Genomic DNA, 219,020 nt, shown 5'->3' with positions numbered 1-219,020 from the left:
GATGTGCTGCATCTGTGTGGTGTTCACCTCATTTACCCATTGTCATGGCAACAGTTGGGAAGGCTGTCCCTGTCTCACTGATCCCAGCACTAAATCTGCTGGGTTTATTGCAGATTGAACAACAGCTCTTCCCTGTTCCTGCTGTAGCTCATGGATAAATAACAGGAAACATCTGAAATTAATCTGACATTGGCCGTGTTTTTGAAAAATTGCCGTTACTTGGGGAAAATGGTCAAACGCTTCTTTCAAGTTTTAAAACTTCCTGTATCCTCAAATCAAAACCAAAACTGCCTTGAAGGGCAAGTGAAACTTGACAGAGCTGTATTCAGATAAGATGCATGTGAGGAGACTTCCTGAAAAATAGACTAAGATTGACTTTTATTGCTAAAATTGTGCTGCTGGTGTTTTCTTGGTCATTTCTTTCCATTTTATTTACTGTGCTCACTTGTTTCTGTTGCTGTTGTGTCTCTGGTGGCTCTTGTGCTTATTCTTGAGTTTGGAATCAAGGGCTGTAACTGGAATTTTGTAGACTCCTTGTTCAGTTCTCTTCCCTCATGCACAGCTCTCAGGAAGAAATTTTTGGATATTACTGCAGATGCTGATGAGCTTTGGAAGCCTGGTCAGTTTTTATATCATTCCCATCAGTGCTTAAGCTGTGAGAATCCCAGTTGTGAATAAAACAGAGATTTCTCTCCTCAGCAGGTCAGGCATTTTCTACAGCCACATCATTCTGGGGGATATGTGATGCACGGAGTGGCATCCCCTAAATTCCTGTTGTATTTCCAGGTGTGCTGACCATGCTGCCCGCTACGACGCCGCGAGTGCTGTCGGTGATCCCGCCCGTCTCCGAGACCCCTCTGGAGGAGGAGCTGTAGGGTTTGCTGTGCAGATCCATGGAGCTGGACCCCCATGCCAGCATGCAGGTCGGGATGAGGGTAGTCCGTGGAGTGGACTGGAAGTGGGGCAGCCAGGACAGCGGCGAGGGCAACGTGGGCACCGTGGTGGAGATCGGCCGGACGGGCAGCCCCACCACCCCCGACAAAACCGTGGTGGTGCAGTGGGATCAGGGCAACAGAACCAACTATCGCACGGGCTTCCAGGGGGCTTACGACCTGCTGCTCTATGACAACGCCCAGATAGGTGAGCAGAGCAGGGGACAGCCACTGGCAAAGCCACCTCCTGCCCCAGGTCACACCTGCCCCATGTGGCAGCCTTTGGCGCCTGCCTGCAGAGCGATGCTGAGCCTTGTTCGTGGTCAGGATGTTCCTGTTTGCCTCTGTGCAAAGGCTCTGCTTGAGCAGGGCATGGGCAAGGGCACAGCCACCTCCTACCCCTGTCCCTTGTGCTGGGGCAGCGTTTGACACCACCTGTGCATGGCCAGGATGTTCCTGTTTGCCTCTGTGCAAAGGCTTTGCTTGAGCAGGGTGTAGGCAAGAGCACAGCCATGGGCACAGCCATCTCCTGCCCCTGTCTCTTGTGCTGGGACAGCCTTTGGCACAACCTGTGCATGGCCAGGACATGGCTGTTTTTCTCTGTGCAAAGTTTGAGCAGGCCTGGGCAAGGGCACAGCCACGGGCACAGCCACCTCCTGACCCTGTCCCTTGTGCTAGGATGGCCTTTGGCATGACCTGTGAATGGCCAGGACGTTCCTGTTTGCCTCTGTGCAAAGGCTTTGCTTGAGCAGGGCCTGGGCAAGGGCACAGCCACTTCCTGCCCCTGTCCCTTGTGCTGGGACAGCCTTTGGCACCACCTGTGCATGGCCAGGATGTTCCTGTTTGCCTCTGTGCAAAGGCTCTGTTTTCCTACTTTTTCCATCTGTGAGCTGAACACTTTCACTTTGTCATGCTGCAGAGAGTCCCTCCAGCCAGGATATGGACATTTAAAATTACACATATCACTTCATATTGTATTATTGCATCACCTACAATACAAAGGTTTTTTTTCCCCTTTAAAACATGCATTCATCAAAATTCATTCAAATCCCCTTTACAGTTGTATGTCCTAATTCTGTAAAGCATGGATTAGAGGAGTAGGTTCATTCAGAACAGTTTTGCCAGGATTTTCCAGTCCTTAAATAATTTATCTTTAGAAACAGAACTGTGTCAATGCCCAGCACTAAGCATGGCAATCTCCTGTGAGCAGCATGTCTGCTGTAATGAGCAGGCAGGTTTACTTTAGACATGACTGGGATTAAAAATGGGAATGTAAGAATCTGTAAAGAGGTAAACACAGGACTCACAGGATTTCTAGGTGTTTGTGTGTGAAGCACTCCAGTGGAGTACTTGGCTCAGTGAAAGGTCTTTTTCTGGAAGAGTTTGGCATTTTGCAGTGCTGGGAGGGTGGCTCTTAGAGCCTGATTTTCCCTGGAATTTGTGTAGATCTCAAAGGTCTGTTTCTAGAAGGGTTTGGCATTTTGCAGTGCTGGGAGGATGCTTCTGAAATCCTGATTTTCCCTGGAATTTGTGTAGATCTCAAAGGTCTGTTTCTAGAAGGGTTTGGCATTTTGCAGTGCTGGGAGGATGCTTCTGAAATCCTGATTTTCCCTGGAATTTGTGTAGATCTCAAAGGTCTGTTTCTAGAAGGGTTTGGCATTTTGCAGTGCTGGGAGGATGCTTCTGAAATCCTGATTTTCCCTGGAATTTGTGTAGATCTCAAAGATCTGTTTCTAGAAGGGTTTGGCATTTTGCAGTGCTGGGAGGATACATCTGAAATCCTGATTTTCCCTGGAATTTGTGTAGATCTCAAAGATCTGTTTCTAGAAGGGTTTGGCATTTTGCAGTGCTGGGCGGATACATCTGAAATCCTGATTTTCCCTGGAATTTGTGTAGATCTCCCATTTCCTTTTGCTGCTCCAGGTGTCCGTCACCCCAACATCATCTGTGACTGCTGCAAGAAGCATGGCATCCGAGGCATGAGGTGGAAATGCAAAATGTGCTTTGACTATGACCTGTGCACCCAGTGCTACATGAACAACAAACACGACCTGTCGCACTCCTTCGAGCGCTACGAGACCGCTCATTCCCAGCCGTGAGTCTTCTTCACCCTCAGCACAATTTATGGGGGCTCAGTTCCATCCTGGGGCTCTCCAAAACCTCCTGTGTGCACCCCAGGGGTGTGCAAAATAACCCAGCAATGACTTAGAAGCTAACTTGTACATGTCTGTGTGGTCTATAAGGCAATTAATGTGAATTTTGATATATTTAGATCAGGCAGCTCTCAAGTTTTGCTGGTTTTTTTTTATGACTAAAAAGGTTTGTTCTATACAATAATTCCAATTTATGGGGCTCAGTTCCATGCTGGGGCTCTTCAAAACCTGCTGTGTGCACCCCAGGGGTGTGCAAAATAACCCAGCAGAACCTAACTTGAACATGTCTGGATAATTTAGAAAGAATTTAATGTAAATATATCACACAGTGTTCAAGCTTTGCTGATTGGGTTTTCACAAGTTTGTTCTATAGAATAATGTCAAGCTTGGTTAGGCTTTATGAAACTGCTTGGAAGAAAGGGCAGCAAACAGAAATCTGCAGAGGGTTTTTATTAAGTGACCAGAGAATGATTTCTACTCTGTTTTTTGTCATCCTCAGCCCCTCCCCAAAATTAAATTATATCTCAGACATGCTTGGCTATTTGCTGTTCTCAGGCTTCAGGGGAGCTGACAGGGATCTTGCACTCCCAAATTGTTCATTTATACTTGAGGTCTATTCACTGAAAAGCAGCACTTTCTCACTTACTCCTGCTCTGCACATTTTTTTTTTTTGGGAGATGACTGCTGCACTGATGCCTGTGGAACAGCATCTGTAATTTTATGGTCCTCCATGATTTGCCAAGACATGGGAAATCTGTTCTCCTGTCCTGAGGAAGAACTCAAAAATAGTCTCACCAGTACTTTTATTTGCATTTCCTAAAGTGGGCATGAAGATGAATCATATAATCCTCTTGCCTTCAGGAGAAGGAATAAGAAATCAGCTTATCTCTGTCATTGATTTTATTTTTTTATTTTATTTTTTTTTGTCTGCCTTTGAAAATATCACTGTGCTTTACATCCATCTGTGGAATGAAAAGTGTAATTGCTGTGCTCAAGGCAGTGGTGTGGGATTTGCAGCTGCTTTTCCTGCCATGTGGGAAGCTCTGCTTGGAGCTGATTTTGCCTGAGTGGTGCCAGCCTTGGTTGAGCCAGAATTCTGAGTTCTGGCAGAGGAGGGATGTTGCTGGCCAGAGAATCTTCCCTTTGAGCTCTGAGATTTGTGTTTCTGCACCAGATTAGGGTATTTCTGGAGCTTGTGTTAATATGAGAAGCCAGCCAGATCCTACTGTTAAGTGAGCTTCACAATTTGCTGTATCTATAAAAATACATTTCTCTATAAAAATACACTTCTCTATAAAATCAGACACAAGGGGTTTCTTTCTCCTTCTATTAATAACAGAGTTATCTCCAAGTAGTTATTCAGGGATGCCTGCTTATGTCTTTTCTTTGAGTTTTAATGTACATCATTTTACTCACATTTTAATTAAAAATAGGAAAGGCACTGCTGCAGAGCAGCCCCAATTTTCTGCCCTGTGCTGGGGATTTCCCAACCCTGCAGGTGGGAAATCCTTTGGGCAGCAGGACCCTGACCCTCCCCAGGAGCACCTGGGATGCTGTCCTGGATCAAAAAGCTGATTTCTAGGTAATTTCTCCCCAGGACTCATCCTCTGTAGAACTTGTTCCTTTTTTTTTTTCCCCTGAGGAATCTGAATGGTGGAAGATGTAAATAGAACAATTTTCCTTTCCAAGGCTTGGCTGTGCCTGTGTCCAGGCTCTGCTGGAGTTGGGCAGTGCAGTTCTTGCTGTCAGGGTGAAAAAGGGAGCTGGAGGACAGCCAGGAACCCTGCCAGGGCCAGAGCTGTCCTGGGTGAATTGTTTGGCTTGCCCAGAACCTGCAGCACCATTCTGGAATGTCATGGAAGCACTGGGGAGCTCTTTGGAGGTAGAGCAGGATGTGATGTCTGATGGTGCTTTGGTGGCTTTTTGGTTGGGTTGGGGGTTTTTTTCCTAAATTTTTACACCTTTTTCATTTTTTTTTCTGTGAGTGTGGCTGCTTGAGTGGTTAGAGAAAATGTGATATAGATTAACTTTATTTGACAAAAACAACTCTAGACATAAGTCAGAGTGCCCTGATACCAAATCTCTGTAAAATCAGCACTATTCTGATTTACATTGCTGTGTGTTAGTGAGAATAACAAGCAGCTGATAAAGAAAGGATTTTAAAAAAAGAAAAAGAGACACAGCATGAGCCTGTCAGGTGTGGCAGTGATTTCTGGGAGCCTCCATAAGGGGTAAGCATAAAACAGCAGTTTAATTGGATCATGGAACACCTTTCCTGCTGTTCCTGCGTGGCAGGTATTGATTCCAGCTGAGTTTTGGGATGGAGAGGAATTAGAAATTTTCCAGGAAGAAGCTCCCCATTGTGGAAAGCTGCAGTTTAAAGCTGGATGAAAGGTTCACGTTGTGGTTCTTGGAAGTCACTCAGCTTTTGGAGCAAACAGATTGTCAGAAATGGGTTTGGTTTCAGGGTTGGAAGAAGGTTGGCACAATAACTGCAATAAATGTGTGTTTTATACAGCTTTCACACAGGGAGCTGGCAAATTCAATCCATTTTACCCAGAAATGCCTTGCAGTGCAGGGGCAGGGAGAGCAGTGGGATTATCTTTGCTTTAATGCAGATGTGATTTGTTGGTCCAGGGTTCTGGAGAGTGCTCTGCATTAAGGATGGAATGTCCTGTGTGAAACAAAGGGCACGGATCACCTTTGAACAATGCCATGGAGAGGATTTCTGTGGAATAAGGGAGCTCTGAGCTGTGGGGACACTTTCCCTAAGGCACTGCAGCATCCTTTTCAAGAACAGAAATTGCCTGCTTATGACTCACTGGGACTATTGCTTAGATCACTCATCTCTCTTTTTCTTTTTTCTCCTTCTAAATAAAATAGAAGAAAAAACCTTTGGCAGTTCCCTAAGGACAAAAAGAGAAAACCAGAGTATTTAAAAAGTAGTAAATGCTGTTTGTTGTTGAGTCTCCTTTAGAGACCAGGATTCTCCCACCTCCTTTCTCTGGCAGGGAATGGGGATCCTTTGGCTCTTCCCAAATTCCTGCTGCTGTTGCTGCTGCCAGAGCCACCCCTGGCCAACTGAACCAGGCAAGGCCAACACATGCCTGTTTGTAGCAGGTCACTAATCCCAGGATTGAGGAGGATTTAACCCCCGACAGGCACTGCACAAGGTTCCCAATCAGTTTTCTAAAGAGGCTTTGAAGACACCTTTACCTGAAGGCTATTTCAGCTCTTAAAATGACCTGAGTTTGAACTTGAGGTGCTGATTTTTTTTTAAATTTTGCTATTTGAGGTAATCTCTTCCTGACCTCCTAATTAGTTGTTTTTTTTTTTTTTTTTATTGGTCTTGTTTAGTTTGAGTTTTATGGCTCTTGTGGGAGAGGCTCTCATCTTTGGCTTAAAAGGATGGAGCAGCTCAGTTTTACTGAAGAGCTTTTTTCAGAGTTGTATCCATTTGCTGAATATGTGCTTAGTAATTGGAAGATAAATCAATGTCTGTGAGCAGGGCAGCAAAGCAAAGCTCATCAAGTTTATATTAGGGCTGGAAAAGTCAGGCACACTCTGGTGAGTTCTGTAAATAATCAGACCTGAGATAATCTCATACAAAATATTAATGTTATTATATTCCCATGCAGCACCAATATTTTGCTTGGATCACCTGCTCAGGGCTGGAGCTGAGTTGAATTTCAGATATGGTGCATTTTACCCAGGCTATTTTCTAGCCTTCTCTCACCAATAAATCACAACCTCAGTAGTTTTTTACAAGCCCTGTTGGTTTTTTTTCCCTGGCAAACAATGGAGCTGGAGGAGCCAGCGAGCTGCACAGGGAAATGTTTTGTGTAATCAAGCACAAGAAATACAAATATTTTCTCCCATTGTGTTTTATCCTGTAGTCAAAACAGAAATTGCAGTTATTTTCATCTGTAATTCTTAAACCAGCTCTGTCTGGTGGAGTTACCAGCTGGATTTGGAAATCAGATCCAGGAACAAGTGCGTGCTCTGATTTAGATCTGTGCAGTGCAGACCCATTCAAGGCAGCTTTAATAATCCAACCTCCCATCTGTGGCTGCTTCTGCTGAGAGCTGAGCTAATCCAGCAACTGAGTGACAGCTGCTGGGTGTTTGATTACTGGGCAATAAAGGGCTGCAGGTTTATTTACATAGTAACCTCCTCAACAGGTGGTATTTATGCAGTTGAAGCTAAGAAATTTGGGTGAGGAATATTTGGAATCGAATTAATTTATTAATATGGATTTCTTATTTTTTTATATGTAATTAATTTGTATGATTTTACTTTAGGGAAAAAAAACAAAACCATGATTTGCCAGATAAATTGCCTGTGCCTCCTTAAAAAAGCCCAAACGTGAACACCAAGGTGTATTGTCACACTGAAGCTTTCCTTGTTTAATTTGGATTATTCTGATTGATTTCTAGAACAGGGATTGTGTTTCAATGGCATATTTTATCTTTATATTTTATGGAATTACACAATCAAAACTGCAAGCAAGAGAAGCCTTCACTGAACCAGCTTTAGCCTGGGTTTTGAACTAATAATGAAGTTTGGAGGATGATAATGAGACATTTTCACTGTGTGCTCAGTTGTGTTTCTGCATCTTCTCAGTACAATATTCTGCCTTTAAATACTCTGGATGAACATCTCTGAGAGCACAGTTGTGAAAAACTGTCTGCAGGAACCTTTTTAGTACCCGTTTAGTAACCTTGGTCTGAAACCTTCCCTGCTGTGGCTTTCCAGATCAGGATTTGATCTGAGTTTCTTTGGGAGCTACCAAAAAACCCACAGCTTTTACTTATAAAGATGTGTTATAATGATACAGCTGGTTTTGTCAAGAGCTGGGCCTTGTCAAGGAAGGAGAGGATTGAAAAGGAAAAAAATCTGGGTAAAGATAGTTCCTGAAATAGGTTTCTGTGATCCTGATCCCTCTCCCAGTGTCCTTGTCTTAGTCTGGTTCCTGCTTGAACAACCAGCAGCCATCTGTCAGAACTGCCTTCCTTTATCCTTTGCTGGAAGAGCTTCAGGAAAAGCTTTGCTAGGGGGATTAGAAAACCTGGAATTTCTTGCATTGAGGTCACTTTTGCCTGTAGTTCCTGCAAGATCTTCATGTTGGCTTTTCTGGAGGTGGATCTTTGTGTGTCCTGGCAGGGATGTGGGTTTGTGTGTCCCATGACTTGAAAATCTGTTTTAGAGCTGTGCCTTTCTGAAAGGATTAATGTCATTTTTATGGCCTGCCACCTTACAGGGTGACCATCCCATCTGCTTCTCAGTCCCCTTCATTGTGTTTATTTCTTCAGATAAGAACTTTCTGCAGCAGAAAAATCTCACAAAACACATCAACCATGCCTGATGTGAAGGAGCTCTGCCGTGGTGCTGCAAATTAAAAGTAGTTTTTGTTTAGTCAGTTTGGATCTCCCATCCCTTTAAAGCAGGAGTGATACTGCTGTTCCAGATGCTGCAGCAGAGTTCTCAGAGATGTCAAAAGCCAAATGAACACCTCAGAGAAACTTGAGCACAAGCAGAACATCCCCAGGGAGTGGCTCCCAGCATGCTGGAGAGAGCCATAACTTCATTCTGTACAGTACATGCTCCCAAATGCTTTCTGGGCTCTGCAGAAATTTAATATCCTTGGAATTTGTAGGGCAGAAATGGCTGCAGACTTGTGCTGTCATAATTAATGTTGTTATTAAAGGCAGTATCGCAGTGGTTAAATTTATCCTGGGGGGATTTTTGCATCACACTGGGTAACTTTGGTTGTTATCCAGTATTTGGAGCAAAACATTGAATTAGATGAAAACCTTGATAAGGATCATTGGCTGAGGAGATCTGGTGCTTGCATCATTCTTTGGTGGTGCTGGTCTGCAGTGGTTTAAGGCAGGATTTTGGTGAGTCTGGGGAAGGAGGGCCCCAGCATTTCAGCAGGACAGGAGATAGAGTTTCTTGTGTTTTCCTCTTTAAGGAAGCTCATCTTTCTAAATTGATCAGCTTTGGGTTTTTTTGGTCCCCATCCACAAATTTCAGAGGAAGTGGAAGGTTAATGTGAGAGTGTTGAGATGGGGAATGACTACTGTTACATGATAATCCAAAAAGGGAACTTCTGCTAAGAATAGAAGAGTGGTGGATATTTTGCTATTTAAATATCTTAAGCTCAGCTCAGTGCTTTGTTTTACTATCACTAAGAATCTTTGCACTGAATCCCATCCCTTGTGAAAGAAAGGTTTGGAAGAGAGAATTATATTTTTATCATTCTGTCTAAGGGCTTGGCTCAGACATCTTTGATAAATTATTAGGAAACCACTGAACAAAACGCAGTGAAAACATCTAAGCTGTTTCAGAGGCTGTACCCAAATCCATGCTGGTCTTTTTGAAGCCAGTCTGTAGTGCCTGGCACAGTGCAATAAAAAGAATGCTGAGCAGTGGCTCTTTATAGCTGAGCTTTTCCACTGTCATTATCTTCTTTCATAACAATATCCATCCTTAATGGTGCTTAAACCAGAAAAAATCTCAACCCTCCAAATATCTTCCTCCTGTTGAGCTTCAGCCTGGGTAATTAATGATCATTCAGTGATTATTAGAGCAAGGCATAAATAATCTCTCCCTCTTCTGAAACACTCGAGGTTGTAAACCACAGGTGGGAGATCTGGTAACAGGTTAAGAAAAATAAAAGACTTAAGTATTTGCTGGATAAGTAAACAGTAAGTTCAAGCATAAGCTTTTTATCCTCCTGAGTCTTCACCTTCCCTCTGGAGGTATTAGATGGAAAATAAATGCAGTGCTCTGAGGTCAGCCCTGCTGCCAGGAAGCTTCCCCTCCCCTTGCCCTGTGGAACAGCTGCTGAACTTGGGTTGCTCTGTCTGGGCTGGGAGTTGCCAAGAGCCTGTCTGGCTCCACGGGCATGGATTGGGGCACTTTTGCAGTCACCTAGAAAAGGGGTTTGTACCCTGGCTGAGCAGCCAGGCAGGTCCCCGTGGATTTTGGTGGCTTGGTAACTCATGAGAAGGCTTCGTGGCAGCCTGGAGACAGCACACACAGAGCCAGCAGAGAGGCTGCTGTGACATTATGGGAATTGGGAGCTGTTTTAACAGGACGTCAGACCCCCTGTTCACTATCACGTAGGTACCTTTTTCCTTTTCCCTGCAGCTGGATGGGGGTCTGTGCTGGGGGTGTGGGGTGCAGGGCAGGTGGGAAGGTTGTGAGAGCCTGGGAATGGTGCAGCCACAGCCCTGCTGCTCTGAGCTGCTCTGATTTTCTGGGTATAGAATGTGCTGAGCTCCATTAATGCCTCCATGCAGGGCTACCCCAGTAATGTTCCTTACCCTAAAAATGAAGGATGGTCCTCATGTGACAGCCCTCAGCTGGAACAGAGCTTTGTCAGTGTCTACAACAACAACAAATTCATTTGTTTCCTCTGATTTTGTTTTTCCAGGGTCCTAGTGAGCCCTCGACAGAATCTGACTCGCATCACATTAAAAGGGACTTTCCAGGGGGCTAAAGTGGTCCGTGGGCCTGACTGGGAATGGGGTAACCAGGATGGTAAGCTGCCTTTGGGATGCTCTGTAAAACACCATTTGATTATATATATATATATATATATATATATAATATTATTTTATTTTTACGAATTGCTGGTTGAAAATCCATGTGCTGAGCAGCAGCTTCTAGGGGAGTTGTTCAGGTAATGCAGGTGCCTGTTCTTTAGAGTAATTAATATCCACTGTTTTCTTGTATTTCTGGTTGTCACACATCTGTGACATAAACCATATCCAGGGTGTGGGGAGGAAGTTTTGCTGCTCCTCTTTCATAGATGTGAAAACCACTGGGAACCATCCTGCAAGTTCCTGTGTAAAACTGTAAATGCACACCATGTTACAAGAAAATAAAGACTTCTCTCTTCTTGAAAAAGCTTTAATTGATAGTGGAAAGTTTATCTGACTTTGAGTACAGTATCCATTTTCTTTTGGAGTTCTGTGGAATGTCCTTATTTGGATACTTTCAAGAACAGTGGGGAGAAATTCTCTCTAAGGAGGGTTTCACATGGTGCACTAATGAAGGACTCTAATTACTGGAGAGTGGTTCCTGCTTTCTGTAGGAATTGAAACCTTCAGGCTGAAAATGCAGTGGGACAAAAATGCCTTTTTAAAGCTGCTTTTGGGGTGTAATGCCTGTCCCCAGGCCCTGAAAGCAATTTCTGTGTGGTGCTCCAGGGCTAAGGAAGCTTTCCTGCCCATTTGTCCCAGAGCCCTGCACACACAGTGTGATGTTTACAGCTCCTTTAGCTCCTGAAGAATTAAGTCAAAAGTTCAAAGGTTTCCAAAGTTGACTCTGCCATTTATTGCAGCTCTGAGTTCAGTGCAGGATGTGGATCTTTGCAGGGTCTGAGAGCAAAAGCAGCTTATGCTCAATACAGCTTATCCATCCTTTTGAGATCAGAGCAGCATTTACATGTCTGAGACTCGTGTTGCTTACGGTGGTGCTGACCTGAAAGCAGCTCCCTGAGCAGGAGCAGTGAGAGGAGCCCTAAATCCACTCCTCAGCTGCTCTCAGGTTTTGGTGGAGCTGCCCCCATCCACAGCCATGATCTTGTCATGAGTAGAGCTGCCACCAAAACCCAGCATTTGTCTTGTGCTTTTTAGACATGCTGATAAATGAGGAATTCAGCTCCTTCAGGCTGTTGGATTGTAGGATTTTGCAGAAAATCAGAAGTTCCTCAGTGAGACAGATGTTGCTGTCCCCATTTGGGGGAGTTCTGGGGAAGTGCAGAGTGACTATGGGGTTGGGAATCTGCATACCCTGATTGCCTTCCCAAGGTTCAGTGTTGTCTCTTGGCTCAGAGCACGTCCCAGTGCCCAGCCAGGTTCACCTGCACACATCCATCCTCCTGTTCTGCGTTCTTCCAGTTGCTCCTCGCTTGAAGAAAACAAAGTTTATTTGATGTTCCCCCACATGGATGGTGTTGGAGAGAGATTTAAAGATCCTGGGCGGGTTTTGCAGCACTGCTGATTTTTTTTGTTGTTGCCACAGTGTGATGCCATGACACCACGTGTGCATTCCCTAACTAGGCCGTGCTCCTTCACACCAAGAATTCTCCACAGAACCATTCCAAATGAATGGCTCGCTGGATTTCAGCAAATTGAACGCAGAGATTCCCTCCTAATTAGTCAAAATGAGTCGTCTCATGATCCAGTTTTCCTGATTTTTCACTTCTTTTCCCCTCAGGGGGTGAGGGCAAGACTGGCCGCGTGGTCGATATCCGGGGCTGGGACGTGGAGACCGGCCGCAGCGTCGCCAGCGTCACCTGGGCAGATGGAACCACCAACGTCTACAGGGTGGGCCACAAGGGAAAAGTGGACCTCAAATGTACTGTGGAGGCTTCTGGGGGCTTCTACTACAAGGAGCACCTCCCAAAATTAGGTGGGTGGAGATAAATCTTTGCTGAGTGAAGCCTTTGTTGAGAAGTTGGGATTGACGCGGCCATTGGCGCTGAAGCCACTTTTTGTTGGAAGACGTAAAACGGTGTCCTGATTTTCTAAAGTTCCCACATAATGAGAATCATTTGAGAGAATTTGGTTTGTGTGTGAACATACTGCCTGATGGTTCATGAAATAGTTTGGCCTTTCAGTGGTAAAACCATGAGATACCCACAGCTGTATCTCAAGGAATACAACTTCTGCTGGAAATAAAGGAAATTCCTACTCTGTCACAGAGTCCAACTTTTCTCACTTTTGCTACATTTGTCCATTCAAAGCTTTTAATTCTTCAGGCAAGCTATTGTTCACTGTGCTCTTAGAGAGCAAACACTCTCCTGGTGGAGCCAAAGGTGTGTTCAAAGGAGGAATGTGACCAAAGGGAGACTTTGGAGAATGGAACAGCCAAAAATTAGAAAGGGTGATGTCTGTACTGGCAACTTGCTGCAATCCCCTTTTCCTCTTAGGTCCAGGGAAACTCCTTGTGCTTTTGGACTTGAAGATTTTTTAAACCCAGGTGTAATTTAGTTATGGGGTTGTTTGTTTGGTTTTTTTTTTTTTTAATGCAGTGCAGGGACCATCTTTATCTCCCCTGAAGAAAAACAGAGAAATCTGTTCTTGTGTTTGCAGCAGCAGAATCAGGGCTTCTATCAGACTTTTCAGATAAAACCCAGGCACACTTTTATCAGTCTTTCTCAGACTTTTCTCTCCTTGAGCAGCTTGGCAAGAGCTTGAAGGGAAGAAAGGGTTGGATGAGGAACTTAATTCCAGGGGTATGGCTGCATGGGAAGGGTGGGAGGGTAAGGAGCTCCTCAGAGTGAATTCTGTGCCTGCCTGTGGAGAGCAGAACTAATTTTGGGTGCTGTGTGGGCACATCTGAACAGCAGTTGTGGGTGAGTGGATTGCTAAGAACAGCTCCTGGTGTCTTCCATGGCCTGAGAGGCATTCCCTGCTCTGCACAGGGACAAAATGTGTCTTGTAGAGCTGCTTATGCTTTATTTATATCCAGTTAGAGTTAAATCCTACTGATTTCTGTGCTGCCCTATAGAGTGTATAGGGCACGAAAAGGGGTTTGCACCATTCTGCCCCAGTTAATGTTCATTTTCAACCCTTGTAAGGAAGCCAGTGAGGCACCCAAGGTGTGTGACTGCACCCTGCATGCCTGTGGGTGCTCTCCTTGTTGTCCCCAGGGAAACCAGCTGAGCTGCAGAGGAAGGAGAGCACAGACAGGCATCCCTTCCAGCACGGGGACAAGGTGAAGTGCCTGCTGGACATCGACATCCTGAGGGAGATGCAGGAGGGCCATGGAGGCTGGAATCCCAAAATGGCTGAGGTATGTCCCTGCATTCTCCCTGGGTGCAATTTCAGCCTCTCCCTCATTCTGCACCGCTCAGGAAGTTACCAGAGCATCTTTGTATGACCTAAAGGTGAACTGAATCACAGATACAGATTTTTTTTTAGTGATAGGAAACTGGAGTTTGAGTTATTTATAGGCTCTGCTGGATGAGAATGGCCTTGTGGATCCTTGAAAAAGTCTTGGAAGCCAAATAAAAAAACAAAAACACAAAAAAAAAAACACCAACAAAACGAAAAGGCTGGTTTGTTTTTAAATGAGCCACAGATCTTTTCTTTGGTGTTCTGGTTCCATTCCTTGTTTGGCTTCTTTTGTGTTGTGCATTACTGGTAATTAAAGTTATGTGTTTTGTCAGCATTGGGCTCTGTCCTTGGCCAGGGCTAAAATTTCTCAGCCCATATCATATTTTTGGAGCTTAATCTTTCCTTTAAATTGAAGAGCCATCAGTCTGCTATCACCTGTTTTTTAAAAAAAACCCCAGAGAGTAGAGGAAATGAAGATAGAAATGGCACCTATTACTGTAAACAGCATGAATAAACACTGCAAATCTATCAAGATATGTTAAATATCTATCCTGGCCCAACCTGCCCTATAGGTGAGCAGACTTTTTGAAATCAGGCTTCAAAATGTCAAGGCAAACTGTCATTTCAGTTTCAATGTAAAAATCTCTTAACTGAGCATCAACCTCTGTTTTTTGGGGATTTTTTCAGCCTGGCAGGCAGGGAGTTGGCATCTTCTGATGAGTTTTAACAAAGCTGCCAGTGGAGCCATGACTTTTTATATTCCAGCTCAGGAATACACCCCCAAAGCTGTAGATTTTGGGTGTTGCTGTGTCTGCTGCTGGTTGTTGAACCTCTGTGCTCCTGAATTCCTTTTGTTGGGGAATGCAGGGGTAGAGAGGGATATTAAACAGAAACAGGAACCTCCTGTCACCTCAGAAATTGGCATTTTAAACCTCTTTATAAACCATGATCTGCTCAGGATCTACAAGAACAGATCTAGAACCCTGCACTTCACAATTTTGTTTTGTGCACCTTGCCCCTTTTTCCCCTCTCACACTGTGCCTTGCTGGTATTTTATAATTTTCAAGCATTTCTGCAATTTGTATTCCTATCCCCCTCCTCCCCCAATATGCTGCTCTTTCAGAGGAGCTTTTGGAGGACCCTTTCCCCTCCTTTTTGTGGAAAAACAATGTTTGTGTCTCATGCCAACATTGGAAGTGCTGGGATTAACAGGGAAATGCAGAATTTAGGATTAGGAAATGATGGGATTAACAGGAAAATACACAATTTATGACTCATGGGAGTTTAGAACTTGGAAATGCTGGGATTAACAGGAAATGCAGGAATTTGGGACTAACAGGAATTTCAAATTGGGAAATTCTATTTTTAGTAAGAAAATACAGAATAAAGGTTTGGGAGCACTGTGGATGGGAAATACTGGGTGATTTATCCATCTGTACCTTGGATACCTTCTTTCCTCACTATTAAACAATGTGATTTATTTAGGGGCTTTCCCCTCTTGTGTTTTTTTGTGTCCAAAGTTCATTGGGCAGACAGGGACCGTGCACAGGATCACAGACAGAGGGGACGTGAGGGTCCAGTTCAACAGTGAGACCCGCTGGACTTTCCATCCTGGAGCCCTGACCAAGGTAGGTGCTGGCCTTGGCCTGGGAATGCTGCAGGAAAATCATGGAACCTGCTGGGTTTGGGCTCAGCAGGTGATGAGGGAGCACAATTGTCCTGTTTTATCAACTTTTGTATTTGCAAGTCCTTCAGGTAAACTCCATTTCTTAATTTCAGCTTCCAGTCCCTCATTCTTCTGCAGCTGCCTTGCCTTGTGATGAACCTTTTTTCCCCATATAATTTCCCTTTGATTTTTTTTTTTGTTCTTCCTTGTTTTGTGTCTCCATGTTGTTCTTTTTTTCTGTCTTTGTCTCACTTCTGTCTGATTTCTTCTGAGTCTTTAATCCAGCTCTTCTAATTTTGTGGCTGCATTTCTAAAGCTCACAGCTCTGGCCTTCCCCAGAGGTTTGAGGTCTTTGAGAAGTGGATGATTAAGATTAGAGATAATTATGTATAGAAGAAGCTGCTAGAAGACCACAAAATTCTGAACAAGGTCACAATGCTAAAAACTCCCAACACCAGTGGAAAATGCAGTGTCAGACTGTTTTGCACAAAATTAGTCTGCTCTGAAAAGTGTGTTTTGACACTGCTCCCTTATTAACTCAGTGAGCAGAGGGAGCATCTGGCAAATTGCCAGCACAGATAAACCCTGGTTTCCTTTTTTTGTTTTAAATAACAAACAGATTTAATTTCCTTATTAGAGTGAATTAAAATCTCCAGTGCCAAGCCAGGTGTAGTGAGGAGATGGACCAAGAAAACTTCCAGGCTTTATCTGGTATTAATTATAAATGATTTGGAGCAAAAGAAGTTAGGAAACAGCCTGTTCCAAATTATTTCCCTACTTAAATGTCCATTTGGTTTAAAAGAGATTCAGACTGTGTTTATTTTGCAGCTCAGTTCTTACAGCTTTCTTGGTAGTTGCATTTCTGTTTTACGATGCTGGTTTTTGACTCAGTGGGTGTCTTGTTTGTTGGGATTTTGGGAATGGGGCGGAGGGGGCTGCTCACTATTAATTTTTTTGTCTGTGTGTGTGTGTGTGGCTTCATCCCCCAAAAGCTTATGACTTTCTTTTTCTTGTAGCTCAACACCTTTTGGGTTGGTGATGTGGTCCGGGTGATAGATGATATGGAAACAGTGAAGCGGTTCCAACCTGGTCATGGGGAGTGGACAGATGAGATGGCACCTGTGAGTGCGCACCAGTTCCAGTTCCAGGACAGCCCAGTAACCTCCTGAGCTTCCCCAAGCCTTCAGCACTTAGACATGGGCTTGTGTCCCCCCAGAATTCTTGCTGGGAAGTCCCTGCCCAGCCCCTGCTGCTGGTGGCTCTTGGTGACCACGGCACCCAAACGGGACAAGGGGGATTCTGACAAGAAAAGATTTGGCAGACACCAACTTATGGGAGAGGTTTCCATCACCAAAGTCCTCTTTATGCCCTCCCTGATTCTCTGGGATGAGGCAGAGAACTGGAAAAATCAGCCCAGTATGGCTAAAAAGTGGGATGCAGGTTCCTCCAGGAGCAGTTAAAGCCCAGAGGAAACTTTTCCCAGTCCCAGCTTGATCAGTTCTATCAGCACCTCCATCTCCAGCCATTTCCAGTGTGCCTTCCATGGCAAACCAGTGAGAGAGAAACTGGTGAGAACCCTCTGTCCTTGAAGTGGGAGTTGTCTGTGAGTGTGTCACTTGTCCAGTGCTTCTTTTCACACAGCAGGAGCTGCAGCTTTATGAAAAAAAAAACAAACAAACAAAAAAAAAAAAAAAAAAAAACCCCCCCCCAAAAAAAAAAAAACAACCACAAAACCAAAAACAAGCAAAAAAAAAAACCCAGAAAAAAGCCCTGGCTTTGGGTGTGGGAACTGCAACTTTTGGGGGAAAAAAATCCTATTTTTTTCCTTGCAGACCTTGGGGCACATTGGGAAGGTGATCAAGGTCTATGGGGACGGAGATCTGCGGGTGTCAGTGGGGGGACAGTCCTGGACCTTCAACCCTGCCTGCCTGACAGCCTACCAGAGGGAGGAGGAGGCCAACCTGATGACCACGGAGAGTGCCAAGGAACCCAAAAGTAAGGGACAGACCTGTTCCCCCAGGGCCTGGGAGCTCTTGGATCCACATCTTTGGATGGTGACAAAATCTGGATGTTCTTCCCTGGATGAAGAACTAAAAGTCTGGCTGTGTTTTACTGAGCAAGCAAAGCTGGACCTTAGGAAAATGCAGGATTTAGGGCTTGGAAGTACTGGGATTAACAGGAAAACACAGAATTTATGACTCAGGGGAGTTTAGGACTTGGATATGCTGGGATTAACAAGAAAATAGAAAATTAAACTTTGCTGTGCCTTACTGGGCAAGCAAAGGTGGCTTTAATAGGAAAATGCAGGATTTAGGATGTGGAAATGCTGGGCTTAATGGGGAAATACAAAATAAAATCCATCTGTGCCTTACTGGGCAAGCAAAGCTGGGCCTTATTAGGAAAATACAGAATTTAAGACTTGGAAATTCTGGGCTTAATGGGGAAATACAAAATAAAACTTTGCTGTACCTTATTGGGCAAACAAAGCTGCCCTTGACAGGAAAATACAGAGTTTAGGGCTCAGAATTGCTAAGTGCAGCTAGTGCAGCTAATCCTGCCCTAGGTTCAGGATTTGCCTGATCCTTGTTGTGTCTTAGTTCCCTGTTCCATCCTGTTTCCTGTACAAGGACACTGATTCTTGAGGTCTTATGAAATATTCCCAGGTCTGTGCATGGAACTGTTGTGAAATCAGGAATTGTTTTGCCTAATCTGCCCTGAAATTGAGTTTGGGATCACATGGTGCATAGAGGGGATTTTTTTTGGTGCTTTGCACATCTGCTCAGAATTTTTTTTGTGTCCTGACCATCCTTGTTTCCTCTGGGTGTCATGATCATGTGGGAGAGAGCACAGACTTGCCAGGATTTTTTTTTTTTTTTTTTTGTTTTCCTGACATGGATGGATCTGGAACTGTTTGCTCAAGGCAGACTTGAGGCAGAACTGGCAAAAATTTTGCCTTTTCACTGCTGGGGAGCCGTGACACCTCTGTCCCCTCAAACACTGAGAGATGTGTGGTGACAGGTCCATTTTTGTCTCTTTTTCAGGTACTTTGGTGACTGTCCTGGAGAAGCTGCTGTCCCAGAGGACAGAGTCAGAGCATGCAGGGTGCCTGGTCATTTGTGCAGCCCTCAACAATGCAGCCAAAGTCAGAGAGCTCCTCCAGAAATACCCAGACAAGGCAAGTTTGGAAGACAAAAATGGTTATTCTTCCTTTGTTTCTGCTCTTTCAAATGCTGTCATAAAATTTTGTAGTCAAGCAGAGGAAAAGATGTGAAAAAAACCAATAGATTTGTCAGGCTTAGTGATATCTCCTAGCAGTTGGAATATTATTTTGCTGCAATTTAGGATTAAATTCACAAGCTAAACGTGCATATTGTACACTTCTAGTTTGTGGCGGTAAGTCTGAACTAAAATCCCTACAGCCCATTTCCCAAGTTGGCTTTTCCCAGACTTCCTTTGTGGCCACTGCAACTGTAGAATGAGGGGGAGAGAGGGATTTTTCTATAGGAAAACAGGAGCAGATATCAGAGGATCTGCTGGAAAAGAAAGGCAGGGGCTGTGTCTGGCTGTGCCTGTCCTTAGAGGACCTTGTAAAATCACATTGTTGGAATCAGGAGGGAGAAAAGCTGCCCAGATATGTGCAGTGTCTTATCTCATGTCTGACTGGAGCAGGGAACTGGGCTGGACTCGTTGCTGGACAATTTCTGTGCTTGCAGAAACTGCCAAACTGTCAGGATCACATCTCCTGAAACCTCCTTCAGGGAGGGGCTCAGGCTTTAGGAACAGGAGAAAAAAAAAAAAAAAGAACCACCAAAGTCTTTCAGTAGTGAAGTCTTTCAGTAGTGTGTCCTTGGAAATCATGGGTATCAAAAGAGGTTTTGTTGGGGCTGTGACCCAAGATCTGCTCTGAAGGAACCCCTGTGAAGCTGATTTAGTGGTTATTTGTCTGGTATTTATTATACTTCTTTATTTATAAACTTAATGGGCCTTCTGGGAAGGAGACACAAATACCTACAATTCTCAGATTGATCCCAGATAGGAAAGTCCCAAGAGTTAGGAATCAATTATATGATCAGTTATTTTTATTAGGCTTCTATTTCTACTCTTAATATTTATATTAATAAATAAGCTATTTCTATTAGAGTCTTATAGAGAGACCAGGCTGGATTTGAGGCTCATTCAGAGCAAGTTGGAATTTCTTGGCAGGGTTTTTCCAGCTTATCAGCACTGTCTGCCTCGTGTAAATGGAAGAACAGCAATGACCTCCAATTCCTCTTTGCCCAAAGGACTTGCTCATGATTTTGAGCTTGTCCAGGGAAGTGCTGCCTCTCCTGTGCTCTGACTGCTGCATAAAATCAGCTGCAAGGGAGAAAAACCTTGCTTATTAACTTGTTCTCCTTGCCAGTCTGCTGAGGTTTTGTGCCTCCTTCTCCCCTCCTTAGCCTCCCACCGGTTTCAGTAGCTGCTTTGCCTTTTTTTTTCCTCTTGTTTTCTTCAGTGCCTTTAATTCTGCAAAACTCTCACTGCAGCACTTGAGCCCTGAGATCTCCCCTGCAGCCACTGCACCCACTGAAGTACCTGCAGCAGCACAGCACAGCAGGGACTTGGCACTTCCAGAGCCTTATGCAAAGCTAATTTGATTTCCTCACACATTTTCCTCTCGGGAAGGGAATTGTTGGCAGAGATATCAAAGGGTGTTGTGCTCGAAGGCACCGAGCGATTTGGCAGCAGGGCTCTGCAATTACAGAGCTTCCAGCTCTGTTCTCTCACTTCTCCCCTCTTGACTAAATGTGCTGTCCCCTTCCCAAATGCTCTGGGACAAGGTCAGCAGGGAGCTGCTGGCCAGGGAGAGGAGCCAGCAGGGCACGGACTTTGTGGGATTGATTCCTGGGCTGTTCCCACCATGCTCCGGGCACAGCACGAGGTCATCCCTGATTTTCTGTGTCTCTGCCCTTCCCAAAGGTGGATGCCAAGAACCAGGGCAGGACTGCCCTGCAAATTGCCTCTTACCAGGGGCACCTGGAGGTGGTGAAGACGCTGCTGCAGGCTCATGCCAACGTTGACCTGCGGGATGACGAGGGGGACACGGCGCTGCACTACGCAGCCTTTGGGTAGGACACTGTTGCAGTGTGTTTTTTGTTAATTTTATGTTCTGTTATTGACCAAGTTGATGGTTTGGTCTAATTATACCTTCCCACCCACTTTGTCAATCTACCCTGAATTCCCTGTCAATCCTAACTTGTGCCAACTCCCTGCTTGGAATTTCCCTTTGGAAATCTCCTAAAACTGGACTCTCGTGTCACCCAATTTCCCCCCCCCACCTCCCTCATTGGACAGTGCTTTTGTGAACCCTGTCTTTTATCCCTCCCCAGAATTTCTCTGATTTGCTGATGATTTGTACCCTCCCCTTGAACCTCCACCATATTTCACCTCTTGCACACTGACATTCTCTGTCTTTTGTCCCCAAATTCTCTGGAGCAATAAAATCCTTTTTTATCCTATGCAAAAAACCCCTTCCTCCTCCTCAGAGCACAGACTGACAGCCAAAAATGGCCATACAGAAATTGCTCTAGCCACATCTCAGGTCTCCTGTTCCTGGGGTATGACCCACTCTCATTGTGGGGCCATAGTGGTAAAGTGAGTGCAGCTCCAGCCCATGTGTCAGGACACCTCCCCTCCTGCCATCCCTGATGGAAAACTTCTGTCCTACATCCAAATGGATACTCAGCTTGTGTGGCTGGTGAAAGCTTTTCTCTGGTTTTTATGTTGGCAATTTGAGCTTCAGCCTACACTGAGCATTTCTTCTACAGCAGCATCCTTCTTTCCAAAAGGGTTTCTATCTAACACAGGATTTCTTAGCACAAGGGTTTCTTATTCTTCCCAGCTAGTTCAGTTTCCATGCTAGGAATTTTCAGGAGAATCAGAAAAAAAATTTGTTAAGGAGGTTGTAGTGATGAAAATTTTTTTCAGGGGGATGAGGGAGGTGATTTAGTGGATTGAGATCATTTTGGTTGGTTGGTTTCTCTAAGTTTGTGTGTTTTTTCCAGAGCAGGATGAGATTTTGAATTGTATCATCAGTTACCAGGGAAGAATTCATCATTAAGACTGGGAATTCCTGTTGATTTAGAGCAGAGAGCACAGATGTGTGAGGTTTTTTTAACACTGAGAAGAAGTGGGGTGGGGCTGAGAGGATACAAGACCTCACTTCTGTTGCTTTGCAAAGAGAAAGAGTCAATCCAGTGCTCACAGGAAATTCTAATCTGCTTTTGTCCTTGCTTTAAACCAGAAACCAGGCTGAAGTTGCCCGTGTGCTGCTGGCTAAAGGAGCCAGTGCAGACCTGCTGAACAATGCCAAGTGCACAGCCCTGTACATTGCTGTCAGCCAAGGGTTTACAGAAGTGGTGAGGGCCCTCTGTGAGCTCAACTGTGATGTCAACCTCCCAGTAAGTTTGTGACTGCAGGGATTTGGGGCAGGGAGGTGTTTGAGGATTTTTTTGAGGGTTTTTTTTTTCCCTGTGGTGAGGAGGTGCTTCTTTATGTCTCACACTGTTTGTGGCTTTGTAGAATTCAAAAGTCGTCCTGTGAAAATGCACTGGGAAATATTCCTGAATTTCAGTACCCTGAAATTCCAGGTTTGAGTCTGTCCCTTCTCCATCACATGAGCATTCTCTGCTGGACTCAGGCTTCCAGGGAGAGCTGAGCTGTTCTTGTGTGTTGTGGCCACACTCCTGTTCCCAGCGACACAATTTTAAAGATTTTTAAGGCAGGCAGTGATGGTGACCTGGACCCAGCACATTTTTAGGGTTTGTTTGTATGCTGGGTCAGTCCCTCAAAGCTCACAGGGGGTTTCCTTGGTGTTTCTGAGGTTGGTAACCTGTGTTTGCTTTGATCTCCATGTGTAGGATTCCCAGGGAGACACCCCCCTGCATTATGCTATCACTCTGGACTACAAAGTCGTGATTGAGATTCTCACTGAAGTTCCCAACATAGATTTCACTGTCCAGAACTGTCAAGGCTTCAACCTGCTCCACTATTCTGCCCTGAAAGGCAACAAACTGTAAGTGTCCTTTTTTTTTTTTTTTCCATTTTTATGTCTTTAGCAGGTGTTAATTTGTGCTGGCTGTCAAAGAAGGTGGCAGGTGTGGTTCTGGGTAGTTGGCTAAACATTTTTGGGATTGGATATGGCTGGATAGGGCTGTTGGCCTCCTTCAGGCCTTCACAGGAAACTCCTGCCTGCTTGCCTCATCCCATCTTTCTCATGCTTCCCTAGGCTAGGAAATCTCTCTGTTTCTGGACAGTGTCAGATCTTTGGGTTCACACATGCTAGGACAGGAGAAGGTGTTAGTAAAGATTGGGAGCCTCTGGAACTCTTCCAAAGATAAATACGCTCATTATTTTCAAAGCAATGTGACTTTTCCCTACTTTACTAAATGATAACTGAGGGCTTTTGTTGTATTCTTGTAATTCAGTTTGTGAGTTTGAGGGAGTGCTCTTCACTGCTGGTGTCAGCACCATCTGATAAAATATGGACATTAATAACTCCTGAGCAGGAGAGGCAGAACTTAATTCTTCCATCTCTCATAACCTGTCCAACTCTGTAGAGCCATAAAGAAGATTCTGGCCAGGGCTCGGCAGCTGGTGGACTCCAAAAAAGAAGATGGATTCACTGCCCTGCACCTTGCTGCTCTCAACAACCACATGGAAGTGGCTGAAATTCTCATCAAAGAGGTAATAACTCAAAACCACCATCAGTAAAACCTGTACCACTCCTAAGCCCCACATTTCCCAGTTGCTACTGAGTTAACACTGGGACCTACAGGGGTGTCCCTGTCCCTCTGAAGAGCTGGCATTGTTTGCCAGGCTGAAAAACAGGGATTGACATTCCTAGGGGATTTTCCTGTGGCACTGGCAGGGAGGAGATAAGGATGTCTTGACCTGGAACAGAGACTAGACAAAGTAAAAGGGTAAAATAGGTATTTATTGGAAGGATACATCTTGGGCAGTGCAAGAACCTGGCCAGGGCTACACCCAAATCAAATCCAAGCTGGATCCCAGTCACGAGTTTTTGCACTTCTATAAGTTTTGGTTCATCTACATACTGGGGTCAATTATCCAACCACAGCCCCAGGCTGTGAAGTCTCAGCCCCTGGCTTGCTCCTTTCCCTGGCTGTTGTTGGTGCTTTTTGGGTACTACTTGTCCTTGATTTTCTATCTAGGAAGGGATTGTTTTGTCTAATTACCCTGCAAAGAGAATTCCTAACACCTAATACGAAGTTTTGGAGTTACACACTAAGCAGCAGAGATTCTGAAAAATATAAAAGCTAAAACCCAAGGCATCAGCTAAGACCAAAATGGGTTGGAACTGGAATGTTCAGTGAAGATAAAGTGGGATTTGGGAGCTCCTAGGCCCCACACTCTCAGTTCTCCAGCCAAGCTCAGCAGCCACAAGTCCCTGTGATGCAATTCCTGCTTTTCCAGGGCCGCTGCGACGTGAACCTGAAAAACAACCGGAACCAGAGCCCGCTGCACCTGGCTGTGATCCAGGGCCACGTGGGGATGGTGCAGCTGCTGGTGAGCCAGGGCAGTGATGTCAATGCTGAGGATGAGGATGGGGACACGGCCATGCACATCGCCCTGGAGCGCCAGCAGCTCATGGCCCTGGCCATGGAGAAGCGGGAGGGGGAGATGGGAGCAGCCCTCCTTTCCAAGGTCAGCAGAATTCCAGCAGGAAGATGCTCTGTGTTACAGCATCAGCAGTTTGTGGGGTCTAAAGGGGTGAAGGAAGGCAGGGGAGCTCTGAGTTCCCCTCCAGTTCCTTCATGCAGTCCAGATGGGGAGCATGGAAACCAGCCTTGCTTGTGGGAAAGCAGGAATAGATCCTCCTGAATTTATAGCATGAAGCTTGACATAGTCAGACAACAATTCTGAGCTGTCTCTGATATTTTTATGAGCATTGTGCACTTCTTTCCTGACATGGGAAAGGTCATGAATCCAGAGCCAAGAGACTCCTGGGTTTAATTCATGCCCCAGAACCACAGCAATTCATTTCTGTCTGATGGCATGGAAAATATGAGGAGAGCTGACCACAGACACCCCAGTTATCTGCAGATGTGCAGCAGGGGGAGAGGGGAGATGGAGCAGCCTGAGGGAGAAGGGAGAAGCTGTTACAAAGCCTGAACTGGATTTCTCTGTGCTGCTCTGTAGCCATGGATATAAAGATCTAGAAATCACTGCAGGATAGGCCAAAAGTGCAGGGATAATTTAATTCACTGGAAAATCCAGCATAGATTTAAAAAATTATTTAATTTGAAATGATCAGAATTAGTGAAACCACCCATTCCTCCTTTTTAGGTGTTGGTGCTTGGAAAAGCCCAGTGCACTGCTCTTCCATCCTGCTCCATACCAAACCACCAGGAGATGGTGGCTCAAGTGCAGGGCCAAAGTCTTGGAAGCCTTAAAGAGGGACCTGTGCATGTCATTCCCAATATTATTTACAGTAACATCATCTCTAAATGCTGTAGATTCCTTCACATCTAATTTTACTTGCCCTGACTGACACACTCTGGTCGTTTGAGTCAGTGGAATATGTGACTTGACTTCAATTATTTGGAATCATGCACATCAAAATTTGGCTCTTTAAATAGCTGTTACTTAGGGCCCCTGCAGCAGCTGCTCTGTGGGACCTTCAGCTTCTTCCTTTTCACTCCCTGGAGAAGTGAATACCCATTTCTCTGATCTGTAGGGATTATCACCAGGTAGGATCAGTCTGAGGCACTCTTGGCCCTGGAATGTCAGATTGGAACCCATTATTTACATAAAGGCAAAAGGAACCTTTGTGTGCTTTCAAAAAGTTACACTTCTAAGTTTTAAGGACAAGGTTTAAGATTTTATGTAGATTTTGATACAAATCAGAGCAGAGGATCAGAAGCTGCTTCTGTTGACAGAGTGTGTTTCTCAATTTCTTTTAGCTGCAGGCTTCTGGCTTCCTGGGAAATGTGGAGCTGAATGTTGGGACTGCCATTGCCTGCTACTTAGCACAAGAGGGAGCAGATATTAATTATGCAAATCATCGAGGAAAGTCTCCTTTGGACCTCATTACAGATGGAAGGATTGTCCAGATCATCAAAGACTTCTCACAGAAATTCAGGTAATGAGCCTCAGGAAGCCCTTACAAACCAGAGTTTTCCCCAGCCCTGGTGTCTCAGGAGGGATGGAGAATCTCTGAGACCCTCTGGATGTCACCCTGAGCATGTCCTGTTTGTTCTGGAGCTGCCCCGAGTTTCTGGAGGGGTGATGTGAGGGTGTGTGCTGACTTCGGAAGGGTTGGGAAGAGCAGATTAATGAGGCTCTGTGCAAACTCGGCCCCTTGGCAATCAGAGGAGCCTCTGAGGCCACTGAGGCCAAGAGCAGCTTTGCAGAGTAATCCTGGGTTCTGTTTTACTTTCATTTGACTCCTCATTGACAGATATTTGAAGAGAATGCAACAAAAAAGTGGGCACCAAAACCTACAGGATTTATTCCAGGGCTAGATAAACACTTATTTTGAAGCTGATAAGAGAAATAGCTGAGAAAATGCCAAGGGGAGAGTAGAGCAAGTCAAAGCTGGCTTTATCTCGTGTTCTGAGTAACATTTGTTTGCCTTTGGACTTTGCAAACATGAAAGCAGAATTCTGTTTGATCTGAGGGCACTGGCTAGGTGCTGTTCCTGCTGGAGGAGGAACCACCCAGCAGTGCTGTCATTGGCCACTGCAAATAACAGGGAAAAATGTCCCTTGAACATCATCTACAGGAACTCTGTCAGTGCACTGTGTGTTGGACTGAGGTTTTTTGCTTTAAAAAATGTCATTTCTGTCAGGCTGACATTTCTCATTATTGCTTTCAGCAGATGATTGTGCTGTTAGTGTTACCTCCAAAGGAGCAGTTTCAACTTGTGTAATTATTAGAGATCCCTGCACTTGTCCTTTCTTTTTGGACACAACTGGTCAGGATCCCAGCTGAGCTTGTCGCAGCAGGGCAGGGAAGGTTCCCAGGTTTATATACCTGAGCCTGTGCTGCTGTCTCTCCCTGTGGGTTGTTTCCCAGGGATAATTCAGTGTTCTCACTGCTGAAGGAGCTTGTGGCTCACATTTCCTGCTGGCTCCTGGTTGCAGGGAACAGCAGGTTTCTTCTGAAAGCTCAACCATCACCTGCAGCCTTCGCCGTGTGCACACCACGCCCAACACCATGACCAACCTCAGTGTCTGCAGCGTGGCAGTGCCCACAGAGTGCCTGGTCTGCTCAGAGCTGGCCTTGCTCATCCATTTCTTCCCATGCCAGCACAGTATTGTGTGTGAAGGTGAGTCCACGCTGATTTCTTTTCCCTTTTTTAAATGTTTTTCTTCTCCATTCTCCTACCCAAGCCTCCCTCTTTGCCCGGTCAGAAATCCAGCCCTGCTTAAGACACAGAGCTTTTGTGCTGTTTGTGTCCTGAAGCAATCCCAGCATGATTTCAGCATCTCAGACAGCCAAAGTTATTTCTGAAAAACACAGAATGTTCTGCCCACCTGCTGCTTGGGACTCCAGGCAGCTTTGCTTGGGCTAAGAGATGCCTGGGTAATTCAGAGGAAAAGCCAGTTCTGGCTGTCAGTGCTTTATCCCCCAGAAACCTCCTGAGAAGGATTTCCCTCTCCTCTGGCTTTCATAACTCCTCATTCTTTCAGGATTTCAGCTGATTTAAGGGCAGCCTGCTCAGACTTGTCAGCAAGTTCATCTCACAAGGCACAGTGTGACCACAGGGAGTTTGGTCAGAACTCTGTGCCAGGGCTTCATCCTCTTCCCCCAGAGCTGCAGCAGCTGCAGGGGCACAGAGCAGGGAGGTTTTAAAGGTGTTGTGTTTGCTGCTGGCCTGGGAAAGATTAAACAAGAGAGTAGGGCACAGCTCAGGAAGCAGGTAGTGACCTCATTCCATACAGGAACAATCCCTTAATCACCCAGGGTGACCTCAGGTTGATGTTCTTGAGTCTGTTTTGGGTTTCATTGTCATCTCTCCTTGTGTCACCATGGCAGAATGCTCCAGGAGGATGAAGAAGTGCATCAAATGTCAAGTGACAATAACCAAAAAACTGAAACAAGGTATGTCCTGGCTCTTCCTGCTGATCAGGGTTGTGGGGAGGGTCGTGCACAGGGATGGTTTGAGGGGCATCAGTGATTTTCAGTGAAATAAGAGAGTTTGTTTATTTTGGCTTTGTGTGTGTGTGCGTGCCTGTTGCATTATCCACCTTTAGAGAGAGAAAAAAAAGTAGATTTTATTAGATTTTCTTAGGTGTCTTAGGCCAAGCTCAGGCTGCATAGACAGGACAGGACATTTAAGGGCATTTTACTTGGACCTGGCTTATTTTATATATTGGAAGCAAACACCAGTCTGGTTTAACAGTGAAAATTCACGAGGGAGGGAAAATTAAATCTTGTGCAAACCTTGCTTCTCCCTCGGCTGCGAAATCAGTGTCTGTGCAGGGCTGGCATGACCCAGCTATCCAGAAATCTCAGAGCAGGAGTATTTCAATAAAGCTCTTCAGCCCAGTTTCAGACAGATTTGTCTCCTGTCCACGTTTCCCAGGATGAGCTGTGATGTCAGCAAGGCAGCAGCAGGGTTTGCTTTTGCCATGGGATTGATGCAAACTGCCACTGAAGCCTTTTCCAGAGTGGTTATGAGGGCTGAGATCACTCTCAGGGCGCGTCAGGATTTAATTGCATGTCCTGCTGCTCATGACTGAGCATTCTGGGCTTTTTATGGAGTCAGGCTCAAACCTTGTGACTTGATGCCTGGCAAAAAAGCAGGAATCAGTCCCATGGTGTTGGACATGCACAGCTGGCAGAGCCAGAACTCCTCTTTGGAACTCCATTGTGCCAAAAATATCACTTTTGACCTGACAAGTGGACAGGAGCATTTGTCTTTGCTGCAGACTGGCAGCAAAATAATGATGGGAATTCCAAGTAGGACATTTGCAGGCAAATTGCCAGTGGAGGAGGAGCATCAAGTTCTCTGAAATACCAGCAGGATTTCCCTGGCAGTGATGTCTTCAGTGCTTGCCTTTGACAAACTCCCTGTCCCCAAGGACAGGATTTGAAATCACTTCTTGCATTGATGTGCAGCTAATTCCAGAATACTGAGGAAAGGGACATCTGTAGTGAAGTGTAAAGCTGCTTAATCAGTGATTCAGGAGCAGAAGATGAGCAGTGAGAGCTGCATTGAGAACATTTACCCAAACTCCAGTTATCCAGGATTTGGGATTCTTTCATCTCACAGAGTCAACCAAATGACTCTTATTTATGTAGCTTCATTTGTGTAAAAATCAACCCAACTGATTCATATGGTTTCTTCTTGTGTGACCATGTGTGCCCTGAAAGACCCACACAAATGTCTTAGACATTTCTTAGCCAGAAATTGGAGTCCCAAGTGTCAGCAGGAGGTTGAGAGAGCACAATGCCCTGTAAGGATTCCCGGATTAGCGAGGTAGAATATCACAACCAACTTTGAATATTTTCACTTGAAGGGAGCAGCGTATTCCAGAGCACCAAGGCAGGAATCTCAGACAGGATTTAATTAAACAAACAAACAAGCAAACAAACAAAAACCCCAAACACACACAAACCACCGAGCAAGTAAGCAGAGGGAAATCTGTAAAGAAAGCGTCACCCCCAGGATTTTGATTTGAGTGCAGAGAGTGCAGTGCGAGTGAGGTGCTGTGGCTGACCCCCAGCTCTGCCCACAGACAGCACGGAGGTGGAGTGCAGCCCCAGCTCCGAGTGCACGGAGCAGAGGAAGCTGATGGAGGAGCTGCAGAGCCGCTACCGGCAGATGGAGGAGAGGATCACCTGCCCCATCTGCATCGACGACCAGATCAAGCTGGTGTTCCAGTGCGGGCATGGCTCGTGCCCAGACTGCAGCACGGCCCTCACCGTGTGCCCCATCTGCCGCCAGGCCATCCGCGAGAGGATCCCCATCTTTGTGTGAGGATGCTTTACTCCCCAAGAGGTTCCCCATCTTCGTCTGGGGCTGCTTCACCCCCCGAGAGGATCCCCATCTTCATCTGGGGCTGCTTCACCCCCCGAGAGGATCCCCATCTTCATCTGGGGCTGCTTCACCCCCCGAGAGGATCCCCATCTTTGTGTGAGGATTCTTCACCCCCCGAGAGGATCCCCATCTTCATCTGGGGCTGCTTCACCCCCCGAGAGGATCCCCATCTTCATCTGGGGCTGCTTCACCCCCCGAGAGGATCCCCATCTTCATCTGGGGCTGCTGCACCCCCCGAGAGGATCCCCATCTTTGTGTGAGGATTCTTCACCCCCCGAGAGGATCCCCATCTCTGTGTGAGGATTCTTCACCCCCCGAGAGGATCCCCATCTTCATCTGGGGCTGCTTCACCCCCCGAGAGGATCCCCATCTTTGAGGATTCTTCACCCCCTGAGAAGATCCCCATCTTCGTGTGAAGATTCTTCAGCCCCCGAGAGGATCCCCATCTTCGTGTGAAGATTCTTCAGCCCCCGAGAGGATCCCCATCTTCGTGTGAAGATTCTTCACCCCCCGAGAGGATCCCCATCTTCCTGTGAGGATTCTTCACCCCCTGAGAAGATCCCCATCTTTATCTGAGGATGCTTCACTCCCTGCCCGACCCCATCCCTGCTGTGCTTCCCCTCCCTGGAGGCATTTGAATCCTTGGAAAAAGGAGGGGGAGCACAGAAGGGATGTGCCAGGGGGATGAGGAAGAGGAGGAGGAGACCCCTCTGGGGGTGTCCCAGGGAAGGGACCGCACCTCCCTCACCTGTGCTGCTCATCCACCGCTGAACCGACCACACCTGCAGAGCAGCAGAACAGATTCCCTGGGCTGTTCCAGAGGCATCCAGGACTCAGTTCCCGAGGAGATCCCGGGGATCAGCTCTGCCAGATGTCAGGGACAGGGAGGTGATGTCCCCAAACAGCCCCCTCTGAACCTTTGGGGCTCAACAGCAGCAAACCTGGATGCCAGGAGGTCCTAAAGACAGAGCGTGTGCCTTAGAGAAAAAGTAGTGAACACTGATTGGAGAAAATCTGTTACAACAAATATTTCTGACCTCTAAGTGACACTCTTCTTCTTCTTCCATTTTCTTTTTTTTTTTTTTTTTTTTTTTTGGCAGAGCCGTGTGTTCAGAGACTCCTGAGCTTTCTATCCATAATGCCAAAGGCAGGTGTTAAATACTCCAATCAAAGAGTAAAGAAAATAAATAGTAATAATTAAGATATGAGGGGGAGGGAAAAAAAAAGGGATTTAATTTTTGTTTCCTTGTTTTGCAGCAAAACTTAATAAAATAAAAATATATATTTTCCTGAGCATTAAAAATGAATGTACAAACAGTAGCAGCACTATGGATCCAGCTGTATTGTTTTCCAGCTGAGTGAAGAATTATTATCCACTGAATCATCTTGTAAAGTAAATTTTGGTGGAAGTGTGGCTGTTTGTCTGGGGGGTGATGATACCCAAACCTCCTGTTTGTTACGTATTGGAAGCAATATTTAAACAAACAAAAGAAAACAAAATTCATGTGTTCCTCTACTCCCTTTGTTCGTTAGCAAAGAGCTGGCAAATCTTTTAAAGAAACGTTGAACTCTGTGGAATATGTGGTGGTCATGGGAATATTTATTATTTATAACCCTGTGGTGTATTGAGAGAGTTATTTCACCAATTCTTGACTTCTAGAGATAATATTTATCAAAATATTCACTTGAGCTTGTTACAGTTTCAATAGATTTTTTTTTTAAATCTGTGAAAATGGATCAGATTTAACACCTGAATTATTTGTTTGGCCCCTACTTAACACCCAAATAACCTAAAGCTGACTTTCAGAATCAGCATTGGTGTAAAAATCAGAGATGCAGATTCTCATTATTTCCTAGAAGTCCATGCTTATGGGAATCCCTTTGGAATAATCCAGGAATTTCCCCAAAATCTTTGCTGGGGCAGCAAAACAAAAGTGCTCAAAAGTACAAATCTGAGCCAACTTTATCCTGTAAGAGCTGCTTTTATTAATCACTTTTTGGTGCAAGGGAATAATTTTGCAGACTATTATTACCCCAGCCTCATGCTAAGCTTTTTTAAAAAATAAATTGTTCACGAGCCTCTCCATAAATCCAGAATGCTGAAGGATATTTCACCATGTGTTGTATTTTGTGCTGAGACCAGGGAGAGGGGACAAAGGTCACAAAATGTTCAATATCTGTTGTATAATTCTCATCTCTTATTCTAAAGGTGTCCTTTAATTCAGGAAAAACAACATGGAACATCTGCTTAATTTTTTTTAAATGGTTTCTTTGGGTGCTGAATGAAGAGAGGCTTACAAGTGATTATTTTCCCTAAAGGAAAAAAAACATAAAATTGCAGGAAGAGTGCAACCTTTTAGTTCCAAGCTGTGCAGCTGTTGCAGAAAACTGAAGTTATTTAATTATTTTTTTTTTCTTTCCTGGATAACGAAAAGAGATTTTGAAAGGAAGGAAGAGCTCCCCTCAAATTTTATGGTTTTTTTTTTTTTTTTTAAATTCAAGAAGTGGCAGAAGGCAGGAGGTGCCCCTTTGTGCCAAGAAGATTTTTGGCAGACTTTGCCCCCCATGCCAGGCTCAACTCAGGCTTTAGAAGAGGGAGGAAAATTCTGATTTATCTTTTTTTATCTTCATTGATAAACCTGCATCAAATCTTCTGTGAGACCCTGAGACAGGAGCCAAGGAAAGATTTTCCTCCTTTTTTGTCTTTTGTCTTTTCCTCCTTTTTTTGTCTTTTGTCTCTTCCTCCTTTTTCCCCTCCTTTTTTTGGCTGTTGGATTCCTTGCTGGTTTTTGGATTCCTTGCTGGTTATAGAACAGGGAAGCTGTTCCTGCTGCTGCAGGCAGGGCAGGAGATGCCAGAGCAGGGAGAAATGCTCCTTTAGAGACAAATACCATCATTTTTTAATTGGGGTGGGTAATGAGCAGCTTCCTGCTTGTGTTTGTGACCAGCTGGGCTCCCAAAAAGGAGATTTGGATGGGTCCTCTGCAAAGGAGCTTCTGCCATCTCCTGAATGCAGCCCTGGGCCTTAGATATTCCCAGGTTTTTCTGGTGTACAACTTCAATTTTAACACATCAGCTCATCTCAGACTTGGTATAAAAGGTTTCTAAAGCTTTTGCTTTGGAAATGTGGCCAAAACTCTGTTTTACAGACAGTGTAAGATTGAGGTAGAAAAGAGGAGATTTGTCTTGCAAAGCAGAGTCAGGTAAAGAACCCATCTCTCCTTTATGTTCCCACTAATCCGTGCTGCTCCCAGGATTTCAAGAGGATTGTCCCACCCACAAATGGATTAATAGTATTAAAAATAGGTTATTAATATATCCCACCACAGAGCAGTGACAAAAATATCCCACCCAGGGAAGCAGTTCTTAGTTCAGTGTGGATTCACTTCATTATCTGTGTTTTGGGAAACTTCCCTCTCTCATTTCATCCCCAGATTTCTGCTCTCCATGGTCAGGAGTGCAGCACAGAGCTCCTGCCTCGGTCAGGAGTGCAGCACTTCTGTGAGCAGCAACTCAAACTGACAGTTAAGTAAAACATTCCTTTTTCTCTGCCAGCTGGAGCTGTTTTTAGCTCATTTGTTATTCATCAGACCATGGATTTTTTTCTAGGAACAACAGCAGATGCTGATCACGAGGGTCTGCAGGGTAGAAAGTGGGAGAATTCTCTTTAGGCCCCAAACATTCCTGTCCTCCCCTTCCCTGGGGAGCATTGTTCCCTCTTACAGCTAAAACCCTTTTTTTAGCCCATGACCCTCAGAAAAAGCACAAATTTTCAGTGCCATTCCCACAAGAACCATGCAGGAATGTTGGGTTGTTGGTTTTATTTTCTTTTCCCCCCAAGCTGGGAGCTGAAGGCTGAAATCTCTAAAGTGCTTTTTAAAGGAAGGGCTCTGTGAGGGTTTCCTGATTGCTTTCACATGGGCCAAGGAGGAGCTGATCCATGGTAAATCACATTCCCTGCAGATGAAAATCCTGATCCTGGTGCTTTGAGCCATCAGATTTTGGGTCCTTCTCCCTTCCCCACCTCCATGCAGAATTCCCACATCACAACGGTGGAAGCTGATGGGGCTGTTTTGTTCCAATGATGAATTAACTGGCTCTTATCCCTTAATGAACAGAGATTTCATGAGAGATGAGGTTCCTTTGGGACACTCGGACAGCTCCACTCCCAGCACTGATGGTTGTTCTCTGTGTAGCATCTCTTAACACAGGTTTTGCTGTAATATTTGTTGTCATAGATTTTTTTTTTTTTTTGTGTTACTCTGGGGACCGGGATGAAGCAGTGTCAGTGTCCTGAGAAATGGAGTAGAGATACTGGAAATTGTGCTGAAAATAACACTTAATGGAGGCTGAACAAAGGGAAGGAGAGAAATGCTAAGAGTAATCCACAGAGGTGAAAAAATATGTATTTTTGAGCTAAAGGCTGCCCTGGGGAAGTGAGCCATGTGTTGTGTGTTATGCACAGCCCTGCTTTAAACCAAAGTTTAAAGTGAGAAGAGCAAAGCTGAGGTGATGGAATGAGGGGAGTGCATTGTGGTGTGCAAATGATCCTGTGATCTCTGTTCTCCGTGGCCTCTCCTTGCCCATTGTGGGGTTTCTGCAGCTTCATGCACCATTCCTTCCCTCCTGCCAGCTGCTCAGAGCCTGCTGCTCCCCAGAGCTCAGGATGTGCATCCCTGGATGTTGGCTTGGAAAATCCCAGCTGCCTGCAGAAGAGAATGGAGGGAAGAGAAACAGAGTCAGTTCAGTGCCCTGCCCTGCTCCCCTTTCCCCTTCCAGCACACGGATTCCCTCAGTGTCATGAGTTCCACTGCTCTGAGACACAAAGCAGTGCCAGGAATGTTTCTGCTGCCCAAATATAGTCTTGAGGACAGATCCTGCCTGGAGTCCAAACCAAATATCTGCACTCCAGAACCTCTCAGACTCAGCAGAGCTCCTGGTGAGGTGTGGGGAAATATTTCCAGCAGTGTCACCGAGGGTTCTGTGTCCTGGTGGCTCCGGAGGAGCAGGGATTTTATCACTGCTGTGAACAGCAAAGAGTTCCTTGAGGCTCCCTCGGCTCCACGAGCTGCATCTGGGAGTCCTGAGTGCTCTCCTCATCTGACTCTCATTGCCCTAAAAACTGAGGTTTGTCTTGGCTTCAGTGCTGAGCTGGTTTCGCAGCAAATATTTGGCTTTGACTGTAATCATTTTGAAAGCTCGCTGCAGCCAGGGGTTTGGTGGGGTTGGATGTGCTGAATTTCTGTGCAGATGGGCACAGTGCATGTGGGGAGAGAAAGCAAAGTGCTTTCCAGGAATCCCTGCTGTCCCTTCTGATCCACCCAGGGATAACCTGACAGGGGAGCAGGATCCTAAAATGTCACAGAGGTCGTGAATCATCTCTCCAGCCCAAGATTCCCATTCAGCCAGCACAAGATAAAATAGATCATGTACAGCATGGTCTCTTCCCATTCAGAATCGTTCTGTGACTCATGGAAAAGGGTTTTCCTGGCTGTGCTAGCCCTTATGTAGCTGCATGGAGAAGTATTCAGGAGCAGTGAGGTCCTAAAAATGCACTTTAGTAAAGCTCTGTGCACTCACTTAGCTGTGCTGAGATGTATTTCACAAAAACTTTCACCTTCTTTATATAATGAAGGAAGTTCTTGGTCCCCTCAGGCTGTGCTTCTGTGAGTCCCAAATTTCTGCTTTAAAGAGATTTAAAGGTTCTTCCTCTTCACAAAAACAAGTGAGTACCACAATAAAAAAGGGACTAAGTGAGTGCTTGGGGGATTTCAGGTTCCTGTTCTGCCAGATTCCACATCAACCTCGGGCAAATATCTTCACCTGGCCAGATCTGGGGTCTGAGCCTGTCTGAGGAGCAGGACAAAGCCCTGCCTTGGGCCGGGGCTGGTGGACATTGAACAGCCCCGAGGGACCGAGCTGCTCAGGCAGGAGCAGAGCTGGGTGTGCAGTGCATCAATTAAAATCTCCCTCCAGCGCTGCTGGGTCCTCCTGGCTCTGGGAGAGGCACTTCAAGCTGTTCCGTGACTGAAACTCAGTGTTCTTCCAGCTCTGTGTTTGATAACAATATTTTTCTTTCAAGCCAGTGCTGCCTCACTGGAGAAGAGCTCTTGGCTGGAGTTCTGGAGCCCCATTCCCAGGCAGGTTTTTCCTTCAGGACTCCCCTCTCAATCAGCCTTTCTGTTCTCATCTGCAGGCTTTAAAAGAAACTTTGAGAATTCAGGCATAGACCAGTCGAGTTTCTCCCTTGGTGCTGTGATTGCAGCTCCAACCACAAGCAGGACAGCATTTGCATCTCTTTGGAGCTCCAAATGCAGGATTTTTTTCAGAGTCATGCACAGGCACTTTCCTTCTGCCAGAGGAAGGAGGAATCATCCCTAGAAAGCTACAGCCAATTTCACAGGAGGGAGAGCCCTGGACCCTGGCTTTCTGTTCTTCCTCCTGCTCCCTGCTTCCCTTTGTAATTCTAGCCATTGTTTCCTTGCCTGTTAATCCTTATCCCCTCCTTTTCCTGGGGTCTGAACCACTGCTGCACTTCGTGGTGGTTTTTCTTGGTGAGAATTGAAAAGGAAAATGTTCATGAAATTGTACACCCAGACTCGGTGGCCTGATTTATCCTGAGTTGTTTAAAAGCTCCAGGCCAGCTTTAGGCTGGAAATATATGAAACTAATAAAAAGTTGCAGGCTTGATTATGAACTAGGGTGGAAAAAATTCCAATTAAAGCATTTTTCATTATTAAAATTACAAGGCTTTTCTGAAACCTTTCAAATGTCTCAGATGCCCCCAAGGAATTTTTGCATGACCTTCCCCCTCCCTGGCATTTGCTGGTGGAACTGGGAGCTTGCAGAGTTCCTTTTCCTCTGGCTGGGCAGAGCTGGGGTTGAGTTCACCCCACCTCAGGACCAGACAGAAAAGTGCAGCTGTCTCTGAAAATCTGAGAATTTCTGAGTGAGCTTTTTCAAAGAGTCCTGAATCAATTCGTGTGTGGAGCCTGGAGATGCCTCAAAGAACCTCTGAGCTGAAGAGAAGCTGAAAACCCCTCCAAGCCAAGTGGGGACCCAACCCCAGTGTGGTCTGAAAACCCTCCATAACCCAGAAACTTGCAGATCCCCAGCCAAGTTAGATAGAAGAGGGGCTGGAGTTTACTTTTGTGTGAGTTTGTCAACTCCCCGAGCAGTTTCCCAAGCAGAGAGCCCAGCCTGCTCTCCCAGCATCTCATTTTTCATCCTGAGGACAGCCCGTGACAAATGACGTGGAGCATCCCCAATGACACATTCCAAGGGGGTGATGTTGCCCTTCTGGATTCCTTTGCTGCCCCCTCCCCTGGTTATTTTGGTTGGTTTTTTTTTTTTTTTGTTTTTTTTTTTGCATTACATAAAGCTGACAACTGCAGATTTGCCCTCTGTTGCTCACACAGTTAAAGAGAAGAGTTCATGTCCACCCCAGCTTGTTTCACTTTGCTGCTGTTCCTCCGCCAGCCCAAATTTCAGCTGCAGTAACACGATCCCACTTGGCAGAGCCTGAGAGAATCTTTGGCACATTGGAAAGAGGCTTAATGTAAAGTCTACTTTTTTTTTTTCCTTTATTTTTTTTTTTTTAATTTTATTTTTTTTAGAGCTTTTTGAGACTCCCCTGGTTGTGCACAGCTCTGGCAGTAGCTGCAGGGCTGCTCACAAAACGCTCCAAATGTGAGCTCAAGGATTACAGATGTGTTCTGTGCAGGGAATGTCTTGAGTGCCTGTCCCAAAAACTCCTCCAAAAACTCCTCAAGAACGACATGGACCGGGCTGAACAACTCTCTGCAGGCAGAAGGAAAAGCTCCCTGTCCCTGGACAAGAAGAGCAGTGGCTGGAGAGCCACGGTGGGGGTTTTGTGTCTCTTCCCTGTGCTGGCTTTGCTGGCGGTTGTGGAATATCCAGCTGGAGCTGAAGTTCAGGAAATTCAGGTGAGGAGAAGGGATCTGATCCTCAAATGCCTGGGAGGGGAGAGGGGTTTCAAAGAGGTGCAGGTGTGTTCTGGTTAGAGGCAGAAATTTAAATGTATAAACATCTAAATAGATAAATATCTAATCCTAGCAGACAAATATATCTAATAGGTCTGTAGATAAATAGATCTAAATAGATCTAAACAGATAAATATCAAACTAGATGAATGTCTAAATAGACAAATCTCTAAATTGCTAATCTAAATGGATAAATAGATATAAATAAATCTAGCTAGAACAATGGATCTATAGATAAAAATAACTCTAAATAGATGAACATCTCTGAAGCAAACAAGATGTGTTCAGGATGGTTTGAGCCCCTGTTTGTGAAGGATCCCACAGGATGATTGTGCACCCCAGTGGAATCGGGAGGTGGGAGCTGAGCTGGGTGTGCAGCTGAGAGAAGCAAGCAGGGAGCTCTCAGGAGCTCGGGGAGTTTTCCCGGGGAGCTTTGGCTGTTCCTGTGCATTTTCTGCTTTCCCAGCTCAGGGTGATGTGGCGTTGCCTGGCTCGGGATTCCTGGGGCTGGGCTGAGCTTCCCTGCACTCCAGGGCTCGTGGTGTGGGACCTGTGTGTCAGGAAAATGAACCCACAAACACCAGAGGTTTATGTCCAGAAAGGAGGCAGAGGAGTCCTTTTATTTTATATGAATAAAAGGAGAGGCCATGGGGCATTCCCCTGGGGTCTCTCCCATTTTTGGAGGACTCACTTCCCTTTTTATCCCAGTTTCTCTCTCTCTTTCCCCATGGGCTGAGGTACTTGAGAGGTCCAGACTTCCCAGAACACCTGATACCTGAGACTCCCCTCTAACGTACAACACTCCCTTTCATTTTTAATTCTTACAGAATTCATGGTTTCCCCATTGCTTCTTTCATCATCCAATATCCAATTCCATGTATCAGCAAACCTGCAGTTTGTTGCTAAAGGCAAATAACTGTTTTTCCATTCATCATTCAGTGGAATCCACCCCATTCTTTTATCTCTCAGTGCTGGTTTGATCCACCAGCAGACCCACAGCTCGTTTGTAAAGACAAGTGCATCTTTCCAAATTGCTCTCATGCAGAAATCTCAGGTGCCTCTCATGGGACACTGAACCCAGGGCAGCCGTGGCAGAGCTCCAGGACTCCCTGAGCTTCATTTTAACTTTCATTTTATAAAAAGAACCTTTAGGTACATCCTCTCCTTGTGTTTGTCTATGTGAACATCCTGGCACTGCCCCCTCATTTGCATCACATGCTCAGGTTGTTATTAATTGGTGCTAATTCAGAGTGATGGTGCTGCTTGGCTTGAGGGGAACTGCATGGCTGGGAAGGAGAAGGGAATTAATTGCAGTCATTACTGCTCAGTGAACTAAATTACTGGAGGTCTGAGTGCACAGGAGGAATAACTCAGAGCAGGGTTGTTGGTAGGTGTCTCTCTTCATATATAAGTATTTTTAATATTTTTATTTATTTATAAAATTTGTATTATATGTATTTATATTATAATTTACATAATTTATATTTACATTTTATTATTTTTTATATAATAATATATAATGGATAAATATAAATATGATAAATAGTATTTGTTATGTTTGTAATATAATATAATATAATATAATATAATGCAATATAATATATAACATAATACAATATAATATAAATTTGTAATAACGTATGTATTATATATAAATATTATACATTATATAATATTTTTATATTTCCATTTATTAAAATATAAAATCTACATTTATTTTTACATAATTTGTTATTTTATATGGTACTTATATATGACTATACATACATATATAAAAATATAATATATATAGAAATATATAAATTATATGTAAATAACATCATATAAATGTTATATATAATATATGTTGTTGAGAGAGAATTGAATACTGATCCTTTCAGTTCCATGTATCCCCAAAATCTTGGATCTTTGGCATCCAGACAGATCCATTGATCCAAACTGTTCTGTGGATTTTTGACTGTGGGCTCAGAACCTCACACCTGAGCTCCAGCCTTTGGGTGGTTCCCAGCATTCCCCGATTCATTTTGCAACTTTTTTGTTAATTAAAAGCATCTTTGGGGCAAAAGGCAGAGCCCAGGCTGGAGGTCTGAGCAGAGTTTGACCCTCTGCACCTCCTCTGATCCAGCAGTGATTGATGCTCTCCTCACCCTGGCTTGCATTTGCATTTTGAGGAGAAGTGTCACTGACAACATAATTTTATTTTTTTCCCTTTGTCTGTTCAGCACTAATGGCTTTAAGCTTTTATTCTCAGCACTTACAGAAAGTACAATCATTCTTCAATCATTTTTCTCCCCTGGGGCTGCAGTTTTCCTTGCAGGAGTAGAAACCAGCAGGCTCTTCCTGACTGGAATTGTCCTCTGCTGGTGCCCGGAGGGCTGGGAGAGCTCAAGATTCCCCCTGTGCTGGAATTTAACAGCCAGAGATCCAAATTGTTCTCTGAGCTCCAGAAACTGGGAATGGCAGCAGCTGAGGGGTGGATTGTGAAGGCTGGGAAGCAAATCCAGAGTGTCCTGCCTTTGCCAGAACAGCCAGCACAAGGACAAGAAATCCTGGAGTGTTAAGAGTTCGCTCACCCCAGGGTGAAGGTAACGCATCTTCTGAGCCAGACAGAATTCCCAGGAATGCTGATGCCAGGGTGGATGGATGTGTAAGCAGCCCCAGTCCTGGCACGGGATCCTGGAGAAAACAACAAAGGCAGGAAGGATTTCCATAATTCTCCTTTACTTGAAAGGGCTGTGAGAAAAATACAAGAGGAAAATATCTGATTGTCCTGTAATTATGAGCTGATCTTCTCCAGGCTCCTCTTGCAGCTCCAGCAGATCCTCCACTTTCCCTGTGCTGTTCAAAAGGAGGCAAAATTTTCCTTTTTTATCCTGGGAAAATGGCACTGTCAGAGTGGAATCAGGTAAAACCCACTGGGGGTGAAGGGAGAGGGATGGGAGCCAGTGACCCACAGCCCTTGTGCCATGGGAGGCTCAGCCTTGAGCTGAGTGACCCCAAAAATGTGATCCCAAATGTGCAGCCAGCAGGGACCTGTTGGCTCCCAGCTCTGTCACAGGGATGTCCCATCGTGGTCCTTGCAGAGCTGGTGCTGGTTTCAGCTGCAGGAAAAACTGAAACCTTGTCCTTGCAGGAAAGATGCTGAGGTTGAGTCAGGATGGAAGGAGCTGGAGCTGTCAGAAAAAGTTTCCAGCCTGTCCAAGCTGTGGAAAGCTGCTTGTGCTTCAGGCAGGACCTGGAGCTGTCAGCTCAGGCCTCTTGTGACAGAAGGGATGTGGTTTTTTTGGCCCTCAGGGCCTCATTTCTTCCATCAGGAAGCTGCAGACAGCTCCTGCTGCCTGTGGAATGTGCTGTGAGGCTGGACAGACTCTCCTGGTGCAGCTTCTGCGCCGTGGCCACTGTCCCTGGCTCTTGGGAAGTCCCTTGGTGCCTCTAGAACCCAGAGATTTTCAGTGTCTTAGCCCCAAAAAGGGGAAACAGAGCTGGGAAACTTCCAGAAAACCACGTTGGGTCCCATTCATTTCCCTCCAGGAACTCAAAGGCTTTTTTAGCTGCAGTCAGACGTGTCACAAAATTCCATGTCTTTTGCTGTTCGATGCTTTAAAGGCACTCCAGGCTTTCCAGGGCTTCTGTTTACTTTGAAGGCATTTCAGAGCTCTCTGAAAAGAGCTCCCTGCACAAAGACTTGCCTGTTTTAGTCATTTCTCCAGATTTCCATTTCTTCTGTGGCAAGGCTGGGGAGTGATGGCGAAGAGGAGGAAATGAAAACTTTCCAGGCAGAGCTGCAGCATTTGCTGTGGCCAGAAGCCTCTTGGGGCCTCGTTTCTGCTCTCCAGGAGGAGAGGAGATGTTTTGGGATGGTTCAGGACCAGTTTCATCTCTTGGATACCCCTCAGGCAGAGCCACTGGTGTTCCCCAGCCCCCAGTGCCCTGTTCCATGAAGTTTTTATTCTACACTGTGGTGCCTTGGAGTGGCTGCCTAGAACAGAGGCTGGGTAGGGTTAAGGGAATAAAGTGGGGATTTATTAAAGGCCTTCAACACCTTGGGCAGTGAAAAACCCAAGATGGACAAAAAGCCAATTGTGTGGTCACGAGTTTTTCCACACAGTTCTAAGTTTGAACCATTTGCATATCAAGGGTTAATTCTCCAATTACAGCTTCAGATAATGAAGTAATATTCCCCCCACAATTCAGTTTTGTTTATACTTTTGGGGGCCTGAGGCTGTAGGGTGTCCTTGGGTCTCAGGCCTAGAGGAATTGTTTTGTCTGACAAAGTGCAAAGACACTCTATATGAAGCTTAGAGTTGTGCACTAATACAGTACAGGATTTGAAAAATATAAAGGCTAAAATTTTAATACATCAGCTGTCCTGGAGTGTCTCCCATCCCCTCCAAGCTCCTGTTTTGTTTTTAAGGAAGATGTGCCAGGCTCAGCTGTGCTGGTCCCAGCTCCTCGTCGGCCCCCGGCGCGGAGCAGGCGCTACACCATCACCCCAGGCCACCTCAAGTGGGACCACTTCAACCTCACCTACAAGTAAGGCCTGGAATCAGCCCCAAAAGTCATCCTGGGGTCTGAATTTTCCTGCTGTATCCGATGGTTTTGGATCTTGGTCCTGTGGCTTTTGCTGAGCCGTGTGCCAGGGGAGAGCTGCTGAAGCCACTCCAGAGCAGGAGGATTTTGACAAATTCTGCACCTCTTGATGGAGTGGAACTGTTCAGGGCACACTCAGGCTCCCCAGACAGGGACCTCCCTCAGAAAATCGTGATTGAGGATTAATTCTGTTATCCTGGTGGTTTTTTTAGGAGTTCTGTATGAACCTAAATCAGCACTGAGGGAAATCACTGTTGAAAGGTGATCTCAGGATTTCTGTGATTTCAGGGATTTTAGCAATCTTTCTCCCCCTCTCTTTGGGAAAAGGCTACTGAGAAATAAACCGTAAAAAGCTCTTGATGACAATCCTGTGCTGAGGGAAGGCTCTGCTCCTTCCCTTTCTGCTCATCCCAAACAGGCTCAGCCTCATCAGAGCCTTCAGTGCCCAAGTTTGCCCTCATGAACAGCCTGGCTTGATACAAAACCTTCTGCTCCTTCTCCAAAAACCTCTTTTGATTCTCCATCCTAAATGATGAGAATTTTTAGAGGAAATAAAAATCCTTTTCATATAGGTGTTTTTTCAAAGGAAAGAACTTCTTTCCCTGTAAATTTTTTTTCCAAGGAAAGAACTTGTTTTCCTTTCAAACCTTTCATATTCTTTGGAACTCTTTAAAAACTCTTTTAAAAAAACTCTTTTGAAAACTCTTTCATTTCCATGGCCCAAACAGGGCTTCTGCCAGCCTGCACCAGGACCTTCCCCACAGTTTGCCCTGTGCCATAAGCAAAATTCTGAGTCTCCATCCTAAGTGATGAGAATTGTTTAAAGGAAATAACTTCTTTTCCTATACATTTTTTTTTCCAAGGAAAGAACTTTGCCTGTGAATTTTTTTCCCAAGGAAAGAACCTGTTTTCCTTTCAAACCTTTCATAGTCTTTGGAACTCTTTAAAGAGTATTCCACAGCAGTGTGTGCACATCTATTGGAGCCCAAGGGTCAGGAACGAGAATTCCCTGCTGCTGGAATGCAGATCTTCCTCCTTCTAGCAGCATTGCACAGCAGACTGGGATAGAGCAGGATAAAAAGTTTTCCAAGAGAACCTGTGCTGGAGAGGAGGAACAGAAGCTGTAGTTAGTTCAGAACATGTGATTGTGAAGAAAATCAGGAATTAATTCACTCTTCTGGGCAGTTATTAAATATTGTCAACATCCAGCTCAAGCTACTCCTGATTGAAACCTCTTGCAGTGAGTGCTTGAATCTGTGATAATTGATAAAAGAGTTGTGTTAATTGTAAAAGTATTGGGGTTTTTATAAACCAGAATACTAAGGTCTGAAGTGTGGACATTAGATAAGAGGAAAATACATGATTAAATCATTCTGTTTTAAACCCCCCCGTTATGAATATTATGTTTTCTAAATAAGTTGTATCTACTACCAGTTTGCAAAATCAGATTTCCTGCCTTCGTTTGATCAATGCTGCCTCTCTACAAAGACCAGACCTCCCGATTTTTGCTGGATTTTATCTACCCAGACCAGATGGTTTTCTATGAAACTATCACCCAAAAACTTTAGGGATGTTTATTCACCACCACTGCTTACCTGGCAAAGTTATGACAGCAAAAACCCCCCAAAATTATTGATTACAACGAGAGCCCACACTGTAAGAAGAGGCTGCAAACCAAGGTTGGATGGAGCGTGGAGGGGCAGTGACCCCTCCCCTTCTATATCAAACAAAACAATCCAAACTTCGCTAAATATCGAGACTTTTTGTTCCTCATTTATAACAAAACTGATGAGATCTTGGAGGTTTTTGAGGTCCTGAGAGTGTCTGTGTGTCCCTGCAGGATCCTGTCCTTCCCAAGGAACCTCCTGAGTGCCAGGGACACGCGCCGGGGGCTGGCGGCCGCGTTCCGCATGTGGAGCGAGGTGTCCCCGTTCAGCTTCAGGGAGGTGCCACGGCACCTCCCCAGCGACCTCAAAATCGGTGAGTGCCCCCCCTGGGATCCTGCACTGGGCCAGGCAGCTGTGGGTGTGTTAATTCCAGCAACTCCAGTGTGTCAGGTAGGATTTGGGAGGTGGGAGAGAGCTCCTGTGCTGTGTGGACTCTTGGATAAGGTTTGGGGTGTCCTCTGCTTTTAGCCAGGCAAAGAAAAACTACTTTTGCCTGTTCAAGGGAATGTTAATGTCACAATTAACACTTCATGTGAATGTGGTGGTCAGGAAGCTTCAGGAATTTGCCAAGAATGAACACTGAAATTCTGCTGCTAGGATGGGATCCTACAGGTGGGGAAAGCCACAGGAGAGTAAGAATCCACAGATTCTTACCCCACAGATGGGGAAACAGTGTTGGAAGGTGGAGTGACACAGCCAGGGTCACACAGAGCCACAGAGCAGGTGAGGGGTTCTGGGTGTTGGTGGGTTCAGTCACTGCTCCATCCCTTCCACAGCTCTGTTCCTGAATTTCCTGGGGCCTAGAAAAGTTCAGCGCTGAGGTGTTTTCAGCTCAAGCTCAGGTGTCAATTCTTCCTGGGATTTCTGAGTGTGAAGCACAGATTCCTTGTGCCTATGGCCCAGCCAGCAGATTCACCCTCACTCCACAGTTTCCCCTCTGGTGCTTCAGGATGTGAGGAGGCACCCAGGGGTCTGTCCTTCCACCACGTGGGAGCTCCAGGTGCCCAATTCCAGGGATTCAGGACCCGCTGTGATCCTGCTGCAGCTCTGACTCCAAGGCATCTCCTTGTTTATGTTCAAAATGGAACAATCTGGGGGTTATCAGTTCTGCCCAGCTTCTCTCTCTAAAAGATAATTTCCACGTGGTGTTGCAAGAGGTGTTCAGCATTCCCTGCTGGAAAACAAATCCATTTGTGTCCCTTGGGAGCAGCTCTAAATCCAGTGTCAGCACGTGGCTGGGTGTTGCCATCAGTCCTGATAATTACTTTGCATTTATCTTGCTTTTGTGGCCCTGGGCACCAGGAAACACCTGAGATCCCATCAGAGAGCTTTCCAGTGACCCAGGGGATTCCTGGGCAGGCTGATCCTGCTGGATGACCCTCAGCCTGCTGCTTTTTCCACTCTAGGTTTCTACTCCATCAACCACACGGACTGCCTGGAGTCTCTGACCCACCACTGCTTCGATGGCACCACAGGGGAACTGGCCCACGCCTTCTTCCCACCCCATGGAGAAATCCACTTTGATGACCACGAGTACTGGATCCTGGGGAACACCAGGTTCAGCTGGAAGAAAGGTAACAGGGAGCACATGGAATGCCTGGGACTTAGATTTTAGTCTGGGGTTTGCCTATCTGGGAAAGTGACAACAGAAACAGTTGGGGTTTTATTGTGGCTTGGAAGTTGTTGTTCCTCTGCCCTGAGCCCAAACTGTGTGGTGGCAGGGCCATTTCTTGCTGGAATTATTGGAATTAGTGAAATTATTGGCTAGTTCAGCCACATCCTTCAGTTAAAACCCACGTGCTGGATGCTGCCAAGAGGCTTGAGTTTGACTCCAGGCTGTGGAGGTCCAACAAGAGCCTCTCTCCGACTGGAATCTTCCCAACCCCGTTTCATCAGCTCAGGGCTGTGGGGGCAAAGTCAGCAGGAACTGAGGAGGGTCAGTGTTGCACTGGGTCAAACACTGCTGGTCCAGAGCAGCTCTCCTGGAGCCTGGCACTGCTCTGGGTCCTACTGCTGGGAATTAGGAGCACGTGGAAACAGATTTGGGCCCAAGCAGCTACAGAAAAGATGAACCTGGGGCAGCGTTACCCGTACTAGTGCTGAAATCTTTTCCCTGGTTTTACACCAGGAGGAATTGTGTGCTAAAGCAGAGCTGTACACCAGTTGTACAACACAATTCCAGCTGGTTCTCCTTTCCCCCAGGGGTTTGGCTGACAGACCTGGTGCATGTGGCAGCCCACGAGATCGGACACGCCCTGGGCCTCATGCACTCGCTGAACCCCAACGCCCTCATGCACATCAACGCCACCCTGACAGGCAAAAAGAGCATTTCCCAGGATGAAGTGTGGGGAATCCACAGGCTCTACGGTGAGCAATCTGCAGGGCTTTGCCTGAAGTGGCAGCTGGATGCTGTGGAGTAACTGTGGTGTCACATCCCACCTCCGGTTCTTGTGCTTCTGCTTTCCATCGTTCCCCATCCCAGCTCCACGCCGTTCCTCTGACATTGCACCTAAATTTGGTTGTTGAGTCTCCCCCAACCCCTCTAACAGCTCATGTCCTTCTGTTTCAGGCTGTAAGGACAGGTTAGTTATGTGCCCATCGTGGGCAAAGAAAGGTTTCTGTGAGAAGCGCAGGAAGCTGATGAAGAAGCACTGCCCATCCACCTGTGACTTCTGCTATGGTACCGGGGGGTCTGGGATGTGGGGTGGGCTCTGCTCAGAGGGAGAGGTAAAAGTGAGGCTGGCATAGGCAGGATCCTAATTTCACACCAGGGATCAGTGGACACAAGTGATGCAGCTCCAAGCAGCACAACAGAGATGGTGTCTTGTACATCTGAGTCCAGATCCAGGCCTGGAACAAGGAATAATGAAACATTTATGGAGTGGAACGTTAAACTGTTCTGTTCCTCTCTGGTTTAGCTGAGCCAGGGAATAGCCAGGCAGAGAGAGGGATAGGGCAGAAACAGGGATAGGGCAGAAACAAGACAAAAACATCTCCAGCACAGCTGGACTGGAGCTGCTCCCCAGAACAGGAGATAAATAAAAGATTTTAATCACTTTATCCAGCCTCAGCCTCTGGATCCAGACAAGGAACTAATGCAGGACCAGGTCAAGTTCCTGCAGCTGTGGAATTGAATTCAGATGAATTTTGCTGTCCTTAGGATATCCTGGATAGCCAGTGCCTCTTCCTTCAGCACAGAGGGGTTTTTTTGGGGCCATATTAATGAAAGATGCAATCAGATAATTACAAACCCAGATACTCCATGGGCTTTTCACACACTGGACTCTTCCATAGCTGTGAAAGAGACAAGCTGATTTTTATTCATCTCAGTTTACACACCACAAAAATTCTATCTTTGCACATCCATCATGGTATTTGTCTATCCAAGAATTGCTCAGGAACAGGAGGCACTTCTAAATTAATACTTCTAAGGCTCCTTAAATGATGATTTTGTGGAAATGTTTTGGGTGACTAAAGCCCATTAACTGCTGCCTTTTCCTTCTCTCCCTGGACAGAATTCCCATTTCCAACGGTGCCCCCCACTCTGCCCCCACCTAGGACCAAAACCAAGACAGTTTCTGAGGGCAGGAACGTCACCTTCCGCTGTGGGCAGAAGATCATCCATAAAAAAGGCAAAGTCTAGTAAGTGCTCTGTGCTTATCCCAGGCCTTAGGAAACTTTACATCCCAAAATCCATGAGGAAGAATGACAAAAACAGGGTAAAGAAGGATGGAGTTTATAATCTGGAGCTCAGAAAGGATAAAATCTAAGTTTTGTATATAGCACAAAGCTTATTCCTTCTATCAAGCTGAATTTCCTGACTCTACTCTGCAAAAAAAAAACCCTGTAAAATTTAAATTTACCCTTTCAGATTTTAATTAGTTGGCTGTTACTAAAGTATGGACAGATTCTGGATGTATCTAAAATTTAGGTTGGCTCAAATCCATGAGTTGGTTTAAACTTGAGGACCCAAATTCCCATCAACTTACAAACTCCAAAATTACTCATGATTATGCCCTGCTAATCCTGATTATCTACCTGAAATAAAGAGTAAAACTCAACTGTGTTTTGGTAAAGTCTCTGCTCTACACTTATTCAGCAAAGTTTATTACTAGAAATAACTAATACTCATTTTAATTTCCATTCTTTTTCTTCTGACAGCTGGTATAAAGATAAAGAACTTCTGGAATATTCCTATCCAGGTTATTTATCCCTAAATGAAGATCACATGAGCATCATTGCAAATGCAATTAATGAAGGAACTTACACTTGCATAGTGAAGAAAAAAGAAAGAATCCTGACTACTTATTCCTGGAGAATCAGACTGAAGCACTGACACAGCCCTGGGAGGAGCCCTTCAGTTCCTGCTCCTTCTGTCTCCAGTTGTTTCTTTGGCATTTTAGATTTAATCTCCAGTAGTGCAACTGAATTCTCCATCAGCTGCTTTGGTACCTTGGGCAAAAGAGACTCTGGGACTGGTTACTGGAATGTCAAACTCTTCCAGATTTGTTTTAATGATAAAGAATTTATCAATTATTTGCTGTACAGAGAATTAAAAACCTCTTTTTTTGTAAGAAAAGTGTCAGATGGAGCTGTGTGGGGCACTGTGAACTGCTGCAAACCAGGAGCAGACTCTGCCCTAGCCCCTGGGCCAGAGGGATGGCAGGAAAAGGACGAGTTTTACACTCTTGAGTGTTTTCCTGCCATTTCTTACATTCTGGTGCACTGCAATAGAAGAAACTACAAGGCTAAGCCTTAATATTACTTTTATTCTACTTGTCAGGAAGATGAGGATCACACAAACCCTGTTTTGCTCCTCATTTGTCTGTTCCAACACGTTCAGTTCAAGGATGCAACAGAACAGCTCTTCCCCCCCAAGCAGTTTCCTGCGGTTTGAGGGTTTTCCTCTTATACCAAGAGGCATTTATTGCTCACAGCTTGGTCCTTGAGAGGTCTGAGCTGCCCAGAGTTTGATCTTCGAAGGGTCTTGAGCTGCTCAATTTGGTCTTTGAAGTGTCTGAGCTGCTCAGTTTGAGCCTTGGAGGGATCTGAGCTGCTCAGTTTGAACCTTGAAGGGTCTGAGCTGCTCAGTTTGGTCTTTGAGGGGTCTGAGCATTGAGGCCTGTGGGAGATGATTTCCTCCCTCAGGCACCAGGATGAGGTGGAAGTGCCACATCCAGGTGGAAAAGAACTTGGGAGTGGCTGGCAAAGCTGGGACCAATTCCATGTCACAGCCAAACTCTGCAGTGGGATCATGCTTTAATCCTTCAGAGCTTTCCTGCACTCCTGCTTTTCAGTGGCTTCCTGGGGAAGCTTCTGCAATCAGGAATGTTTCTCCTTCAGGGCTGAGGGGAACAGGGATTCTTGTCTTTCTCCACAGGAAAACAAGCAGGCTGCCCTCCCAACCCACCACAATTGCAGCACATCCACATTCCAAAATGGACTGAAACTGATAAAATGTTTAGGATTTGAGTTAATCCCTTACTGGCCTGGTGCCCAGCTGTGGTTGCAAGAAAATGTGGTGTTTTCCAGCTCTCCCTGTTCCCAGAACATAGTGACAGCTTCACAAATCAGGGGCTCCAGAGGATGAGATTCCAACATGATTCTTCCTCTCCTCTTGCCCTAGAAAGGACTGGAATGTGGCCTTGCACAACCACTAAAGCTGAGTTCTTCTCTGGATGGAAAAAGGGTATACATTAAAAAAAAACCAAACTTTCACAGAAAATACAGTTTCAAGTCTTCGTATTAAATCCTTTTGATTTATAAAACAATAGAGTAATTTGTTTTGCACCAGTGTAAATACATTTACAGAACAAAAATCTCTGGTCAGGGAGTATCAAACCCAGCCCAGCTCCCTCCAAGGTAACAGGACACAAACCTCAGAATTTTTGGTTTTGCCCCAAATATATTCAGACACCAACAATTTACTTACTTAAAATAAAAAATAAACTCTTTTCACTGTCACCAACATCCCACTTTGCTGCATGTGCAGCAATGAAATCCTTCACACTATTAAACAATTGAAAATGTATTTTAATTCTACAAATTTACAAGGAAAAAAAAACAAAACAAAACTCAACAAAACAAAACAAAAAAACCTAAAAATAAACCAGAAACTGTTCCAGGACTGTTATTTCAGGTTGTCATTTGTCACAGTTTGTGATGATCCTGGGGTTTTTCAGGTAACTCCAGTCCTCTAATGGAATGCAGCAGTTAAACTCCACATTGATTTATAAAATAAGAGCCTTGGAATCTGTGATAATATTTCAGTTTTTTTCACAGGGAAAAACATCTGGTGCCCCTGACATGGAGAACAGAACTGGGCACTCAAATCCACTCACATGAATGGTGGTTTTTTGTGTTTTTTTTTTTTTTTTTTTTTTTTTTTGTTTGTTTGTTTTTTTTTTTTTTTGCTTTGTGGGGTTTTTTCCTCTCCTTTTTCATGTTGAGTTCAAAACTTGAGGCTGAAGCCAGGTCCTGCAGCAGATGCTCCTTGGTTTGTGGTGGTCAGATGGAAACCTGTGTCTTTCAGATCATCATCACCCTGTGAAAAACAAGCACAGAGCATTGATCAAAAACCTAAACAACAAAAATAAACAAAGTGTCTCAGGATTAGAAACAAATGTTTGATTTAGTGGCATCACAGTTAAGGCTGATGCTGGGTTATTTGTAGTTTTTAATATTGCTGTTTCAAAATTTGCCATTGCAAAAGCAGTTTGAGTGTTCCTAGTTCCTGTACCCATTTTTGCCTGCCTAAGATAAAAAAATGGGTATAAATGAATGTAAACTTTACTTATTGAGCATCTAATCCAACACACAGTGCACATCCACCATGGCAGTGTTCACACCCTGAAAAATCCAGACTAAATAAATATTTTGTATTATTTAAACTGTAAATTTAGCACAATAGAGTACAGTGCATTCACAGTGAGACATGGAACTGGTAATAAGAATTTTCTAGAATTAGGACCCTAACATGCCCTACTTATGGGGCCAGCAAAATTCCCATGGATAGACAGAACAGATATCCCTACAGAGAGAACACCAGCCTGGTCTTTTAGGAATTCTCCAAGACTGGAAAAAAAAGAATCTGTTCCTATCCCAAAGATCTGTAATCATTTACCAAGCTGTGCATTTATTTCCAACCCAAATTTAACAGCTTAGTTGAAAGGTGTAAAACAGTGAACATTTTCAAAAGAGAATCTGCTCTGCACTGGGGTAAACCAGAGATTTCTTTCTGCTTATGCCTTGAATGGTGATTCTGGGAGCAGAGCAGTAACTGGCACTGGGGTTTGGGAAGGGGAGCTGGACTTTCCCTGGCAGTGCAGGTGACTGAAACTCAGCATCCCAAGCAGAGCCCAGCCCAGGACACTCTGGAGCTGTGCCCCACTCACCAGCACTGACTTGGAGAAGGAAAGCTGGACTTTCCCTGGCAGTGCAGGTGACTGAATCTCAGGTTCCCAAGCAGAGCCCAGCCCAGGACACTCTGGAGCTGTGCCCCACTCACCAGCACTGACTTGGAGAAGGAAAGCTGGACTTTCCCTGGCAGTGCAGGTGAATGAATCTCAGGTTCCCAAGCAGAGCCCAGCCCAGGACACTCTGGAGCTGTGCCCCACTCACCAGCACTGACTTGGAGAAGGAAAGCTGGACTTTCCCTGGCAGTGCAGGTGAATGATCTCAGGTTCCCAAGCAGAGCCCAGCCCAGGACACTCTGGAGCTGTGCCCCACTCACCAGCTGGCTGTAGCCCAGCCCTCCCTCGGGGGGCCGGGGGCTGGTGCCCCTCTTGACCCTCTGCTGCTCACTCTTGGCTGGCCAGGTGGGGAACATGGAGGGGTCGATGGGCAGAGGGGTCTCTCTGAAGTACTCGTGCTTCAGCCCGTCCTCGGCCGTGATCCGCCGCGCTGGGTAATACGTCAGGAAACTGCCAGGGAGGGGGAAAAGGGCAATTTTAGATCCCCAAATTGTCAGTTGTTCAGGAGTGTGGTTGAAGGTTTTGTGATGTTTAACACAATTTTGGCATTGGGTATTGGGGAATGACTCCATTATTGGTACTGGGTGTGATTTGGTATAAGTCTATTAGCTGGGTGTAATTCCCATGAGTAGGTACTGGGTATGAATCTGTTCATTGGCTTTAATTCTATTAATAGTGTTTGGTACAATCCTATAAATTCAGTATCATTTTATGACTGGGTATTGGGTCTAATTCTATTACTTTGGTATAATTTTATGACTGGCTATTGAGTATAATTCCATTACCTGGGTACAATTCCATGGGTATTGGGTATAATTCTACTACTGGTATTGGGGATAATTCTATTCATTTGCTTTAATTCTATGACTGGGTATTGGGTATAATTCTATTAACTGGGATTAATTCTATTGCTGGTACTGGATATCATTTTATTCCTGAGTATTTGGTATAATTATATTAATTTTGCATATTCTATGACTGGGTATTAGGTGCAATTCTATTAACTGGGTATAATTCTGTTAATGATTGCTGCCACATCATCTAACAGAGCTGATTTTTAAGGCAAGCTCCTCCATGAACCTGTCATTTATGGGACAGCAGCTGGAATTACACATCCAAGCAGCTTCTGTAGGGATAAGCTCCCAGAGGTGTAAATCACTGGAGAGCCAGATAAAACACCACTGGGACAATTAGAATATTTGACAATTTTTGCTATTTCAACAGCGATTTTAGACATTCTATTAACACACCAGGTACTCCTGTAACACAGTGTTAACTGCACAGCCTGGCTTTGATTTTATAAACCTTTCACAACACAAAAATTGTCTTCCTGCCCACATATTCCCAGGGATCCCCTGGAATTTGGCACCCACTTGTTCATCAGGTCAAAGCCCTGGTCAGAGAGCAGAGCCCCGAATCTCTTGCGCAGGTTGTTGTAGGGATATTCTGTGAAAGTCATTTTCTTCACTGCTGGCAGCTCGTTGTAACCAGGCCAAATCTTTTCACTGGGAGTACCCAGATCCTGCAAATTAAAATATCTCTTTAATAAACTCAGAGAGCAATCCTTTATTTATTCATTAGGAGTTGGGAAGTATCCAGAGAAAACACAACAAATCATGGTCTCTGCCTACTTAAAGTGTTGTAAAGCAGATTAAATAACTTTTTATTGAGGCTGAATCTCTGTTAAAGAGCAACAAGCATTACTCCAATGTTCCCGTTTCTAAAACCAGTCAAAAATCCCAAAACATTAAAAAAATTACCTTAAAAACTTTGTTAATCTGGTCGATTTCTGACTTCCCTGGGAACAGTGGCTTCTGTGTCAGCAGTTCCCCAAAAATACACCCCACTGACCACATGTCTATAGCTGTGGAATACTCCTGGAAAGAAGGGAAATAAAATTACACCTCAGAAAGATCAGGAAGATATTTTCAGAGTTGTTTGGAGGGGCATTGTGGGGTTTATTAGGGTTTTTTGGGGGACTTATTTATTTGGTTTTTTTTTGAGCAGAATGCACACAACCAGTCCCATATCCAAGGGCCAGGTCTCAACTGTATTTATTTCAAAGTTCTAATTACTGTGAATTATGAGCAATACCAATGCACACAATCTCTCAGGATGAAAGGTGGAAGTCTCCATGTTGATGCCTCTCTTTTCCACTCACAAACAAAGCAGCACAGCTGACAAACCAGTATTTCTTCTGGCAGGGCTCTTGGCACTGCAGCCCTACAGAACCCTGCTGATTTCACCTAAATTACAGTTATCAGCAGGAAACATTCTAGAATAATGCCAGCACCTTGTTCTGCACTCAGATGTCACAGATTTAAAAAAGGCATTTAAAATCCAGCTGCCACAGGTGAGATTTTGCCACAATCCACAACAAGTCCATCAGCACTGACCACATCAGTATTCCAAGGGACAAAATCCATCTGTCACCCAGCCAGCCACGCTCTGTCTGGGGAGGATGGAAGGGTTTTAGATGCCATTAGGAGGATTAATACTGAATATTCAGGATTTATAAAACACAGTCTGGCTGCAGTCACTGCTCCAGCAGCCAGAGGAACAAGGAAGAACTCACCTTTGCTCCAAGCAACAGCTCTGGAGCTCTGTACCACAGGGTCACCACCACAGGGGTGTAGGGCTTCAGGGGAGACCCATATTCCCTGGCTAACCCAAAATCTCCAACCTGAAAGGAAAATAAACAACATTTCAGCACTGTTCTTTCACCATCAGTGCCACGATGGCCATTGGGCATAGCTGGAACTCTGGGTAATTCTGCAGCACAGAATTTGTCCTGATTTCCTCTATTTTTTTTTCCTAATTCTTACTTTTAAAATGCCTGAATGACTGAGAAGCAGGTTGGAAGTTTTCAAGTCTCTGTGAAGGATCCAGTTGTCATGGAGGTGTTTGACCCCTCGCAGTAACTGAATCATCAAAGTCTTCACTTCCCCTGGAATGATAAAAAAAAACCCCAAATGCATTGAAGAAAATACACCTACCTTTAATTTGTGCTTTGTTTATTTGGAAAACAGGGAAGGGATCAGGAAGGAGTGGCAAATTAAAAGCACAGTGTAGCCTGCATCATAAGAATGTATCACAGAACAGTAAAATTCATTTGGGCAGCTGGAATTCATCCAAATTATGTTCAGAAATTATTGCCTCTTGCCAAAATCAAAGCCCAGTGTTCTTTTCCAGGCCAGCACAGGGGAAACTCCCTCAGTTTCCCTCTGAACAGCTCCACTCCAAACACACAAACTGGGTTCATCACCAGCTATCACCACGAGGATCAGCCAACACTTGAATTTGTGTCAGGTTTTACAGAACAAACAGAAGAGAGGAAGTCTCAGTTCCAAGGAACACAGGACATGCCAAAGCAACACATGGCACTGCCCAAAGCTCTCTGCTGCCAGCAGGGCCATCTGTCTTGGCCACTTCTCCCTCCAGCTCTGAGAATTTCAGGGCACTGTGGCAAAGGGTACCTGGCAGGAAAGGCTGTTTCATTGTTTCCATCAGGCTCTTGAGGTCGTGTTCCACATAGTTCATCACAATATAGATTTTATCCATGTTACTGCCCACAACGATCTCCTGCAACACACAATCAGATGAGCAAAACCTGCACATGGTGTTTAAAAAGCATCCAAAATCGATTTTAGAAATGTGCTGGCAAGAGGATGGAAGCTGCCACTGGTAAAATCCTTAGAAAATGGTTTTTTTTTCTATTTAAAACCCAGCTCAGTTTTGTAAAATATCAGAGTATGGAGACAGTGATCTCTATAAAGCCTTATAAGCAACACACAATTGCTCACAGAAGCAAGACCTGCCAGAGTTGCTGGTATTTTTATATTTAAAAGCCAAGAGGAGTATTTCAAGAACTAAAGTACTTCACACATAAAAAATTGCAGCCTTACTCTGACAGTGACAATATTTAGGTGCTGTGCTTTCAGAATTGTATTTATTTCTCTCAGAGAAGTAATGGGAAAACCTTCCTTCTCCTTTTCCATTTTCAGTCTCTTCAGAGCCACGATTTCATCTGCAAAGGAAACACATTTCCCATCACACAGTTAATAAATCCACATTACCAGGTCCCCCAGTGTTCTCTGACTGATTAAATATTTAATTAACCATCCTGTTTTGCCTTGAAAGCGAGAAGCTTTCTGATAAAGAAATATTTTAAATAGATTTTGTTCATCACTGAAAAATGCAGAATGGTAGTTTGCACACGAGTGCAGCCCTAAATACCCTGAAGAAGTGGAGGGCACTGATACCCACCAGTCTTTTTGTCCTTTGCCCTGTACACCACACCATAGGTTCCTTCTTCAATCCTGTTCAAACACTGGAATTCCTCCACGCTGCGACATCCCTGAAAAAACACAGGACAACATTTACTCCTCCAGCATCTGGGGAAAGGTTTTGCTCTTTTAAAAACTTCAGCAAGTTCACAGTTAAAATTCACCAGAATTCAGATATAAATCATATGAGAAGGTTATCTTTGGGGTTTATTTTTCATGGAGCTTCTAAAGGAGTCCTGGACACAGCCTGTGTTTCAGAAGATTAACTCAATTATTCCATTCACTTTTGCACAGAATAATATAAAATATCTGCCACAAATGTTCAGCACCTTTCACAGTTACCTTTCACATAACTAATTAGTAAAAATCTGATTTTTTTTTTTTTAGTATTTCTACACTTTGCTGTTGGCTACAAGAACAACCAAGAACAACCAATTTTCTGTTTCTGGTAACAGAACTCTTCTCTCACAATGATTTATTTTCAGACAGCAATACCAAGATAACAGCTATATAATTACATTCTTATCTACATTAAAGAGTGTGATCCCCTACCTGGAGTGCAGGAAGATACTTGGGAAGCTCCTGTTTCAGCTCGATGGGGGAGGAAGCTGGAGAATCAGGAATGTATTCCCCTTCTGTCATGGCATTGGAATGAGGGGATCCCTCTCCCACCTCCTCCTCCTCCACCTCACTCCCTGCAGAATCCCGGTCAAACCTCGACTCTGGAACTTGAAAAGTCAGAATCAGTCGTGGAAAGAGAAGCTGTCTGGAGTAATTAAACTCAGCTTTAGGCAAATAAATGTGGTGACATTGAGCACTGCATGGGAGAGGATCATGGAAAAGCCAAATTTCTCCTCTTGGCAGAGGTGATGCTTTCAAGAATTCACCTGCAATTTCCAGTGTTAATGCAGCAGGTCAGCAAAATAAATCTTTACATCAGAATGAAAGAGAAAACTGACCCAGGATGTCTCATTCTGATTGCAAAGCTCTTTAGATGAGAGGACAGGACAAAAGAACACAAAATGAAAGAGCAGGAAACATCAGCTCATCAGACTGGATTCCCTCTAAATATAAAGCCTGGGGCAGATTTCATGGAATTTCTGGGTTTGACATGAGAATAACATTTCCATCTTTTAAATATTTGTAGAAATAGATTTATTTAGCTGCAAAAACTCAGCCAAACACTTCTTTAAAACAGTCAGTATTTGCATTGTACCAACTGGGATGTGGTTTCCATTCTCCCGTTCCTCCTCTTCACTCATTTCCTCTTCGCTCACCTCCTCTGCAAAACAGAACCAGGTTTCATTGGAAAAACTCCACATTTCTGCAGCTCCTTGGGAGCCAAATCCCTGCTGAAATCCTCTCTCTCACCAGGCTTCTGCACTGTCAGTGAGCAAGCACTTCTGTTTCACTTTCACAAGCAAATGCTTCCAACAGGGAACAAAACTTTGACCAATTCTCTGGGAATTGGGATGTGGGCAGCTAAATTAATTATGAGTATTTCCTTATTAACTGTAATGGATTTCAAATAAAAACACCCAGCCATCAGAGCCTGCTCTTGCCCCTTTTCTTTACTAATTAATGACAAGAACAGCTGCAGACTTCTTTCCTGAACTTTGTGTTATTACATTTATTCATCTGGAAAAAATTCTGAAATTTGCAACAGAAAATAATTCAAAATGACCAAGCCATTTGGATCTCACCACACCCCAAAGAAGTACAAATTGTGCTCTGCAGAGTATTTGATGTGCTACAGAACCACCTGAACTTTTGACAAAAATGGCTTTCAGGTTTCTGATCTGGCTTCTTAGATTAAGAATTTGTATTACGTCTATACAAAAGAAAGAATAGGGCCTGTACTTGGGTTTTTTTCCTTTTAGTTATCTTGACCCGTGAGGTCTCACTAAGAGACTAAGAAAAAAGAAAATGTTCAAATGAAACAACACAGGATGAGAAAAAAAAAAATCACACCCCCCTGTAGGCCGTGCTTGGTGATATCCTCACCTGCTGATTGCTCAGACACTTCCTCAGAATTGCTTCCTGTCTCCTCCTCCTCCTCCTCTTCCTCTCCCTCTTCCTCAGAGCCTTCACTGCTGGACTCTTCCTCCTCCTCTTCTGAGCCTGATCCAGATTCTGTCCAGGAATAATTAGGCACTTAATACTTAACAGTGTTTGCTCAGCAGAGAAATTAATTGCATCTGTACAATTAATTATAGTTCCTAAATTGCATTTAATTACCTGAGGAAGACTCTGCTGAGCTGGTTTTTCTCTCACTGTCACTGATGTCTTGCAAGTCTGACAGAGGATCCCTCTCTTCTGGTTTCTCTTCTTTCACTGCTGAAACCATAAGAATTAAAACCACAATGTTAATTGAGTATCATTTCCAAGCCTCTGAGTTCCCAGGTAACTGCTTCACTTTCTACTGGCATTAAATCAGTGCTGAACATTCAGTATTGGAAATTCAGAGCACTGGAAAAAAAAAAAATCATTTCACACTCTGCTCAATGACAAACAGCTTTTCTGAATCACAGTGGTGCAGGACCAACAGCCAAAAATATGAAATATTGACCTGACTTTTAAACGTGGTATGTTCCTGAAATCTTTTAAGGTGAATTAGAACAGGGGAAAAAAGGGAAAATAAGGACCACGGTGACAAGAATCACCAGGACAGCGTTTCTACACACTGCTCCAGTGCAGTGATCACCAAGAAAAATCCCTGGTGATTAGGCTGGAGTTTCCCAGGACTTGCTGCCTGCCTCCACCTGGAATTCCAGCTGAATCCATCCTACTCTGAGTGGCTACACTTCTTTTCACAGCTGCACACGTCAGCAAGGCAGACACAGAGCTTTCCTCCTTCAAACAAAGGCATTTTCATGTCATTTGTGCAACTTCTCTACCCCCAGAACCTTCAGGTGGGACCATTTTCTGGTTTGGAAAACAAAATTCACCATCTAAGCAGAACTCTGTTTTAAGAATTTCATTTCTTCTACAAGGTGACAGAATCAGTGATGCTTACACTGATCCCTGTGGGGTCACTTTTTAAGGCAGCTTAATTCCTAACCCCAAATCCACCTGGAGCTGGAGTGACCTTTTTAACCTGCAAGGGAATTCACCTGAAGGGTTTTAAAAATTCAGTCAGCTGCTTCTTTCACCACTGAAAGGGGAAACTCATTTGGAAACTTTTCCAACTGCTACTCCTACCCTTAAATGCATTCCATTTGTCACTTGTGCAACTCCTGCAAAACCAGCACTGCTTCAGAAGAGGTATCAGTGAAAATCCAGTTACACCGCTGGGGCTGAGCTGGACAATACTTTTAAATGAGCACCTGGGATGTTTGTTTGAGACTAAAAATTGAGCACTACCCCAGCCCAGCTCCTGCTGTCCCCCAAGACAGTGTAGAGTGGCAGATGCTACCTGGTTTCCTGCTCTCTCCTTGCTCAAGCTTGTCTCTCTGCTGGCGCAAAGGGCTGCGACTCCAGGGTCTCATTTTTACTTTGTCTCCATATTCTTCCCTCACTGTTCTATGGTGTGCAGAAACTAGGGAAAACAAAACCACAAGAAATTGTTATATCTGCCTAATTAGAGTTGTCCTGTCTGCCACAGCCACCTGATTTGAATGCTTTGCAGTTTGTTTGTTTTTTTTTAAACAGGGTAACGGGGAAAGGTGGGAGAGGAACCTACTTAAATCTGGGAGAATGAAGGGGCTTTGACTTATCTCAAATAAAATATGGATTTGTACTGCTTAGAGAAAGCTGCTGCCACACTTAAAAACAGAAGCAAGCTGCCCTGTATGTTACACAGTAAACACCCTGCTCTAAACCATTAATGCCAGAGAAAGAAGTAGAAAATATGTAAAAGAATAAAACCAGCTGAGGTTTAGAAGGAGCTGACAGAACATTCAGAACAATAAAACCAATTAAATGAAAGATTTGAGCATCACCAGCATAAAGCCAAGCACGAAAAGGAGCTGTTTGGTATGAGCTGAGCAAGAAAGAGAAAGCAAAAAATATGGTTTGTTCTGCAATTCTTGAATGAACTTTTTCACCTGATCACAGGAATGGGCTCTGATTTTTACCTCTGAAAGCTGGGACAGAGATCCTTGAACCAAAAGTGATCTGAGCTGAGATTGCAAATACCCAACATGCTGTGCAAAGAGTTCAAGTGCAGAATTTAAACTGTTCAGGCACTAGATCTTCCCACCTGACTCCCCTACAGCATTTTCCATGCCTGAAATACTTACATGACCCCTCTCTCTCTGCAATTTATTCCCCCAAATCCTTAAAACACTGAATTTTGACGTTTCAACCTCTATCAAACTGATTTAGACTCAGCCAAAGAGTTCAGAACCTCTGGGATTGTGCTGGGTGCACACAGTGGCACTCCCAGAAATCTTGTTTTTATAGGAAGTCTCCCTGACAGGGAGAGGCAAAGACCCACTGACTGATCAACCTGTCAGGATATTTAAGGCACAAAACTTCATCATAATATTTTATCTCCCCGTGTAAAACCTGTATTTCCTTTTCCCTCCCATGTCAAAGGCCTCACCACTTTAATTATTTTAAAATTCTGGAACTGTTTTATGAAAAACAATTTTATCCCTCCATCCCCCCACTGTGTCAGCAGATAGGAAAGTGATAGTAAAAATGAAGAATATTCATGCAGAGAGAGTCACCTTCTCTCCTGGCTTCCCTCTCCTTCCTCCTCTCCTCAGCTCTCCTTTCTCTCTCCTTTTGCTCCCGTTGTTCCTTCTGCTGCTCCCGGATTTTTCTTTCCCTTTCTCTCTCGAGTTGCTCCAGGCGATCTCTGGAAAATAATTTTTGTTTGTTACAAATTCAGCTCGTGAAGAGAAGGAAAACTTGTTTGCAGAACCAAAATATTAAACTCAACTTCCTTATCAACACTCCCAATTGTGCATCAGTAAAAAACAGGTGGTTTTTCAGGTGATCCTTTAAAAAAACAGGTTTAAAAGTCCCAGACCAGGAGTTCTTCACCCTATCAAGATTTAGGCAGAAATTAAGCCAGTTTAGTTAATTAATCCCCTGATAATGTGGAACTCTGATTTGTACATTTTTTTAAATGTTGGAAGAAACCTCTAAGACCATCCAATCTTTTTATTCCAGTGAACCCCTGGCAGTGAATTCACCTGGACTATCCATGGTAACACTCAGTAATACTTAAAGCAAAGAACACATTCCACCAGACAACACATTCCCAGGAAGACAGACAAGTTTTCACTGTGGAATTTTTCTGGGGTCATTTCACAACAACAAATGCCCAGAGGAGGCAGCTGCTGATCTCCCTCCCCGGGGGAGGGAGGGATGGATGTACCTCTCCCTCCTGGAATGCTCCCTTGCCATCTCTCTCCGTTTCTGTCTCTCCCATTCACGCCGGGCTTTATCCTGCTCTTCTCTATGTCTCTTCCTACGCTCATGCTCCCGTTCTTTCTCTTTCACTCTGGCATGTTTCCCTTGAACAAACAGAAATCAATTTCCGAGTGTTACTGCTCAAAATAATTCACCGAAAGCAAAACTTAGAGAGGGTGAAACTGATGGGAACCTATTGTCATGACCTCTGTTGTTTTCTTAAAAGGAAAAATCTTGTTTTCAAAGGGGGTTTGGAAAGTCCAAAGTCTGTAAGATCTTGCATGAATACTTGTATTAAAGTAAAAAATGGTTGTTACTGACAGGAAGGCAATGGGAATGTCTCTAGAAAGGGTTTTTGGTTTTTTTTCCTTGGCAGGTACAACGATCAGAGGCCTTTCACTCAGTCAAGCCAGAGAGAATCTTATCAGGCTTCAAGGAGTAAAAAGTGACCTCACTGTCCCTGTCCCAAAGTGATTTCTGTCCTCTCAACCACACCCCTGTCATTCCCCTAAGGGCACTAAACACAGCCAAAGAAACAACAAAAGTTTAAATTCCTCTGTCTTATCCACCTGCTGTGCTCTCTTTAGTTTGAATTATTGTTATTTACTCTACTCCCAGAAAGCAGAAGCTTCCAAGAGTGGCAAGAAGCACCTTCTGCAGAATGGCTCCGGTGCCTGCGCTTCTCTTTCCTCTTCTCATCTTTCCTGTGATGGGTTTTTTCTTTCCGGGACATCTGCTGGGGTGGTTTGATAGCCAAGGAATCATCTTCTTCTCCCCTGAAAGGCAGGATAGGAATAAGCTCAGGGAGGTGACAGGAAATCCACAGATTTGTTTGTTTTGAAAAGATTCCCATTTTGTGTTGAATTTCCACAAGGAGCCTAAATCAAAACTGGAACTGTTAAATCTTATTACCAGTGCTTCAAAGAGTCACCTTGGTGTGTTCTAGAAAAAGGATTTCCACTTCTGCACACTAAAAAAAATTAGATTTTCCCTTCAGATATTTGAAACCCTCTTCTCAGGATGCTGAAAGGTTAATTTCAGGAACTTTTTCCTCTTTTTATTTCCTCATTCTTACCTGTCTTCCATGGAATCTTCCCTCCTGTAAGGTGAGTTCCTGATGGTGATTTCCATGCGATGGTCTCTCAGCTCCCCCTCTTCAAGAGAATCCCTCTTGGAATCCCTGTCATCTGACTGAGGGAGTCACAACAGAGGGGAAAAATCTATTAATTTGTATGGCTCAAAATGAAAAAAAAAAAAAAAAATCTATTATTAAAGTCTTCCATTGTTGGCTCAAAATATCAGCCTGGACTGGTCGCCCCTGTAAAATCCATTTATTTATAACAGCAGCACTTTGACTGCACTTATAGCTGAAGTGCATTAATTTGACAAAATTAGACAAAATTAAGCACTGATGAAGACTGAAGATGCTATTATGTTTTTTTCTGCAATAATTATTTTGTAGACAGCTGTACAAAACCAAACAGCAACATAAAAGTGATTCCAAATAAATGATTTTAACCCATTCTTCTACAAAATCTTTAGAAGTTGCTCCTCAAACTGCAAGTCCCAGTTGGTTACAATAATTTATTTCTCTTTTTGGATCAATAACTGTAACAAAGCACAGTATGTAATACAAGACCAATGGAATCTTCACAAAGCATCATATTTTTGTTCAACTTTGGAATTAGAGACCACACAGAAAAGAATTCAGCTAATAGGGCATGAGAAAACCAGGAAAATCACCAGAAAATCAGGATACAGGCACTGCACCCCATTAAAATGCAGTTTTCTATTAATAAAACAAATAATCCCATTAAAATTAATCCCAAAGGGCAGCTTACATTTTTCATACGTTTGATTTCTGCCTTTTCCTCTTGCTCCTTCCTTCGCTTCTTCTCCTGGAGAATCTCATCTAAAGTTTTCACTTTCCAAGAATCCTTTTCATCACCCATTTGAGTTAAAAGAAACACCCTCTGGAAAAGAATGAGATGTTGGCAAACCCCACAAATAAATCTGTTCTACACCCATTTTTTTCAGTGCAAACACTTAATATTCTATTTTTGAGCAAAGACATGCAGGAGTTGATTTATGGTGAACTAAAAATGTTTGTTTTAACCCAAAGGAAAGGCTCTGCTAGGAACTCAGAGAGCTGCAGGAGGGCACAGAAAACAAGAGTTTATGGCCAAGGTTTGGTGCCACACTTTTAATAAAGACCTGAGACCTCGGGGGAGTTAACAAAGCTTGGGGGAAAAGGACACAAGGAATGCAGAATTCATGGGAGATCTGGCAGAACTCCTGAGATAAGCAAGAAAATAATGAAACCAATTCAGCAACTGTGCTGAAACCAGCTGTCACTGAGGAAAAGGAAATTCCAGCAAGACCCAAGAAACGAGAAAGACAGCATGGCGCTAATTAGTACCAGAAGAGAAAGAAAAATTAAGCGACAGAATGCAGAATATTAATTAACAAGAGAACTATATCCCTTATAGCAAATGAGCACTAATTCCTCATTTAACTGAAATGTATAAACCGCAAAAATTCGATAACTGGGGGTTTGATTCGCTGAACACCCCGAGCGCCCAACTCCGAGCTACTCATCGCTGTGGCCCTCTCGTGTGGCGCTCCGAGCTGATGTCGCACACCGCGGAACGAAGCCGATTTTGGCGGCCAATACCACCCGCACCCCGCGGAGCCCCGGGGGGAACCAAAGAGCTCCGGAGAGGCCAAAGAGCCCCGCGGCCCTCACGGAGCGCTGCTACCCCGGGGCGGCAGCACGATCGCTCCGCCGCCCGCCCTCAGCGCTGGGGTTTCCCCACAACCCCGAGAGCCCCGCGGAGCGCTCCCGGTGCCCCCTCAGGGCCGCCGGTGTCCCCTCAGAGCCCCCCGCGCTCCCCCCGGCCCCGCTCACCGCCGCCGGGCACTGCGAAAGCCGCGCGCGAGTCACACGTCACTTCCGGTCGCAGCCGCGCGCTGATGACGTTAGCGCAGCTTCACGGCGCGCTAATTAACGCAAGGCGTTAATGAGAGCTGTTAATGAGCCGGGGCCTCAGCCAGAGAATTATTAAACCTCCAGGCTGGGCCTGTTCAGCAATAAAGGCAGCGAAGAGCCGGCAGGGGTGGGAATGGAGGCGTTGTCACCACAGGGCCGCATTTAATTATAATGTAAATATGGAGTTGGGTTGAATAAAGCGCGATTCCAACCGAAAACTTCAATTCCTGCATGGAACTGAGTGACACAGGGCCTGGACACGGCCCAGAACGGCAAAGACCCCTAATTATCCATCCCCCACTGGATATATGACAGTATAATGTCATATAAGAGGCCATGTAAGGAGAAATTAATTAATTAAATTTAGAAACACAGGGAGTGCTGTAACACCTTATACCTGCACCTCAGCGCATCAGGAATTCACATTTAAGGAAGACATGCTCTGAGTGTATTGAAAAATGTAAAATAAATAATCTGCATGGCTCCAGCTCTCAGACTCGTCCTCATCAGGGGTACCTGGTAGAAATGCAATGACAGAAACTCTAAAATGTTCCCAAAAAATCAATTTTTCTGGGCAGCACTGCTTCTGTCACACCACAGGACGAGCTGGGGTGTGACACTCGAGAATTCTTAACAAAGAGCAAAAAAGTCCTTGTTTACACAAGAGAAAAGGTTTATTGGTCTGTCTGGAGAATAAAAAGGCTTTATGAGTGGACAGGCAAGAGGTTGGTTTGTTTAATCTAAGGAATGCAAAGGCTGAAAAAAAAAGGGCAAAGAAAAATACATGGGATGAACATTGGAACAAAGCTCAGCAGGACAGGAGGGTTGTCCTCCCACCCATGAGCTTCTCCAGGAGCTCAAATCCCATCCCCAAATCATCCCAGGGCTCTCTTTGGTCACACAAAAACCCAAAATCTGGGTTTTAAAATGAACCTCAAGCAGCTGATGGTGGGATTTATGCAGGAGAGGAGCTGGGATTTCTGTCCCCTAAAGCAGAAATATGACACAAACCACACTTTTTTTTTTTTTTTTGTAGTTGTACTTTCAAAAATCTCAGTGTATTTGGCAGAAAACTAATAAAAAAAACCCCACAGAGTTCCACACCACAGTCCACAGCTTTTATAAAAGTGACAGAAGTACAAAAGAAAACAAAATACCACAGACATATCACATACACAAGGATGAAAAAAATTGGCATCTTCCTCCCTCAGATCTTTGGAGAATCTGCCCCAGGCAGCCACTCAGGTGTGGAAATGTAATTTTACAGGAATGTCACTGGTAACTTCCTGTTAACCAGTATTTTTATCATAAAGACTACTATATATCCATGCTCCAACCTTCCAAAAGACTGGCAATTATTAAAATCCACTCATTTTAACTTCAGTTTTGTTCCCCAAAAGTTCATGAGAATGTTTTTGTAGCTACACACGCGCTGCTTTGTTTTTTTTTTGCCAAAACTAATGACTGTTCTTGAGAATTCTGAAATGGAAAGTTAACTTTTAATCTTTGATCTACCACAAAAACAAATTTCCTATAAAAGAAAAGGAAACTTAAGAGCAGCAGAAATAAAGATTTGCCTCAGTTTATGGTTAATATTCCTCCTATCTGTCACAGATACTTCTGAGATTTCTTTACATTATCAGAAAGTAGGTATTTTACACACAGGTCAGACTCATAACCCTGAGTTTCTAAAAGGCAACCTTTTGTTGCACTCTTAGAAATAATATTAAAAACCCCCTTAATTTCTTTCCTCGTGCATGATAAAATGAAATTAAAACAACAAAATGGTTTCTTACAGAAATACAGAGATGCTGCTTCCTCTGTCAGTACAATTTTCAGTGGTTTTTCTACCTCCAAGCAGCTACAAGTATTGAATTCAACACTACACAGGGTTTGTGTGTGAATACTTGCATTTCAGTTTTGTCAATAAATGATTGGAATAAGGTATTTCCACGTTAAAATTTTGGAAGAAAACCACTACAAATCCTGAATTTGTAGTCAGCAGTAGGTGAGCTCACCACAGCTCATTTCCCATAGTTTGCTTCAACCAAACCTATAAAGTTGGGTTTTTTTTTGGGGGGAGAGAAGGGAGGGAATTCTAATCCCTCTTAGAATTATGGAATATCCTGAGTGGGAGGGGACCCACTTCAGTCCAACTCCTGCCCTGCACAGACACCCCAACATCCCATCCTCTGCTGTCCAAATGCTCCTGGACTTCTGGCAGGTTTTGGGGGCCCAAAAAGCCCTCAGGGCTTGAGGTGAGGGCACTCCAGGGCAGAGCAGAGTGGGACAATGCCCTCCTTGGACCTCTTCCACCTCCACACCACACGGGAACGATGGAGGATGCAGGAAATTCAGAACAACCACCAGGAATTTTCACGAGCCACCAACTCCATCCCTCTGCGAGCAGAATTCAGTGGTGGGGTCACCTTTTCACATTATTTGGATGGGGAGGGAGACAGGAATTGTTTTCCTGCAAGATATTGAAGTTCTTCCACCAACACAGGCTTAGACACCATTTGCAGTCGAGGAAAGACAACAAAGCCCAGGTTTAGCACGTTCCATGTCCTCTCTTTGGGGCATCAGATTCCCAAGGCTTTGCTGGATCCTTCCCAGCTCCTTCCTGCTTCAAGTCCTGGGCGAGACCTGCCAGAACTCAAAGGAACCAAAGGAACAACCACATCCAGGAGGATTTCCTTGGAGCCACGCTGGGCTGGGAGGATAAAGAGCCCCGTTAATCATAGGGTTCCAAATCCTTGGGGATCAGGGGCTCGGTGTCCTCGGTGGGTCCCGGCAGGGGCTGTGGGGCCATGGCCAGGCTGTGCAGGGTCTCCTGCTGGTGCTGTTTGGCCTTGTTGTAGAGCAGGACCCCCACGGTGACCAGGACAGTGCCCACGGCCGACAGGCTGGTGATCTTGTTCCCAAACACGATGATGCTGAGCCAGATGGACAGGGCGTGTTTGACTGTGCTGGCAACGCTGCAGACAACGGCAGGGACATCAGGGACAGGGGGGACAGTGGGGACAGGGGGGGACATCGGGGACGGGGGGGGACATCGGGGACAGGGGGGATGGGGGGGACAGTGGGGGATGGGGGGACATTGGGGACGGGGGGGGACAGTGGGGACGGGGGGGGACATCGGGAACGGGGGGGACAGTGGGGACATCGAGGATGGGGGGACATCGGGGATGGGGGGACATCGGGGACGGGGGGGACATCGGGGACGGGGGGGGACATCGGGGACGGGGGGGACATCGGGGACGGGGGGGACATCGGGGACGGGGGGGGACATCGGGGACGGGGGGGGACACGAGGGGGACACGAGGGGGACACGAGGGGGACACGAGGGGGACACGAGCTCTGCCACACCCCACAGTCAGGCTTCAATGTCTGCCTTGCTCCCAAACACCGTCTCAGATTCCTCATTCATTTCTTTGCAAATAGCTTTAGTTTTCCTCTTTTTTTTAAATGCCAACTTAAATTCCACTTTCAGCCCCAACTATCCTGATTTTCCTCATTCACCTCTTTGCACACTACATCTCTACTGCCTGGTTCTCAAGCAGAAAAAGTGAGCGGGTAAAAAAAAAAAAAAAAGAATAGAAAATAATGTTCCTGACAAACAATACAGAATTGTGTCAATGACCAAAAATTTATACATTTGTGTTTCTGACAAAAAGAAATTGTAAAACAGTGTTCCTGAAAAGGAACACAAAATAATGTTCCCGACAAAAAAAAAAAATAACAAACAAAATAATGTTCCTGACAAAAAAAACGTTCCTGACCCAAAAAAAATACAAAACAAAACAATGTTCCTGACCAAAAAAAAAAAAAAAAAAAAAAAAACAAAAAACCAAAATGTTCCTGACCAAAAAAAATACAAAATAGTCCTCTTGACCAGAGAACATAAAATATGTTCCTGACCAAAAAATACAAAATAGTGTTTCCTGATCAAAAAATACAAAACATTGTTCCTGACCAAAGAACATAAAACAGTGTTCCTGAAAATATAGAAATAATATATAAAATAATATATAATACAATTAATAAAATATAAATATATAATAATATAAAATAATATAGAAATAATATAGAAAATAATGCTCCTGAGAGTTTTACCTGAAAGTCACAGGAGAAATTTTGCCCATCAAGGCATAGGCTGTGACACTCTGCAGGTGGAACAGGACTCCATCTATCAGCAGGAGAATGACAATATCCTGGTTGTAGCTGAAGCTCCTCCCACTTTTCCCAATCACAGGCACATCCTAAATGGCAAAAAAACACCCCAAAAAACATAAACAAACAACAACAAACAAAGAAAAAAAAATTTAGTGCATGAGGAAAATCTAAAAGTGATTTTCCACCCAACTGTTAAAAGCAGATAGTTTTGCATTTAAATTTTAGCCCAACAAAATCTAAAACGCAAGACATTGAGATCCTGAAATTTTTTCTCAAAAGAAAAAAAAAAAAATTTTTGCTCTCACAGAGTTAATATTCCTGTACACCACACGAAAATCTACAAAAAGTCAAATATTCCAGTTGTTGTTTGCAAGTCTTTATCTCAAACCTCAAACACACTGAAGACAAAAATCACGATTTGAACTCAAAAATCCTGAGATAAACTCAGGTTTTTTGGATTAACTCATGTCTATATTAAATTCTTTCATTTACAATTTTCTCTTTTTTACTCCCCCAATCTCTTGCAAATATTGGGTGAAGTGTACTTCAGGCTGATTTTTAAAAAACGGGAAAGATAAAAGGTAAATATTAAGACTAACCTTTGTTGCACATTCTGCTAACAATTATAAAAAAAGAAACCTACCCTAAATTAATTGAAATAATAAATTCAAATTACCATGAAAAATATCCAAGCTGGAATAAGCATAACCACAGCAGCTGCACTTGTGTAGAACTGAAGCTCTGGGGCTCTGCAGAGGAGAAAAAAAATATTTAAAACTTCCTTTTTTAAAGCAAAGATAGAGCTTTGCTCTCAGGGAGTGAAGCTAAAAGGCACAAAAAGCCAAAAGCAGCTTTTTATCTCTTGGTAAAATACATATATATTATTAAAGGTGTTTTTTAGCACAAGGCTTTACTCTTGGTTTAAGTTTCAGAGTTAAAAAGTTGTTTTTTTTGCACACCCAACATTGTTAAGGATAGTTCCTGATTGCAGAGTAAGCACGGATTGCTGTGAAAATATTTTGGGGGGGGGGGGGGGGGGGTTTAATTAATATTTTAATATTTATTTTAAAATCAAATTTAGTATTTACAAATATAAAGAAAATATATAATTATATAAATATGTGAATATGTATATAAATATTTATATTTTAAAATATTTATTTCTGAGAGTTGTAGCTGATTATGAAATTTGCAGTGGGAGCTCAGGGGAGTTTTCTTACCCTGATAAAATGATAGAAGTGACCAGATTTACACCTTCTGGTGCAATATAATGCTAAATATTACTTTAATATAACTGTAATATTAATATAAATAAATAATTTTGTTTCTTTAGTCAGCCCTAATATAACCAAACCCGAAATATTTTGAATACTTACGAAAATCTGTATTTATCTCCACTGAGTAGTTTTTTGGAAAAGACATTTTGCAAACTAGAGAAGAAAATTTAACAAAAAAAGAGATTTTAAAAAAAAATTAAAACCACCATTTAGCTGTATTTTAATTAGGACAAATCAATCAATCCTCAGGTGGGTAAATGTTTTTTACAAATACAGAAAGGAGTTTGGTCTATTGAAGTTTTATCATTTCATCTCAGTAACGCTGTTAGAAAGTGAATAATTTGTTAAAAATGCATTTTCAATACCAACATTTCAATGCACTGTACAGAATTAACTACGTGAAACAATTTTCTTTCATCTCCTAATAGCATTAATTGTTTTTTCCCAGCCCCAGAGCTCTCGTGGTGCTCACCAGTCCATGATGTTGGTGGACAGGGCTGCAGAGAAGCCCAGGATGTTGAAGCTGATTTCAGTGGCAGTGCACAGAGCCAGCCCTCCCATCACAGGGATCAGGGAGAGATTCACCAGCAATCCTGCAGAGCAAAAGGGCCAATCCCAATTTAATTGCTGCATTTTTCATTTGTCCCACTCTGAATTTTGAGAGAATTTGAAATACTGAACAGCAGTCGAACCACGCTGAATTTCAGTTATTTAAAGCTACAATAATTTCTTGACAGAAAAACAACAACATTCCCTTTACACCAAACCCTTTTAATTCTACAAACTCATTGTGTTCACGCTGATTCTGCCAGCTGCATTTATTATATTTTAGTGGCCATTCTTTGACCACGGCCATTAAAAAAGAGAGTAATTAAATCTCATTTCAGGACTCACCAGTGTATTCTCCCAAAATCATCCGGGACATGATGACAGTGAAAATAGGAGCAGAGCTTTTCACAGTTTCTGCAAATGAAACTGCCACGTTCTTCAGGCTGACCAGGCCCAGGACCACTGTTGCAAATCTGCAGAAGAAAATCACAAGAAATTAATTTTAAAAATGAAGGAATTAATTAATGCAGCAGAAGAAATTAAAATAATGCTTCAGGAGCTACTCTTAGACACGCAGCATAAAAACTACTGCACTGTGATTTCTCCTGCACCTGCAAGGTCAGATCTATTTCTTTCAGCTTTGGCTTAAACATTATTTATTTAAGGCAAATAAAGGCACCCTTGGGCAATTGTGGAATGTCTTCGGCTGCAGAGTGGATTTCCAGAAAACAAATTTATTTTTTAACACACTCCAAAGTTCAAGTGACCAATTTTAAGCCAAAGTTTTCAACAGGCTCAGTTAGAAAAGTGAAAATCCCCTGAGAAACAGTAATTCACCACAGAAACTTTAGCTGCAGTTATCCATCTTTAGTGTAAATTAGATATGATACACAATTACCACAGTTTAAACCCTGAAATTAATTGAATTTATCGCTTATTTGATTTTCTTTATCAGGTTTTGCAGGGTAGAGGAAACAGAACCAGGCATTCTTATTCCCTGTTCGACCACAGACTGACACAATCCCAGCACCCAGCAAATATTTACTTTTCAAAAGATAAATTTTAATAGCCTGGATCAGTTTTGAGGCAAAAGGCTGGTAAATATTAATGCACTAAACAAACATCAGCCTCAAAAGAGAGCGGGAAGAAAGCAAATGGAGAGAGAAGTGAGCTCTGAAAAAATGTAAATGGGATGAGAAGGCCAAAAACTTGACAACTGGGACATGGAACAACAGCAAATAAAAATAAGATTATCCTGGGATATTTCTTGTGGGGGAAAAGGTGAATTTCCAAACACCTCATCAAGAATAAAAAGGCAGAGAGACATGAAAAAACAGCTTTGATTTGGAAAACCACAAATATTAATAAAGATAGTGCAGGAAAACTTTCCCTTTTACCTCATTAATCCAACAAAGAGCATGATCATGATGAAATTGGGGGGGTAGGAGATGCGGGTTTTGTGCTGGTAGAGACAGCACGGGACAAACATCTTGATGCAGCCAATGAAGGTGGTGGAAAGCATTTGAACAGCACCTAAAGGAGGATCAGAGAGGGGGAATAAAGTCAGATCAGAAGCTGGAACAGAACAAATCAATTTTCATGAGAAAATTCCTTATACAAACATCCGTGCAGTATTTTTGGCAGTTAAGAAACCACTGTGTATATTTTATATATTCTCACAAAAGCCCTTTGCTTCTACATCTAAGCAAGGCAGCACAATAAACCAAATGTTTGTAAACCTGGTTCACATGTAATCTGTTGGCTTTGTTTGCCCCTTAAAAAGAAAAAAAAAAAAAAAAAGAAACTAAAATGGACATTGGATAACAGAGATCACCAAAGGCAACTCTTGCACTGCACAGCTCTGGAGAGCATCAACAGCTTACTCAAAATTTGACTTTTTGTTAAACCCCCCAGCACAGAAAACAAACAAACAAAAAATTACTTTTTTTCCCCCCTCTTAAAGCTCCTCTAGGAGCAAAATTTCATCTTGCAAGAAGTGGATGAAAGGACAGTGTCACAAACCACTTTAAAGGCAAAAATCCCAAGTTCTCAGCCCCAAGATCCCTCCCCACACTTTCCAAACCAGGCATTTTTCACTTCAATTGAATAATTCTCTCCCTCAGATTTATATGGGATGGTCTGGGGTTATCAATCATAGGATCAAGGAATATCCTGAGCTGGAAGGGACCCACAGGGATCACCCAAGCCCAACTCTTATCCCTGCACAGCCACCCCAACAACCCCACTCTGTGCCTGGCAGCATCATCCAGAACTTCTGGCAGTTTTTGGGGCTCCCTCCCCAGTAAAATAAATAAATCTCTCCCTGGAATTCAAGAAAAGCAGGGTACCAAGCATGCTGGGCTCTCCCTCCAGCAAGGACAGAATGTATTTGTTAAGGAACAGAGTGCAAAAGCTGAAGAAAAACCACAGAGTGAGGTAGATGAGAGCATGGGAATTCCAGATGCCCAGGTCGGACTCGATGACAGTGGTCTCTGTGATTGTGATTTTCAGGACATTCTCCTCTGGCAAACTGTCACTGCGAGCAATCACAAATTTCTCACTCCTGTTAGCAAAGAGTGAGCCCAGCTGGAACAGGGATTTTCCCTTTGGCTTCTCCTCCAGCTGGGGAGGACTCGAGGCCTCCGGTGTCGGGGCGCTTGTCACGGCCGACATGGTGATGTGAAAAAAAAAATGAGTATTTGTCCTTCACACAAAGCAACACTGACACAGCACTTGTCCAAACAAAAATGTCACGTGCTTCATCTGCCAATGCTTCATCTGCCAGGGGCCTGGAAAATTGGGCTTGGTCCCCCAAAGAACATCTTGCAGGAGTATGAACTCCACATGTTTCTTCATGTGGGCTGCTCCATGTTTTCTGCCTAAGAGGGAAAAGAAGGGAAAGAAGGAAAAAACATGTGAGACATTTTACATCCCTAATGAAGCAAAACCAGCACATTTCACCTGCTTCTTCATATTTATGAAAGATGAAGAGACCTTCAGGAGGGATTTTTAACTCCTGATGTCTTCATGACAATATTAAGCAGCAAGAACTTATAGAGGTTTTTTATTCTAAAACAACACACACCCCCATCATCGTGTAGTGGTCCACAAAACCATAGTGGTTTATGTCCCTTTTCCTCTGGAGCACCTCAGCACAGCCTTTCCAATTATAAGTAACTCCTCTTCCAGATTCTACAGTGTCTTTGATCTCAGTCTGTCTTTAAACACTCCCCAGAAAAATCTTCCCATCCCAGCAAATTCAAGCAGGAACTTCTGTCCTTAGTACTAATTAACCTGCTACCAACCTGAGGCAAAGAGATCAATAATCAAGGGCTCTAACTCCCAGTAATCACAGAGCTATCTTGGTAAATGTATCCAGGTGAAAAAAATTAGGGAAATACATCCAAAAGCTTTCCAGACTGCTTGTCTATTTAATTACATGGGAATAATGCAACCTTCCTCATGTTGCTATACCTTGCAATTCAATATTAGCACTCAGAACTAATTCTTAAAGCCTTTTTAACAGACTGGGCAGCATAAGTCATTAAATGATTTGCATCCAGAGGTTTTTTCTTTTACAAATTACACAAAATGTGGCAAGTTACAGTAGCAGAGTAGAGGGAACAACAAAACCACCCTGTGATCTTTACTCCTCTCTTAATCAATGGCAAGAGAAATCCAAGAGTTGTTAGCAAGAGCTACTGCACCTGCCCTGATTTTATGAGCAGTTCACTCTATTTTCTTTTTTTTTAAAGATTTTATTTTTAATGCTTTTTACATGTCCAATGTGGCATCTCAAATAAATCACAAGGAGGTACTGAGGAGTTAAATATCTCATGTCAGTACCCTCCACAGCAGCTACTTAACAGTGAAATTCTCCATTCCTCACATTCCCTAGTTACCACAGCCATGCACTGAAGATTTCCACGCCCTTATCTCTTTCCCATTTTTCCAGGGATTGGTGCCAGCAGCACACTGAGGTATGGGACCCTCTGACACGATCACATTAAACCCCAAACCTGTGGTAACCCAGTTTAACACAAAACCTTGAAAAAAAGATATATGTTCTCCAAGAGAATTTGTGAAGAAAAATGGATTCTGGACTCTTCCTCCTTTTCCAGGTTATTAAAAAAATATCCCTCTACATTGAAATTAGTTAATCATCACAGCTTTTAAAATATCTTTTCTGTTTATCCAACTTAATTAAAACCAAGACCGACTGAGCCACACCCTCAGCAGCGCTGATACCAGACTCGATATCACTGATTCCACACGTGGCAGGAAGGAGAACAGCAAATAAGAACAAAACTACTCCCCTAAATTACAGATATCAGATTTGATATCACTGATTCCACACATGGCTGGAAGCAAAACAGCAAATAAGAACAAAACTGCTCCCCTAAATTACTGACCTGCTGGCTTAAATCAACTGGAAAGTCTAAATGGGCTGAAAGAGTTCTCCATCTGGAACTAATTCAGTCTTCCTCCCTCAAGGCCAACCAGCAGCTGATGTTTACCAACAGATGAAAACGTGGCAGTGGTTGGCAGTTGTTTCTCTTGGATTACTCACAAAGACTTAATCTTCCAGCTCAAAAGAACCAACAGTGTGAGCGCCTCTTACTCCTTGTACCTTCTCCAACCCTTAACTACGCTCCCAGTAACAATTACAATGAAAAAAAAATAATCCAGAAAGAACTTTAGACACTCGGCTTACCATGAACAAACACTAAGGCTCAAGTATGTTGCAAGGGTTTGAGAAGCTAGGGCTGATCTGACAGTGGGGAAAAAAACGTTTGTGTGCATGACCCCTCATCAGTTATGCAAAAGGTCACTCAAACATTGCTCCCAACGCAGCAAATGCACAAAATTCAGCACCCTGAGCAAGCCTCGCTCATTAACACCGCTTCACTCATAGCAGCGAGAGCATCCAAGATGCTTCAAACACCATAAATACAACCGCAGAAGACGCTGAAAGGCTGAAAAGATTAGCGCTTTGTGGCACTCCAGCTGTGTTTCTGCTCACCCACTGCCAGAGCCTTCCCTCCGCATTCCCAACCGGCTCCCCGCAGTCCATTCCCGTTCCGTTCCCATCCCATCCCCGCCCGTGTCCCGGTGCCCGCAGCTCCCGGAGTGGGGTTCGGAGCCCTTCCGACCCAGCCTTGGGGCCCAGGGGGTTTCCAGCAGCGCCATCCCCCTGCCCAGGCCCAGCTCGGATCCTCCTCTGCGGCAGCGCCCGCCGCTCCCATCCCTCCATCCCTCCATCCCCGGAGCCCTCAGCGCAGCCGGGCCGGCACCTGCGCTGCCCGCTCGCTGCTCCCACAGCTCCGGTACCAACCACCGGGCTGCGGTAACACCGGGCAGCTCCCGCCCATCCCCTGCCGTGCCCGGAGCCCCGGGCTCAAGAGGCGGCTCCGGCCGCGCACCGCCCCGCCGGGCCCTGGGGACTCAGCCAGCGCCGAGCTCTCCCCTTTGTCACCGCGGCGGCGGGGAGGCCATTTTACCAAAACCACGAGGAAACCAAGCAAAGCAGAAAGGGTTTTACAGGGCACGCACAGCCGGGTAGAGCCGCGCAGAGCGCCGCGCCGCGGGCCGCCCCTCCACCGAGCCGGGCGGGATGCCCAGCACCGAGGGGACCCCCGGGGCGGAGGGGCGGGAGCGCGGCGGCCCCGCCGCCCGGGAGGAGCCCGGGCAGCGCTTCCCGCCCGTGCTGGGGAAGTGACGCCGAGCGGGCCGGCCCCGGAAGAGCCGCCGGGACCCCTCCGCAGCCATGTAGGGCCCGCTGGCCGGGCCGGGACGCGACGCGCGGCCGCCGCCATGGACGGCAGGTACGGCCGGGCCGCACCACGCGCGGCGCGGGGGCGCCTCCCCGCGCTCCCCCCGCGCCTCGCCTGGAGGCGCCCGTGCTGGGGATGGGGGAGCGCGGGCGGTTCCCCCCCCCCCCCCCCCCGCTGTGGGGGTGGTACGGCCCTCTGATGGCCCCGCTCTCTCTCCCTCAGCGGCGCCGCGGCTCCGGCGGGGCCGAGCCTGCCCAACCTCACCCCGCGGCACCGGCAGCTCATCCCCACGCCCTGCGGCCCCGTGAGTACATCGCTGCTGTGGGCAGCTTGTCCTCCGCGTTTCTCTGCCCGGAGGGGAGGGATGGAAGAGCGTGGCTCAAATCCGCGTCCCAAGTCAGGTGCCATCAGGGAAGTCCGCACGCCGAGGCTTGGCACAGCTCTGCTGACGGCATCGTGGAGTGTCCTGAGCTGGGAGAGATCATGGATCCGGCTCCTGGCCCTGCACACACACCCCAAAATCCCACCCTGTTTACCCCTGACAGCTCCTGGAGCTCTTGAGGCAGTGCCCAGCACCCTCTGGGGGATGAACCTTTCCCAAAATCCAACCTCACCCTCCAGCCATTCCCTGCTCCTGTCCCTGTCCCAGAGCAGAGATCGGAGCTGTCCCTCAGGAGGAGCTGCAGCCCCTGAGGTCCCCTCAGTCTCCTGCAGCTGAACAAGCCAAGTGTTAAATTCCTGCGAGGATGCTGCTCCACCTGAAATATTTTAATAAAAGTAAACAAGGTCTTTGCCTTGCTGAGAATGCTGACCCTGTCCTTACAGTTTCCTAAAACTGGAAGTGTAGGGAAATGTTATTTCCACGCTCTGGCAGGTGTGCACGTGGGCATTGGCAATCTCCATGTCATGGATTATAACACCATGGCCTTGTGAGGCACAAAGACAGGCTGTGGGTACAAACCAGCACCATCTAGGCTGAGATTAATTGTGAAGTAAAGTTCTACTTCTCCCTTCCTCAGCAGTTTGGGAGTTTCAGTCTAATCGTGGAGTTTCTCTTCCTTTTCCTGAAGGAAACCCTGCACTGTCTCATTTACCCCACTCGCCTCAATGTGATTTTTAGGAACAGCAATGGATTTATTCTGCATGATGTGTTCAAGAATTTTCTCCCTTTACAGATAAAACCATGTTCAGAGCTCTCATTCCCTGTGAAGATCTACTTCTGTGTCACTATTTTGTCCCTGCTGAGTGTCATAGGGCTGACCATAGAGACACTGGTGCGCCAGACTGAGGAGGATTTCACCATTTCCCTTATTCAGTTGGTTGGAGTTGGTAAGAAACCCGGTTTGGATGGAGTAAATAATGAAAATAATAATAATACTAATAATAAATAAAGTCATCAAGCAGCAGCTGAAGTTTCTTATATAAGAGATACTGGATGTTCAGCTGTGCCAGAAAAACTCACCAGTTCCTGTTTTAATGACTGAATTTTAATGAAATTCAAGTGTTCACAGTCCAAACTTCCTTCTTGGGGTATTTCCAATCAGAGCTTCAGAAACTTCTGGAGTCCATTTGTATTAAACAGAAATTAGCATGAAAATAATAAACTCGAGGATTTCAGGAAATTTCATGTGCATATTCCATCACTGCAAAAAGCTTGATGAGGAAAAAAGAGCTTCTTTTCAAATTTGTACACATCTTTGTGGATTTAGCAGCTGAGTTTGCAAAACAAGGAAATACCATCTTAAGCCTTCCAGGTCTTCCTGAGGTCATGTCCAGAAAATCACGATTCACTTTGGAATTGGCCAATCATTTTCCATTTTCTCAGTCCCTGTTAAGGGCAGTGAAAAAGGAAGTTTGTTCACTGAAGGTTTATTTAGACTGAAGTTGTTATTTAATTTGAAAATTTGTACAATGCTGTCCCCATGTCCCAGCACAGCAAATGTGGATGAGTTGACGTGTGGAATTAAGGAAGCAGTGCTTTGGAAAGAGGAATTTGTTGTTCCTTTGGCTGTGGTAAGAATTAACCAGTGTTTGCAGCAGCATCCTGTGAAAGAACAAAGCCTTTGCCTTAGGGAAGTTTTTACCAAAAAAGCATAAAATTCACAGTGACAGCTGACTGGATGTTTGATATATTTTATAAAAATTAAACTCAGACCTGTCCTGACCTAATTATTTTTTGGATTATAGTTTGCAGAGTGGTGTGTTACAAAATTTCCACACGTAAATAAAGTGAATCTAGTCTAGGTTCAGTTCCACACACAAACCCTGTGCAGTGGCCAGACCACAGAGGCAGCACTGTGGAGGCTGTGTGTGAGTAATAAACTGCTTTTCAGTCACCTGAATTACTCGGGGAAGATGATTTGATTCCATTTCTTTAGTAAAAATGTTGCTGTTTCATTTATTTCTAATAAACAACTGCACATAATGTTCAGTGTGGTATTCATAGCATGACCCAGCCCAGCTGCCAGTTTGGAGAATACACTGCCATTTCCATGGTGTTACTTCACAAGTGATTAAAAAACCTAACTAATTATTGAATTTCTTGTGAGCTAAACACAGTGGGGAGCACTTTAATTACCTGATTCAAGCTCCTTGGTGAGAACAACGACCAAGGAGCCTCAGGAACACTTTGATCCTTCCACTTTGGCTCCAAAATTGGGAATTTTGGCCCTGTTTGAGCTGGCACTGACATTCCCTCTCCTCCCCAGTGTTCTGTGTGTATTATGTGAGCAGGGGCATCCTGCAGGAGAACTGCCAGGAGCTCGTGGTGTTTGTGCTCTCCATCCTGCTCGTGATGCTGCGCTCCATCATCAACTTCACCGTGCTCCCCTCTGAGCAGAAGCCAAAACTCCTGGTCAGTCTCCTGCTTTTAATCAGCTTTTCCTTCCCCCCACAGCCTGGCTTTGAAAATCCATCACTGGCAAGGCAAGATGTCTGTAGTAACACAGATTGTACTAAAACAAACAAACAAAAAACCCAAAATATATTTTTATATATATATTTATTTATATTTGCATTTCTATATTGATATTGTAATATATAAATGTAAAGATAAATTATTATGAGTTTATATATATGTTATATATATAATTATTGATACTTATTACTATATATCCTTATGTTATAAATACTACATAATATATATGCTATATAATACACAGTTATGTTATTATATATACTATATGTTAATTTTTTATTAGTAGTTTTTATAGATTATAACTTATTGTTTCTTTTTATTTACATTAATATTTACTTATAATTACATTTATACTTATTACTATTTATTATATTTTATCTTTTATATTATATTAATAGTTATAGTTTTATTATATATATTAATTGTTTCTGTTACACATATTACTTATTTTATTGTTATTATATTTTTGTAATTATTTTTATATTAATAACAATTCTATAATTGTTATTATATTATTGTTACTGATAACAGAGAATCAGGCTGAATTATCCCTACTGAACAACAAAATGTGCACACCCACAACTGCAAATCTTCTCTGAGCTGTTCTCTGAGTTTCCTTATGGCAGCACCCACAAGTAACAGAAATATCAAAGAATTACACAGAATTCCTTCACTTCACCTGCTTCAGATTTCCCTCTGTGCAATGTCTGGCCTGAAGTCACATAAATCCAACCTAGGCTGGAACTGGAATTCCCAGTCTGTAGGCACAGCAACTACCCAGTGCTCATAAAGCTGTTTTTATGAGATTTGTGGGAACCTTCAAGGTAACAAAAAAGATGCAATAATGCCACTCCAGGTTATTATGTTTGCATTTCGTAGCAGTGACATTTATTAAAGCATTGTGTCCTAGGCCTTGCTAAGGTTTGGTGTTAAATTCCCACTTGCTGTGCTTCCAGGAAGTGCTTGCTTTTTATCACATTTTTCTCAGCAAGGTGCTTCACTGCTGTGAAGTCACCCAAAAATGACTCTTCAGCAGGAGAGGTGGCAGCCAGGCAAGGGAGATGGAGCAAGGCAGCTTTGCCAATTCAGTTTATTTATCAATTGGATATTCAGTTAAACACACTTTATCTGCAGCAAACTGGGTTGGTAGGGCCAATAAGGAACAGGCATCAAAGAAATGCAAGTTACTTTTAAGATGCACAGCCATGTCATCAGTTTAAATATTAAACAAAAATTTCAAAGTAAAGCCTGGTATAAATGTAAAAAATATTATTAGGCCTTTTTTTTACTACTCCAACTGTAACTTGGATTACTGGAACTCTTCTTCCTGAGCCAGAATAATTTGTAGTTATAAATATTTTCATACCAATGAAATTCTGAAGGATGTTTTGCCACTTGAACTGTCCTTAAAGCAGGAGAAACCGAGTGGTAATTCCAGCAAAGTGGACACAAACTGACACAAACCTGTGTTCCTTGGAATTCTGCAAGTCCAGCATTGAGAATAACCCCCAGCCCCCAGTGGGAAAGGTTGTTTTGCTCCAACAGGAAGCTCAGAACCGGTCTCTGTGAAGAGTTTGTCACTCCTGTCTGTATTTGCAGCTGGTTCCAGTGCCAGCCTGTCCCTGCTGTGGCCAATCCTGTGTTCTCCTCCCTCAGGCTCGTTTTGTGCTGATCCTGCTGGTGGGCTCCTTCGATGTGATCTGTGCCCTCATCCTCATCCAGAGCCAGTCCATGATGGCATTTCGGGTGGGGGGTGCCCTGGAGAGCCTCCAGTCCCAGTACTTCATGCTCAGCCTCTGCTTTTCCATGCTCACTTTTGATCTGCAGGCACAGGTACAGAGCTCTGGCCCCCACATTCCCTTTTTCCCTCTCACTGGTGATATCTTGGACTGTCTGAATTGAATTATTCCTTTCCAAGAGCAATCCTCTCTTGTAGCTTATTATATTAATTTAATAATGCTTGCAGCTCCGTGTGTTTGCCATAGCTTAGCTAAAATCCATAAAAATAAATCAAAATGTATTTTATCATTGTCCTGTACAAAAGAAGAACTGAATCTTATTTTTGGGAAGTTTATCCCTTAAAAAAACATTTCATCCAGGAGCCCATGGCCTCCTGAAATAAGCCTGTTTATTCCTGGTTATTATTGAAATAAGCCTGGTTATTCCTGCCCATCTCAGCCTCCAGTCTCCTGCTTTCCAGCTACCTCCTGCATTGAGGAAATGATTCTGGGGTGGGAGAGGGGAACTTGACCAGCAGGGCAGTGAGACAGAAAATGAAGTTACACATGGGGAAAGTGAACCCAAGACCTGTTAGTTCTGTAAGCGCCCCTTATCCTTATTTAGTGCTGCATTCCTGTGCTTTATCTGCTCTCCTGTTCACACAGGGAAGTACCTCTGTCCTTGTTTGAGGAATAATTTCAGCTTTTAGACCTGTGCCCAACTTGCTGTTGCAGGGAGTTTGTTGCAGATTTTTTTTCTTTGTGGGGCTGCACAGTCTCCAGGAATGATTTCATCAAATGTTTGCCTCCCCCAGCTGTGCCTGTGCATCCTCCTGATCAGCCTGCACGAGGTCACCTTGCTGCACAACATCATCTCAGCCACGGGCGTTGTCTGGGGCTGCCTGAAGGTCACCGTGGGCATCATTGCAGTGAGTGTCCAGCTGCAGGGGACACCAGGGACACACAGCCCCTGGCACTGCCCATCCCCACCCTCAGGGATTCCCACAGGCTCAGGGAGGGGAGCCAGCATGGAGAAGAGCAGAGCACCACCAATATTGAAGGTTTTGTGTAAATCTGTGTCTGAACTGAGCACAGGGAGTGAAACAAAGTCATGTTGTCATTGTGACAATGAGTTTGTCACATTGTGACATTTGTGACAATGAGTTTGTCACATGTGGCATCCTTCATTTTGACTGAGGGACATTGTTTTAGTCTCAGTCCTTGATCACTTCAATGAAATCTGGAGGATCACATAATATTTCTGCCTCTCTGCCAAGGCTGGGTGACACTGGGAGCAGTCCCCCAAATTATTACAGTGTTACAGACACAGTGAGGCCTTAAATCCTTAGGAAACCACACCAAAAAGATGAGGGGTCCTTTATTGGGGCATCTCCTTCAAAGCTCAGAGACAGTTTCCAGGTTAACCTAAAGATTTGTGAACTTGAAATGTCATTTTTCATGTCAGACTGAACCTCCTCTGAAATCTTGAGCCTCAGTTCCAAGAGTGATTGCAGAATCAGGGCCAAGGTGCATCAGATAAGTGAGTTTTTTATTACCAGGAAGGAGTTCAGGGGTTTTCGGGGGTGGATGTTGTTTTAGGCTCCTGGGGTGTTTGCTTTAGTCATTCACATAAATTCCTGACAGCTGAAATACAGCTCCCTATGTGTTTTGATGGCTTTCCTTGCTAAAATTGTGCTTTTAAAACACATCGGTTTTGGGTTTGGGAGGAACCTGGTGCTGTTCAGATGCATCAAATCCAATCCTAACACTGGCACAGTCACTGCTTTCACCTCCAGTGACTCAGCTGCTTTTCCTTCCTTTGCTCGGACCTGCCTTCCCAGCCCAGGGCTGCTGCAGTCCCTTTCTTCTTTCCCAAGTCCCAGGCTGAATTGTGAAATTAAATTCTCCTGGCACTTCAATCCCCTTGCTTCTCCCACATTTCACTCCTCAGTGACTGCATTTCTGTGGAGTAAAAAGAAAGGTGGAGAAAGAGTCACAGGGAGCTTTCAGTCTGTTACCTATGAAAACATCCAGCTGCTGGAGAAAATCTGAGTGTGCCCAGAGAGAAAGGTCATCACCACTCGTGGCCCAGCTCAGGGGAAAACAGAGGCTGAATTTCCTGCTAAAAAACACGAGTGGAGAAGAGGAGAGCAAAGCTAAAACTGAGAACTCAGCTTAACCAGTACTGGAAATGCTATAAAAACATGCAGCTTTTATAGAGTATATAGCAATGACTTAAAAAGCTGTATCTTATTTTGCAGATTTTAAAAGAGCTGAAACCTCTGGTGTGGGTATTTCTGATTCAGAATGTGCCTGAGGTGGTTTATCTCATCTACCTGCTCTACACGGTAAGGGGAGCAAGGCTGGGGGTCTCAGCCTCATCATTCTCAGGGCCCAGAGGTGCTGCCTCACCCCTTCCCTGCAGGTCCTGCTGGATTTGAAGAGAGCAGAGCACATCCTGCCTCTCCAGGATCAGCTTTTCAGGACAGGGACCAAGTCAAGTTGCTCTTTGAACTGATCAGAGGGAGACGCTCTGGAAGTCCCTGCAAAGAATGATGAGGGAAAGATGAAACAAAATTTTGTTCAAGATACCTCCTCAAAAATGCCTCCCCTGCTTTATAAGAAGCCTCATATGGTGCCAGAGCATTTGACCAGGGCTCAGTTGTTGTATTCTAAAGAATTTCTCAGGCAGCACCCACAGCTGTCTATCCTGTTGTAGCCAAAACAAGGCAGTGTAAGCCAAACAAACTCCAGTTTGGGGCAGTTTTTTGGCTCTGTAACACTGACAAAACCTTTATCAGTGGACACCTCCCACAAGATGTTTGAAAGGAGCTGAGGAGAGAGGAGGGCAGGGGGAAGCTAAGCTGTTCATCCTGGGCAGGGCTGGAATGCTGAGAGAGGCCAGTGCTTCTCATCCTTCACACCCACAGCCCCCAGACAGCCACAGCCTCAGGGATCCCTTTAGCAAATGGAGCTTCCCATTATTCCTGTGTGAGCTGGCAGAGCACAGCAGGACTCCACACTGTGTGTACATCATAAAATCAGGAAACTGAGATGGTTTCAAAGTGACCAATTTTTCTTTTTTCTTTCTTTTCCTCCAATTACCCCCTGGTGACTTCTTTCAGAAATTCAGTGCTTGGTTGCACGTTGTAACTTGGAGGCTCTTTGGCAGGTGGTGGTGATGGTTTCGTGTCTCCCTTTTTCTGCAGGTGATAAGGGAGTGGGGCAAAGGCAATTCTTACACCCTGGAGGCTGCTTTCATCACTGGCTCCTGCATTTCTGTCGCAATAAAATCTGTTCTGTTCTGGGCTCTGGTTCACGTCTACCGCAGCTTCGGGCAGGGGCTGAGGGAGAGAAGTAAGTACCCAAAACTTCACTGGGAAGGGTGGAGCCTGTTCTGTCACAGGGAAAGAGCCAGGAGGATCCTTAGGGATAATCACAGGAGAAGGCAGATCCCCAGTCAAGCACTTCTGCTACCTCAGAATTACTGGGCTGCCAAAGCTCAGAAGCTGGGTGGGACTGATGTAGCTTTTCCCTGAAGAAAGAACTGCTGCTGTCCAAAAAATCACACCTGTGTGAGCAAATCTCTGTCTGCTTGCAATGTTTCTATCCCTGTACAATACAGAGACAATAAAGGGACCTGGGAGGCACTGATGTGGCAGAACCCAAAGCTGCTGTTCCCTGAGGGTCACTGAGCCCCTGCAGTGCTGCTGACTGAGCTCCTCCTCTTCCCACAGTGTTTTCTTCCTATGGAAGGATCGACTCCTGAGCCCTCCCTGTGCTCCCCTGCAGCTCTCACTGAGTGAAGCCACCCCAGGAACTCCTGACCAAGGACCTGCATTCAGGGTGGCAATAAAAAGTCACTGTCCCAGGATGGAGGAGGTTCAGGAAGGTGTCACACATTCCTTGGAGCAGTGCAGGTGGGACAGAGCTTAAAAAGCAGAATGTGCTTGGGAAACTCCCAGCTGATCCTGCTGACAGGACCAAGCCTTTTTCCCTCCTTGTCCTGCTGCTTTGGAAGCACAGGGGGTTCACACCTGCATGTGAGTGGGGAATGTTGCTCCTTTCACTGCTTTCTGCCTGGATAGACACAAAGATCATGAAGGAAAGTTGCACACCCATGCTCTGTACCCAAGTCTAGAAGGGGATTGTGCTGCCATCATTTCCCAGCTTGGATCTACTGCTGAACCCTGATGGTTTGGTGACAGTGGTGTCCCCTGTCTAGAGCTTCTTTTGCTCCTCTGGCTTCAGAATATTTCTTTTTTTTAACCCCAGCTACACATGAAAACTACTCCTTGTAACCTCACCCCTCCCTCAGTGTAACCAAGGTGCCATTTCATACCAGGGGGACTGTTACAATTAAGCCTTTAATATTGCAGTTGAAAAGTTTGGTATTTTATTGACTGGAACCTTTGACTACTGGCTATTTTTTAATAAAGTATAAGCACAATTTGTGAGTGGATAATTATTTTACATGGAACAGCAGCAATTCAATGGGAAATCCATTGAAACTGATTAGGGAAGAGGTTGGGACTGGAATTCATAGGTGCTGTGGACACTGCCATTGCAATTCTCTTCAGACACAGTTTTATTTGCAGGCAGCTGGACTGCAAAAAGCAATTTAAATTAAAAATTTATTGCAGCTTATTAGGGCAATTTACAAGGATTTTATCAAAACTACTGCAATTTCTCATCCTAACCATCCAAATCAGAACTTCTATTACAAATACCTATTTTTCTCATCTTGATCTCCTAAACCTGAATCAAATCTGCTGTTTCTGTAGCCCAAGGGAGGCATGAAGAGGTTAATGCTGTGTAGCCAGACTGCAGGGGCTGATGGAGCATCCCACAAGTCCCAGTGGCACCAGGAATTGTTGCTGGAAGAATTTAAACATTTAAATGTCACAATGAAACGTTTTCAGTCCTTCAGATTAAGAGGGGAAGCTCTGCTCTTGCACTAAGCCTGTGCTGGGGCAGAAGGAGGTGAGGGAAGTGTTTTATGTCTGTCACTGTTAGAGAAAGTGCTCTGGCCCTGGACAGCAAACTTTGTCACCAGCCAGGCGTGGAAGGATGAAAAACTTTTGCCAAGGTGCCTTGTCAAACAAAAACTCCATTTAAAGGTAGATTCTTTACTGCAAACATCTCTCTCAACTGTTGGAATGATACAGATTAAATATGAAATCCAAATACTTAAAACTCATCATGAATCTCAAGTTCCATGGAAGAAGTGTCTAGGACTTCATTCCATGTTTCTACCACAGCATCTAAGCCTCATTTTTAATCCTAAACTTCTGGATATCAAATTATCAGATTGCCCTTATCTATTTCTTCCTTCATATTTTTATTATTTGGCCTTTAAAAACAGTATTTAATGCAGCCCAGCTGGCTGTACACAAGATTTGTTTCAACTTGCCCAGCAAATCCAGCAGTTCCTTTGAGACTTTCGAGGAAAACCTGGTATCAGACATTCAAAAAAGCCTTGGGTGTATTCCCAGAAAACAGATGCCACTGTCCTGTTGGAAGAGTCAAACCCCACACAATTCCAAGGAACTTCAATTCACAATTTTATATTCTCCCCAGTCAAAAGACAAATTGACCAATCCAACTTTACAAAAAGTTTTTATTGAAAGGATTGAAAAATATTTTGTTTCTCAACAATATTTAAAACCAAGCCTTTAATGTGTTAACAATATGTAACAGGATATTTCATCTTTTAAAAATTCAGTACACTGCTTTATTCCCTACTACAGTTGGTAACAACTTCTTCAATTTCTACCAGAGGGTAACTTTAAAAAAAACAAAAAAAAAAAAACAAAAAAAAAAAAAAAAAAAAAAAAATTAATTTCCCAGCTTCCATTTTGGCCCTTTGTAAATGAAAGGATCTGTAGGTGCCAGTGACTTACAAACCCTTTTATTAAAAACTCTTAATCAGCAAACCCCCATTTTTAGCACAGTTTAACCAAGTTATTCTGAATAAGCTACATCAGCAAAATGAGGTTTTATTGCCAATAAAGTGAGGTGCATGTCAGCTTTTTTTCTGGTTAAGCTCCCCCATTCCTGGAGCAGTTCAAATGCAGAACTCCAGGGCTGCTCCAGCCTCACTCTCCTGCAGTTTGCAGATTAAAAGCCTTGCAAAGGGACTTTGCACACTCGGATAAACTCTGTGATGTATGAACACAGCCCAGGCTGTGAAAGCAGCTGGGCCAGGGAGAATCAAGGCAGCTTTTGGAGGAAAAGCCAGGACTGCATTGCCTGCCCTGCCTGAGCTGAGGCTGCAGCTCTGCCTGGGCTCAGCAGCCACCCAGAAAATGCCTTTTTCTCAGCAGGAATTCCATACAAGCAAAGCTGCAGCAGCCTCAGAGCCAGCAATGCAATTGCAGCAGGTGATAAATTGAAAGAAGAATTTTCAAGCCAACCCCTAATGTAGGTCTAAAGTAGTTCAGTACACTTTGATTACAGATTTCATTACCTGTGCACTCTGAAAATTAAAAGTTCGGCAATTTAGTCAAGAATAGCTTTAGTGTTATAAAAAGCATAAATAAAAAGTGCTGAATATAGTTTTTATCTTTAAAAAAATACTAGATAAGGCTCATAAATCATTTCACCTCTGCAAAATGATTTTCCACTCTCCAGTGTGCCTAGAACTGCTCATTCTCCACTCATCCACACACTTCTCTAGACACCAGACCCTGTCCTCTCAATTATTGCATGGTTAAATAAAAGAGTTTCAAAGCAAAAAGCCTGACACTTCTCTAGTTCAAAAAGTAACCAGTTATCAAATAACTGAATATTCCACTTAGGAAACCCGTAAGCAGCTTCAAAACAGTGACAAAACAATTACTGCAGATTCAAGTGAAAGAGAAATCCCAAAAGCTCTCTGGATAGTCTCCAAGATAGGCCAAAATCCATCTGGTTTTGACCAAATCAAACCAATATTCTATTTTACAAAATGTACAAACCAAGCATTAATTTATATGACCACGCTTTCATTGTGATTTGAATCGTTACCCAAGAGTTTGCTTCTCTTTTCTGGAAAAGTGCTCTCACCTGCATTCCATGAACTCAGCCCAGGGCAGCATCCAAAAGGGATGAGGCATTATTGAAACCACCAGAGGACAACAGGTCAGGCAGAGTTTGGAAATGAACCCATTTCCCACTTCCACTTTGGACCACAGAAACAATGTAAGACAATCATGAAAAACGTTCAGCGGAGATTCTCACCCCGTTCCCAAGGAGATCCCAGCTCAATCAGAAAATTCATCCTTGGCAAGATTCTGCCACAGGCTGACACTGAACAGCTCCTGGCCCCTCCTTTAGTGAGCGATGCAGCAAGACTTGAAAATGCTGAAGTTTGGATAAGATGATCAAGAGACTGCACCACAGAGAACATAAATGTAAACATTATCCTTGGGTTTGCTATTTTGCAGTTAAAGTACAGTACAAACCCTTTTTCCCCCCAACCATTCTTTTGTCAGGGTGGTTTTTTTTTTTTTTGTTCTTTCATAAAAGCACATACAATAAAATATGTACAGAGAGAAGTTAGAAACTTTCAAAAGCATCTTAAAAAAAAGTAAATGTGAGAATTAGAATATCTTGAGCGTGCTGAAGGCACCGTTGCTACTCCACTGGGAATGTGTCCTCTCATTTCTCCAGCCCACCAAATGCAGAATCCCATCCTGGGTTACTGAGCACCAAGAGATGGAAGGTATCCATGGAAGTTGAGGGCATCCAGGATCTAGAATTGGATATTTTCTTCAGGACAACAGTAGAACTAGAATTCAGTAGCAATTGAAGTCCAGATTCTTCTTGAACACTTGAGATTTTCTTTTTTAAACGTGATAGTCTCTAATGCTACCATTTATCCCAGGGAATCAAACAAAAGTAGTAAGAAAAACCAACACATGGATGATTCTCACCAAGAGGAAGTGCAGAGCTGTGAATCAGCTCAGCTACAAACCCAGAGAAACCTGTAATAATTAATACTCATCCTTGCTGTTTGTGGGTATTTCCACAGTGCTGACAGCCAAGGCTGAGCCACTGCTCAAATGGGCACAAGAGAGAATTGTATATATAAAAAATATATACTTTTTATTACTAATTCCATCTATTAATAAAAAACATCCTTTGTGGGTGTTTCTTCAGCGTGTCACACCTGCAAGTAAGAAAGTATTTTCTGGGCAGGGCGTATTTAAGATAATAATGAGGAGTTTTTTTTCTTTTTTTCTTAAAGAAAATTTCTCAGACCTTTTCTGTTGCTAGCAGTGTTAAATGGATTTACAAACCTACCAAATGAAAGGGATTTTAATGCCACTTTTCTGCTGCCACTTTTCCCTGGTGTAGCTACATTCAGCATACCATGGAACTGGTAAGTCAGAGGTTACAATCAAATCCGCAGATGTGGTTTTTGATAGCAATCAGGAATCATCCACTCTCAGACTGATCATTTGGAAGGAAATTCACACTGGCTTAGAATCATCAGAGCCTTCCACCCCCGTTCTCGGTGGCCAGGAAGGAGCACAACCCTTCCCAGCCACAGCGTGCCAGGGATTTAAACCACCGGGGCGGTGCCGGCACCGAGAGCTCCAAAATCCAAGCAGAGGGGAGGGACTGTGCCACACCGCACTGCCGGGAGCCCTGCTGGGTGTGGGCTCTCAGAACTCCTCCTCCTCCACCGCGAAGTTGTTCTGCTTCTTGCGGACGTTCCAGTGCAGGCACTCGGCCAAGCTCTCGAACCAGTCGCTCACGGGGTCCCGGAAGCAGATGGAGGGCAGGGGGTAGCAAGAGGTAGTGATGCTGATACTGCAACAGCACAGGGCAGTCAGGCAGGGACAGCAGCAACTGAGCAACCCCCAGAGTGTCAAACCACAGCAACCCGAACAACCCCGGCCCGTCCCAGCACAACCACCCGAACAACCCCGGCCCGTCCCAGCACAACCACCCGAACAACCCCGGCCCGTCCCAGCACAACAACCCGAACAACCCGAACAACCCCGGCCCGTCCCAGCACAACCACCCGAACAACCCGAACAACCCCGGCCTGTCCCAGCACAACCACCCGAACAACCCGAACAACCCCGGCCCGTCCCAGCACAACCACCCGAACAACCCCGGCCCGTCCCAGCACAGCACTGATCCACAGCAGCTTTCAATGATCACAACTAAAGCTGGGCTCAGCTGGGCTTTAAATAACGAGCAGAGCTCTGGGGACACTTTCTGTGAACCCCTCCATGGCATCCTGCAGCCTCTGGCATCCCCCACACAGGGGCAAAGGAAACCCAAAACACCCCCCTGGCCTTTCACTTTCCAATTTTAAGCAACAAGCCCAAGGATTTCAGACTGCAACCCAGGGCCAAACCTTGTGCTTGGATCTTTACTGGGCTCCTGAACTCCTTTACAGATGATCCAAGCTCAGAGGAAATAAAACCTGCTCAGGATGGAGGCTTACACCAGCTGTACATTTTCCTTCATGCCAACTTGTGTGGGCCAAGAGGAAAAAGGGCATCCTGAATAACAAATCTGCCAATCTCCTTGCCAGAGCTGCCTTTAATCACCTCCACACCACAACGTGAGCACAAAACTGAGGGACTTCACATCCTTCTGCTCGCTCAAGACCAGAACAAGTGACCACAACCACTCCCAGTTAACCCAGTTAAATCCACGCGGAGTTTTCCAGCATCTATGCTCACAGGCAGCTCCTGCTGGTTTGTGTCTTTCACAAACTCCTAAGATTTATCTTGAAGTTAAAATTTACAGAGTTTTCTAAAGATATGCCCACCTTCCTTGCCAAGCATGCAATGTTTACAGAGTCTGAACATTTCACTTGCTTTTATGGGAAGATCTAAAGAACTCAAGTTAGAAATTAAATCCTTTTAGAGCAGTTTGTGCTCTAGAAGGTGCTAGGGTTTAGAAAAGCTTCTTTCTTCACTGCTAAAAACCTTTTTGGCAGATGTTAGAGAATGAGGGAGCTGCATGAATCAGGATTTTCTATACTTAGAGATAATACAATCAGAAAAAAGGTTTGACCTGTCTCCATGGCATATTTCCTGCCTCTTCCTTCCATCAAATGAAACCCACGCCGTGTTCCTGGCATCTGGGGAGAGCATAATCTGAAAAACAGGAATCAGCTGAACTTCAGGTCCAAAACTCAAGAGCAAGGAACAAACACCTCCTCCATCCTCCCTCAGAGTGCAGAGCTGAGTCTTTGGAACTCCACAGTTGCACTGGAATTCCTCAGCTGTCCATGGCAGCAGTGCAGTAACACCACTCAAGCTCCAAACCTTTACTTGCTGTTTATAAACATAGATTTTTCTATATGCAGTAAATCTCCTTTTTAGAAGTACAAGGTCATAACCCACACAAACCCTCCAGTTCCAGCCAGTTCATGTTTTAATTCAGTTACAGGAGCTGACTTAGCTTCTCTTTCAAGAAAAAATAATGAGGATAACCCAGAAAAATAGATTTTAATACATAATGAATCCAAAGCTGTCAAGTTTAGGAAGTTTGGCTCCTATTTAGATTACATTCCTATTAAAAGAATTAACCACTGGCCAGTAACACCCACTGACATCAGAGTGTGGGCTGAGAACAGTGCCATGAACAAACATTGAATTTATGTTGTAAAACAGGAACAAAAAGTCCAGAACACACTCATTTCTCAATGCTAATCCTCTACCATCCCTAGGAGCCCTTCCAAATCAGCTCCCTTCCCACTTAAGCATGCTGGTAACAGAGTAAAGGAGAAAGGGGCTCTTCCTTGCATAAGAGTATTTGTCCAAAATACCCATTAGCCAAGTCTATTTTATATTCACCTATTAAATGTCTTTTCTCTGCAGGACAACATTAACAGAAGCTAAATACTGAACTGCAGATAATGCCACTGGTATATACTTAAGATCTGCAGTATTTCTGCAAGAAAGTAGAATTTTTGACTCCCTTCACTGATCATTTACAGGCACTTTAGCCAAGATTATGGAACGTTCTCCAAAATGCAGATGTAGGAAATCTTATTTTGTAGAATGCTACAGAGCTACAGTCCAGTAAGGAAAGTATAGTGTTCCACTGGTGGGTAAATTCTTTTAGAGAAGGGCACATTGTTGAACCAGACATGTTCTGATCCTGCTCCAAGTGAGAGGAAGCAGGAGCCACACAGCACTTCCCACCCTCCTCACATTCCTGAAGTCACTCCAGAAGCTTTTAATCCACAAGGAGAAAAAAAATGACAGAAGCCAACCTTGAGTTCCACTCCAGCAGGAACCACAATGGGTCTGAAGGACAGGGAGTGGGGGCAGATGGGGGTGATCATGATGGCAGGGACGTTGGGGTGGATCATGGAGGCTCCGGCCGCGGCGGCGTACGCGGTGCTGCCGGTCGGCGTGGACACAATCACCCCTGGGGACAGCAAACAGGACACTGCCATCAGCTCTGGAAACCAGGGGCTGCTCTGGGGGACACCAACACATCCCACTGTCACCCCTGGGGACAGCAAACAGGACACTGCCATCAGCTCTGGAAACCAGGGACTGGTCTGAGGGACACCAACACATCCCACTGTCACCCCTGGGGACAGCAAACAGGACACTGCCATCAGCTCTGGAAACCAGGGACTGGTCTGAGGGACACCAACACATCCCACTGTCACCCCTGGGGACAGCAAACAGGACACTGCCATCAGCTCTGGAAACCAGGGACTGGTCTGAGGGACACCAACACATCCCACTGTCACCCCTGGGGACAGCAAACAGGACACTGCCATCAGCTCTGGAAACCAGGGGCTGCTCTGGGGGACACCAACACATCCCACACCAGGGATGTGAACCTCTCCCCTTGGATTTCACAGCTCAAGTGCAGCCCAACGCACAAAGTGAGAAATTCCCCCCTGACCCTGCCACGTGGTTTCAGAGGTTGCACAAACTCTGGTTACACGATTTTGTAACAGCGACTTTCATTTTTTTCTTTAAGGATAAGATCTTTAGAGATAAACTTCTGTCATTCATGAGTTGAGATCATTTGCCTTCAGCAAATCCCAGATATCCAGGCCAATCTTTTCTCAGCTGTTTCTTACCCTTAGCCTGAAATACAATACCCCAAAAAAGATCTACTTGCCCTCACATGCCCACAAACAAAATCTTTCAGCACCTAAAGTTTCACTGTGGGAATGAACACACCCATTCTTTGCACATTTGTGTTTGCTGTCAGCAGTGAAGTGGAGCTCTGTTTCCATGAGAGAAAATCCTCCAGGAAAGCCCAGCAGCAGCACTCACCATCTCCTTGCACTGTGGTTATCAGGTGTCCATCCAGAAACACATCCACGTTGGACAGGTAGGAGGAAGGGCCACGATCCACCACAACTTCATTGAGAACCTGCCATGACACCAAACATTACTCCAGCCTGCTGCTGCTGCCTTGGCAATGAAATAAATGTCAGAAACAGAACATGTTTTCCAGATCTCCTAAAAATTTGTGCTGCTTTAGTATCTGCAAATGAAAAGTACCTGCAAGTGCAAGCTGAAGTTTTAGCTATTAGTAATTAGTCCCAGGAGCTGGTCACTAACATGTGCAGGGCTTTTCTTCTCATTTATAAAAATGTCTGGTGTGTCTGACTTTAGAACTACTTCTTTGTTTTCAAAAGAGAAAGAAGGTTGGACTCGAGCTTGGAGATATTCTTCAGCCTAAACAATTCTGTGAAATTATTTCTACAGCAAAGTATGAGATCAGCACTTCAGACTGCACAAAGGAGATGTGTGCAGCACTTCCTCAGCATTTAGAGCACTCTGAGTTGGAGCAGCAAGGAGCAGCCCCACACTGCTGGGGGAGAGTTTAAATGAAACAAGTACCAATTACAAACAGTATCTTGGTTCTTTTGGCTTGTTTTGCCCTCTGACCTGATATTGCATAATTTGCTTGCCCCCTTCTTTCTCCAGGTTTGCAGGCACCACTCCGTTTTCCTCTATCCCATTCCGCACTGGGGTTTTTTCCCTGTGCTCCTTCACCACCTTCACCTTGAGCCTGCTCCTGAGAACAAGGGCTGCATTGCCTGGAGGGGAAACACAGGGAAAACACACAAAAATGAGCTGCTGGCACAGCAAATAACCCCAGCAATGACTAACAGACTCTATGAAATGGCATCCATCTATTCCTGAGCTTTCAACATTCCCAGTTTCATTCACAACATAATTGCCTACATTTGGCTGAAGCTCAAAACTGATTTTTAGTAGCAATGAGCAAAAAATCAAAGTCAAATTTCAAGCCAGTCCCTTCCCACTTTTCTCATTATGTAAAAAGAAAATTTAAATTTTATATAAACGTTATTAAAATGGGAAAACACTGCTGGGCTCATGTGATCTTCAGTAAGACAAAAGCTAAGCTTAAAGAAAATTAAAGCATTAGAAACAGGTATTAAAAGATAACATTCTAGTGAGAATTTCATACATCTTTTCAGGAATCTACTTTGGATGCAATTCAAATAACCTCATATTTAAGAAACAAAGAATTTATCTCTTCTAATATTTTATTTGTATGACTTCTCAGTAAACACTGCACTTTATTTCTATGTTTAGTTGCCATTTAACATAAATTCTACATTATCTTCCACTTATTTACTCCATAAAGTTATTTCTTAGCCTTTTTCCTTTACAGAGCAGTACAGAGAGCAGTACTGCATGGGTAAATACAATGCAAATTTAAGCTACATTTCTGGTAATTTAAGGTTTCTCTTAATTTTAAATACATTTCTCAAGCTTCAAATCTTAAGGGCCAACCTAAAAAAGTTGATTAAGAAAAAGTAACAAACAAACACCACACCTTGTCCCCTTAAATTTACCTTCTATAACCTGAGTGACTTGGGACTGAAAATTCTCAAAATTAAATGGAGTAAGAAATCCAAGGGATCCCAGATGAAAAGCCATAACTGGAGGTACACTACCCTATCAATAAAGAAAACAGTTTTAAAGCTACTCAGTCAAAGCAATCCATACTTCAACTATTTGCCTGTAAATACTGTGACTATGGATGAAACTTTCAACTGTGCTTAATAAAATACAACACATTTGACATTCTTTTCACAAGGTAAAACAGAGGAAATGATGAATAAAAGACAAATGCTGAATTCAGCAACAAAGGGGGGGAAAAAAAAGCACTTTTAAATACTTCCAAAAGAAAAAGTTGATGGGTCTATTTCCTATCAGAACCAACCTGGAAAAGTGAAGAAGCATAAAGTAAGGTCCCATCTCCTCCCAGGCATATGATAAAGTCTATCTGATTGGAGATATCATCATAGTCTAGGAGCAACATTGAATAAAAAGTTTTGAATTAAATTCTATCCACAATCTTAATTTCCTAACAAAAAAAAAAAGGAAGAAAAATTACAATTGGCAGCATGCAAACATTCCCTCACAAATATATAAAAAAGCACAACTAAGATGTAACAACAACTGTCTGCAAAAGACAAAAGTTTTATAAATTCGACCCAATAACTAAGGAAACACCAAGACAAAAAAAATACTCTCCAACTGTCCTTTCAAGAAATCATTTCCATACCTTCTCTAAAGGTGCAAAATTTCTTCTTCACTGGTCCAAAATGCTCATCATTAGCTATAGCAGGGTCTTCCAATACTTTTTTTTCTACATACACTATCATATTGTTCTCCTGAAGACACAGAAAACAAGCTTGTGAGGGACCTCCTAGCAACATACTGGACTCTCTCCATAATTTCCACTAATTTAAGACACATAAATAATATTTACAGTAGTGTCTGCACCTGCTGGGTGTTCTTAATGTGTGGTCTGATGCTAATGAGAATTTTGCAGCATGCATAGATCATTAAATAAATTAAAGCTTGGCATATAGATTACATGATACAGCAACGTTGCTGTGTTTGCTCAAGGCTTAAAGGTTTAAGCTTTTTATATCCCATGCCTGTAATTTAGAACTGCAAACAGAATGGAAGTTTTTACTTTAAGAGTTTTTGTTTTAAGCTTCATACTGATATTAACTTCTGTAACAAGTTTTAAGACAGCCAGTGGCAGTGGGTATAAAGATTTCTTTGCACAAATTCTACCCAGAATCAGCAACTGGAGAGAGTTGATGTGTAATTTCTATTTTCTCACCTCAGTGAGGTACACACAGAGCTCTTTGAAGGGCTGCAGCAGACTGGCATCACGGATCTTCTTAATCACAAGGACACTCTTGGGAGGTTTGTTCCATGTCAACCGCTGGCTTGCTGGATCCTGAATGTGCCTGGGGGACAAAACAAACCCCAAACATCACCACATTTTGGTCTGACACCTTTGTGACCTGGTAAAAATACATCCTCCAGAGTGGAGAACACACAGCACTACACACCAGGTAGGGAAAGGCAGAAATTCACATTGCAGTGATGTTTCTAAGGCAATAATTCACATTGCAGTGATGTTTCTGTGCTTTGCTATGTGCAGGTGATAACCCAGAATCAATAATTCTGGTCTCTGCTGCCCTGTGAATGACCTGGGCCAACAGGGACCTAAACAGAAACACCACAAAAACTCTCAGATCAAGTTCCTCAACTGACTGACACCACAGTGCTGCTTTCTTCTTGGTTTAGTGCTGACTCAAAAGGAGAAACATTCAATTAGATGGATCTGGAAAAGTCATAACAAATTTTTTCCCCATGCAATACTCTAAGTCAAACAGCTTAACGTAAATTTAAAATTAATTTTATTTCAGTGCTCACATTAGAGATACGAACACAGCAGAAACTAAAGCTTAATGCAGGGTTCTAATATCAATAATGCTGACAAGAACTAGGCATTGCAGCACTGAATAAACCCAGAACTAGCACCAATTTCATTCAAACAAAAGCCACTCTGCCTGTTTCAGCTGTACTCACCAATTCCATGCAGTTCTACTGAATGAAAAGTTATTCACAACTTGCTTTAAGATCTTCATGTTTCTTTCCAGTGCTCAGGCAAATGCAACAGCTCCAAATAAAATAAAAGGCTGAGGCTTTTATCACTTATTAATAACTGCAACCTCAGAAGAATACATTTTTCCCTGAATCTTCTTCTTCCATTGAAGATTTCAGTCAGTTCTGATAAAAAGTTGAGGCTTTACAAAAAAATCCTTTGTAAAACTTGCATTCCAGATCTTCGAGGCAAAGTTTCATAAAGAAAACCCCATTTCAAGAAAAATAAACAGGTATTTGATTTCCCCTTCCCTCAAGAGCACAAGCTCCTGATCCTTTTTTCACTGAGTATTCATTCATTCAATTCATCTGCTCATCAAAAAGCAGGTTTGCAACTTCTAAAGCTGCTGGTTGTATTGAAAGAGACATCCAACCTTCCCTAACTTCAGCCTGCACATAAAAACTACAATTTTCTGTTAAAAACAATTCCTCCAGTGAGGAGAATTTAATAAAATACCCACGGCAGAGGGGAAAAAACACCAACAAGGTTTTGCTTGTTTTTAAAACCCACAAAAGCTGGTGTGTAGTAAAAGTAATTTACAATTTGCTTTTCAAACAGTCCTTGCCTTCAGCAGCCTGGGGGCAGCTCTGCTCCCTGCCCTGCCTGGCCAAGATTTTCCCTGGCACAATCCTGTCCCTGTCCTTATATCCGTGGTCCAGGCCAGCCCCTGGGAGGAGCAATTCCCCGGGTCAGGTGGCTAAATACAATCTCGGCTGGCTTTCAGCTGCTCTGCAGCACCCCAGGGCTCTTTACAGCAGCAGGGGAGAATGAGGAAGCTCTGAGTTGCCAAAGGGAGGGACTGGTGTTACACTTTCCCAGAAAATGGTTGGATATCAGCAGGAAGGTTACAGTCTACAGAGGTAGACATTTAGGCAAATAAATATTGACTGCAATATCTTAGAGCTAACTGGAAGAACAATTAAATAAAACTTTTTTAAAGGGGTAAAAATCACGGAACGGTTTGTGTTGGAAGGGCCTTAAAGCCCATCCAGTCTCACCTTCCACCATCTCAGGTGGCTCCAGGCCACATCCAACCTGGTCTTGGACACTTCCAAGTGGGGCAGCCACAGCTTCTCTGTGCCAGGGCCCCCCAAAAATAGGGACCACTTCCTTGGTTAAACCCTAGAATTCCTCCTGCCCAAGTCAAGACTCCATTTATTAAGTATATAACACCTGGTGCAGAAAGCAACACTTTAAGCCACACAACCTACAAAATTAAAATGTTTATTTTTTTCCCACTAAGTAGAAATCTGCCCCTACCTCCACATTTATCAACAGTCCAAAAGCAAACTTGCTTTAACTGAAAGTGCCAGAGACCAAACACAAAAACTGAAAGCACAGATTCAGACATCATCACCAAGGGAGGAAGAAGGCCTCCCTCAGCTTTCACATCACACAGTTCCTCCCCTTGTGGTGCCCAGAAGAATTTTTATTGAGTTGGAAATACGAGAGTTGCCATTTTAGACACCAAACTATGGACTGCAGGCCACGTCAACTTGGCAAACCTGACCCCAGGATGGTAATCAAGCAATATGAAAACCTCTAAATATCAGGTAAAATACAAACAGCGCTGATTAGAGGGTGCAAAAAGTGGAATCAGTAGAAAAGCAAAGTGGTTTTCTTTGCCACAGAAGGAGCACAGTGCCACTGCTGGGATGAGTACTCACATAATCGTTTTAGGATTCTGCAGCATGCAGGCCTTTGGTCCAAACGTGGTCACTGGGCATGGTCCATGCAGGGAGCGTGTTCTCCTGAAGGCAGAGAAGATAATCAGTGAGTAAGAGAGAGGTGGTGGCAAACTGGCTCTGTCTGGCTGCTCAAACACCAAAGCCTTCTTTGACCCAGCTGTATAAAAGCAATACAGGGCAAAGTGCATTTCTTAAACCTACGTGAGTGCTGCCCAGGGAGGGCAGTTTTACAGATTAGCTCTCACATTTCCAGTGGCTGCAGCAGTTCCCAAGTGACACCAGTTTCACTGCTGCATCACAGGAATAACACTTTTATTCCGTGTCTCTCAAAGCACTACACAACCTATCTAAAAGCACACCTTTTAGAATGACTGAATCTGGTATAAACACAGCTAAAACAGCTCGGTGAGAGCTCTTCCCCTCTCTGAGGGCAGTAATGTCCACTGGGTTTTTGGGAATTTGGGGAAATTGGGTTTTCCAGTGTGTGACTTGACAAGGAGCTCCCCAACACCTTCAGATGTTTTTGGCATGGTCAAGTCACAGTGATGTGTGTTTTAGTCATTTAAATACCCTTAATAAATTAATCTAACAAATTCTTCAACTCTAAGGCACATGGAGATTTGTATCTGCAGTATTAGGCCGCAATTCTGAACAGACTGAAAAAAAATTACCATTTCTCCACATTTATTCGTCTAATAAAATCTTTGTCTTTAAATAAACAGGGACTCTGAGGTGTCATTTATCCTCAAAACTGAATCCCATCAGGACACACAGTTATTCCTGGCTCTAGGATGAGATTATCTGGAGAAAGTCAGGACTCTTCTGCCTCACCTCCCTGCCAAACTCCTCCAGCAAAGCAGCAACTGGGAGCCAAACTTCCTCAAGTCATGGAGCTGTTGAAACATTGTGACTGCTATTAGAATTATTCCATTATAAAGAAAGGGGAAACATTTCTTTCCTGGGCTTAATTCAATCACATCTTGCTTGTAACAATCATCACTGCAGTGCCTTCTACTGTGTGTTACAAAGTAGCTCAGACCAGCCTGATGGCTCACTCTTAGAGCTAAAAAACCCCTCAGAAATCTAATAAAAATCAAAACAGGTTAAATACATAATTAAGGAACAACAGTAACATCGTATTTGTCGCTTGCCCAATAAAATATGCCAGTCTAAGATCTGAATTGCAATAACAAAAGCAGAAGAATTTCTTTTGCATCTGTAAATCCAGGCATGACTGACCAAGTCAGATAAGAACATTACTAAGTGCTTTATAAAGTTTACCTTATTTATATTAAAATAGAAAAATGAGCAAGGACTGATATAACAAGAGATTAATGTGTGTGTCAATATGGGCAAAGGAATGATAAGTCTCTATCTACTTGTGAACAATTACCTTTGGCATTAGGATGGTTAAATAACAGCCTGGCAGCATCACCTCCCACTTCTTGCTCCACTCCAGCTTTTCCAGGTAACTGTAATTTTTGCCTTCTCCCAACACAGGTCATTATTTGATGCCACTCCCAACAATTGGTCAAATTCTGTTCCCACGTGAGGCATTAAATATCCATGTCTGACCTTCATGATATTACAGAATTTCCCTCTGTGAACCCTGATTATTAACTGGTGTAAATTTTCCCTGAGATTTCACTTGGTTTTATTGGTGCTCAATAAAACACTCGAGTGAAGAGAATTTCAAGTCATTCAAAGTCAGGCTGTCTTTGCTAAGAATGAGAAGAAATGCCCTGGAAATTAGACATCTTTGAGGGAAATCTACTTATCAGTTCCCAGCAGCTGGGCAGCTACCTGGAGCTGAACACCACAGAGGAAGCCTGAGAGCAGCACTTCCTGACAGCCTGCAAAATGCCATGAGATAATTCAGCTCTGAAGTGAAGACAGCCAGTGAATGACTGCAGAGCATCCTAATGAAGGAAAAATCTGGGAAGCAATTATCTTGATTCAAACCCACAACGGACCTCTGGCTGAAAAAGCAGCTGTTTAGCTAGAAAATGATGCACAAAAATTTAGACCACATGGTCTTCCATGCAGATTGACTGAAAGGTTTGAGTAGAGAAGGGAAAACCACCAGCTTTACAGCACAACTTAAATATCAAGTCTTACATATTGACCATACACACATGACCAGAGTTACAACAGAGCACAGCCCTCAGAAAACACTTCCCAGAAGCATCAAATACACTGAACTACAAAACACAGAGCAGCTCTTTTCCTGACCTTTCAAGGCTTTTAGTTTGCCTCCCTTCACCGCAAAGCCGCCCCCTCTGCTCTCCAGCCTCACCCGTGTGCGCTCTTGCCTCCCAAGAACATTCCTACCAGCAAAGCAGGAGCCCTGAACAGAAATTCCATCTGCTGAGCTGCTCCCTCGTGGCTCTGCCCATGCTTTAGGGACAGTCACAGCACAAGCAAGAAGTCCTGCTGTGCCTCCCACAAGATCAAGACACGGTGCTGCCCCTGCCCGCTGTTCAATATTTACAGTGGGTCCAAAGATCACCACATCAGAAGTTCCACCCACCCTGTCCACATGACAGGAGCCTTGCAATGAGATCAGAAATTTGGCTCCAAAAAAAGAACTGGTGTTTCTCACTGCTCTGAAACAGTCTGAAAACACAAACTTACTTTTTGCTGCCTCACACGTAACCTAACACACAGGTTAACACACAGCAATGAAGCTCTGGTTTGAGCTTTTGTACAAGTCTGAAGAATTGTCTCTACTGTTGACTGATTATTTTTTGTGAGACTGTGAGCTCTGCAGACACCTGTTCTGACAAGCCATGAAACTTTGATTCTGAGTCTGCTTTTATTCAACACCCCACCTTCAACTCCCCCTCTTCATTTTGAACCTTCCGAGGAGCATTTTAAGAATCCCTCGTGGCCATATTAAAAAAATAATTATTAAAATCTAGTTAACCTCATATATTTTAGCAACAAGGGCAAGATGCAGGGGCCTCACCTGAATTCTTTGGTGCTTCCAAGGGCTGGTGAAGCTGACAAACTCCGTGACTTGGCTCGCCCCCGGCTCGTGCTGCCCCACTCCTCATCGTCGTGACACGCCGAGCAGTGGTAGGCAGAGTCTGAGCTCCCATCAGCCTTGCTGGCACACAGCTTCTCCCGACTCATCTCCATGCTGGAGCTGAAGGAACCTCAGCCAGAGAGAAATTCAATCCCTGCAGTGGAGAGGGAGAGGTGAAATCTCAGTATTCGCCAAGGTAACGGAGCTGTCCTTTAAATTCAAGTTATGGTTTCATCCAGCTCAAAGAAAAACTGAAGCTTTGCTAACACAATCCCTCTTCTCTCAGTAGATAACATGCTGAACATCAAAACATTACTGGAGTTATGCTTAACATCAAGAAACTCCTGGAATTGTCCAGAAGACGAGCGTTGCTGCTGAGATGAGCCAGTGCTTTGAGCCATTTCCCTGCTTTCTGCAGCTCCTGCTCTGTGGTCAGCACTGCTGACCAAGGTGGAGTTTTCAGAGCCCCCACAGTGGTTTTTGTAATTGTTTTTCAGCAATTAAAGCACTTCAAAGTCCCTGCAAGAAAAACTAGAGGAGCATGACACACTAAACACGGAGTTCACACACACTAATAAACACCTCTCCAAAGAATCTGGGAAGGTCTTCAAAGTAATCAGGAGTTCCTGGAATTAAAAATGACCAGTGTGTTCCCAGACTGAGAAGAGACTCAGTGCAAAGTTCAAGACCAGCACAGATTCGTGTTTTCAGTTACACAACAGATAAAATTAATTTCTCTTAGATATTGAAAAGAAAGAAAAGCTTTAAATATGTGCCAAGGAATCAAGGCTCAGGAAAAACGATAAAGTCTCCTATAAGGTGATACATATATTGCACAGATAAAACAGAATACTCTTAAGAGTAAAAACCACAAACCCTGTCAATTAATGCAACAGAAATAACCTTAATAAGCCTCAGCTTTTGAAAAAGAAAGAGGTTCATGCCAAGCTGAAGAGAGACAAAAACAAGCTGGAGGACAATACCTAAGTCCTTAACTCATTTTTGACAAACTGGGGAGATGGTCCAAAACAAACAGGACAAAATAAGGACGAATGTGCAGTATTTCAGTTCCACGAATAACCAGCACAAATGAAAGATAAACAGCTGGTTAGAGCACGGCTTTGCAGAAGCTAAAGGGGGAAAAAAAACCCAAAAAAACAACCCAAACTTGAAATAACCACAATCTAGAGATCTTGTGGGCAAGTTGTCATCATTACTTGAAGCAAGTAGAGAAGAAGTCTTATCGGAATAAAAACAGAAACCAACTTTCAGTGTATGAGCAAACACTAAACCATAAACAAATAGTAACCATGTGAGAGCAGCCCAGAGGAACAGCACATTCCTCAAGTCAGTTGATTCCAACACAGGGGGAAAAAGATGGTTCAGTAAAAATCTGCAGATGCTTTTTCCAACTGTTTCATAGCTCTGGATGAAATTCCCACCTCATCCTGCAGAGAGAGGAACTAAACACTGGTGCAGCCATTAAAATGGACTGTGGCTCTGGGAAATCATCACACGAGGACATCTGGGGGGAAAGTCCCCAGAGAATGGCAAACCCCATAATTTCACCAGAACCCCAACTTGCAGACAGCAAAACCATCAACAAAATGACAAAATGCAGCTGTAATTTTAGACTCATTACTAAATTAGACAGCACCACCACCTAATCAAATTAGAAAGTGCTTTTGCTCCTACTGTAGTTTAGGCTTACCCGAGGAGAGCATCATTACAAAGAGGTGTAATTACTGCCAGCCATTAATGATTTATAGCATCTTGCCCTTGAAAGGTATCAATGTTTAACTGGGGGCCACTCATTTCTCATTTCACCTGTGACCACAGCTTGGGAAATAGCCATTGCAACAGACTTGCAATTTTTGTCCAGCTAAGATTGGCAAAAACGTACCTCTGTTTTTAGACAATTTGAGCTGATATATAAATTTTGTGCCCATTAGTTGAGCAAGGGAGGCAGAGAACAATAATTTATGTAATAAGCATCATGTGTTTCCATGTGACTTTGACTGAAGAATGCTGACAGATGCTGACAGTAAAGAAAATCAGATTAGCACAAAACTGGAAGTAAGAAGTGTACAGACATACTAAATACAGCCTAAGAACTCCATATTGCCTCCATGTAATACTTTCCAATTCAGGATGTTTTAACTACAGCTTACACCATGTACTGTTTAATTAACATTCCCTCACAAGACCTTTATTGAATAAGCAGACTTGACACAAGACAAAACTGCCACTGAACAGCTTCCAGGATTGGATCCAAAAAACTTTTAAGCACATGGTAACAAACTAATGAAAGGGCTGCTGTTTTAAATCACGTCCAAAATAAAAACAACACAAGAAAAACAAGTATTTAAATGTCCATCACTGCAGAATGACGGACAACTAAGCACATGCCAACTTTTAGCAATAATTATGTGACAGCAGCCAAGTGAATCACTTCTCACATGTATCCAACTCCAGGTTTATTGTACTTTCCGAATTTTAATTTCACTGAATGTTTCTCTGAGCCAGAATTTCCCAAGAGTATCATCAAACCATCTTTATACAACCCCATGACATCCCCCAAAGGAGCTGCAAGGCTGAAAATCACCAAGGGATTTATTTTCATTTTATAACGACCATGCTTGTAAGCTGTTCTTTCGTAACAAACTTTTCCTGTTAAGTGGCTGCCCTAAATCATCCTGGTTAAAGGATTACTGCAGGGTCCATCCTGACAAAGCCCTCACAGTGCTTTAGCTCTCCTCCAAGGCTGCAGCATTTATACTGATTTCTTAGGGATTATATCATTAATTCAAAACTCATTTTGTTCTTTATTATCGACTTTCTCTTAGGGCATAAAAGGACAATGTTCTATCCAAAAGTGTACCTCTTGTCCCATTGCTACAGAGCACTGTGTGCTTGATCACTCTGCCCTGTGGAGCTTTCTTTTGTTGTATTTTGCTGAATAAAACACTGCAGCAGAGGTTACATGCCTATGACTCCACCCCGAAGGCACTAAACGCCCTCTCCCACACACAAACAAGAAGAAACAACTCCGTCAGTCAACCAAAGCTTGGTTTAGTTTAGAACTTCATATTCCAGCGCGTCTGCAGAAAACCAAAACCCCTATTAAAACCCAGCAAGTCACAATTTTAGGTTTTGATTACACACCCAAATGCTATTTCCACCAAAAACCGGGCAGTACGACCATCACGTGCCCAAGGCCAGGCAAAAACAAGTCCATTCGTTAACCCTTTCTCTCCAGAACCCCAACACGAACGGGGCAAACCCAGGGTCGGACCCTCGGTGGGCAAACAGCGGGTCCGGCCCGGCGTCCATCCCTGCGGGAAGTGTCAGCCGGCCTCGGGGCGACCGGGATACGGGAGCGCGGCCACCTGGGACAGCGGCCTGAGCGGGGACAGAGGGACACGCACCGCGGGGACACGCGTACCGGGGACACCCGCACCGCTCCCTCCTCAGAGCCGCCCGGCCCGGCTCCCCCGGCGCCCCGACTCACGGCGTGGCTCAGGGCCGGGCCCCGCGGCGGTGCTGGCGGTGCCGGGCGCTGCGAGGGGCGCTGTGAGGGGCCCGGGGCCGGCGGGCCCTGCGCGCCTCCATCGTCCCCTCCCCGCGCCCCCGCGCAGGCGCGGATCGGCCGCGGGCCCGCGCGCAGGTGCGGGCGGTGCGGCTGCGCGGGGCCGCCTCCGGCCCGCGGGGTAATTAACGCTAATTAGCGCTAATTAACCACGGGTACGGCGCGGGGGAGCTGGGTGGGCTGTGAGTGTGTATCGGCTGCCTGAGCGGCCGGCACGGCGTGGCGTTATACGCGTGTTAGAGGTGCCACTGGGGGACGGCGGCATCGGATACGTTCGGCCGGCTCGCACCCCTCAGATCACCCCGGACCATCACACCTCCAAATTCCAGCATCCCACACCCCCAACCGCCCCACACCCCCGGACCATCACACCTCCAAATTCCAGCATCCCTCACCCCCGGACCATCACACCTCCAAATTCCAGCATCCCACACCCCCAACCGCCCCACATCCCGGACCATCACACCTCCAAATTCCAGCATCCCACACCCCCAACCGCCCCACACCCCCGGACCATCACACCTCCAAATTCCAGCATCCCACACCCCCGGACCATCACACCTCCAAATCCCTCACCCCTCGAACCATCACACCTCCAAATTCCAGCGTCTCACACCTCCAGCCATCTTAGCATCCCACCCCTGCAGCAATCCCACATTTCCTACCTTCAACCATCTCAACCCTCCAAACATCCCATCTCCCACCATCCCACCCTTACAACTATCTTATCTCTCACCACGCCATCTCCCACGTCCACCAACCCATCCTCACAACCACTCCACCTCCACCATCCCACATCTCCTACCACCCCATTTCCCACTCTCCAGCCATCCCATCCCTCCAGCTTCCCCATCTCCCACGTCCCCAGCCATCTCACCTCCACCGTGCCCTCTCAGGTCACACACAAACTGCACCATCCCCTCATCTCCATCTGCCTTTTGCAGTCCAGATCACACCACGACCTTTTGCCAAGGGTGTGGCTGCTGGACAGCTTCCCTGCTCACATCTCCCCTATAATACCTGTCACAAACTTTTACCTTAATCTGGCCTTTCATCATCAGGTAAATGCCCTTTCTGACACAAAGCTCTTTGCCAGCCCACACCACTTTGTGGGAATCACTCCATCTCAAATACAGACAAAGTGGTGAAATGGAAAAAAAAATGTTTTCCAGTCTGAAAAAACCCAAAATGTTTTGGTACCTCAAAATAATCAGAAGCTTTGTCACTACTTCAGCAGAGGTAGGATAAAGCCCTTGGATGGATGTCAGCAAGAAGACAGTTCTTCAGTTACCAAACCTATCAGGTTTTACAATTTCAAAATTGCATCTTCTACTTTAAAGAGGTCACACTCATGCATGAAGCTCTCTGGATAAATCACACCAGGATGAACAGTAAGAGCAAGTTGCACCATCTGAGAATGTGGCATTTGGGGAGGTTTTCTTTCTTCTTCCTTTATGTAGTAATTTGTTTTTGGGGAACCAGGGAGCTGTAAATAACTGATGGTCAGTAAAGGCTGAAACAAACTTGAAAAAGAGGAAGCAGTTGCTAGATGTGGGAAAATACCATTGCCCATGTTACACCACTCTTGACAGTACACAATTTTGAGCCAAAATTTCTCACTAGTCCTTCATTCCAGAGGTCAATGTACAAGGAATTAAGGCAACAATACACAGCTCTATGGGGTTAATGATATCTCAGAGCCTCAAATGTCTTTAATGTGCTGAAAGGGATTCTCAAAGTGTAAAGGGACACCAGAACATGACACTAGGCAGGAATTCAGCTTTAGGGAGTTAAAGCATTGCCCTGAAACCTGAAGTGAAAAACCATCCCAGGAGAGATGCTCAGACATGGAAGCTCTGCCAGCCACCACTCACTGACCAAGGCTGGCTCTTGGGATGGACTTTTCCAAATTCACCAGGGTGAAAGTGATAAATCCCCACTACAGCCATGACAATTTACATTGGCTGCTGAAAAATAAACACTTCAAGTGGCAGGTTGTTCTTCCCACAGCACAGTGACTTCCCTGTGGTTGCTCAACATTTTGTAAGAGGCCTGAACTCTGCAGCACGAGGAGCTCTTATCCCTGGTAATTGGTGGAGATAAGACTGCTAAGCAGCTGAGCCTGTCCTATTTATAAAAGAGCTGCAGTTAAAACAGCAGCTCTGAGCTGGGCAAGTTCAGCAGCGACCTTGGGAGCTCTGCTTGGGCGTTGGGATGAGTGTCCCAGGCTGTGACAGCTCTTCCCTCCACAGATTGCAGTGACAGGAGAAACAGAAATTTAGGTACCTTTTAAACATCTCCTCCCTGACACCATGAGCAGAACACTGTAGCTCAGAACGCTAATCCAGGTTGTGCTTCTTTTCTCCCAGAGAAGAAAACAAAGAGAAATGTTGGCAGGAACTTGAGAAATGAGCATAAAAAACATTCTGGTGTTTTGTTGGGGTTTTTTTTTGTTTGTTTTTGTTTTTTTTTTCCTACTGGGGCTATCAGTACAAAAAAGGTAATTTCACAAAAATGCTGTTGTTTGACAACTTGCACAGATGTGCCTGGTACAGAAGCTCTGTTCAGCTTCCACCTACACTCCAAACCTACCTCCAGCAGAAGGCATTTCCACTGAGCAGGAAGCAATTAGCAAATTGTGTCTATTAACATCTAGCATGGCTGAAGAACATAGTTCTTACCTCTCAACCTTAATTTCAAACAGCCTCTGATGACTCAGAATTCCTAAGGGATCACGAGAAGTAAAAAGGTACCACAAAGCCTGAATTCTGATGGAGATGGTGGCACGTGAATATGACAAGTAAATTATTTCCCAATGGTCACACACACTGACACAAAGACAGGGAAATGTTTTTCATTATTCAGGTTGATTACCAACTCCTCCAATCATTACATAAATATCATTGTCCCAATTTTGAGGCTGAACTACATTAATTGACTTGCATAAAGGTTAATACATCTGAGATGAGAGATTGGGAATGTCGGCCTGGTACCCAAACTCCATCCCCAGATCATCTCTGACAGTGCCAGGGTTGGACTGAGAGCTGCTGACAGCCAGAAAAGGAAAGTTAGGTGAGAGAAGTAGAGAGATTTTGGAGAAGTCTAACATGAAGAGGAATATCAAAATATGCAGCCAGGACTTACCTCCTGTCTCGAAGCAGGATGTGGAGGAGAGAGTTTTGAGAATCAGCTTGGGGTGTTTGGGAGGTGCTCTGTGTCTCTCTGAGCGACTGATGGAGTGTGCTTTTCTGCCTTTAAAGGAGATAAAACCAATTTGTTTCCTCTTTATCAATCTTATCAAGACTGCAATCTTCGTGACGCAGAAAATGTGTCGTTGCACACACCCCAGAAGCATTCAGAAGTGGATGGGTTTCCACTTGTAAATAAAAATATTTTTAAAAACTGTTTTACTTATCACACCATTTCACTGTTCCCAGGAAAACTGGTGATTCTTTTGAGGAAGGACCTTGTTCATAGCACACCTCAATTCTTTTTAGGAAAGCAGTTTGATGAACTGGAAAATTTAAAAGCTTCTGATTGGTTCAGTTTCCCAGATGCTTTTGCAAGCACAGTCCTGCAGCACTGGATTTTAAACCAAGTTACCAGCAAGATGTGCAGCCCAGAAGAATTAATTCTGTTTTCCCTGTAAAGCCAATCACACCTTAAATCTTTACTAGGCTAAACTTTCACACTGGCAAAGTCCACATTGTCTGCAATTCTGAGTGGAGAGGCTGAAGGAAACTGTGGGGAAAACCTCTTGTTTTCTATAAAACACCTTTGTTTTGGGGAGGTCTGGGAACTGCAGTTGCTTCCTGCCCACAAGCCATCAGTGCTTCCAGCATTTATGGCAGGAACACAGGAGAGATGCCAGAATTCCTCACAGAACTCCAGTTCTCAGTATTTCAATGAAGAGGGCTTGTTTCTATCACCTGGACTATCATCAGAACACACCCCAGCACTACCACAAACTGCTCAAAGATACTGAAAATGCCACTCCAGCTACCAGTTGGCCCTTGATAGTGAGAGGACTGGTTGTATTGGGGCCTTTCCTTGCCAGAAGTCACCCAAGTTGAGCGAGCAAGATAAACACCCTGCTGAAAGAAGGGAGGAAGTTGGATCACCAGCTTTCATAACTGCCCAGGCTTTGAAAATAGCCTGAGGGGTGACAGCAAGAGTGAGATGGTTCCTCTGCACTGGATTCCTCTTTGTTATCATGTGTGACCAGGCACTGGCAGCTGTGGGATGGGCTGAAATAGCAACAGGCACAAGCTCAACAGGTGACAGGAAAAGCAAAATGGCCAAATCCTGTTTTTGTTACTGGCAAGGGAAAGAATTATCACTGCAGGCTCTGTACAGGTATAAAATACCATGTTCTTGTTCCAAAGAGAATAAAGATAGTGGGGGGCTCATTCTTTTTTTTTCTAGGCTGCCACAGCAAAACCTTATGCCAAACCAGCTGGCTCAGTAGGTACAAGAATCCTTGGAGCACTGCAAACACATCCATCAGCAGGGAGGCTGATCCTTGTTATCTCACCAGGAATTAACACCAATTTCTGCTCTCAGAGCCACAAGGGAGCCAATTTGCAGCTTGGTCATTACCAAAAATTTCCTTGCAGTCCTAAGGCTCTGCAGTTTTAAGTTCAAGAGCTTTGTTGTTCCCAGTCAGCAAAGTCACTGACATCACCTCACTGTGTGGCTCTGCTCCATTGCAGCTGTTGGCTTATCAAACACTCCACCTTTGTATTAAACACTGGTTAAACCCCCCACAAAACAGTCCAGGGATTAAAAAGCTTCTCATCCTCTTGTAACTGAGGCTCTTCATTACTTTGACCTTCAGGTCTGTGCTGCCCTGGGAATTACCTGATAGCAAAAGAGACAATTCTGATCAGTGACTGGGTATTACCAGGGCACTTTTTTTTTTTTTAAACAAAAAATTAGTTTTCTTGTTGAGAAACCTGAAATCTTGATGGAAGATCTTTGAAAGTAAGTGCCTGAATCAAATTTGCTGGTGAGGATCAGATGGAGCTTTTCACCAAGAGAAGAGTAAAACTAAGGTCAGTGCCAACACAACACGGACTGAAGAGACAGAATTAATGCTTGGAAAAAGTCTCTGCAAAGGGAAAAATTAAATCTAATTCTGAAAACAGAAACATCAAAACAGTTGATATAATCAGAACAACACAAATGTAGAGGAAATCAGTCTGGAATCCAGAAGCTTCAGCACAAGGTAGGATTCATTCTGAATATGAGCCTTATATCACACTCTTGTGACTGTCAAAAACAGAAATGAAAAGAGACTGGTCTCTGCCAACTTCTGCTTCATTTGCATCAGAATTCTCTATAGCCCAGCATTATTAACTTCTTCTTTTCATGTATTCAACTCCCTTGTATTTTGCAGATGCTCAGATCACAGATGCATTTGAAAACCCTCCCCTTTGTTCTAATTCTCAGAAAGGTGATGCAGATATCCTTTGCCTCTGCACAAAAGGAAATGTACTTCTCCGATACCCCATATTAAAAGAACATCCTGCACTGTAGTTAAATGATCCTTTTTCTTCATAGAAAAGAGGAGGGTAATTTTTCAGATGAAAGAATGACACACTCAGGAGCTCTGCACCTGCATTTACAATAGCCTGGTTAAAATTACTGGTCCTGCTGCCTCAGACAGAAGGCTGAGAGTAACTGTGGCCCCCAGTGAAGCCTCTCCTTTCCCCAAAACATTTTATTAGAAGAAATACCAGAAAGAAAACACCAGTCTGTTCTGGTAGAACTGGTTTGTTCTCATGGTTACTAACTTGCTTCACTCAGACACTCATTTACCTCCCCTCTCCATTCACAGATGATGTTCCTAATTCTGTGGCCAGGCAGACATTTTTTTTAAATGCAAAAAATCACCCAAGGAACATCCAAAATAACATCTGTGCACATTGCCCTCTCCTAGCAGACCTGCCTCCACCTCATTGCCCTTTCTTTAACTACCTCTTCCTTAAAAGCTGTGCTTTTTCTGAACCCGGCAGACACCTTCTCGTTTCCTGCAATTTCCAATTTCTCCCTGTACTGCTGGAGAACAAACTCTCCATCATTCCCAGTGCTGGCAGTGCTCCCCACTCACCATCAGAGATTCCCAGACATCGAGGCTCATCCTGAATCCTGCTTGCCCTTCCTGTTTCGTCCCTGAGCATCCACCTGTTGTGAAAGAAAATGCTCAACAACCAGGTCAGCAAGGTCATGTTTACAAATCTGTGACTGACCAACTCCCAGCAACAGCAAAACAGGACTGGAGGATCCCTGAGGAGGACACACATTCCTCAGGCTCGGGTTTATCCCTGTCACATCCAGCTGCAGTCACCCCTCAGGGCTGGGCAGAGATGCTCAAGCCATGGCACACACAGGGTCACGGGGACTTGTCACTCCTCTGGCCCCAGGGCAGGGACACTCTGGGTCTGGGGCAGAAGGAGCAGTCGCTGCTTATCACACCCCTAAACCTTGCTCCAAACCCCACCCAGAGCTGGGCACTCCTTGGGGTGTCCTGTGCAGAGCCAGGAGTTGGACTCGATGCTCCCCCTTCCCACCGAGCCTGTTCTGTGCTTCTCTGAACGCCTGGAACCCAGGGGAGAGCTGCTGTAAGAACAGCAGCAGTGCCCTCTGCTGCTTCTGCCATCAGCAAAAGCTCTTCACCGAGCGTTTTAATTAAGCTCAGAAGGTTTTAATCAAGCTCAGAAGGTTTTAAACACCAAATATGAACTTTTCCCCTGAGCTCAGTAATGCTGCTCCCACCAGCTCTGTGAGAGCACAGCCAGGTCAGCCGAGTTTTGTCTTTCCCAGGCAATTCCCTGAAGGTGATTTTTACATCTGTTTGGAACACACAAAAAATGGGGTTGTGACTTAACTTTACACATTGGCTGTAAAGACTGATTAGCACAGAAGAAATAATTCCTCCTCCTCGGATTTCGTGTCTGTAAATGAATGAAGAAAATTCACATTTCATCCCGTGAAACCTAAGAGGGCCAGAAGGATGTGGCAGGAGGTGCTCTGCAGGTTTTGCAGAAATATTGTCTGCAACTATTCCCTGTCAATAGCAGCTGTCCATCCCCAAACCACTGAAACACAACGTGCTCTGGGGGACATCTTTGCTGCTAGAAATAATTTACTGGGGAAATTATGGTGTTTGCTCCCTGTGTTCCATCAAAATGGCCTCTCAGCACATGCTTTAACCTACTCCACACCCCACAAATCCACTGAAACCAGTGCCATATATTCCATATATTCCTATATTCTATCGATTTATAGATTCATAATTTCTCCTGTGTTTTTCTAGCCTATATTTTGGTGTCTCATTTGCCCTTGGGTCAAGACTGGACGTCGAGGAAGACCCTTACATTTGCCTTGTGGGTCACTGGGACCAGTTCCCCGGCCAAACTGGGCGCCAGCACCAGGTGGCAGCAGAAGCCGCATGCTGATTCTCTCTCACGGACACGTTTTCCAGAAAAAAAGGAAAATTTTGTCCCTTTATCCAGCACCACAGCGGATTTGTGCTTTTCCTGCTCCTCACGGGAAGATACCTTACACCAAAGGAGTCAAATACAGCAGTTATTGATCAGTTATTGATAAGCAGCATCTGTTTTGTGTGAATAAAAATGTCCCAGCACAGGGCAACACCCACAGCTAAAAAGCTTCTGATGAACTTAAGGGTCTTGTTGCCAACACCTCATATTTGTTTCCTTCTATAAAATCAGGAATTTCAAGCACATTCTGTTGAACATCCCACTGAACCCAAAATTTTAACGTAAGCAACCAGAAATCAAATTATTTTGATATAATTAAGCTGATTGTTAATTACATAGTTATGACTAAAGGCTGGAAGTCAGCCCCCAAATGTCACAAAAGCCTAGGAAAAGCAGCATTTGATGTTCTCAGCACCTGACCACTCATGCAAGGAAAGCTCCTGAATAATTGCTGTGAGTTAGTGCTCAATGCACAGGCTCTGCTCAGGGTCCCCGGGCTGGATCTGAGCCCTCCTGCAAGGGTGGGATACAAATCAAATTCACCTCCACTGTTTCACCACTGGACCCTAAACAGCCCTGCATTAGTGATCGAAGTTGCTGGCTTTGTGACATGGAAAAGGAGGAGAAGGGGGAAAGATCCAAGGTGCTTTCCCATGCTGTGCAGCTGCCCAGTTATGTTATTTTTCAAACAGCCCAGAGAATTATTTTATGGTCTGGCCTCCCTCCACAGGGCTGGGAGTCCACAGAGCATGGGATTAAATCTACTCAACTACCCCCAAAAAATAGCACTGAGGAGGAAGAACTGGCTTAGAAATCCCTGTGCTAAAGCTGCAGAGGATGTCCCACAAAAACTCTGCCAGACACAACCCCTGGGATGATCTAATTAGAATAAACTGTAAAATAAAGAATATTTGTGCTGTCCCTGGCTCACACCCAAATGTGTTATAGTTGCAGGAATGTGATGAAATCCTTTGGGAGGTTTTCAGATGGACAGACATGAAGGCATTGCTTTATCAAAGGGGTTCAAATGGGCATACACAGATTTTCCAATTACTGGATTTCTCAAAAAAAATAAAATGGTTGAGGTAAAGAAGCTTCTTTGTAAACCACCTCACCCTGCAAAAGCAAATATTGCCAATGCTGCTGCTTCCTATTCAAAATATAAACAGTGAGGCACTAGAAATAGGATATAAATAAGTTCAGCTATTCAGAACCAACAGGACAGCAGGGCTTTGAAGTTCCTGGCAGAGGTAGCACTAACCTTAACTGCCTGTTTCCCATCCAGAATGCCCCAGATTTTAATTGATGGGGCTGGTTCAAGTGCTAAGACCTAACAGGATAATTTGGACTCTAAAGGTGAAATAGGCCCAAAAGTTTGGATGTTTTGTTTCTTTTTCAGAGTGGTAAAAGAGAAATTAGCCCTGTTAATTCAAGCTCTACAACTCAATGAGGAACTTTCACTTTCCTATCAGAGCTGAGGTCAGAGGCTGCCTGGCTCCCATCTGGTATTTCTGGTTAAGTTACTCTTGGGTGGATAGAACAGTGACAGGCTTCAAAGAACAGGAATGATCCTTTTGCTTATGAAAGTTTAACCTTCAGTTCTGATAAGCTGTTCCTTGAGGTCTATCTGTAATTGCTCCATTTCCTGCCACCATGGCCGATGCTATCACTTGATTGAAATAAGCCTTGGGAGGAGGGAGGGAGACAGAACAGCTCCAAAGGATCATTTTTTAAATCCCAACATCACTTCTCAGAGCTGCCACTGACAGACACCAGCCTGGCCAATGAATCTCATTTTTCTCCTTGCTGAATGTTCTTGGCTCTCTGGATTTTCTTACAGGCTCACTCACAGCTCATTCCCTGAGCAACTCTGTCACCTGGGTCAAGACTTGCCAAAGTTTCAGAATGCAGTGGGTTAAACACACGTCTGATGCAAGAGGCAGATGAAATATAGAATTGTTCAATTAAGTGATGCAGTCATCCTTGGCAAAGCTCCCAGATCTCTCATTAGTGCAAACTGGTGTCCATCACTCCCAGAGCTGTCACTCCCTGAATACTTATTGTTCATTCAAGGCTCAGATCCCCACCAGGCAAAGAGCAGCAGCTATTTCAGCAGTTAAACAGCTCCTGGGCTCTGGAAAAACCTGCAGGGGTCAGAGGGAAGGTGGAACTGGTGCTCTTAAAGAGCTCAATGTCTCACAACTCCTCTCCTCACCTGCTTTTTGTTGCTTCCGGGGTGGAAGGAATTGTTAAATTCTTAAACACAAGAAAAACACCAATCAGTGTGAGGCTGAATTTTCAGTGATTCCAGGAGGGGGGGTGCCTTCAACTCCAGCTAATACCATCCACTGCCATTTTTACTTGGCTACTGGCAGAAGGGGGTGATGAACTTTGCCTTCCCAATGTGAAGTGAAAGACCCTCAGGTATTAACAGTGAATTCTGAGCACCTTCTGTGTGAGAGAACACAAAACAAAACAACTCAGTTACAAATCTTGAGTAATTTTAAATGTCAGATGTTGTCTCCCATTCACTAAATCCTGTCTGCTTCTTCCCATTGGATTAAGCAGGAGCTCCAGGGAGCCAAGGATCAGACATGATTATTCCCATTGGACTTTCTTTCAGTTCTGCTTATAGTATCCCAGAAAGTAAATCAATAAAGCAAAGATAAGGAACTCTGGTGAAAAATCAATGGAAGTTGAGATAAATATATGCAGTTACGTGTTTTCCAGGATGACTCACCCTGCCAAGCACCAGCCAGGGTAGGAAAGGAGCTGCTGCTGCTGCTGCCTACTGCTCCTCACTCAACAGCTACCCTGATTGTGCAAGAGAAAAAAAAACCCAAACAACCTAAATATTAGAATTCTATACATCTTAAAATGTATTTGCTTTTATAAACGAGGGTTTGGAATGTATGTGATGGGTCTCTCAGGTGCAATAGGAGTGTGTGTGACAGCAAAATCCAAATTTGCACTGCAGAGGGACCTCCCTGCCACAGCACAGGGCACCAGGCTGAGATCAGCACAAGCACCCTGTCAATCAAAATATCTTCATTAGCAACTCCAGATCCTCATTCCTACCTGAAGGAGAGGAGGGAGGCTAAAAAGAGCAGGGATTCTCATCAGGGCTGTGACAGAGCACAGCAAAAAATGTGAGAGGGAGTTCAGGAATACTGGGGAAGAGGGGTTGGAGAAAAATGCAAGGAATCCTTTCTAAATAAGACTTGGATTTAAAGTCATCCAAGAGCCCCTGCTCCAGTTAACTCTGGCTCTTTTTTAACCCCTCCATCTTCACCAACTGAGGTTTTTTACATAAAACACTGGGAAAGAAAATCCCTCCAAAAGTAAACACTGGGGAAAGCTTGTTTTGTTTGTAAGGCCTTATGGAAAAATCTGAATACATTCAGTGGACCCTGGAGACGCAGGAAGGAGGGGTTCCATGTGCAGGAACACGAACTGCAGCCAAATCCAGCACAGGCTGCTCTCTCACACACGTTCTTCCCTGCACTGACCACCCATTCCATGGGCTTTGTACCACCAGATGGAGCTGCACTGTTTGTGCTTTCAAACATTCCTGGGAACTCAGCATCTTCCCATCTTCAGTGCCTTTTTGACATTTTTTCCCCCACCCTTTTAAACAGACTTTTCCCTCCCTCATCTATTTGCCATTTAAAAATCTGTTACATCAAATAAACTTTTCATTTTGCACTTCCAGCTCCCCAGATGATTCCCACTCAGGGTCAATCACATCTCACTGCACTCAGCCAGCAAATGGCTTATGAATAATTAAAGCAGGAAGATTCTCTTTGTTCTATTTTATGACAAAATTGTCTTGGGTTAAGCCAGGAATTACTTGAATGAGTATTGAGCAGGGCTTGTATTCCCCTAAAGGGCAAGCTTGGAGCAGCCAGCTCTCTAAACAATGAAAAGTTCACTCCATTTTTATTCACATTTCTACGGCTTGTTTTTCCCAACTAAGTGAAATACTGGATAATTTTACCAATGCAGTTACTATCCCTTACTTAAAAATATTCACTGGAGACTCTTTGGTATTGATATAAGAAGAAGCTGAGCAGTCTCAGAATGATTCAACTTGCCTTTCCTTTACTAAACTTATTTTGAGTAAGCCCAGATTATAAAAGGAAACAGCAACTCCTGATCTGGGACCTCAAAACTGATCAATATTTGAAGCTTTCCTGCTTCCACTGAATTGATTTAACCCACATTATAAGGGCTACAGCAAGAAATTCTTCCCTTGTCTGCACCACCAGGTTACAGACTGAGCAGGCCAAGTCCAGCTCCAACTGTGGCCCTGTGGCCAGGCCAGGAACGTGCCAGTCATGTTCCATCTGCTGCCAGGAAATGGGAACTGAAGATTGTCCCAGCAGCATTTCCTGCAGAGAGGGTTTAACCTGGGCAATTTAGGCTGGATCAGCAGCCAGGCAGGTCCAGCTCAAATCCCTGGTTCTCCCAGCCCCAGGGAAGGATGAGGAATTCCCATTTAGCAGCAGTTAAGGCTCAGAAGGGTTCTGAGGACAGGACAGCAGCCAGGAGTGGCCAGGAAAAGAGCAGGAGACAGAGCAGAAATGGTTTGACTCACCAGGTAGAACGGACCTAAGCAATGATGTTTAAATCAGCAAGGAAAGAGCACGTGAGGGACGCAGGACAGGTCTGCTGCCATCCCTGGGAGCTGCCAGGGATGTGCCAGGGCCACGGAATGGCACCAGGCCTTGTTCTGCAAGAGGGAAACTGAAAGCTGGGGTTTCATTTTTCAAAACTTCCTCATAACAACCCTGCAACAGAACAAATTCAACTTTCCACATACTTGGGGAGAATTCTTACACCTTGGACTGCAGTGTAAAAAGACCAACTCATTATTGATGGTTAAAGCAGAGGCAGACTCTCAGAAATTACATGAAGGGAAGAAAAAGAGAACAGCACCATGCAAAAATAGCCAGCTGCTGTTAGAACTTGTTCATCAGCCACTTTTTTATTCCTTCCCCTCCAATGTGAATGCATGGTTACACCTACACTAAAAAGTGTTAATCATGAAACTACACAGGATCCTGCCTTGCTGCAGACCAAGGCACACAGCTCAGCACGGGTGACAGGTTTTATTATTCTTTATTTACTCTGCCACTTCCCAGAAACCAGATTATTCTATTTTTATCTCCTACAGGGCATGATTCAATCAGTCATTTTAAGTGTGTTTCACAGCTGATTTAAAACACTCCAGGGGACTTCATGGTCAAAAGGTAGAATGCCCAACTCCATTTCTTTTTTTCTGCTGGTAGTAGAACCTCAGATCTTTTATTTAATTCATGAAGAAATTAAAAGCCCTGAGGGGCACAGAAAATGCTAAAGGTCTTAACTCAAGGTCCTGGGATTGAGAAATCTGTTCTCTCTTCCTTCACCCCTTCCCTGAAACTCCATGAGAGGATTCCAACCCCATTCTCACAGATGTGTTCTCATGTCACAGAATCTGAACCAGAAATATGAAATTAGCCCCAGAAATTCACCAGCAGCTGGGGGAAGCTGCTCTTTGGAACCACATCCCACAACTATCTCCAACTCAGAATCTTTTCAAAGCCCACAGGAGGAGCTTGTAGGTAAGATTACATAAATAGTTTTGAGTTGGGTATATCCTAAAACAAAAGGGAGTTTTGGCCCAGACCTAAGAGCTCAGAGCTGCTGCCTTTGCACACCCATTTTTCTCTAGTAGCAGCTCTCTGAATAACCAAACACACAATCACAGATGTTTAAATCAAATTAAATTTTCGTATTTAACACAAAAATAAAGAATAGTAAGAGGCAACTGCAACTGTTGGCAATTCAAGTAAATCCCAAAGGGCTGCACATGAGCCTCCTGACACAAGACATCACTGTCCGGGCAGGTTATCGCCAGCACAGGCAGGACATGGAAATTTCACACATGGATTGAGATTAAGGAAGGTAAGACAGATCACTGATTTTATTACAGACCAGACAGAGTCACATATTAAACATCCTTTGGCATAAAAATGTTCCACGTGAGTGGAAACTCCACAACTACAGCATTTGGAATTGCAAACCACCAAACCTGAATTCCCAAATTTAAGCATTTCTAGCCATGAGCTACTTACCAGTCTCGTGCAGCTCAAAAGCCCAGTGTTCACAGTTCGGTAATGGTGCTGGTTAAGTAATGTCACCATCAGATTTTCCATACTCCCAGCTTTTAAAAACCTCTCCATTGAGGCTGAGAATGTTTAGTATGAGATCAAACCATGGATTTGGAATTTCTCTTGGATGATGTGAAATGAGGGCAAACCCAGATTTTTTTAGACCAGAACGAGAGATGGGACTTGACCCACTAAAACCACAAAACCCTCAAGTCAACCAATACCAAACTGTTGAAACCAAATTGTTGAACCAACTGCTTTTTAACACTTCACTTCAGCAATCTGCTTTCTCTGAGAATAAAATCATTTAAAAAAATTAAATAAAACTCTGCCTCATAGAGACTTTATTCTTACTGAGAATGAAAATGACTTCTTACCCTGTCAATCTAACAGTGCCAACAGAGCTGCTGTGGCCAGATCCTCACGTGGCAGGAACACAAAGATGTTCCGCTCAATTCTTTTCCTATTAAAGGACACAAAATTTTAGAAGAAGTTATTCATCATTTTGCTTTGATTTCCTGTTTCAGGTGTTCCACTCCTATAGCACAAACCATTTTTGTGATGTGCACCTCATGAAAAGGACTGGCTGTTTGAATCTGGAGTTAAGTGCATACTCTGCCCAATAATTGACTGTTAATCATTTAAAAAACACCAAACCATTTCCTGGGGACAGCATTCCCTCCTCCTGTGTGCTTATTTCACAACTCAGATGATGTTCTGCACGTTGAACAATAAGCTGCAAAACAGATCAGTCCAAACTCATGTCAAACTGCTTTATTACATCTTAAATAACATTACATTTTAATATAGTATCTATCTTGCATCCAGCTTTCTTGAAGTACACTGACTTTAAAATTAAATACAAAAGGTGAAGAGGGATACAGGGCGTGGAGAAAGCTCTACAGAGTAGTTTCATGAAAGGGAGTAAGAGGGAACTCATCTTTTATGCCAAATCCAGGCCTAACGCACAATTACAGCACATTTTTTGTACAGAATGTTGCAGAAAAAACAAAATGGAGAAAAGCTACTACTGCTGCTAGGAAGGAGCATTTCTGGATACAGTGAGAAGATAGGAAAGAACAATCTGCTGTCCAAACACTGCTGCTTTTAACATTTTATTTGAAAAGAAAGCCAGGAAAACCTGCTCATTACAAAAATGACTCTGATCAGATGCAAAGGACTCATCCTGCAAGAGGAACTGGCTGTGAGGAACTGATTTATAAAGAAGATGGTCTAGGTTCCCTCCTCCCACACCCCAGAATCTTTGACAGCGATTGTTTGAACAGGCTGTTTCTTCTTCTTCTTTTTTTTTTTTTTTTTTTTTTTTTTAAAAAAAAAAAAAAAAAAAAAAAAAGTGACTTACCACGCTACTCCAAAACGTGCATAGCTTTGTACTGGAGTTCTTCATAGATTTATGCACAGAGTAGCAACAATAAATGAATACAGCGACAATGGTTACAGTTTTTAAACAGGTTATTTCTTCAAAGAAAAAACATCTAAGGACTTAGTCCAATATGCACTTTTTAGCATTTCTACAGCATGCGATTCTAAGAGTAAACCCACCCAATATGGCAAACAATCAAAAAAGGTTTTTTTTTTTCTGTTTAACTTAGAAAGTTCAAGATCATTATTTTCAAAACATTGATTTGTACATCATTTCATACACAAAGAATTGACTCAATACCCAAGTGTAGGATAGGTCTCTTTTGAAAACAGAGATTCCTGGTTGTTGAGACTTATAGGATAGTGTTAGGATATATAAACTGCCCTTCCAAGTGGACAAACCAAAACAGATTAAAAAAATCAGTGTGGTGAAAAAGGGGGGGCAGGAGGGACCAAGGATTGCATTTGTAATCCATAAAAGGTGAAAGGATTCTTTAAACAAGCATTCATTACCTTTTACAGCATGTGCTTGGTTACCTTACTGCTTAACATTATCCTATATATGCCAAGTTTTGTGCAACAATTATCTGTGATACTAGAAAATAAAAATAAAAAAAATTAGGGACTAAATTTACAGCGTTAACAACCCCCAGGTGCTCTGGGCTAGGACTCCCTTGTTTTGCTCAATTAAATACATAAGGAAATGTATTTAAAAAGGAAACTTGAAAAAAATCCTGCTACAAACATGACTTTAAAATTTGCAAGTGTGTGAGATAAAGTCCTTAACTTCAACTTGGAAACTACAGTGAAAGCTAACTGTTTCACAATTATGCTCAAGTTTATTTTCTGGTCATGCTTTTTATGATAGTGTTTCATTTGTTTTTAAATTCTCAAGACAAAAAAAATGGTCCCAAAAGGAATGCACAATTTCATTTTGCTTACAACACAGAAATTCTTCTTGGAAAGGTAATTGTGCTCTTCATTTCAGCAACAGGAGACGGAAAAGATCTTGCCCTTTGAAGTTGGGGAGGATGGGGGTCCAAGTTAGTATGGTTGGATTGGATATGCTATCGTTTTTAATTTTCAACCGTTGGAAACTTCTTCCAGTCGTGGAGTCCGCCGCTCTTCTGGCACACAGAAACATCTGGTGAGAGTGGCACTTTGAGAAACTGCAAACAAGTGGCACCTCTGCTGTACCCACCACTGACACAACCAGGCATTATCCCCCCACCCCTTTCCCAAGGACATTTATTTGTTTACTCATAAAACCCACACAGGAAAAGTACAGCAGTCAAAAATTTGCCACCAGAAAAATGTCAGCGCATACATTAAAATAATGATCATTTAAACCCCCCAAAATGCTCAGGTCTGCTCCTCAATGATTTCCTGACCTGAATGATGCCCAAAGCAGCCTTAACAAGTTGGGGACTCACCTACTTCAGTTCCAGATCTTGAGGAAGCTGTCCCATGACCCTGTTGCCACTGCCATGCCATCATCAGTCACACCTAAGCAACTGACACGGTTATCGTGACCAGCAAGGACACCTAGAAATGAGAAATGGAACAAAAAAATTGTATTTGGTGATTTCCTGTCTGTTCAAGTTATACCACAGCACATTTGGAATAGCCAAGCTCTAGAGTCAAAAATCCTGAACAAACACGGCTGGAATTTTTAAATGCCTTTGGTTCTGCAAGCACAGACTCAGGACAGAGCTGGGTTCTCAAGGGGGTAATTCAGTAAATGCATTACTCCAAAATTTTTTCATATTATACTGGTCTCCCATGAGTTGTGAAGTGACAGCCCTGAAGATTCTGACAATGTCACTACAAACATGTACTACACAGCTTTTGTTCCTGACCACAGTGATAAAGAGCAGTTAAATTTTACAAAATTCTTACATTTGTAAAAATTTTTCTTTTAAAACCAAAGTTAAACTGAATTATGTTATGAACTCTAAAAGCATTTTTCATCCAATTTTCTCTTACTACATTCACAAGACAGACTCCTCCATACAATCTATTTGTCAATATGGAGATCTAATACAATTCAATTATAGCACCATTAAAAGAAAGAATTGAGACACTAAGCAGAAAAATTAAGGGAGACAACATTTTCCTCCATCCCCTTTAATTTAACAGCTTCAAGGAGGTAAAAAGAAAACCTAATTATGTTCAAGCTTTCCAGTCCACAGCACTGAGCCAAGATATTCTTGATGGACTTGAAATTAATCTTTCTATACATGAATTAGAGTGCTCACAGGACTCTCCTCATTCTCCCAGTAGCAACAGGAACTGCTGCAATTCGGTAAGACAAATTCAGCACCAAGAAGTCTTAAATACTTGTACTGAATACACAACCACAAAGGTGTTTAATACAGAAGTCCTAATATCAGAAGATGCAGAGTGTTTAATATCAGAAGTGCCGAATCTGCCCAGCAATCTGAAGCCTTGGAACATTTCAATATGCAGAGTATTTTTCTCACCTCCTATTCTGATGAGAACAATGAAACACTTGTGGCCTAATTTGTACCTTTTTTCCAACAAAAGTTTTCATTTTAAAGAACTGAAGTTAAATTCTCTTCATCTTTGGACCATGAATTTCATGTTTGTTTCCTCAAAAGATAAAGTCCAGAGTCTGCTGCTCTGCTGGTTGTCTCTACAACTACTGTTACTAATACCAGGAAAAAAATTCTTGTGCATAAATAGTATCATTAATGTTGAATTGCTTTGAATAGTTAATGCATAAACAAAGCCATAAAGTCTAAAAAAGAATATCCCTCCACCCCAAGCCCTTGTTTTTAATGGCAATCTTCCTGTTCTCAAGCATCCATCTTTAAGCAGGATTCCAATGGATTTGTACCATCACTGGGCAGCCTAAAAACGTTTTTCAGGAAGTTCTGAAGTTGAGACAGCATGTGCTGACAGATTTGTGCACGAGACTCAATTCACCCATTCAGCATCACAGAAGCAGAGGTTGCAAAAGGCCACCAAGGCCATCAAGTCCAACCTGTGGCTGGTCCCCACCTTGTCACCCTGCCCAGAGCACCGAGTGCCACATCCAGGTGTACCTGGGACACCTCCAGGGGCGGGGACCCCAACCAAATGTCCACAGCGAGTTTGCAATATTCAACCCCATGCATTTACCTGCTCTATCAGCTTTCAGCGTGTCCCACACGTTGCAGTTGAAGTCGTCATACCCAGCTAGGAGCAGACGGCCACTCTTGGAAAATGCTACAGAGGTGATGCCACAGATGATGTTGTCATGGGAATAAACCATCAGCTCCTGGTCAGCCCGCAGGTCGAAGAGCCGGCACGTGGCATCGTCCGAGCCCGTGGCAAAGGCGTTGCCGTTGGGGAAGAACTTCATGGGGGAGGAAAAATAAAATACAAATGGTTTCAGATTTGATCCCTCTGCATCACATCAGAGCACAGCAAACGAGAGGCTGCACCTCTCCATGCCGGGATATGGGCAAAGCCAGAGGAGAAATTCAAGAACGAACACCCCGCTTCCATTCACCACAAGTTTGAGGTCATTCTCTCACTTCTACAAACTTATTTTAAAAACCCTGAAAATACTTCCTCATGCTGAAGAGCAGAGAGCAGAGAAATAGAAGATGCTAAAGGAAGCAGCTACATACACAGATGGCATTGATGTCTGACTCGTGGCCGGTGAAGGTTTGCCGGCACATTCCTTCTCTAACATCCCACAGTTTGGCAGAGGCATCGCAGGCACCAGAAACAAAACACCGGGCATCAGGGGCAAGGGACAAACTCATCACATCTCCAGTGTGCCCAGTAAATGTGGTTGTCTGCTGACCAGTTTCTATGTCCCAGAGAGCACTGGAAAGAATAATTAAAGAGGCAAAAATCAACACGTTTGTGCTCCTTCCTACGGTCTTTTTACCACTGCTGAAGTAAAAATTCAAGTATTAACAATATTGATACTGACAATAGAAATAAACATTTTTGGTTGAACTATTTGGCTGTTGCAGATTAACTGTGCATAGAAGACCTTATAGCTATCCTTAATTTTAAAACACTGTGGGGTTTTAAGTTGAAAAACACTGGAAAAAACTGGTGACTGGCACTGAGGGCTGCTCATCCCAAGGTACTCTGCCATGGCTGTTATCCAGTACTACCACTGCTTCATTTGAAGCAGCAGTGGTAAGGCTACAGCAAAAGCTGAGCCAGCATTTCTCATTTTTATAAACTCAGAAAGGATGAGTAACTTTGTGAATTATGTCTGATCTTAAAGTTGCAAGTCAGCCAAATCACTACTACAGTGATAATTAAGAGTATAAAAGGATGAAAGAACACTATCACCTCCTTAAGAAGAGGTCCAAACACTTCAGGAAGTTGGGATTTTTAATTTCTGTCATTTCTCAGCAAACCATCAGCAGAGCCATCAGCAGCAAGTTCAAACCAGGCAAACAAGAGATGCCTGTACTTTATCAAAGTCTTTTGAGGCTTGGCTGAACTGAGGTGATGTCAAGCACAGCTGCAATTACTACAGAACTCCAGAAGAAGCTGTATTCTCTTACAAAGAGCACCATTTCTACAAACCCTCTCATTTCATTACGGTTTTTTGGGTTCTCTAAATACCAACACATACTGAGAAACATTTTTGGTTTCAATCCCATATATATTCCACAGCTGCTCAGAATCAGTGGACTAATACACATAATACATTCAAATAGACTGGCATTGTGACAGGTATTTATTAGACAACCTTCGCTGCAAGTGCTGCTGCCTGGGAGAACTGCAATGCTTTTAAGAAATAGATATAATAGAAAAATCCATGAAAAAAAGATGGAGGCCCTTTTTAGTTCAGAAACCAGAATTTATGAAGATACACACCTACATTCTCCTTAAAAAACCCAACTATTGTCACTGGAGAATATTTTCTAGGAGCTCTTCTGAGTAACAACATTAACTACATTCTGTATGAGAAATATCCAAACATGACTTTTAAAGTAATAAATACTGAATACAAGAAGAGTTTTGAGGAAAATCATTAGTCTAATACAGTTATTTCTGAAAGTCAAATAGTTACATGAGGAAAAAAATTCCCAGAACATCTTAACACAGAATTAGGACAGACTCTTCAGAACATGGGCACAAGGCAACAGCCAAAGCTCACAGAGTTGAAATTGCCAGCAAAAAGTGACATATGAGCAGTTATCACCAGAGTCCTGTGGGTGATGATGAAGTTTGTGAAGGACAAAGTTTCCTTCAGGCACAGAAAATGGATTAGAAAAGCCCTTCCTGACAGTGCTGTCCCCGTGTCCCAGCTTACCAAGTGGTGTCGCCAGAGCTGGTGACAATCTGATTATCATCCAGGAAACGACAGCAGGACAAGTACCCTGGAAAAAGAATAAAAGGGGCACAAATAAGGCCAGAGATTACCCTTCAAAGGCAAATTGGTTTGCTAATAAGCTGCTTCCTTCCTCTCCTGAAGCTGCAGCAAGAAACGCTAAAAGCCTAAAATGCAACAGATCATTTCTGTAAAGGAACCTGCCATGTTTTGGACAAAATGTGGTTTGGCTCTTTAGAGACCACCCCAACCCAACCAGAGGAAGGGGGACAAAATTGTGGAATCCACTGGCCAAGCTGGGGAGGAGTCCAAGCCTGAACTGCACACACTCAGCTTTGTAACAAAGTGCATCTCAGTGTCACTGCATCCAGCAGCAACAAGTGCTGGTGAGCTCAGCTATATCAGACACTGAGGAAAAATAAACTGCACTCCTGGTCAGTACAAAGACCTGAGCATGGACATTGCATGTTTCCCAACAGCAGCATCAAAGAATTTCATCTGATTGCTCTGAAGCATCTTTTTTCCTGAAATCCCGTCTGCCAAACCATCAGTGGAACCACTCTGATTACAGAATAAGCTTGCCTGCCAACCACCTCCATTTCTCAAAGCACAGAATTCAAACTACAGCAGAAAATAGGAAAACCTGCAAACATCAACTTCCAGCTCTAAGTTTTTGCTCAATTTTACAGTAGAAAAAACTGCTTAGAAACATTTAAAACCAAGCAGTCTGCAGCTAAGGTGAGGAAAGAAGTAGATCATTACTAGGAAATTATATTTAAAGGATTTTTTTTTTAAATCTTCACGGTGCTGAGGTAATTCTGAGCAGCACTCACCTGTGTGCCCAGCGAGCTCACGGCTGACACGGACATTCCCTTCACGAGTTTTCAAGTTATAAATGGAGCAGATGTTGTCAAGCCCACCACAAGCCACGTAATTCCCAGAGGGAGCATATGCACAAGTCATGACCCAGGAGGAGCGCAGGGGAATCGCATGCACCTGAAACAGAAACAGGGATGGATTGCAGCTGCAAAAACTGCATTCAGTGATGCACCAAAAGGAAGTTCTTCACCTGGGTCTCAAGGCAGGCATCGTGTTTCTGGCAGAGAAGCAAGAATAAAACAGCTGTTTGACTACCAAACTATTTTGAGGGTAACTTGCACATGAAGCTCGTCAGAACAAGTAGTGACGTAATAAAACCTCAGATTTGCTTTTCCTGAATCCAGTTTCATCAGCAATTTTGGTCCAAAGTGAATTATTTCATTTCAGTGCTCTGATTACTATTGGTTTATTATAGGTTCAGGAAAATATTGACTTCCAAGCACAGTCAGCAGAACTGCCAATTCCAGGCTTAGATGCTGTGAATGAACAAGTAAGGAAATCGCTGCTTCCACTGCCATTTAAATCCTTCTTTGGAAACCCACTGCAAGCAATCAAGCTTCACATTTAAATAACTACCCCATGTTTCCTTGTCATCCTGTGCTCAAAGAACTTTTTTTAGATAATTATGGAAGATAAACCTGTTCTGTCTTGTTAACTCATTATCTTCATCCCTTAAATTTGTTCATAAAGTCTTTAGGAAAGGGCTGGTGCCCTTGGACAAATGGTGATATTTCATGCAATATTAACAATGTGCCTGAATTCCTTAAAAAAAAAAATCTCATTAGAAGCAGAGGAACAACCAGGAATCAGTGATCCTGCAGCAAAGAGCAGTTACAAAAACCCCAACCCTGTCCTAAAACCACAACCAGTTCATTTTTGGAGTCTTCTACCAAGGAACTATTTGGAATATTCACTTTGAGCCATTTTATTTTATCATTAGGCAAAGATCAAATCGTGACAACACTGTATGTTGTTACCTCCAGTGTGTGCTGGAACTGCCAAAAGAATATTGCATGGATTAATTAGCATTGATGTAAGAATTGAAGATATCAATACAGAAATCATAGCACGCAGCGATGATTTCACCATTCTACAGCAGTCACAGTAATTTAGGTGACATTTACCTGCAGGCTGAGGTCAAAGGATGAGGATGAAGGTAAAAAGGAGAAGATTTATTTTAAATTTGCAAACCATATTGTAGTAACTTTTTAGTGAAGTGATGCCATTTGCTCCAGTGCACTGGTAACATCGATTTTAATGCTGTGAGGAGCTAAGTTAGGAAAATTTATTTATAATAAAGCCAGTTCCATGCATGAGATTTAAGCAGCTCTGTCAACTTAACCACAAGGGGCTACCTGGGAATTGTTGCCAGCCCTGTAACAGTGGTCATGATCAGTACATACCAACAACTGTCAAATGAAAGTAAAAGTAGTCCTGAACTGCCTCATGTGATTGCAGCCACGAAGTGATGACTCATTAGAACATGTCAGGTCTTTCAGGACTTCACTGCAGACAACAAATTAATCTGGCTATGCTGAAATCTCTGCCCCTTCTGGTGCAAGATGCTCATCACTGCCTGCTCTCTGGTAATAACTTTTCTGCAGTATCAAAACAAATCAAAACATTCTTTAGAAGGAAATCTTTCCTTGTCCTCCATTTGTTGTGCACGTTTTCACACACTGAGGACACCGCTGTGCTCTTTATACACAACTTGACTGTTTTGGACAATTCAAAATTTGGATTTAGGATTAGGAAAGCAATAGAGCCAAAATGATGATGGGCAATACTTCCTTCTGATGCATTCACAACTGAATCACGCAGCAATGGATCAGCTGGCCTTACCTTGTTTGTAGTATAGCTGTCCCAAATTATAAGTTTGCCATCCTGGGAGGCACTAACTAGAAGCCTAGGGAGGAAACAGGAGGGAAACACAATCATTGTGGGCAGCCAAGGAACACCTTTGTGATGAACGTTGTAAAGAAAAGAGAATGACAGCAGCTGATACCAGTGGCATTTAGTTTCTCTTTAAATGAATCAGTAGTTAACAGAAAAGGAACAAAAGGAAAAAAAAGACAACCGATAATGGCATCTACTCTATTTCCACAGCTCCTCAGAATTCATGTGGTACCACTACTGTATTTTCAGGCAAGTAGACAAGGACTGGGGTTTTGGCATCAAATGTAGGCTTGGATTACAGAAACTTGGAGGAAAACTCAGGCCTTCAGTGTTTGACTCCTCTCAGACTCCCCAACTTCTCTCAGAATTATTAATTCCACGTGGTCCCAAGGCCAGTACACTCAACTTTCTAGAGAGCAGTGAAGCCACAGGACCCAGTTTTGTACCCACCTGGAATCAGTCCCCCAGTGCATTGCATAAATTTTGGCCAGGTGTCCCCGGAGTGTTCTCCTAGTGCGCATCTGGATTCTCCCCACTGGGTCGATATTGGCTGTGATCTGGAACAGGAAAAAGTCACACACTGAGTTTTTCCCTTCACTGTTCACAAATAAAATCTCATACACAGTTCCCACAGTCCCACATTCTCAGTATTTTATTTGTTTTAAAAACTGCCCTTTCACAAGTAATGTCATGTTAAGTATTGTGTCCTCATCACACGACCCAAGCAGCCTATTGCATTTATAAACACTCCCAGAAAATGTTTTCTTTAGGTTGTATCTTCTTAGACTTGTAGGATTTCAGACCTTTGATCTGGGTTTTTTCCTCCTGCACAGATAAATGTGGCAGACATTGAAGCAGTTTAACCTCAGCAAGCCTTATGGTTCTGATTATCAGGGTAGCAACAGTATTGCTCCCTGCTCCAGGGCTGAGCATTATTTTCCATTAAGCAGCAGAAATGTGCCCTGAGTCACCCAAAGAAATCACTGCTCAAGGCCACTGCTCTCAGGAACTGGACAAACATGTACTTATTTCTGGAAGAAAACACCCAAAGGCAAAATAAAAAAAAATTGCTACAGGAGGCAAAACCAAAATCACTTGCATGCACCTTCTTACACAGCATTTTCTTTTTGTAAGGGAGGCATATTTTCTTAATTCCTGTTAAACTCTGAAATACTTACCTGAGCCAGGGTGGCATCTGCACATGCTTTCCTAGCATCCTGCAAGAGAAGGAAATTAGAGAAATTGGATGGAGTTCTGTACATTTCTTTCTCTGCTTTATCAAGTTGATTAAGGCCCCTGAACCCAAGGTTCAGAAAATATCTCTGCTTGTCACCCAGAAGAGGACCCATCCTAATAGCAGCATTACCATAATACACTGCCTGCTGTCAACACACACTGTGCATTTACCTTTGAAATGTCTTCCTCTTTTGGGAGAAAGGCAACATGACTTTCACCACAAAGACACTCAAGCAGTGGACTGCTTGTCCAGAGGCTGTGCAGTCTCCAACCTCAGAGGTTTTTAAGAGCTTACTGGACAAAGCTCTGACAAACTTTATCACTGACCTTATTTTAAGCAGTTTCTTTAACTTTAGTTATACTCTAGCTCAGACAAACTTCAGTAAACATTCATTTTGATCAGCAATTTTGTGCGTTGCTTCTGTAACTATTATTTTCTAAGCAATAGAAAAGACCAAAAAGTAATTTTATACATGCTTGCCCTTCCTACATTAACTCTGACACTGGGGAAACATTTAAGGCATCATTTCTGTCCTCCTCAAGAGCAATTCATTTGTGCTGAGGCACAATACATACTCTGATTTGGTTTTTCAGTTGCTCAGCCTCCTGGCGTAACTGGTCAAGCTCGCTCATTTTCCTGTGCTAAAGGTGTGCTCCACTGCCACCTCTGAAACAACCAGAAATCTGAAAGACAGGTCAGAAGCAGGAGAATTAGAAGTTAGAGTTGGAAATTACAAGTCCTTTCAACCACTTCAAACTTGGAAAAAAAAAATGGCAGATTGTTTTATTAACACAGGAATACAGGTGAAAATGTGTCTGAAATCTCCTCAGCATAAGGTGTTGGCACAAATGGATGTGGTTTGCTTCCAGCCATAGGAAATCAAATAGAATTTGGACTTATTCCTCTCTTCAAGGCCTCCTACTTTTTTCCTTTTTTTTTTTTTTCCTTTGAGGCTTGATTAATTTTTGTATAAATTCAAGTTGCCCAAGAGTGAGTAAGCAGGTAACACCAATTTCAGACATGGAAGTCAGAACTTCCCTGCAGCTCTTCAGACCAGAGCAAGGAATTGTCCCAGCAAAGAAAAAGGAATTACACTGACAAAAGCACCTGCAAAATGCTGTAAGAACTGTCTGCAACATCAAGGTTATGAAAAATATTGTTCTGCTAGCTGGAGAAAAGGAGATCACTCACAAATGTTCAGGGGTTTACTTGACAACTGCTAAAATGTCTGAGATCCAGAGCTGACTGTAACATGAACATGTTGTCAGGGTAAAACCAGGGGGTTTTTTTTTCTGGGTTGAGGGCAGGAGTTTGAGAAACCACAGCCATCACTTTTCCCCTCTAAGCCTCTGTTTTCCCAGTATCCATAGGCACCAAATTACATCTATTTTATAGAGTCAGCAAGACAGAGGCTCTATGAAACACCACAATCACTGAAGCAACCTCAGCTTTTGCCTATAGAGTTGCTCAACTATTGTGTGATATTTCCCAATATCACAGTCATATGGGTATTTCCTATTAAATGTACAACTTATCTTTAAAAATCTCTGCTCCAGAAAGATACTGTTGGCATTTTCTCCAGCATTCCACATCTCCAACTCAGCTGTTCCTGAACTTTTTGTTTTAAAATCTCTGCAGCTTGATAGCAATGGAAGATGCTGAAGAAACATGCTGATGAATTTTCTCTTTTATTGCAGGACAAGATAATTGATTCCAATTTCAAATACTACACAGAACACCTGGAGTTTATAAATTAACACTGATAGTGTGATTTTAGAACATTTTATTAGCCAGAATTGACCCATTACTATTAAATAAAGGAAATGCTTTGCTAGCAGCTTTACTTATTATTCTGTTAGGATTTAATCAGCTTATTTATCTTTGCAAGCATGTGGGGTTTGTTTTCCTCTTAAAGCCCTTCACAAGGAGAAAGATGAGGAGAACTTCCAAATTTTTATTCAGTCACAATAACAGAGAACATACTGTCAAGGTAAATTAGAGCAGTAGAACAAACATCCTGTTAAAAGAAGCTGCAGAACAGTTTAGACTTCAATATTCCCAAAATATTTCTATCCCCCATAACCAAACTTAGGCTGAAGCTCTCTCCATAGTAGTTATTCCAAACTGAAAACCTCTAGGAACAGATGCCAGATCTTGTCATAGCATCATTCACCATTTTTTTCTCTTCTCTGAAACCCACAGTATGTTAGGAAAGGAATTTTAGTTGGCTTCTCTCCCAAAACCTCCACTCACACAACTTCAAGGCCCTTTCACTTCATTGTGAAACTGGCTCTCCTTCCCTCTCTCTTCTGGTTCCAGGGTCATCTCTAAGCCCCTTTAAGATTGCTTGTTCAGCTCAGCCCAAAATCCAGCTAAGACAAAACCCATCCTGAGTGTTTCATTATCCTGCTTTCCTTTTGAATGCTCTTGTGTTTCTCAAGATGTTTTGTTCATCCTACATCGCAGACAAACACTCTGGGCTGGGTATCTGTCAGAATTCTGAGCATGTCTGCAGCTCCTGAGCAGTTCACACACCTGGTGAAACACTAATGCACTGCTTTTGTCAGAAAGGAGTTACTTTAAGAATAAACTGCAATTTTTCAGATCTTTCTGTTTCTTCGTATCCAGTTCTGCCATTCTCTGAGTTAATAAATAAGACCATTTCCTACTAAGCAAATACTGACCACTCCAGACAAAGAATTTAGAGATGGTGTCATTTCTATTTCAGAGCAAGAAATTCCAAAACTTTTGTGTTCTGCCCAAGGTCACAGCAACTCACTGATGAGACTGCAATACAGACTCAGGACACCAAGAATGCCAGGTGAAGGTACAAGAAACTACTGAAGATTTTACATGCAGCTTTACTTAAAACTACAATAGAAGGAATAATCTCACGTCAGTCAGAGCAGATATGTTCTCCTTAAAATAGCACCCATTTATTTCTGCAGAATTTGTGCACTGTGAGAGAGAATTCTCTTGCATTTAAATGAAACAAAGCTTCTTTGCATGGAACAGGGAGAGGCCTAAGCAGATGAACCCTTACCCTAGGAAGAAAGTCACATTAAGAAAGTTCATTTTCCCATCTTGCATCCATCTAAGTTCCCATCTTGAATACAGATCCACTTTGAGAATTCCAACTTAGCCCCTATTCATTCCAAGCAACCCCAAACTTTGAACTGCCTTTCTGTCAGCATCCATAGGAATTGTTTAAAGCACATTTCCACATTCTCTTTGTAGTCTTTGTTGTTTCGACATCAACAGGAAGTGCTAATTCCTGCCAACACGACTGAACTCACTCACTCAGGAAATGACAACCCTACAGCAGCCAAGGGCATTAAAATATAGGAGTTCTCTGAAGCAAACTGTAAAATTTATGGGACAAACAGCAAATCAGTTTGGCTGTTCCACTATTTCATTTATACTACGTTTTAGACAATTGAATTTATGGTAGAAATATGAGATCTGTGGGAGGAAAAAAAGATTTCCAGTCTCCCATGTCCTCTTTAGCTATACTGTAAATCAGAGCTTACTAGTCTTGCATTAAAAAAAGTATCTTTAAAAGACTAAGGACATCAGGTAAGGTCATAAGAATATATGGGGAAAAAATGCTTTTATCTAGTCTCACTCTGATACATGGGAAATTTTACACAGATTTATTTCTATTACAGAGAGGGATCATATATTAAAGTCTCTGCTCATCACAAACAAGCACAACTGAGTACCATAAAATAGGCTTTTATTTCCTGGCATGTTCTAAAGGCATTTAACCCTGTTTTACAAGAAGGTTTCTAGAAGAATCTGTAAGATTCATGTGGATGATGATCCTATTTCTGGACTTTTGAAAGAAGTTACTGCATTTCCAAACCAAGCAAACCTCAAGAAAAAAAAGAAGTCACTCCTCAAGTTCCACACTCCTTTTTCCCAAATTATGCCCAGAGCTGTGCAGAAATAGGAAGGAGCCAAACTCACCTCACTTTTTCTGAATATGTGAGTGTGTCCCTGAAGGCAGCTCCTCAGGAATAACACATTCACTTTCCCCAACTCCCTCCAGACCTTTCCAGGGGCTGAAGTGCTTAAGTGTCTCTGGTCTAAGCTTATTTCCCCTAATCCTGTTGACCAGTACACCTTGTGGGTAATTCTCCTCTTGCTGGATAACAATGTGTGCACTTCAGGGCACTTTACTACTCCCCACTCCTCCACATGACCCAGGTCTCTCATCTCTTCTGACAAGGTACCTATGGAAGAGTCACTTTGTTCCTGTTTCCCACACAGGAAAATCAACTGACTTTGCCTGATTTGTTACTTTCCACAAAAGGACAAAACTTCACAATTCAGCTGTGTCAAAAAGATTTATCACTTTATTTATGTCAAAGGAACAGCTCAGGGTTTGCTTTTCTCTAACTCCAACATGAGCTATATTCCTGTGTAAGAGGAGAGTTATCTATGTCCAGTCAGTTGTATATCCAACAGCTTTGCAATACATTTTTAAACTGCAGGAAGCCTACAGAACTCCCATGTGCTTCCTGAAAATGGAGATATTCTCAGGATCCCAGTGGACCAATTCTTACTTAAAGAATAAGGATTATTCACTCACTGCTCAGAAAACAGTGACAGAAAAATTCAAAGGTTGAGGAACTCAAATTCACCCATTTCATGCAATAACTCCAGTGTCCTTTCCACAGCTCAAACTGTTTATCCAGTGAAATCCAGTTACTGAAACCAAGGTATCATTAACACCCTCACATTCCTTTGTAGCCTGATGCTTGAGAGCTGAACACAACATTCAAACATATATTCCTCTCTGAAATTCCTCTGCTGGGAACAGCAATGAAGAATTGTATTCTTCATACCAAGAATTCAGTAAACAATGAAGTCTACTAAAGAATTCTTGATTTTTCTTACACCATTCCTATTATAAAAAAAAAAAAGGATGGAGTCTTCCACCCCCTCTCTGTCCTGAGAACCATCTCTACAGATTAGAAGAAAAAACCCCACATTTGAAATCAGCTATCATTAAGTCAAATATTTAGAATTTCTACCCCTTGCTGGTCAAACTTTGCTTGCCACAAGGTATTTTTAGCAGACATTGCTACTACCAAAACCTAACTTAATCCCACCAGGCCATTGTGGATGCAAGTCTGGTAAGAGACTTTAAACACAAGAGAGTGTTTAAAGCTAAATTGTTCATATTTTACTCAAGCACAGTAACTTTCTAAGGAGATTTAGCAAATCTCTTTTCTCCCATGAACAACAGGCTGACATTTGTTCCCTCAACCTCTTTCCTGCCAATACCCATCACTCCAACATGGATGAAAAGCAAAACATTTGCAAAAAACAGAGCCCAAACTTTGCAGCCTTAGAAGGAGCTGCCAGCAGGGCCAGCAGACAGCCCCAGAGCAGGTCATCTGATTAAATGAAGCTGTGCTAATCTAGCAGATACCACAAATCCTATTAGCAACACGCACAGCAGCTTGGACATTTTCACAATGACAAAGGAATTATCCTCAACTCACTGGTGGTTACAGTGAGCTGACGTCACACTGGCTTTGAAAAGCTGAGGGTTCTTTTTGTTTTCAGGAGTAGAGATGGATTTCTTGTTTCTCTTTTATTCAGTGGGAAATGCAGTGAGATCAGAATTGCTTGTGGAACAAATTTGAGGTGTTCTCTCTCTCTGTTAAAATTGAAGAAAAAATTTAGGGTCCCCTTGGATCCAGAGGGAGATACAGACAGATGAATAAAGCCTGCTGCCTGCCTTCTGAAAAACAGGTAAATATCCAGTAATTGAAAGTATCAAATTTAATTCAGCAAATACTTTGCCAATTAGCAATGTTCCTCACAGACATTCAAGTTAAAGTCTGGAAGGTAATGAAGATTTTACTGCTCCAAGAACAACAGTAATAATTACAATTACACAGAATATAAACTCTGAATCTTTTAGCTTCTGTTTAAATAATACTGACACATCGAAAAGAACATTCTGACAAGAGCCACTTTGCTCAATAGAAATTTGGCCTTCTTTTGTCAAACATGGTGGAGAAGTAATTTTTCATTCATGAGAGAATGACTATTCTCATAATTTTATTTATTACAGTTCCCTGCCCCACTGAGATGAAACAGTTTCATCTGTGGTCTCCCTCTGCTCTGCCAGTTCCCTCTCTGACAGAAGGCAGGCACTAACATCTATTATTTAGCAGGTTTCCCAGCCATTTTAAAATCCTTCCTGTTGACACAAGAATACACATGCTGAAGGAGAAAACAGGTACTTTAGGCTTGCACAGATTAAAAGCCAAAAGTCTCAATTAACCACTTTATAAAAACAGGATGTTTCTCATGGAATAGAAAAGAAAAATCATCTTTTTTCTCTACTTACATTTTCTCTCACTACAGTAGAAAGCAAACTTCTGCTGTCAAACATGTAAATTCTGGAAAAAAACCAAAAACACCAAAACCACAATTAACGTAATTATCACAAAAGAGCACAAATTTCTCAACAAATCTAACAGAAATTCAACTACTATCAAAATGCAGACTATTTCTGTTAGCTAACTTGACCAGCTGGCCTGCCCTCATGAAGGAAATGGGGAGTTTTATTAACTGTAACACAACCAAAAGACGGGTTCGTGCCTCATTTTGACCTTCTTTTCCCAAAAAACTCTTGCAATCCTGAGATCATTCTCCTGCTCTAATGAGAGAGAAGTCCACGCTATTAGAGAATTTAGGATTAAGAGAAAATACAGTCTCACTCATACAATTTTCACTGTACTACAAAGTGCCCCCCACCCCCCTTCAAATCAGCATTTTCAACACACTGGAATTATTTCTGCTCAATCCTGTCCCTGAGCTACATTTGCCTTCTAAGCACAGTTAAATATCATGACATCTATTTTATCAGAAGAAGTTACATAAACCACCTACTAACGAGCTCAAGTGAGAGCACACCGCTCTTCTAGAAGAGTTACAACTTCAAATCACTAATGATATCAGAAAGCACAAAAAGAATTGACACATTCAATAACTCACACACTCTCAGTCTGGACTGCACTGGTTTAACAAACTGGCTTTGCAGCAAGAGGAAAAATGTAAGAAATTTTGGATCAATTTTTTCCCCTGGAAGCACAAAGCAATTATTTTAGTTCACCCCAAGATGTGAAACACTGACAACCACTTCTACATCCCAAATATCTGGATCTGGCTCTGTCACACACCAAGACGAGGGCTAGGGGTGATGCCAGGGGACCCCTCAGTGTTCAAAGCTGCTGAGTCAGGACAGGGGAGATTATTCTGAGCACAAAGCAAGGTACTAAAGCAAAATGACCTTAAATCAGAAAGCCAGCCTAAAACTCCACACACTTTCAACTGAAATCTCACATTAAATGCATGTTTCTGATTTTACAGCTCACTACTAGCTGGAGAATTTACAAACCACTTCAGTGTCTGGTATGGAGGTTAAGCTACTTAGGATATGGATCATCCTCACCCAAGCTCATTTATAGATAAATATTTTAATACTGTGATTATGAAACTATCACGGTGTAAGCACTTTTGTTTGTTACTGCCAGAACAACACATTTTTGGGACATAAACACTAACTCACACTTAGAGGCCGAACTCCACCCCCCAGACACAAAAACATGACATGACCATTTTAAGTTCTGAAAACAGAGCAACTCCAGTCAACTTTCAGAAGTCTTGACAAGAAAAAAATTTGCCCCCACTACAGAGATAATGAAATCTAAAGAAATTCTGAAAGAATTACCTGAAATGTAAACAAGTAAATTTATGCTGGCACACTAACAGCACACAGAATACACAACAGCAAAGGCCAAAACACACACCATTATTGTCCTGTGCTGCACCCTCATTAATGCAGGAGAGGTGTTGCAGATTTCATATGCCTTCTGCAAAAAAAGAAAAACAAAAACAAAACAAAAAAAAGCCACTTTAACCAGCCTGAAAGAAGAGGAAGGAAGCATAACAGCAAACTTTTCCACAAAAGTTTATTTTTCAAAGGGTTAAGTTTCTACTTGAGGATGCTGAAAGCATCGCACAACGCAGTCCTGGCAACGGAGATATTTTCAATTCTACCTTAAAGATGGAGCTCATTTAAGGACAAAAGCAGACAAGCTACTCATGAAAAAAAGATCTGCATTGCCACAAGCTTCCATTTTTAGCTAAAATGTAGCCTGGTAAAAGCAACATGAAAATTAGAGGCCAGTTCATTCCCTGCACCGCAGCACTGGCTCAGCAAAGAATTCTTGTAAGGAGCTCCACATGCTGCCCTGACAGCCCTGCTGAGCCCAGAGCTGCAGGTTTCTGACACCAAAAACTGGGGTTTCGCAAACAGCGGAGAACAAAAAGTTCCACAGAACACTCCAAGTGTGGTTCAAGTGGTTAAAGCATCACACCAAAGCACCTGGAGGTGAGCCAGCCCCACACAGGCCTGGTATTCCCAGTGTCCCCACATGCCCACAGCCTCCTGCTCCAAGTGAAGAACAGCACAGCCATTTTGGCTAAAAAAGAGTAAAGGAGCTCCAAATGTCAAAAATGTCATCATTTCTGGGTAAAGCTTTCCCTCACTAACTGCTGCCAGCCCAATATCCTTTTTTTTTCTTTAGATACTGAAGCAGTTACCCTGAGCTGACAACCCAGCCTAAAAATTTATCTCAACTCCAGCATAGTCCAGGTACAAGTCTACACATGAAGAATATTCCTGCAGAAGACACCACAACTTTTTTCATGAGGCTGGGGAAAGCAAGGAAGAAAAGGAAGAAAAAAAGACTTGGTGAAGCAACTTCCTAAACAGATTAAACACACTCACTCTGTGGCCTCTCCAAAGCCATCAGCCACAGAAACATGTTTTTCTCTTGACCTATGGATTCAGTGTGAGACTAAAAACTGAAATATTCTGGATGTTGATTCCAACCTTCTCAAGACTGCTTTACACACACATTGACCAGATGCCAAGGCTAGTATCTGAATTGCTGCAAAGGCATTCTAGGATTTAAAACACACCAACAGTTGATACACAACGACGTGGGGCCAGGCATCAGAGGATCTGGCTCAAACCCTGGGATGAGATTTGCCCAGGACTCCCAGAAGTTGTCCCCACTGTAAGAACACGAAGAAGCTGGGAGATGTGTTCAGGGGGGATGTCATCAATGTATACACAGATATTTGAGTGGCTTTATCAACATAGTTTAACATGGATCTCAACCAACACTAGAAAAAACTTGATTTTCCTGACCATTACACCACGTGAATCTTAAAAATGTCTTACACATAACACACCCTCCTAAGAGTGGCACATAGGGTTGTTTCATTCAAGGCACTCAAACTAAAACAAATTCACTGGAAGGAAAGAAAAAAACAAAATAAAAGCCTTCAAACCATCCAAAAACCTACTAGGAAACCTCAGTATTACTATTAAGATAAACCAGCAATTTCAAGTGAAGTTGCTCTGCTGCTCTGCACCCCTGTGAAGATCACCCCTGAGCCAGCAGGGATGGCTGGATGGAGCCAGCCACTTCCTAATTTAGCCTGCAGATGCTCTTGTTCAGGTACCCAACGTCATCAGCACTGTAATATATCACCTGTGAGGCAGAGATAATAGCTGTGAAACCAGCAATTGCAAGTTAGTTTATTAAGATCATTTCTTACATAGCTGATTATTATCACAGAACAGTAGCTAGATGCCCGTGAGATTAAACCACCTTGCCAAATCACTGCCAGGATCCTGAAATTCCAATGTGCCACCAGGCAACAGTAATTAAGTCTCATATTCCAACTTTTAAGATTGTTCTGTATACAAAAAATTCCCAAACAAACCCCATCCTCAGTTTAATGACTTTGTCCCAACTATCAGCTTTAAGTGCTCTAGCAGACAGGTGGAAGCTCAAAGGATGTTCTGGGACCTGCATGTGCCCCTCCAAGAGTTAATTCCAGCTCAGACTTTCCTTGGGGAGTGCAGAGCTGGAGTCCAGAAAGACAAGTCTTTGCTGTCCCCTCTTATGAGGGCAGCTTTGAATTACAACCTAGAAAAGTATAAAAAAATAATTACAAATTCATCAACCTAAATATGCTGAAGCAAAAGGATACAACTCCTCCTTTATTCCAAGTCTCCTTTTCTGGGAACCATCTCCCACGTCTGTAATTTCCAAGCACACAAACACTGAAAAACAAGCAGTACCTTCCTAACAGGTTTGCCAAAGAGCTCACCCTGGTAGGGACAACAGGAGATTGTACAACTCCTCTGAAAACTTCCTGAAAGCACTTGTGTCGTGCAAGGCCAGCACAGCTGAATGTTTCTGTGGGAGGTATTGGCTGCTTCTTGTGCTGAAGAATTGCCAAGTTCCCAGCTGAAGCTGAGCTGTGCTCAGTAGACATTTTTCCATATATTAGTGGGAAGTACACACAAAACAAGCAACAGGTCGATCAGTGTTAATGCTCATCTTGCAGCAGCCACATTGGCTGGCTGGAGAGCTCACAAATTTCCATTTTCAATATAGTGTGTGAGTAAAATGATAATTACACAAGCTAAAAATAGCTGCAACTCAACAACCTGATTTCATCAGTGCTTCGCTATTACCTATAGCTCAATATGGAATGACAGGTTCCATTTCTAGAATCACTGATGTGGAGACTTTTAGAGCTTTTATGTGTTTTGTTTTAAGCAGAAGAACTCTAGAAATTATTTCCTCCTGAAGAAACTTGAGCACTTTTTCTACTCAGTTGATGGATCTACAAGACCACATTAGGAGTAATAAAAATTCTCCTTGCTACACAGAACACAGAAAAATTGTTGGCTAAAGAAAAAAGGCCAGTTCTAGGGTTCTTGCAAAGTTCTGGCCACCTTCCTTCACCTTGTAACCTGATTCATAGAAAACAGCACATCCAACAGGAAAAACCAGGCAGAACAGACCTACATGGAACAGCCTCCAACCAGCCAACGTGGCCTTCCACCAAACTGCCTTCAATGAGGCACCCAGGCAACTCACAAGTGCCTCACTGCTTCAATCTGGCACTTCAGAATCCAAACCCCCACAAAAATAACAAAAAAGAAAAAAAAAAAAAAAAGAAAAAAAAAAAAAAAAAACAAAACCAGAACAAACCCATCCACCAAAAAGCTGATACTATTCCAAAGAAAAAAAAAAAACCACAACCAAAAAACAAAAGAAACAAACAAACAAACAAAAAAAAAAAAAACCAAAAAAAACAAAAAAAATAAGCTTTTTTTTTTTCTTCAGAAAATTAAGGGAAGAAACAAAATATTAACAAATCTGGAAACCTTGAAAGACCTTGCAAAACCCAAATTCAGCAAGGTGCTTTCACATTCAAAGTCCCAAATTGGAACCACGGTCTCAGAGGAGCAGTGCATTTTTGTCTCCTCCAAAACTGCTACAGAACATGAATAATTCACCATAAAAGTTAAACTTCAATGTTTAAATTCCTCAATATGCCAGAGGTTGTTACCACACAGTAACACAACACAACACCTACTGAAAGTCACCAAAATGCTAATCATGCATAATCCATCAGCTCTTTGCTTGCATGCCTCGATTTTCCAAGGAGTCATCTCTCCCTCTGTTAAACAAGTAGTTCAAAAATCAACCTTTTGGATAGTTTACCACTTTCTCAAAATAGCAGCCTAAACAAGCAGACAACAATGCAAAGATCATGGCAGGACACATGACTGCAATAAACAGCTCTGATGTGAAGTGGTCTGTGTCTCCTTCTGCCACCACCACTGCACAAACTCCAGCTGGCTTCATGGCAGACAGAATCCCATGTTGCCAAAATACTCACATTTCCTGATGCTAATCCCATGACCTACATTTAAAAAAAGAATCATACTGATGTAATATTTAAGCATAAAAAACTGGACTGTAACAGGTCATTTCATTAATCCTTTCTAAATGCATCTGGAAGCCATGTGCATTATTTAAAAAAATAAGCAACTTAATATCCTAGGTACAGAAGAGAATTTCTGTAAAAAACTAAAAGAACTGATACTACAAGTTTAACAGATGCCTAAAGCCAAATGCTTAAAATAACACTTTTTAAAAAGAAGGGTCTTAAGAGATCTTTGAAGTAGTTCATGACTATTAATAACTCTTGGTACTTCAGTGAGCCAAGCCCAAACATTTCCTAACTACATCTCTTCTTTTCTGTCTTCCTCTCAAAGAAATTCCCATTTAAGCACATTTTTACACTTCCTGATAAGAAGCAGGCATGGAAAGTTAACTTATTTTAAGAAAAAATATTACTGGTATTTAGTTTAAGTTTTCAACAAACTTGCATTTATTAAATTACGATAAGCCAATATTCTAGGTTTTATTCAAATTCCTCTATGCAGTTAGTACTTCTGAAGAGCAACACATTTATAGATAACCTCATCAATTTTATCCAACTAGTCAGTGATGTTTTGGATCGTCTTCTTTCCTGATCTTACCATTTTAAAAGAACCCCAAAACTAGAGTAAGTAAAAAGTTACCATTTTAAAAGAACCCCAAAACTAGAGTAAGTAAAAAGTTACAATCTGCTTATGCATAGATTTCTAGCTACATTTATCAAAAGAAGTCACTGAAAATTGTCACCTCCTGAAGTATCCCCTTTAAACCCAAGGAATTTTGCTGTCACATACCACCAAACATCTCCCTTCAGACTGACAAAACACAGGCAGCACTGAAGGAGAATATATTCCCATTAATTAACCAACAGAGAAATGACTAAGCATTTATTACCAGATGCTTCTACCTGCAGAGCCTTGAAGTGACTGAACAGTTGTTTCTTTCTTCGACTGTCACTTCTCATTGCTTCCTTCAACTCTTTTATCATGAACCTCCACTTTTTACTGATATTTCCACTTCATTTGCAAAGCCACCAGAATCTCTGTTTACCTAAGCAGGGCAGAGCACACACACCACAGGAATATTGCAGTCTTGCTTTAATAATTAATAATTAAAGTAAGACTGCAATATTCCTGTGATATTACCAAGTAATGGAACAGTATCAGGATATTATCTTTTGATAAAATGTGTGATCTCTCATGTCTATCAGCTGAATCTATGGGTTTGGGCTAGCTCAAGCCAAGCTATACAGAGAACATTTTCTCCTAGAAGCCAGAAATGGAAGCACACAGCTGTAGGATAAGTTCACAGTGTCCTAGTGTGACAGAACCATTACACAGCAAATGAAAACACTTACACGCCTAAATTCATACACTTGTTTCTTTTTAATGGAAGTCAATTAAAACCATGTTTATTCAGGTATCAAAACAAGTTTTTAATCCACGCTTTAAGAACATGCTTATAGTAAACTGCAATCCTATTAAGAAATGTAATTCTTGAGAATTCCCATTAAGTATCCAAATATTGTCTTTCAAAAATCACTTCTGGGTAAGCCAATTTTCAAGTAGTCTTCAGTATATTTTCTGTGATTTAAAAATTCTCAGAAGCCCTCACAAAGATTGATGGATTTCTCTATCAGGATGATGTTCTGCTCAAGCTCTCCCCAAGTATTTCCCAGTAGGTGCTGAAGAGAGCCCAGCATGTGACTGGATCACACCGCACTGAATTCCCAGGCAAATAAATGAATGGGGAGATGCAAAACCTGGCAGAGGCACCTCCTGTTACCAAAATCCTGAAGATTAAAATGAAATCCATCAAGTGGATCAGCTGCCCTGTCAGGGATTAAAGTGTAAGAGAACAAGCACGTTCCAAAAGCCTGCATGGGATTTCTCTCAGCTCTGCTTGCCAAAACATCTGTCTTGGAATGATCTTCACCTTGTTAAAAATCATGTGCCGGTCCAGGTATTACCATCACAGTGACATCAGCAGGTACATTAAGATCTTCACTGCAATATTTATTACATTAGAGGAGGAAATGGGCTATGTGATCACTTACTTACAACACAAAAAAAGCACCCCAGAAACAACAATAGTAATTTTCATGTCTATTCCTCTAACACAAAAAATAAATCAGTAAGACTCGGTGCCTGCATAAGCACAGAAAATCAGCAGAAATCCCTATTATTGTATTTTGTATTTCCATAAATTTTAGCTCTGCTATTTTATCAACAGGAGCTGAATCATCCATTTCCTTCTACATATGCCAGCTAATAAAGAGTCAACTGAGTCAAAGGAGAATCAACTGCTTCCTGTCTACACCCTTTTAAAAAATACAACCAACTTCCAAAAGCTACACTTAGCAACCCTACCTCTGACATCCTTAAATGTAAAACCATTAAAAAACAAGGAGGAAGAGCCAATCAAATTGGTACATCTCTACTCTTGATCTAAGGGAGACACTTAAAGATCTAAAGCCATCTTTTATGGCCAACTTCCCTTCTGTAAAGCATTTTTCCCTGATCTGAGCACCAGGCACAGGCTGAGAAGCTCACATGCTGCCATGTCTCACTGCACCAAGGCCCTCAGAACACTAATGAGAAACACTAATGAGAAACACATTGTGTTTCCAGTCCATATTCCATCAAATCTCAATTGTGCTTCTCCATACGGATCAAGAGTTCCACCCAAAATGCCTTTCACTGTCAGGATCAAATCCTGTGAGAGCACTTCAGAAAACCAGGGATTCTTCTTCCTGCTCTGCCTTAGAAGAAAGCGAGCAAGCTTTTACTGTACTAAGCTTCTATAAAGTAAAACTAATAATAAAAATCCAACAGAAGCAACAAAAGTAACACTCTCTTGAAGGCAGGCTGGACGTGAGTTGATAACTACCTTCTCACCACAGCTGCTGTCACATCTGCCCCAACAAAAATAGGGGAGTTAAGACATTGGAACAAACCATCTGCTCCTTTGTGCCTCTGCTACACAGACTGTACAAAGCCTCAGAGATCAGCTAAAAGCAAAATATTCATTCCTTACAACCGTGTAAAAGATCTTTATCCAAACCCCAGCTAAAAAACAGAATACATTTAATTCGCTGAAATAAGAATTTAGTGTTCCAACAGAACAGTGATCTTCAGTAAGAGATTAACAGAGCACTGTTAGAGTAAGTTTAGCTATGCCATGAAAAACAGCTGCTTTCCAGCACCACTCTGAAGATAAGAATCATTTCAGTGAGCCTCAAAAATCAACAAAATATATGTATATAGCAGATATAAGATACCCAGCAGAGATTGAAATATGGCATTTCTCTAATCTTTTCACCCAAAACAGACTAATACTTTGTTCTCTAGCCCCAAAATCAACATGCCCCATCTTTAATCAACATGCAAGCAGCTCCATTAGTTTTGATAGCAATGATTTATGCCCTGAGTAGCTCATCGATTTCTTCCAATTGCTGTGTTTTGATATGTACTGTTTGTACAAAATAAGGTACAGAAGAACAAGAAAAGCAAGGCTGAGCCTGAAAAGTCGAGTAACACAGGAGACCTTGAATCCATGAGACTGAGAAGTGGTGTTTGGGAACACACAAGGCAACAATGCTCAGTGCTGATAGGAGAGCACAGCCCAGGGCCAGTATCACAGCACAAAGGTACAGCAGGAAATACTCAGCTTTCACCCTTGGACATTCCTCTTCCCAAAGGATCTGCATTAACTCTCCGAAAAATTCTGGCATTAATCTGTAAGTATCAACTGCATTCCTAGAGATGGTAAGTATCTTGTTAGGTGATCAAAATATAGGAGGAGAACACCATAAATAGAAAAAAAATAAACACCAGGGAATTAACTGAGAATGACAAAACTGAAAACATCAGAAGACAATCCCACCTACTTTATGGCAAAAACACCTGCAAAGTGGTGCCAGACCAGCAGCCAGGTAGGCTGGTTGAGCCCTGGAGCCCCTGAGGGTCTGCCCTGACCCTGGAGCCTCAGCACAGCCCCTCTGGGTGAGCACCGGGTGCTTGTTTGGAGCTGCTGAGTGCTCCCACCTGTAACTGCTGTGCCCAAAGCTTCCAGCCCCAAAGGCAAGTTCTGCACAGGCTCCCCCACCCCACAGCAGCTGTGAGTGACTCCAGGATAAACCACAGCACTTCCTGAAATGCTGAACTTCAGAACTTCCTGAAATGCTGACACTTCATCTACTGTCCATGCCCAGAAGAAAGGAAGAATTTAAGTCAAACCAAACCAATTTGACCTCGCTGTCCAAAGTGTCTGCATTTGAGTTTCCACACACAGAAACACCCACTTCCCCAACACCTCAGGCACCTACTGAAGGCCCCACTACTTTGTCAAGACTTAAATTTGTGAAATGGTTCCTGCTCAGTCCTATTTTCTGGAGTACTACACAGCATTTTCAGCAAGGAACTTGCACAGTGAGTTTTCAGGCAGTGACCAGGTAACATCTGACAGCTGCAGTGAAATGCAAGACTCGGTAACCTGCAGCACAATCAAACTGCCAGGAGCATCAAGCAGCCCTTTGCTGATCTTTGTACAGACACCACCTTTGTTACACAGACAGCAGCCTATCTTCAGAGTCCTGCCACTTCACAGAGAACGTGCAACAAGAATATCAAACATATGTTCCAACAAAGACAGCTCCTTAATTAGTACAGCCTCAGCTTATTTCAAACACCAAAGGTTTCAGCAGACTATCACATCTACTTTGTTTCTCTAGACAAACAGAGAGAATTACCACACCAAACTCCCTACATGTTTGTTAGGCTATCTGAAAAACAGATCTCCCCAGAGTTTTGGGAGGCAAAATGATAAAATGCAAGTAGACCATAAACAGATTTCCTCTCAGCATCTTGAAGCCTGATCTGTTTAGCTCTGTTGCATCATTTACTAGAAACAAACTGTAGCAAGTTTTGTATTATACAATTATAACTTTTTTAAAAAAATATTTTAGATACTGAAACCTAAGTTTACTTTTTTATTTTGAGATTGAAGCATTGTTACATTCAACACATACCTTGAACCACTTGGTGTTAACCAAGATGTATCAGCTCAAATATAATTTAAATAAAGTAAAACAGGACAGAACTTCACAGGTATGACTAAACCAGACTACACTGGGTTTCACCATAAAGATCTTGCTAGAAAATATCAGTACTGCACACATTTCAAACTAAGAAGTAAGTTCAGGGATTTCTGATCAGTGCTGTCAACAGAGTGAACATTTCTGCCTGGCCTTACAAATTTTACTACTGAAGATAACCACGCATTGACTTTTAAGATCTCTGTATCAACAAAAAAGTCACATTTATGCCATCTTCTGTATGGTTTTAATTTTGGAGCTTTGACCCACCTCCTACCCCTCATCTGTTTCGGTAAATCCCTCAAATACCTACAAAACTCCAAACAGTTGGACTGAATACAAAGTGTTTTGTGTGATTTAAGAGATTTCATTCCTCCGGTTCCAGAAGAAAGCCACATTTCCCACAGATTACAGAAGGGCAGCAACACCCCAAGCTTGCACAGCACATCTGGACAGGACATATGATCTCCAACATCTGTAAGCTCAACATCCTGCCCAGTCAGCCCCAGGAAAAGAAATCTGGGAAAACATCCCATGTTAGCACAGATGTGCCATTCAGAAAGTACTTACAGTAAGGAACACCCCATTAATGCTAGGCATGTGTATTTCTGTATCCATGGGATTAAACTCCAATTCTGAGGTGCACAAGTAAAGATTCTTCTGTCAGATCAGTGCTGGAAATTTCAACGTATCACAAAAATAAAACAAAACCCACTCAGCTTGTCAAATAACTTCATGGTTTTGCAAGCAATTTTAGATAACCTCCATTTATTGACAGATTTTAGTAAATCCTGAAATGGCAGGATAAACACAAAGCACGTGTGCCTGAGAAGACTTTTAAGATGGTTCCCTGCATCTAACCCAAGCCAGGCAAAAAAACAGAAATGCAGTAAGAAAATTGAGATGTACAGAATGAACAGTTCAGCAGAAACTCTTTTTCTTTAAGAAAGAAATTAACTGGCATCAGCTGCTGCAATTAAGGTTACTGTAACAGAAGACAAAACAAGGAACAGAAGACAAGGCATCCCTTTCCTGTCAGTGAAGGCCAACACCCACAGCTGCCTGTCTCAAAGTCACACAGAGAGCCCTGACATTTCTTATTTATTCCCTCATTCCCAACACAGTTTGATTTTGTAAAGAGGATGAGCCAAATCAGCACTGATATCTGAACTGATAAAATATTCCCTAAACCTACTTTCATACACAGCATGCAGGGGTTTGGATGGAGCTCTGAGTTTCCAGAGAGAAGTATTTTGGTTTGACTTCTTCTTTTTTTTTTTTTTTTCTTTGCTGGGGGAAAAAAAGAACAAGCTTAAAATAGTGACAAAAATCTATACATAGCTTTGAATATAGGACCACGTTACATAAAGCTACAAAAAATTATCTAATCTATCTAATTACAGATAATTAATATTTTCTTTTTTTGGGGAGTGCTGGCAGGCATCACTGCAGTTTTCAAGAAGACATCAAAAATATTCTCATTTGAAAAAAGCATCATAAACATAACTGGCATGAAATTGTAGGCAAACCTTCTTCAGATCAAGGTAGAACACAGAACACACAGAAAAAAATATTTAACTATACACAATTCAATTAATCCTTACAACATCTAGAATGTATTTCTCTTATAAACAGAGAACCTTTAAAAATTGCAGTGATTTGACAAGTTGGTATTCTACCTCCTCAAATTAATATCCTCATTATTAATGAAGCAGTTTCAGTCACACTACTTACAGAAATGAATTACATTTCCCATAAATATGGCAACTAGATTTTTAATCAGCCCCTTTCCCTTCACTGTATTATATGCTACTAATTTCTCCCTCATCAAGTTCTAAAAACAATCTATGAAAATAACTCCAAGATTTAGCCTATCTTTACCACCCTCAATTACAGAGCTACCTTCTAGCTTGTCTCCTTTAAGCTCCCTCAGATCACCTTCCTCAGGTCTTCAGCCTCATTTTCACTTATCCATTATTAGGATTCCAAAAGAGGCACAGCACAGGAAGATGAAATTTTAACCCTTCAGTCCCATCAAATGCAGAAATAACTGTAGGTCTTCCCTCATGATAAAAACACTTTGTTTTCAACAATTCTTAATTACCTTGGAATATCTGACAGAGAACATATTCATTAATTCAAATCCAGGTCTCCAAAATGTCTGCAACACCTTCCAAAGGATTCCAATTTCAAACCTGCTGGAGTTACTTTCTTGGATTTTAACAAGACTTAAATCCAGCAATATCTCAACACTTGCTTTTGAACTGCTTTCTCAAGCCCTTATTCCTGTGGCCACCCCCAAATATCAATAACCAGGTCAGTGTGTAACACCTGCAGGTATCCTTATTTTCTGCCACTTTAGGCCAGCACTAAAAACCTTGGAGACAACTTACAAGTTATTATTTCCATGGCTCCTTACAAATTACACTTCCATAACATCCCCAGGAAAGTTTTTTTTCTTTTTTTTGGCTAACACATAAAAAAATTCCCATGTAGGCATCTAACTCCAGCACCCCCACTAAAAGGGAGAGTAAGATATACATAGCAAGCGACACCACATCTTGGCTGCTTCCAGATGGCACCCAAGAATATTGTCATTACTCCCTAGCTGGGTTCAAGACAGAAAATTCCTGCATTTCTAAGAATATACTGGGCAAGGCAAACATCACCCTCTGTAACCAGTACACTCAAACCCTCCAGACAGGCAGAAATATTCCATTGTATTTCAACAGACTAACAAAACATAACTTATTCATAACACCCCTACAATAAATGCAGTGGACAAGTATTAATGAATTCATACATTAATTCGTTTGTATTTAATACAAATGAATACTCTTACAAGGTATTAATTGCAAAGAACTCATTTTAGAAGGCCAGCTGTTAAAAAAAGGGACAAGATCATCTGATTCTGATGTTCACAAAATTATTTTTAAGTGTGTCTTCCTATTCCAAGGCTAACCATCTCCTTTTTCTCTACTCAGAAATCCTCTAATATTTTAATAAAAATGAAGTATTTTGCCTCAAAACTTATCTTGGAATGTCCATGTTTTTGCACTAGGAAGCCTTCCACAGTAATTTATGTTGATTATTTTGGCATCTCAAGTAAAAGTACTGCTCATAGCCAGCTCAAAGCTTTTAAAAACGTCTTAATGTTCTGCTCAACTACCAGTTGGCTCAAGTATCTATGGATTCTGCATACATTTTTATTTGGTGAAAAACAAATCCACACTCACAAAATCCCCAGAACACTGGACACCCTGTGAAGAAATAATAAATTGAGACACTATGTTAAATAGAAACAAAGGGGCTTGGGGGTATTCTTGTTTTTTATCATGACCTTGGCTAATACTAGTTCCAACTTTATCAGTGGGGAGATAAAAAACATTTTGAATTGAGTATGTATTCTTTACACTTTCAGTCTGCACTTGAAGCAACCAAGAGACTCCCTTCAAAAAAATGCCCACCTGATCTTCAGCCACTTGCTTAAGAAACATTTCACTAATGCAAGCAAGCTGCTTTCGAGGTTATTTTTTTTTGTGCCACATAACTAGTAAAATCCTGTAAAAAAATTTTTAAAAAAAAAAAAAAAAAGACCCCATCTAAAATTCTGCCATGACCACAGGCATCAGAGACTCCAAGGACAACTCACCTAAGGATAATTCAACAACTGGAATGCCAAATCTCCCATTTCAACTCGCTCGGAACAAAGCGGCGCTGAATGCAATTGCTGAGACAATACGGTGTACCATATGGCTAAAACTGGATATTAAAATTGAGAATATCAATTACCAATCCACTAATGCTGAGAGCCAAAATCCATGGACAGTAAGAATTTAATCCAATTCAGTGCCTAGAACATGAGCTGAGCCCTGCGTAGAGGAGACAAATCTACCGCTGGTTTCACAGAGCACAAACAACTCCAATTTTTTATTGCTGTAACTATAAAACCAGCTGAACCCAACACTTGCTTAACATCCCCAACCACAGCTCCAGGCCTGGTAGGAATCTACAAAAACAACAAAAGTTTCAGATGAATTGGCATCTGGTTTCACAGGGATTGAGAAATCATAACTAAGTTACTATTTAAGAAGAAGCAGTTTAGTTGTTTTCCACATGACCAAATCGAAGCCTCCAAAGCACCAGGAAGTTACACAGAGCAGCCAACATCTTGCTTCATTTCAGGGAAAGCCATCCTACAAACACAAGATACATTTCTACTATAATTAAAGGGCCTTGAAATTGCATTAGTTAAAGGGTTTTCTTATTCTAAGTAAACTAGTTTATTGGTTCAAGTCTTAAAATTTTTAACAGCTGGTGGAGTGTTTCTTCTGGGGTGATATGAAGAACAATGCTACAGTAAATTCTATCCACTCCCTGATTATACAGAACTTCACTGATTACTTACACAAGAATTCTCATTAAGTCCAAATACAGCATCTCCACACTTCCATGAGGCACTGAGGTGATTTCAAAAACTGTTCTGCTAAGATTTCCTGTGGAATTTTAATTTACCATGTTGTCAAAGATTTCATGCTAGGATGCCTGCTACGTACTGACTTAGCAGCTGCAAGGACTCAACAAGGATAAATGTAATATATCTTACCCAAAACAGAATCTCACTTCACTCCTTTCTGATACTGTACTAAAAGGCCAAAGTAACAAAAAAAAATTGCACAAGTAATTTCAGGTTTAACAGGTCATGAACATCAAATGGAACTAACAGTTTATTGGACAGTATTCTTAAGTAAAAAAAAATGCTCTTGAAACACAAGAGAAGTAAAATGCATTCAGCTCATTTCAGAAAAAACAAACAACAACAACAAAAAAAACCTCCAAAAAAACCCCAGCACCACAATCCTTAACTGAAAATCAGCTCTGCTGCTTCCCAGCTTCCTTCTACATGAGCTACAGCTGGGTTACTACAATAAACTAACAAACAACTGATTATACATTAAGTAATAGATAAACACTACTAAAATGTTTGATATTATCAAAGGTTTGGAGGTCGTTTGAATACAGGAGTCATAACAAGCATTTCTTATTTTTCTTGCTGGGAAGTATATTGTTTTAAGCCTGAATCCACTATATCAAATATTAACCAAGCTATTTTATTTAGGCTACCAAAGTTAAGGAATTTGGCACTATAGTAAAATATCACAGGAGTTAACAAACCAAAAGTCCATTTTTCTTAAAAGGTACTAAAAACCACACATAAAAGGCTTTGGAAATTTGTAATGTCATTTTGAAACAGACTACTCAGACACAGAGCTGTTTTAACATCTCCCAAGCCTTTCTTATTCCTGCCCATTAAAAGAACAGTTATCCAGAGGATGGCAGTAATTCTGGGTCAGCAGCAGTCTTAAACCCTCCACAAATTGGGAGTGTTCTGAAGCAGACAGGAGACTCTTTTGTGTCACAGAAAGACACCTGTCTGCACAGGCTCTGATCTCATGGTTACCTGGCCAGCAGCCTTTGTATACCTGTGCTCTACGTTTAAAAACTGGTTTTTAGCAACAGGCTTAATAAAAGCCAGGAACATTTTGGTGGTGTTAAGCAGACACTGCAAGGTAAAAAATGAAAACTGTGTCACCCCTTTATTCATTTAAGCGCCTATGTGAATATTTCAATAAAACTATTTACTCCTCCCACCTAGTTTCTAGCTGGAGGAGCTCACAAAAATTAAGGAAAAAAAAAGAAAAAAAAACCAAAAACCCAAAGATTTCTCGCAGCAATCTTCCAAATGCTCCTCCTACCCCCACCCCAGAAAAGAAGAAAGCAAAGAGAACGAGAAAGTAAATCTAAAACACAATTACGAAATAAGATCTAGTTTGGCAAAGCTGGGGTGAGGAGGAGTTGAAAAATGAGAGCTGCCTTGCTGCAAACGCCATCTTGTTGCAGCTACTGGGCCCAGGCACAGAGAGATCCATTCATTCACAGCAAAAAGAAAATCAAACAGACACCCTGGCTAATCTGCAGCCACCAAAACAACTACACTATTATCACCCCTTCTCCTTCTCCTCTCCTCAAGCACCCAAGGGAGAGAAATAAACTCTCATCTGTCACATTTAGGGACGGATTTAGGTATTAACTATCATCATCGTTTCCTCACACGTATTTCACATACACATCGACAGCATTTGGTCTTGATTCACATCCTCGTGTTCAGATCAGCTTAAAATATGGGATAAATCTCTTACGATTAGGTGCAGATATCCAACAGCAGCAAAACGTTTAATTTTTCAGTCTTAAATCACCTCTCCAAGTTGAGCCAACTATTCTCAAAAGCTGTTTCAATAATTACTTAAGCCTTACATTTACAGTGCTTTCTTCCTATTTCCTCCTCTGGAGACAATACATATTAACGTGGCAGTCGGCACATCCTAGAAAGGATGCCTGGTTTAAAGCGAGTCCCAGCCATGACTTTGTTAGAGAATAATGAAATATCACATTCGTTAAAATTTCAGTTCATCTTCAGGAATGATAAATTGGCATCTTACAACAACCTCTACATCATTCTGATTTTCTTCTGGACAAGATTTTTTTGTTAATAAAATGCCTCATCTCTTTCATATTTACATGCAAGGCTTTATACATCGTCGTTCCCTACAAAGCTGTAGGATTAAAAATTCTACACGTTCAATATCCTTTGCATAGATTAAAAAAAAAAAAAAAAAAGCTGAAATCCTTTCGCTAAAAAGCCGGGAATTGAAGTAATATCTTAAACAACATTTCCAAGGAGAAAAACTCCCATCTTCCTATTGTAGCAAACACCCTCCATGATTTCGTTATCGCTGCTACGGGCACACAAAAATATGCAGCACCGTAATACAAGGGGGAACAAATATGCGGTTTGAATCCATCCTCGGTTCCGGTTCTAACGAGAACAAAACCTTCCCTACCCCTCCCTCGCCCAGCACACCCAGCATGAGCCCCATCTGCGAGCCCTCGGCTGGCCGGGGGTGCTGGAAGCAGCCTTACCCTGTTTGTCTCACCCCCGGCTCCTCTTAATCAGTTTTCCACCATTACAGCAGCCACACAATTGCTTTCTTTTTTTTTTTTTTTTTTTTTTTGCCTCTTCCCCCCCCCCCCCCCCCCCTTGAATCTGTCTCCGAATATTCCCTCCGCCGGCGGATCGCTCGGGAAACTCGCCTTTTGGGGGTTAAGACAAGACCCCAAAATCGTCTAGCAGAGATCACTACAGCGTAATTACAATTAAAAATGGAACCCCGCAAGATCCGAGGTCTCCTCCCTTTTCGCCTGGAAGCCTTCGAGTGGGAATCAGTCCCACCCCCACCTTTTTCCCCTCCTCCTCCAGCTACAAACACACTTCTTTTTTAGGGGAAGCTGGAGCCCCGAGGACGTGGGAAGCGCGGGGGAGGGGGACTATTTCCAACCCCGCCATACCGAGGGTCGCCGAGAACGGGGGCGATGAGAAGGCGGCGGCCCGGGGGGCCCCCGGTGCGGCGGCGGAAGAGGAGGACAGCGGAGGAAAGGAGAGGGAAAGGAGAAGTGCGGCAGGAGGAGGAAGCGCGGGGGAGGGGAAGGAGCGAGGCTGAGGGGGAGCCGAGGGAAGATGGCCCCGGGGTGGGGCCGGCCGGGGCTCGGCGGGCGGGAAACGCGTTCTGAGGGACCCCCGGCCTTCCCACGCCCCTCATACGGTTACCTGCCCTCCCGGCCGCTGCTCATGAACCGGGCCGGTCCGTCCGCCGCCCGCGGTCCTGCCCGCGTCCCGCCGGCCTGGGGAGGGAAGGGGGGCGGAGGAGGAGGAGGAGGCGGCGGAGGAGGAGCGGGGGAGCCGCCCGCGCTGCGCCCGGCGGGTCCCGGGGAAGGCGGCAGAACCGAGCGGGAAGGAGGGATCCGCGGGGGAGGGGGTGTCGCTGGGTCTCGACTCCTCCTCAGCCCGCTCAGCTTCCCGCAGCCATCGGGAAGCGGCAGCCTGGGCGCGGCGAACCAACCAACCAACCTCCCTCCCTCCCTCCTTCCTTCCTTCCCCTCCTCCCTCCGCCCCGCCCGTGCTGCCCGCCCGGGAAACCCCGGCTTGGCTCCTACCCCGCCCCGGCCCACCGCCCCGCGCAGCCCCGCCGCTCCCCGCCGCCCCTCACCGGAGGCTCCGCCGCCCCGCACAGCCCCGGCCGCCGCGAGCCTCACCGGAGGCTCCGCCGCCTCCACCGGGCACCCGCCCAGCGCGGCCGGGAGGGAGGGCGGGCGGTGCGCGCTCCCGGGAGCCTCGCGGTGCGCGCTCCCGCGCGGGCAACGCCCTTCGGCCCCTTAGGCTGGCGGCAGCCGCGCGCTTCCCGCCTCCCGCCCGCGCTCCCGCGCGCTCCCTCCCCTCAGCGAACAAAGGGCGAGGGCGGGCGGCGTGCGGGGGGATCGCGGCCGCCCCGTCGGCCCTGCAGGCCGAAAACAAGTCTGAAAGAGCCGGATGGGAACAAAAAGACGCGAAACTGAACCTACGAGCGGTGTTTAAGGTCCAGGCTGGGAGAGGCAGAGCCTCCGCGCCGCGTTAAATGGGAGCGCTCCGGGCTGCCGAGCGGGAAAGGCCACAGGCCTTTAAATGCTGCTCACGAGAGGCTGGCAAGCAATAAATCCCTCCATGTCATCGTGAGAGGAGAGACTGCGGGAGCTGGGCCTGGTTAGTCTGGGAAGGGAAAACTGAGGAGGGATCTCATTAATGAATAAAAATAATCTCCAGGGGGTGTCCGAGGATGGTGCCAGAGTCCTCAGCGGTGCCCAGCGACAGATCGAGGAGCAATGACTGTAAACTGGTCTGCCTCAACATGAGGAAGAGCTTCTTTCCATGAGGGTGGTAGGGAGTCTCTCTTTCTGGAGCCATCCCAAAACCACCTCGACGCTATTCCTGTTTCATCTGCTCCTGCCTTGGTCAGGGTGATCTCCAGAGTGCCCTTCCAACCCCAACAAATCTGTGATTCTCTAATCCTTCCCTCAGGATCCTGACAAGTAGCAATTCTGTAGCTTAGAACTTCGTTTTTTCCAGCTTTGCTTATAAAGGTATGCACACAGCCAAAATTTCCAGAGCATTCTTTTCAAACTCTCCTCGCAGCATCCATCATTGCTCTGGAAGGGTTGGTATGAAAAGGAAAGAAAAAAAAAATTATAAGGAAACATAAAAATTGCAATTTCTGTCTTGCAGACGGAACCTCATGTAAACCATACAGGAGAGATGTTCCCGAAATGGAATCATTTCCCACCAGAACTGAAATACTGAAACGTAGTTAATATTGAAAAGTAAGTAGAGATACAGTATTGCATCACTTTTCCTCCTATCACAGGTCTAAATCTCGGGGTTTTTTTTCCAATACTTGTTTATACCTTGCTAAATGGTGAGATTACTTGGCAGCCAAAATAGGTTTATAGTAAAACAACCCACAGCATTATAGCCAATTTTCAATGAAAACCTATCCAGCGTGAATATACTAATAAAATAAATAAAAGACCCCACAAAACACAACAAACAACAACCAAAAACAAAGATTAAAGAGGCCAATATTTTTTCCCTGCAAACTCTTCCCCTGGTAAATTCTCGCTTCCCTAGAATTTAAACCAAAGTGGTCTTTCTGTCATGCTTTCTGAAGGGAGGTGTGGTTACCTTTAATTAGTAAAAGAAAGAGCAGGTTTGCTAATTAAACTGTAGAAAAGTGGATTGGCTATTATTCAGGTTGTTAGGAAAAACTATTAGATCCTGATGTGGTTAAGCCTTTGATTTATAATATTAAAATGTTTGCTTTTAAATAACTTTTATGATGCACTGAAGCTTTAAATCATCACATTGAGATTTACAAATAACAACATAAGAAATTTACTGAAATTAGAATAAATTATTCTTGAATTACTGTCCCAAATTACTAATATTCTTTTCAGTAACCGTGGGGAAATTTCTGTTCCACCCCTGAAATGTGGACAGGAATTATCCTATTAAAATCTGTGGAACCACATTGTATGCAGGTGGGGATGTCAGTGTTCTTGAGGCTAGGGATTCATCCAGCATCCCCATCTGGAGATTAAATCTAAGTGCTTAAGAAGCACCACAAGTTTATTAGATATTTGCAAAGTTGCTTACAGATTTCAAAAGTAGTTGCACACAATATTTTAGTCATTAAATCTAAGTGAGATTTATAGGAGGCAAGTTCCGTGTTTGTTTTTTTTAATTTATTTTTTTTTAGTGAGAGATTGCTTTTAGACTTAGCAGAGATTAAAATATCCTTTTGGGAATACACCATTTAGGTGGAAAAGAATGATCACTAAATACATTAGGCAAAAAAAGATACTATACATAAAGGATTTTAAAAAAAGAAGAAAAGTCCTTGTTTTACAAAGGAAAATTTCTCAATCTTATAAGATTTTGTGGAAAATTTTCACTTAGCACTGGATCATAAGAAAAAAAAAGTGTAACGAACAAAAATAATGTTTTGGATTGATAGCAAATAGTAAATCACATTTTGCTTCTTTGAGAAAATAGCTGCATTGAGATTTTGTTATTCGACTAGAACAGTTGCAGTGTGAATTAATTATATAAAAAATGACATAATTATGAATGATATCATTAACTAATGCATGCTTTTATCCCGTTGCACATTCATATCATACAGATACTGCTTTTCCTCCTTAGATTTCTCTTACATGCTTTTACCAGTGGTGAAATTCTAATAACTAAACATGGTTTGTTGTTTTTTGGGGTTTTTTTAATAAAGTACACATTGAAGTGTTATCTTCTCCTAGGAATCTCTATTTTTCCCCTTGAATTCTAGTTTTTATGCATTTTCTATTTCATAAGAGCTAAAAGGAATTTCTGTCCACAGGTCTGTGCTCTGCCATGTCTTCAAATCCATGGAATTTGGGTAAGGAAGCTGGATCAGTCAGAAGTGTTTATAGCACAATTACACACAGCCAATGCTTTCACCACACCTATTCTTTTGTAAAAATACAGCTGTTGCAATAGTTCCTGTTTCTGATCCAGTGACTTAATTATTCCTCCAGTGAGAAGTTTGATGTACAGTTACACTGCTGTTATGGGGAGGCATCCTGGCCTTGGAGGTGCTTGTTTACAGAGGGGAGGTTGTTCCACGTTGGGTGGCTTTGGTTTGGTTTGTAAATCTTTCTGGACAAATCAGTTTTCTGCATTTTAAAACCTGGCAGAAGAATCCCACGCTGCTGTGTGCAACAAGGTGGTTTATTCTGCTGTCCTCATATAGTCCTGTGCTGGAAGCTGCTGCACAGGCATTATCTTTATTTTTTTAAATTTATTTCTCATTTTTAATTTTAATTTTTTGCACAGATCCGTGAACTGCTCTGGTTTGTACTGTTGAGTGGATGAATGTGCAAATCACCAGAATTAAGTGGACTTACCAGATATGTTTAGATGTTTCTATACACTGCAAAAATATTGTTTATAACTAAAAGTTCAGCTGGAAATACTTGAAGATCTGGTATAGATGATTAATAAAAGCAATTTTAATGGTTTTTTTTGTTAGTCCACTTTGAAGTTACAGTTTTGGTCCTGGGTTAGAGCTGCAGAAAACCTCTGTGTAGAAAGATTGCTCCATAGTTCTCCATTGCAAAATTTCTTGCACCTTTTTCTCAATCAGCTAACATTAACCCCTTTGTAGGGAGCATCCTGAGTTAGGTGAAGCTAAGGGCAGTTTCACTTCTTAAAGTAATTAAGTTTTGCATACCAATGCCATTTATAATCAAAATTTACATGTTGTTACCTGAGTGAAAATACTGCATGATTCTTAATGGTAAATGAGGATGCTCCTGGTCTCTGAAAGAATAGCTGTCACCAAACAGGTATAAATTAAGCTTTCTGTAAAAGGGTGAAAAATCGGCACTTCTCAAAACTGCAAAGCTCCTCACATGTTATGAGAATACTGCTGAAGTAATAAGTAATTATGTTTTGCCTCCTTTCTTTGCAACCTCAGGTATGTGTTTTTAATAGATTGACTCAAAACTCCACCTCATATTCCAGAATCACACCATTTTCCATTCCATAACATTTTCTCTGCCTCTGTATTTTTTCATGGCTGCAGAGTGCATTCTGTGAACCCTGGAGAGAGCCAAGGAGACACTCACGTGATTTTGAATTAGTTTGAAGTGCTCTGTTTGGTCCCTAAAGCAAAGCAGAACTCTCATTTCTCCTGACATTGCACCAAAATTAAAGGAAGCTTATACAATGTCTATAAACTTCAGCTGTGCTTACATTCTGGCTCTATTCAGAACTCTTTTTTTAAAAACTCTTGTTTTATTTTTTTAAAACCTTTTTCAGAGCTGTTCCAACCTGCTGTTATTTGCCACTTCTTTAACAATTGGATGACAATCATCACTGCTACCTTCTGAGGAAGGACACAGGTAGCAGAATATTAAGATCATTCATTAGAGAAAATAAATAAGTAAAAGCAAACAGAATAGAAATCCTCAGTGGGGCCAGGCAGAGCAAAAAGTAGGAGTAGCTCAGTCTCCTTAGTTACATTCTGCATTCTCACAGTTTCTTTCATTTTCCCTATTATTATGGAACAAAAGAGTTATTTTAAACACCCCTGAGAACATGGCATAAAATTAGCAAAACTGTGTTAGTCTGCAGAGATTATAATTGACAATGTTTTAAGGTGAGGGGAACTGGTTCTGAGAGTTTTTGTGTCAGTTAGGAAAGTCCATACTCTTGAATTTCTAACTGATGCAGTCATGGAAGATGTTCCTGAACTCCTTTCTTAGGGTGAGGATCAGGATGGGTTATGTGTGAAATGGGTTCAAGGACAGTTAATTCAGAATTTCTGAGAGACTTTGGAAGTCGCTTCAAAATCCTTTGGAAAAATCCATTGCTGTGTAAGAGAAGCAGCAAAGTTGTGAAGGCCCAGAGCTGTCCTGGATGTGTTCCTGGGAATGTTATAATCATGTCTGTTCTATGATTCTCTTGGAATATTTCATCCTCAACAGAGGCAGAATTGGAGCAGAACGCATTGGGCTCCATGTCTTAAAATTTTGTCTAGTCCTGTTTTCTAACAAATTCTAGTCTTGTTTTCTCACAAATTAGGGCTGGAGGTGCTTTCATTTCCAGGGAAAAGCCTTGCTCCTATTCCCTTGAGACCCATTTAAAAAACCTGTTTAAACCCATTTAAATGCCACAGGTCTCTCTTAACTCCAACAATAATACTAATTTCTTCCTAGTTCCTATGTTTGGCAGAACTTGAAGCATTTTCCAAAGCCAAAACAATACAAATACTGGTGTCTTAGACATCGAAAGCTGATGCAGAATGATGTGAAGTTATTTAGCCACCAACACCAAGCACTTTATGGAAAGAAGGGAGATGAAATGCTGGGGTTGCTTGAACCTGGATCTACTGTTCCTCACAGTCAGCACCTGATTTTGTACTGTGATACAGTCCTACAGTGTGACACAAATACAGAATTTTGTAATCTGTGTGGATACTTGTCCAACAAAACACAAAACTTCTCTGCTGGGTGAGCTCTGTTCTGAACTTTCCTGTTTTTCCATCTTCTAGCCTTGAAACGTAAGCAGGTGTCTCAGGGTTGGTCTGACCATGCTTATGCACTTAACAAACACCAATTCTCATTTTTCTCCATTCTGTTTATACAAATCCATCTTGAGAGAGCCAGAGGAATAGCTCTCAGTGCTTTTTTCCAGTCAGAATTGTGTCAGAGCTCTTTTCCATGTGCTGGGGATTATTCTGGTTTTCCTTTGTACTCAGGTATTTGTTGTGAGTTTACATTTTTGCTGTACCTTTAAACTTGCAAGCTGTAGCTTGGCTTTTAGAAGTCCTTCATTGCTCTTGGAAAATAATGTAATAGCAACGAAGGGAATTGTTATAATCATGTTAGAAATCAGGTTCTGCACTGTTTTCTGCACCAATTGCACACGTGCAGGTCTTCCTTTAAGCAGGTAACATTTGGTTGCATGAATGCTGATCAAGCAGTTTGAGTAAAAGCTTAAAGCCTCACGTTTCCCTGTTTAAAGCCTCATGTTTCCCCATTTAAAGGGACTTTCCTCAAGGGGTTAGTTGAGTAACAAACAGAAAAACAACTGGGACCCAGGAGATGCTGGGAGTTTAGAATCCACATTGAGAATTCAGCCTAGCTGCTAAACTTTCCATGATGTCAGACACACCAGACGGTTCTTCCATCCTTGACAGCAGTCTGGGAATGTTGGTGCAGGTGTGTGTCCTAGGGAAGCTCCTGCCAAGCATTTCTGTTCTCTCAAAGTGCCTGACCTGCAGCTGAAGGAGAGCTTCAGTGCTGCTGCAAGATTCCAGAATCCAGAAAAGAAAAATGCAGTTATAAAACAAAAATATTCACGGTCAGGGGGCTTGTACCACTGTCCTTGGAGAATCCCTGTGAAGTCAAACAAAGCCTCATTGCCATAGAGGAGAGGGCTAAGGTGTGCTTGGGAAGTTCAGTAGGTATGAATTGAATTGCAGTAGGTCATAAAGTGAGTAGGTTCAGTGGTGGTTACATCCTGTGTTCCAAAAATAAGTATTTGGGAAGATGTACTGGGACTGAGCAAAACACAGTTCAGTTGCTGCTCAGAATGCAAGAACTTCCAGCCAAGCTCTATTCTTCTGTCTCTGAAAGTTCATGTCCTTCAAGCAAGGGGCTGGGCTGGATTCTAAATTTACAAAAAGGAGAATTTTCTTGTGGCCTCTGGGATCTGTTACAGTAAATATCTCAAATCTCAAATCATTTGTCAGCAATTCTGTGAAACCCTTGAGAGGACCTGTTACAAAGAGCATGCTTACAAAATTAATGTTTCCAAGCAGCCAGGCAAAACTTATATCAAGTGTTACATCTCTCAAGCCACGGCTCAAGAGAACTGACAAAGTACAAACAGCCAACACAGTTGGATTTTCAGAGGCTGAATAAATATTTCAGTAAATAAGCAAAATGTGAAATTTAGTTTTTATACACAGACAATTACATATAGTGGGAAAAAAATAAGCCCCTCTACATGCATATTTTTGCTTAGTCAAGCCAAAATATTTATTGAAGAAATAATTTTGATGGGAAATATTTTTATAAACCTTAAAACACAAACAAGTTTGGACTAAGAAGTTCCAAAGAGTCAAGAAATACATTAAAAAATAGATACTCCAAGTATCATAAACCACCCCCTTTCCCCAATGACATTATCATGAGCAAACACAAAGCTAGGAAGAAAACCCATAAAAGTTCTCTAAAGATCTTGAACTTTTCACTCACTGAACAATCCAGTTTCAGACCTGAGAATAAAACCTACTTGTAGGTGATTATTATGTGTTGAGATGTGATGCTTGATTAAAGACATTTTTACTCAAGAAGTGTCACAGCTGGAAATCAGCTTTTCCATTACACCAGGAGCAACGTGAAATGCCCATTTGTCACCTCCAAAAGCTCAGCACCTGTGTTGCTTTGGCTTGGGGTGGAGCTGTGCTCTTCCATTCCTGGTGTCGTGCCAATCCCATAAAACAGAAAGGCCATTGGGCTTTTGTGATTTCTGCCACAGTGGTGCCCATAGGGATTTACATCAGAAATAGTTTGTTGTTTTTTTGTTGTTTTTTTTTTTTTTCCATTTTGCAAATTTTGTATTTGCAGCAGAAAAATCTGGATTTCAGGTTAGGGGTCCTAGATTGCAAGTAACTTCAATTTCCCACTGACTTCAGCTTAGGGACATCCTAGAAAAGATCCAGCATTATCAATGTACTATTCAGCACTTAACTGAAATAGACAAAAAGACAGTTTTGAGTAAATGGATTTACAGCAGGATTTTGAACCTCTTAGATTACTGGGTGCTACTTCAAAGAATAGTTCTGTTTCCTTTGAATTTAATATTTAAAAATAATAATTGAATTGTTTAAATTCTCTACATTTCCACCTTTTATTTATTTTTCCCTGTGGATTATGGGCTACCATCATAGCATACCTACAAAAAATATAGTTTGTAAGGGGTTCAAAAAGAACACCTTGGAGAAAAAACAAGCCATGATAAACAGTTCATATCAGTACCACCTTCCAGTATTAGAAATATAATACCCAAATGTACTTCTTACTGTTTAAAACATGTTTAGAGTTTCATTTATTTTTATGATCAGATGAGTCCATTTCAATTTTTTCATCTCCCCATAGTTCCATATTGGGGTTTAAATCCTTATAACAAATGTAATAGGAATAAAGATGAATGACATTTTCAGTACTTTTAATAAAACCTCTTTCCGCTGCCAAAATTAATGTTGGAGTCAAAGCTAAAAGCACTCTGTGGTTTCCTAACATGCACCAGTCAGCAGAAATGCATCCAGAGACATCATCCCCCTTTGGCATTTGTAATTGATGCTACTCCTATTTATTATTTATTAATCTCCCACTTTGAGCATCTGGATGTGACTGAAACTCAATGAGTCTCTTCTGTTTTCTTGGATGAAGTAGAAGGTGACTGGTGGATTTTAACCCTTTCCTGCTGCCCGGACCAACCACCGCTGGCACTGAGGTGACTGCCCTGTCCGTGCTTTCTGATGGTGCCGTTTGCCCGGCCCAGCAGAGGCTGCACGTAGGGAGCTCGTGTCTCTGGGAAAGCTGGCAGAGAGGAGCCAAGGGCAGAGCTGTGCTCTGTCTTCATGGGCTGCCTGAGGTGACTTCTGCACTTGCTGAGCCTGTGCTACAGCTAAAGCCAGGTCTGTGTAGTTCTGTCTGGCAGTGAGAGCTGAGGGGGGTCTTGGGGATAGAGATTCCGTGCAGGGGGGTGCAGAGCTCCTTGCCTGTCTGTTCCCAGTCCCACTGCCCAGACCAGCCTGTTCTGGGGCTGTCCTGGAGGGGCTGAGCAGTGCAGGTGCTCTCCCCTCTCACTGCTCTCTGAGGGTGCCTGTTCCAGCTCTGCTGTGAAAGCTGTGCTGCCTCTGGTCCTTCCCAGTATAGCACGTTCTGTTCAGGAGAGGGGCTGGGGATGGAAGAACCTCTGCCTGGTGGAGCTGAGTCACAGCCTGCAAGCACAGCCTGCTGGGTTTGTTACACCTGGAGAGAATTCCTGTAGGGAATACATGCACTGTGCGCTGGCAGCGGAGCCACACGTCCCAGAGAGAGCCCCACAGGCAGATTCCAGAACTGGAAGCATCATGAGCTGCATCAGTGCCTTGCCATAGTTCAGTTTAGCCCTGCTGAGTGCCCCACTCCATGGCAAAATGCTTCTGGGATGCTGCTGAGGATCTCTGCACACAGATCCACAGATCCTGTTCATACAGACATAGCTCAGAGGTCTCTAACGTGCCATGCTCAGACATTGCCATTCTCCCAGCAAACTCATATCAACTTCCAGTTCTAATGCTGTTCACATTTTGTCTCTTTTAGGTTTTGAGGCTCAAACTGGGCAGTTGAGCTGCCTGACCCTTGGCCTGAAGTCTAGCAGGCTGTTTTTAAAGGACACCAAACCTAGATAAAAATCTAGAAAGTGAAATTAGCCAGTTATAATTAGTGATAGTTTAGGCATTGGTTGGATCCAAACCTGCTTTTCCACAGTTTTTCATACTTTGTAATTGTAGCAGTTACATGATGGCTGAATTTTCTGCCTTTGACTGATGCTCACTGTCATCAGTAAGAGTTTGTGGAAATGGTTTGAATTGAGTAACAGTGTCACCCTTGTTGATCATGTTTGCTGAGGGACTGGAGCTTTACATGCAGATACCAAACACAGCTCAGCAGTTGAGGATATATTGGGATTAAATGCTGTCACCAAGAACCACTGGTTTGTGCTTCCTCCCTTGAACACTTGAGGTGTTGGCCATAAACTCAAACTGCTCTGCAGTTCTGAGAGTTTTCACTTGCAGTGGCAAGGGCAAAGTGAGTTCCCTGCTGTTCTGCATATAAGGAGGTGGAAGAAGGAAATCTGGAGAGGAAGCTGAACTTGCTGTGCCAGAGATTTTATACTGGAACCTTCCCTGAATTCAAGACAATGCAGCCACATTTAGATGTGTATCACTAGAACTCAGACGTGGATTTGAAAAAAGACCTTTCTACATCCCCACCTGTGGTTCAGGGCTTGTGTCACACAACAGTCAGACTGATTTTCGGACCTAGCAGTTGCCTCTTCCATCCCCCACCCCATCTCCAGATGGATGAGAAACTGCCTTTATTTTAGTTTCATTTCTCTGAATGTTGTTTCAGACTCAAAGGAGCCAGTTTTGGCATCAGGATTAATCACAGGTCCATAGGTAAGTGACTACAAAGGGAAGAGGTGCCAAGGAACCTGGAAGTTCTCGCCTGGTCGCAAAAATGTGAGGGGACAGAAAGAAGGGCTGTGTGTGGCAGCCATCAGTGGATTAGACATATGTACACACTTGCACTTTTATGATTTATAATTATAAATGTATGAAGAAGTCACCAAACTAATTCCATTGATGCACAAATCCTTATCCTGATTTTGTTGTGCTGTCTGATGACATTAACTTGTGTTACCTGGCATCTTGCACATTGATAAAAGCTTAGAGATTTTGGGGTGTAGGCTTTGTACCTAAAACAGTGGGATATGTTTGGAAATCAAGAGATAGGAATCAATGAGAAACTTTGAATTTTCATTACTGTTATTCTGGCATAGCACTGAGCAGTGGGCTTACAGTATCTCTAGCTGCAATTCACTTAAGGTTTTTCATCTATAACCATTTTGATTGAAACCTGGGGGAGCAAGGCCAAGCTCTGATGGAATATGGTTTTCTTGTTGGTGACAACATGATGAACTAGAGAAAGAAGGGGAAATCTCTCTTCCTTCTCTGGCCTGGGAAAGCATTATTCCTTGTGTTCTTTTTTTGATCCAGGCAATTTCCTGTGCTTTTAAAGCATGGTCTCCCAAGGGAGGGGTATTTCTATAGCACCTTCCACCCCAAAGCACCGTGCAAAGCAGGAGAAAAGTTGCATTTATTTTTCCTGCTTTGCAACACTTACCCGTTTCTGATTAAACAGTTGTTCGGAGCATCGGAGAGAGGGGAGATTCACCTTCCTCTGATTTCACCTGGGCACTCTTCCCGTGGGGCCACGCCGAGGTGGCCGCGCCGAGGTGGCCGCTGTCACACGCTCGCTCGTGGTGCTCCCTGGCTGTGCGAGGTTATGCAATGGCAGTGCCAGCCCTGCAATCACCCTGTGCCCAGGTGGCACCGCCGCCAGCCAGGGGAGAGGCACGGGGACAGGCATCCACGGGGGACTTCACGCTCTGCTTTCTGCAGCTCTCTTTATTCCACAGGCAGCAGAAATCCATTAAACAGCACACTGGAATTCAGGGGAAATTCCTGGATGATTTAGACAAGTTGGAGAAAAGATGGAGTTAAATATTTGGATGATTAAAGCATAGAAGCAGCTGACGTGTGAGGGAAGGATGAGCAAGCTGGGAGTCTTTGGCCTCAGGATGAGGTGGTACAGGAGGGATCTATAAATGTGTATAAATACCTGGGGGGAAAGTATAAAGAAGACAGAGGCAGACTTTTCTCACTGGGCACCAGCTTGCACGGCAAGAAGCAGTAGGAGCAATCCTAAGTACAGGAAATTCCACTCCAACATTCCAAAAACCTGTTTTCACTGTAAGGGGAGTCAGACAGCAGAACAGATTGCCCAGAGGAGCAGTGAGATCTGCATCCGTGGAGAATTCAGAGCCACAGGGCAGGGCAAACTGCATTACACATCCTGCATTAGGGGATGTCCAAAGGTCCCTTCCAACCTCTGGATCCTAGAATCGTTTTCCAATGGGAAATAGAGGCAGAGACACTGAAGCCTATCTAGATGCCCAGGATATCGGTGGTAGAGCTGGAGTCTGTCACACTCCAGGATGTTTCTTGATTGAGAGATAACCCTACTCATTATCACCGATTTTTTCCTCATTATTACAGTGGAAAATAACCAAACATACGCTTTTTTATTTCCCAGATGGCCCAAGTCATTTGAATTTCAGTATTTTACAGCAGGTACTGTGGGTCTTTTATCAAGAGGGAAAGATCTATATGCGAAATAAGTAAGGAATAAAAGCATACCACGCTTTTCTCCTCCCGATAATGGCACTAAATGTAATTGCCGCTGTGATTGTTGGCCTTGCAGCCTGCCCAGCCGACCTTCACCGGGCCAGTCCGGCTCACTTCCCCCCTCTGCTGGGAGCAGGCAGCTCAGCCAAGGGCGGAGGAAACCTCCAAACACAACACGGCGTGTTTATTTTTATGACCGTCTGCTTTGCCGGCTAATCACAGCTCGATTGCCTTCAAACCCAGCTGGGCTGGCTTTATGTGCGGGGCAGAGCAGCTTCTCGCACCTTCAACACGGCGGCCTGGCAGGGTTTGTGGGGAAAGGAACATTTCCAGCCCCGTGGAGCTGAGCAAACCTTGCCTGTCTCCCCTCGGCATCTTCCCCAGTCAGCAATGTTGTGATGAGCCCTGGAAGTCCAGGGGCTGTTTCTAAATCTCACACTTTGCCCAAGTTTCTTCTCCAGATTCGCCCCTTAAGAGGGGGAGGGAGTGGGGAGGTTTTTTCCTGCACTTCATGTCCCACACAAAGTTCATCATGCTCTGACTGTACCTGTATTTCAATGTGACAGCGCAGCCCACGCTCAATGTATTCATCCTCCAAATTCTGCACAAGAAAAGGCAGTTCCACAGTCCCTGCCCTACAGACCGGGGTCATGTGGGAAGCCTGGGGCAGAAAAGTCACCAAACTGGATTTCCCAGGTCAGCACTTGGACCTCAGGACTGCACTTCCTCACGTGTGGAAGGAAGTAGTTTATGTCATAAAGTCCTAGCATGGAAGGACAAAAATATGCACATATAACAGCTCGACATCAGGCTCTTCTCCTTTGTTTCCTTTTTGAGCTACTTGGGAAAGCAGGGTGAAAAAAGAGTAAAAATTAAGCACTTTAATGCAAATTCAGGTCTGCAGATTTATTTCTAGGTTTGAAATAGAAATGTATTTTCTCCTTTGTCCAAGTGCCCAAGGTGAGCTTTGTTATTTAAAAAAAAGAAATTGAAATTGAAATTGAAATATCTTTGAAAGTCTGCATTCTTTTCTACAGGCCCCTTTTTCCTTCCAGTGAGATAAAAAGAGAGCAGCTCTGGCATTTTATATTCTAAATTTTGACTGACCAGAACAAAATGTTTTCCCAGCAATCTGGGTTTGCACCTAAGCCTTTTTTGTGCATTGAGTTTGACCTTAGGATGTAGAATTTCATAAAACATTTATTGTCTTCCCCAGTTTTTAGAGCACAATTCCCTTGTGATACTTTGTTTTCATCGTCTGCTCTGAAAAGGATTCCAAGGCTTCTCTCGCAGTTTGAATTTTAATTGTGGGTGAAAGAAAGAACCTCTGGTACTTGCAGCAAAATTAGTCAGTGTCTCCCTAAGCAAAAAAGAGTTCTAACAGGTAAAGAGGATTAGGATCAAAACCAGGAGACAGCCAAGAGTGTGAAGAGTGGTTGTGGCAGAGATATTTTGTTCCATAAATGAGCAGGTTTTGCACGTGTCCAAGTGTCCCACTCATCTGTGCTGGCAGCAGCAGTGATCCTTGTGCCTCAAAAACTGCAGCTGATAAAGACAAAATGCACTTAGAAAACAAAGCAACAAAACCTGAGCTAGTTGAGGCCAGTGAGGCAGACAAAGGCAACTGCAAGGCAAACAAAGAAATGTTTTTTTTCTCTGACTTTTCCTGTATCCAGACCCCACTGATGCCTCAGTCTGGATGCTGAAGGTTTACCACTAAATACTCTCCAAAGATTATAATGCATCAATTATCAAAGCCATTGTAGAGGTAGCACTTTACTTATATTGTTAATGAGTTTGGCTATAAAGGGATTTGCAGCCTGAATTTCATGACAGAGCCAAGGTATAATTTGCTCTGGGCTATAAAGCCCATGAATTATTGAGGAAATTTACTTCCATGGCTGCATTTTCTTTCTGAGCACAAGTGCTCGTGCTGAGTGCATGTGTGTGAGAGGAGAGACAGTGATGGAGGCTCCAGCCCCAGCAGTCCATCTCCCCAGCACAGGCTCTTTCACAGAGCCAGCAAAGAACACAAGAAAATAACTGACAAAATTATCATTTTGAACAAATGAGAGAAGAAAAATTGCTTGCTGAACAGTGCCAAACTGAAGACCAAATATAAATCACAATTAAAAATGCACTTTGGGTAATTACAGAGAGGGGCTTTTCCCTTAGAGACATCACAAAGATCTAGTGATGGTGAAAACCACCAGCCTGACAAATCAGAATTCTTAGATCCTGCTCAGGCCAAGCCTATAACCTGCTGTGGGACCAGCAGTGTTCTTTTTAAACCTGGTTTATTCTGGAAGTGAGGCTTTGGAATCACAAATTCCAGATCCATGTCCTGCTTCCCATTCTTCCTCTCTGCACACCCAACTAATGACTTCTGAATCCACTGACCAATTTCAAACAAAGTGATGGAGAACTGTAGGTTTCAAAGATGTGAAGTTGTAACTGTTCCATGAAGCAGGAGCTGTGTAGAGATGAGTGATCTCTCCAACTCTCCATTGCAAGAAGGACTCCAGCATGGGGTCACCCTTAGCAGACTCTGGAGAAGATTGGTCACAAAAAAGATGTTAATAATTCCCCAACTATGAAGGTTACCCAGCAAACTGAGCTGCTTTTGGTGTGCAGAGGGGAGTCTGTGTTCCTGAGGGCTGGTTGGGCTCTAGTTGCTGTTAACAATTTCTAAACTGATGAACTAAGTTACAAGGCAAGAGCAACACAAGACTTCCTTAGATGCTAGAAAGGAACACCAGATTATGCCCTTATTCCTAGGAAGTCACCGGCATTTGGGGTTTTTGGGGTTTTTTGGGGTTTTGCATCTCCTGTGACCAAGCAGAGCAGAGCAGGCAGGTTGGCAGGTGCCGTGCCAGGCGCTGCCGAGGCACGAAGGGCAGGGCGGGGAATTGGAACCGTGGCCATCGTTGCCAGCTCCTGCAGCCAGCTCGGTCCTTCCCGAGCCGATGCCGGTGAGGATCTCTGCACGCAGCGAGAAGTGAGGGACTGCCCTCTTGTGTCAGTCACGATTCCTTCACTAGCCTGCCTTTGAATTCCCGTCTCTATTTGTGAGTGAGCGCTCAGCCATTTCCCTCCAACATAAATTCCTTCTTCTGAAGGGCAGAGGCTTCGTTCTGAGTACTAAGGAAAAATGCAATAAATAAAAATACATCTGCTGTATTTATGACTGGGAGACATCCAGAACTGGGCATAGCCCTTCCAGCCAGAGACATCCAAAGAGTTGCCCTGGCTTATGCCCAGACTCCATCTTGACACAGATAAGGAAAGCAGCGGAAAGAATAAAACAGGAGAAATATAATGAAGGATGACAGAGAGGAGACACAAGAGAAGCAGATTTGTTACACCACTCAACCCTCATAGTAAGTTACATGCAAGTTAAATATAGAAGTGACCCTTCCCTGGGGAGCCAGACTCACGGACAGCTCACACACGGCTCTGCAGCAGCATCTCGGGCCTGTGGCTGCCAGAGATCTTCATTTTTAAATCATTAGTGCTCATTTCCAGGGTAGTTCTTGCAGTAATGGTTGTCAGAGAATAACAGTCTTCTAAAAGCTGTGCAGGCTTTTGTGCCCACCACTTCTACTGCCTGTTAATGACAGACAGAATTTATGCTACATTCACTAATAGCACCGAGTGCTCAGGCTTTGTTTGCTGCTCTTTCCCAGAGCAATGAGCCACCCTGGCAATTGCTCATGTTCTTAAAGCAGACAGATTAGCACCTTGCTAAAGTGGATTCAGAGAAAATCACTGCTCAGGAGTGGACAAAATTTGGACCATTTGGAATATGGAGGGTCAAGGGAAAGAGCTGGCATTGAAAATCCTGCCTCTGGAGCCCATATTTTTGTGTGGGCTGTGACTGCTCTAATCAGCTCCAAGCTCCCAGTTCTAAGATGATGCTCAGCACTTATCCCTCTATCAGTACTTCAGGAAGAACCATCCCTAAGAGTAATTTCTTTGAACTTCTGCCCAGCCAGTACTGTGGTATTTGTATCTCTTAACTTATTCTGGATGGCTCAGCACAAGCATGTTTTGTGTCACTCTGCTCATTCCTTGAGCATGTTCTGATCTGGTAAAAGCTTCCAGGAACCTGTGATTTTTCCTTCCTGTGCTGCCTGAGGCCCTCACACCTGAGCAGGTAAGAAAATATAAAGGCATATTTGAAATATTTGATGAATATTTGAAACACATCGGTAACACCGATCCATGTGTGTGAGTATCTCTTTGGAATTAATATACACTTTATCTGGTAAAAAGAAATAGCAAAGGAAACCCACCCACAAGGCAATGCATCTCAAAAATAGAAAATGGAAGATTTACAGAATCTCAAAAACAATCCCTTGGGGTCTCATGACCACCACCACAGAAGTGTCATGTCTCATCTGTCTCATTCCCTGTGTGCAGCTGTGAACCAACACAAAGAATTTCCCTCCACGCTCTCCTGTCCTGGCATCTTCCTGCTCCATGAGGAACATGAGCCACAGTGCAGCACTTTGTCCTCAGCAGTTGTCTGGGCAGTTGATGTTCTCAAAAGAGGAGAAACTATAGAGGCTGTTCAGTGTCACTTGCTGGGATTCCCCCTTCAACTCCAGTTTGGGAAACTTCTGTTCTAGAACAACAGCTTCCTGTTTGTACTGTTTGAGTGTGTATTCCCAAGGTGGCAAAATTCTCCTGACCTTTTTTATTGCTGGACACAAGGAACAATTTTTTTATCAGAGATGAACACGCATTCACGTCCCACTTTTACAGGCATTTTTAAACTGCTGCCCTTTTACCTCATTTCATATCCTTGAAGAAGCTTTACCAGGGGATTACAGCAGTCTCAGAAAACATTTCTTCTGACAGATCATTACAAGGGCATGAGAAGAAACATCTTTCCATCATAACCTACTTATAAACCCGAACTCTTCATGTCTTCTTTAACTCTTTCAGTCCTTCCCTTACTTTACTCCCTGTCTGAACTGAGTCAGACCTGTGGCTGTTCTTTTGTGGCATCTTCTGAATCTTCTGAATTTGCCTGTGTTGCTGGATCTCTGTTGGTTGTGTCAGGTGGGGACTGGCTGGGATTCAGCCCACCTGGTGTCACCTGTTCTGGGATGTCATTAAGTTTCTGGTTTGTCCATGCCACTTGCTTTCCCATTTGAACAGCTTCATCATAGGAAGGTGGCAGGTCCATGGCATAGAGGCTGTAAGCCGGAGGGGACACAGTGTTCTTATCCATATCCACAAATACCAAAGGAATCTGGACACTTGGAGGGTACTGCCATGAGCTGTATGCTGTGAAGAAAAAGAATTTAAAATCAAAATTAAACACCTGCATGGAACACTGATATATAAAGAGCTAATCCTGCTTTTTTTTTTTTCCAGGAAATTACAAACTTTTGTGTTTTCAAAACAAATGCACTGTATACATTTTTATGTATGTATAAAGCTGCCCATATAGAATCACTCCTGGTCTTCAGAGTCACTCCTGTCACTCAGTGTCACCCTGATCCCTCTCTTCACCTCTCATGCCCACCCTTTGGGGCTGGGAGTAGTTCTGGGAGTTCACTGGGAGTTCCCATTCCTGCAGGGGCTGGACACGGAATTCCAGGCACGGGTTCAGGAGCAATGCTCCATGGAGCAGGTGGCTCCCAGGGCACTCACAGGTCACTGTGCTGTGGGCGGTGCTGTCACTGTCAAAGCCAATCACTGCCAAGTCACAAGGGTGCCGGGGGAAGGTCTCTGCTGGAAGCCTCTTCTTGCGGCAGCAGAATTTGATGCAGCTCGCTGAGACCCCACAGAGCAGGAGCAGGAACACCAGCAGCAAGATCAACCTGGAGGAGGGGGGGAAACTCCATCACTCCACTGCTTATGTTTCACTTCTTCTAAACCAGAATATAATTCCACTCTAAATGGTTGGGGGACAGGCCAAGCCTCCTTGATTTAGTTCTGAATGGGTGCTGGATCCTGGATTAGAAAATTGGATCACAAACACTCAAATCACAAGTTGAAGAACTGCTGCCCATCAGTACAACCCTTGCTGGCTCACAGGTGCTGTAACATTTCACTATTTTGGGTTATTTTCAACTTCTGTGCAGGGACAACGGCTCTGCTTTCCACAGCAAGAAAGGGTTTGTACTTGGAGGGAAATACAAGCACGAGCTTCCACAAGTCTAGGGCCTCCCTTTATAGATGAGCATGGAAATGATATTAAATTATATTTATGCCTTGAAAACACAATTCTATCTCTAGCTTTTGCTTAAGGAAGTTTATAATTTAACAATTTATAGTGTACCTAGACTGATATACCTGTGTTTCAGGTTTTCCTCTCCCCTGGAACTCCACCTTGCCACCCCTCTGTTTCTCAATCTGACACTCCCTCTTCTGGAGGCTTTTAGAAGCCTTCTCCATGCATTTTTGGTAACTGTGTCTTTTTAAACAGCTGTGTGTATCAACTAAAATTGCTCCAGACTGAAGGAGGTAAAAGTAATCAACTCCGTGTGCTGCCACCAAAGGCAATGTATGGACAGAATGCAAACAATGAAAACAATGTCAGGGCACCTATAACACGTGGGAGGTAGGAGATGAATCCTGTTTGGAACCCTGTCTCTCTCACCCCTGTTTCCCCCTCTCAGCAGTTCGTGCTCAGCTCTGTGCTGGCTGGAGCTCCAAGGGGAGCTCTGCAGAGGGTGACAGTTCCCGGCCCCTAGAAGGGAGCGATTCGAGGATGGGGCAGGGCCACGTCCCAGCAAATCCCTGCTGGAAGCCGCCCTGTGCGAAGAGCCAATGGCCAGCAACGCCCTGGCTATTTAGGAAGAACAAACAAGCCCTTGAGTTCAACTCCAGTGCACTCAGAAGGGAAAGATGACATAGCCCTGGGTGAATGCTGGTCCCCACCTGACACCCAATGCCCCAGGCCTCGTCCACTCCATTCCTCTGGCAGCTCTCAGGAAACAGAGAAACCCTTCCCTGATCCTGCCCCAGAGAAGCGTTTCCATTGCCTTGCTCCAAGAGTTTCTCATAAAAACTTCCAAATGGTTCTGGGTTAGGAAGATTAAAAGCTGACTTACCAGACATACCACAGACTTGTCCAATCAGACATGTTCTGAGGGCATCTGTGAAGGAAGGCAGATGATTCACTGATTTAAATAGTGCATGTATGGCAGGGAATGCACTTCCCTGGGGTGGAAAGGGGAAAGCACCAAGTAAGAGCATGGAGCAAAACCACTTTAGATTGTTCTTCATGGTCGTACCATTACTCCAGATGAGAACATGCAAATAATCCCACTGTAAAAGTTGCTACTGAATCAATGAATGTTTTCATGGAATGGTGCTTTACTTTTGCTTGAGAGAGAGAATGACTTGTGCAGGATTCCCAAAAAACCAAATGATTGCTTTTTAAAGGTAACTGAGATGAGGTACCTCATACCAGAGGCCTGTCTGAAAATGCCTGTCTAGACAACTGCCTGTGTCCACCAGATATTTTAAAGTTGTTTTTCCATTGCTCCAGTGCAGCCAGAAATTGCTTTTTTCAGTTCTAGTGCAGTACAAAAAGAGAGCAGCTCCTGTGACATTTCAGGAGCACGGCTGCCACAGCAGGGTTGCGTGTACTGAACCTCCTGCAATGGATTTCCTGTACCACAACAGTGGTTCTGATCACAGGAGAGCATCTGCAAACTGCTCAGGAGTGACACTTGGGAGTCGCCTTGGGAGAGAACCATTCACCTCAACCCACAGAGCAAGGGCAGCCAAGTGAAATTTAAAAGTTGCTGATTGTCTTAGAGATCAAAAAAGATGTTGTAAGGGATGGCCATCAGCGAGTCACCGTTCTGGTGTGGGAATGTCACTTGGTCACGGTGGGAAAAGTTTGGGAACAGGCAGTGGTTACTCACCGGGCAGAGTTCTCACAGTTGTTCCCAGGACAGAGCGACGCTTAGGAAAGGGGGACCCCGGGACTGGATCAGCAGGTGGCCGGAGGAGAAGTGCCTCGCGTCCCTGCTGCATGTGCTGGGGAGGCTCCAGGCTGCGGGCCGGTGTCCCTGGAGCCCACGGGCAGCCACCGCCGCCGCTTCAAGGACACGCGGCCGGCGCTGAAAGGGGACACCGAGCCCTGGGGACAGCCCGTGCTGGGCAGCGCAGTAAATAACCAGCATCATCCCCGGGGGGGCAGAGCCTCGGCGGGGCAGGGCACGGCAGGAGCCGGCAGGACCGCCCCGCCCGGGCCCCGCGGCCCCGGATCCTGAGCCCGCCCCGGGAGGGGTCGGGGCCGGGCGGGCAGAGCTGCCCCTGCCTCACACCCTGTCCCTGTCCTAGCCCCTGTCCCTGTCCCTGTCTGTCCCTATCCCTGTCCTAGCCCCTGTCCCTGCCCCAGCCTCTGTCCCTGTCCCTGTCCCTGCCCCTGTCCCTGCCCCTGCCCCTGTCCCTGCCCCAGCCCCTGTCCCTGCCCCTGCCCCTGCCCCTGCCCCTGTCCCTGTCCCTGCCCCTGTCCCTGCCCCTGCCCCTGTCCCTGCCCCAGCCCCTGTCCCTGTCCCTGTCCCTGTCCCTGTCCCTGCCCCTTTATCTGGGGATAAAGAGGTCAGGGAGGGGATGCAGGGCAGAGCTCGGCTTGCAGAGATTTCCCCGGAGCGATTCGGGACTGCGCGCGATGCTCCCACCAGAACAGAGCCCATCAGCTGTGCAGCAGCTGGACACACCCTCTGAGCCTCTGCCGTGTCAGACGGACTTGAAGGAGAAATAAAGAAATGAGAAACCTGGTATGAAATATATGAGTCAGAAACAAATGTTTAGAAGAGCAGATAAAACAGTCTTGTTAAAACACATGAAGCACGACTGAAAAGGTATTGACGGCTCTTTAGGATCGGTGTGCTCCAGGCTATTTAACTGCGTCAAACATTTCAGATGGATAAATTCCTTGTCTCCATCCATGAGCTTTTTGCTGTATTCTCCTCCGTGTCCAGCTGAGGAGGGCAGTGATGGAGTGGCTTTGGTGGCACCTGGTGTCCTGTCAGGGGCAGCCACTCCATGGGGAGCACCAATGGACACAATGCCTGGGAAGCACCAGGTGATATTCCCTTCTTTTGATTCCTAGAACTGAAACGCAGTGTTTCCAGGCTCAGCAATGGCATGTGACAAAGTGACTGCATTGTTTTCCTCCAGCACTGCTCAGGGTCATGGGGCCATTGCTCATTTGGGGAAACCTGTGCTCATATGTGTGAAGCAATCACTGAAGTCACTTCTGGAGAAGCAGAACATGAATTAATAAATGTGTATGACTAGTGCTTGCTGTCTTACTTTCTGCTTTACAAATGAGCTGGGTTTACTTTTAAGGATTATTAAGATCATGGATGTGAATTGCTCATTGAACCAGAACTGCATCAATGCCATGAAATTCATGTTTGCTTTTAGATCCAAACCTGAAAGCATGAGCTTGTTTCCAGGGACCCAAGAATAGTCACAGTTGCAAAATTCAGTTTCAAAGCAAAATGGTCACAAGTGGAGGTAGAGGAGCAGAAAACTTCAGCTTCTAGGAAATGAAGAAATACTTCTGAGGTCACATTTTCCATATTGTCCTCACAATAACAGCTTCATCCCTACTGGAGTACTGTAACATGGAAACAAACACTGGGTTCCATGTTTGGAGTCACTTGGCAGTTTTAATGCCCAGTGCTATGGCTGTGGATAACCCACTTTGGAACCTCAGAATTGAACAGTGCCTTTCCAAGAGATGAACTTGCAGGGGCTGTGCTGAGGTTCTGCTGGCACTAGGACTTGGCTTTGATCCATGCCAGGAGAACACACCAGCTCAGCTCTCTGGAACTGCCTGCAAACCCTCTACTTCTGGATCAGCTCTGTGTGTCTGAGTTAGCAGGGAATAGTTCCATCTTCATTGTCCCAGTCAATTTTCTGTTCATTGGAGGAATATCAAGAAGCTGTTCCACATAACACACATTGTACATGAGAATTGTGTGGGTAGGAGCATCCTCACAGAATTCCTACATTTTCAGTAAACTGAAGGTGTGCATCTCTGATCATGGCAGGATGCATCATGATGATTCTAATTGTGGTACCTCTCTGTTGGAGATGGAGGGGCACTGGAACATCCTGAGTTACATTTTGCAGACACAGTAACTGTGCTTTTGCTTTTGAAACTGTAGTAGAGTCCCAGGTGAAGCAGCGCAGTCTTCACACTTTCCCAATGGGTGTGCTTGTCCACATCAGACAATGTGTTTTCCCTTCCACATCATCCTGTGTCTCTCATTGCCCAAGTGCTGGCCCATGTGAGAGCTGGCACTTCACATTCTGTGTCCCCAAAGAACAAAGCAATCCAAGAGAGGGAAACCCAATCCTGCCTGAGCAGCCATTGTGCCCCCAAGAAGTCAAATATGATCACTTTGTCTTAGGGAAGGGACTAAAAGATGTTCAGATTCCCATAAGTGCTTTACAGAACTTCAGCTGGAGTTTTACAGGGAGAGTTTATTATTTTATTTTCAGTCCCAGGAATGCAAGTGCAGTGGGTGACACCTCTGCTCACCTTGAGCTGCTGGGTACCAGTGGTCCTTCAGCTGCTCCTTATCCAGACTAACCCTGTGAGGGCACCAGTGACACTGTCTTTACATAATTCTTTAATTTTCTACTTATTTTCATCCTCTGGATGCTTTTTCTCAGCAGCTGACCCCTGTGAAGTGGAAGATTCCTAAGACAGGAGTGTTATTTCCTGGTTGATAATGTTACGCTTATTTTCAGCACTCTGTATGGTTATCATAACCAGAGTCTGGAGACTGATTTGTTAGTAGCCATCACTTTTTGGTTTCCAGGAGTGAACTCTGAAGGATCCTCACACAACGGATAGCCACAAATTCAGTGCCTGAAATAGCTCCTGAAAGGCACTCCCACACGCTGTTCCCTTCCTTGCTTAGTGACAACTCCCCTGCCATGAGGTCACTGTTGAGTGAGCAGTGCTGTGTGCAGTGGCTTTAGTTGATGTAGTGGTATTTACTCACCCTTTTGGGGCTGCAGGGCAGCCAGCACACAAAGTCCATTGTGCCCAGCTCCAGCGCCTGCCCAGCTGTGCCAGCAGCACCAGCCAGGGCCTCCAAGGAAGACAGAGCTGTCCCTGGCTGGCACTGCCACCCCAGCTCCTCCCCACCCCAGGACACTGGGATTGCTCAGCGTCTGCAGTCTTTAGACTGAAGAGTTAAGTGACTCCACAGGCACCCGATCCATTATTGTATGAGAATACATCTCAGTGGATCAAACACTGGATGGACATACAAGGAACCCCCTCTTCACTCCTACAAATCTCCTCTGTCCAAGGGGAGCCTGGTTAAAAAGTTCCTTGTGACAATTACTTCCCTGCTTGTTCCTGCAGTTCCCTCGTTACCACAGGGATATTTACAAACAACGTTTCTGTTTTCTGATTGCATCACCTAAATTGGGGATTTAACAGCTCCAGGGGCCAAAGGGCAACACACCCTCGGAGTGGTGGGGAGGGAACTTTGCCACAGACTGGCTGTGACTCAGGAAAGAGTGTGATAGGAGATGTACAGGATTATCCTGTGTCTAATGGCTGCTGCCTTCCTGCTTCCTCCATTCTCCAGCTCTGCACTTGCCCTGAACCGGCTGCTGCTTCCTGACAGAAGTTCCACCTGCAGGGCATTCTGGCTTCCCCAAAACAGCAGGATTCTGCTCTCAGCCAGAATTCGGCAGAAGGCAAATCTAGAAATACAAAGTTCCTGGACAGCCAGTATCTCTGGCAAGTGTCTGACTACATCCAGGCAACAGCAGAGGAATATTCTCCCTTGACCATGTGTTTTAGGGCAGATTTGACTGTACATTGTAGAAGTGACTGCCCAAATGATCTGGAGAAGGCTTGAATCAGAAACTTTATTCTGGTCTTAAAAGAGAAAAAGTCAAGGCTTTTCCAAATCCTACAAAAATCATCTGAAATTGGAAAAAGAAACTCACCTATGAGGATGTAAACCAGATACTCCTCCTGATGGAATGCCCACCTTTGGGAGACAGGGGATTAACAGCAGGGGCCCTCAGTAATTCTTCTAACACAAGATTATTGTCACAGAGTCAGCTGGAAAATGAAGCTATTGGCACCAGAGTTTACAGAGAACTTTGGGTGAAACAGAACAGAAATGTTACATGGCCCTTCCTTCCCACATCCCTGCTGCTCTCACTTGTTCGCAACAATCTCAAAATCTTCTCATGTTTCACCAGAGATCCAGAGATCACTCAGTAATGCAACCTCCATCTTCCTTTCCACTTGGCCCGATCCCTCAGGCAGTGGGAGCAGGTGCAGACACAACTCTTGCCATGAGCAGGACTCGGTAGGATTCTGTAATGTCACCTTTGACAGTCAGGAGGGCTGACACAAGCGGGGGCTCACTGGTCTGCAGAAAGAACCACACAGAAAACCAGCCTGGGGTTTTGGACATAGGAGACACGAGTTGATCACCTTCTAAACTCTATGTTTCACATCTCGGTGTTCAAGGCACCAGTTATAGCTACAGGTGACAGGTTACAGCCACTGTGCTGGCTCCTCTCTGTCCCCAAGTGATGCGCATGCTGCAGCCAGTGAGGTATGACAGTGACTCAGCATTCTGTCCCCAGAGTGCCACAGACACTGTCCCCACGTCACAGCCATGGAGCTGAGCACAGCAGCAACCTCAGAGCTCCCAGAGAGGGCTGGAAGGAAACGGATCCTGTCAGCCCCCAGTGAGTGCTCAGAGTTGTGCAAGACCCAGGGGTTACCAAGAGGCATGACGTGGACTGGATGCATCCTGCCATGAACTCTGCTGCCTCTTTCTGCTTGTGATGGCAGAAATTTTTAAATTTTGGAACCAGCTACTCATTCTGCCATCCCACACATGGGGAGTCAATGCCTCCAGTCTCCACGAATGCCCAAGGAGGTGAATCAGGAAGGGCAATCACAGCCCCGTGGAGCTGTTGGGACACCATATCCAACCTCTACAATACAAGGCAGAAGTAGCCAGAGAAATGGAGCACCTAAAGTGGAAAATCCAAAGGCTCCACTGACGTCCAGGAATGTGCCAAAGCAAAGGCAGCCCATGGCAAAGGAATATGTTGGAGAGTGATCCGTGTAAAGTCAGGGCTGCAGCAGTTCTGTCCCAGGGCCCCATAGAGCTCACTCAGGGTACCAGAGCCTGTTAAGAGCAGCACTTTGGCCTTTGGGCTCTGTAACTGTGACCTGCAGGAAGGAATTCCTTTGGGATACAAGTGGCTCACCCCTGTCCTTGTCACCACACAGCCAAGCACAGCCTTGAGGAGACAGGAAGGCTCCAGATCATTCCATTGTTCCCAGCTTCTGCTCCCAAAGGAGAGTTTGTACTGCCCCTGCTCCTTCAGAGACCACACAGGAGCTGTCACCCAGCTGTGTCCCAGCCACCTGTGCTGCCCACACCCAGCAGCTGCTGTGGGTGACACCCCAAGATGAGCTGTGAGTGACACCCCAAGGGAACCTTGGTGTCACACTGTGACAGGAGCTTTGGATGACACCCCAACAGAGCTGTGGGTCACACCCCATCAGGATCCCTATGTGACACCTGCCTGGAGCCCTGTGTGACACCCTCCAGGACCCTTGTGTGACACCCTCCGGAACCCCTGTGTGACACCCTCCCGGACCGCCGTGTGACGCCCGCCGGGGCCCGGTGCCTCACCTGCAGGTCGGCAGGTGGCACCCACGAGACGCCGATGCGCTGCTGCTGCCCGCGCTCCAGGGCTCCCCTCGGGCCGTCCAGCGCGAACCCCGCCCGCTGCAGCTCCGCGCCGCTGTCCAGGCTGAACTCCACGGCCTGGCACGGACACACCCCACGGTCACCCCTGGGCCGCAGAGGCTGCGCTGCCCCTGCCCGAGCTGCTCCTTGAAACTCCGTCTGTCCACTGTGACGTTCATTGTGTCACCTTGTCACTGAATACTCCATTAAAATAACAGGATCAGGACCGTAATTCAGTTCTGGGCTCAAAATTCTGTATTCCAGAATTGAGAAAGCAAGCGCTAGACTAAATTTGTTGCTGATTTAGTATAATAATGCTAATTCCTTATATTAACCCCTGAAAAACAATCTTTTCAAACACTGATGCTTTTGTGATATAAGATTTATCAGAAACTCTGAAAGCTGCTTTTTTAAATTTATGAATTTGTGACTTATGGACAGGAGGAATGAACAGCCCTCTGCACATTGTTGGGATCCCATACAGCACCTGGCACAAACCTGCAGGTTTTATTTCCCTCACCTTCTTGGCTGCCAGCAGAGGACTTTGCATGGCCCCGACAGTGATCTCTGCCCTGGCTGGCTCTGCTGAGTCCTCCACGTACTCCAGGAGCAGGAGAAGGGACCTCACTGCTTGTGGCCCTAAACAAAAATCAACCAGGTCAATTCTGAGACAGCCAAAACTGAGCCTTTGGCAGTTTGGAGCCAACCCAAATTGCACCAGGATGGTTCAAAACAAAGTGATGTGGCAAACTCAGGAGCTGGCAGAGATAAAGGGATCCTTTTACAGAGTTAGTAAGGAATTAAGGAAAAGGAGGGTTTGGATAATTTGAAATTGCAAACTACAATTGTTACTTGTTTATCAAGTTCCAGGCTGTCTCTGAACACAGACCTTGTCCTAAGAAATTAAGGAAGAGTAACTTCAAACTCCTGGAAGTTTCATAACAGGACAAATAGGAGAATCCAGGATATGTGATAATATATGAAATAATTTCTTAAACATTTAATACACCTCAGAGAAGTGGCAGAAAACAAATGCATCTTAATGCTTCATAGTAGTATTACATTTTAATCATTTTTGTAGGGAAGTTGCAGAGGTGGAAGATGATAATTAAGATAGAACTGCATTAAAACAAAGAGAAAAACTTTTATAAGAGAAAGTTTCTTGTGGTTTTTGTGTCTTATGAATATATGCTGTAACATAATGCTTATATTTTATGATTCTGGAAAATTTGTCTTTAATTTCCTTTTTTCTTAAAGGAAGAGGAACATTCCCATGTCTGATAATAAATAAATTCCCATGTCAATAATAAACAGTGGTGGCACATTACCTCCTTCCAGAGCTTTCTGTGGTGCCACAGGTGGGATCACAGCCAAGGACTCCACAGGCACATCCAGGGGCACTCCCCCCTCCACAAACATGGGGTGATTCCTGGCTGCACCCTTCAGGTGGATCTCGTGGGCTGTTTGCTGGGTGAGACAGAAAGTCCTGGATGCAGGTGACAGCTCATGTCACCTGAATGACGCTGCCACCCGACCCAGCAGCACCAGGAAATCGTGGCATCACCTGCCACGTGAGCGGTCCCAATGATCCTGGGCTCTAATGCAGGAGTTCTGCACCTGCCCCTGAGCTTGCCACTCTGGCACTTCTGTTTTAAACAACCTGGGAAATGTGCCTCAGGAGGGCACCGGACAAACTATTTATACAAAAGTCGCTAAAAGATGCTAAACGTTTCTGTTGCCGAACTTGGGTCATTCCTAACTGCAAGCCCAAAGCTTGCAAGGACAGCAGCAGCTCTCGCTCAGCCGCAGCCCGTTTGCAGTGCTGCTGCTGGGCATTAGTGGTCACTCTGCACCAACTTTTGGTGTCCTGGCAGGGGCCCAGGGCTGCCCGTGGCGCGGCCACCTGCTCATCCTGCCCGAGCATCCCAGGGCAGCTCCGCAGATGGAACCTGGCACTGAGCTCCTGCTCCCTGGTGCTCCTACTCCTGCTCCTGCCGGGCCGTGCCGGGCACGTGGAGCTCCCCTCTCCCCTCTCCCCTCTGCTCTGCCATGAAATGCTCCCTGCAGGACCCTTGGAGCTGTGCTCAGCTCCCGTCCCCTCCTGGCCGTGCCGTGGGAGAGGACAGGGATGGACCCCACGTCACCGTTTTTGCCAATTAACAACTGAATAGCTAAACCTGAAAATGTCAGAGGGCCCCAAACGTGCCCTTTCCTCTCTACATCAGCTCATCCAATATTTAGACTGTTTTCATAATCTTGATTGTCTCACCTTGCCAAAAAGCAGAACCTTGAGATGGTCAGAATAGTAGAGACTTTCATGATCAGGACTGAAAGTAACAACAAAATCCTGGCTCCTCCCAGCCTCAATTTTTCCTTCTGTCGGAGAGACACTGAACACACTGAAGCCATTATAGTTCTGTGTTCCTGGTAAATAAAAATGAGGATACAGGTAAGAAAGGAGGACAGCTCTGTTTTACTTCTTCATAAATTTTAAACCCATTTAATTTTTGTTGTAGCAGCAAATAAATAAGAACTGATAGATGGCTTTGCAGCAAAACAGGGTGTTAAGAACACCAGATCAATCAGATAAATCCATCCATCCATCCATCCATCCATCCATCCATCCATCCATCCATCCATCAGTTTGATGCATTCATCTCCAGAGAACTGAAGCAGCATCACCAACCCTTCCTATTATTCTGATGTGTTTTTTACAGAGATGGACATCTTTAAATGTAATCTTTAATATGCAATTACTGTGTGGGTTTATTTAGATTTAAACACTAATGTCTCCTTACTTGTGGGTATTTGCTCAGGCTACATGAATTTACAACTCCTTATATTGAAAGAACTACTACAGCTCCTACTGGGGAGCAAAATGAAATCTTTAATTTCAGGGCTGTGATGCCCCATGTCTGACAATGTGTATCTAAGAGGACACAGTGATGCTGCTTTACACCTCCTGAGTTTTTAGCAGAAGAAAGAATAAAAGAAACTTTACCAACAATCTCTGTTCTCTGCAGAGAGGACGTAAGAAAGGATGGAATTTTCTGCCTGTCTCTGTCCCGTGTTGGTGAGAGTGACTCCAGTTGTACAGAGAATGGCAGGGTCAGGTTGGAAGTGTTCTTTATCTGGGGACATTCATTCACACAACAGCATTTGCATTAAGGAAATTGATTCTCAGGCCTGTAAGATCCATAGTTTGTGAAGTGGCTGAATTTATTTTGCTGCATTAGTGTAGCTCTGTGTCCCCAGATGCCACCAGAAGCACAACCAGTGCTGCCCAAAACGTGCCACACCAACCCTCACTTCCCATCAAATACTGCACTTGGTTATTGACACACTTGGAAAAAATCTGTGAGGAGACAGTTTATGTTGTCTTCCTCCTCACAAGAACTCCTGCTGTGCTTTGCAGCTCAGAACAGAAGCCTCACCTTGACTGTGGCAGTCCCCACGTCCCTGGCCATGATGTATCCCATGTCCAGCACCTCTCCCACGGAGCACTCAGTGCTTGGCACCACCCCGTGCCCAGAGAGGCGCAGGCTGAGGTTGGTCTTTGCCACCTGGATGTCCAGAGTTTCCAAGAACTGCCCAGAGGGTGCCTGGATTAGTCCATCTGCTGAGGGAATGAGGGAACCCCCACCCCTCCAGCTGACCCCTCCCAGAGAGCCATCCCAGAACTCAGACAAGGTCCAAATGTTGGGACAGGGAGCAAAGGTTTTTCCTGTTGGTAACGTGTGTGTGTTACTCACCTGTCGCATCTCTCCTCCTTTCCCCCACTGCTGTTGTATCTTTTACTCACCCATTTATCCTCACTTGGACAAAAAGAGATGATGAGGGGTTTATTTTCACCTGGCTCAAGCATTCCAACTGCTCTGACCAACAGGAAGGGACCATTGGGATTCAGAACTGAGAATCTCAGCTAAAACAGTGCAACTCAAGGAAAAAAGTCATAAAGATTGAGAAAAAAGATATGAGAACAGATTCTACATATTGTCTGCATGTCATTGATCTGAACTAAGCATCTGTAAGCTTTTGAGAGATCAATAACTCTTGAGAGAAAATGAGGTGGTGCTTTAGTGTTCAGCAGTTCCTCCTGCAGAGACAGAGTCTGATTAAGCAGAAGCTGAAGCCTGAGCTCACGGGATCCAGACAAGGATACTTCCAGCTTCCCTGGGGAGATGTTTTCTAGGGTAATTCTCTTCATAATTCTGTGGCCTGCAAGGAATAAAAACACTTCCCAAAATGAGGGTGCGCATCTCTGGTCTCCATTCCTCCCCCTTACTCTTGCTCTTGCCTGGACCTGACACTCATCCCAGGCCTGTGGCTGAGGCACTACTCAAAGTTCACCAAAATGCTTTCAGATTGGGCCACTCACTTCCAGGGCTTCCAGGTCCATGTTTGGGGGTCAGCTCTGCTCTTTCATGGGCCTCAGCTGGCCAGAGGTTCCTTGTTTTCCACCTAAATACCCACTAAGGGCTAATTTATATCCTGATTTTTGAGAATGCAAAACTCTGCTGGGAAGAACTCACGGTCAGAGAGCAGCCACTCCAAACCAGAATTCAAATTCCATACCTACAGAAACATCCCCAAAATTGGCTGCGTTGATGCCGGAGTCGGAAGCGATGAGAACAGGAGGGGCCACAGCAGGGCAGTGCAGCTCCAGGTACAAGGTGTTGTGAGGGCTGCAGGGAGAGCAAAGGGATCTGGGGAATAAGAGGGCAGAGCTCTGGGATCATGCAGAGACAACAACAATTGCCAGGGATCTGCTCCAGTCACAGGGTGTCACTGCACTGGTGTGACAGCACAGCACAGGGCTCGGTGAGCACTGTGCCTGAGCAGAGATGAGCTACAGCTGCCTCAAAGTTTTCATACAAATATTCCTTCAGCTGCTTTGATATTCATGTGTTTGATTCTTATCCAACTGGTGGGCTGGAAGCATGAGTTTCTACCACTGAGCCCTGAAATAATTAAGATCAGAAAACAAATTTCTCCCCCAAATGAATAAATTAGCAAGCCCACCATTTCCCCCTCACATCTCTGGGTTTTCCAACTGCACCCACCTGCAGGTTAAGTTCCCAGAGCCCTCCTCTCCAGTGGCGTGGCCACTTGCAACAGAGCATGGGATGATGTATCTGTTAAAACTCCCTCTGAAACTCCTCGTCAGGGAAGCCTGGGCTGCTCTATAAGCATCAGAACTAGAGAATCCAGGAATAAGAATTATCTCAGTGAGTGAGAGAGCAAAAAGCATCAAATAAATATCTGAGTTATTTGTGATTATTTTTTCTTAGTCACATATTCAAATTTGAATGTAACAATGAAACTAAATGACTGACAGTAATGGACCCACCCTACAAAGTGGTTGGCTTTTGTAGCCAAAAGAGAATAAAAATGGAGAACCCAGAGGAACTAAGTACTAAGGATTGCAAAATCCTCAATACAATTTGCTTTGGTTGGATACATCAAGTATTCCAGCGTCTTCCAGTACTTCTACATCATTACAATGACATGTGAACCCACAGGATCACATTCTTCTAATGCAATATGCAGAAAATACTTCCAAAACAGGGATTTGATTTTTACAATCTCTGAAAGTATTTTAAAATTATAATTAATGGATTGCAACGAACATGGGATTTTAGTAAAAGATACTAAAAAATCCAGTACAGCCAAATGCCTGGTGCTTCAGTATGAATTTACTTCCAAACACTTCCAAATTCCTGAGACTGGGCAGAAGTGTGGCTCTGAGAAGTTGAACTACCTGCTGTACAAGGGCCCTCAAGTACCAGATTTTGCACATTTTGAGACTCCAAACCTCCAGGTAGCAACAGTGCTGATGTTGACTCTCCCTGAGGTGCTCACATTGCACAGGGAGTGCTTCAAATGCACATTTCCCAGCAGCATTTCACTGCCAGCACTGATGCTGACCATGACTAATGTGCTGGACTGTGTAAGCCCTCAAATTAAAAATAGAAATTACTCCCTGCCGTGGATTAGGGCCATCAGCTGGTTCTGGTAGATCTGTTCAGAAAAGGTTTATTTGAGCAGTTTCTGTTGGTCCCCAAGTCGAGCTTTGCAGTTGTCCTTTCCATAAAGCCCGTGTTGGCTCAGCCCCATCCCCCGCACAGCCCCAGCTCCTGCTCCCTGACAGATTCTTTGAAGTCTTCAATCCTTCTGATGCATAAAGGGATTCTTTGCCTCACATGAGAGGGTACAGCTGTGTGGCTCACAAGCAGCACTAATTTTGGAAACAGCCTCTGCAACACAGCTGAAGCTGCTCTCTCTCCAGTTTGCTTTCTTGTCTACCTACAGCTTTAGTAGATTTATTAAACTACTTCTAAGAGAATGTTGTCTGTGTAGTACAAGATGCTTCTGTTGACTTACTCAGGCTTTAACTCTTCGGGTTTTGGCTCTTTAGGGCTATTTACAGAATCCAGGCTTTTCCTGCTTCCAGCCCTTCCTCTGGTAATGGAAACACTTGTTTTCTTTTGCTCTCTCTTTGAATCTTTCCTCTTTTTGCCCACTGGAGACTGAGGGGGACCACTGGAAATCTGACCAAAACAGGATTGAGCAAAGACACAGCCCTGACCCAAGGACACAGAGCAAGGAGGTGACACAGAGCAGGGGACAAGGGACAGCAGGGTGATGGTGACAGCCCACAGACACAGTAGGTACTATAGACAAATTTTCAACAGTGTAAAATTTAAAAATTAGGTTGAAATGGACATATTTTACCCCCTCTTAGAAAAAGAGCAGATGAGTAAAAGTCTCTGTCTCATGGGAATTTTACCTGTTTATCTCATAATCAAAGACAACCACAGTTCTCACAGAAATTAATTGACCTAAGGGTTGCATATAAAGTCCATGAATGCTGTAAATCTTCAGGAAGTGTAGAAGCTTTTTCTTTTCTTTTTAAGAAGTATTTCATGGCACTTGCAATAAAACCCTCTAGGAATACTTTGGAAATTATGAACATGAAATTAAATTATTGCTCAGTGAACAGGCCACACACTGGGTGCACAGCCACACTCTCATCCTTTATAGGCAGGTCTTGCATGGACCACAAGCTTGGGCTTCATTAATATGCAAATAATTTTATGATAAAAATACCATCCAGAGAAACGAATATCTGGAAGTGAGAGACCAGCAGCATGTGCTGTTCTTAGCATTCCTTACTTGTGCTCCTGCCTCTGGCACAGCTGCTGTGCTGAGCCTCCTCGCTGCCTCCTCCCTGATTTGCTGATCCGACAGCGCCGGGCTGAAGGACACTCGGATGGAGCTTTTCTGGGAATGTGAGAGCACACACAGGAGTGAGGGCACAGCTCAGCCCTCAGACACGTGTGACACCTCCAGAACTCAACAGGAGCACACACAGAGCAGCACACAAGTCACACATCCTATGCACTTCTCTTCAGCATCCTCAGGATAATGGCCCTCTCAGCTTTTTTTGGAAGTCCAGGATGTTACAGTGGGCTGGGTTTTTACATGGCCAATACTTCTGATATTTCAACATTCTTCATGTAAATCACGGTGACAAAACTGGGAACAGAACACTCCCATAAGGCATTAGCCAGATTTGGTGCTTAACTCTCCTGTCTGATTTAAAACATTCTTTCAAACAATACAAAATATTCTAGCTCTTCTAACAACAATTGATGTTTTGAGCTTGTTTACAAGTGACAGCTTTTGTAAGGATGCAGATGATCAAAGATTTGGCAGAACACTCGACATTTAAAGTGAATTTACCTGCCCAGGCAGCACAGTTCCCACAGAAGGTGCAATGGTCACAGGACAGTCTTGGGGCACGTGGAATTCAAAGGAACTGGGGCCAACCGGGACAGGGTCCCCACTGCCAATCCGTGGGACAGGGTGAGTGAGAGGGTTCCCATCCACGTGGGAATTGAGCACATCCAGAGTGGCTGAAGACACGGAGTTGAGGGCTGTAGCAGCAAACTGAACCAAGGAATGAGACAATTCAAGAGGTGGGTGGACTCCAACTGCTTTGCATGACAGCTTGAATTGTCTAAAAATAAACATATGATAAATTGTCTCAGCATAAAATAGTGTCTTAATCAGCCCGGAAAATAGGGAGCTAATCCTGTAGTCCCTATTTAAGCAGAATTTCAAGCTTGCAATGGGAATTTTGCCTAAAGATGAACAATAATACTATCTATTTTTAATGCACAATTGGCCAGAGTCCCTGCTTGAATTCTTCCTCTGTGAACTTCTGGAAATACATCCAGTCAAATCAAAGTTTATGCCATCATTATTGCAGTAGCATCGGCTTAATGCGTAGAGCATTTTTCCAAAAAATAATTCCTTCAGTAATTGTGCTGAAAAAGCAGCAGAGCACTGCAGGCTGAGGGACTGGAACTTGGGTGTGGACAAGGATAAACTTGAGGAGGGGTGGGAAAAGTCATCTCAGTAAAGACAGACATGAACACCAATGAAAGAATGAATGAACATCAAACAAGAATGAAACCAACAGGCACTGAGCAATTCTTGCAGCTGGAGAATTCCCACCTGCCTGAGGTGCTTATCCCAGCCTCACCTCCCCAGGGCAGGCAGGGATTCCATTTCTGAACTGGGTTAACAGTGGGAGCCCACTGACATCCAGATTTTAGTTTCCCTGCTGTCCATCTATTAACACACCTGTTGATCTCTGTCCTGCAGGTGAGCTCAAAGCTGTACTCTTTTGCCTTGGTGGCTTTAAAGATTATATCCAATGTTAGGCTTTCCAGGGGAAGAATAATGCCAAATCCATCGTTGGGTTGAACTTCAACAAACTTCAAAATGGCAGGATAAGAAATTATTAGTTAAATTATCAGTTTTTAATAAATTAAAATAATACATTACTGGCAAGATTAAAAAAAATATGTTATTAAATGTGGAACTGTCAGGAAAAGAGAAACTTTCCAGGGAGAAGTTTTTGTCTGAGTCAGTGCCCAGAGTCTGGGAGGCAGATTTCTTATCTCAAAGTAACTAAAAATCCATTAAATCCAAACTCAGATTTCAGGAGAATCCCTTCCCCAGCTTCTTCCCATCTGTGGAAATCACCTTGCTCTAATGTCTATTTATTCTTCATAGAAAACTGAATGAAATAAGGTAAAAATCTCAGCAGTTGCCCCATGTCTTTGAGAGCTGATTCATGTCTGAGGCAGAGACACCACAGGGACAGGAGCAGTTCCACATCCACAGCTGGGCAGTGGTTTGTTCTTGAGTTGAAGATGATTCAAGAAAGTCTCCCCATCACACTTCAAGCTCCTCAGAAAACACATGCTGGGAAGTAAAGCTTCCATGAAGCTGAAGTTACCAATTTCCTTTAGCTACTCCTTGATTTTAATCCCTAAGGCAGCAGAGAACAGGACAATGCCAAATTAACTGCCAGGTTCCTCCAGCCCTGATGCCAACATGCCCAACCATCTCACACTGTGATCACCCTGCTATTATGGAGCTTGAAGAACAAACTTTGTCCAAAAAACTATTCAGGAGACCCAGTCCACCTGAATCCAGAAGCTCCTGTGATGAAATTTGTGCTTCCACATCAATTTCCAGTCACTCAGAAAGTGCTCAGGATGGTTCCCAAGGAGCACTTTAAAGGCAAAGCCTTTGGGCATTTGGTGCAAAGTGGGCACATTCCTCAGCCTGAGGCCACAGCCACACCCCAAGCCTGTTTTATTTAGTGGTAAAAGTGTCCCAGGTGCTTTCTTAGGAGATCTCTTGGTGTAAAAACCCAGGAATTCTGACAGGAAAATGTGAGGAAAATCTCCCCCCAGGGGTTTGCACTGCTTGGCAAATGCAGAGGGTGTTGCCCAGGGAGATTCACACACTCCAGGACAGAACTCCACAGGGAGCAGAATTCCCATGGGGCTGCAAGAACCAGTCATGATTTATTTACACTCACACTGAACACGTTCCCATGACACTGAAATCTATTTTGACAGCAGAGGAGGTGTGTGTGGGATAAGTCCATACCTCTGGCAGTCCCACAAATCCAAACTCCTGTGGTAAGATGGATTTGTTTGTTAGGATGACATTTGCCTGCACAGCTTCATAGATGGTGCAGTATCCAAAGTTGATCTGTGCTGGGATGATTTCCAAATCAGAAGTAGTAACAATGGCATGGACAGTAAAATTAACTCTTTTAGCCTGAAACAAATGCAAGAGTACAGGATAAAAACCTCCATCTGTGGGTTGTAAGGACAGAATTTAAATGGAATGTCATCCAAAAGGACAAGTGCAAGAAAAAATTACTCTGTTCCTTGACAGTAACATGAAATCAGCACTGAGGAGAAAGGATTTAAACTTCCTGTATTGCAAATAATAAACAAGAAAAAACGATCAAATCTGTATTAGCACTTCAAGCACCTTTTACTATTATCACAGAGCCCCAGTTAGTAAAGAACTAAACTAAAATTAGGTACCATTAAGTGGACATTCACCCACATTATTTACATAAACTGTCAGTCTGATAATCAGCATCACAAAAATCCCTGACCTTGTCCACGATCAGGATTGTCACTGGGACCTCCAGGATTCCTGTCTCTGCATTGAAATAGCTCCCTGCATCTTTGGGAAGGGACTGCCTGAAAACACAAAAGTATAAATCCAAAGTGCAGTCAGTGCCATTAAAACATTCTGACTATATTCTCACTAAGGGGAATAATGAACTTCTGATACATTATTTCAAACAGAAAGAAAAACAAACTGAATCCTTTTGCTTAAGGTCCAAATGTTTTATTGTTCACATCTTCATTTAATTGTCCTCAAATTGGAGGATTCACCTTGTTAAACATTGACTCCAGTTCTTCACTGAAGGGAATTATCATTAAAATTATGCTTTTAAGATAAATTCAAATATTAGTGAAAATGGAAAAATAATGGTGGAAGAAAATGCCAATCAAAAATTAGTGACCTGTGAAGTCCCACCTCCTACCAAGGGAACGAAGATGCAGTCAGGTCAAGAATATTCTGGACTTGGCCCAGATTTCCTTCAGCCTGGCACTCCCAGGGAATGCTCTGAGCAGGAGGGCATGGGCTGCAAGGCAGTGATGTCAGAATGATTGACCTTGGACAGTTACATTGAATTTTGGTTTTGTTTTTAAAGATTTAAACGCAGCATTTTAAGGGCAGTCACAGAGGTCAGTATCCATTTATCCTTTTTTTTTTTTTTTAAAATGCCATCCAGTCATTTAAAAATCTGAAAAATTAAAAGCTTACTCTCTAATCAGAATATAAACCTTGTACATCTTTGCTGCAGCCCCAGCATGTCACCAACCCAGCCAAGGCAGTGGCTCCCTCTGGCCACTGAGGTTAATGATCAGCCTGAGGCAGAGCCACTTTGTGTCCCAAAGCAGAGACATAAAGTGAACAAGCCTGGAGCCCAGCAGTGCCTGATTACCAACCAGCCTAAGAATTTATAAGGAATATGCAGGTTTTCTGTAGGTGAAACATCTTGCTGTCACGAGCTCCATTCCACAGCTTCAAGCCAAGACAATACAAACCTGGAGCATTTTTAGCTCTGCTGCTCTATTTATATCTCAGAGAACCAGAGTGAGTTGCTTCCTGTTCTTGGGTCTCCACAGTTCCCATGTTCTACTACTACTCATGGAATTGCATGCAACTCTTTAATGTATTGTTAAAGAATAAAAATAACACCCACTCAGTCACCATGGTGATCCAAAATCTTGCTGTTATTTTGCAATAAGGGTTATGTTCAAAGGTGCTGGGAAGTTCTTTACACATAGAATTGAGGTTAAGTGCAAGGGAGGAGTAGAGCATCAGCTTTCACTTTGTCACAGGACATATGAATAGCAGAAGAAATTAATCTATTTCATAATAATCCAGAGGGGGAAGAAAATACTTGTAACTGTATGGACACAGGGATGGACTCTAAATTAGCTGCTGTACCTTGGGGAAAAGGTCCTGGAATCCTTTAGAAAATTCTCTGAAAATGGCACAATTAAAGAGAAGCACAAAAGAGAAATCAGATTTAGACTGACAGTACCTGCAGGACTAGTTCCAAATGCAGGAAACTACAGCACATGGTGTTTGGGATTTCTGAAAGGCAGCAGAGTAGAAAACTTGCCTTCAACTAAACAGGAAATGTTGGCTCCAAACTCCCAGAAGCTGGGTTTGGAACATCTGCCCGAGCACATCCACATGCACAGAACACTCAAAAGAACTTCCCAAGCCCTCAGGCAGCTCCCTGCTCCTTCAGCACTGCTGGGTGGGGGGCTCTTTTCCCCTTGGTGTCACTTTTAACACAGCTGCTCTATTAATAGAGCTCCTGATGCCAGCTCACTGAGAGGCCTTCATGGAAATGTGTCACTGGCTCAGTGCTTCCCCTCAGCTCCCAGCACTCCCCCCTGCATCAGCTCTTTAAAACTGATCCGTACCCTCAACCAGCCAGATACTTATTTCATGTGTCAGAAATGCCTTAATCTCATCAAATCTCCTTTCTGAAGCTTCCCTGTTTTTTAAAGGAAGATTAAGGTTCTAAATCCTAGCTCTGCTTCCATCCCCTCGGAGTGGTAACAGTGCTTCACAGCAGCTGAACTTCAGCAACTGGAATATGTCATCATGTTACTCTTGTTGTAATCTGATGGGATTTGAGATGCTGCAAGAACTGTAAATACTTTTAATTCTTTGAATACCAGCCTGGTGAAAATTTTGTCATCAGGGCAGAGCCCAGAGGTGCTGAGCACATCTGTGGGAATTCAAACATACATCCATGGGACTAAGAACCCACATCAAAGAGGCAGCAGGTCTGAAGCAGCAGTCAAAGCCAAAGACACTGAAGAATTTGGCTGTACACCAAAATTGATTCCATATGTCATTCATTATTTTTTGAAAAGAAGTGTCCTGCTAAATACTTCAGGATGGCAAGGATGAGGTAAATAAAATGAACAGAGGCCAATGGGAGCTCTGGTATTTAAATTTTTAGAAACTGGAATTGTTTCATATCACTGAGCTGTGTTTGTATTTGTAGATGTTTTGTAAAATGGAGAAGCAAAACTTGCTGGGATAAAGCTTTTAGCATCAGATGTTACATAAAACACCATGTGAAATTCATTATCAATACCTTAATTATTTGGAGAAAAATGTACCTGGGGAGAAGAGATATGGACAGGAAACCCAACCACTCTCACCTTAATTAGCAAGCCCAGGAGTTCTTGTCCAGGAATTATTCAATCAGTGATCCATGAAGCAGCCACCTGCCTCAATAACCTCCCTCTTGGACAAGAATAGCTTTCCACAGAACAGGAGCAGAGCACCAGGAACGTGAGGGCTCAGACTGTCACAGCGCTGCTGGCACCGCAGGGAGGGCATTGCCTCACAGCACTGGCAGCCAAGTTCATTTCCTCCTGGAGCATCTGGCAGCTTCCAGGGGGACAGGGGGAGACCAGACCTGCACTGCAGCAGCACAGTGAGGTCCAGCCCGGACAGCAGGAGGGAACAACAACCCTGCTCAGCTTTCCCACTGCCACTGTCTGAAATCCTGACACATTAAGTTGCATTAATGTTGGTTACCTGGGCAGGAACTTGAGCTGTGCACTGAAGGATGACTGAGCCTGGATGTAGCCTGTTTTTGGAATCAGCTCCATGTGCTTTCTCAATTCTCTGCACACCTCAAACTTCAAACGCAATGTGGTTGTTGCTCTGCAAACACATCAGACGTGCTTTGATAGCTTTGAGGCCACTTCAGTGACTCTGGAGTCACAGCCCTCCTACCCCCACCCTATTGTTGTAATCACAACAATCCCAAGCTCCCTTTGAAAATAATGGGCATGGAAAACTGCTCCAGCAAGATCACACAGTTGTGTGTTCTCTTTTAAGTACAGAAAACAAGACTTGGAAGTCCTGTAACAAACCCAGCTGTAGCAAACAGTGCACAAACTGATCCAAAGAGAACAGTCAGAGCTCACCACGGTGCTAAGTCAGGTCTGGGGCAGTCAAAGCCAAGCTACTGTGAAATATTAGCTCATTATTTGCTCCTAACATACACTGGCTCTATCTGGATCAATTGGATGGCTGATCCCTGGTGATTTCTTTAAACACATGTAACCTGTCCTCCACCAGCAGAGATTCTGCAGGGCTGGAAGTCACAGCGTGGCTGAGTTGCTCTTGCCAGCTCCTCTGCTAAACCTTGGGATCAATTTGCCCTGGGAATGGTACACTGGAAGCCAGGAATCCTCTGCCTGTCTACTGAATTCTGGCCCTATCATAGCACAGCAATAGCCACGGATCATCCCCTGCTTTGGAATTTTATGCCTAAGAGCAAAATTGCCGAGCAATTTACAAATATTTCAGCTTGTCATTCTCCTTCCCCTGGACTGGTTTCCAAGCTGTCAGGCCAGATGGTCTCCTCTAAATCAACAGCTACAGCAAGTGGGGCTGGGAGCCTGCAATGATTTCTGACTGTTGACAATCTAAGAGAATTATATACTACTTCATTAAATCAGTGCAGATTATAACCTGCCAAAGAAATTACTTTTCAAAATGATTTATATTGAACATGGTTCTGATAAGACACTTTCAGCCTTTATGCTGCTTATTTATGCTGCCTGATTACCAGGATCTTCATGAATAGAAAAAAATAAACAAAACAAAACACAACAACTAAAACCCAGAACAAAGCCAGTATTATCAATATTTTACAATTCATCAGAGCTTGCTGGGACATTCCAGTTCCAGAGGTATCTGAGTCACATGGAAACTTTATCTTCCCCTTGTGCTACACCCTACAAGTCACAGCCAGGGAGGCTCCAGGAGGAATCCTCCTCCTGACACACCAAGGGAAGTGTCAGAAGATCCTGGAAGGAGAAACTGCTCAGGCCACAACAGAATGATGAAATCAATCCACTTTTTCAGGATAAGAAGTTGACACATGGCATTCCTGCACATGAAATACACTGAATTTCAGCCCACCTGACTGTATAACAGGCAATTTTTCCTAATTAAGGAAATTAGTGATAAATCAAAGACTTGATTTACGAAGGTGCTAAGGACAGGATACTACATATTAAGTGCTCTTAATTTGGTGGAACTTGGCAAAGGATAAGCAGATTTTCCCCTCATTTAAAAAGTTTTGCCCTGAGCAATTTGACAGCTTCTATCTTTGGGATCCCCTTGAACCCTTAAGTTTCATTAGGAGAGTTATTCTGCTTCTACAGTTATAAGTTTTATCCCTGGGTTATCTAGACCAAGTAAAATCACTTACATAACAACTTGTGCTTGTCATATCTGTAAGCTGAATTTCTGAGATAACAGCTTTACTCATTTCTTTCCAACTGTGAAGAATCTCTGCAGTCTGTAATTCTGGTAAGAGGTTTAGAATGGATGCCTTCCACAGAACCAATCTCTCCCCCATCCTCCCACAAACCCACCCCAATCCTATTGAAATAGACTCTAAGAAATGCAAATTGTTAAAATAAGAATTCCATAGTGACTGCATTAGGTGGAGGGAAGACACCCAGCACCTGAAGACAATTAAATGTTCCCATAACTACTTTTAATAGCAGGAAATCTCCAGAAGCCAAGGAGCTGGAATATTCCCTTTATATCACAGTGCAAACAGAACCAGTCCTCAGACGTCACTGATTTGAACTCTGAAACACCCAGATATTTCCCCCCTGTCAATCACTGTCTGGTCACTCCCTGTGTAATCAAAGGGATCTGTCCTCTCAGTGGAGATTGTAATGCTTCCATGGGTCAGGAAAAGATGCACCTTTCCCATCTTAGAATGAATGCAAAAGGACTGTCGTGATTTATGGAGTATCTAATCCCAGGTGTGGAGAGACTCATGAAACCAGCTGCCATGTCCTATGTCCCCTCAGGACTTCAACTGAATGCAAAATAGCTGAGAAACAACAAAGTATTCTTACATAAAATTTCCTGGCTGAATCAACCCAATGTGCACTTAATTTTAGACACATTCATCTCTCTAAATGTTTAGTGTACAAATTCCACATGAGGAAACTGTGGGATTGCTATTCCCTAGGGGCTTCATAGCTCTCCCAAAGAACAGGAACAGCACAGGGAATCTGGCAGGAGTGGGGAGGTGTGTGGGTACCTCAGAGCTCAGGCTGGTCTTGGGAGTCTGGGTCAGCAGGATGCCCAAGTTTTCCAAAGCTCAGAGGGTTTTCAGGGTGTGCCCCTGCAGTGCCAGGGCCAGAGGCAGCCCCAGAAGAGCTCACCTGCAGTGCCAGCACCCCCAGGACAGCTCACCTGCAGTGCCAGCACCCCCAGGACAGCGCACCTGCAGCGCCAAGGGCAGAGGCACCCCCAGGACAGCTCACCTGCAGTGCCAAGGGCAGAGGCACCCCCAGGACAGCTCACCTGCAGCACCAAGGGCAGAGGCACCCCCAGGACAGATCACCTGCAGCGCCAGCACCCTCAGGACAGCTCACCTGCAGTGCCAAGGGCAGAGGCACCCCCAGGACAGCTCACCTGCAGTGCCAAGGGCAGAGGCACCCTCAGGACAGCTCACCTGCTGCGCACCTCGATGCTGTCCTGGTACAGCCGCTCGTACAGGCAGATCCTGAGGTCCACACTGGGCTGGGGCACCCAGATGGGCACATCCACAGAAATTCCAATGGCACTGAAGCTCAGCTGGCAGGGCAGCAATGGCAGGGGATTAGTTCTGTCAGTCTCAGATTCTTACTGACTTACAGGTAGAATTTCTGCTATAAACTCAGTTGAGTAAAAATATTTTATTACTCATAGTGAAACAGGTTCTTTAATGAGGCAGACCTTGGAAAATAATTTGCAAAGTAAACCCAAAATGTTACAGTGCCCCAGCAGAAAAACGCAATTATACTTCGAGTTGGATCCTTTGACAGGGAACATGAAAGAAGAGCATCTGCCCATGATATTGAAAAGAAGTATTTAAAGTGCTTTTAGCTGAAGTGAATGGGCCCCAGTCCAGGCTCCCCTGGGGCTGCAGCTCATTCAGGCAGCACAGAAATGCAGGGAAGGCAGCACAGGCTGTGCTCCCTGCAGTGACCCGGGTCCGGCACCAGGGCCCAGAGAGCTCAGCCCTGCAAAGCTGATCCTGCAGGAGAAGGTGCCCACAGGAGCCTCAGCAGGTGTCTGCAGCTCCTTCTGCAGCCCCAGGGACAGCCAAGACCAGCTGCTGAGCTTCTGGGAAGTTTGTCTTCATTTTTTGGCAAGCTCCTGTGAACTGTTCCAAGCAGAATTTGGCTTCAAATAAAATTTAGAATCACAATATGCTGAAGTGGTAACTAAAGTTGCCATCTCTTCCAGCTTTCACACATCAGCTTCACTACTGTCTCCTAAATAATTCCAATTTCGATAGATTGGAAAGAAAATAAATGATGTGGGTTGGCAATAAGGGAGAATACTTCCACATTTGTTTCCAGGACATGAGATGTTTTCCAATATAAGATCTGATAAAATGGGAATATCAGGATTATTTGGATAGAAATTAAGAGAATTAGCAGGTTTAATAAACATCCTACATCAGAAATAAGAGATACAACTTCCAAAGCTACCTCCCATAAAACTACCTAATACATAATTCTTGAGAAAAGCACAAATGAGAAGATTTTAAACTATTTTACACATGTTTTGAAGCAGGTCACTCACTGGTTTGCAGTCTGGGTTGTCAAACATGATCACAAACTCTGCCCTCACATCCCCAGGGACAGCTGGGACAAACAGGACTGGGATTTTCACTGAACTGAAGGGTCCAATCTCACCCTCAGTCACCTAAGCAACAACAGCAAAACTCTAGAAATTGCATTGAAATAAAGAGGCTGTACATACTCGTTATACACACACTCTACTACACTTGGTTTGTAATTAAATTCAACTCACTATGCACAAGAAAAATCAGAATCAGAACATTTATATGGCTCAAATTGACATTTCCCAGACATTCTTCCTGCCCCTCCTTGTGTGTTGTCACCAGACTTTGTTTAACCACAGAACCACATGGCAGAAAAAAAGAGTAAATTGTTGGAAATGTGAATGTACACAGAACCTTTTGTCTCTATAGATCAAAAGAAAGGGGAAAAGTGTGCTGTGATTACATTTTAAGAATTAACTGTGATACAGTGATGTCCTGTGGGCTTGGAATGACCATCTACTTGAACATTTCTCACCAGAGCAATTTATTTGATGTAGGCTCAGCCTAGTGAAATCTAGTCTGGATCTCAGGACATTCATTACCTTTCCAAGCATAATTTCAACTGGTATTTCTTCAGGAGAAAGTTCCAATAAATTATTTGCATTGTCAGTGTCCATATCTGATCTGATATTTAATTCTCCTTGACCAAGTTGTTCTGGAGAAAGAAACAAACACAAAAGAAAACAAAATGCTGGATGTGTCCATCAAAAAACTGTCCAACAAAGAACAAGTACATTAATTTGAGTCAATATTGCAAATCCAGGCATGTACAGCAGTGATGGGAAAATTGGAACATCTGGAAGGAAATATTTATTTGGCCATCCAGCTTTAATCTAGTTTGGAATTCTACCTGAGGCACTGCTGAGTGACAGCATGAATGGTTCAAAAATACAGACTCAGCTGGAAGTGGGGATGGCCTTCAAGAGCTGTTTCAGTGGGATAAAGGAATGCAGCCAGGAGAACCTGCAAAAACCACCCACAACCTTCCCATGGAACTTTCAGCTTCCTGAAATTGTAATGATCAATATAGGGAAGAAATGTTAAAGAACATAGATAAGAAACAAATTAAGAAAGCCTTTCTTCTACAAGACTGGATTTTATTAAGCACATAGTAAACATTAGGAATGAGATGGAAAATGTCTGAGGAGGTTCATCTTTCTGCTTCCTTGTTCCTAGAATTACAGACTATAAAAATAAACCTGTCATGTGGATTTCTATTCTGAGAAGTGGGGATTCAGTTGCTGAGACAAGGATGATGTTAACAATTTTGCAATTTCTGAAGCTGGTTGGGTTCTGTGTTCTTCCGAGACTGAATTGTTGATCACTAATGAGCAGTGAAGTTCTCTGCTGCTTTTGATATAATGGTGTCAAGACATTATTTTTAGTCTTTTTCTGTGAGGCAGCATACAAAGAAATATAACATTACTCCTGGAATGATGAGCTACTTAATTTACTGAGTAACTTTGCAAACTGAATTGCTCAGTTCTTTACAGGGGACTAGAGCTGGATAAAGTTTGGCCCGGGGAGGTGCAGGGCCGCGTTCCAAAGCATCATCTCACCCATGGAACTGTGGCTCTCGTGCTCCTGGGCTGCAGAGGGGGTCCTCCCCTCACTGGGCTCAGCACAAATCTGCTCCTCGTTTGGATTCCCAGCTGCCACAGGACTCATGCTGCCTTCCCCTTCAGGGTCACAGGCACTGGAATGTTCAGTGACCTATTAGGAAACACAGAGAAGGATTTTCTCCCATGGCTGTTCCTCTGCCTTGTACAAGCTCCAGTTCTATCCAGCAGAAGATTGATGCATATCAGACTTGTGTTTTCTTATAACAGTTCTACGTCATAAATGGAGAAGCGTGTTGTACTTCACAAGAACTGCACATTCTACAAAACCTTTATCAATGAGCAGATTGAATTTTTGCTGTCTGCCCTTAACAGGTAAATAATGTAACAGGAGCAATGCAGTGTAGTACCAGTTACTTTACAATTAACAGAACCAACATTTTTCTAGTGGAAACCCAGTTCTTTGTCAAAACTACGTCTGGTGAAACCAGCCCTCTCTTTATCACACCCTTCACTTGATTGCTAGTTTTGCACCACTTCACATGTTTCTGCCTTCCACAAGTTGAGATTTTTAATGACTCTGTCAGAATCTCCTCTTTTAACTGAAGTATTTTCTCCTAATTGTCATGAATGTGGAGAAAACAGGAATCATGACATAAATTACTAAAATACTTTAAAAATCAGCATCGTTGGTTTCCCCGCTCTTCACAAAGTAATTGCTTTTATCTTTCAATATTTGGGTCTAACAGATTATATTTATACCAACCCAAATGTACTGAAGGTTGATGATCTTTCCAAGTGCTTTCTGACCTGAGCTGTTTTTTGACTCTGTACAACTCCATCACACTTCCCAAAGCAAACATTTCTGTTCCTTTAGGGAAGTGCTTTTGAACCCACCACTATTGCAGGAGCAGTTTTTACTGTTGCTCTGAGGGTACTTGTGGCACCTGCTGACGTCTGAACTTTGAATCTGGTTCCCAAAGCTCCGCTGTTTGTCAGGCTGATGGTCCGTGAAATTGTCTCTCCCACCACAAGGCTGCCAAAGTCAATGAGCTCTTTATCCAGAGCCAGCTGTGAGAAGATAAACCATTAATTACCACTGGCCTACATAGCACTAATGTCAATTAAATGAGCATCCGCTTTTTATAATAATAATAATTATATTATCCACATGCTTAAAAGAAGTCCCTTACAATGCAGGTCTTGACTGTACATTTCAGTGGAACAGAAAAAGAACCTGTCTGGGCCATAAACATGACTGCTCCTTCCAGCCCTTTATTTATCTAGAAAACAAAACAGAAAAAAACCCCTAAGTAATTTCAGAAGACTTAGCCTATGCAGTCTGATGAAAAATATTTTCACTCATTCTTTGAGCACCATATTAAAATATATCTTTACTGATTCTATGTTTGCACTTTAAAATAGTCTTTGTGACAGCCTGGTTAACTTTAGCTGGGCAAGATTAAAAATATCTGGGAGCTTGCTCTCATTTGGAGTCATTTTTCCAAACATGCCCTCAGAATTTGCCTTACAACAATTTATCAGAGCTTGAACATGCACGCAGCTGTCCGTGTACAACAGTAGCTCTTCTAAAAATGTAGGTTTTTTTCCTTGTTAACAGTAGAGAAATTTAATTAATGATGGTTTTAATCAGACTAGTGGCTTATACTAGGATTCTTCTCACTGTGCACTTACCATTGGCTTAAATGTTACCAGGAATTCACAGGACATCCCAGAAGACATTTTTCCAGGTGGGTCAAAACTATGGAGATAATGAACATTAAACTCCAAATTAAAGCTGTGTATGGAACACCCAGCTCCTGCTCTGGTAACAATGGCAGATATTTTCTCCCTTCACTTGGACTAATTATCAGAAAAGTCAGAATGAGTGACAGATTAATGAAAGGCTACAAAACCCTGCTGCAACTGGAAAACAACAAAGGCTCATTCTTTATTAAGGTTTTATTCAGAAAGACTCGAAGTGCTTTTAAAAGTCAAGACAGGGACTGTAGCCAAAGAGGTGAAGCTGAGGCTCAAAATCAGCAAGAACAGGTGGAACTGCCCTGTCAGACAATTAGAAAGCACTTCTCCCATTATCCATTTTAATGTCGCTCTGTAACATCTCCCCTGTCCAAACACAAAACGAAGAGGAGAAACCTAAGGAGGGAGCTGCAAATGATTAGAGAATGTGCTGTGTGTTGCCAGCTGTATCAAAATTATCTTGAATAGAATCTGCCACTCATTTCATGGTCTGTGTGAGGCAGGGAAAATGCCCATCAGAAGACAAGACATCTCAGAGCTGCACTGCAAATGAAATTATTGAGACACTCCTAGAGCCCTGCTCTGCCTGGCAGAGGAGCCAGAGGAGATAAGGAAGTGTTGTCAGCCATGGGAGCCCCTAAGCCAAGTGAGACATGGAACACACTCACCCTTCACAGCTTTATCAAAACAAACTCAAACCAAAGCAAAATGAAACATTTTCAGAAAGGGAAACGCTTCAGAACTCAGGAGTTTAAAATGTGGGCAGGGAATAAGCACCTGCATCCCGAACTCCTGAACAGATCCCTGGCAGTTTCTCCATAGAACAACTTTAAGGAATGGCTCTTCATTTCCAATGTTACCTTGATAAAATTATTCTGATTTAGAGCACAAACTACCAAACACACAAACCCACATAGAACCACTCTGCTGGAGAGAGGCTCCATTGCATGGGATGTAATAATGCTCATTTTAACCACTAGAATAAAACTTTTTATCAGCAAATACAGTGCCTGTCACTGATAACAGTCACTGATAACAGCTCTCAAGTGTTCTGTCTGTAAATACCCGTGCACTGATTTCAAGGGCATTGACACCATGACAGTGTAGATGTCTGGGTATTTTCAAAATACTTGGCAAAACTATTTTGTAACAAACAATTTATGTCTGGTTCTACCTGAGAGAAGCTTTAGACAGTGTAGGATCAGCGTCCACAGGTCTTTGTTCTGCTGGTCAAATTATGGCCATGGAGAACAAAATTTTAGATTATTTTTGCTAGATACCCAGCTGGCAAATATATGGGTAACCAATTTAATTTAAAAAGTTAATTAATTTATCAGATATTGAAAAATCATTCACAACTCTTGATGTTTCATTTGTATTGGGAAAGTACTTTTGACAGGCAATTACAGCAAGGAAAGACTTAGGCCTTTCAAAAAACATTGTTTAGTTTTTGGCCACAAACCAGAGGTGCTGATTTACCACACACAGTTGTCTAACATACTAAATGAGGGGAAAAAAGACAGTCTTTGAGAGCGGGAAATGCTCATTTTGTCAGATTAGTAACTTCAGGCTTTGTCACAAAAATGAAACACGTGTAAGTGGGTCAAAATTAAATCCACATATGTGATTTTGAACCAACCATGAGATAGAAACGGAGTCAAGCACCAGAGCAGGTTTAGGAGCTGAAGGGCTCTGCTGTGTCTTGCTCAGCTATCCACCTCCATCGAGCTGGGAATGAAGGGCTCCACACCTTTCCCAATCCACCCACAGCAGCTGGATCCAGACTTTACAGCTCTCCAGGGATGTTGTTCAGTCAAGAGCTCTCTGTTCACATTCCTGGGGACTTTTGTGGGGACAAAGTGGGCAAGGAATGGCTTCACCTTGGACATCCTGTCCTTATCAGATGATCCAGAAATTCCATGTGTGGTTTATCTCCACAAGGACAGTGGGCAGTGAGCTGAGAAAGGAGCTCTGGAGTATGAAACCACTCACAGTGGTAAAACAACTTGTTTATTCACTGGGGTGTCATTAAACTGTCCCACAGGTGGCTTTTCCAGGTCAGCATAAGTGTTGAAACCTGAACTTTCTCTGTAAGCCAAAGGAATTCACCTCCATATCTCCTATTTGTCCATAAGCTGCACTTACACGCAGGAACTTAAGCATTTTTTCAGTTTTAGGCTAGACTACAGAAATTTTTTTGTTTGATTTGCACAATTCCAGGTAAATAAATTCCTTTTATAGCTTCATTTTTTAGAGAAATGCTACTTTTCACAACTTCCCTTATATATATTTAAAGGCTTAGTCCAGCTCCAGAGAGAGCTGGTGTCTGAATTCTTAAAATGAAATCTTTTGTGGATACCTCCTTTTGTTTCTTTATAAACAGTGAGATAAAATTATTAATATAGTTGATCTGAGATTAATTTACAATCTCCCAACTAGACACAGTGCTTCATTACATAACCTGGCAGCAGGATTATAGGAATAGATTGATGGGAAAGACCACAGCATTGCAATTTAAGTGGTCTTTGCTCTGAGATTGATTTCCTTCATTTCACCATTTTTTCCCCTTCCTTTTGTGTCCAATTAAACTGTGTTTATCTCAAGCCACAAGTTTGACCTTCCCCCCACCACCCAGTTCTCTCCTCCATCCCACTGAGGAGGGAGTGAGGAGCTGCTCTGTGGAGTTTCTCTGCCTGCAGGGTTAACCCATGACAAGCAGAAATTTCAGTTGCTGCAGATTTGGGTTCCAGCTCTTGTTGTGGCAAAAAGGTAAAACAAGTCTGCAATTAATTTACTTACTGAACACTGATGAAGTCCTTGAGACATTCACTGATTCCCACCAGCCTGCAGTAATTAACACTGTAGGATGCATTTGTCAAAACTATCTTCTTTTTGTAGATTTGACCAACATCAAAATCCTTGGAATGCCAAAGACACCAGGTGAATGTCAGAGACATGATATCATATTCATGGTCTAAGTGAGTTCCTAACAGTTTTGTTAACTAGCTGAAATCTATCTGCATGGGAGTCACCACTACTTTAAGGACATTATTTTACAGTAATAATGTATTTACAAACAATATACAAATACCAGTCATGCTTCAAAAACATACAACACAGTCCAACAGGAGGTTTCATCATCTGCTCACCTTCAGACAGTATTTAAACTCCTCTAAGAAAAGGAAGCATTTTATAATTTAGATAGTAAAACTAACTAGATTATATAATCTATCACTTAACTAAGAGATTGTTTGAGGAAAAGGCAAGAGCTGTTTCAAATTTCACTACAGACCTATTAAAGGCTGCAACAGAATTTTGATCAAGATATTGGGATATGCCTCCAGCAGATACCTCTCTACAATTCCATGCAGAATGGATACTGACCTTGAAATGAATGCAGCTGGGTTTGCTGTGGAAAGCACAGCCCTTACGTTCCTGAGCAGGCACAGGTTGCTTGTGAAGAATTCCAGTTTGGAGTTCCTCCATTTTTTTCTCAGCCATTTGTTTCCTCATTGCCTTTATAGTCAACAGTGTGGGATCTTCTGCTTTGGGCACCTAAAAAGGAACATGCAGAAAAACCACCAGATCTGTGTGTGATCACAGAATCTGCAGCTCCAGTAGAAAAATCTGCAAAAGGAATCTTCTAGCACATGGCCAGCCTTTGCCAGCTCTCTCCAGTAAAACTCTAAATCCCAATCTCAACATGAAGAATTGAATGAATTCTCAGCTGTCTGTTCTGCAGTTTATCATCACCAAGCACTACAACATCATGTTTTTCAGGGCAGAATAAGCTTTTCTGCTTTTTAAGGTTTTTGTTGTTTTTTTTTTTCCTCTCAACTTATTAAACATGAGGAAAAAAATCAGCTGACTTCACTGGAATGCTTCAGTCATGGTCAAGTTCTTCTCCATGAAAGCCTAGGAATATGTACTGACAGGATTTCTTCTTAATCAATTCTGAAGTTTTTAAACTCAAACAACTAAACATAATGTGATTTGTCTTCACAAATTTCTGCACTAAACCTGAAGTACTGTTTTCTCTTTGAGACAACAAACTCCTCCAGAACAGTGTCAAACAGCAATGACTGATGATATTCTCACATCTGAATTTCTGCATCTATGTAATAACATAATGTCTGCATTTTAACTGCAAAATACACAATTATTGGTTTCAAGCAAGGTTCTTTTCTGTTTCTAACAAGAGATATCACAACATTTACCTTGTGCAAGTCATATTCCTGACTCCAAAGTCCTGGGAATTCTGGTACCAGGAGGGTCTTGTCCTTCTCTGTGTCCTCATCACCACTTTCCCAGAGCACATCCTGGGGTCTGTTCTCAGAACTCTCTCCTTGGGGAGCAGTTCCTTCCCCAGCCAAGGAACAAACTGATGGAGAGTGCCATGACTTTGGTGAAAGAACACAAGTTTTCAAGATACAGATAATTATTACTAGAGAACAGTTACTTTCAACAGTTATCAGTTTCTGAGGAGATCTTTTAACACAAAAATGACAGGACTTTGGCTTTTTGGCCTCTTGGCCTTTGGCTCAGAGGCCATAGAAGCCAACTTGGGCCAATCCCCTCTTAAAACACTGAATACAGACAAAAAACTTATATTAGAAGTCACTATATTTCCTTCAAGAAAAAGGAAACTAACAGATATTAAGAGATGGGGAAATTACTCTCCACTTGTTCTCTACTGTCTCATGTTGGGTTGCAGCCTGTGCTATTTTTAAACAGAATTCAATGACCTGCATGTTAAACAAACCAAACCAAACCAAACCAAACCAAACCAAACCAAACCAAACCAAACCAAACCAAAACAACAGACTAAAGAGAGTTAATTCCTAGGCCCTTGATTACCTGTGATATTTGTCCATCTGCATGTTTGCTGGTCTCCTCACTTTGCCAGGCTTCCCCACTCTGCAGTAAAGGATCCTTAAGTTTTCCACGAGCCTTAATTGCCTTGGTAGGGGACTGACGTTTTGTCTGCTTGTGAATAGAAGCTTGCTCTTGCAAAATTCGAGACACAATCTCCATTTTTCTTGATTTCTGCAGTTCTCTAAAAGCTCTGTAATCCAAAAGTTATAAGAAATATGAACCCAAGTATGGTTGTTTACCAATAATATTAACTACAATCCAGCTCCCTTGGAGCCTTTTAGCTAAATAGCAAGTCTTTATGTTGGGTTCAGTGGTAATTTGTGCCAAGACACCAAGTGATTCAGAGGCTGTTTATACATTTTTGCAGATAAATATACTCAGTTACAGTGTTTTAGAAAGCTGATACAGACTTTCACAGTGTTCAGGGGAGGAAGAAGGACAGTTACTTCAGTTTCCAGTTGAGGGTCACTGAACTCCCCTCCTGGAGGAGTCGATCACAGAACACCCACAGAGCTCGGGTGCCCTGAGCACCCCTAAGGCAGGAGTTCAGAGCACCAAGAACAGACTGTGCAAGTGTCACACACAGAGTGGGAGAGGGATTCACTCCCTCCAGGCACCATCAGAGATGTCTGCCTTCAGGATCTGACTGCACTCCAGGGAGCAGGCAGAGATTGATATGGATATGGTACTCACTCTTTCTTTTTTTCGTGTTCTTGCTGTCGTTTATGGAGAAAAATTTCCCTGATAACATTGCCTCCTTTTGCTAGGATGGCCTCCCTCATTTTCATGTCCTCATTCTTTGCCTCCAAGGCCTTTGCTTTGTTCAAAATCTGGAGAGTTTGGAGCCTTTCCTATGAAAGTCACACAAACCTGTTCCATGTTTGATTCACATATGAAAGAATAGAAAACAGAGAATCTAATGCTGGCCCCCTTATCCAAGTATACATTTATGGTGGATGTCTCTGAAGCAGAAGGTATTGTCTGCAATATTCTCTGTAGCCATAGGGTGCTGAGATGCAGAAAGCTCTGAATAGGTCCAGGCTACTTCTCTACCCTTCCAGCCTGCCCCTGGAATGCTGCTCAGTGAAGGAATGTGAAAAGATAACAGTTCTAAACAAATGTGGATTAAATTAAGATCATTCCCTCAGATTCTACAGAACATAAATAGAAAAGCAAAGCAGCATAGCTCAGAAATTCCTAATTTATACTATTTAAATTCTCAAATAACTGTTTTTCTTCCATATGTTTTCTCCATGTGGAATATTTCTGCATTGGGATCCAAATAACTGGAAATCCTTCTGGCTGAACTTCTAGAGAACTTTTTTTAGCGTTCATTATATCCCAGAGAGTTCCCCTCCCAGAACTAGACTGTTGACAGAACAAACTGCATCAGCAGAAGTGTCAAAACCTGCCCACACAGATCTCATGCCATCCCTCCAATGGTTAAACTGTCCCCAGTTTCAAGGGGTTTGGTCAGTGATGAGGTCAAAAATCACCACAGCTCTGCAAGGAAAACTGAACTAACTTGCATTAGAACCCAGCAGTCTCCCAAGTCAGTGACTTCATTCCCATCCCAGCCCAGCAGCAGTACCCTGTTGGAAGTGATGCTGGTTTTCAGGGAAAGCACAGCTTGTATCCTTCTCTCCATATGCTCCTGAGCTTTCACTTCTTCCTTTGCATTTTTTTCATGAATTCTGTAAGCAAATTAAAATCTTTCAGGCTCTCATCCTGGAAATCTCGGTATTAGAATGTCTGAGCTGACAAGGAGTAATTGCCAAAGTCCCCAGGCACTGCTGCTGTAAACCCCTGTTTGGTGAGCACTGGCTCTGGGCACAGGGGAGCAGTTGGAGACTCCTCCAAACATGGCACTGCTCGAGCTTCAAGTGCCAACAGGTTTTCAAATATTTTGCTCAACAACTTTAATTTTTTTAAATTTTGGATATGAAGAATGTGTTTGATGTTATGACATATGACTGGCTGCTAAAATAAAGAATTCAGGTGTTGCTCATATAAGCAATATCTAAACCTTATGTAGCAAACTTTTACAAGCCAAGCACATGTATCCACACTAAAAATAAACCCTAAAAACTCTGCCAGTTGGAAATATGTGGGCAGGGATCAAACCAGGGAATATTCCAGCTAATATAATGGGAAAACAGGAAAAAAAAATAAGACTGATATATTTGATACGTTTGTCAAGAAAACAAAATCTATTTGATATTTTTTTATCTTAATTATAATAATTTTGTACTTACCATCTAATAAAATTAAACCAGCACAGAAACAGTACAATTATTTCAATCATTTTACAATTAAGTCCTAATATTTATATATTAGGATATATTTACATGTATGTAAAAATAAGTAACAAATGTTCAGTTTCTTCAGCAGCAAAATAATTCAACACCAGAGTAAAAAATATAAACATAAATCTATGAAAAAACATTTAATTTAAAATCAACCAGAGCAGGAGCACAAAGCAATGGCCCATCAAGCCATTGATGCTTTTTTACCACATTTCTGAGGGGACATAGAATGGCACAGGGCAGGTTTCAAATCTGGATTTCAGTTATATTACTTCACTTAATGGCACACACACGAATGCTTCAAATCATTGTCAATGCCTTCAAGTGGTCAGAGTCCTCATGACAAAGACTCCAGGGAATCTGGAGGCCATGCTAGGACACTGAGTGGATTTTCTTTTTTCCACATCCTTTTGTGCTCTGTAAGATCTCAATGCTTCACCCCACTGTACCTGGCGTGGGATTTCCAGGTGCAACAGAAGACACACCTTGCAGAAAAATCATTATTTTTCAAAGCCTGAAGGATAAAGTCTTGCCCAGCAGAGAATGTACAACAGGAAATGAGTGAAGCCCACCTTGCCATGCTTTGCTTCAGGAAGCAGACTGCTTTCTCATGGTTCTTTTTGGCATCCTCAAGGAATTTTTTATTTCTTTCTTCACATTCTCTCTGGGCTTTCTCCCATCTTCTGCAAAACACAGACAAACCAACAGTTGCAGCAGGACTAAGGAAAATTTGATTCCAACACAGTGAGACCTCAGGGTGGTGTTGGGGAGTTTACTGACATGTGTTGAAATTAGGACATTTGTCTGCTCCCCACATCCCCCATACTATAGAGAGTGATAAACTTCACAAAAGCCACAGACTGACACACTTTGGCCTAACTCTTGGAGAGCACTTTTGTGCTTTTTGGTGTTTGTTTCTGCTCCAGGAAATCTCAATGGATTTCACTATAAACCCAGAAGGTCTTGGAGGCCAACAGCACTGCAGACACATGCAGTTAGTCTGACCCAATAAACCTCATTTCCTATGATAAAAACCCCTGCATTTGTAGTTTTTTCATTAACAAGTTTATTCCCACAGATAGAAACCTTTACCTGCATAACTGCAAGGCCATGGCCAATTCTTATTTTAATTTCATTTCCTTATCAAATATTCCTGAAGCACACCCAGCTAAGACACACAATAGCACCAGTATTTGAACTAGCTAATTTCAGCACCTGCAGCAGAGAATTGGCTGAAAATAAAACAAGAAAGGCAGCAGGCTCTGACTTTGAGGCTCTTACTTCTCTCGAGTCCGACGTGTTCCTTCTGCTTGCAGGGCTGTTATTTTTTCCTTCCAAATCCTCACTTTTCTCTCCTCCTGGTATTGCATCTGTAGCTCCTCCTCATCTTTTTGAAGTTGTTCACGGAGGAGGTCGTATTTTCCCTGCTCAGTTTCCATCTTCCACAACTCAATTCTTAAAAAAAAATGTGAATTGTTTTCACAGGAATACTGATATTCTTTTACTTTAAGGTGATAGATTGAGTAGGGAAGGCTCTAAGGAGAAAATAATGTACATGTAACCATGTTTTCTTTTTTTATTTTAGAATGTATTTTGAATCAAACCCTTTTAGGTGTTCCAGACTAAGGCTCATATCTAATAGCATATCCATTTCAAAGACATCAAAAATATTGGTCAAAAAAAGGTGTAAAAAATAAAACTCAAGTTTGTGTTTCTTCCATTTAAATAAAAGAAAACATGAAAACCAAGAAAAAGTCTAAAAATAGCTTTTCCTTCAACAATAAATAACTTCAGGGACAGACCACAGCTTTTATTCTTCTGTGCTTTGCTGAAGGAACCAGATATGATAGAGCTGAGTACATTAATCTGTTCTGTGTATTGCTAATCACACAATAAACAAGTCAAGCATTTCAAAGCTATTACACAACACTGCAGCAGAACACACTGTATCCTGGTTAACCACTTGGCTAATCACAGCTAGAAGCTCGTGCCTGTGTTCCCCTTTTGATGTACCTGTGGTTCCAAAATATAAACACACTCACCTGTTGCCCCTGCAAAAGACAGTTTTATTCTGTCTGATATAAAGAAGTAATTTATTATGTGTGAACAATCAATTGCAAGCAGCAATGCAATTAGCTTGGCATAAAAATACACAGTACTGCTCCAAAGCTTATTTTCTATCCTTTCCTTTTTGCCCTATAAAAACATTAACAGGCACAAATTACAAGTAGTTATGCTTATGCACAGACTGATTTACTTTAGTCCAGCTTACTTTACATTTCAAATGAGACCTGTTTAGGTCACAATTTATGCACCTCTCATAATAAATTCAAACCTTATATACATGTAATTTGGGGACTGAGCCACAGCACTCAGTAAGGAATGAACCATGCAGGCTGAAAGTTACTCTAGAATGTAGTTCAGTATTAACAAGCAGTTTCTCTATTGATTGACTTTTGAATCCATCCAACAGCATATGAAGAATGTAATAAAGACTGATTCCCTTCACACTTTCTTCATTCCCTCACTTACAGGTTTTCTTTTAGTGTCAGAGCAAGTCTCAGCTCCAGCTCCTTCTCTCTCTCCAGCTCAGTGCACAATCGGCTGCTCATGGCCTGCAGGCGGGACACGGCTGCACTGCCAGCGTTAGAGAGAACCCATCAGAAAGAACTGTGAACATAGTCCCCCTTGCAAGGTCAGCACAGCTCTAAGGCTCAGATTTATTCATCAGAATGTCAGCAATTTAGGCAACCTCTTGCTTAACCTTTTAAGTATCCATTCTTGAGACACAGCTTTCTTTAAACTCTTCTACATCAGTTGAAAGGAGCAGATGAGAATTTCAAAAGCACTGACCAGTAGCTTAATGCAGCTATTCACTTCTCAAACTGATAAAAGTAGTATTATTCATGAAGATAAGCGTAGGTGAACCTAGAGAACCTAGACTGATTTTGCTTTTAAAATGGTACTACAATATTCCATACACTTAGCCTACAACTGCAGCATTCCCACACAGTTATATTCTTTCTCTCCCCAGGAAAACTAGCAGACAGTGTACTACAGAATCCACAGACAGTGGCCTGACTATACTCAACATAAATTCCCATCCTCTAAATGAAAATTGGATCTTCTACCTGCAGCTAAATTCAACATTTCTGTATTGGCATTGGTAGTGCTAATGGCAGCCAGGATTTGCATTATTGCTGAAACACAAAGACTTTGAACTTCATAAGCCAGAAATCTATCAAGCCTTCTCACTCCACTAGTCACTTGCTAAATGTAAGAGATTGGGAGAATTGCTATTTTTTCCATATTTTTTTCCATATCTTTCCACCTCTCCATGTGACCCATCATAAGGATAAACACTGCACTTCTTTTCTGTCTTTGCTGGGATTTGTTACTGTCTCTGAGATCCCACTTGCACCACCTCAGGAGGCTCATTTGCATCAGCTCATCAGTTTTGTTTAAGCAGCTCTCCCATTCTGGCAGTTAACCTGCCTTCAATTCTCTCATTCATCGCTGCTCTAACCTGGAGATTAACACAGGTTAGAAATGCAGCTGCAAAGTTTGTTCACAAGCCTCTGGCTCCTGGTACACAAGCCACCCACTGCTTTCTATTTAAACCAAATGTGAAGAGTACAGTAAATTGCCTCCCACTTGATAGCACAAGTGTTTCAGAGCAGCTCCTGTATGCAGAGCTACTCCTGAAAGGCATTCCTGCCTTTCCAGAACAACACAAGAAAGGAATGGCACATGTATGTGTGCATTTATAAAAATATACACACACACATAAATAAATCCTGACTGAGTAATCACCAGAAGCAAAGCCATGACCTCCAGGAGTGCCACAGCACCTTGATTCATCAGAATGAACAGAAAATTGGGACCCTGACAGATAATTGACAGCAGTGGGCTAGGCTGATTTAATACCTGTTGTTACATTTTAAAATATATCTCTTTCCTACCCATTCCCAAATTTCCATCTCTTTTTGCCCTTATCTCATTAATTACACACAGATGAACATAGTGGATGCCTGTAATCCTTGGTATCCAGAAATACTCTCTACCTACACATTGCCAGCCTCCTCCTCTCTCTCTATTTCCATGTCTACATGATCCAGCTGCTTTGCCAGCATCTTGCTCCTCAGCCGACAGGCACTCAGTGTGTCACTGCAAGAAACAAATGCACCATTTATGTTTTATAGGTTCTTTTCTCTTCCCAGTGAAACTCTTCGTTTTGGGGGCAAGATTCACAGCCAGGATTCCTGTAAGATACATGGTTCTATAAATGCTAGTATTTATGATGGATACAGTATCTCAGCATTTGCTGGTGATTTGTGCTGGTGGATTATGCTTGCTTAAACACTAACCTGTTTTTTTGGACTGCCAGTTCCTTTTCCCTGAGCATGGCATCGAGCAATTGGAGGTTTCTCTGTGAGGCTGATATGTGAATTCTGTCTGCAGATTTCAGAGGCTGGATGTTACCCATGTTGCCCAAAGAGTGTCCTGAGCTTTGCCTTTGAATTGGAACACACAATCAACAAAGAAACATAATGCAAAACTGTAGTTGTGTGAAGTTTGTCTGATATCCTTACTTCCCTGCTTTCTGTTTTATTCTAGCAGTACTGTTACAAATAAGGAAGAACAAACAGCACAGGAAGTTTGCATGCATGGACTTAAGCCAGGGTTTTCAGTACTGGATATCTAATGTTGAACATTTATACCCTCATTTAAAGCACTAATGATGTGTCTTTGTTTTAAAATGCCTGTGGCTCCTCTTGATCCCACCTTGGCTTTGCAGTTTTAATGTTCCTGAACAATAGTTTAGAATTTTAACAGGAATATTTAAAGCTAGTTTAAGGCATGTCATACACAGCTGGTCACTCAGCACCACAGAGGAAATTCTGTTTGAATTGGAACAAGATATTTACATGCTAGAATCAGACTGGTCTCCAACATCTTCAGACGTGTCCTTGTTTTCCATCTTGCCACCACCATCCAGCTCTTCTTCCAGCTCATATTCTAGCAGATATTGAAAAAACAGCTTAGTAAAGAGACTTTGAATTTTAAAATGCAAAGCTTTCTATACTTGCTGTCAAGTCACAGTGTGGAGAATCAGAGATGACATTTTATAGCATTACTGAAGTGTACATTAAAAAATTAATATGGTGAAAGACACAGGATTATTATACACCTGCAAATGAACAGGAGAATGTTCTCTGCCTTCTTGTGGAAATGTCACCAAGAATTCCATTTATGTGGGAAAATCCCAGACGAGAACAGGGAGGGGAACAAGGGAGGATAATGTATTGTCAGGTTCTGGCCAATGATCTAACATGTTTATCTTACATTAAGTTTACATTAATATCAGTTTTCTTGTGAGTTATCAAAACAATTCATTTTCACCTTCCCAATGTTCTTCCACATCAGGGAGCTGACCAACAGCATCTTCTATTTCTTCCTCTTCTTTTCTTTCTTCTTGTTGTTTTTCTTGTTCTTTTTCCTCTTGTCTTTCTTCTTCTCCTTCTTCTCTTTCTTCCTCTTCTTTTTCTGCTTCTTTTTCTCTTTCCTTTTCTCTTTCTTCTGCTTCCTCTTCTTCTCTTTCTTCTTTTCCTTCTTCTTCCTCTTCTTCTCTTTCTTCTTTTTCTTCTTCTTCCTCCTCTAGAAACACTAGAGGAGGTATTTGCTGTTCTCCCTCACTATAATTAACCTCATGATCTTCCATGCTGGCAGTTCTTTCCAAAGGACCAGGCTGATTAAAAAGAAGAACATGTTTTGCACATCAAATGTCCAACGACTTGCAATAGTGGTGACTATCTCTGGAGGTGAATTCACAGCATTCAGTACATACTTAATGCATGTGAAATAACTGGATATAACCACATAATGCCAGTTACACATTTTGAGTTTCAACTATAATAAATCTCTTGGAGAAAAGCAAGGACTCTGCCTTTTTTTTTTGTTTTGGAAACAATCAGCTCAGTAATAAAAGAAACCTTCTGAATGCATTTTATCTCCCTACACCACGACTTTACCGCAACTGATTTGGGCACAACTCCAACAAACACTATCAAACACTATTTGCTCTTGACCCTTGAGGAGTTCTCCAATGCAAAGTGAACTGTTCCTAAGTTTTGTTACAATTTGTTAGAATTCTGTAAATTCTGCATGTCATCTAGAATGAGTTATTACCACATGGTAGAGCATTTCACATCTTACTCACAGAGAGATTTGGACATATGATTAATTTAAACGAAGGTGGCTCATCTTTGAGTGTGTTTATGTAAATCCTTCTGCAGAAGTCAAGAAGAATCAATAAGAAGAGAACATCTACTTTCTCCAGTTAAGGAGCAGAGAAAACACACCCCAGGATTTGACATATGGAGGAATGAGTAAATGATAGGAACCACCTTAAAGCCAAGTAGGATTCCTACGCTGGGCTACTGATTTAGGGATGTTGGTGGCACTAAGAAGTGGCACAAACATCAAACGAGCTGCCAATGCAGCAGTGCCCCCAACGCCTTCAGCCAAACCACGGCGTCGCGAGGTCGCGCGGCTCCAAGTCCCAAGTAACAAAGTTTGGGGTAAATTAGGCCGAGATGCCCGGCACGGCAGACGGCCCGAGCCCTCCCACAGGACACCCCGGGGCAGACTCGGTGCCCCGGGCGCTGTCCCCTCCCGGCTCACCGCGCTCGGGCCCCGGCCCCGCTCCTCGCGGCCCCGGGCCGGCCGCGCTGCCACGGCAACGGCGCCAACCACCGCGCGCGGGGGCGCCCCGTGCGCGCCGCTCCCGAAACACCGCGGGCGCGGGGCGGCGCTGCCGGCGCGGATAGCTGGGTCCCCCCCGCCCGCGGGGTGGTGCGGACCGGGCTGGCCCGGGGTCCCTGTGCCGGGGTCCGGTGTCCGAGGGCCGGGGTCCCTGTGCCGGGGTCCGGTGTCCGAGGGCCTGGGTCCCTGTGCCGGGGTCTGGCGTCCGAGGGCCGGGATCCTTGGGCTGGAGTCCGGTGTCCGAGGGCCGGGGTCCCTGGGCTGGGGTCCGGTGTCCGAGGGCCGGGGTCCCTGGGCTGGGGTCCGGTGTCCGAGGGCCGGGGTCCCTGGGCTGGGGTCCGAGGGCCGGGGTCCCTGGGCTGGGGTCCGGTGTCCGAGGGCCGGGGTCCCTGTGCCGGGGTCCGGTGTCCGAGGGCCGGGGTCCCTGGGCTGGGGTCCGGTGTCCGAGGGCCGGCGTCCTCACGGTTGATCAGATGATTGAGTTCTTGAGGTCTGAGCCATCTTGAGCAGCTGACTTGACGATTGTTTACATTATTTATTCTCAGAGGTAGATTAAAATACGGACCACTGCCACAGCTCCTGTCTGGGTGGAGTGGCAAGTGAGCTTTTATAGCGTTCTTTAAAAGAATGATTTACACTTTGGAAATACAGCAGCATTAACAACTCCATTGTATTAGTGTCAATAATTACGCTGGTGGGAGCACCTCTACCTGTCCTCCCTGTCTGGGACATCTGGTTCCAGAGACATTCTCAATGAACTTTCAGCTTGCTAATTATTTCCATACACTTATAAACTTTAAGCAAGTTGGTGGCATTGTGATTGAAACCCTTTTTGTGAATTCAGATGACTTGCTGCAGTGTGAAGTCCTGTGGATTTGGGGCTGGAGCACACATTAGAATACTGAAGGTTTCTGAGTTCTAATCCAAAAGGACACTGTCTTAAATGTTTTTTCAGAACTATCATCCTGACGAAAGGATTTCACCACTAGGTGCTAATTAAAGGTTATTACAGCAGAAATCATGTACTACTCATGCTGCCCATTTATTATGTCGCATTCTGAACAGTTCCTCTGGCTTCAGCAGCAACTGCAGCTCTAGAGTTTCCGTATGAACTTCTGTAATTGTTACAAATATGCACAATATCACTACATGAAAAGTCTCTCAATGATCTTTCAGTGATTCACATACTGAATGTCTGTGTTCATAAAGTGAATCAGTTTGAACATTCTGCTCTGCAGCAGAACCTCCTGAGCCTGTATGTTTGACATCCAGTGTTCAGGTACCAGATTTAGGGTGTCCAGAGAAGCTGGGGCTACCCCATCCCTGGAGGTATCCAAGGCCAGGTTGGACGTGGCTTGGAGCAACTTGGGAGAGTGGGAGGTGTCCCGGCCCATTGCAGAGGGTGCAATTGGGTGAGCTTTGAGTTCTTTTCCAACACAAGCCATTCTATGATTCTATGATTTTAGCTCTAAATTGGTAATTAACTGAGTTTCCTTTCTGTTCTATTCCTTGTATTGCCTTGACAAAGTCAAGGACCAGTGCAGCTGGATCCATAGCAAAGCAGATCCCTGTTCCCTCACTCTTGGCACTAGGCCTCAATGACGTGCCAGAGAAACCCAGCTATTCAAAGATTCACAGGGATTCAGTTATTAAAATACTGAGACATCATCCTCACCAAAATACACCCTGATCTGTACACAGAGACAGATGCATTCTCAGATTTATTTAGTTGAAAACGTTCCTTAATTGTAAGCAATATTTCTGTAATTGTTATCGTTGCTATGAGAGTAAGGTCTAGGTTTTGATCCCAGGCACACAAGCACATGCTGCTAATCTGAGCATTTATTTCCACTGGCACACACAGTATGGAGTATAAATTACTCACAGTGACCAGTTCATTGTCCCACATTTAAGCTATAGGTCCTCAATCTTGAGAAATACACAGACATTCTTAGCTCTATAAATGGTAGAATCTTGATTTTATGGCATCTATTCATATTACATAAAACAAATTACATACAGACATTTGCAGGATTAAAGCTACAAGATGTAGGCTAAAAATATGCAGTGATTAACTGTATAGCTCTCTCTGCAGATCTGGAATAGTTATAACTGTGTTAACTCTGAACCTGCCAGTTCCCACACTCCTTAAGCTGGGATGAAAAAGATCCAAGCATGGATTTTCCCCTCAAGAAAACACTCAGAAGAACACCTGGAGATATCACTGATTGCCCGTTTCTTGTGATTTTTTTTTTTCAGGGTATTTTTTCAGTCCCAGTTTACAACTGATTGAATTATTTTCCTGACAACTACATCAAAAAAGGTCATGATTTTGAGTCAGGGAATAATGTTTTTAGGGAAAGAAAATGTAGATTTTTTTTTTCTCTCATATAGATAGAAGAAGTGAGAAGATATCTGCAGTTCCTCTGAAGGAAGTTATGGCTCCCCAGCCAAGTTCTTATCTCCCAATCTACAATTTACGTCTATCAACTTAAAGCCAGTGAATCTTTAAGATTTAAGCTCCAGGAAATGTACAAAAAAGGCTTTGATTGAGGCAGCTCTTCCAGATTTTGTGGGCTCTGGACCCCAGTGATCCATCTCAGAGAAACTGGGAAACGGAGTGAGTAGATCCAAATGAAAGCCCTGCTGTTTTGCTCCCACGAGGTTAAATTCAAAGGCATTTGTGTGAAGTTCCTGCAGAACCACCTCAGGATCAGCTGGAAAAGCAGCAGAGCTGGCCAGTTCATTCTGCTATATGGCTGCATACTGTGCTTCCACAGGCAGTTGGCATTTCCCTCCGAACGTTTCCAAGGTGACAGGAGCTCATATATGGAGCTTTCTGGCATTTAGGCAGGAAGACATGCCAATAATGGAATCTGCATTTTGGCAGGGTGGTTCATATCAATTACATAACACGACTTGTCTGCCCCTGCTGTTTGATAGGGATCGATGTTGGCCTGTAAACAATGGCAAACACTGATTTGTCGGACTGTAAATAATGGCAAACATTGATGAGCATCTTCCCAATGACTCATCCCTACAGATGTATGGACAAAAAGTGAGAGGGGCATTTGCTATCAGAGCACTTCATGGAAGAATGGCCTGAGATGGCACCACCTGGGAGTGCACCCCTGAGAGCAACTTATCTGGGGTAAAACTATCATCCTGGTCCTGGAATTAACCCTGGCTTGGGGGCCAAGTGGGGAGTTTCATCCCAAATCTGTTGCATAAAGAAAAGAAAAGGAGGGCAAAGTGTCTTGCTGCAGTGTGCTTCATGATTATAAAAAAAAAATATGCAGACAGAGGGAGGAACTAGATGTTCTACAGAACATTTAGAAACAGATAAAAACTATATTCCTAGCACTTCAGGTGAAAGGGAAATTAATATTGTGGTTATCCAGATACCGGTTAAATACAGACACATTTGTGTTGGGGCTGGGGGACATTCATATCGTGCAAGTACAGTACAACCTTTGAAACGAGCTAAATATTCCCACCATGCAATTGCTACTGATATTCCCAAATCTCATTTACAAAAATAGGCATATGTGTGTAATTTATATATCTAGAGACATTTGGCGATGTTGCCACAACAGTCTTTCACGAGCTGCTTAGGTGGAATCATGGGAGGGTGAGACTAATTATCTTTGTGGTACATTTTTTGCCTCTAAAAATTATATGTGACAATATGACATCTTTATTTTGCTGGCAGTAAAACCACCTGTTCTATTTAGAAAATGATCTATTAAGAGTATCAGGTAATGCAGTGCAACTGTAAAATAAATTGAAATAATGTCTTTTTGATACAGTCTCAAAATCCTCAGTAATAAATGACTGAAAACTTGGTTTTTTGGCCCAAATCACTGAGCATGCTTCTCATCAATCCCATCAAAATACACTGTCCAATAAATGATTGTATGGTAGCAGTTACAGAAGTATGGATGACTGTGATCAGGGAAAATTCATACCTGTTACATGTTGCAGAAGAAAAATACTTGACAGATACTGAAATGTTGGTTTCTGGGTTCAATGTAGTAAAATACACTTCAAAGTTGTGTCCTTTATTACTGCTTGAGTAGGATAAATACTTCAAGAATTAGTAATTGTTGATATAGTAGTATTAACAACTAATGATTTAATAAGAAGTAGCTATTAAATGTCATTGTAAAATTGTTCAGATGTAGATGGAGCCCATTAACATTTGACCTGGCATGGACAAATACTACAGAAACACAGATTTAAGGACCATTGTTTTGCTTTCACAGATTTATTACAGCTGTACTACATCAAAGATCATAGTTTGCCCAAAGCTGTGTAACTCTGACCTGACATCCTGGTCCTGCTGGAGCTGAAATGATCCCACGCAGTCCCC

At 43.5% G+C, this 219,020-nt stretch overlaps 9 protein-coding genes across 22 annotated transcripts; 3 read left to right on the top strand and 6 right to left on the bottom strand.

Moving 5' to 3' along the window:
- Positions 1-893: 893 nt before the first annotated feature.
- Positions 894-29,597, top strand: MIB2 (MIB E3 ubiquitin protein ligase 2). Its single transcript, XM_062507463.1, is given in 18 exon segments — positions 894-1,140; positions 2,856-3,027; positions 10,527-10,633; positions 12,317-12,511; positions 13,755-13,897; positions 15,462-15,569; positions 16,624-16,728; positions 17,440-17,602; positions 18,649-18,782; positions 20,567-20,715; positions 21,891-22,047; positions 22,507-22,661; positions 23,206-23,332; positions 24,083-24,313; positions 25,573-25,784; positions 26,797-26,939; positions 27,650-27,715; positions 29,356-29,597. Coding segments are annotated over 18 exon segments (2,856 nt in total).
- Positions 29,598-36,721: 7,124 nt separating this feature from the next.
- Positions 36,722-48,253, top strand: MMP23B (matrix metallopeptidase 23B). Its single transcript, XM_062507732.1, has 8 exons — positions 36,722-37,603; positions 42,075-42,193; positions 44,091-44,230; positions 45,324-45,491; positions 46,120-46,284; positions 46,487-46,597; positions 47,433-47,559; positions 48,079-48,253. The coding sequence occupies exons 1-8, from the start codon at positions 37,436-37,438 to the stop codon at positions 48,251-48,253; spliced, it is 1,173 nt and encodes a 390-aa protein (XP_062363716.1). The 5' UTR covers positions 36,722-37,435.
- A 1,681-nt stretch (positions 48,254-49,934) lies between these two features.
- LOC134052811 (cyclin-dependent kinase 11B) lies at positions 49,935-63,972 on the bottom strand. 8 transcript variants are annotated; one of them, XM_062507480.1, is made up of 20 exons: positions 63,948-63,972; positions 62,881-63,012; positions 62,115-62,230; positions 61,691-61,815; positions 61,005-61,143; positions 60,349-60,479; positions 59,091-59,213; positions 57,914-58,012; positions 57,680-57,808; positions 56,892-56,957; positions 56,228-56,403; positions 55,656-55,746; positions 55,295-55,416; positions 54,866-54,971; positions 54,215-54,336; positions 53,965-54,072; positions 53,150-53,266; positions 52,763-52,911; positions 51,650-51,839; positions 49,935-50,461 (listed from the first exon to the last, which is right to left on the bottom strand). In XM_062507480.1, the coding sequence occupies exons 2-20, from the start codon at positions 62,989-62,991 to the stop codon at positions 50,369-50,371; spliced, it is 2,313 nt and encodes a 770-aa protein (XP_062363464.1). In that variant the 5' UTR covers positions 62,992-63,012; positions 63,948-63,972; the 3' UTR covers positions 49,935-50,368. The 8 variants fall into 8 exon arrangements, with proteins under 8 accessions (XP_062363464.1, XP_062363465.1, XP_062363466.1 ...); XM_062507481.1 differs by having other exon boundaries at positions 57,914-58,009; XM_062507482.1 differs by having other exon boundaries at positions 56,228-56,397; positions 57,914-58,009.
- A 1,128-nt stretch (positions 63,973-65,100) lies between these two features.
- Positions 65,101-73,061, bottom strand: SLC35E2B (solute carrier family 35 member E2B). Its single transcript, XM_062507520.1, has 8 exons — positions 72,379-73,061; positions 71,428-71,563; positions 70,376-70,503; positions 69,954-70,074; positions 69,581-69,634; positions 68,881-68,953; positions 68,145-68,290; positions 65,101-67,006 (listed from the first exon to the last, which is right to left on the bottom strand). Exons 1-8 carry the CDS (start codon positions 72,701-72,703, stop codon positions 66,763-66,765), a joined length of 1,227 nt encoding a protein of 408 aa, XP_062363504.1. The 5' UTR covers positions 72,704-73,061; the 3' UTR covers positions 65,101-66,762.
- A 2,704-nt stretch (positions 73,062-75,765) lies between these two features.
- LOC134052825 (uncharacterized) lies at positions 75,766-84,883 on the top strand. The gene is made up of 9 exons (XM_062507509.1): positions 75,766-75,855; positions 76,027-76,108; positions 76,980-77,133; positions 78,513-78,658; positions 80,378-80,554; positions 81,255-81,368; positions 82,701-82,787; positions 83,649-83,796; positions 84,177-84,883. Exons 1-9 carry the CDS (start codon positions 75,845-75,847, stop codon positions 84,206-84,208), a joined length of 951 nt encoding a protein of 316 aa, XP_062363493.1. The 5' UTR covers positions 75,766-75,844; the 3' UTR covers positions 84,209-84,883.
- A 3,618-nt stretch (positions 84,884-88,501) lies between these two features.
- Positions 88,502-111,108, bottom strand: NADK (NAD kinase). 6 transcript variants are annotated; one of them, XM_062507746.1, is made up of 13 exons: positions 110,796-111,108; positions 107,828-107,935; positions 101,035-101,248; positions 98,046-98,129; positions 95,545-95,674; positions 94,975-95,083; positions 94,630-94,715; positions 94,259-94,361; positions 93,321-93,472; positions 92,700-92,799; positions 91,670-91,827; positions 90,463-90,545; positions 88,502-89,238 (listed from the first exon to the last, which is right to left on the bottom strand). In XM_062507746.1, the coding sequence occupies exons 3-13, from the start codon at positions 101,205-101,207 to the stop codon at positions 89,091-89,093; spliced, it is 1,326 nt and encodes a 441-aa protein (XP_062363730.1). In that variant the 5' UTR covers positions 101,208-101,248; positions 107,828-107,935; positions 110,796-111,108; the 3' UTR covers positions 88,502-89,090. The 6 variants fall into 6 exon arrangements, 5 of the variants coding, with proteins under 5 accessions (XP_062363730.1, XP_062363733.1, XP_062363732.1 ...); XM_062507749.1 differs by having other exon boundaries at positions 94,975-95,080; XR_009933918.1 differs by having other exon boundaries at positions 89,106-89,238; positions 89,795-90,545.
- An 8,000-nt stretch (positions 111,109-119,108) lies between these two features.
- On the bottom strand, positions 119,109-153,921 carry GNB1 (G protein subunit beta 1). 2 transcript variants are annotated; one of them, XM_062507602.1, is made up of 12 exons: positions 153,660-153,921; positions 135,423-135,474; positions 129,628-129,735; positions 128,994-129,032; positions 128,266-128,372; positions 127,762-127,825; positions 125,874-126,036; positions 125,023-125,089; positions 123,365-123,566; positions 122,871-123,087; positions 121,160-121,271; positions 119,109-120,870 (listed from the first exon to the last, which is right to left on the bottom strand). In XM_062507602.1, exons 3-11 carry the CDS (start codon positions 129,682-129,684, stop codon positions 121,165-121,167), a joined length of 1,023 nt encoding a protein of 340 aa, XP_062363586.1. In that variant the 5' UTR covers positions 129,685-129,735; positions 135,423-135,474; positions 153,660-153,921; the 3' UTR covers positions 119,109-120,870; positions 121,160-121,164. The 2 variants fall into 2 exon arrangements, with proteins under 2 accessions (XP_062363586.1, XP_062363587.1); XM_062507603.1 differs by having other exon boundaries at positions 119,109-120,853.
- Positions 153,922-170,971: 17,050 nt separating this feature from the next.
- TMEM52 (transmembrane protein 52) lies at positions 170,972-173,089 on the bottom strand. The gene is made up of 3 exons (XM_062507794.1): positions 173,058-173,089; positions 171,652-171,821; positions 170,972-171,282 (listed from the first exon to the last, which is right to left on the bottom strand). The coding sequence occupies exons 1-3, from the start codon at positions 173,087-173,089 to the stop codon at positions 170,972-170,974; spliced, it is 513 nt and encodes a 170-aa protein (XP_062363778.1).
- Positions 173,090-178,271: 5,182 nt separating this feature from the next.
- On the bottom strand, positions 178,272-214,068 carry CFAP74 (cilia and flagella associated protein 74). The gene is made up of 39 exons (XM_062507673.1): positions 213,468-214,068; positions 213,287-213,383; positions 212,812-212,902; positions 212,251-212,397; positions 211,952-212,050; positions 210,416-210,520; positions 209,165-209,338; positions 208,456-208,566; positions 207,169-207,271; positions 206,271-206,428; positions 205,560-205,767; positions 204,920-205,102; positions 204,087-204,257; positions 203,502-203,620; positions 200,637-200,703; positions 200,135-200,224; positions 199,839-200,012; positions 198,942-199,095; positions 197,925-198,037; positions 197,340-197,462; positions 196,222-196,343; positions 193,263-193,391; positions 190,228-190,315; positions 189,705-189,878; positions 188,382-188,515; positions 187,476-187,752; positions 186,906-187,013; positions 186,114-186,280; positions 184,793-184,927; positions 184,305-184,414; positions 183,892-183,947; positions 183,532-183,651; positions 183,164-183,316; positions 182,731-182,860; positions 181,999-182,153; positions 181,058-181,196; positions 180,250-180,368; positions 179,673-179,807; positions 178,272-178,385 (listed from the first exon to the last, which is right to left on the bottom strand). Exons 1-39 carry the CDS (start codon positions 213,603-213,605, stop codon positions 178,272-178,274), a joined length of 5,190 nt encoding a protein of 1,729 aa, XP_062363657.1. The 5' UTR covers positions 213,606-214,068.
- Positions 214,069-219,020: the final 4,952 nt, after the last annotated feature.

Source organism: Cinclus cinclus, chromosome 23, assembly GCF_963662255.1.
Source record: "Cinclus cinclus chromosome 23, bCinCin1.1, whole genome shotgun sequence".
Taxonomy (NCBI): Eukaryota; Metazoa; Chordata; class Aves; order Passeriformes; family Cinclidae; genus Cinclus; species Cinclus cinclus.
This window is presented reverse-complemented; position numbering and strand designations above follow the sequence as displayed.

What these genes read in the sequence shown, in the direction of transcription:
- MMP23B (XM_062507732.1), top strand. Translation starts at nt 37,436, where the DNA reads ATGGACCGGGCTGAACAACTCTCTGCAGGCAGAAGGAAAAGCTCCCTG. An exon ending in CTGAAGTTCAGGAAATTCAG is followed by an intron (nt 37,604 to 42,074) that starts GTGAGGAGAAGG and finishes TTTGTTTTTAAG; the next exon opens with GAAGATGTGCCAGGCTCAGC. An exon ending in CATAAAAAAGGCAAAGTCTA is followed by an intron (nt 47,560 to 48,078) that starts GTAAGTGCTCTG and finishes TTCTTCTGACAG; the next exon opens with CTGGTATAAAGATAAAGAAC.
- LOC134052811 (XM_062507480.1), bottom strand. Translation starts at nt 62,991, where the DNA reads ATGGGTGATGAAAAGGATTCTTGGAAAGTGAAAACTTTAGATGAGATT. An exon ending in AGGAGAGAGCAGGAAACCAG is followed by an intron (nt 58,013 to 59,090) that starts GTAGCATCTGCC and finishes TTATGGTTTCAG; the next exon opens with CAGTGAAAGAAGAGAAACCA. An exon ending in GGCAAAGGACAAAAAGACTG is followed by an intron (nt 55,417 to 55,655) that starts GTGGGTATCAGT and finishes TTTCCTTTGCAG; the next exon opens with ATGAAATCGTGGCTCTGAAG.
- SLC35E2B (XM_062507520.1), bottom strand. Translation starts at nt 72,703, where the DNA reads ATGTCGGCCGTGACAAGCGCCCCGACACCGGAGGCCTCGAGTCCTCCC. An exon ending in GGGAGAGCCCAGCATGCTTG is followed by an intron (nt 71,564 to 72,378) that starts GTACCCTGCTTT and finishes ATCCTCCTTTAG; the next exon opens with GTGCTGTTCAAATGCTTTCC. An exon ending in GGAGATAAATACAGATTTTC is followed by an intron (nt 68,954 to 69,580) that starts GTAAGTATTCAA and finishes TCTCCTCTGCAG; the next exon opens with AGCCCCAGAGCTTCAGTTCT.
- LOC134052825 (XM_062507509.1), top strand. An exon ending in TCCCCACGCCCTGCGGCCCC is followed by an intron (nt 76,109 to 76,979) that starts GTGAGTACATCG and finishes CTCCCTTTACAG; the next exon opens with ATAAAACCATGTTCAGAGCT. An exon ending in AGCAGAAGCCAAAACTCCTG is followed by an intron (nt 78,659 to 80,377) that starts GTCAGTCTCCTG and finishes CTCCTCCCTCAG; the next exon opens with GCTCGTTTTGTGCTGATCCT.
- NADK (XM_062507746.1), bottom strand. Translation starts at nt 101,207, where the DNA reads ATGGAGATGAGTCGGGAGAAGCTGTGTGCCAGCAAGGCTGATGGGAGC. An exon ending in ATGCTTCTTCACTTTTCCAG is followed by an intron (nt 94,362 to 94,629) that starts GTTGGTTCTGAT and finishes CTTTATTGATAG; the next exon opens with GGTAGTGTACCTCCAGTTAT. An exon ending in CTGCTGGAGTGGAACTCAAG is followed by an intron (nt 90,546 to 91,669) that starts GTTGGCTTCTGT and finishes CCTGTTTTTCAG; the next exon opens with ATTATGCTCTCCCCAGATGC.
- GNB1 (XM_062507602.1), bottom strand. Translation starts at nt 129,684, where the DNA reads ATGAGCGAGCTTGACCAGTTACGCCAGGAGGCTGAGCAACTGAAAAAC. An exon ending in AACTGAAAAACCAAATCAGA is followed by an intron (nt 129,033 to 129,627) that starts GTATGTATTGTG and finishes CTTCTCTTGCAG; the next exon opens with GATGCTAGGAAAGCATGTGC. An exon ending in GCTGAAAGCTGATAGAGCAG is followed by an intron (nt 121,272 to 122,870) that starts GTAAATGCATGG and finishes TCTCATTTCTAG; the next exon opens with GTGTCCTTGCTGGTCACGAT.
- TMEM52 (XM_062507794.1), bottom strand. Translation starts at nt 173,089, where the DNA reads ATGTCTGATTGGACAAGTCTGTGGTATGTCTG. An exon ending in ACAAGTCTGTGGTATGTCTG is followed by an intron (nt 171,822 to 173,057) that starts GTAAGTCAGCTT and finishes CCCCTCCTCCAG; the next exon opens with GTTGATCTTGCTGCTGGTGT. An exon ending in CGCCCACAGCACAGTGACCT is followed by an intron (nt 171,283 to 171,651) that starts GTGAGTGCCCTG and finishes TTTTCTTCACAG; the next exon opens with CATACAGCTCATGGCAGTAC.
- CFAP74 (XM_062507673.1), bottom strand. Translation starts at nt 213,605, where the DNA reads ATGGAAGATCATGAGGTTAATTATAGTGAGGGAGAACAGCAAATACCT. An exon ending in TTTTGGGGATGTTTCTGTAG is followed by an intron (nt 183,948 to 184,304) that starts GTATGGAATTTG and finishes TATTCCTTGCAG; the next exon opens with GCCACAGAATTATGAAGAGA. An exon ending in TGGGGACTGCCACAGTCAAG is followed by an intron (nt 182,861 to 183,163) that starts GTGAGGCTTCTG and finishes GAATGTCCCCAG; the next exon opens with ATAAAGAACACTTCCAACCT.